Genomic DNA, 261,639 nt, shown 5'->3' with positions numbered 1-261,639 from the left:
AATCTACCTCGTTGTGACCTTGCACCTTACTGTCTACTTGCATTGCACTTCCTCTGTAGTGTAACACTTTATTCTGCACTCTGTTATTGTTTTACCTTGTACTACCTCAATGCAATGTTGCAATGAATTGATCTGTATGGATGGTATGCAAGACAAGTTTTTCACTGTACCTTGGTACATGTGACAATAATAAACCAATTTAATTTACCAATTTGTTTAAGTTAGATTAAGAAATTGAAGGGTTAAAAAGCATGAACAACATCTACAATCAGTTACATTAAATAGCTTCATTCATCATGGAGCAACAATAACTTTAAAATAATAAAACATTTGGTTACAAAGGAAACTATGATGAACTTACGCCCTTCGTGGGCAGACTCCTGGCTGCAAGGTACCAACTGGGACATCTACAATGGGGAGCACAGTGCCTGAAAGCCATAGATTGTAGGAGAGTTCCTGACATCCTGGGACAGTTTCCGCACTGCCAGCTGGGCTCCCACTGTACAGGGTAGACAACAGTTGGTGCAGCAGTGTTGGCCAGATTATACAACGGTTGTCATAGCCTCCAGAACTTTGCCAAGACTGGCAAATTAATCATGGAATATGCCTGACTGCTACCTGAAACCAGGAGTGATGTCCAGCACTGCAGCTATCTGTTTCAGGCTAGCAAAGCTCTGGAGAACCTGGGATTGTGCCTCAATAGAGGCAGAAATCTGCTCCATCAGCTGCTGTATTTCCTTGACAACGCCACTGCCTGGCAAAGAGGAGTGAATTGCTTCCAAAGTGCAAGTGAGGTTCTCCTGGCTCTGCACCAGCTTCCTGGTATAAGTGGACATGGACTCCTCCAGAGTCAACTTATCTCACGGAGTCAATCTGACAAGCATACACTATTACAAGCATTTTAGAGTGCTTATCCAGAGTTTTTTCCTAAATGCTTCCCTATTGTTGGGCTCATTCAACCCCTCTGAGTTAGCATTGCTAACTAGATTCAACTTCCACTCTCCTCACAGCACGGATCACCCACATTCAATTCATTTCATTTCACAGAGCTGGTGTGAGAGGCTGGAGACTGTGCCAAGAATTTAAGAGTGTTGACCTGAAAGCCTCTTTGTAAATCCCTCCCTATTGCGAGTTGGTGGTGCATTTATGTATAATACTTAGGTATAATACAAGTCATGTTTGCAATATCATGAGCATATATGATGCTAGCAGCATGTATTGGTGTGCCTTGCTGTTAAAACAGAATAAAGCCTACATGCTTATTTTCAAGCTTCTGTAGATACTACTGTGGTTAGAGTTTGCCAGCATTCCCAGCATGGTTTTATGTCCATCCCAAAATACATTACAACTGGCAACAAGAATAGCCCTCAGTTCCAATACAGATTGGCACTTGCAGGAAGATCAGTCAGTAAAAAAAAAATCACCTTCCTACCTCCAAAGGACCAGTCCTTAATCTTGCTTATTTTGGGATGCTGACAAAATGTTATGGTTAGAAGGTAAAAGCAGCAGAAACAGCAAAAGATGCCTCACAGTATGGAAACTGCTGAGTGCAGGCAAAGTGTATGCATTTGTATGGGTACCAGTAGCTCAACTCAAAGAGAGAGAGAAAGGAAGAGTGATGTGAGCTACAAGGAGCAATAATCACTTTAGCACAGCAGCAGTCATTTTTAAAACTGCATCAACCAATTTTAAAGTAAAAATTAAAGTAAGGCAGGCAGTAGCAGTCTGGAACGTAGTGGGACACACTGGGTATAAATTGAAAGCACACTGAGGACTTAAGTACCGTGGCAAAAATTTAGCAGGAAAAGAAAGAAATTGGTGGTTCTAACCCAAGCAGTCTTCATAGGCAGCCTTGAGTGTACAACAAGGTGTAAGGAAAGGATGGCGATGCTATTCGTTGTTAATAAGACTCCTGAGGTAGAAGATATTGCTGAGGACATGCAGACAATAAATACTGCAGTGAGAGAATGAAAAAAAGATCTTACCCACAGAAATCAGCTCTAAGGTGTACTGTACATCTGCTAACATAGATCTGCAGTAAGCTAATGATATCCCATTTGTAAAGATAGTTCAGAATTTGAGAAAATATTTCAAACCAGTCGTTTTAGATAGTGGATAGTATAAATTCCACATGCACAGCAGAAAATGATACAGTCAATGATTATATCATTGTGCTGAAAGACAGGGCAGTTTTCTGATACAAAATTACAGAGGTAACTGCACAATATTGGAACCACTGTAGACGACTAAGAACTTATTTTGTACTGTATAGTATCTCCACTACAAGCAACCAAGTTTGAGATAATAAGTCATTAAGGTCACAGTTCTGATTGATAGCAAGTTATTAATGATGAAGCTCAACACAGTTGCATATTGTTCTATTATGGAAAGGATAGCTATAACAAGAAGTTCAGTCATCTGTCCTTAGTAAGTCTTAAGGCTTATTCGGGAAAAGTTTTGAAGGTCATAGTACAGATGAAATGCACAGTATGTCACAGTAGAAAGCATCCTGATTTAATAACAGTTGTGGCAGACTGTATCAAATGTCCGCGTGTGTTGGAAAAGGGTTGATTCACAAAACTGAAAGTTAGTTGGAAAGCTGTACTTAACATTCACACAGATATGCCAACTGTTGTCCAAATACAATGACATCTTCAAAGATCACAAGAATCACTGGATACAAGCCTCATACATGGGTTAAATCTGGTGTCAAATCAGTTTATTCCAAACTAAAACCAGTGCTTGAAGAGCTAGGTGGAAGAAGATCAAGAAATTGGCAAGAAATTGTGTTTTGGTCAAAGTAACTCATAACAATTGATCATCTCCAATAGTGAACAAATAAAATATTAAGATGGTGCAGCAGTTCCAAGATAACTTTAAATCAGACAGTTGACAATGAACAATAATCTTTATCGATGTCATGCCACCTACGTAAACAGTTTGCAGGATCCAAGTTTTCCATGAAATTTGATTTGTTGCACACCTATGTGTAGCTGAGCTTGAATAAAGGCAGTCATAAGTTCATCATATTCAATACACATAAAGGGTTGTGTACTTACAGTCCATTGTTGGCAAAGCATTGCAGGGTATTGTGCTCTCTGTGTGATCAAGATAATCTTATCGCTGCAGTTGGTGCAGAGGATAATCCACGTATTTTGAAGCAGTGACTCACCGTTACAAAGTAAAATTGAAACTACCTAAGTGTACCTTTGTATAGTTGCTGATGGGCTGAAAGCTGTTATCAAGACAAGGTTGATATTAGCCCAGAAGTTAAATATCCTTTAAATGTAGGGCTTTGTTCACTTCTGGGAATGAATGAATACTATTCCAGATTCTTGTCTGACCTTGTCAATGCACGAACCTCTTAAGAACAAGAAATGGGGTTAGACTGATGCACAACAGAAATCATTTGATCAACATGAACACACTTTGAGTTGTAAATCCCTACTGGTTCACTGTGATACAATGAGAAGCTTGCAAGGGACGCTTCAAGTTATTGGCAGGATGGGTAGGAACAACCTACAGCATTTACTTCATGTCCTCTTAACAAAAACAAACATAACTGAATTGAGAAGGAAATGCCAGCAAATATCTCTGGTGTGAAGAGATTTGATAAATTCGTCCTGGGAATAACCTTTGTTCTCCTGTAAGATCACAATCATTATTGGCAATTCTGGGTCCTATAACTACAATTCCATCAATAGCAGCTGTCAAGATAGAAAGCTCAGCTGCCTTACTGTCACAGTATGATTATATAATTGATTATTATTCAAAGAAAATGTAATTGCTGATGATTTGTCCACATTGTGGAATGCATCCTCTGATCTCAGTAGTGAAAGTGTGATTTTCACACAGCAGCTTGTTGACAAGGATTTCCCAGTCACAGCCACAAAGATTACTTAGCACCTCAGCCAGATATACCCCTGATGATGCCTATGAATATACTCTGAGAGGGTGAAGCAGCCTGGAAAAGTGACCAAATGAAGATTTAGAAACTAACTTAGTAGGGAGAGTAGAGTCGAAACAACTAAAACAAAAGGTAATGACTCACAGCAAGGAAATTACACTGGGTTACTACACCTGAAAGCACAAAGCAGCGGCTAAAATACAGGCATTGTGGGGTCGAGCAGTCTAGATTAGAGGCATGCATTTCATGAGCAGGAACTGCTGCAGTCAGACAGTGTGTTAGAGAAGCTAGTGTGCCAACTCCCTGAAGGAAGAAGTCACACACCAGATCTTCTCCATAGGCTTCAGATGAAGACAATGATATTTTAAAAATTGCTTCCCAATAGCATAGGGAAGTCTTAGGATTTTCTGCAGAGCGAGGAGCATATCTATTCAAGTCTGGAAATGCTAGACACCTAAGTGACAGCGCACATTTATTATGACGTAGCAGCTGATGAAGTACAGTGTGCATCTCTTAGTTGTGGTGTTTTGGAAAATGTAAATAAGCCATGTAGTTGGAGGATAATGTGGCATCGTTACCATTTGTAGGAAGTTTCTTGCTGTTAGATTAGAAAAAAAATAACCTTGCTTGAACCTCCTTTGTTTAGTAATTGTCATTTTAAGGCCACAGTTTCGAAGGTCAACCTTAGGATACATTTCCTTCAATCCACCCAATCATTCCTCACTCCTGCCACTGGAAGCAGGCTGGTGTTCTTCAGCAACTTTGTGTGCCAAGCACACTGTTTTGATCAGGAAGCTGAATGCTGCCATTTGAGCTTATCAGGTATATTAGCATATGTCTGGAGACACTGATGGTAGTGATTTTCATAGCCTACTGAATCACTGGATGGCTTCCAAAGCACACCACTGTGGGTGCTGAGTGACTGAATAGTCTTTCAAATAATATTCCTGCAACAAATGGAGCACTGTGTAAATCTGGTTCCATTAGAGTTTCTCCGCAATGTTTAAGTGGGGAAATGTGACCCAATGGCGTTGCTCTGCATGCCTCAAGCACCAACTGACGTAGGTGCACTAAGGCATACATTATTTAGAAATGCCTAGTTGAATTTTGCAAACAATTTAATTCATGAAGAATGACTGTATGTCTAAGATTTAAATTCAAACATTGTTCAATCACACAACACTCAAAAATCAATGCTATGTGATCAAATTTTTCAACTTTTAATCACCCAAGATATACAACAACAAATATCATAGACTGACATGAACTCACCTTTTCTGGTTTGTGTTTATTTTTCCCTCCTTGGCTCAATATGTTTCCCTTTACCTTTTTCATTGGAGTGTTACTCTCATCTTAATCAGGACAATAGTAATATAGAAGATAATGGTTAGTCACCAAACAGTTTTCATTGGCCTCAAAGTGACCAACATGACAAACAGTAGCAAAGTCGTCTGTGCATTCTTAATAAAAAAAAGCCTAAATGAGGCTGTTTTACTGCAACCACATTAGCATGCTGTCTGTATACAAGCTACACATTTCCAAACAACTGTTTCTCCATGGTTGCCAGCACCAGTGCATGAGACATCATTCATTCATTCTTGGAGACTCACACCTGAAGCAGGAGTATTAGAAAACATCCCAATTTTCAGAGAGAGAACACGGAAACAGGACTTCTGTCCTACTGAGTCAAGCACCCATTTACACTAATCCCACATAATCTGATTTTTTAATTCTCTCACATTCCCATCAACACTGCCCAGATTCTACAACTCATGTACACACAAGTAGCAATTTGCATTGGCCAATTAACCTACCTACCGCATGTTTTTGGGAAGTTGGAGGAAACCTGAGCACCTGAAGGAAAACCATGTAGTCACAGGGAGAACATATCAATTTCACACAGACAGCGCCTGAGATCAGGATTGAACCCAGGTCTGTGGAACAGAGGCAGCGGCTTCACTAGCTGTGCCGCTGAGATGACGGTCTCTGTGTCAAGATTGGAGCCCAAAACAAATAAAAATTTTGCCATGTTATGATCCGCTGAATTTATAGATTAAATGTGAATACAAATGTAATGTTGTTACCATCCTTTCATATAAACTTTTTTAGATGATGTGTCATGACATGAACAGTGTTAAATTTTAAAGCAGAGTTGGATATACCAGGAAGAAATTCATGGACGGATACTTCAAACCTGGCATATTTTATCCAAACCCATAAGGAACAGACAAAGCTTTGAAGTCTTGCAACATTACTATAGTTCTAATCTTGGTCTATTCTTTATTTTTGAAACAGCAACAATATTGCTGTCTTCAAAGGGTTAAGGAATACTGCACGGACAGAGGTTAAAGGTTGGTGTGCTATAAATCTCAAAGCCTTTAGGCTTTGTTCATTCTTCTGGGCTTCACTGCTGAAGATACATCTTTGAAGCTCTAGTCTTCCTATTTCTACTTCTGCCAGCTGTGATCTTCCTCAAACCCCACTACCACCCCCACCCTAGACCTTCAATTATGTTATTTCCCTTTGGTCACAATTTAAATTCCTTGTCTAAAGTCAGAGAGAGAAGCTGGGAGATTCAGTCCATTGATGATGAAACTTCAAAGGTTAAAAAAGAGTTGACTATATTATATCACCAGCTGCAGCATCAGAATGGTACAGAAGCTAACTTTCACACTTCAACATTACTTGGCTGCACAAGCAGATTTGTGGTTTTACCCATACCTGGCAAAAATAATAAGCACATTCTAAAATAACATTGTTAAAAACTATCTAGGAAATGACAAAAAATACACAAAGTTTTGTGTTCTTAATAATTGTAAAATGGATCATTATGGCTGGTCATTTTAATAAATTGTACCAGAACCTCCAAAATAAAACAACATTCTCTTTCAATCGCTGCCCCAGACCTAGTCCTCTCACATTTAAGTGACAGCAAGTATGAGCAGCAAGCAGTACCCCTGAGGTGGATACTGTACTGAAGTGGTAATTTTGTTTACTGTAGGTGAATATGTGCATTGCTTTGTCTGCAAAACAAGTTTAGTTGTTTGGTGTTCAGGAAATGTCAGTTTTAGTTAGTCCTGCAGAAAATAGGTACATGTAATTCTCAACAGGAAATCCTCTGTAAAGAATCTATGGTTTTTCAGAAATGATTCTGCAGAGTTGAAATTTGAATGTGATGTTGAACATGGATCTATTGCACAGAATTCATTAGGAGAACAGCTATTACTGCTACATAGAAAGAACTAAAACAACCTGATTTGTTTGTAGAACCATGGTGACAAGGTTGGCATCCGTAGATTGTGGACTCCCAACATGGCTGAAAGTAATTTAAGTTCTTACCAGTACAATTGTATTAATAACAGCGCCAATTTGACTCATTTGTACTGAATAAGTTGGCTGTTTTCTCACCAATATGCTGTATCTCCCGTACTAACTTACTTTACCTTTCACTTCTATCCCCAAAATCTGTTTTAATGCTAAGCATACCGAATACTCCCTTAAGTATGTAGTAGACTCATTGTGCACATTTTTACGACCAAAGTTATTGTATTTAATTATTTTGTTTATTGGTGGTAAGTTATTATAGGGCATGGTGGTGATGCACCAGGTAAATTATCAGAATTATTAAATTAACCCCGAGGACTAACAATTGAGAGAACATTCTAATCTTGTCACTGCAGCTGTGGAATTTCATTTCAGATTAACAATCTGGAATTTAGCAACAACTAGTTTTAGTAATAATGACTACAAAAAAATACTACTGGATTGTTGTAAAATCCCATTTGGTTCACTAATATCCATCAGGATATCTGACATCCTTTACTCTGGTTTGGCTGATATGTGACTCCAGACCCACCTCATCTGGTTGACTATAAACTGGCCTAGCAAGCCACTCAGTTGTATCATTACTGCTATGTTCAGAGATACAATAAAATTGGGGTGGCATGGTAGCGCAGCGGTTAGTGTAACGCTATTACAGCGCCAGTGATCAGGGTTCAATTCCCACTACTGTCTGTAAGGATTTTGTACATTCTCCGTGTAGTAGGAGAGCACATGGCTGTCACGTGACAGTAACAACACTGACCCCTCTGGTCAGAGAACAGCATTGCTCCTCGGATCAGAAGTGACACCACTGTCAATCAAGGAGTGGCTCCACCCCACCCATCAGGTGTGGGCATAGGGATTAGACCTGGAGAGCGCCTTTGTTCCTGAACCTGCCTAACCATTGGCTTGTCTAAATCACCAGGCCAGGCTCCACCCAGCACTATAAAAGAGTGTTGCACTGCCCTGGCCCTTCCTCTTTTGACTGCCTAAGGAACAGTGAGACAATGCTGCAGAGACCACTGGTAAGAGTGTGCACTACCATGTGGTTTGGGAGCATCTTAGTCAGATTCCAGGGAGTGTTAGGGCCAACATTTGTTTGGGGCAAGGTATTCAGGCATTGAGGTATTTATCCCTTGATAAGCTGCACCTTGTTTTGTGTGTGTGTGTGTGTGTGTGTGTGTGTGTGTGTGTGTGTGTGTGTGTGTATGTATTTCATCCTCGTTGCAATTCCCCTTCACGTTCGCAGTCTCCTGCGTATGTGTGTGCGAGTGTGCATCTGGTCCCATTCATTCTGTCCCCACATTTACCTTTGTGATTAAACTATTTTTAAAATCCAAAGCCTGTGTCCAGAGCCTTTGATCTTTAGGATTCCAAAAGAACCTTTTCACACAACATTTGGCGCTGCAAGCAGGGTCTTTGAAGATCTTGGCTGGACACAGACGTGGGGAGAATGTTTTGGAAGTGGGGGTACGAGGCTAGCGCAGATACAGAGGAGAGAATCCCTGGGTGGACAGATGAGAGTGAGGGATTTGGGAGCTTAGCTAGTATGCTGGCAAACCACGGTAAGCCAGTGGACTGGGCTGAGCAGTTAGATCCACGTGGTGAGAAACTGGGACACCATGTGGTGGCCCTCCTCCAGCAAAGGGAGTCCGAGGGGTGCTCTCTGGCTCCTGGCGTCCCTCCTGAGGCGTCAGGTCGAGATTACTGGCCAGTTGCAGGATACCTGCCTACAGAGGGAAGAAGAAATAGAGACCCTCCGGCAATGATGTTGCACACTGCAGGAGGCAGTTCAAACTGCCCAGACCCGGGCCAATGACCTCGAGGTCCAGGGCACCGAGGTTGCCTGCCAGCTGATCCAGGCACAGCAGGCACAAGCTGCCTGCAGGTCTGGCTAGCAGCCAGACCCACTTAAAATTCAAGCCCTGGTCCAGCGCGGCAACAGGCTGGACTCATGGCTGGGGGATGGGGATATATGGATGGATAAGGACGATGAGGGGCTGCCCAACGAGCAGGGGCTCCCTCATGCCCGCCCTCCCCCCTACCCACCCGAACCCCTGCATGCTTGACCCATCACCATGCGGTCCCAGGTCCACCACAGAGGGGAGGGGAGGGGAGTCAGGATGATGCTCCTGCAGGGGGAAGTGTCCACGGTCCCTCCGAGACTACGGAGACCCAGGATTTCTCCATTAAGGAGCTAACCCAGCTGGCGGACCAGTACCGCCAGCGGCCAGGCGAGCACCTGGCTACATGGCTGCTCCGACTGTGGGATGAGGGGGCCCCCAACGTGAGCCTCTCTCACCAGGAAGCGAGCGCCCTAGGGAGCTTGTCTGACCAACAGAGCATTAACAATGCCCTGCAGGTGCCACATGGAGGGACTGGGAACAACACTACCCTGTGGGATTGGGTAGTGACCACAGTGATGGTCCGGTACCCTACCCTCCTCGATTGGGACTTATACGGGCAACCGCAGTGCAGCACTGTCAGTAAGGGCACCGGGGTTGTCAGGGAATGGGCGCTGGTGACTGGCATCTATGAGAGGCCAGGCAATTGTGGGTTGTTAGAAAACACCAGGGTGACCAGCGTGCTAAAGGGATACCTGGTCACCACTGCATGCCCCGATTTGAGGCCAATGGTCTTGCCCCTCATGGGACTGGCTAAAGGGAAGACTGTGCGGGATGCCATCACCCTCCTGGAAGGGCTGGAGTTCTTGCAGCGGGAGAAGCCCACACAGGTCTGCAGAGCAGAAATGAGGGTTGGGGACATGACCCTCTGTCCCACGCGCAAGCAGCTATACCTAGACCTGTTGTGTGCGGGGTGGACTAGGCCAGCATAGACGGGGTCCCAACCTCTGCTCTCCACATGCGCTGGAAAAAGCTCTGTGGGGGGAAGCCCAGCCGCGGGAAGATCCACAGCCACCCTGGGCTCAAGCTCGACACAGGGGGCGCCCCCAATCGCCGGACCACGTGGGCTGCCCCTACAGATACTGATATTGCCTCCGCCCCTCCCCCACCTGAAACAGTCTCCCCTGCGCTTATGGCTCAGCTCCGGGACCTGCTGAGACAAAAAATAGCCCACCTCCACCAGCAGGAACCTTCACCCACAGGGTGGCAGACCCCCACCCCCTTCCCACAGAATGAAGGCCAGGGGTCCCAGCGCATTTGTTCCACTGCCCTCTCCTGCCTGGGAGACCCGAGGCCACATATACCTGTAGCGATAAACTGGGGAAAAGGGAACGTGCAGAGGTCGATGGCACTCATCGACATGGGTGCCCAACACACCATCATGCTGGGTAACCCCACTGCGTGGAAGGGGCCACAGATGCAGATAGAGGGGTTGGGGGTTCCCTTTTGCCCGTGAGGGAAGTCAAGATCCGCATGGCTGTCGGGAACCAACCTCCTCGAACTGTAGCTGTCTTAATTGCAGATTTGGCTGAATGCATACTGGGGATGAGTGTCTTAAAGGGACAGTCCCTACACACCAACTGAGGCAAGTTCACTTTTGGAGTCGCCCGTGCTACAGTGGTGGTTGGGGCAGCCAAATGGGAACAGGTTGTTGTCCCCCCTCCCTCCAAGGTCATCTGCAGTCGGCAGTATTGGCTGCCCGGGGGGACATCAAGGTATTACAGAGGCCGTTCAAACCGTGCTGCGGAAGGGAGTCATTAGGCCCGCAGCCTACCCTTTTAATAGCCCCGTCTGCAAAAAGAATGGGATGTGGCGCATGATGGTGGACTACCGACACTTGAACAAGGCTGCCTCCCCCTCGCTTCAACTCCCCCTATGGGTGGCAGCCACCCATTACATTGGACCCCCTCAGAAGGAAGAAGTCATTGCGCATGGTCCCGGGGACACTCGTTGGGTCATGATTCTGGGTCGAACTAACCTGTCCTGTCTCCATACCCAACACCTGACCCGTCTCCCCCCACCCCCCAAAATCAGGTGTGGGCATAGGGATTGGACCTGGTGAGCACCTTTGTTCCTGAACCTGCCTGACCATTGGCCTGTCTAAATCACCTGACCAGGCTCCACCCAGCACTATAAAAGAGTGTTGCACTGCCCTGGCCCTTCTTCTTTCAACTTCCCCAGGAACAGTGAGACAATGCTGCAGAGACCACTGGTAAGAGTGTGCACTACCATGTAGTTTGGGAGCGTCTTAGTCAGATTCCAGGGAGTATTAGGGCCAATGTTTGTTTGGGGGCAAGGTATTCAGGCATTGAAGTGTTTATCTCTTGATAAGCTGTACCGTGTGTGTGTGTGTGTGTGTGTGTGTGTGTGTGTGTGTGTGTCTGATCCTCGTTGCAATTCCCCCTCACATTTGCAGTCTCCTGTGTGTGTGAGTGTGCATCTGGTCCTATTCATTCTGTCCCCACATTTCACTTCGTGATTAAACTATTTTTAAAATCCAAAGTCTGTGGCCAGAGCCCTCAATCTTTAGGATTCCAAAAGAACCTTTTCACACAACACCCTGTGACTGCGTGGGTTTCCTCCAGGTGCTCCAGTTTCCTCCCACATTCCAAAGACGTAGGGGTTAGTAGGTTAACATGGGTGTAATTGAGTGGCGTGGACTCGTTGGGCCGGAAGGGCCTGTTACCGTGCTGTATGAATAAAATATTTTTAAAAATTGGACAAACCACCTAGCATTGATCAAAGCACTGAATTTTAGATATGCGAAGTAGCTTCTGACCCAGTCAACTTCACAGACCTGTGAAGATTGGTATCTAAATTGATGGAACTGTCCCACAGGGTAGTGAAGCAATAGACAATGTGTCTGGCTCCTTCTTCACAATCCCTGGATATGTCCTGTCCCACTATCAAGACAAACACAGAGTTGGCAGCCCAGTGTTATACAGGTAGCAAAGAGTAGCCCATGGAGTCCTTAGCATTGGGTCCAGGCCACATGGTGTTTCATGACATTGTCAAACAAGCACAAGGCAACTTCCTCCGGATCACCATCTAATATCCTCTCTCAGCTGAAGTATCACAGTTTCTCCACATTGAACAACACTTGGAAGATGACTAAAAATAGCAAGGAATGCACTCTGGATGAGATTGAAGTATCTCATCATCAAGAGTGGTTGAGTAACACCACCATAAAGCAAGCTGCCCAATTCCTGAAGATAGAGCTGAGAGTCTGAGTCAGTAACATCCAATGGCGAACCAACACGAGGGATAAACCTAGTGGTTCTGGTCATTGGGAATCAATTATCAGCCCCAGTAAATCACTAGGAGAGTTACTCAGGTCAATCTGAGCCCTAATTGTCTTCAGCTGCTTCATCAATTACCTTTTTTTGAATCATAAGGTTGGAAATGGGATTGCTCACTGTTGATTTCAAAAGGTTCAATTCTACTTGCAAATCCTCCAAAAATGAAGCAGTTTATATCTGCATGCCACAAGAACCAGATAACATTTAGGTATGGTCTGGCAAGCAGCTAGTAACAGTTGTGCCACAAAAATATCAAGCAATGACCATTTCCAACAAGAGAAAGTCTAAATACCCTTGATGTTTAATGGTATGACCATTGTCAAGTATTCTATCATCTACATTCTCCGGGCTACCATTATCCCTAAACTCAATTGGACCAGCCACATACATTTTATGGTATAAATGGTCAGAGGCTAGGTCTCCTAGAGTGAGTGACATCTCAAAGCCTTTCCACCATCTAGATGGAATAAGAGTGTAGTGGAATATTCTCCAACCGCCTGTATGAGTGCAGCTCCAACAAGAAGCTCCTGCCATCCAGGACAAAACAGCCCACCTGACTGGTACCCCACCAACGAACCTAAACATTCATTCCCTCCACCACTGGAGCACAGTGCAATGTGTACCATCTATAAAATATGCTGCAGTTACTCACCTAGGCTACTCTGACAGCATCTCTCAAACATTGATCTCTACCTCCAAGAAGGACAACGTAGCTGGCGCATGGGAATCCACCAACTGCAGAATCCCTTTCAAGCCACACAAAATCCTGATTTGAAAATACAGCATCAATCCTTCTTCATTGCTGCAATTCCCCACTGAAGAACACTGCAGAAGGACCTTCAACAGAAGAATTCATTAGTTCAAGAAGATTCACCATCACTTTCACAAGGGCAAATACAGATGGGCAATAAATGCAGGCCTAGCTTGTAAAACCTGGATCCTGAAAAAAGAATATTTAAAAAATGTTGAGTGTATGTACAGTCATTGACTTGAAAGAACATTAACTGTTCTACCCTTCAAAGATGCTGCCTGACCAGATAAGTATATCTAGCAATTTCTTATTTTGTTTGGTTAACATGACTGCCTTACCTTGTGTCAACATGTATTCTCCTGAGTTTTGTTAGTTCCCATTATTGCAAAAGCACAAATGGCAGAACAACTGATGTAGTGGTTGATTACTCATCTTGATCCATATCCCTACACCTCTATTCCTGTATTTTAAGAGAATAGTGATTTTTCTACATAATTTAGTTCATCTTAGAGGATTCAGTGAGACATGGCAGTTACTGGCTCAAGATATGCCCTCTCACCAGAAGAAAAGTTTAATCAATACCTGTCACATCAGGGCCTTGCGTTTCTGCAAGTGCATCGTCTGGGCAATGACTGTTGTTCAGGGCCCAATTGTTTAGACAGTAGCTATGCACAAAAGATGAGTAAACTTTTGGTGGGCTTCACAATCCAGTCCTGCTAAGTACCATCCAATTAACAGAGTAAAGATGTCATTCATAGTGTCATCAAGCAGTACTTATAAAAAGTCTGCTTTGGACCTCATTGTAGCTTTGATCCAAGCATGGACCAAAGAACTGAATTCCTGAGGTGAGGTGAGAGTGACCACCCTTGCTATCAAGGCAGCATTTGACTGACTGTGGCATTAAGGAACCTTGCTAAAACTGAAGTCAATGGATATAAAGGAGAAAGCAAACTAATGGTTGGAAATTTACCTTGCACGGAGATGATTGGTTGTTTTTAGTGGACAATCAATCAAGTTACAGGACGTTGCTGCTGGAGTTCCTCAGGGCACTGTGCAATGCCCATCTTCAGCTGCTTCTTCAATTATTTTCCTTCCATCATTTGGTCAGAAATAAGGATGTTTGCCGATGCTTGTTCAATTTCATTTACAACTTCTCAGCAAATGATGTTGTCCATGCCTGCATTCAGAAAGATCTAGGTAACGCACAGGCTAAGTAATGTACATGTCAAACAAGGACAGGCATTGATCATCTCCAAAAGCAACTGTTATTACCTACCCATGACATTCAATTACATGAGCATTGCTGAGTCCTCCACCACATGGGGTCACTATTGACCATAAGCACACATACAATAGTTATGAATAATAAAATGAGTAAGAAAAAATATTTCACTAGAAACAGCTATACAAAATGAGAGCTGCGCAATTTTACAGACAGGCAATGTTCTCAGAGATGCAAGTGACCATTGATGGAGCAAATACAGCATTCCCTTCTGTTTCATGAAGAGGAAAGGCTCTCATTCATCTAATGTGCAGCCATCTGAAATGCCAATCACTTTATCCCGTGAATTAATGCAAGTTCCCCTCTAATGCCGTCAAAATTTGCATTGCCCAATTTAGGAACTTGTTGACCTCTTAACTGCCCACTATACCACCAATTTTGATGTCATCTGCAAACTTACTCACCATACCAGCTACATTTTCATCCAAAGAATTAACATAGATGACAAACAACAGTGGATCCAGCACTGATCCTTGCAGCACACCACTAGTCACAGGCCTCAGAAAAACAACAATCTGAAAAACAATCCACTACCATCCTCTGACTCCTTCCACCAAGCCAATTTTGTATCCAATTGGCTAGCTCATCCTGGATCGCATGTGATCCAGTCTTCCGGACTAGCCTACCGTGTGGAACCTTGTCAAAGGCCTTGCTAAAGTCTGCTTATTTTTTAAATGAGGAAGAAATAGATGAGAATTAGTACAAAGCTCTCAATGTCCAGGGGCTAAATGCCCGACCTTGATGGCTACCTTCATCATTTCCATTAAGATCATTGGGATCCTATGAAGAGCAGCATGGCAGAGGTTCAAGATTCCCGATGGGTGTAACAGCAGATAAACTGTGTAGAGCTCTGCTTATGGTAACCATGGCTTTGATTTCCTTTCTCCATTCCATAATGTAATTCTATGACTACATGGGTTCCCTCTAGGTACTCCAGTTTCCTTCCACATTCTAAAGCCGTGCTTCTAGGTTCATTGTATACTGTAAATTGTGCCTTTGTGTATATTAATGGCAAAAAATACCAAAAGAAGAGTTGAATGGAATGTGTAGGAGAGCATAAGTTGTATGGATACACGGAAACACAAACTACAAAACAATTGCTTCCAAGTATGGATTGGGATTGATCACGGCCATCAAATTAAACAGAGGCCAAGCAGAATAGAACAAACTGTGAGAAGAGTGAGGCCAAAAAGAGACTGGGGTCTCGGCAGGAGGCCGTTGCCACTCAGGGAACAATTCTCACACCTCATTGTCAAGCAATGACTAAAGGTTGAGATGTCTGTGCTTTACATCTGCGTAACACCAACCTCAGGGCAGGGTAACAACAACAGTCTGAAGCAGCAAAGGTTTCAACGGATTTGAAATATTTTTTCATCTGGCTCCTATGTTCGTGCTGGAATTATATGCAACATTTCTCAATCAGCAGGGCACTTTCTGCATGTGAGATCACTAAGACTTTCTGTGCAGAGAGATACTTTGCTAGATTCTAGGGGATGGAGCAAGAACCATGGACTTCAAGGAATGCTGGCTTTGAGATTGTTCAGGGTGCTATAGGCTACATGCAGACTGCTTTATGAGTGCCACATGTGAACTTGACTATATACTTGAAGTGGAAGAGGTTACATTTTTCTATTGCATTGCCTTCAGCAGTGCAATACATCAGTGAATTTCCAGTATCCTGATAGTAGTCATAATGCACTGATTCAATGGTAGTCCTCTGAGGCACCTGAAATTCAATTACCATGACACAACGAAGGCTGGATATTATCTACAGCAGTTATCTGCTAATTATGTAGCATGACTATGGTCCCAAAGCTATGCAATATGCATAGTAGGAATAAAGTGACAGCATTCAATGACTTCTCAAGCAATGCTTCCATTATGTAGGATGCTCTGGAGGATTCCTGCAGAACTTAGTAGAGTGGGTATCGAGATTTGTAGCAGTAGGCTGCTTGCTCAAGAGCCCTGCCATCTTGGAGATTCAGACCTTGCATCATTTATCAGACGAGGAGCTTAGAGGTACAGCATGAGAAGCAACAGGAATAAGGAGAAGAGGCAATGGAGAAAATGAGAAAGCAAGTTGTGAGGAGGACACAAAGAGTCTGCAAGGAGATATGGATGGGGTAAATGAGTGGGAAAAAATTGACACATAGAATAAGATGTGGGGAATTGAGAGTTTATCCACATTGGTGGGAAGAACAGAAAAGCAGCACACGCTGGAAACCAACTGGGGGCCAGCCCTCAGAATGCTGAACAGTTACAGCATTTCTGGTCTGAGGCAAAGTATTTTGACAAAAAAATACCAGGAAACCGAAAAGAATAAAATCATCAAAACCTACAAGTTCACCAGCATGCCGAATGCGTCAGGTAGCTTGCCAAACGTAGTCATGCTTCCAGGTTTCTTTGGCCAATAAAAGTGCATTATGCCATTGAGAGTGTGGCATGTAATAACCACTTTCACAGTTGATTCAACTGGCACTCTTGATATTAAGGACACCTCCCGAGTGCTAAATGAGGTTCCAGATTATTGTTTAAATGGAGAATGATTGCAGAGCGCTGCTGTACATATGGTTCTAGGTGTACTTGTATGTGAAACGCAGGTGTGACAAATAATTAGAAATCAAACAGAATGTTGGCATTTGTTGCAGGGAGAATAGAATATACAAAGTAGGGAAGAATTGCTTCAATTTTATAGGACATTGGTGATACACCTGGAATACTGTATCTGGTTTGGAGACTCCCTTTTTTAGGGAGGGATATACTTGCATTGGAGGCAGTTCAGGGAAGGTTCACACGACTGATCCCTGGGATAAAGGACTTACTTTATGAGCAATGGTTCAGCAGGATGGGCTCATACTTACTAGAGTTTAGAAGAGGAGAGATCATCTTATTGAAACATATAAGATTCTGAGAAGATTCTCAGGAAGTGCAGATGCTGGCTGACCTGCTAAGCCTCCCCAGCTTTTTCTAATTTCACTTCAGATTTCCAGCATATGCCACCTTTTCAAAATTCTGACAGGTCTTAACAGGATAGACGAGAAGAGGATGTTTCTCCTTCTGAAGGAATTTAGAACTAGAGGGCAGAGTTTCAGAATAAGGTTTACTCACTTAATATAGAAATGAAGGGAAGACTCTTCTCCTAAAAGTTGCAAATCATTTGGATTCTCTACCCAGAGAACTGTGATGGCTGAATCATTGAACGTGTTTAGGGCCAGATTTGACACTTTATTCACAGGTTATTCCTGTGCATACAGCATTGTGGGTGTAGACCGTGAGCTTTACTGTAGCCTGGCTGCAGAATTCGTCATCTGAGTCTTGGCAGTAAAAATATTGTTGAACTTTACTTTCTGGTGAACTGACACCTGCACTATCCATTTCCACTCCCTTCTTGGTTCCTATGCATTTTGCTGAGTGTTTCACCATGTTCAGCTCCTGCATCAACATTATCTTTTAAATTACACACTAGGTCAAAATTAGAACTTATGGCTACAATCCCGATTCAAATTATGGTGTCTTTATGTTCAGTTCCCTCTTGATCATACTCCACTGCATGCACAATTTTTGGTTATTTAGGATCTAAAATGAAAAAGGAACAAGCATTAGTTAGTGGTAAGGGGAGGAGATGTTAGAAGTGCATTCTTAAAGCATTTGTAAATTCTGTTAGAAGAGATTGAGAGACGAGAGAGAATTGGGACAAGAGAAGGAAGATTTGATTCAAAGTCTATAGTTCAACTGCTACTGCTGGTCCTGGTCTTACCAATATTCATTCCTACAATGGCCGCACTTCTCCCTGGTATGCCATTCTGTGAATTTATGTTACGCCTGTTCTGAGTTATCATCTCTTACAAGAGCAAAGTTTATCTATGAGTTCTGCTTAATATGCTCGGTGGAGGCATACCTAGCAATGTGTACTTTTTCTCTTTAACGCGTTTGTCGAGAAAGATATCCTTTTGGAGAATGACAAGCTCTGTGACATCATGGAAAATTTGAAAATCTTATTAAAACTATAGTTTGGAACATACTGTAAGATTGGTAACATGATCTTGTTATCATGGACCAATAAATAAATCCCTTGTAAATTATCCTGTAAAAAGTGAAAATTTACTGAACCTTTTGACTCAGTCCTCTACATAAGAAATTGCATGGATTAATTACACCAACTTTCTAAAAGTTGTTACTATTTTTTAGTTCTTATTAACAGCATGAACATCAAAACCTTGGATTCCTTAAGTTTTTAAAATCAGAACAGCACTAGCAAAGGATTGTCTGATTTTTGAAAGAATCTGAGAAACCTGCTGTGAATGCAATAATCTCTGCAACTCCAACTTTGTGACAAGATTGCATGAAGTTAATAGATCTTTCATCTGAAAAGACCTTTAGTGGCTGGAGGCACAAGAGAGAAAGTGTAGGCTGTAGTAATTGCTGTCAACCCTAGAAAGTGCTATCAAGGCTAGTACTGTAATGTTCCAAACATACACATCCTCTAATTATTGGAAAGCTCAACACAATGTTGATGTTAATCAGTCTCTTGGAGAATTCTGTTTTATATGGTTACTTTAAACTTACGGAAGTTTTTGTGACTTTTATTAAATGTGATTTTTCACATACAATGAAAATATGTAGTGGAGCATTTAAATTGAAAATTTGCCTCATTAAATGTTCTGCTGTTCTATGACATAAGGAGCATATAGCTTCCTTCACAATACTAAAATAAATGTTTTGCTTTCAAGATAGAACAATTAAAGTAGCCAAGATTGATTATGACTGAATACATTAATTTCAATTATGGGATGTGAAAGTCATGATGATCAACAACAACTTAGATGAATAAAGTGCCTTTAAACACGCCTAGGTGTTCTCTAACAGCATTATCAAAAAATGAAGAACTGTCTCATTCAGTTAAATTCAAGTACTAGATGAAAGAAAATTACTGTAGTAAATAAGTTGACTGCACGTTTCTTTAGAATATCGAGGCTGATATGAATTAAATATTGTGTTAGACCAACAAAAATAAGCTGGAAAATGAATATGACATCAATTCTCAAATATTCTATACATTACCAAATCTCCCATATTTTCACTGATGGCCATGAATATGTTGCGGAAAGTGCAAGCTGATAATGTTGCGGCAGATCAGATCAGGTCTCAGCAATGTGACCAAATCTGGCAAGCAACTCTGCGTTTCCTTAATCAATCAGAGAGGGTATTTTCCACACAGATGGTCCGGGGGCAAATTATAAGAAAAGCTGGTTAAGAAAGAAAAAAGAGAGACGGAAGGAAAAGTAATTACTTTTAATTTACCCTTTTAAATCTGCAACAATCAAGCCCTGAAGGAATGAGCTCTAGTATTAGTCATAATTAAAGTTGAGAGCCAGATAGTTGATCTGCAGTAGTTAGTAAATGTATGTAGTTATAAATTTACATAGATCTGAAATGATGACACAACTTTTACAAAGCTAATACTGGAGTGGCACATCCTGAACAACTTTTGGATATTAATATTCAACCCTGCATCTCCTTACAGACTATATTTGACCCTCAATCAACATTTCTAAACTAAATTATGTAGGAATGATTGGATTGGCATTCGTGAGAGCTTGCTGTGCACTAAATGGCTGGCAGATTTTCTATTTTGAAACAGTGATTACACTCCATAAGTACTTAATTGGCTGTAAGATGTTTTTGGATGTACTAAATGTGATGTAAATTATATTAAAGTGTATGTCTTGGTTATCTTCCCTACTTCCAATTTCTTTCTTGATGTTACCATGGAATTTGTTCCCATCCCACTTTCAGACCAAACATTACAAATCATAACATAAAGCATTTTTTAAAAGAGTCCTCATATGCTGTTTCTTTTACAACTTTGTCTTAAGTTTATGTGTTCTATTTATTAACCCATGTGACATTGGGAAAAAAATCTTGATTTATCAGTGCTTCTTAATTTTGAATGTCTCTGTCAAATCTCTCATGTCTTTCTCTTCCCTTTCAGCACTAGTTTTGAACAATTTTAGCTTTCCTAATTTCTTCATATACATATATTTATGTATATAAAAATATTAGCAAAATAGTAGATGGCATGAAAATATAGCAAAACAATAGATGGAAAGCAGCAGATGGGTGCTAGATAGAAAAGTTAAACAGAGAGATGAAAGGATATAACCTGGAGTTCTTTGAAGTGGTTGGAGACAGGGGGTGAGGGCATTGGCATTTGAGTATTATAGTGTAGAAGATGGGACACCCAAGACTTCAGAAAGCTGCAGAGTTGGCAGTATAAGGGAGTGCTGAGGAGTGGATACCCAAGAGAAACGGGCAGGAGGTATAGTCTGGAAACCATGAGCAAAAAAAAACACAAATTAGGAGCTGTGAACATCCATCAGTTTAATGCATCTGACCTATTTGAGGGAAAGGGGGAAATAGATCTAGGTATAGTGAAATGGGATTTCAAAGTGTGGGTACTCCTAGGTGAGGAAAGAGTTAAAAGCAATTTGGGCCAATAAAGTACCCTGATGTGTAATTGCAATAGGACATGGAGGGCAGAGAACTGACATTTTATGGTGCATTGGGTTACAGGAATGAGTCCCGAATTATCTAAGAGGGAAGGCAGAGTCTTATCTTTTTGTAGTACTGAGTGTAACAAGACTGAAGCAGATTTTATGTTAAATCACTACATGTGTATATGCCAAAAATCAAGCTTATTCACAGAAGATGGCCTGACTTATTTTGATGCCATAGACCTAGAATATTAAGCTTATATTTAGTCAGGTAACTGATAAGGTTTATTATGCAAGTTTAATGAGCAGATCTTAATTCTTTTCTAGTTTACATGTTTAAATTTTGTTTTAATGCAAAGTGCTCATGAAAACTCATCACATAAAATGTTAACTGATTCCCCCTCCACAGATTCTTTGAGTTACTGTGAATTTCTGGCATTGTTTTTTTTTCAGATTTTCAACATGGGTTGTATCTTGCTTTCAATTTTTTTTCCTTTCGATTTCTTCAAATCAAGTAATCTCTCTAGATCAGAGAGATTAATAATCTAGAAAATACACCAGAGATGGTGAGCAATGAACCAAACAAAGGCCAATCTTCAGGAGCCTCGCGTCCAATCGGTTAACAATGCAATTTAGTACCAGATATATAATTTTTCATCTTTCTAGAAATTAAGACTTTGGCTGAAGGGCAAAAGAAGTTGCAGTTATCTAACCTATTTCAAGTCCAGCTAATTTATGGTTAGATTTCATGAAGTTAGTGACTGTTGTTAGTGTTGGTCAAGAGATAAATGTTGCCAAGGGACACTGAAAAATTCCCCTGTTCCTCTGTGAACAGTGCCTTATAATCCTTCAAGCCCACGTCAGCAGGCTTAATATTTCAACTGAAAGTTGACTCAGTACTGGATTGAACTGTCAACCTCAATTTATATGCTGAACTTCTAAAGCGGGAATAGAACCTGTGATCTTCTGATTTAGGAGTGAGACTTCTACTACTGAATGAAACAGGTACTTCATATTAAATCTATTGTGTCATTGTTTCTTTCCACTTGTCCTTTTCCTGTTCAGTAAATCTGCAATATGCAATCTAATTGCATTGTACAAATACTTGTGTACAGGAATATTTATTTCTATGTCATTTTATGAGTGTCTAAAACTTCCATACTCATCCAATGAAAAGTAGACAAAATCAAGGATATCATATATTTACCTTACATTTGGGAATTTAATGATACTCCTAGAACAACTTACTTGAGAGCATTCCATCAAAACCAAATTGTTCCATTTCAAATTGTGTTCCACATAAATTAAGGAATAAACATGCAAGCCAAGACTTATAAAATTAGTGCTTGGCTCAAAGGCACACAAATCAATAAATGCATTAATCCTTAGACAAATTATAAATCCTTAGACTCAGTATCAATTACACAAAAACTCCTTTTAAAAATATATACTTCTCGTGGACTGTGAGTAGCTAAGACGGCCAACAACTTTCTGCAAATGACGATTGCTTGATGTGACAGTATCCAAAAAAAATCATTACAGTAAAATAATTTAAAAATATCAGCAGCTGAACTTTGTCTTCCAAAGGCAAGCCACACTAAATTCAATAACTGCTTTCTTTAAATGTAATATAGAAAAAGTTTGATTCTTCTGGATATGTAGCTATAGGAATCCAATGACCACAACTTCTCTTTCAGCAACACTGGCTTCATCCTACCATAGATATTCACTTTGTCCCATATACCCCTTCCCCCATTTTCTCTGCAACTTAAAATTGTTTTTCTCTTACCCAATTCTGCTGAAGGGTCATCAACCTGAAAGTAACTCTTTCTCTTTCTACAGACACTGCCTGACCTACCAAGTTTTTCCAATATTTTCTGTTTTAAATTTCAGATTTCTAAAATCTGCAACCTTTATGAATTATAAAACATTAAACATGTTTTTTAAACAAATACATAGCAGATTTATTAACTTAAATTTGCTCATCACTATTAATTTTAACCTAGATCATCTGCTATTTCTGATACCATCAATGTACCTCAGAAAGATTGGATGATTATTCTTAATAGCTGTGCTTTCCTTCAACAATCTAAGATGCATCCCATCTAGATCTGGTGATTTAGTTACAGCCAGTCTTTCCAGTATTTGTTCTTAATAATTCTTTAGTCTATGCAACATCTCAATTATACCCTTCCACAGTGATATTTGTCCAAAGCTCTACTTGCTGGTTTCCTTCATCCAAACATTGCAGGTGTTTTGTTGGTCAACCCCAAACAGCGAATAAAGGGAAGAAATTTGTGTTTGGTCACGTGCATTAAACAAGTTAGAGACGTATGCTAAACACACAGAGCAACTCGTACAATATTCAATTCCATTGAAACCTGTCCTTATCACTGACGTCAGATTTCATATCCATTGAGGTTGTGTAGGGTATGCATATCGTATCTTTATTTTCCTTACTTCCAATGTCATTAATTTTGAGTCTGCAGGTCAAGATTTTAATTACGTAACAATACGTTCCTACTGGTATCATTAATTGCTTTATTGGTTGGCCCTGAGCAAAACCTCAAAATCGTGAATAAGATAGGGGGAAGAAGTCTATGGACGAAAAATGACTCGTAACTGTAAAAAGCTGCTGTCACTCGGATTGAAACAGGATTTTTGCTGCAGACAGTCAATGGTCCTCTTCCCACCCCCACCCCCGAACAAAATCACAAGAGTTCCATTCACTCTTGGAGACACAAGAGACTGCATTTGCTGAACTCAGCGGGACAAACACCATCATCCACAGATGCTGCTCGACCCGCTGAGTTCTTCCAGCAGTTTGTCTTTCGCTTCATCCATTCTTGAGTTGCAACTTCTTTCCCGATCTATCTGAACTTTGTAGCACGTATTTCTCCAACAAGTTGTACTCGTCTCAGGTTGTGTGGTTCTCTGCAAATAGGCGCCCAATCGCGCAGACTGTCAGAACACGACACACCCCTCAGGTTGAGTCTGGTTTTCTGTCCCGGGGAACCGAGACTGCCACAATCAGTTACACTCACTTACAGCTTGGTTCTGACTCCCCACTGAAGGCGCCCAGTCGACCCTCGCTGCCATTGTCTGCAGCGTCGTCCCCGGAATCACGGTTTCCCGCGCTAATCCCGAGAGCGCCCGCGCGGCGGTTGTCATGGAGACGGTGGCGGGCGTCGTGATTCACAGTCACCGCTGCAGGCCAACGGAGCGACGCGGTGAAGTTCCTGCTCCCGCACCACACTGAACTTGTTCCCAGCGGATGGACTCCCCCGTACCTCAGCAATGAGATGATGGCGCTTTTAATTCCACCCGTTTAGTCTCTTTTATCTCTGGAGCAAGGTTCGCGGATCGCGTTGCCACTTGGTTACGTAAACAACTTAAAGGCGCTGGAACTTGGGCCTGCTGGAAACGCGAAGACGGGGAAAGACACTTAATTTCTTACGGTGCGGTCATGTTGCTGGCATTGCTGATTTATTCCCATCTGTACTGCTTGGATGGGCCACTTTCTTGCCCGTGTTTCTCTTTCCACAAATGCTGTCTGACCTGCTGAGTGCGTCCACGTTTTCTGTTTTTATTTTACCACTGCCTGAAATTGTTACCACACCCGCTTTATAATGTATTATTTCATCTTTAACTTTCTTCCCTAACATTTCCTTTAGATACTTATGCATCTGATTTACATTGCTGTACTTTTTAAGGCAATTACTGTCAACTGCTCAAGTGAATGTTACATCAGTTATTATTTAAGGGAATTATCAGTTTTATTGATATGACGCATGAAACCAGCCAGAAACTATTTTATGTATGGGACATTCTCTGAAGATAGGAAGAGCGTGGTTTTCTGTTTTTAAGTGACATGAGTTTTTGAAATCTGTTGGTCGCAAGTTCTGGAGATAATTTTGACGTATGGAGCATAACCGTCCCCCTGGCTTTGATTTTAGACAGCTCCTATCTCTTTCTGATAGACTGTACCCATGTATTGAATTTACCTTTATTTCATTTTAGCCTGTCCACTTTTACCCTATTTTATCGGCAATTTAATTTTCTTTATAAGGATTGTCAATTGGGTTGAAATTACTTTGGCTGCTCCTAAAATCAGAATATTTTTGATCTCTGACACATTTACCTCCAGTTATTCCTGACCCTCTAAACTTCATCCACATGCAATTTTTCACAACTAATATAGTTTCTGTACCTAAGTGAATCGGTAAATAATTTTCTTCCAAAATTGAGTGTGACCTCCAGTCTGATGATAATTTTATTATTTGTGAACCAGTTAGAACAAACTAACACCAATAAATGAAAATTGGGTACCATAGGGCTTGAATTCTGATCTTGATAACAGGTAGCAGTTTGAAAAATACAGGGAAAAAAGATATCTTTACCATTGATAAATTTTTCTTAATTGAAATGATGAATGGAAGTAGTGAAAATTTCTCCACTCAGTTGAGCTAACTATGTTATATTCTGTGTATACCAGGAGTTCAATATTTGCAGAATTTTCAGCCACAGTTTACAATGTCAGTCATTGAAAAACAATATTCAACAGGGGCACAACCCAATCTGCATGAACAGCTGCTAAACTGTGATTTACCACAGACTAGACAATTTCAGAGACCAACCACTAGGTAAGTGTTTATTGAAGTAACAGACATTTTTGAATAGATTTACATATACATGATAGTACTGTTAGACTATGAAAAAATCCCTTGCTTAAAACATGTGAAAACAGTGCTTGTGTTTCTTATGCATCTGTTTTATCATATACATATTGGTGCTTGATTGCAAATTTCAGGTTCAAAAGAAAATGCTTAATTCCATTGATAACACCTCACAGCATGAAATAGTCCATGCTTGCATGCAGCAAAACATAGACAATATTTAGGCATGGGCTGATAAGTGTCATGGATCCCTCAGCACAAAAACAGGCCCTATGACCCACCATGTCTATGCAACCATCAAGGACCCATCTATACTAATTCCATTTACCAGCACTTGGTCCATAGCCTTCTAAGTGCTTATTTAGATACTTTAAAGTGGCAAGTAATATTCGTGTCATACGAGTGCCATGCAATTATCATCACAGGAACTTTCTACCCTTGACATAAATACAATTACCTTTGTTGAATTAGCCACAATCAACATCATGGAAGTCATTGTTGATCATCAATATTGTGGGAGGTTAGATGCTGTGATGAATGACTCACCTCCTGACACTCCAAAGCCTTTTCACTATTTACAAGGCATAGGTCAGGAATGTGATGGAAGATCAATTACTGAACCCACCTTTGGCACCACTGCTGTGCCCATCCAGTTGATTTCTTAGGGTACACTGGAGTATGTAGGCAATGAAGTACTGTATGTGCAAATGGCTCTAAGTCCACAACTATTCAATTGCAGTTAACCGTTAAAGTTCAGATGGAGGCATGCTATTAATGTGACACAGATCAGGAATAGTCTACTACACCATTATTGATGGCCTGGACAATGATTGCAGGAAGTTTTCACATCACCAAAATTTATGCAAGAGTTAGGGCAGTAAATAATACAATTACGTATGTAGATATTTTAGGAAAGTATATATATACTGTATGGAGAAGTAAGATCTTGGGATAAGGATGATCAGGACAGAAACTGTGGTGTGATGGGGTCAAAAGTTGGCTCCCATTAACATACCAGGACCCTTGTTCCTGTGCTCCTTTTAACTTACTGGATTCTGTTTCCTGGACACTCTTTAAATTCACCAGAACCCTGTTTCCCACGCTCTCTTTAAATTCACCAGGCCCTATTATCATCACTCCATTTAAGCTCACTGGAGCCCCATTCCTGCATTTCTTTAAACTTAGTGTGTTCACTGGAAAATGAATTATACTGCTACGTCTCTAAAACAAAAAGTGTATTGAAAGTGTGTGTTGAAGTAGTAATTGGAATGGAATATCATTTAATAATCTGCAAAACCTGCCAGTCCAGCACCACCACAGTCCCCAGCATGCCAGACTTTTTCTGTACTTCTACTGACATCATACTGATTCCATGTTATGAAGTAACTTAGCATGAGGCACCTTCTTTTCATTTAATACTTAAACCACAGGAATATAATGTCTGCCAGACTTCCTTCATCCAAACATCACTGCCTTACTTAAAAAAATATTCAATTTCTAAACCATTATTTGTATGAAAATTTTTAATAGACTTTCCCTCTCCCAAAGAATGTAAAGGGCATCTTTCTAACAATGGATAGTTCATTGACAGATTGGTAGGTCCATTGCACTCTTACTGCAAAGAAGGTCACAAAAATGTTGTAGTAGCAGATTAGTGGGATATAAAGTGAGAGGTATTGGCATTGTGGGAGATAGGGGAGTCTTGGGAGAAAGAGTGGAAATGAGCTCAAGGAAACTGTTGATAGAAGCCAAAAAAAGCTAGGGTTTTAGTTGCTTTCCAAAAAGATCGTGGAATATTGTGTGCCTTCGATATGGAAGATGATGCTCGATGTAGTCCAGATTAGATGATTGAGTAAATCAATCGTTCCCTTTGGACTTCAGAAAGAGAATGCTGGAGGAGTAGGAAGTATTTGGGTAAATAATATTTTACTGGGAACAAAGGCAGATGGGTGAGTGAAGGAGCAGATTGACAGATTTGAAAGTGTTGTGGCCAATAGCAGTTATAAAGTTACAATTGTAGTTGTTAGTAATTAGGGGTAAAATTTACTTTTCAGGGCAGATAGAGGAAGAAGTGAAATTGAAAGACGAGGAATGATTTTTGAAGGAAATGGCCAGAAGTGGTCTTGTCCATTACCAAAACCATGCATGTCAAGAGATATGTGATCTCGTAAAGTCAAAAAGGAGGCCATGATTATAGATTCCAGAGTTGTAATGTGATGTTGGTTAATGGATAAAATTATACTGGATAAGGTGAGTTAAGAGTGGACATTTTGCAGGCAGCCTTAGCTTCCATCTGAAGTGAGGACAATCTTTAACCGAGAAAAAGGCCCTCCACCTATCTAAGAATGAGTCAGAACTTACAATGCAAAATCCCTAGCTGGTTGTTCAGACTCTGCAGGAGTTGATTTTAAAATCTTTAAAGTAAATGCTGAAGATTCTCAAAGAAACCAGTATTTTTTTAAAACAATCTTAAAAGAATAGATCTTTTAGATGCTTGTATGTACAGCTAAGAAACAAGAAGCATTAATACAGTTACCTCTGTGATAATTCTGTTAAATAATTAATTTTATAGAGTACTAACAAGAAAAGAACGAATAGCAGAAGCAAAACGCTTAGAAGGACGGAGTAAGAGTTTGAAAGTCAGCAAACAAGACATTAATGAGTAAGTCCAAATATTTCAATTAACAAAATTACCTTTGAAATGTCTTCATTTTTTAAAAATAGTTTTGCAATGAATTTGTGTTGAGCATTAGGAAGTTACAGATTTGGAACCAGCATTTATTGTCCATCCATAATTGGCCTTGGAAAGGTGGTGTTGAGCCGCCATCTTGAACTGCTGCAGTTATGATAAAATTATCCCTATAGTGCTGATAGGGTTGAAGAAATGGTGATATATTTCCAAGTCAGAATGGTATGCAACTTGAGGCAACTTGTTGGTGATCCCTTGCATCTGCTGACATTACTCTTCATGACACAAGTTGTCTGTTTGGAACTGGTGTTGGAGTTGCCTAGCTGAGTAGTTATGGTGTATTTTCTGCTGGTTGACGGAGTGAATGTTTTGGGTAATTTTAGTACCAGGAACATTGATCAGAAACCGTTTTCATCAGATTTTCACCATAAAGTTGTATCTCTGTTATTCCCCACATCTTTGATAAGATATCTTAGTCACATGTACATTGAAACACACAGTGAAATACATCTTTTTGCGTAGTGATTTGGGGGGCAGCCTGCAAGTGTCTGACTCTTACTGTCACTGTCGCTCAGCTTTCCGCCTTTCCACATGGAGGGCACCCTGTAATCTGGACTTGAACCAGAAGCTGCAGTTATTGCAAAGTGCAAAGATCAGTTGAGACTAGTGGAAATGAGAAGACCCAGGAGAATTTCAGCATGTAATTTTTTTTTTGCAGCTCTGAAAAATATTTTTGTGTCAATTTTCTTGAACCATTTGCCCTCCAGAGCAGGATTTGCTTCTTGCTTGGGTGAAGGCATTGGTAGATTTTCACTCACAACCTTTTCCCAGCTCCTATCCTGTGGAATTCTCTGGTATGGTTAAAGCATCTCCATTGTGCAAACACTTGTATCTAAATATATTTTGATGAGGAGAGGTAACTGTTAGTGGAACAGTGGAGTCAAGCAATAGCTAAGTCATTCAACCAATTTGTTAGGATACCAGAATAAGCCTGCATATTTCTATCATGGAAACCAGCCTCCTGTCCATTGACTGTGTCTACACTTCCCACTGCCTCAGGAAAGTGGCCAATATAATCAAATACCCCTCCTGCCCCAGTCATTCTCTCTTCTCCTCCCTTCCATCAGGCAGAAGATATAAAACTTGAAAGGATGCACCACCAGACACAAGAACAACTTCTATCCCTCTGTTATAAGATCCTTGGAGGGACCTCTTGTATGATAAAGATGAACTCAAATCTCTCAATTTACCTTGTCATGGCCCTTGCACCTTACTTGCCTACCTGCACTGCACTTTCTCTGTAACTGTAACACTATATTCTGCATTCTGTTATTGATTTTCTGTTTCAACCTTTATGTACATGTGTTTGGAATGATCTGTCTGGATAGCATGCAAAACAAAGTTTTTCACTGTATCTTGGTACATGTGACAATAATAAACCCATTCCAATTCCAATTCATATGAGGATGTTTCTAAAGAGCTATATGTAGGACTGTGATTCTCTGAACATGTAATATGTCAGCTTTAAGGTGTACAGAATGTGATCCTGCAGCCTTGCCCATTTACCTATGAAGGCACACCTGGCCAGCCTTCCAAATATATTCTCCGTAAAACTGATGCCATCCAAACCTCAGCTTCATGTGTTCAAGTTCACACTGTCCCATTTACCCTGCTTTTGCTGACTGGCATAGTTCTGGATTAAGCAGAGCTCACTATTTTAAAAAAAAATTCTTGTGCATTTTTTTAGATCCCTCCAGGGTCTCATTTTATATACCTATCTATATCTCTAATTTCTTGCTACCCTGCAACCTTTCAAGGTATCAGACTTGTCTAATTCTGGTTTCTAGTCATCTACAACCTTTTTTTTGTAAATCACTTCACTTTGGCAGCAGTGCTTTCAGCTGCCAAAACCCTAAACTCTGGAATATACCCTACAATCCCTCTTCCCTCTGTCTCCCTCTTTTTCTAATAAAGCCTACCTTCTAAACCTAACATTTGTTTAGCTGCCTTATATTTTATATGGGGCTGTATCAAATTTTGTTTGCTAGCATTCGTAAGGAGCACTTTACAAAATTTACTAGGTTAAAGGCACTAAACAAATATGATCATGATGAGGATGATAAATAATCCATTACCTTATGCATTGCCTCATTCCAGACAGCTACAGGCAATCACTAACTTCTGCTAGGTGACAACATTGATTTACATTCATTAGATGATTGGTCTATTTCACAGGAGAATACAAATCCACCCCAAAAAAACAGCATTGATATAAGGCAGTACAATTTTGAAGATCTGCAAAGGGATGCAATTGATGACAGTCACGTTAAGTAGAATACTTCCATGGACATCTAACAACAAGTTACATTTGTATAATTCATTTATATTTTGAAGCCATAGGAAAAAATTGCCAGTGTTTATAATAAAACGTTAACTGTAATTGATCAAAAGCTGGTTTCAGGGGCTTGTTTAGGGAGTGAGGGGAAATTCTTGATCTTAGGGCCTAGATGGCTGAAGATATGCTTGTAATTCATTAGGAAATAAGGATGCAAAATAGGCCAGAATTGGAACAGAACATCTCAAGTTTGACTGGAGATAACAAAAATATGTGGAAGGGTTTCAGCAACAGAAAGATAGAAAAGTAGACATCAATACTAGCCTAGAAATTGGTGGCTCATATGTCGGAGGGGTTTTGTTTTGGGTTGGATGCACAGCTTAGTCAACTATGATGCCTGAGATTTCATCCTGACATAGTGATAAGAGAACTGGAGCATGGAATCAGTGGCTGGGAACTAGAGGCAGCTGAAAGCAATGACCTTAGTCTTTCCAATGTTTAATAGAAGAAATTTCTACTCATCCCCCTCTTCAATTATTTTTAAAAGAATTCACACTGCTGCAATGTACAGATTCTACATATAAACAACCATATTCAGTTAGGAGTGGAGAGTGGACAATCATTATGTTATCCTCCTGTGGACTCCACCATGAGAGAGGCTAAGTTTCAGGCAATTCAAATTGCTGTGTGATATGAAGAGATGACTGATCACACAGGATACAGCTTGGACAATGTAGTATAAGCCCTGATAATGTTCTGATTTAATGCTAGCAGTACTGAAGATGTGCTCAGGGGCTAGCTGGACCTCTAGTCAAGTTGTTACAGTACAGCTACAGAACTAGCAACTACTTGGCAACGTGAAATTTCCTATCCACACAAAAAAAACTGCTGATTGCCTCATTACTTCCCCATCAGTCTACTCTCAATTATCAGCAAGGTTGTCAGAATGATCATTTACAGTATAATAAGAATCATTTGTTCACCAGACCGATTATTAAAGCTTAGTATGGGTTTTACCAGGACTGCAGAGCTCACACTAGGGTTAACAACATTGTATTCCAACAATGAGGAATAGGCTGTGGGTAGGATTTGTTATGGGTGGGGCCACCACAAGACACACTATGTAAAACAAAAGATCCAAGGAGGAGACACTGTTTCTTGAAAGGTAATGTTATTAAATAAATGAAAGAGGAAAAAGGAAGACAATACAGATATGCCAGTTGCCTGCTTCTGAAATCTGACTTTATCTTTTGAAGACACTGCCACACTTAAGATATGTACAACTACATTCTGAGGTAAACTCTAAAGGCAACCTTCTAGACCATTCAGAAAAATAACAGGCGATGGGTCTTGATGTATGAACTTGAGAGAGACGCAATAATGAATTACGTATATTGGCTGATAAGATTAAAGAAATTGATAAAAAATACTCTGATGCTCCTAATTTGGAGCTCTTTAAAAGAGAACTGAACTTCAATTACAACACAGTTTATTATTAACATTTCCAATTGAAAATCAATTACTTAAAACCAGGAGTGAGTTTTATATACATGGTGATAAATCTGGTAAATTGTTGGCCAACCAACTGAAAGCTGCTTCAACTAAACGTCAGATTATTAAAGTTCATAAACAAGATGGTAATTACATGGTGGACCATGATCAAATTAATAAATCTTTTAAAGAATTTTATACTTCTTTATATCAATCAGAATTTCCTGAGGATTCTACATCAATGCATGAATTTTTAAGGAATTTGAAGACTCCGAAATTATCACTTAATGAACGTTTAATATTAGATGCACCCATTTTGGAGGAAGAAATAAAGAAAGCAATTTCTTCAATGAATTTGGGTAAAACACCTGGTCCCGATGGGTATACAGTTAAATTTTTAAAATCCTTTTCTGATCTTCTCTCTCCCTGTTTAGGTAAAATTTTTAAAGATGCCCTATCAGTAGGTAAATTACCACAATCCTTTTATGAAGCAACTATCTCTTTAATTCTTAAAAAGGATAAGGATCCCACTGAATGTGCATCTTACAGACCTGTTTCTTTATTGAATGTGGATTCCAAAATTTTTTCCAAAATATTGGCTTCTAGACTGGAAAAGGTACTTCCACAAATTATTTCTGATGACCAGACCGGATTTACTAAGAATCGTTATTTGCATTTTAATATTAGGAGGTTAATGAATATTGTATATACCCCTTCATCTACAATTTTAGAATGTGTTATCTTGCTAGATGCCGAGAAGGCATTTGATAGAGTCGAATGGAAACATTTATTCAACAGCCTTGAGAAATTTAATCTTAGCCCAAATTTTATATCCGCGATTAAATTGATTTACCATACACCTATGGCTTCAATACTTACTAATAATCAGAGATCCCCCTTTCTCAGGCTTTTTCATGGCACTAGACAGGGCTGCCGTTTAAGTCCCTTATTATTTGATATTGCCTTGGAACCCTTGGCAATTGCCTTTCGGGACTCTTCTAACATATTTGGTATCACTCGTGGAAAGGGGACCCATAAGATATCACTATATGCAGATGACCTGTTACTCTATATTTCTAACCTGGAGAAATCTAGCCCTGCAGCATTATCACTGCTTGTTCAGTTTAGTGTTTTCTCTGGTTATAGATTAAATCTTAATAAGAGTGAATTTTTCTCATTAAACATGCAAGTCCCAATTTATAGGCAATTACCATTTAGATTAGTGACTGATCATTTTACGTATCTGTGTGTTAAAATTACCAAGAAGTACAATTACATTCTGAGGTAAACTCTAAAGGCAACACTCTCGACCATCCAGAAAAATAACAGGAGATGGGTCTTTATGTATGAACTTGAGAGATTTCCAGATAAAGCTTAAGTATAGTAGTGTTTGAGGGTGGGCAGGGAGGAAATGTGTCCAACTTCCTGACAGGGGAATGGGAACATTTGCCCTCCTGGAGGAAGATATGAACAGCTGGCTTCTCAAAATCACTTGGGTTGTATATTTGTCTCCCAAACTTTCCCAGCGTAGAGCACAAAACAGGTCTGTGATGTGTACCATCAAAAGAGGCATCAAAACAACTCACTGCCGTGACTTGATGGTACCCCAAACTTGCACCTAGAAGGACATGGGCAACAAGCATACAGGAATATCATCACTTTAATGTTCCTTTATCATCATTGGATTGAAAGCTTGGTTCTTCTAATGAAGTGTATTTTGGTGCATCTTCAGAATCAGAATCAGGTTTATTATCACTGACATATGTCGTGAAATTTGTTGTTTTGCGGCAGCAGTACAGTGCAAGACATGAAGACATAAAAATTACCATAAGTTACAAAATAAATAAATAGTGTAAAAGAGGAATAATGAGGTAGTGTTCATGGGTTCATGGACCATTCAGAAATTTGATGGCAGAGTGGAAGAAGCTCCACATGGACTTCAAGATCAAGACTTCAAGACACCATCTCATCTCCAACTGCCCAAAAGTAAATAGGAACAGTAATTTTCAGAACTAATGGGAAACTAGTGAAACTACAATCCTGAACCAAGGTTATCTAACCTTGCTAGTCTGGCTGCAAGTCATCGTCAACACATTTATGGAAACATATGAGGAGATGTACCTTCCAATCAACATCTGAAAATCAAAGGTCATCTACCTACCTACTCACCCTACACCACAATGCTAACCAACAGTAAAGACTCACTGTGAGACCCTGGAAAATATGGACCAATTCTCACATCTCAACAAAGGCATAGACAAGGAAATTCATTGTTACCTTCAATGTGTCAGCACAGCCTTTGGTCAATTGAGGAAAAGGATATTTGAAAATCAAGACCTCAAAATTGGCACAAATTCATGATCTACAAAGCAGCAGTGATCCCTGTCCTTCCATATGCTTCTGAGAACTGGACTACCTACAGCGGTCACCTCAGGTACTGGACAGATACCACCAACGTTGCTTCCATAAAATTCTCCAAATTCACTGGAAGGATAAGCAAACCAATAATAGCATTCTTTCCCAGGACAGCATCAAGGCCCTACTTGCACTCAATCAGCGACATTGGACAGACCCCATTATTCACCTGTCTGGCTCCAGACTCCTGAAACAGATGGTCTGTTTCAAGCTGTATCATAAGAAAAGGTTACCAGACGGATCGAGGAAAAGATTGAAGGGTATGCTCAAAACCTCCTTGAAGAATTGCAGTATCCCCACTGACTCCTGGAGGAGAAGGTCTGGACCTCAAGAGTTCAAAATAGAGAAGCAGCGTTTGGGATGGCATTGGGAAGTTTGAATCCATGCATACAGAAATCCTGTGTAAGCAGCAGGAGGAGCATGCACAAATTACCCATCTACCTGTCTCATAAGACACTTCCTATCCCATCTGTGGATGAGTCTGCAGTGCTCGCAAAAATGGTTATGTGTTGTTTTAAAATGTTATTTTAAAAACTGTATCTTTCCAGATTGTCTAAAGTGGCATAAATGTAATGATTTCTGTATTGGATATGCAAAAGATATAATCAAGAACATTTTGTTTAAATACCTCTTTGGACAACTGACAAGTTAAACCAATTCAACTCATTTTGTGGCAATTCTCAAAAAATACAATAGTCAAGGCCAATGATTTGTGATTTTCCGAGATCAATGCATAATAGCATAAAATAATAAACATCCCTGATTTTTATATATTAAAAATAAATTTCACTTGTTCAATCATCGTAAATCAGCATACTTTATTGTAAAAGGATGAAATTGTATCATGCAATTCTCTAAACATTGTTTTACAACACTGGATTCCATGTAATAAAAGAAATAATTTGTCTTCTTAAGTCACTGATTATAGATAAAAGAAACATTTGTACTGTAAGACACAAATACTTGTTTGCAATTGGTTGGTTTCCCTTTTCCATTTTTTTGCAGATAATTATTCAATAGCATTTTTGAAATAATGTGACAAAGGCAGCACATATTGATTAGGTAAAGATATAAAAATATATTTCTTTTAACTTGTTTAACCTGAAGTACCAATAGTTGTTCTTATTCTTGTGGCCATATGATTATTATTTCACTTTAGAGGAACTTTCAGCTTATAAACCTAAAGTTCTGTTGAGAACATAATTTAGCCCTTATTATAGTTTGATTAGGTTTTAGCATGCTGTTTATACCTTTTTGTTACGGTTGTCTCTTCAGCATGGTTTCAGCTGCAGTCTCTCAGCGTCGGCCAGGAGCATACTGGTGGCGGCTGCAGATAGTTCTGTCATAGAGTGTGGCAACATGCTGAAAGCATCTGGAAAGCCTCAGAAGATAGTAAGATACTGCAACCTATTCTGGGCCTTTCAAAATTTGAACTTGTGCAAAAGTGAAAAGAGGCAAAAGTGAAGGAAGCAAATGTGTTTTGCAAGAAACCCATGCAGTACTCTGGTCTGATAAGTTCCAAATTGGAGGTGATAGAAAATGAATTACGTGCAAGGAGGTAATCCCTATGTAAAAATTCATGAATCACAAATGCACCAGTATGCCCATAGATGCAGAATAGCCAACAGAAGGTGAATTCAGATTTCAAGATACATATGATAGTAATTCGCATTAAATGCATCAACCTTAATTAATGATAGCTGCGAGTATACTTGTGCCAATTGGTGTAGCTCTGTCTATCTTTCTGCTGTTTGAGCACTCGAAAGTTTCACCTGGTTATTGCTGGATGAGAATCAGAGGCTGTGAAAATGGTAGTGGCATCTTGCTGGTTAGGCTCTAATGACATTTCTTCAGGTGTTTTGGAGAAAGCATTCAACATTGTGGTTATTTGGGCATTTTTGTGAGTTATTGGTACCAGGGGTTCACTGTTCCAGCTTTCTGTCAAAGAGAAACTGCTACTTGTACTTACTATCTGTAGTCAATCTGTAGGTGTAGGCAATGTCAGCAAGTGCACTGCCTGACCTATTTAGCACATTTTGTCAATATATTGAATGAGCTAAAATTGGAAATGCTGGATATATTTGCCAGTCAGGCAGCATCTGTGGAGAGAGAAACAGAATTAATGTTTCAGGTTGATTCTGTCCATCGATACTGCCTGACCTGCTGCATAGTTCTGGCATTTTCTGGCACACAAATTGATGCCAGTTATATCAGTTGGGACATGCCAAATGGTGACAGATTGTGCAAACACTCATTAGAACTACGTGCAGGAAAGCAGTTAAAAATCACTGAACAACTTATCATTATTATGTTCTTTCCATGATCTTCACTATTACTATTAATATCATACAAATAATAGGTATAAAATGGTGTCAAGCACAGATTTGTTCCTGCATTCCTAAATTAATGCTTGTGAATGATCTGTTCAGTAAGGGTGCTGGTCCAAGCAAGAAGTATTAACATTCCAAAACAAAACAGACCCTGGTGGAAACCCAGAGCTATAGTAGCAAGCTTTATTTTTTAGTGATTTCTTCTCTAATAGATCTTTTCTTTAAACAATTTTTTTAAGTTCAGTAACATATAAACAAAACTAATTTCAATAAACCTAGATGTTTTATGCTCAACTGCTAAGTATGATCCACTGTTAGAATAAACTAAGCAATACTTTTCTGGTGATCACTACATTTCTTTACAGAAGTTACAGAAAGTTATATGGTATATTTCTACCTTATCCACAGCCAGAATTTGCAATGATTATGAATAGCTTAGATGATAATTTTAAAAGCCATGTATTCAAGTTTGGCAATTATACAAAGATAGTTGGTATGGTAAGCAGTGTGGACAGAAACACTAATTTACTGTGAAATACTGAGGGGGTAGGCAAATGAATAAAATTGTGGCAAATACATTTTAATGTAGGAGGTATAAGTTTGTATACTTTGCACCCAAAAAACAGAGCAGAGGTAATTTCTAAATTACTGTTTGTTTGTTTGTCTTTTTTTATTATTATTCATCTATCTATTGACCTAACTATTTTTTTATTTTATGGGATCACTGGCAAGGCCAGCATTTGTTGGCTGCAGCCGGTCAGCAACGCACTATGTAATGTGCTGATGGATTAATAAATCAAGTGTTTTCCACTTTCACCCACACTGCATAACAGTTTAAGATGAGACAGGAACCCATTGACTCTTTGCACAAAGATGTTTCACTGATTTTTGGTATAGATCTCTGATAATTTTGTTCTTTCATTGACACTGGGTCTTAATCCTGGAATTCAAGCCAGTTATGAAAGGGATAAGGTTGGTCCATAACTTAAAGTTCTAAGTTGTGGGAAGGCCAATTTCTTCATCTTAAGACAGGATCTGGTAAAAGTAGACTAGGAGCAGTAACTTGCAGGTAGAATAACTACAACGGACAAATGCGAGTCATTCAAAAATGAAAAATTGAGGGTTGAGGGCAATGTGTTCTCAAAAGGGTGAAAGATATGGATAGCATGCCCAAGGAATCCTGGATGCCAAGAGATATTAAGGGGCTGGATAAAGAAAAAAAGGAAAGATATGAAGCGGTTTGGAGGAATGGAGGATCGAAAAAAGGAGGCCCTTCAGAAATTTAGAAAGTGTAGGGAGATACTTAAAAAGAAATTAGGAAGGCAAAAAGGGGACATGAAATATCACTGGGGGACAAGTTTAACAAAGCATATTAAGGGTAAGAAGGTAATCAACGAAAGTATATGCCCCATTTGGGACCAAAAATAGCAATTTGTGTGTGGAGCCAGAGGACTTGGGTGAGATTTTGAATGAACATTTCTCATGTGTATTCATTAAGGAGAAGGACATTGTAATTGGAGAATTCAGCCCTGGAACTTAGGAAGATGTTCAATAAGATCCCACACAGGAGGTTAGTCACCAAGGTTAGAGATTGGGAACTAGGATAGAGAGCAAAGAGTGGGAATAAATGGTCCATTTTAAGGTTGGCAGGTTATGACTAGTGGGTTACCACAGGGGGTTGCACTTAGGTCCCAGCTTTTCAAAATTGTTATCAATGAATTTGCTGAAAGAACCAAGCATCATATTTCCAAGTTTGTCAATGATACTAAAATAGATACAAATATGTATGAGGATGTATAGAGGTTTCAGGAGTTATGGGCAAGCTGAGTGAGTTGGTGAGAACATGGCAAAGGACTGCAGTAAAGCTCTGATAATCTGGCAGTCTCAGGACTCTGGTGGTGCCAAAAAACAAGCTGCTGGAGGAACTCAGTGAGTTAGGCAGCATCTGTAGAGAGAAATGGGCAGTTGATGTTTGGGGTTGAGACCCTTAATCTGCACTGAAAGAGTAGAGGGGAGATGGGCAGTATAAAGAGGTGAGGGGGAGGAGGAGGTAAGAGTTGGCAAGTGACAGGTGGATCCAGATGAGGAAGATTGCTTGGTGGATGGAGTCAGGTGAGGGAGGGAAGGGTGGAAATAGTGACAAGAGGCTGGGAACTGGTAGGTGGAGGTAACAGAGCTGCAGATGATTGTATCTGATAGGAAAGGAGGGGGAACTAATTAAGGGAGGTAGGGTGGGCAGATAGGAACAATGGTGGGAGGGAACCTAGTGGGAGGAGTATGTCAATGATGGGCAGATGAAGAAGGTGGGGGAATAGAAGATAACTGGGGAGGAGGGGGTTGGAAGAAGTGTGTATATGAGAGGACCTGGGTCGATCAGAAGGAGAGAGAAAAGGGTAGAGGGGGAGCAGGTTAACTGAAACTGGAGAATTCAATGTTCATGCCATTGGGTTGTAGACTACCCAAGCGGAATATGAGCTTCATCCTGGCTCTGGAGTAGACTGAGGATAGACAGGAATGGGGAGGGGAATTAAAATGACTTGTAACCGGGAGCTCCAGATGGCCATGGCGGACAGATGGCAGGTGCTTGGCAAAATATTTGCTGACTTTGTGCTTGGTCTCACTGATGTAGAGGAGATCACATTGAGAGCACCGAATGCAATAGACAAGGTTGGAGGAGGTGCACGTAAATCTCTGCGTCACCTGGATGGCCTGTTTAGGTTCCTGGATGGTGGTGAGGAAGGAGGTACAGGGATAGGTGTTACACCTCCAATGATTGCAGGGGAAAGTGCCTGGGAGTGGGAGACCAGAGCAGGAGGGATGAGCGAATCAGGGAATCATGGGAAGAGTGCTCCCTGCAGAAAAAGTTGGGGAGGGGAAGATGTGACTGGTGGTGGGATGGTGAGATTTAACATTTCTTGGTGGTGCTGATTGGCAGATTTTCTGAACTATTGAATGTTATTCCTATTGCTATCACAACATACTTTTAAGTTAATTTAGATGTTACACAGTAGCATAATAAATTTTCCAGTGAACCCAGTGAGTTTAAAGGGACCGTGAGAAACAGGACTCCGGTGAGTTTAAAGGGAGCTCTGGAAACAGAACCCCATTGACTTTAAAGGGAATAGAGAATGGTGCTGGTGAGTTTAAAGGGAACGTGAGACACGGTCCTGCTGAATTTAAATGGAGTTCAAGAAATCGTGTCCCAGTGAATTGAAAGAGAGCATGGGAAATGGGACTCTGGTAATTAAGGAAGTGCAGCCCTGATATGTTTAAAGGGAACGAGGGAAGTGTGACCAGGTGATTTTAAAGGGAGCATGGGAAATGGGGCCACAGTGATAAAGGGAGTTCTGGAAGCAGGGCCTTAGTTAAACCACCATTGTTTGGGTGAGCATAAAAAAAATTTGCACAAAACGTGCCCCACTTTATGCTTTACATGGGGACTACTCTCTTTGTGACTCCCTAATCTGCTCATCTCTCCCCATCCACCCTTCCCCATTTTCTGGCACTTTCCCCTGCAACTGTAGGATGTGTAATAGCTATCCCTTCACCTCCTGCCTCACTACCATCCAGGGACCATGACAGTCCTTCCAAGTTAGGCAGAGGTTCACCTGCACTTCTTCAACCTGGTTTACTGCTTTCAGTGGTCACAATATGGCTTCCACTACATAGGAGAAACCAAGCATAGATGAGGCAACCATTTTGTGGAGTACTTGCACTCTGTACGCAACAGCCATCTTGAGCTTCAGTTTGCATGTCATTTTAACTCTCTTTCCCACTCTCACATCCACCTGCCTGACTTTGGCCTTCTTCATTGCTAGAGAGAGGCCAAATGCAAATTGGAAGAACAACATCTCATATTCTGCTTGAGTAGCTTACAACCCAATGGTAAGAACATTGAATTTTCCAATCTGAAGTAACCCAAACTCCCAGTGTTTTTCTCCCACACACACCCACCTGTCCATTTTAGGTTTTTTTCTCCCTTTGGTCACCTTTCCCACTCTCCCTCCCCCATCCAGTTCAATCTGTCCATCATCTCCCCCCACAACCCTCCCCACTCTTCATCTGGTTCCACCTATCACCTACCAATCTTTGTTCCACCCCTCCCTCATACTGCTATATACCAGCAATCTTTCCTTTTCCCTCTCGGTCCTGATGCAGGGTCTAGACCTAAAATGTCGACATATACCTTTTGCCTCCACAGATGCTGCTTGACCCTCTGAGTTCTTCCAGCCTTTTTTGTTCTAAATTCCAGCATCTGCAGTCTCCCTTGTTTTCCCACCAATGTTTTCTCCCCTTTGCTGTTTCTTGGCTCCACCCAAACATTTTATTTCTTTAGCTATGATCCTCCATCCCTGTTGCCTTTAAACCATTCTTTAATATAAAAGCTATCGTGCATCCTTTTTCATTTTGTGTGTATCTTTTGTAAAAGTGAAATTTTTAATTCCCATCCTTGATCACTTTGTAACCACATCTCTGTAGTGGCTATTAGATCCTACTCATTTATTTGTATTTATGATATCAATTTAACTAATTTGTTAGGAGGGCAGTATGCATTTTCAAATTGGTGGTATACTCTTGGGTTTGTATGCAATACCCCTTCCTGTCAGACTGTAGTGCATTTGCTACCCTACGTTGTTACTTTGTCCTTTCTCTTTTAATTTCTAAATTTCTCTCTGTTTCACCAGAACCCCCACTCTATACTGTACTTATCCACAGCTCTGGTTATTTGATTGACCAGGATACTGGGCTCGAGAAGCTCATCCCACTGGAGCAGTGGTCTCTTTCCCCAGTACTTGTGTCAGTGTCCCATAAATTGAAATCCATTTCTCCTACACAAATTTTTGAGCCAGGTATTAAATTCTCTTATCTTACTGACTCTGTGATAATTAACATTTGGCTCAGTTAGAAATCCAGAGATTATTTACTTTCAATTTGTTCCCTAGCAGCTCATATTCCTTCAGCAGAACCCCCTTTTTTAACCTGTCATTGGTCTCCACATAGACACAACAACTGATCTTTCCCCTCCTACTCCAAAGTTTCTCATCAGCCGGAGGAAGATGTCCTTAATCCTAGCACTGGGCAAGCAACATAATCTTTGATACTCACGCTCTTCTTGCATTGAATAATATCTATTCTCCTAACTTTACTATCCCCATTTACAATTAAATTCCATTTTACTCCCCAAACTTGAAGAGCCCTTTGTAACATGGTGCCGTGGTCAGTTTGTTTGTTCATCCAACAGTCTTTTGCTCTCATCCATACAGGCTGCAAGATGCTCGTACCTGTTGTACAAGTTCAAGGGTTGAAGCTTCTCCAAGTTTTCCATAATGTCAAAGGTTTATATATGACCATTCATTTTCAATGGAGCAGAAAAAATTTAAGACTGACTAACACTATATAGGAATTTAAATATTTCAACTTCAGTGCAGAAAACTTCATATTTTCATAGCACCTCATGAATTATTCTATTTGCAGTACTCTTCTTTCAAATAAGTGACTTGGATGAAAAATTCAGATGAATACTATTAGAAAACTGCAATGCATTTTTAAGAAGGTAGTATGTACAGTAAAACTATAATTAGCATATTGTGATAGGTGGAATCTGAGAAAGCCTCGTCTGACTTTGTTAAAGGAAGAAGTAAAAACAAGGTTTTACTTGAACTATCAAATAAATGTGAATAAAGAAACTGTCATTCTTTATCCTTCTCGATGGCCAGCATATTGGGGATCACTAGCATTTCCTAATACATGTCTTGACTCACTTCCTAGGGAATAAAAAATAATTTAAGGTAGTTAACAGTGCCAGCACTCTTTCATCCAGAAAAAGAATAATTCTTTTGGCAGCTTCTGGGAGAGTATGGCTACATGCCATAGAGGTAATGAATTCATGATCTGAGGCAACAATTGAATACAATTATAATTGACATGCAGAAAAGATAATCAAGATTTCTGAATTGATTGGGGAATCCCATAATAGTTCTTGCTTGGACTTCCAGGATCACAGTTGTGTGTTACGTGCCATGGAACTTTCGCATTCTGTGATCTCATCTTGGAGTTCCCAAAAAAGATAACACCCAATTTCACAGCAATTAAATCAGCAGAAAAAGTAACAGCTTCCTGAACAGGCAGTGAAATAAAGAAATCTGTTACAACTGGAAGAAAAAAATTGATATAGATTGTTTCACTTTTGGAAGAGAGATTCTTGTGATAATATTGTCTGAGCAACACATTTGTTCTTTAAGCTGTAAAGCCATCATCAGTTGCAGTCTTTTCTTGGTAACCAAGTCTCAAAGCTCCTCTTCAACCCAGCATTTTTTCTATTCATTCATTGGTTTTGATTATTCCTGGCAAGACCAGCATCCATTGTCCACCTATGACTGCACAGGGAGGAGGAGGCAGTAAGCCAGCAGCTTGCATCACAATAATTAGTTTGTTGAAGATCCTTTAATATTTTTGTAGGGAATTTCAGGATTTTGATCCTGTAACAATGAAGAAAAAGCAATACATTTCCAAATTAGAATGATGTATGTCTTTGAAATGAATTTGCAGGGAGTGGTGTTTTCTTACATCTGGCACTCTTATCCTTCTGGATGGTAAAAATCACAGGTTTAGGAGATGCTGTTAAAGAGCCTTGACAAGTTACTGTATTGGGTCTTTAAAATGGCATATATTGCAACTATTATGTGTCAGTGATAGATGGTATAGAGCTCATCAATGCTGGAACTGTATTCATCGAAGCAAATAGAAAATATTCTATCACACTCCTGATTTTTGTCTTGTAGGATCTGGTGATTCTGAAAGTCAGACACCATCTCCAGGATAGACAGACTTTGACCTGCTCTTAGAATTATTGTGTTTATGTGGCTAGTTCGGTTAAATTTCCAATCACTATTGGATCCAGATAAGGTGGATGCTAACAGTCTTTTCCCCAGGGTAGGTGAGTCCAAAACTATGAGGCATAGATTTAGAGTGAAAGGGGAAAGATTTAAAAGGGACCTGAGGGGCAACCTTTTCAGGCAGAGGGCGGTGAGTATATGGAATGAGCTGCCAGAGGAAGTGGTCGAAGCAGGTACAATGGTATCATTTAAGAACCACTTGGATAGGTACATGCAGGGGAGGGGCTTAGAGGGATATGGGATGAGCGCAGGAAATTGGGACTAACTAGGTGGGCACCATGGTGGCAATGGACTCATTGTGCCGAAGGGCCTGTATCTGTGCTGTATTTCTCTTTGACTCTAATATTGACTCTTTAGGACATGGAATTGCGATGTTGTTGCCAGAGACCTGGTTGTGTGATGGACAGGCCTAGCAGCTCAACGTTCCTGAGTTTCATTATTTTAGACGTGATAGAGAGAGGGGTGGAAGGCTGTTATTCTGGCTGGAGGTCTGTGACCAGTGGTGTTCCACAAGGATCAGTGCTGAGACCTCTGTTGTTTGTGATATATATCAATGATTTGGATGAAAATGTAGATGGGTGGATTAGCAAGTTTGTGGATGACACCAAGATTGGTGGAGTTATGGACAGTGTAAAGGACTATCAAAGATTACAGCGGGATTTAGATCAGTTACAGATATGGGCAGAGAAGTGGCAGGTGGAGTTTAATCCAGGCAAGTGTGAGGTGATGCACTTTGGGAGGTCAAATGAAAGGTGAAAATATACAGTTAATGGTAGACCCCTTAATAGCACTGTGGTACAGAGGGATCTTGGGGTCCAGGTCCATAGTTCAGTGAAAATGGCTACAAAAGTGGATAAGGTGGTAAAGAAGGCATATGACATGCTTGCCTTCATTGGTAGGGATGTTGAGTATAAGAGTAAGGAAGTCATACTGCAGCTATATGAAGACCGTACGTGGAGTATTGCGTGCAGTTCTGGTGGCCCCATATTAGGAAGGATGTGGAGACTGTGGAGAAGGTGCAGAAGAGGTTCACCAGGATGCTTTCTGGATTAGAGAGTATGTATGAAGAAAAGTTGGACAAACTTGGGTTGTTCTCTCTTGAGTGTCAGAGGTTGAGGGAGACCTGATAGAGGTTTTCAAAATTTTGAGAGCCATAGGGTAGACAGTCGTAATCTGTTCCCCAGGGTAGAACTGTCAAACACCAGAGGACATGCTTTTAAGGTTAGAGGGGGGTAGTTTAAAGTTGATGTGAGGGGCAAGTTTTTTTCACAGAGAGTGGTGGGTGCCTGGAATAGGTAACCAGTGGTAGTAGTGGAATCGGGCAGTTTGGTGGAATTTAAGAGGCTTTTAGATAGATACTTGAATATGAAAGGAATGGAGGGATATGGATGATGCACAGGAAGAGGACATTTAGTATAAATTGGCATCAAGATTGGCACAACATCATGGGCCAAATGGTCTGTCCATGCCTGTACTGCTGTACTGTTCTATGATGTCGACGGTAGGGAAATTTTATGTTGAATGTCAATGGGAGTTTGTTAGATATTCGTTTGTTGAAGATGGCCAATGGCTGACACTTGTGTGGCATGAATGACACTTGCAGTTATCATCACTAGTCTGAGTATTGTCATGGACATACTGCAAGCAGACATGTACTGCTTCGTTATGTGAGGAATTGCAAGTGGAACTGAACATTGCATAATTATCTCTGAACAGTTGCACTTACAGTGGAGGGAAAATAACTGATGACATAGTTGAAGCTGATGGAACCTGGGTCACAACTTGAGGAACTCCTGCAGCAATACCGTGAAACTCAGCTGATGGGCTACCAACAACCACCTTTGTGCATTTGTGCTGGAAATTACTCTATCCAATGGAGAGTTTTTTCCTCAGTTTCCAGTGCAGTAAAACTCTGGGGACTTGGGTGGTGCCAGACTAGATTTTCCAGAGTATTGGATGCCTTATTAATACTTCAACATGCTCCAATGTGCTTTTAATTTGCTTTTTTTTGAAAGATGTTGCCAGTAGTGTTCCAGCAAGTTTAAAGGGAGCATAGGAAACAGTACTAGGTGAGTTTCAAGGGAGTGCTGTCAACAGAACTAGTTTAGTTTAAAAGGAGCATGGGAACCATTCTGAACACCTACAAATCTCACTCTAGCCTTGGTCCAAATATGGATAAAAGAACTCAAGTGAAAATGACTGTGATTAACATCATCTTGATAGTTCAGCATCTCACTCACCAGGTGATGTTCACTGCATTCTCCGTCCACTCGTTGGGGCTCGAGATCCTGTGCTCTCAGTCCAGTGAGTGGAGGGGAGGATGGGAAACTGGGCCCTTGTGATTATCAGAGTTTTACTGTACTTTTTTGGAGTTCCTTGATAATGCACATAGTAGAGCACTGTGGTGATGTTAATTGCAGTTATTTTCACTTCATTTCTTTTGTCCATATTTGGACCAAGGCTCTGGTGAGGTCTGCAAATCATTAATGTGGTTCTAGTATAATATAGATTGCTTCAGTGAGCTGGTTATTGAAGAGTCATTGCAACTTGACCGCACCATATAACATCCCTTCAATCACTTTGCTAATGACTGAGAGAAGTCTGCGATGGTGTAAATGTCCTGTGTTCATAGACAGGATATGCCAGGGATTTTTTTTACATTCATTTATGGGATGTAGATATTGCTAGCATGGCCAGCATTTACTGCCCTTGACAAGGTGGTGATGAGCCACCTTCTTGAAACTCTTTCTGGTGAAGATACTCCCACAGTACATTTGGGTAGTGAGTTCAAGGATGTAGACCTTTCAATGAATAAACAGTTATGTATTTCCAGATCAAGATTGTTTGCCATTGGAGAAAATGTTGTGGGTCCTGCCCTTATTCTTGATGGTAGAGGTAGCAGTGTAGGGACATATTAACAAAGAAGTTTTTGTGAATTGTTGCACTACGTGGATTTGTAGTGTACCCTGGTAGAAGAGTGAACAGTTGGAGTGTTTGATGGAGTGCCAATAAAGTTGGCTGTTTTCTTCTGGATGATGTTGAGCTTCTTGAGTATCATTGGAGTTACATTCATTCATGCAAATTCGAGGTGTTCCACATCATTTGATGTGCCTTGGTGGGGGATAGGCTTTGGAAAGATGAGAAGTGAACAGAATACCCGGTAGCTTCTGACCACTTCCTGTAGCCTTGGTATTTATGTGGTTGGTCCAATTAACTTTCTGGTCTATCTTGATGCCTTAGGTGTATTTGATGGGGACATTTGTTCATGACGATGCTAGTGGATGTGGAGTGGAGCTCAATTATCTCTGATGTTGGAGATGGTCAGTGCCTGGCTCTTGAACGTTTTGTGCTGCTATGAACCTATATCTGCCTGCTGTCCAAGACTTCCTGCACATAGGCATTTCTACTGCATTATCTGAGGATTTGCAAAGGGAACTGAATATTGTACAATCATCAGTGAACATTCACTTTATGATAGAAGGAAAGTTATTGATGAAGCAGTCAAAGATGGTTGCCCTGAAGAATTTCTCAATGATGCTCTAGAACTGAGATAATTGACCTCCAACAAGCAGTGAGAGTTTATCTTTGATAATACTACACTGCCTTGATTCCAAGGCCAATGACTCTCACCTTGCCTCCTGTGTTCAGCTCTTTAGTCCATAATTGAATCACTCTTGTAATTAAATCTGAGGCAAACGCAATGAAGACCAGGTTATTGGTGAATAAGTGCTGCATGGCAATGATTACTTCCATTATTTTCTTGATAATTGATTGTGAAGTGTTTAGCTAGTTTTGATTCTTCTTGATTTCTGTGGATAGGACGTACCTGGGAATTTTCCACGTGGTTGGATAGATGCCAATGTTGTAGTTGGAACATTCTGAACAGAAGCATTGCTAGTTCTGGAGCACAATCTTCAGCACTTTACATGTGTTGCCCGATGCCATAACTTTCTTATATGCAGTGCTCTCAGGTATTTCAATGCCAAGATTAATGGCACTTCTGGCAGATGGTGGTTACAGATGCCTCAGCCTTTTTTTGACATTTGTGTTCTGGGAACCACTATCATTGAGGCTGAAGCTTTGTTGGAGCCTTCTTCACCCATTAGTTTAGTTATCCACCACCATTTACCATTCAATATAACAGGACTGAAGAGCTTTAGTCTGATCCATTGATTGTGGAATCATTTAGCTCTTCCTGTTGCACGCTGCTCTGTTTAGCAAAGCATGCAGTTATTTTTGATTATGTCTGATGCCACTTTTATACATTCCTCATTCAACCCCTAGCTTAATGGTAATTTTAGAATGAGGAATATGCAGACCTATGAGGTAAACTTTGTTAAAGTACAATTCTGGATACTGTCCTGTTTTGAGCTTTTCTGAATCTATTATTAAGCATGGTGATAGTGCCATACTATGCAATGGAATGTGTCTTCCATCTAAAGATGAGTTCTATTATCCACAAGAACGAGCTGATGGATGGTGCTATGAATATCATCAGGGTGAGTGGCATCTGAAATTGATGGATTGGAAAAAGCATGTACAAATAGGTTTTCCCCTCATGTTGGTCCTCTCATCATCTGCCTCAGGTCCGGTTTAACATATTTATCTTTCAGGACTTGGCCATCTTGGTCAGCAGCGCTGCTACCGAGCTGCTGTTGTTAAGTGGGATTTTGTGCTCTTGCATCCACAGTGATGCCTCCAGAAGACAATATCATGGAGAATAACTGATTCATCAGCTGAGGGGCGGATGCATTGATTGTAATCAGCAGGCGTTTTTCTGCTCACGTTTAACTGAATGCCATAAGACTTTGAGTTTAGAGTGAATATAGATCAGGCACCCAGGTGCACTCCATCCCAACTCAGTCTCACTGTGTTGCCACCTTAAATGATTTGGCCGATTACGGAAATGAGATAGAACCCGTCCTGGATTGTTGATATAGGAATCTGGGACATGGGCTGAAAAATATGATTCTGTAGTATGATGACATCAGGTTGTCACTTAACTAATTTGTGGGGCAAGTTCGCTAATTTTATCATTTCCGCAATGTCTTTGTTACGTCTGAATCCCTGGAGGTTCAGACTATTTATTATTATTAAATACTCCTTGCCACGTACAGCAGTGGAAGCCAGATCAGTGGGGGCGTTCAAGGAGGAGATAGATAGATATCTAAATAGTCAGGATATCAAGGGATATGGGGATAAGGCCGGTAATTGGGATTAGAATAGTTTTTTTTTCTTCTTCCCCCATTCCCCATTTCTCATTTCTATTTCCCTTTCCTTGGAGCAGACTCGATGGGCCGAATGGCCTGCTTCTGCTCCCTTGTCTTGTGATCTTGTGAATTTTAAGTTTATTAAAAATAAGAAACTGATTTAAGTGATGGTTTTAATACAACAATGGCTTTTTAGGCTATTTGGGTAGGCAGTTTGCTGTTAATCATATTGTTGCACATTTTTGGTGCCTTACCATCTGCATTCACTGGGCTGGAGGTGCTTAAAGCCTAAACTCAATAAAAATATCAGATAAACTTCCTAAAAGGACGTGAGTGAACCAAATTTGTTTTTTGTCAACACCTGGTGGTTTAATTGTCACCAATACTGATGCCAACTTTTTATTACATTTTTATTTAATTAACTGAATTTAAATTCTTAACTGCCATGCCATGTATAATTGTATCATTGGTTCAGGCTTCTGGATTAATAGTTCAGTAAAAGACTCTTTCCTACCATTTCCCATATACCATGAAAATAGCACTGTTCATGACATAGGAGCCCAAGTACATGAGATTATTAATTTATTGCTGAAACTGATAAAGATACGGTAATGATATTGTTAGCACTGTTATGGTAAATAGGGTGCTAAATGTTTCCTCACTACTTGATTCTACTGAGTGGAAAGCCTAAAATCTACATGTTTATCAAGATCTAGAATGGGAGAACAATGTTACAAAATTAGATGTGGGAGATTTATGTGAGAGAGAGAGGGAGGGAGTGTTTATGCGTGTCTGAGAAAAAGAGAGAGAAGGGTAACTATTTTACGCAAGAGTGCACTGCCTCAGTTAAAAATTGAAATAGATATAATGTAAGCATTTAAGATAGTTGAAGGAAAGGGAAATAAAAGTATATTGAACTTTATGTCCATGTGGCATAAGAAATTCTGATGCTTTGTAGAATAATTCACACATAATAGCCTGATTCTATGATGTTATTTCTACATACAGATCCTCCCTGGGTTATGAACGCCCGACTTGTGTGCACCGTGTATGTATGAATGAGCATTTAGGAGACTGGCGGGATGGATGGGGATGAATTTGCTGGCTACTGTGGGGCTGCAGGCATCTTTTGCTGGGTGGGAAAGGGCATTTCCACGTGCCTTCTGTCCCTACCCCTCCCCCCACCCTGAGCCACAACATTTGGGAACTAGTTTGAGCCACGGTACAGGAAGAGTGAGTTCAGAATCAGAATCAGATTTATTATCCCTGACATATGACATGAAATTTGTTGTTTTGTAGCAGCAGTACAGTGCAAAGACATAAAAATCTATAAATTACAAAAATAACTAAATAGTGCAAAAAAAAGGAATAATGTAGTGTTCATGGGTTCATGAATCGTTCAGAAATCTGGAGTGGAAGAAGCTGTCCTGAATCATTGAGTTTGGGTCTTCAGGCTCCTATACCACCTCCCTGATCGTAGTAAGGAGAAGAGGGCATGTCCAGGATGCTAAGGGTCCTTGATGATGGATGCCACCTTCTAGAGGTACTGCCTCTTGAAGATGTCCTCAATGGTGGGGAGGTTTGTGCCTGTGATGGAGATGCATGAGTCTACAACCCTCTGCAGCCTCTTGCGATCCTATGCGTACCAGGCTGTAATGCAACCAGTCAGAATTCCTTCCACTGTACGTCTATAGAAATTTGTAAGAGTCTTTGGTGATGTATCAAATCTCCTCAAACTCCTAACGAAGTAGAATTGCTGGTGTGCCGCCTTTGTGATTGTATCAAAGTGTTGGGCCCAGGATAGACCCTCTGAGATGTTGATGCCCAGGAACTTGAAGCTGCTCACCCTTTCCACCGTTGACCCCTCAATGAGGACTGGTGTGTGTCCTCCCAACTTCCCCTTCCTGAAGTCCACAGTCAGTTCCTTGGTCTTGCTAACGCTGAATGCGAGGTTGTTGTTGCGACACCAGTCAACCAACCAATCTACCTCACTCCTGTAAGCCTCCTCATCGCCATCTAAGATCCTACCAATAACAGTGGTGTCATCGGTGAATTTATAGATGGCATTTGAGCTGGGCTTAGCCACACAGTCATGAGTATAGGGAGAGTAGAGCAGTGGGCTAAGCATGCATCCTTGAGGTGTGCCTGTGTTGATAGTCAGCAAGGAGGAGATGTTATTGGTGATCCACACTGACTTTGGTCTCACCATAAGGAAGTCGAGGATCAAGTTGTAGAGGGAAGTACAGAGCCCAGGTTTTGAAGCTTGGTTATTAGTATTGAGGGAATGATGGTGTTGAACGCTGAGCTGTAATTGATAAACAGTAGCTTGATGTATGTCTTGTGTTTGTCTAGGTCCTCCAAAACAGAGTGGAGAGCCTGTGAGATTGTGTCTGCAGTAGACCCGTTGTGGCAGTAGCCAAATTGCAGTGGGTCCAGGTCCTCGCTCAGGCAGGAGTTAATTCTAGCCATAACCAAACTCTTGAAGCACTTCATCACAGTGGATGTGAGCGCTACTGGCCGATAGTTGTTGAGGCTACTCACCCTGCTCTTCTTAGGCACCAGAATTATTGTGTGGTTATATACCTTCACTTGAGATTGAGAGGTGCGAGACCTTAATGTGATACCTGACACAACATATACCCTTGTCTTTTCTCTGTTTTTGTTACAAGCTGAGCCACAAAAAGCTTGCCTGCTGTTGACTGACCATGTCGCACTTCCCTCAATGCGGTGATGCCATGGTGAGAGGCCTTTTAAGATAAATCCTCATTAGTCATTAACAACTGTAATTGCAGCTTCCCCTTTGATCTAATACAGGTGACCCCTGCATTACAGCTGCTTGAATAACGGAAATTGGGCCTTACAGAATTCACAAATCACGACCCAAAAATTTGATAAGATGTGCTCTCATGGAATTTATGTGGAAAAAAAAACCCACAAAATTTATTTTTTTCAACTCACATTTATTGACAATTTCATGAAGTGGAAAATCGCGATTGGGACCATTTTCTAGGAATGCAACCCTCCATAACGCAGTGGTCACCTGTAATGTTTTGCACCCCCTTCTCCTTCCCTACCCTGAATAAACAGTTCTCTCTTCTTTTCCTGCTTGATACCTGTGTCATATCTTTGATGCAATTTTGAATTGCATTCCAGATGGTCAAATACAACTTCAGTGGTTACAGTGTGGTTACGCTTCAGTGGAAGTTACATACAGTATTTACAGAGGGGCTACATTTCAGGTGGGAAAGTACAAGCTCCAAGATTTCCAGGCATCTCTTTTCCTTAGTGTGGATAGTCAGAGAAGAAAAAACATGGCTAAATTTAGCAAATATGCTTTTCTCTCTCTTGTGCTCTTTCTCTTTCTCTCTCCTCACAGCTTGTACATTTACAAAGCCTTTGGTTCTCTCAGGGCATACTGGATGTTGAACTTTGGTAAGTCTCTGTCTATCTGGGCCACAAACTGCTTTTGCTCTACAGTCGCCTGGCTCTGTTAATGCAAAGAAAGTGTCCCTGCAGTTATGAGTGCAATAATGTATGGTGGGAAGTTAGTTCCAATCACATGAATAATTCAGAATGGACAAGGTTTAGTTTCAACTGTAGGCTAAATCCCGTTTCTGGTTCATTGCAGAATTCTGTAATAGTCAGAAGCAATTGTTCATTTGCACTCTCCACAATGTATTCAAAATAGTTCACAGTGTAATAGTGATTATACTAATAGGCTTTTAATCCAGACACTTGAACTAATGATTTGGAGACATGAGTTCATATGTTACCATGTTAGGTTGTAAATTTCAATTCCATCAATTTAAAACAAGTTTAGAATAAAAAGGTTGTATTTGTAATGGTGGCCATGAAATCAATGGATTGTTATAAAACTAGATTTACTAAAGCCTTTCAAGACAACAATGTGTTACCTCCTTCCTTTTATTCCATGGTCTACTGTCCTCTCCTATCAGATTACATCTTCTTCAGCCCTTTGCCTCTTCCACCTATCATCTCCCAGCTTCTCACATCATTCCCACTCCCCCCTCCTAACCATCCCCACCCACCTATCTTCCCCCTCACCTGGATTCACCTATCACCTGCCAGCTCGTGCTTCTCCCCCTTCCCCAACCCTTTTATTCTGGTTTCTGCCCTCTTTCTTTCCAGTCCTGATGAAGGGTCTCAGTCTGAAACGTCAATTGTTCACTCCCCTCCATGGACGCTGCCTGACCTGCTGAGTTCCTCCAGTATTTTTTGTGTGTTGCTCCAGATTTCGAGCATCTACAGTCTTTCTTGTGTTTCCGGTGCGTTACCAGGTTTGATTGATGCTCGAATTATCCAATCATCTCCAATCTGGCTGGGAATAATTTTCCAATCTGGAAAACATATTAGGTGAAATTTCAAAAATTGAAATGGCTGAACAAAGTATATTATATCATTTTGGTCTATTATATTCTTATACCTGCAAAGTGATATGTTATTTGTTATAGAGTCACAGAGCAATAAAGCATGGATACAGGCTCTTCAGCCCAACGAGTCCATGCAGATGACGGTGCCCATCCAGCTAGTCCCAACTTCCTGCATTTGGCCCATATGCTTCTAAGTCCCGCCTCTCCATGTACCTATACAAGTGCTTCCTAAATGATACTATTGTACCTGCCTCAACCACTTCCACTGGCAGCTTGTTCCATATACTCACCACCCTCTGTGTGAGAAAGTTGCTCCTCAGGTCCCTTTTAAATCGTTCTCCTCTCACCCTAAATCTATGCCCCCTAGCTTTGGACTCCCCTACCTTGAGGAAAAGCCTGTTACTGTCCACCTTATCTATGCCTCTCATAATTTTAAACATTTCTATAAGGTCACCCCTCATTCTGCTACGTTCAAGGAATAAAACGTAGCTGGCCAACCTCTCCCTGTAACTCAGCCCCTCTGGTCCTGGCAACATTCTCGTGAATCTTTTCTGCACTCATTCCAGTTTAACCACATCTTTCCTATAACAGTGTGACCAAAACTGTACATAGTGCTCCAAGTGCAGCCTCACCAGTGACTTATACAACTGCAGCATAATGTCCCAATTCCTATACTCAATCCCTGACTGATGAAGGCCAGCATGCAAAATGCCGCCTTCACCATCCTGTCTACCTGTGACACTGCTCTCAACAAACTGTGCACTTGTACTCTTAGGTCCCTCTTTTCCATTACACTCCCTAGTGCCCTACTATTCATAGTATAAGTCCTACGCTGGTTTGACTTTCCAAAATGCATCACTTCAAATTTATCTATATTGAAATCCATTTGCCACTCCTCGGCCCACTTCCCTAACTGATCAAGATCCCCCTGTAATCTACAATAACCTTCCTCACTATCAACAACACCTCCTAATTTCGTGTCATCTGCAAACCTACAGATAAAGCTTTGTGCATTTGCATCCAAATCATTATATGAATAAGAAGGGTCCCAACACTGACTCCTGTGGCAAACCACGAGTCACCAGCCTCCATTCCGAGAAACAATCAACAACTACCCTCTGCTTCCTTGTTACGAGCCAATTTTAAATCCACCTAACTAGCTTTTCCCTGGATTCCATGGGACCTAACCTTCCAGACCAGCCTACCATGCGGGATCTTGTTGAAGGCCTTGCTAATGTCCAGGTAGACAACATCCATTGCCCTACCCTCATCTATCTTTTTAGTTACATCTTCAAAAAACTCTAAAAGGTTCGTCAAGCATGACTTTCCATGCACAAAGCCACGCTGACTCCTCCTACTCAGACTCTGTCTATCCAAATGCTGGTGGTTTCTGTCCATTAGAATTCCCTCCAGTAACTTCCCCGCCACTGATGTCAGGCTTACCGGCTTGTAGCTCCCTGACTTGTCCTTGCTACCCTTCTTAAACAACGGAACAACATTAGTCACCTTCCAGTCTTCAGGAACTTCAGCAGTGGCTTTTTTCTTATTTTTTTGTTATAGCAAAATTTACCAAAACCAGAATTTTTTGTTATAGCAAAAATTAGCTTTGTAAGTTGAAGGCACATACCTGAAACAGTCAAGGGTATTACAGCTGAAAATTCATAAATCAAGCATTCATAAGTTGATGAATTATTACATTTGCACTCTTGCAATAATCCCACTCAAAGTTAAGGCAGATTTTCCAATACCAAGCAAATAGATCCACTTGTAACTGCATGTACTTACCATTTTTTGTTTTGCCTTGGAAGTCTGGCACTCCGGCTTAGGCACGCATTAACTTCCCTGTCTTATGCTATCAAAAGTCACCTGTGTCTGTTAATTCTTGCTGCATCAGACCATGTCTTTGTGCCTGTAAGTGCCAAGATACCCTTGATTTGCTGTTATTCTACTGGAAGATCAGTAGTGATAATTCTGAGTTCCCTTCACTGTATCTGCTCATAACACAGTGGCACCACGTCATGTATACCAGATCTCAGTATACAACTCCTGTACTTCCCTAAAGGCAAATGGAGTTGAGGTATCCTTTGGTTAAGTTAATAAGTTGTTTTACTCGACAGTAGAACATTAAATATGATATAAAGCCACTTGGTACAATGAATATATCTTCTTTGTCCCTTTTCTTCCAAAATAAATACACAGTCCAATTACTGAACTTAAATCCACAAAAAGGAGTGGAATTGCTGTAGGCCAGTTTTCTTAACTGAGATGACGGCCAAGGACATAGTTCTTAACCCATTCAGAAAGCCCAAGGCTGGCCTGAAATTAAGCCTGTTGTTATTTGGATGAGGTGCTGGAGCTTATTAATGCACCATTGGCAGCAGACCTAATTTATAAAGATGAATCTTTGGCTGCTTGCCTCTGATGGTGGCCTGAAGGCAACTCCCAGAATTAAGGGGCTAGTGGGTGAAATGTGCAGGAGGTTGGAGTGGCAAGAATTGATAATATATAACTGGACAGCTTTGACAGCCAGTGAGCCTGGGGGTGTGGTCTCACCAGCTGTCAAAGCCATTCAGGGGCAGAGCTGGACACATGTTTGGAAAGCTTTTTACACTGCCCCAATTAGCTGGGGGATAACTTGGGTAATTTGCTGTCTTGGAAGAACAGCTTTTATATTATCAAACTGCCATCCCTCTGCCAGCTTTTATTCTTCTTATGCATTGACTGGCTGTCCAAGCTTTAATCAAGTTATTCTGAATTCCTTAACCACTGCCCCAGCCTTCCAATGGACTGAATTCCCCATACATTAGCGCTGTTCCTTGGATTTCTCATTTGGAGCTGCTTTGAGGTTATATTCCCCTCCTATCTTCATCATCACCTGTCATTTCTAATTTTTTCTTCACATGCATCCTGTTCCCTAGCTCCCAACCCTGCCCTAACTACACCCACCAAAGTTAGAGTAGGCACACACCTATATAATTGGTTATATGGTCTAGATCCCTCCACGACTGGAGAATTACTTTACTAATGCAACTCTGTCCTTGGCCATCTGAAGCAATCATTGGCTACTTCTCCCCTAGTCTCCTGTATTCCATTATTTAGGTCCTCATGGCTATACTGCTGAATGCACTTTAGCCTTGTTCTAGAAGTCAAGTGTTAGCTTAAAATAGGCTGCACGGTAGTGTAGCAGTTAGCATAACGATAACACAGCACCAGTGACTGGAGTTCAATTCCCACTGCTATCTGTAAGGAGTTTGTACATTCTCCCCGACTGCGTGGGTTTCCTCCAGGTGCTGTGGTTTCTTCCCACATTCCAAAGACATACGGGTTAGTAGGTTAACATGGGTTTAATTAGGCGGTGTGGGCTCCTTGGGCCGGAAGGGCTTGTTACTGTACTGTATAAATAAAGTTTTAAAAAAAGTTAATGTTTTAAAGCTCCCTTGAATATATCTGCAATGGTTTCTTCAGTGAGCTCCTAATCTTTACTCCTTTTGTGAATCTTCATTCCTTTTGTGGAGGAATGTGTGGAAGCTTGCAGCTCTTGGTATGGGAGATGCTGAAGTCAGCAGAACCATGTCACTGAACAAGAATTCAGGCTGAGTACCTGTTCTGTCTCATTGGAATCCATTGCCACAATCTTCCACACCCTTTTAGTAGCTAGTGGATGCTACTCACCCATCCTACATTCTACCCTCCCTTTATGCAGTTTCACTGTTGTAGCAGGTAGCATAGAAAGTGGAATGATAGACTAGAGAATGATCAACACCAAGCCACTCTGGAGTTGTAATTACCCCTACATGCTGAGTGGAACAGAGTGCCAGACCTTCACCCATCCTCCTCATAGCACTAAATTGACTCTGAAAGCTGAAAGGTCCAGTAACCTAGAGGTCTTTTACTACTGTTAGGCATAAATCAAGTGCTGAATTCAAGTTCCTCAGAAGTTACTTGCAACAATGTTCTGTTGTCACTAAACCATGGCAAGGAAATTAATTTCTATATTTATCTTCAAAATAACTTAATTTTATTAGTGGAATACTGATTGCCGTAAGGTATTTATAATTTATACATTGAAGTGACTCCCTTTGTGCAGTTAGTATTTTTAGATCTTTTGATATCTAAGTTCACCATCACACATCAGAAAAAGATTTAAACAGATACTACTTTGAAGTGATACCTGATTCAGAATGCATATTAAGCAAAAAAAGGTGAGATAAACAAATAAGAACATGTTTATTTTTGATTCTTCTACATTTATTCTGATCAAACCAATTTGTTTTCCAAAAGTAGTTTTTAATAACAGAAATTCACCTTGAACCCTGTTTAATTATGGAAAAATGCTGTTGCAGAAAATGAGCAAGAACTATCCAGAACAGTGTTTTTCAACAGTGGGTCTAATCAATTTTGAAGAATTTACCATGCCAACTTCACAAAATATTATTTTCTTGTCTCATTTTCTTTTACAAGCTTGTTTTAATTTATAGACTCTTCAAATCATATTCAAAATTCAGTGTCCATCTTTCAAGACAACCTCAAATACTAATACGTAATTAGTCTTTGCAATTGTTCTAAATTTCCAGCAGGTGCTCCCAGAGATTACAGATTGCACAGATAGTGTTATCTGTTATTTGATGAGTCTTAAATAATTGTTCCACTATTGGAACACTTTTTGTTTGAAGATTCCAGTATCAGGGGAAAGCTGGCACTCCAATTATGCAAATACTGTGTTTGAATCTCCATTGAAGTGCACTATTCCATGGTGAATTTCAATCTAAATCTAAAAGCAGCAGATACTGGAAATCTGAATTGAAACCAGAAAATGCTGGAAATACTCAGCAGGTCAGGCAGCATATGTGGAAAGAGAGTGTTTCTAGCACTTTTTGTTTTATTTCATGGTGAATACTCACCTTTTACTATTTCTAAAAAAAATGAGAACTAAAATTCCTTTAGAGCATCTTTAGCAATTTGCATCTTCCTCAGCTTGCCTCCATGCTAAATATCAGGTTCATTCACATGGTGAATTGGTATATCTTGAGCAGCTACAGGCTGATTAATGTATCACCTTGGTAAGATGGTGTGGGTAGATATATCTTGCACACCTTGATGCAGCATAAATGTCCAATGCAGAGTAATGCATTGCATCAAGCTAGAAGAGTCAGTGTCAGTATTGGCCAAAAATTGGAAAACATTTTTACACTCTCCAGATTTGAATGTACCACTTTAATTAATTTAGGGAGATTGGCAGTTGCAAATGTCTCCACCTTGCTTTGCCAAGATCAGCATTTGGTAAGTAAACTTACTTAAATTTGTTGTGGTGGAGCAAATGAGATGGCACTGGAAAGAATTCTGATGTTATTCCATTAGTCCCACCTCTTTCTGTGATATCTGCAGAGAGGAATTGGACACAAAATTGTGTATCGTTGACTATTCAAATAATGATGTTCTGTGCTTAGAATTTCTAGCTCACAAATAATAGTACTGAAAGTACTATAATAGTACTGTTTCCAGCAATGGTAGTACTGTTTAATAGTAATAATAGTACTGTTTCCAGCAATGGTATAGAACTTGATGGGGCAGAGCATTACATAGTCCGTATCATAGGTTAAATTTTTTTCCTGTACCTTTTAGCTCAAAAATATTATTTGGTACCCCAACTTGCTGGAATTGCAAGCTTAAAAAAGAATGGCACGCAGTTCAAAAATATGACTTGGTACTCCAGCTTGCTAGAGTTGCAAGCTTAAAAAAAAGTGGCATGGGCAGCAGGACATCCAAAGGCTCACTGAATGGAGGTAGCAAGAACTGAGCCTCCGAGGACACAGTCCTCCTTATCCCTGTAACTCCTAAAGCATTATGGCCTGCTACACCCCTCTGCATCTGACCTTTTGCACATGTTGGATTTCAATGTAGATTATGCATTCATTTTCCTGGGTTCAAGGTTCTAAACTTCTCTCTCTAAGCCTCTCTATGTTTATCTCATTGTTTAAAGTTCTGCTTAAAATGTGACTGCTTGACTCACCATCTGGTATCCTATTAGGTAGATCAGTGTTAGATTATATTTCATAATACTCATATGGAATGCTTTGTGACATTTCACTATATTTAGTATGCTACATGAATGTTATCAGCCAGTTTGCTTCATCAGCAGTTTAGCCCTATCGTATCAGAGATATTCTCTTTGTCATATAAATCAGACTTTTGTCCTCTGCAGTTGAAGACAATTTGTTTTCTGTCTTTGACCTGTGATGTTAATTCACATTCTCTTTCCACAGCTGCTGCCTGACTTACTGAATATTTTCAACATTTTCTGTTTTTATTTTGGAATTCCACTGTCTGCAGTTTTTTTGATTTTCTTTATCTGTATAATCTGTTGTTATTTAACCTTAACCAACTGGAGTTAAGGATTGAGAAACAAATGAGAACAGGAGAGGGTGAAATATATTGGACTAATTAGAGTAAAATAAGAAGAGGAAAAAGAAAGGGAAAGAAGTGTTAGATTAAGAAAGAGTGAGTTTCCTCCAGGTGTTCTGGTTTCTTCCCACATCCTAAAAAAATGCAGGTTGGTAGGTTAATTGCCATGGTAAATTGCCCTGGTGTATTGGTTAAAGGTAGAATCAGGAGAGGAGTCGATGTTAATGTGGGGAGAATAAAGTGGGTTAGCATAGTATTGATGTAAAAGTGGTTGGCTGATGGTTGGTGTGCATTTGGTGGGCCGAAGTTTCCATTCTGTATCTCCTTATGACTCTATGAAAAAGGAAGGACTGCTGTTCAGGCCACGCATGGATCACAATTCTTGATACCAGTTTGTGTTAATTCAGTTTTTCAAAGGTTACCTCAATATGGTGCTTAGCCTCCTTTCTGAATATGTATTAAGCATAAAATCTATTTCTGGCACAGTCTCTCCATTCCTCTTTTGCCACATTACTAAAATGATAGACAGTGCACTTCTAGTGCAAATGAGCATGTTTCTTGTCTGCCAAATTGATTCCTTAAGCAGCAGCAAATTAATAGCTACTTAAGAATGTCACAAGGAATATTTTAGATATTGAGGGAAAGATTAGGTATCACGAAAGATGCTCTTTGGGAGTAAGACCTGAAGGAATTTGGCACTGAAGAGCATATCTTCCAGTAATGTCAAATCTAATTAGCTTCCTGACATAAAATAGAGAAAAGGACCAAAACAAAGTGATGACAGGAAAGCATATTTATTGTCCTCATTTTTCGGAATGTGGGTGTCAGTGGTAAGGCCAGCATTTATTGCCCACCCCTTAATGCCCTTCGGTAAGCGCTGGTGACCCATCTTCTAAATCCACTGCAGTCCTTCTGGTGAAAGTACTTGTGCAGTGTTGTTGGGTAGGAAGTTCCAGTATCTAGACCCAGCAATGAATGGCAGTATATATAACATCAGTGATAGGGAAAATGCAGGAATCTATAATACAGGATGTCATAATGGAATACCTTGGAAAGAATAACAGGATTGAGCAGTATCAATATGGTTTTGAAAGAAAAAAACATGTTTGACTAATCTGCTGGAGCTCTTTGAGGATGCAACTCATAGAATAGACCAGTGGAAGTAATGTATATGTATTTCAGAACGTGTTCAATAAGGTTCTGAGTCAAGCAACTACTTGGCACAGTCATACTCACAATCAACATGTCAAGAGGTCTCTATTACCAGCAGGACAGACACACCAGATGGGGAAATACAACGATATAAAACTGCTGATTACTGCCAACTATCCCCCCTCAGTTCATGAATCATGGTTTTACAATTGTTGGAAGAATCAAAGAGAGTAGCATTGCACTGAATGTCTCTTAGGGGTGAGGGTCTTGAATGTCCATCATCAAGAGTGACTTGGTAGGACCACCATTGACTCTGCTAGCTGAAGGATGTGGCTGCCAGATTGGGAGTGAAAAAACATGACAGATAAATATACTTAACCTCATCCCCATCAATGAATAAATTGATAGGAATAACTATTACATAGTCTTTGTGGAGACATGGTACTGTCTTCAAATTGAGGTCCTCTTCCAATGTATTGTGTGGCACTACAATCATGCTAAAGGATAAAGGCAGATCTGGCATCTCCAAATAAGGAATCCAATTTGGAGCTTTGGGCCAACACATCCTGTAACCTCATATTCAGTATATCTCTCACTTTACCATTACATTTACTAAAGGGATTAAATATGGAATGAAGAATGCAGAAGGCTGTGCCATGAGCTGCAGTAGACTTACCTAAAAATATCCCAATTTGGCAAAAAAACCAAAAGTTAAGATCAAAACTCTACACTGCTGCCACATGTAGTCATGAATGATGACGGGCAATTAAACTGCTAATGGGAAGAAAAGAATCATAGCCAATCCCAACCATATTCATTCAGACCCTTTGGGCTTGCTTCGCCATTCATTAAGATCATTGTTGATCTTCTGCGTTAGCAGCATTTTTCAGCATTATCCCCATATCCCTGTGTTCTTTTAATGTCCAGAAATCTATCCATCATTGTTTTGAATGAAGATAATGACTGAGTCTCCATAGCTCTCTGGGTTAGAGAATTCCGACGATTCACTACCCTCTCAGTGAAGCAAATTATTTCATTTCTATGTAGCCTACCCCTTATCCTGAAATTGTGCCCCCTGGCCCTAGACTGGTCAACCAGGGAAACATCCTCCCTGCATCTGGCCAGTGAAGCCCGTTAAGAATGTTGTAAATGTCAATGAGATCTCCTTTCATTCTTCTAAACTTGAGAAAATACAGTCCCAGGCTACCCAGTCCCTTCTCATTAGGCAAACCTTAGTGAATCTTTGCTATTTTCCCTTTATGACAGTACATCCATTTTGGAGTATGAAAATCATATCTGTGCACAATACACCAGGTGTGGTCCCAGAAAAGCCCTATACAATTTGAATACAACTTCCTTACTTCTCTTGTAATAAAGGCTGTCATACCATTTGCCCACTTAACTGACTGCTGCATCTGCATATTGGCCTTCAGAAACTTGCATAGAAGCACATCCATGTCCCTTCAAACATTACCAACAACTTAACAAATATTCCATTCTATTTTTATATGCACCTTATTTGCTGCATGATGCTTCATCTACTATGTTCTCACCCACTTGCGCAGCTTGTGCATACCTTCTTGAAGCCTTTTTGTATCGTCCTCCATTCTCACAATCCTATGTAGTTTAGTGTAGTCAACAAACTCAGAAATAAGATAAATCATTGATATAGATAGTGAAGGGCTGGGGCCCAACCACAGACTCCTGCAGTTCCTCAAGAATCATATCTTGTTAACCTGAGAATGTCCCATTTATTCCAACTTTTAGCTTTCTGTCCAATAATCAAGTCTTATAATTCTTACTTACTCTTACTTTATTACCCCCAATTCCACATACTCCACCGAGAATCCTTAATAAAAGGTGGTATTTCAGACTCTGAAGTTTTGTGGCAATATACCAGATTAGCTGTGGTCTTGTATATAGAATATTATCTTGTGATGCTGTATCCTTTGCTCTTGGTTTTTCTAATTGGGCATCATGATGTAGTGCACCGACAAGTAGAACCTTTGACCATTGATGACTGTTATTTCTAGTTAAGTATGAGGAATGAACACACGAACATAAGAAAAGAAGGGAGCTGGCACCTGACCTAGTCAGCTGGCACCTCAAGCCTGCCCTCTTGTTCAATAAGTTTGTGGCTAATCTGCCCCAGGCCTCAACTCTTTTCTGTGTCAGTTCCCCGAAGTCCTCAATTCCTCAATCTTTCAAAAGTTTATCTGTCTCCTCTTTAACTATCTCCAGTGATCTCCACCACCCTTTGGGGTAGAGAATTCCGAAAATTCACCACCCTCAGTGAGAAGAAGTGCCTATGCACCTGTTATTTAGTACTATGTCACCTTGTTTGAGACTCTCCTGTTAACAGAAACATTTCAAAATCCACCTTGTCATGACCCTTTAAGACCTTGTATGTTTGGAAGTTCAAGATTAGCAGACTAATTCCGTAGTGCAGGAAAAAAGTATTTTAATCTCCCCTGGAATACCCCACTAACTCCTTTTGCATATGGCATCCAACTCTGTTACCATCACCTTTGGAAATGTGAGTTCATTCACCTTGGACTTGAAAGATAGAGTATTTTATAAGCGGAAGAAGCTAGGAACAATGCATGAAGAGTGATATTTAGCAATCCATAATGGAAAAATACTGAAGCTAATGAATGGATATAAAAATAATTTTAAAAGATTAGTGGGAGGCTGGGCTTTACATCAAGAAGAATTTCCCACTTTGAACTCCACCTGGCAGAATTTTCCCATTTTATTTAATCTATAAAAGTCCTTCACAATGTGCTCCTTCCATCTAAACCATTTACTGGATTGCAAGGCTTTTTATTATATATTTAATTAAATCATGGCTGATTTACTACCTCAATTAAAATATTTTCCTAACCTGGTTAATTATAATTTTCTGCCATGTTTGAAAATGAAATAACTGGTTTATCTTTTCAAACTACAACATTTTACTGAAAACAATTCTATTATACTTCTTGTGAAAAATTTTCCCTTTTCCTGTTCCAGTTACAGGAATTCATACAGACACAATATCTGTTTAGACATGCTGCGGCAAGGTTATCACAAGTCCTTTTCCGAGTTCACTGCTCTGATCTTGCATTGGAATGCTGTAAGGGAGGCTGCAGGCCCAGGGTCAGACATATGGATGGAAGAACCATTGGACAAGCAACATAATAAACTGGATCAGCTTCAGTATTTCCTTACAAGGGCTGAGGCAGCCCAAAGAGCAGGTAAATGGAGGTCACAGGTATTGGCAGCAGTAGTGCTAGGCTGGAGGGGGATGAAAATACTTCCAGGTAACAATACATATTTCTGAAAATTAGTGCATAAAATCTTCATTTCAGAAAGCTTGTAGATATAATACAGCAAGTGAACATCTGAAAGTATGAAAATATAATATGATAATTGAATAAGTTTTAGAGATTTGGACATTTACCTGCACCTTTATGGAATTTCCATTTTGATTCATTAATAGCATGAATGAAAATAGAAAGGGGTCGTATCTCTGAAAGCTTTTTGGAGATCATTTTTATTTCATACAGATGAGTTTTTCAGGTTGAAATTTACAAATGCATAACGTTGGATATGTAGCAGTAGGTGTCTGAACATGTGTATAGGCATCTCCTAAAGCAAGAAAATATTAAAGTTACATTGATCTTGTACTCATTCACTGTTAGAGTGAAATATACAAGGTGATTTTACATTTATATTGGAGTGTGGGATGGGGGAAATCAGTTGACTGATCATGCAAATATGTTCACAGAAACAGAAAATACTGTAAGTCCAAGGGTCAGAGAGAGAGCTCCATGGAGAGAGAGCAAAGTCAACATTTCAGATCAATGACCCTTGTGTTAATGTTAATTCTTTTGTTAATTCTTTGTTACCCTTTGTTAATTCTTTTGTGGGAGTTATTACAAAAACACACTAGTGCAGAATTTGCTGGAGTGGGGCATCTCACATTATGCTAATTTTTCCTGCACCTTTCACTTCAATAATGTTTTTGTCCTGCAACTTGCTGGAAGAGTAACCTGATACATGCAAGAACAGGACATCAAGAAAGCTGATAAGCAGTAGGGCAAATAATGCATTGTCTTAACTGATAATAATAAATAATTAAGAATTAAATAGTTGAATGTGAAGAAGATAAATTACAGTGGGTGAATTCAATGTCAAATCATTTATAGAAAGATAAACATAGCAAAGATCAAATTAAGAATGTGAAATAATTGGGACAGGAAAGTACATAAACCTTTCAAATGATGTATTTTTAAAATATCTACAGCAATAATTCATGACCTGTTATATTGAGAGATCACACTTTCAGATGTTTACTTGCTGGGTCAGAGAAATTGATTGGCAGTCATTGATATTATCATGTTTGATAAAAAGATACTTTGATTGTTAATTACTAGATTTAGTTCTTCTGTGGTGAGTTTAACAGGTGACTAAATGCAGCAGCTTAATGAAAAACATGCAATGATTGATGGTGAGATATTGGTTTCAAAAACTAATGGCACTGTGCAAACAATCCTAAGACAATTCATGAGGTATCTCACTCTTTCCATTTTATTGTTTCATTTTCATTGTGCACAGTTCACCAGCAATTGTATTTTTAGTAAATTCTGGGGCTTAATTATTAACTAAATTTGAAGTAACTGCTTGTAGCAGTGCTTTCTTAACATCAGATATGTAAAAAGAGTTAAATTTCCACTGGTTTACAAAACCATCTAGAAACTAAAGGTTGCATACCATGAATTACTCAGAGATTGTTGAATTGGTATTTCAAAAATTGAATATTAGTGATACCATAGTTCATGTTACTTGTGGTTCACTTTATTATTAGAATGGCTTTAAACTTTGAATCCTGTTTGTTGACTTTTAGTAATAAGAATGTGATTTCTATGTACTATAATTAACATTGCAACATAATTTGTGTGAATAAATGTGTATTTATGACATATCTCCCATGATCATTTCTAAAATATTACTTTTCCTTTTTTAAGGTCTGTTTGAGGAAGTTTATAATAATCAACTTTCACTGGCATGTTACTTTAAAAAAGTTGGTGACAAACTACTTTCAGATCACTTCTTTGAATCATGCCTCTCCACCAGTGAAATGATTATGCCATTAGGAGGACAGAAAATGGCAGAAGCAAATGCAAACATGGGTACAGCCTATGAGGAGAAAGGTAAATCAGATATACTTAGATTATTGTATGTGATATTAATTTGGAGAAATCAAAATATATATTAATATGAATCACAATCTCCTCATTGGAGGCAAAATTGAACAACAAACTGACACTGAGTAATATTTATTCTTATAAATTTCCAATGCTCTTGTTATCATTTAGTGAATTGATCTGATTTTATTTTTGGACCTTAGGTTGAATTTTTAAAACCATATTCTTCAAATTTGCAAAAACAGAAAACCCTCATTCTATTTATCACTCTTTGAGAATAGCAAAACTGTTTCCATATTTCCTTATGACATAGAAAGAGCCAATTCAGCCTATCAAGACTATACTGGCTCTCAACAATCCTATCAATCCCTTTCCCCAATTTATTTTCCAGATAGCCTATTCTATCACCCATGCCCATTAACAAGTCCCTGTTTCTCTCACCAGCCACCTACACTTGGGGTAATTTACAGTAGTCAATTAGGCTAACAACCAGCATGATCATTGTATGTAGGATGAACTGAAGATACTCTATAGTATATCATATAAATATATATATATATTTTAACAGCATGTAGTGTTTGTTAGTCATTTGTGATCAGAAGTTAAGTGTACTTCTTGCTAAAACTACCTGCATACAAAGCGAGATGACAAAGGTTGACCCCCATTTGTGCTAAGGATTAGCTTCACTCCAGAGGGAGGCTTTCTGGAGATGAGATACCACAGTGTAGTGAACAGGACCGAGGACAGCATTAAGATCATGAAGCAGCCTAGCTTTATGCCAGCCTGCACTAGGATTGGGACTGCTGTACACCCATTGGTTAAGATCATGGTTTGCACACTATGTTGTAGCAGACATTAAAAGACATATTTCTGTGGACAGTCAATGTGAAAAGGATGTTCCACAATTTCCTTCAGTTGATGGAATGAAAGATTTGAGGTCAATAAAGGCCACGTATAATGATTGATGTTGTTCCCTGTATTTCTCTTGAGTTGAAACATGAAGATAATGCCCATAGTGTCTCCAGGTGTTCAGACTGTGATTCAGAGTGCAGCTCTTTGGCTACTGGGAATAGGTAATAGAAGAGGACCCTGGCAATGATCTTTTTCTTTCCCTTGGCAGGCAGCAGAGAGACCTTCTGTAGTTACCACAATTGGTTTTGCCTCCTGTCACCTCTCTGGTCCCCCCCTACAAGTTCTTCTCTACCCAGGTGCAGAAGATGTGGATTTGTGACTAAAGTTGCTCTCTGCTAAGCTTCATAACATCTTGAGGGGTACCGTTTTCTCTGAGGCCCCGTTGTTTTTATTTGGCATTTGGCCTTTTTAACTTCTTGCCAGTCATGAATGGTGGCAAACCTGAACAAGATATTTTGGTGTGGAATTAAGCCAAAGGTGCCCATGTCAAAAAGATAGAGTCATGGTCAAGGAGTTCTTCGAAGTGTTCCTTCCAGCTGACTGTCTCTCTCTGTCTACAGTGGAGTTTTCAATCCAAAAACAACATATGTTTGCAGTTAATTAGATGCTGGATCTCTTGGTTATTCTCATTAAATCAGTTCTGATGTTTTCTGGTAGAAAAGATGAGTCTCTTCACAGGTGCTAATTATGGTAAACTTTAGGGCAGTCCAGCTGCTGTGGATGCTGTGAATCCTGTTGGCTGGGGATTCATCAAGTTGTCTTTGAGACGATCTCTGAGGAGAGCAATCTTTGCAGGATTCTTAATGCTTTCAAAATTAAAATCCTGCAGCAGTATTTTTGTTGCTGCTGCTGTTTTGGAGTCAAGCTGATGGAGATAACAGAGTGGATTAGGTAATGGTCAGTCCAGCAATCATCAGTACCTGTATCATTCAGGTGATGACGTAACTCAACAGGTGCCAGTGTGCAACAATGAGATCTTGTGTATACTATCTCTTTGACCCTTTGTTGGTTGTGACAAGATTTTGCTTCAAGCCTTTTGCCAGGTGGAGGACTCCTTTGATTTCAACTCTGGCATTGCAGTTGCACAGGAGGATTACTCTCTGGGGACATGGACCAGGGCTTTTTGAAGGTCCGTGTAGAAACCCTCCTTGATCAGATCTGTAGTATTCACGGTTGGCCTGTTTATGCTGGTGACTGTTGTGTGATGGTTTCATGTTATAATGAGCCAGGGGTTTCAAGGGATGTTCATTTATTCCACAGGGGAAGTTGCTGAAATATCATACCAATTCATTACTGATGGTTAAGCTCATCCCATGAAGACTGCATTCCTTTTCCTGTTTGACTTTTCAGAAAAAGTGCATCCACCACCTTGTTCTTTGAGCTGACCATCTTCTGCCTGCTATAGCCCTTTCAGGGCAATGATATCAATGTAAAAGTGCCTCAGCTCTAGGGCTAAGTTCAGGTCTGTTGTCTTTTGGAACACTCTGAAAAACCAGAAATTCCAAGTCCCAAACCTGATGAGTGACAGTTGCCTTTTATTTTTAACACGGAATAACATTTGCACACTAGCTACCACATGAATGTGACAGAGCAAGGTCTTGATCTTGTGACAGGAGCATCCAAAATAACTGAAGACCAAGTTCTAGTGCATGGATATTAACACGTATGCAGAAGTGACAGTTTGTAGTCATCACTGTCTCTTACACACACACACACACACACACACATGCGCATGCACATACACACACATACACAAACACACACACGTGCGCATGCACACACACACACACACACACACACACACACACACACACACACGCCCTTGCCCATTGCCTCCTGCTTGTTTCCCTTCCCTTGATCATTCAACTTGAGATGTCCTTGAATCTCTTCTCTTTCAGTGTCCTTCCCTGCTCCCTAACCTTCTCCTCCTATCCTCAAAGCCCATCCCATCTTGCACCCTGTTGTTTGGCTTTTCCTTCTTACACTCCATGGGCAACCCTTCCCCTCTCTTTCCCCTGTCTCTCTCCCTCCACCACCTCTTCCTTTCCCCTATCACCCACTCTCCCATCAACTCCCACCTGCCCCCTTTCATGCCCTCACTCATTCCGCAGTCCTAAGACAGGTAATGTGTTCCCCCAGCAATAGGCAGGGTGGGATGCAAGGCAGTTGATAGTGCTGGCCTCGGGCTGGTGGTCAGGAATTGTGGCAGGCCCCGGCAGCGCTGCTGTGGAGCAGTGCGATGGGGGATTGAGAACACAGGGAGAGCTGGCTTGGAAGGCCAGTGGCCCCCTTCAACTCAATTCTTTTACTCTTAGACACTTCTATCTTAATCTTCTGTGGCCTTAGCTCTTGCCCCCTTAAAATTTTCCAACTGCTGGCTGTGTCTGTGGCTTAAACCAGATTCCCAAATCTCTCCCAGAAATCCACCCATCTGGTTTTGTCTGGCGCTGGCAGATTTTGCTCTCCCAATCCTCAGTCTATCAAATGACTAGTGAAACATTGGCAGCACTAATTGCCAGGAAAGTGCAATTGTGAATATAATATGAGAATTGATTTTCCTCCACAATATTACCAAATAGTAGCAGAAATTTGCTCAGATAGTAGCAGAAACTTACCCCTCTCTTCACCACTTCATCACAGTACAGTGGCCCAGCTCATGGAGCTGCTGCCTCACAGCACCAGTGACCTGGGTTCAATCCTCACTTCGGGTGCCGTCTTTGTGAAGAACCTTAACCATGTAGGAATTGTAAGGCCATAAAACGAAAAGATGGAGGGAAAGTTGCTTTCTATGTGATCCCTTCACTTGGCATTATAGGCTTCAGTTTTGCTTGATGCTCACACATATGGTTTTGATGTTTGGAACCATTCAGAGAACAGAGAAGGCCTCCAGAGAAAACGTTCCAACTCCGATACTCCAGAAGAAACATTCCAACTTTGTCTAACCTCTCCTTATAGTTAATAGCCTCTCATCCAGGCAACATTCTGGTGAAACTCCGTTAGTAATGAAGTATCCTCCAATTCTCAATACCATTGGGGATCTGCCACCATTTTAAATTGTGTAGAAATTTGTTATGATTCACTTTTGATTGTGACACAGCATACCAGAGACTTGTCTGAAATTGTTCTCATTGACTGAATTCTGACAAACTGCAAACACTAATTGGGCATCCTTATGCAGCAAGCCAATTTGAAGGATATCAGTTTAGGCCAACTGAGGCTCCATTGGTTAAGTCCTTGGAGATGCTATGGGATATGCTGAGCACAGGCTCACAGGACCCTAGTGAGATCCAAGAGAAAGTAGTGAATTGAATTTTAAATTTGCTGAGTGGCTGGAAACAAAGAGTTATGGTTGATTTCACTGAGCTTGGTTCTGAATCTTTTGCTTCTTGTGATATACATAAGTAGCTGAGACTTAAATGCAAGAGCCATGATTAAGAGGTTTATGGATGATTAAAAAAATAATTTGCCATGCTGTTGATAGTGAGGAAGGAGGTTTCAGGTTGGGAAGATATTAATTGACTAGTCTGAAATATTAATCAAATTCGATCCAGAGCAGTATGAAGTGATGCATTTGGGAAAGGCAAACAAGGCAAGGGAATAAATAGTAAATGATAGAATACACTTACTATCATTTAGAATGAGCAGAGGAAATGGGATCTTTAAATTTATATCCACATATCCCTTAAGGTGGCAGGGCAAGTAGATAAGATAATCAAGGCCTCTGGTATATTTGTCTTTAATAGATAAAGCATTGACTATACTGTAGGAGCAGGAAGACAGAACTGTATAACAGCGAGAATAAAGTGTACAGGTCTCACACCATGTTAAAGGAGGGATTGAATAGAACAAGAGAGCATTCACATGAGATTTATGAGGATGCTGTCAGAGCTGGTGAGGTTTAGTTATGAGAAAGGATTGACTATGGTAGGGTTTTTTTTGGAACAAAGAAGGCTAAAGGTGATTTCATATGGCTTGTAAAATTGAGGACCAAAGCGGGTGAGTAGACAGGGCCTATCCTTAGAGATATCAATGTCAAGGGAGAAAAGATTTAAGGAAACATAAGGACTTAGAGGGGATCTGAGGTACGGAGTTGTAGGATGAGATGGGGTGGAGCCACCGATAGGGTACTGAGCATCTGAAGCATGCTTCAGTACCCAGATGAGAATTTGATGAGCTATAACCTACAATACCATGGGCCCAGAGCAGGCACATGGGATTGGTTGAAATAGTTCTTCCTTTGGCTAACATGACTGCTAGTGGCCTCCTGTAAATTTCTGTAATTCAGTAATTCAGTCTTCACCAGCAGCATCTATGAAGACAAATTGTTTATTTTTAAAGCACTGGTTGGACCTCAGCTAGGTTATCTTGCATTTGGACTGAAGTAACTGAGTTCAACACATGGAGGAGAAGGTGGTGGAGGCCAAGTCATTAAGTATGCTCAAGAAGGAACCATATACATATGTTACTGCTAAAGGGATCAAGGAATATGAGGAGAAGGCAGTAACGGAGTACTGAAGTTGATGATTAGCAGTGCCTGTATTAAGTGGTGGAGGAGGCTCGAAAGCTTACTCCTGCTCATATTTTCTATGTTTCCAGAAACAGTTTACATTCCAAAGGGGCAAAAACTACTTTCCAACAAAAATGTCCATGAAGGTCAAAAGACACAGGGGACAATATAAATTAAAAGTGTGTAAGAAGTCAAAGATCATGGTGAATGACAACGATAAAAAGAACAGCAAAAGGTGACAATATTAAGCACGATAAATAGAATCAAAATAAACTTTAAAAATGTCAAAAACTAAGTTTTGAAATGAGGAAAACAATGGTAATTTGAAGAAACATGCATCCTTAAACATGGTTATGGTGACATTGAAAATTAAAATAATGCTCTGCTGTGTAATTACTTCGCATCAGTGTTTGGAGTAAAGAAAATGGATAGCATTCCAGACATCCAAAGAAAACAATATTGAATCAGGGACAGGGAATTTTCAAAATTGGTAAGCAAAATTATAACTCTTCCAAAGTTCTCTCAATTCAGGAAACTTTGCTTTCAATTGTAAAAATATATTTATCAATGTACAATAAAAGTGAGAATGGAAAGTTAGGGAATTAGACCCGTTAGCCTATCATCTGTAGTTGGAAATTATTTGCATCTATTAGTAAGGAATGAGTGACTGAATATCTTAAATTTTCGGCTAAATCGACATAGCTAAAAGAAGTATGCAAAGCATTTGTTATACTTGAGAACCCGAAGAAGTGACTAAATTTAATGGAAGGCACTTGATAAAGTTAAAATTCATGGAGCTCAAAATTCATTCACACGACTCCATGTTTCAGCAAGGTTTTTGTTTTCTCTAACAATTTTTTACTGGCATAAACCATCCAGAACAGTGCAACATTCAACATTTTCTTCTGTTCTGAGCTTTTCAGCCTCACTGGTCTGAAAAATGACAATTTCTATCTACTCACAGAATGACTGGGTTTACTCATCCCATTTCACCTGAAACTATGCTGTTTAAAAGGCCATTACGTACTGCATTCTTTGCCCCTGCAACCTCAAGCATAAACTCATATGTGTGCCTTGACCACGAAGGTGAGGGTCATGGCTGCCCTAATTTTTTTTTATATATCTTCTGGATAATTTCAGGCTACTGCTGCTGAACTCTGCCACATCTCAGTTTGCTGCGTACTACTGCATTAGGGGAGTCAGGGAAAGGAAGACTGTTTTTTCAATCCACAGGAAAAGGCAGAATGAACATGGTCATTGCTCTCTGGTCCATACAGAGCAACTTCCCTAGCAACCTCCTAACATTAGTGCCTCGCTGTAGCCCAGCACATTCTCTGTGCCCCTCTTGCACAAAGAACATGTCTTCTGTGAACATAAAGCTTAGAACAGTACAGCACAGGAACAGGCCCTTCAGCCCATGATGTTATGCCAAATTGTTAAACTAATGATGTCTAATTACACAAATCCCTTCTGCCTGCACGTGGTCCATTTCCTTCAATTCTCTGCATATTCATGTGCCTATCTAAGAGTCTCTTAAAAGCCTCTATCGTATCTGCCTCCACCACCACCCCTGGCAGTCCATTCCAGGTACACACTACTCTCTGTGTGGGGGAAAAAAACTTGCCTTCTCCATCTCCTTTGAACTTTCTGCCTCTCACCTTAAATGCATGCCCCCTAGTATTAGACATTTTGCCCAGGGAGAAAGATACCAGCTGTCTACTCTATCCATGCTTATCATCATTTTATAAACTTCTGTCAGCCTCTGCCGCTCTAGAGCAAACAACCCTAGTTGTCCAACCTCTCCTTATAGCACCTCCCTCTAATCCAGGCAGCATCCTGGTAAACCCATGCCGCACCCTCTCCTAATCCTCCACGTTCCTTCCTTTAATGGGGCGACCAGAATTGAATGCAAAACTCCAGATGCAGTTTAACCAAAGTTTTATAAAGCTGCGACATAATTTCTTGACTCTTGAATTCATTGCCTCAATTAATAAAGGCTAGCATGCCATATGCCGCCTTTACATCCTATCAATTTGTGTAGCCGCTTTCAGGGAGCTATGGACTTGGACCCCAAGATCCCCCTGTACATCAATGCTGTTAAGGGTCCTGCCATTAACTGTGTATTTTCCCTTTACATTTGATCTTCCAAAGTGCAACACCTCACACTTGTGCGGATTAAATTCCATCTGCCATTTATCCACCCATATCTGCCACTGATCTATATTCCACTGTATCCTTTGGCAATCTTCTATACTATCCACAACACCACCAACCTTTCTGTCATCTACAAACCCACCCATCCATTCATGTTTTCATCCAAGTCATTTTTATATATACATATACAATATATATCACAAACAGCAGAGGTCCCGATACAGATCGCTGCGGAACACCACGAGCCACGGACCTCCAACCAGAGTAAGACCTATTGACCACTACCCTCTGTCTTCTATGGGCAAGCCAATCCTGAATCCAAATGGCCAAGTCACTGTGGATACCATGCATCTTAAGCTTCTGGATGAGCCTACATGAGGGACCTTGTCGAATCCATAACTAAAATCCATGTAGATAACACCCACTGCTCTACCCAAAGTCAAACAAGTTAGTAAAACATGACCTGCCCCACACAAAGTCATGCTGACTATCCCTAATTTGGCCATGCTTTTCCAAATGCTCATAAATCCTATCTCTAAGAATCCTCTCCAATAGCTTCCCTACCAGTGATGTGAAACTTACCGGTTTATAATTTCCAGGATTATCTTGTTTTTTCTTCTTGAACAAAGGAACAACATTAGCTACCTGCCAGTCTCTGGGACCTCACCTGTGGCTAGGGAGGACACAAAGATCTTGGTCAAGGCCCCAGCCACCTCATCCCTTGCCTCTCTCAATAACCTGGTGTATATCCCATCAGGCCCCTTGTCCACCTTAACTTTCTTCACTAGATCCAACACCACCTCTTTCTTTATCTCAAAATGTCCTTGCATATTAACATGCTCCACACTGATTTCATTATCCTCCATGTCCTTCTCCTTGGTGAATACTGACACAAAATACCCATTTAGAACCTCGCCGACATCCTCTGCCTCCAAGCACATGTTCCCTCCTTTATCCTGAGTGGTCCTATCCTCTTCCCTATTTATCCTCTTGCTCTTGATGTATGTATAGGCACTGTGGGCACTATTCTTCATGAATCTGTCCATGATCCTTGAACCCCTTAGGGCACTCTTCGATTTTGCAACTTCAACCCCCCCCCCCTTCTATTTTTGCAGCATTCATTCAGTAGCAATGTTCCACTGAGATTGGAAGAGTTTTGCTTGTATTGTGGTATTTTCCTTTAAGAGCTGGCTGTAAAGATTGCACCTGTTGGGCAACATGCTGACAACGGAGAACTTGCAATACACAAATGGAGAGTGCTGTGCGGCAAACATCACAGCATAACTGACAATGCTGCCTGTGAACCTCATGTGAAGTTCTCACTGTTTATATAACTTTCACAATCAGCATAAGGATGATTTGCAACACTGTTTTAATGCCAAAAAATTGCTGTGCAGTGACTTCCAAGCCATGGAACTAAAAGCAAGTTAGTTGTTTTTAAATTGGGAAACTGGCTAATTAGTAATAGATGGAGAGTAAGAATAAGGGGCAGCAGCTAATAGGCTCAATGTAAGTAGTGATGTTCCACGATAATGGCAACCCCCATGTTATGGCTGTTCAGGTAACGGATATTCGTTCTTCCAGAATTCACATATCCGTACCCAAAATTTGAGACATGGAATAAAATTCACTGCCATGGAATTTATATGAAAAATATAAATATTTAATTTTTTTAAAAAAATTATTTTACAGCGTGGTAACAGGCCCTTCCAGCCCAATGAGTTTGCGCCACCCATTTTAAACCCAAGTTAACCTACCCGTACATTTTTGCAATGTGGGAGGAAACTGGAGCACCCGGAGGAAACCCACGCAGATACGGGAGAACATACAAACTCCTTACAGACAGTGACAGGAATCGAACCCCGATCGCTGGCGCTGTAATAACATCGTGCTAACCGCTACGCTACAGTGCCAAACACTAAATTTATTATCATCTTGTACTTCTTGATGCTTTTGCAGATGATTTGGTTTTGTGTTATGGAAAATTGTGATACAGACTGTTTTCTAGGAACACAACCCCCACTCCCCACCCCCCACCCCCTGGTAATAGAACATAGAACGTGATAGCACAGTTACAGGTTGTTTGGCCCACAATGTTGTGCTGACATTTTATCCTACTCTAAGATCGATCTAACCCTTCCCTTCCACATTGCCCTCCATTGTTCTATCATTCATGTGGCTATCTAAGAGTCCCTTAAATGTCCCTAATGTATCTGCCTCCACCACCTCTGCCAGTAGTGTGTTCCACGCACCCACCACTCTCTGTATAAAAAAAAACTTGCCTCTAACATCCCCCTTTATACCTTCCTCCAATCTCCTTAAAATTATGCCCCCTCATATGAGCCATTTTCGCCCTGGGAAAAAGTCTCTGACTGTCCACTCTATCTATTGCTTCTTATCATCTTGTACACCTCTATCAAGTCACTTCTCATCCTCCTTCGCTCCAAAGAGAAAAGCCCTAGTTTGCTCAAACTATCCTCATAAGACATACACTCCAATCCAGGCAGCATCCTGGTAAATCTGCTCTGCACTCTCTCTAAAGCTTCCACATCCTTCCTATAATGAGATGACCAGAACTGAACACAATACTTCAAGTGTGGTCTAACCAGAGTTTTATAGAGCTGTAACATTACCTGGCGGCTCTTGAACTCAATACCCCAACTAATGAAGGCCAACACACCATTTCCCTTCTTAACAACCCTGTCAACCTGCGCGGCAACCTTGAGGGATCTATGGACGTGGACCCCAAGATCCCTCTGTTCCTCCACACTGCAAAGAGGATGAAACCACAGAAGTTTTCTTCACACAGACTGTGATCAATAAATGGAATGCTCTTCAGGGAAAGGTAGTGTGTGGTTCAGAAACTTTTATTACAATGAGAAAACTAAATACTACAATGTACAGAGTTTAGGATCTTTCTGTATAAATGCTTTTGTTATTTCCTCCTGACAATCCTAATTTCCTGCTGACAAGTCTCATAACTCCCAACCATGGTGAGCTTGAATCCTGTTTCTCTTTACTCACATGCTGCCTGACTGCTGGGTATTTCCAGCATTTTCTGTTCATATCTTGGTAAACTTGATCTCACCAAAAGCTCAACTTCCCATATTCTTACACCAAATTCTATCGATTCATTACTCCTGTGTATGCTGACCACTATTGATTATTGATCCAACAGCATCTCAGGTTTAGAAAATTTCATTCCTGTGTTCAAATTCTGCTATGGTCTCATCCCACTCTGCTTGTAATCTCCGCTTTGCCTAGAAAACAAACCAAGAGCTGTGTTCATCTGGTTATAATGCCTGCACATCCCCAGTTTCTTTCACTTAATATCTCTCCTACACCACCTCTTTTTCCTCCTTTATCATGACCCTTAATACCTACCATTGACCAAGTTTTTCACATTTTATTTGATAAGGTCCTGTAAGGCAACTTGAGGTGCTTTACTGTGGTAATAATGCAGTGTGAATGTAATTTGCTGTTAGATGAAAGCATGATACTCTAAATGCTCCTTTCATGTATTATTTGCCTAATGGCATTCAGTTGTCTCTGGCTATGCTGAAATGAGCACAGCTTAACTTGAAAGGTTCCTCATGATAGGCTCATTCAGAAAGTCAAAAGGCATGGGATCCAAGGAAGTTTGGCTGTGTGGATTTGGAATTGGCTTGCCCATAGAAGGCAGAGGATAGTTGTAGATGGAGCGTATTCTGCCTGGAGGTCGGTGACCAGTGGTGTTCCACAGGGATCTGTTCTGGGACCCCTGTTCTTTGTGACTTTTATAAATGACTTGGATGAGGAAGTGGAGTGGTGGGTTAGTAAGTTTGCAGATGACACAAAGGTTGGTGGTGTTGTGGATAGTATACAAGGTTGTCGAGGGTTACAATGGGACATTGATAGGATGCAAAGCTGGACTGAGAAGTGACAGATAGAGTTCAACCCGGAAAAGTGTGAAGTGATTCACTTTGGAAGGTTGAATTTGAAGGCAGAATACATGGTTAATGGCAGGATTCTTAGCAGTGTGGAGGAACAGAGGCATCTTGGAGTCCAAGTCTATAGAAGTTGCCTCAAGGTTGCCACATGTTAATAGGGTTGTTAAGGCGGCGTATGACGTGTTAGCCTTCATTAGCTGGGGTATTGAGTTCAAGAGCCGCCAGGTAATGTTGCAGCTCTATAAAACCCTGGTTAGACCACACTTAGAATATTGTGTTCAGCTGTGGTCACCTAACTATAGGAAGGATGTGGAAGCTTTAGAAAGGGTGCAGAGGAGATTTACCAGGATGCTATCTAGATTGGAGAGCATGTCTTATGAGGATAGGTTGAGCGAGCTAGAGCTTTTCTCTTTGGAGCAAAGGAAGATGAGAGGTGACCTGATAGATGTGTTTAAGATGATAAGAAGCACATATCGAGTGGACAGTCAGAGACTTTTTCCCAGGGTAGAAATGGCTAACACGAGGGGGCATAATTTTAAGGCGAATGGAGGAAAGTACAGGGGGGATATCAGAGGTAAGGTTTTTACACAGAGTGGTGGGTACGTGGAACGCGCTGCCAGGGGTGCTGGTGGAGGCAGATACATTAGGAACATCTAAGGCACTCTTAGATAGGCACATGGATAATAGAAAAACGGAGGATTATGTGGAAGGGAATGGTTAGATTGATCTTAGAGTAGGTTAAAAGTTTGGCACAATATAGTGGGCCGAAAGACCTGTACTGTGCTGTAATGTTCTTTGTCCTATGTTAAATCCTTGAAGTTAGTACAGATTGCAGATATTATATGGTGACCTGTACATAATATTTGAACATGTTCACCATCTACCAACCTGTTGCTTTTTAAAAGACTAAGGAATTTTGCATAATGGAAGGTTCAGGCAGAATGTCTTCGGTGGCACTTTAGAACACTGCCATCCAGATCCTGCTGTTCTTGTCTTTCTCAGCTGAAGACAACACTGGATGCAGTTATTATTGTAGTATGCACAGAAAAATGCAATTCAGAGAAATCCTGCTAAATTTGCACTACAAGGAAGCCGAATCGGCTCCAGTGTCTTGAATCATGTGGCTAGGGAGAGCATGTTTTGCACCTTTGATGTGGAAATTCAGTAAGACTTTTGCCAGATAACCAGTAATATGCAATAAACATCTTAATTTATCCAAGACCACCACAGTATGCTTTAGCATACTTCTGTGTCTTTCATGACCAGGCTAGAACATGACTCCAGGTAATACTTCTGAGTACTAAATTTAAATTCTAATTTTGAAGGGCTTGGATGACCTTTTATTGTTGGTTTGAAGAAGCAATTGTTTTATAGTTTTCTCAGGAACTGAAACATCAAAAGCAGTCATTTTGGCACATAAAAAGATGATGTCAGTGACTTGTATACCATCTGCATTTGCATCTGTAGTTGACTCTCATAAGAGATCCAGAAAATATGATTTTGTGTTCAGTAAAGAATGTTTTTCATAAAGATTACGTAAAGTTGGTTTCAGGAAAATTTAATTAAAATTTTCATCTTGGAGAAAATCTACAAATTCTAGATATTGTTTCATTTTAGAGAATATATTTGCTTACTTGCAACAATTTGAGAAGATGAAAAATGTGATGACTCCATATACATGACATTGGATGTCTGTATATATTGTTTATAGATAAATAAATCAAGATTTTGTTTCCAGAAAGGTAGTCTCCTCTGGTTCCGTTGGTAACAGAAAATGTTAGTCTTGGTTGTTTGAAGATATGTGAATTAAAGATTTATATATTATAGCAGCGAGTGTGGCAGTTTGCAACTTGAAACTTTCATCTGCAGCATGAATTCAAATTCTAGCTGAAGTTCTGCTTTTTTTTTCCCCGGTCAGATAAATTGGACTGTGATGAAATAGAACAGGGAGACATACCATGTCTTATTCTGTTCCCACCAATCTATGGTGATAACTGGGCTTCACTTTAGATTCTATCAGGGACCTCATTACTAAAGGCAAATTAGGATCTAAAGACTACTGCTAAGCAGGATTCCTGCTGTGCCTATGCCATCAGGTGGAATTGTCACAATGCCACTGAGATCTACCAATGAGAAGTAAAATACATTTCAGTAACCCATTTCTTTCTGGCAAAGTTCTGGTCCTCAGTACCCCAGGAAACTTTTCTCCAAGCACATGATGAGACCTTCAGAAACCCATTCTATGCTTGCCACCAGAACCCTGCTTCTGATGATAGTAGGTAGTCCAGTCTTTATCTGCATAATCCATTCGGTTACTGCTTTCCACTGAAGACGGTTGAGCATTTAATTAGTGTGATACAGATAATAGAGAGTTAAAGTCTGTTATGCCTCCAATGAGCTTTCCTAGATTATGCCCACTCCTGATGGTGTCTCACTGAGCTAAAATCAGTCCTATAGTAATGAAATGTACATGTTGACATTCAGAATTACCAAAATGTATATAGCTCTACATCATCTGTAGTTGTTGAAGTGTGCAATATTAAAATTATTTTTTTGAATGTACTTGTCTGTTTGCATGTATCACTCAATTCCTCAGCCACTTTGCTCAAAGAAAGGTTTGCTTTAAATGTTATTAATGTAGCATTTTAGTGAAAGTCTTCAAAGGTGGATTGCCTCTGGCCTATGACCAGAAGCACCAGAAGTAGCTGGAGTTTGTTGCAGGTAGGGGTGAGGCTGGTAGGAAGCTTATTTGAGGAGTTTAGGAATGGTAGGAGTAAACACATCTGCTCATCCTGTCCCATAAGTAGCATTAAAAAAAACACTAACTTTAGGAATCCAGCAACCACACTTTGAATTAGCTGTAGGAAATCCCAAAGGTCAATTGTCCCAATAGCGAATGATTACATTTTCATAATTGCATTGTCATGACTTTGATACAGTCATTAGGCCCTTATCTACAATTTGCATACCCGCATCAGTGGCCTACCTTTTGCATTATAAAATTTAATGGGAATAGCAGGAGGATTTTTGAGGCCAAGAAATTATACAATGTTCTGAATCTGAGTAAAATAAGAAGGGTTACACAGGCTCATTTGTTAAGGTGAAGATGTACACCACCTTCTCAGTATATGTATTCAGTATGCAAAAATGTCAGCAAACTTATTGGAATTCCGTATCTCAAATTTTCTCTCATTTCTGAGAAGTAGTAAAACAGCAACATCTGAAGCTAACTCAGGAAACATGATAATAAATATTTCTCTGATCCGTCAATCAGGCAGGTGCCAGGAAATCCCAACAGATTGGCATTCCCCCAATCGTACTTTTTTTCTGTCATTTAGCTCATAGTTAGCTAATGATGTGCCCTTATTTAAGAAAGGCAGCAAGGATAAGGCAGGGAACTATAGGCTCGTTAGCCTTACATCAGTGGTGGGGAAGTTACTGGAAGGGATTCTGAGCGTCAGGACTTACTTGCATTTGGAAAGGCAAGGACTTATTAGAGATGGTTAGCATGGCTTTGTGGGTGGGAGATCATTTCTCACTAATTTGATTGAGCTTTTTGAAGAGTTAACCAAGAGGGGAGGGTGGTAGGCATTCTCTACATGGACTTCATTTTTCTTAACAGAGAACATAGAACATTACAGCACATTACAGGCCCTTCGGCCCACAATGTTGTGCTGACATTTTATCCTGCTCTCAAGGCCTTTAATAAGGTCCCACATGGTAGGCTGGTCTGGAAGGTTAGAACACATAGGATCCAGGGTGAGCTAGCAAATTGGATATAAAATTGGCATGGTGGTAGGAAGCAGAGGGTGGTAGTAGAGAGTTGTTTTACAGTTTGGAGTCCTGTGACCAGTGGTGTGCTGCGGGGATTAGTGCTGGATCCTTTGTTGTTCATCATATCATAATCATAATGATTTAGTTGAGAATGTAGGAGGCATGATTATTAAGTTTAAAGATGATACCAAAATTGGTGGTATTATGGACAGCGAAGAAGGTTGTTTAAGGTTACAACAGCATCTAGATCAATTGGGAAAGCGGGCAAAGGAATAGCAGATGGAGTTTAACTCGGACAAGTGCAAAGTGATGCATTTAGGGAAGTTAAACCAGGGCAGGAATACACAGTAAATGGCAGAGCCTTGAGGAGTATTGTTAAACAGAGAGATCTTGGGGTACAAATACATAGTTCCCTGAAAATGACAACACAGGTAGATAGGGTGGTGAGGAAGGCATACAGCATGCTTCATCGGTCGAGGCATTGAGTATGAGAGTTCGGACATCATATTACAGTTGTACAAAAAGTTTGGTTTGGCTACACTTGGAGTATTGTGTGCAGTTCTAGTCACCACACTATAGGAAAGATGTGATTAAGCTAGAGAGGGTGCAGGAAAGATACACAAAGATGTTGCCTGGATTGGAGGGCTTGAGTTATCAGGAGAGATTGGATAGGCTGGGTCTGTTTTTCCTGAAGTGAAGGAGGCTGAGAGGTGACATGATAGAGGTATATAAAAGAGGAATAGATGGGGAGATAGCCAGTGTCTGTTTTCCATGGTAGTGGTGTGTAGAACTGGAAGGCTTAGGTTCAAGGTGAGAGGGAGGAGGCTTAAAGGGAATCTGGGGGGTAAATTTTTCACTCAAAGGATATTTGGTATCTGGGATAAGCAGCCAGAGGAGGTAGGAACAGTAACAACATTTAAGAGGCATCTGGACAGATACTTGAATGAGCAAAGTATAGAGGAATATGGAATTAACACAGTCAAGGATTAGTATAGATAGGCATGATGGTCGGCATAGACGCGGCGGGCCGAAGGGCCTGCCTCTATGCTGTACAACTCTGACTCTGTTAGGCTTTAGAAAAGTAGTGGGAAGGATCACTCTACTGGGAAACAACCCTGATTCAATGGTCCAATGGGCTCGTCCTGTGCCATATAATTCTATGAATCATTTCCAATAGTGTGTGTCTGGACATCTTTAAGAATTTTAAGATACAAGTTTTCAATCATAGAATACCATTCAACAGGAAAAAAATCTTGAAACAAAGTACTGGATAAATATTTATATTTGTTGACTTCAGCTACTCAATCATTCCCAAGTGAGAGATTTCAGTTTTAATATAGGAAAAATAATGGTCAAGGGCATTTTTGGATTTAGTTATTCACCAGTGTGAATGTCACTGATAAGGCAAGTAATTATTGGCCATCCTTAATTGTTCATGAGAAAGTTGGTGCTGAGCTGCTGCCTTGGACGACTGCAGGCTTCGTAGTGAAGTTATAGTCACAGTGTTGTTCGGTAGGATACTCCAAAATTTTGACCCAGCAATAATGAAGGAATAGCGATAAATTTCCAAGTCAGTATGACACGAAACTTGGAAGGGATTTTGGAGAATCTGGTATTTCCATGTGCCTGCTGTCTTTGTTTCTCTAGGTGGTAGAAGAAGCTTTAACAGTTGTTGCAGTAAATCTTGTAAATTTTACACAAAGTAACAACAGTGCATCAGAGCTAGAGGGAGTGAATATCGAAAGCAATGGGTAGGTAACCAATCAAGTGGGCTATATGGTACTAGATGATATCAAACTTATTAAGTGTTGTTGAAGTTGTACTCCTCTAGGCAACTGGAGATTATTCCATCATATTCTTGACCTTACGAATTACAGAAAGATTTTCCTGTGGTGTCAGGAGACAAGACATTCAATGCAGAATACCTAGCTTCTGAACACCTCTTATGGTTGAAGTTGTTGGTCCAGTTAAATTCCTCAACAGTGGTGACTCCTGGTATTTTGCAGCTGAGGATTTGACATTGGTAATGGCATTCAATGTCAAGGGGAGTTAACAAGCTGCTGTCTTGTTGCTTCAATTATCACTTTATCACAGTAAGCTTGAATATTTTCCTGGTCCACTTTTTAATGCATTTGGGCAAAGATGGATGAGGAGTTGAAAACACCTCCACTTCTAAACCTGACGTAGAGAAGGACATTGACAAAGTAGCTGAAGATTATTAGACCTAAAACATAGTCCCGAGTTGTCCACACCCATAAATAAATACATTTTAAAAAATTAATAAGGACTATCTGCAAGATGGCAGACATCTCAAACACCATGAAAGCAGATCAGAAAAGGTTAATTCCTTTTAAATCATGCTGAAAAACACCATGAAAGCAGATCAGAAAAGGTTAATTCCTTTTAAATCATGCTGAAGCAGGTTTTCTCTTCATTCAAGGCCTATTTTGGTGTGACTACTCTGATTTCAGGCTGCTGTAGTGGAGTCAAAAAAGCACAAATGAATTTCTCACATGGTGACATCAAAACTGTACTGCACTCATTATGACTGCATTATATGTGCCAGCAGCCAGTGTGTATGTGGTTCTTATACATACTGAGGACACAAGTCAAGTTTCAAGAAATGTGCCATGCAGGCACAATATGCAAAATTGTGTTTAGTGGCTAGATTTTAGATATATTTCACTCATGTACTGCACAAAAGTATTGTGCTATGTGAGAGAATTTTTAGCTCACTGTCTTTAACTTGAGAAATTAAATGAAGCCCCTGTCTGTTCATTCAGAAGGATAATAAAGATTAGATGATTCTATTTGACGAGCAATATTTATAGTATCTTGGCCCGGATTTTATCTCCTGAAGATGCAAAACAGATTAACTGGTCGTACATTTATTATACGCACAATTTGGTAGATTATTTTCACGGTTTAACAACGTACATCTTGAAAGTAATTACTTGGCAGTAAAGTGCTTAGATACTTAGAGAAAGCTTGATCATGAGGCAGCATAGTAATGTAGCTAGTAGAGCCACTGCCTCACAGCTGCAGCCTGATACTGACTTTGGTTGCTGTCTGTGTGGAGTTTGCATGTTCTCCCATGACCACATGGGTTTCCTTCAAATGCTCTGGTTTCTTCCCACATCCAAAGACGTATGGGTTGGTAGGTTAATTGGTTCCTGTAAATTTGTCCCCAGTGTGTAGATAAGTGGAAGAATTTGGGGAGAGAATAAAGTAGGTTAGGGTAGGATTCATGTAAATATGGGTGCCTGATGGTAAGTGTGGACTTGGTGGGCCAAAGGACCTGTATTCATGTTGTTTCTTCCTATGACCCTATGATTCATAATATGAGTGAAAAGGTTTAGAATAATACACTGATAGTCTTTAAATTAAGTAGGGTGGAAGAAGTGTCCTTTGGCACATCAGCCAGATGACAAGGAACTGAGTGTTTTCCATTGGCTCTGTTGTAATAAACCAGAGGTCTAAATGGCCCATGTCATTGCTAAAGACTATGTGCAATTCAATTTAAACGTTCTGAGAGTTTAAAAAATATTAAAATGCAAGTACTGGTTTTATTTCTCACCATGACGTAACCACTACACCAGGTCCTACACTTAAAAATATAAAATAATTTTAGGCTATTTTAATGTTTCTATTTCCCTGAATTTATACCTTTAGAGAATAAAGTATTTGAATTCCTAAGTCACTGTCTTATCTACCGTTCTCATTGGCATATCTTCCTATTCCTTAGACATTCTCCCAAAACACATTATCTCACATGTGACTATATTAAATTCCATCTGCCTTCTCTTTCCTTATTTTGACAATTTATCTTATTGAGGTCTTTCACAGAGCTCCTTACTATTTACTAAATATAAATTTGCTTTTAGAATTTTTTCAAGTTATATTCTCTATTTAAATCCAAATCATATTCTGAATAAAAGTGGATCCAGTACTGATTCGTGGAATACATCATTAGTAAATATTTAACAGTCTAAACCAGTCACATTGATTTATCATAATTCTTTGCCTTTTAGACCCTCTAACCTGAACTTTTCCAGCCTTGTATTTTATTTGACAATGCAGCAAATACATTGTAAAAAATCAGATCAGATTTAATATATTTAGGGTGGAACCAAAGTGGCAAATTTCTCCAGTATAAACATTAGAGAGTTTAAAGTCCAAGCCTCATTTATATGAGTGAAGGATGCATCCTTCCCAAATATAGACCAATTTGATCTTCAGGGAGTGATGTATCTTGAAATTCACGTAGAGGTCTGGGTTCATACGCAGAGTCCATTACACAGTAATCTACTATTCAATGAACTGTCTGCATGCCTGGTTTGACTAATCTAAGAGCATTGTCAGATTGCCAATAGTAGGAATACAGACGATGACATAAAAAGAAAGGATACCACGTTCTTGCTGCACAGAGCCTCTGATATTCTTTGGAAATGGGCATCTGATGATATCCTACCATCAAGACATGGATTAAGCTTTGACTGAGGCATGTAGATTTTGATGGACTTTCATTTTGCTCAATTGGTACCATAAATCTACTCCATCAGTTGTGTTAACATAGGAGTATTAAGGCCTGATGAGTGAGGGATCACACCATTTCCCAAATAGAATGGCTCCTGGCTCAGGAGAATGGAATCCTTTTAATTCTTGATAACCTCTGACAAGTTGAACAAAAAGACAAGCATATCAACATGAATCCACGTCAGCCTTCTCATGTATGTTACCCTATGATGGTCTCACCAAGTCACTCTGAACGGAACTAGTATAAGGCTCTTCATCTGGGGAGATTGCCTTCTAGCTTCCCTAGCCCTCTATCTTAACTGACCTGCTAATGCCATATCTCCCACCATATGCAATTCAATTGTTTTAATCTGGCTTGTACATGTCACACAGTACCAGCCAGTGTTTGGCATCGAGCACAGCATTGGTGTATCCTCCACCTCCTGCTCTTTCATGCTAAAGTAGTCCTCCTCTTTTCTGGATGGAGAGTGGAGTGGAGCGGAGCGGAGCTGCCTGAATAGCTGAGATCTTCTATGTCTCTGTTCAGCGCTGACCATTAAAGCTCATTTGTTACAGATGCCTTTATCATTGCATTGTTAAGGTAGCACTCCAAAAAGCAGATTAATGCTTTCATACCTTCACCCATTGCAATCTTGAATCTGGAAAGGATTTATGCAACCTATGGCCCATAATTCCATTATCTGGGGCACCTGTTGCTCTAGCCTGCACGGGCTGTGGAACTGGAGGGATCATGCATCCTCTCGGAAGCTTATCATGGAAGACAAAGGAAAAATTGACTGTGAATTGACACAAAATGACTGACATCTTGGATTAAGTATATCTGGACATGAGCATGCAATATGTATGTCTGCCTGCCTGTGTATGATAGTTCTAAAATTTGAGAGTTATGTAACCATACTGAATTGAGGATTGTGTGAGAGCAATAGAAGATCTAGTTGCCATTTTAGATTGGCTGTATGTGCATGTTTGTGAAAGAATAGTTATATACATTTGTGTTGCAGCAGTGCTGAGGATGTGAGTGCTGCAGGTTTCCATTTCTCTGACAAATTTTTAAAGGTCACAGTGTTTATCTTGACCACAGGTGATGTCATGGGATTGCTTCTAGGCCCTTGGAATTCACTCCCTGTCACTAATCACCCTGTGACCTCCTATACAGTACTGCTCCATTTCTGCTTGCTGCAGCCTCCTGACACCCATGGTGTAGGTATTTCCATCTGCTTCTCAAACTTGTCAATTAAGATACTAAGGTCAGCTTCTGTAAACCTAGCAGCCTGCTTTCTTCTCAGCTGACTGTCCTTCACAGCTTTATTATTAACAACACTCTGGAACAATTTTCAGCAGCACATCTGGAAGACTGTGAGCATCTCTGTGCAATATATGTTGGGAGGAATGTATTAGAAGAAATGCAGTGAACAATACCCTATCTCCAGGGGGTTATTATGCAGAGAATTTACCCAAATGAGGATTGTCTTTTCCAGTATTTAGAAGATTAAAGTGATTAGGTTGATATTGTCAGAATATATTAAGAGAAGTTATTAGGGTAGATAGCCGTTTAGTGGGTTGGAATAACCTAAAACAATTATGACAGACTTTTCAGGAATCTGATGAGTACAGGAAGGAGATAAAGAGCTTAGTGACACGGTGTCATGACAACAACCTTTCCCTCATTGTCAGCAAAAGAAAAAAGCTGGTCATTGACTTCAGGAGGGGGGACAGTGCACATGCTCCTGTCTGCATCAAGGGTGCTGAGGTTGAGAGGGTTGAGAGCTTCAAGTTCCTAGGAGTGAACATCACCAATAGCCTGTCCTGGTCCAACCATGTAGACGCCATGGTCAAGAAAGCTCACCATCGCCTCTACTTCCTCAGGAGGCTAAAGAAATTTGGCACTACCCCTTTGACACTCACCAACTTTTATCGATGCACCATAGAAAGCATCCTGTCTGAATGCATCACAGCTAGGTATGGCAACTGCTTTGCCTGGAATCACAAGAAACTGCAGAGAGTTGTGGACACAGCTCAGCACATCACAGAAACCAGCCTCCCTCCATGGACTCTGTCTATACTTATCACTGCCTCGGTGAAACAGCCAGCATAATCAAAGACTCCACCCACCCTGGACATTCTCTCTTCTCCCCTCTCCCATCAGGCAGAAGATACAAAAGCCTGAAAGCATGTTCCACCAGGCTCAAGGACAGCTTCTATCCCGCTGTTATAAGACTATTGAACAGTTCCCTTGTACGATAAGATGGACTCTTGACCTCACAATAGCAGTTAGCATAACGCTTTACAGCATCAGCGACCTAGGTTCAATTCCAGCTGCCATCTGTAAGGAGTTTGTATGTTCTTCCCGTGACTGCGTGGGTTTCCTCCGGGTGCTCCAGTTTCCTCCCACATTCCAAAAGATGTACGGGTTAGGAAGTTGTGGGCATGCTATGTTGGCACCAGAAGCGTGGTGACACTTGCGGACTGCCTCTAGAACACTCTACGCAAAAGATGCATTTCACTGTGTGTTTCAATGTACATGTGACTAATAAAGATATCTTATTATGACCTTGCACCTTATCTACCTGCACTGCACTTTCTCTGTAGCTGTGACACTTTACTCTGCATTCTGTATTGTTTTACCTTGTACTACCTCAATGCACTGTGTAGTGAATTGATCTGTGTGAACAGTATGCAAGACAAATTTTTCATTGTACCTCGGTACAAGTGACAATAATAAACCAATTCCAATTCTACTTGCAAATGGTAATAGAAGTCTTGAATACTTCTGCAAAAACTATTTGATGAAAGGGTTTTTTGTTAATTTTAAGTCTGAGATTGATAGATTTTTGTCTTCCAAAGGATTAACAGTTGTGGGGAACAGGTGGGAATGTGGACTTGAGTCATGAGGATAAATAGCATTCTGTTTCCTTGTCTCATGATTCAAAATAAGTTTTGTGCCTTCTTTACAAAATCAATTTGTAATATATACTGTAATATTTGTAATATTCAATACTGTAAATATTTACAGTAGTAAGAATCCCAAGATAGCATAGAAGTATGAACACTTGGTTTCACAGCAATGCAATTCAAATACCAATCATTTGATTTGTCAGCAAACAGAAGTTAAAGAGAGAACCAGCATAAACCCCTCAAAAATATAAATGCCTGGAACCTTATAATGCTGGTATTTTTTCTGTTTATTTGATTGAAAATCTATTTTGTTATGCATTGAAGCACAGTAATTTTTGTGAGTCATTTTGAGTTGCTCAGAAAATGTGACTAAGCATATAGCCTCACTGTGGTTTTCATGTCAGAGCCAGGAAGCTTTCTGACCCTGCTGGCTCAGTTTACAGCCAGTGACCATCCACACAGCTGATCACCTGATCTCCAATTACGTCTCTCACCCTGCCACAATAAAAAAGACACTATAACTTTAGCTTCTATATAACCTAACTTTGATTCTAGGGACAGCTTGCCTCAGTGTTTGAACAAAGTAGTTGCCCTCTCCTTCCTACTCCCTCCCCCATCCTGTCTGCAGATCATTCCATAGTTTCCATGGAAGTTGCCAAAGATTGCTTTCAGAGTTTCCTTATAGTTCAAAAGAGTTTCCTTATTGTTCAAAAGAGTTCAAAATCAATCCATGGCAATTGATTGATGTCACCCCTTCACTTTGTGATTGTCCATTTCATGCCAGTTTATTCCTTGTAAGGTCATGCATCCTGACCCATTTTGTCCAATTTCATCCATTTTCACTGAAAAGTTGTTTGGAGAGGGAAGAGCTCTGAGTTTATCAGCATCTAGAAAAGTTGATTCACAAGATCACAAGACAAAGGAGCAGAAGTAGGCCATTTTCTCCCTTTTCCGTTGTGGGCATTGAGTAGTGGTCACAATAGTGAGGTAAGCCACCTTCCAGTTCCTCAGTGTGATTTTCCAAATTATTGAATTCCCACAGATCACCTATATTTTCCGCAAAATCTTTAACCACTTATGCCACATTTTATCTGTAAGCTTTCGGATGCTTCCTTTACACATTCTTGGCCATTTTACTATGGTCAAATTTAAATTGAGTCAAACTATTTTGGGAAATGAAAAAGCATATGCTTCTCTCATAAGAAAATATAAGAAATATTAAAACAGCAAGGAAAACATTATCCAGGCTTATGTTTAACTGTCTTCAGGAATCTTTGCAAATCCCTGTAAAACCATAATTTCCACCATGAAATAAAACTTTAACACCCATTCCAAAGGATAAATAAAAAGATATCCAGTTTAGAGTGGAAATAGAGACTTGGGAAAGCAACAATTTAACACAGCAGCAGCTATACAAAGATCTCAGATTCACAGAACTTTTTAAAGAGACACTATCTCTTAAGAGATCCTGCAGTTTATCTTGTATACTAAATAACATGCATTTCCCTTAGTTCCCTGGTACATATTAATTAGTTTGGATGGAACATTGGACTTGCAGATTTCCTCCCAGCACAGACTTAATAAACACTTAGTAGCCTTCTCACTTTCTAATTTCTGGTCAATGACATAATTCTGTTTATGAGATTATTAAATCTGTTTCCCCTACAATTCTAGGCAAGGTATCCAATCATGCCACAAATAAAACACACCCTCTCAGATCTTTCTTGTTTACATTTGTAAGTGGGGTGTGTGTTAGACTTCTCTGTTATGGGCTCTGTTCCTTGTTAATCAATCAAAAGGAATTGAACTCTACGAATTGCAGAATAATTTCTCTGATACTTCATAGATGGACTAGATGGAGCCTTGTCCTGCTCGTCTTCTAAAAGCCCGACCAATTTGCTGAATATTCAAGGCTCTATCTTGCCTCAGTCTCCCAAATCAAGTTTTGACATAGCTTTATTAGTAAAAGCATCCATGTGATCTATAAAGGGTCTTAATCATTGGGGAGTTTTTCTCTCATCAAGTGATTCAGATCGAACTCTGCTCCGTATGTTTCATTATAAACAGGCCGGAGTTTTTATTGCACAACTACAGGTTAATAAATACGACATTGTGGCAATCACCGAGTCATGGCTTTATGACGCATGTGATTGGGAACTGAATGTCCAGGGGTACACAGTGTATAGGAAGGATAGGCAGAGGGGGAGGTGTGGCCATGATGGTTAGTAATGATATAAAATCAATAGAAAGGAAGGACATTGGGTCAGAAGAGGCAGAATCCTTTTGGGTGGAGCTGAGAAATAGCAAGGGTAAAAGGACAATAGTAGCAGTTATATATAGGCCCCCTAATAGCAGTCAGGAAGTGGATGATAAGTTGCAGTTTGAAATAGAAAAAGCATGCCGGAGTGACAATGTGAAGATAATTATGGGGGATTTTAACATGAAGGTGGACTGGGAAATCCATCAAGGCAGTAGATCTCAGGAGAGTGAGTTTGTGGAATGTCTACGGGACGGTTTTTTGGAGCAACTTGTTGATGAGCCCACCAGGGGATCGGCTGTTTTGGATTGGGTGCTGTGTAATGAACCAGAGGTGATTAGGGAACTAAAGGTAAAGGAACCATTGGGAACTAGTGATCACAATATGATTGAGTTCAGTTTCAAATTTGAGAAGGAGAAGCTGGTAACTGGTGTATCAATATTTCAGTGGAACAAAGGAAATTACAGTGGTATGAGAGAGGAGTTGGCCCAAATTGATTGGAAGAGTAAGCTAGCTGGAGGGATGGTGGAGCAGAAATGGAAGGAATTTCTACAAGAAATAAGGAAAATGCAGGATAGATATATTCCAAGAAAAAAGGTTTTGAATGGAAAAAAGGCACAAATGTGGATAACGAGAGAGGTGAAGGCTAAAATAAAAGCAAAAGGGAGGGCATACAAGGAAGCAAAAATTAGTGGGAAAACAGAAGACTGGGAAACTTTTAAAAACCTGCAGAAAGAAGCTAACAAGGTCATTAGGAAAGAAAAGATGAATTATGAAAAGAAATTGGCAGATAACATTCGAAAGGATACTAAGAGTTTTTTTAAATATATAAGGAGTAAAAGACAGACATGGGTTGATATAGGACCAATGGATAACGCTGTGGGAGAGATTATAATGGATGATAAAGGGATGGCAGAAGAACTAAGTGAGTATTTTGCATCGGTCTTCACTGTGGAGGACATCAGCAATATACCAGTTAGTCAGGGGTCTCATGGAATGGAACTGAGTTCAGTTAAGATTACTAGAGAGAAGGTGCTAGGAAAACTAAATGGGCTAAAGACTGATAAGTCTCCCAGACCGGATGAGGTGCATCCCCGGGTTTTGGAGGAGGTAGCTTTAGAGATAGCAGAGGCATTGGTGATAATTTTCCAGGAATCGATAGACTCCGGCATGGTTCCGGAGGACTGGAGGGTCGCAAATGTATTTCCGCTGTATAAGAAAGGTGGGAGGCAGCATAAAGGAAATTACAGACCTATTAGTCTGACGTCAGTGGTGGGAAAGTTATTGGAATCGATCCTCAAGGATGGGGTTATGGAATACCTAGAGGTGCAAGGCAAGATAGGTCCTAGCCAACATGGTTTTGTGAAGGGAGGATCCTGCCTGACCAACCTATTGGAGTTTTTTTGAAGAAATCACAGGTAGGGTGGATAAGGGAGAGGTAGTAGATGTTGTGTATTTAGACTTTCAAAAGGCCTTCGACAAGGTGCCGCATAAGAGACTGATTAATAAGCTGAGAGGTCATGGAATTACAGGTAGGAATACAGAATGGATGGAACATTGGTTGGTTGGCAGGAAGCAAAGGGTGGGAATAAAGCGATCTTGTTCTGGTTGGCTACCGGTTACTAGTGGTGTTCTGCAGGGGTCGGTGTTGGGGCCGCTTCTTTTTACCTTGTACATTAACGATTTGGATGATAGAGTAAATGGTTTTGTGGCTAAGTTTGCGGATGACACCAAGATAGGTGGAGGAGTAGGGAGTACTGAGGAGACAGGAAGGTTGCAGAGAGACCTAGAGAATTTAGGAGAATGGGCAAGGAAATGGCAGATGAAATTCAATGTTGAGAAATGTGCAGTTGTACACTTTGGAAACAGAAATAAACGGGCAGATTATTATCTAGAAGGAGAGAAAATTCAAAGTACAGAAGTACAAAGGGACTTGGGGGTACTCGTGCAGGATACCTTAAAGGTTAAGCACCAGTTCGGATTGGTGGCAAAGAAAGCGAATGCTATGTTGGCATTCATTTTGAGAGGTATAGTGTATAAAAGTAAGGAAGTGTTGATGAAGCTCTACGGGGCACTAGTGAGGCCTCATTTGGAATACTGTGCACAGTTTTGAGCCCCATATCTTAGGAAAGATGTGTTGATGTTGGAGAGAGTTCAGAGGAGATTTACGAGGATGATTCCTGGAATGATAGGGCTTACGTATGATGAGCGTTTGTCAGTTCTTGGACTGTACTCACTGGAGTACAGAAGAATGAGAGGGGACCTCACAGAGACATTTAAAATGTTGAAAGGACTGGACAGAGTAGATGTGGCTAGGCTGTTTCCGTTGGTGGGTGAGTCCAGGACCAGAAGGCACAATCTTAGAATTAGAGGGTACAGGTTTAAAACAGAGATGAGGAGAAATTTCTTTAGCCAGAGGGTGGTGAATTTGTGGAATTCCTTGCCAGGTACAGCAGTGGAGGCCAGATCATTGGAGGCGTTTAAGGAAGAGATGGATAGATATCTAAATAGTCGGGGTATCAAGGGATATGGGGATAAGGCCGGAAATTGGGGTTAGAATAGTGTGTTTTTGTTTTCACCTGCCCCCCCCCCCCCCCAATTTCTCATTTCTTTTTCTTTTTTCCCTTTTCCTTGGAGCAGACTCGATGGGCGGAATGGCCTACTTCTGCTCCCTTGTCTTGTGATCTTGTGATTTTGGGTATTCCCTCTTCCCTGAATAACTGGTAACATGATCTTAAACAGATCATCTCTTCCATGCCCTCAAGCTTCCCTAACACATTGTTTTGTGTCACCCCAACTTGTCTCTGGCTGGACATACTTAGTGTCTTCAATTAATCCAGCCAGAATTTTCCCATCCAAATTAAACAACAGTCTCAATAAAATCTTGCATTAAGGCCTAAGTACAAAGGTTTTGTTTCTAAGGGTTCCTAAATCTCTTGTGGCTTTCTTTAATTGTAAGGAGGCATATGTTTCATCATAAATTGACACTAATTGTGTTCTTCCATCCATTGGTCTGTTTTTTGTGTGTCTTATTAGGTTCAGCAATTTTCCCTTCATCTTCCCTCATTGAGCCTTTTCTGACCCATGTATAAAACAGTTCCTACTGCTACAGCCCTTGTCATGGTTTGAATCACACCTCTTTGCTTCTGTAATTTCTGTTGAAGTTTAATTTCAGTCCATAATATTTTACTTAACCCTCAATGATGTTTTCTGCCAAGTTAATTACCTATAACATGTGTAGTTATTGGTGCTAATATACTAATGTATTGTAAATAACAATGAAATACCAAATAATCAGATCAATGGCACAACATTGCTGCTACTTTTTGTGATGATGGCTAAAGTGTATTATATTTGTTGTTTCCAAAATTTGCTGCTGGCGAAATTCTTCAGCAGGAGAACAAAACTGACTCTCGTAAAATGGAAGCTGTTATGCATTTTGCTCAATTTTCTTTTCCTTTGAACTTAAGTAAGAAAGAATAAGATAAGATGAACTTAAGTAAGAAAGAATAAGATATCTTTATTAGTCACATGTACATTGAAACACACAGTGAAATGCATCTTTTGCATAGAGTGTTCTGGGGGCAGCCTGCAAGTGTTGCCATGCTTCTGGCACCAACGTAGCATGCCCACAACTTCCTAACCCGTACGTCTTTGGAATGTGGGAGGAAACCGGAGCACCCGAGGAAACCCACGCAGACACGGGGAGAACGTACAGACTCCTTACAGTGCCAGCGAACCCAGGTCGCTGGCGCTGTAAAGCATTACGTAAAACCTGCCTATAGCGAGTATCTGATGCCTTGTTGCTGAGGGAGTGTTTTTACCATTTCCTTGGTAGAAGGAGATATTGAATGAAATCAGCAAGAAGCTTTATCATGTGGGAGATTTTTCAAGATTCCAGGCTGTTAAAGATAGAATGTATGAGTCATTTGATGTGCATATGAAAAGATACATTAATGCTCAAATGCACTCTGGCTGCAAAATTTTGACCCTTCAATTATTTGTGCATTATCTATTTGTTTTCCTTTATATCAGTCCATACAATTTATTATTTCAGAATCCATAGATAATGGGAACAGATGTGGTAAAGCATTATAAATAACAGGCTCCAGTCACCTCGTCATTCTTTCTGAGAATGATTCTAGTCTCCTAACAATATTCACTGTCTGGATGGGTTAATCTGAAGAAAAACCCAAGAAGCATAGCACAACTTCACGGAGTCAATTTGATTGGCACCTGATTAATGAGCGTAAATATCATTTCACCACATCCATCATACAGTGGCTGCGTTGTGTGCTATATACAGAGAGTACTGCAGCAATTTTCCAAGACCTTTCCAGTGGGATCTCTCAATTTCTGATCCCTACTTCTGAAGAAGTTTGAGGGCAGCATTCCAACAGCACCTCCCAAGTCCATGACCTACTGTATATCACATGCACATGGGAATATCATCACTAACAGGTTCCTCTCCAAGTCACATCAGCCTGACCTGGAAATATATTGCTGTTCCTTCATCATTACTAAGTCTATATCCTGGAACTCCCCATCCAATACCTTAAGTAGAAGAACTGGAATGATTCAAGAAGGTGATCCACCACTACCTTCTGAAGGGCATTTAGGAATGGGCAATAAACATTGGCTTTGTCAGCAATGCCCAAATCAAAAAAATGAATAAATAATTTCAAAGAAGCTAATGCATGGAAACAATATGACCTCCAGATACCCTTCCAAGTCACATACCATCCTAACTTGGACCTATATTGTCATTCCTTCAACATTGTTGAACCAAAATTGCTGGAATATCCAACCAAAGAGCATCATTTGAATACTTTCTTTTAAAACCTTGGTCCTGGACACCAATTCGAAACACTCACATGGCAGCAAAACATATATATATGAGGCATGTGTCATTACGGAGTCACTTTCAAACATTCAATATGAACGTTAATTATCAATTCCATTGTTTGAACCACCATGAACAATGGACCAGTCACATAACAAGTTTTGTATGTATTCCTTCAATACTTTGAGGCTCTCCTGCAGGTTTTTTGAGAACATTTGTTCTTTGGTAATCTGTGTTGCTATGAATTGCATTGACATTGCAGATTCTCACCCAGATGCGACGGGCTGCTCACGGTGGACTGCTCACAGAAGAGCCTGCAGATTCTGCATGATCCCAGATCTGAAAGTGCTCTCAATCTTAACCTAATCATTAGGGACAAGAGAAAATAAACCACTGTACAGTAAAGAAATTGTGAGGGTGAAGGAGGTTATCATTTGGATTGTGGGAGAAGAGGGAATCATGAGATAAGAGTTCGGATAGCAGGATCATGGGTTGAAGAGAAAATTGTGAGTCACGGTATAATTGGCAAAGGATCCTATTGTTGATTGGAGTTGGGGGAGTATTGGTTGACGAAATAATTGAGATGGAGAAGGTAGTGGTCAGTTGAAGAGATGTTTGAGGAGGCCATTGCTACCAAGAAGGTAGGGATCACAAACTTAAAGAAGGCACCTGTTTGAAAGAAGATGGACACCCAGGATCCTGTGGTTGTGGCCCAGGTAATGTAATCTCATTAAAAAGTCCAGGCTTTTTAATTAAAACAAAACATAAAAATTCATAAAAATGTAACACTGCATAATTGCATTTCTCAACCCTTAAATGAATGTTCTAGATGATCACTGCAAACTGTCTTTCAATAATCACATTATTCTAAATATTATATTCAGGTCACATTTTAAACTTTGCAACTTTCAGATAAAAGAGCTAAATATTCAAGTCCCTCTTTATACCGATAATTCTTTACAATATCCAATGAACCAAAGTTGCATCTTTTCCATTCAAGCAGACTGCATCTAACTAAGGAGTTACAGAAATTTAGAACTACTTCCTTCATTTCATTTTCTGAACATCTGAACAGAAGATCGAGAATTTCTTTTCTCGTATTTTTTTGATAGCTTTGTCCACTTGGAATGTCACATTTGATGACTGGTGATTTCTATGCCAAAGTTCTTCTTTTCATCTCACCTCTCCCCAGTCCCACAGAAGATGGCAATCTGAAGCTTGCTAAACAAAGTTAAGCTCTTGTGGGTAATTGGTAATTGGTTTATTATTGTCACGCATACTGAGATACAGTGAAAAGCTTTGTTTGCATGCCATCCAGATATATTATTCCACACATATGTTTATCAAGGTAGTACAAAAGGAAAAACAATAACAGAATGCAAAACATCGCTCCCTTCCTGTTTCTGACTTCCACCCACACTGACTCAGTGGATGATCCCTCCAGGATATCCTCCCTTTCTGCAGCTATGACACTGTCCCTGATCAGCAAATCCACTTCCCCACCTCTTTTACCTCCGTCCCTGTCCCTTTTGAAACATCTAAACCCCAGAATATCCAGCAGCCATTCCTGCCCTTGCGACAGCCATTCCTCCTCTGTAATGGCTACCATGTCATAGTTCCACGTACTTACCCATGCTCTAAGTTCATCAGCCTCATTCCGGATACTTCTCGCATTAAAGTAGACACACTTTAGTCCATCCAACTGAATGCAATTTTGCCCTTTCAACTGCCTATCCTTCCTCACAGTTTGTCTACACTCTGCATCTACTTGTACACTAAATGAACCAACCTCTGACCTATCACTCTGGTTCCATGCTTGTCGAGTGATTTATCAATACAAAGTAGACAAATTTATGAGGATACATTTCTAACGTGAATGCTCGGTAGATTTGGTAGCCAGTACTCTCAATTGTGTTTGTCCCTCAGAGGCCCCTTTGCTCATGAGGAAGAGAATCCCCTCCTCTGACCTGAGGTTCTCCCATTCTGGTGGTCTCCCTACTATTTTTGGTAGTTTTAATCTAAAACATGGAGATAAAGCATCATGCCAATGACAATGCCAATGACAGCTAGGTTGACAGAGTGGATCCTTGTTGGGATGGGGATGTGGGGTTTGAGGTGTGTGGAAGGGTGGGTTTTGAAGGTGCTTTGGTCTTGTATGTATGTGCCAATGATCAGCAATGGAAATAAGTAGTATTTAATTGTATGGCTCGCCATGACAGACCTACTAAAGTCATAATTCTTCCTACATTGGTCCATTGTATGGAGAGTGTGACTTCTGGAGGATAGAACAACTGCCTTCTCTTGCCAAGATGCTCTAATGACATCTCTCACAGGTCTCTTGGCCTCCCCTCAGTGCATAGGATATCCTTCCTGACATGTATCTCCCTAACCAATTTGGCATTGTCTCTCTTGGACAATGTAGGGGCTTTCTTCGCCTGCCCTGCAACCTCCCTGTGTGATGTTTTGTGTGATGTTACTATATTGCTGTTAAGAGGATCAAGCCTTTAAGGACTAAAACCTTACGGAGAATACAACACCACAAACTGCTGGCAGCTGAATGAAATTCACAGCTTTTCTGTCAGGATGCATACTGGTTGACATTTAATGCAGTGCTTGCCAGTTAATGCAGTGCTTACTGTCAAAAACAAGAAAGCACTGCTGTTCTACTTTTAGCCAATATCATGTTTTCTTTTCAGATGGATCTGATTTGGCACAGGCATACCACATAACAATGTTTTTGCACTCCAAAAATGAAGCAAACCAATTTCTAGTAATCGTGCCTCACAAATAATTTGCTGATAATGACTGTGAACAATTTTTTAAAAATCAGTATTCATGTGAAAGGAACGTAGACCTTTTGTAAATGATCTGAAGAACAAAACAATCTCCAAAAATAGTTTCCTATTTCTTCATAATTCACCATTCCTGATGACCATGATCCTTTCAACCTGTTTTAGAATATCAGCTGTCTGTAGAAATCACCTCAAGGCAGTCCCAAAGGCAGTCATTAAAGACAAGTTTCAGTACTTAATTATATTTTATAGAAATGCTCAACAAGATATATGGTTTTGGAAATTCTGAAAGTTCATAAACTTCTTAGTACATTGCATAAAATGAAGTTCTGTGAATCAATGCAAATCGATCCCTACTTTGTAGGTAATGTAAAAACTCCTTTGACTGAGTATTTGGATATAATGAGACTGAAAGTTAGGAACTTAATGAAGTGTCTTGTGTTAAAGTATTCATTTATTCAGAATAATTCTGTTTGAGCTTTTGGATGGAACCAAAGCCTTATTCTTTGTGCAAAATCGTAATTACAGCACAACCCTGTGGCCAAAGGTTCTCTTTAAGACTATAGACATATTTTAATTTCAAATCAGATACTTTTATAATAAATTAATATTTGCTGAAATATTACATTTACTTTTTCATGTGTATCTTTATGGTTTAACTGACTTTCAATATGTTCTTATCATTGTACCTTTGATCATGTTCTTTGCTAATATTATGAATAATATGGATATAAAGTTTGCTTTATTAAGTAAGTTTTTTTTAGAAAATTAACCAGTTAAAATTGTTCATTATTTTATTCTCTTGCATTTCTATTGGCAAAGTCTTCCAGCTAAATAAAAAATAATTAGCTATTCCCAGTATTGCTGAAGTCCACAGCCAAGCAAGGCAGGTCAGTCAGTGCATCCCAGTTTCTGACATTTCAAATTACCTGAATAATACCTGCAGCAATCTCCAGACCTAATTAACACTCCATACAATTATGGCCGGGTCTAAATGTGCAACCTGTCTGAAGGAGCTTGAAACAGCTTAGATTTTTTTTCCAGAAAACCCCACATACCTCTCTGGCTTTTTATGTAAAATTGTAGTGTCTTCCAGTATTTTTGTCTTGGCGGAATAAGTTCTTTCCATCAAATAATCAATGCGCTGCCGAATGAGTTCATTTTAATGCACTCAATCATGCCTCTAATGTTCATTGCTTACGGGCGTAGGCATCAGTAATGCAGGAATGTTATATAGTTTCAGTTTGGCCATTTCATAAAATATTCATGGAATCAAAAATGTGCATCAAAATAGCGGCTGGGTGAATTACATTTATGTGGTTGCTGTTGTGGCAGCAGATGGTTGCCCCTGTCAGTGTCAATAATTTGTAGGTATTTTTAACAATTCAAAATTAAACTGCATATAACCTTTATTTTACATATGATTAAATTGTTTAATATTTGTATGATGAAGAGTTGTTTTAGTTACAAAAGAAAAAATGCATGCAAATGATGCCTCCGAATTTTATTTCCATTAATATAAACAATTTAATGGCTGCTGTGAAACATATTGATGTTCCTTCTACCAGGTTTTGATGATGTTTATCTGCTTCACATCCTGAATTTCGTCTTTTCATAGTCAATCTTTATGTGTTTCACATCCTGTCATTCCAGTTAAGCCTTTACCATAAATTATACTTTTTTCAGGAAATGCACCTACTATATATCTGAATCAGATGGTATTTTTAAGTCTACAGTTTACAGGCTTAAATATGGTGGTTGAGCTTTCTGTTTCTTTGTTTGTCAGCTGTGATTTTCTTCCTGTTATAGTGATTAGGCAAGAATTCTTATCAGAAAACCCTTGCTGGTTTATATTCAGCATTAGTAATGAAATTTTTATATAAACAAAAATAATTATTGTCTCTTAGTGTTTGCATTTTTTAAAATATCCAATCATAGCATTTGTTAGTGTGATGAATATTGCACTGGGTACCAAATGGTACAAAAAAGAACAAATAATCACATTAATACTCATGTCTCTATTGATGTAGACAAATGGGTCATTTAGGATGATGAATAAAAATCAAAATCTTTCTTCAAATAACTAACACTTTTTGTATATTGTAATTCATCTAAAGGAGCTGAAATGAAATCTGAAGAGATTTTATTTTCCACTCTTAAATAAAGGAATGTACATATTGAACACCAGTGATCACTCTACACCTTGTGGATCCACTACAGTTGATAGTCTTTAAGTTGAGCTGCTTATTTTGCACTGCAAAAGCTAGACATATATGTGAAGTGGCACAGTAAGTGCACCCTTAGAGACCTTTATAAACAGTGCTCATAATACAAATTTGGAATAACTGCCACTTTAAAATTATAGACTGAGACTATACCAATATAATACCAATACCAATAACTATACCAAGCTGAAACCTTCCATGGCCGTGCCAGTATTTATCTTTGTATCTATGCAGAAATTCAGACTCCAGTACAAATCTGGAAGTGCTGAACCTCTGCATAGATGTTGCTTTGGATTTCCTGATTGTGCTCAGATAACGGGATTCCTCAAGTTACCTAGTAGCAGAGACCTTCTGTTGTTTCTCAGCATTTATATTGGGAAACCTACTCAGTGAATTTGTGCCAGGTTAGACCAGATCCTGGAACAATAGACCCTTCCACTGAATGGAGAAGAATGGTTTTGAGGAAGAAGGGTAAGTATAAATTATTTGCCATGTTTTTCATTTAATTAACTAAATTAATTTAACTTGAGTATTTTCTTGTGTGTTTAAATTATATTTTAATTGATATAATTAAAATTAAATAATTGTTTTTTAAAATCATTCATGTTTGTAGATGTATCCTTTGATGGTTTTAACTGTTGTTGTGGCCTGGAGACTGACCTTAACCAGCTCTCAAAGCATGTCAGCTATTATTTATGATTAGAAAGCCTTGTGCTGTGTAGGGCCTCAGTAATAAGTTGGAGACTGCATCCAGCTGAACTTGCTCAAAGTAAGAGCAGGTTTAACAGCAAGCTGTTAGGGAGGTCAGGTAGCTCGCTGCCTTGTGGAAGTTTAGGGCAGTATCTTGACAATGGTATTTTTCTTCATTCCAAAGCAAAAAATTTCTATGTGACTGACTTGATGCATGTTTCAGTGTGTTAACTTAATGTTATGAATATAAAATTTATGTTATTAGTATTGAGGAAACCATTAAAGATTACATTTTATTGCAAAGCATACTTGCCTGAAGGTGATCTTCCTGGAGACTGTTACATAGGCATAGGTTTAAAATGTGTCAATTATTTGTACCGAGTTAAAGTAACTAAGAAAAGTTTTACTAGTACCAAATCACTGTTTCTGTATATACAGAGAGAAAGGAAAATAGAATTACTGAAGCTTAATTTGAAAATGTTTTTCATTTATATTTCTACTATATTGCAATATAGGTAGATTTGACAGAAATATTTGTTTTATGTAGGATATCTTATGCACAAAATGTCTGGGTAATCACTGACTCTCAAAGCATGCAATGATAATTTATGATCGGAAAGTCCAGTGATAAATATAACAGATTATGTTTAGGAATAGAATATAATATCCATTACATAACTGTACCAAACACAGTATTTCTTGAATGGTGCTTCAGCAAGGAAGTTCAAAATTAATACAATTTCTGTATTCTACTCAAGAAACATAGAGAAACACAGTGGAAGGAAAATTCAGGTCAGAAAAAGGCCTGAATAATCTTTATATATAAGTGGAACTTAATATTAAATAACAGTACGTAAGCTCAAGTGTTCATTACTACACTTGTCAGAAATATTTAAGTGTCCAAAAGAACTGACTTGAGTCTCCAGCTTTTACATAATGAACTTGGAATAAATTCAAGATATGGTCTATAATTGTCTTACTTTCCCAGAGCTTGAAAGAAGACGCAAGGTCTATGGATATGGAAGAAAAAATTGCTCCTCTTGGTAGTTCTAACATATGTGCACCAGGAGCAATTTAAATTCTCCACAGAAAAAAACAAAAGGGTGGATTATTAATGAGTCCCTAACGTATGAGTCGTGACAAATAAGAACAAGGAATAAACATACTTCAAACACCTTTCATGAAGTATTTAATCGGCAGGACACCAAAGATAAGCAACCAAACTCAAACATGAATTGTGGTGTGCCATGGCTTTGATGTTATCAAAGCATTGTCTTAAGATGATCTAAACCATTAAATCCTAAACTACAGATAAATTATACCCAAAGCACTTAGTGATTCAAGGGTTGAAATTGGGAAAGTGGGTGATCTTTTTAAAGGAATCAATCATCGCTTGTGAAATTTAAGAAGATAAAATACAGTCAAGTGTAGTTCTATATAGATAAGGGGGACCAGACAATGCACAACAGTGGCATCAGTCTCACGTCAATAATCAAAAACAAAAGTTGTGCTGCTGTAGACCATTAAAAATACATTTATGCCTGTCTGTGGTTGAGTGCTATTCATATGTCGGTCGACATGCATCCTATCCATTGCAGTCATTGGTGGAAATCCCTTGTAAAATGTGTGCAAGCTGAGGCACATAAAACTATAGCAGCAGAATGGGGAGCAACTAGTTAGGAAAGGAGTACTGTTTGGCTAACTTGGCTCTCAGGTAATTTACTTTTAATCCTTTAAACATACTTCCTAAAGAAACTGTGAAGCATGATTCTGGTGTAAGCAGCCAAATAAGGCAGCAAGATATGGCATCTAAGTAAATAGGAAGAACATAGACTTAAAGTCTTGTTCATGGAAATTGAATTAATAATGTACAGACACCTGCATCTTCAGCACTACATGTGGGATGTTGTCTTTTTCCACCTCCTTTGCTATAGCCTGTTTCTTGATGTGGAGTGAATTAAAGCAGATGAGGACTTGTTTCTATGATGGTGGAGGACTTGTTTCTGTGCTGGTGAAGAACTTGGAAGCCCAAATGGATCATCCACTTGGCAATTCTGGTTGAGTATGGTAGAAAATTCTTCTACCCATGGGGAAATTAAATCAATCTTGAAAAGTTTCCACCCGTCTCAGAACTGATCCTATATCCAAAGAATCTGAATCCTTCCCTCCTGGATTATGTCTATAGCCGCACATTAACCTGCCACATCTTTCTACTTCATTCACTAGCATGTGGTGGTGTAGTCCAGAGACTACAAGTCTTACTTTTTAACTTTTTTCTGACTCCTCTTCTCAGCGGTGTTGTTACTTAAAACACAGACATTATTCCTGGCTGATTTATTTCCTTCCACAAAATGTTCTGCAACCTTACCCTGGCACTAGGGAATTAACGTTCCATATCAATCTTCTGTTGATGATCATTGACAGAAAATGAGCAAAAATCCGAACGATATACCTTAGAAGGTTGCTCAGCCAAATTTATAGAAGCTTCTGAGGAGGTAACAACCCAAAGCTATATGATGTAATGCACCTTGGCTTTTAATAAAGTGTTAGATAAAAATTCTTTTATTAATTAAACAGTGGGTATCAATATTTAAGTGACTAAAGGAAAGTAAGCAGGGTATTCTCTTAAAATCTGCTTTGGAAGATTTTGTGTAGTCTTCTCTCGGCATCCAATGCACTTATTTCTGGTATGTAAAAAAATTAAAGAACCTGGAAACAGATTAAGTAGGTTTGGATAAACAGCTGTATCTTTTTCCCAGGGTCGAAATGTCTAATACTAGAGGACATGCATTTAAGGTGAGGGTCATAAGTTCAAAGGAGATGTGTGAGGCAAGTTTGTTACACAGAGACTGGTAGGTGCCTAGAATGCTCTGCCAGGGGTGGTGGTGGAGGCAAATACGATGGAGGAGTTTAAGAGGCTCTTAGATAGGCACATGCATATGCGGAGAATGGAGGGATATGGACACTGTGTAGGCAGAATGGACTAATTTAATTAATAGTTTTAATTAGTTCAGCATAACATCATGGGCCAAAGGGCCTGTTCATGTGCTGTACTGTTCTATGGTCTATGTTCTACGTTTTACTCATAAACCTCTGACATTATTGTATGCTCTGATTTCACATGAAAAGCTCATGCTTTCACATAAAGAGACTTCATGTGATCTATCTTGTTTTGCAGATTCTGTGCAAAATGTGAAGCCTTTACTATGAATGAAAGAGCAAAAGCAACCTAATGTAATTATGTATTCTCATTAACAGAGTTAAGTCACATCTAGCCTTTGTAGAGCGTTCTGTGTTTCACAGACATATGCCCCTAAGCCTGAATATTTCTTCAGGCACATTTATTTAAATACTTTGGTGGACTAGCCACTTTGACAGTGTGGTCTTTCTTCAAAATTAAAGTATTTGAATCTAGCAGTAGTGTTGTGTTGCTGTTAATTTTTATGCTGTTTAAAACAGCTCATTAAATACTTAAGATATTGATGCCTGGCCAGTGTAACCAATTACTGAATAATCGATTACAGAGGTTTGTAGTTATTTACAGAATAGGCGCCCTCTATCACCTATGGTAAAGCTGGGTGCAAAGGATTAACAGGCATACCAACTATCCAGTAATTTCATGATGCATGTGATTAGAAAGCTGTCAAATTTTAGTTTTGTCTTTTACTTTAATTGAAGCACATATATATATGAATGAGTATATTGTAAAGTCCCTATAAATCCTAGTACGAGTGGAAGCCAAAGGGTATCCAAAATCTTTTCACCTAAGATGCATTGAACAGCACAAGTAATGTTAACTGAAAATGCTGTTTTGATATTTTTGAAACAGATGACTCAGTGGTGTAGCAGGCAGTTCTAGTGACCTATGGAGTTTGCACCTTCTCTCTGTGACTGCATGAATTTTCCCCAGGTGCTCCAGGTACTCCCACATCCTAAAGACTTACTGTTTGGTATATATGCTGACTACTGTAAATTAACCCCAGTATAGCTGGGTGGTAAGTGAATCAGTATGGGGTCAAGGGGCACTTGAGAAACAAAAGATACAGGGAAATAAGCGAGGGAATGGAATTGATGGGGTTGCTCTAAGAGCCGACATAGATTTTCTGGATTGAATGGTGGCCTCTTATGAAGTGGAAATATGAGAAATGTATGGCTGGCAATAGTTTTTGGCTATAATGCATAGGTGTCAGGGCAATAGCCCACGCATCAATGACCATAGTCGATGGTTCTAAATGGTAACTATGGTCATTGATGCCAGGGCCATTGACAACTAATCCAAGTAAGGGATTTCAGGAGACTTTCTGAAGCTTGGCCTGGAGACTTTAGTAGACCCTACTGTTCTTCCCTTAACTGACTTATACATCTTAGGATCAAGCTATCCAAAAATGATATTGGATCAGGAATTCCCCTGTGTGAAAACCATTCCTCTTAATCCTATTCCATTCAGCATAATGGAATGTGTTTGGGTTGGGTAGCAGTTCAAACCGGGCCAAGCCACAGTGAAAATTGTCTGCTCTGGAATTCTAGATGAAGACTTAGGACTAGATATTCTGTGGTCCATAAAAATATATGCACTGCATACAAGACCAATTGCCAGTTTCATACGAGGTCACAGGAGCATGATTTGCAAGGCATCGTGCACATTAGCGTTGTGACTCATGAGCCATTTGCACACTTGCCCATATTGATTGTGGGTAATTTCAGGAGATGTACATGAATGCAAACTGACAGGCCAATGTCCCGACAGAGATGTAGATGTTAAAGTTGTGGTTCTCAGCTGGAATTGCTGTTGGAAGAAGTGGGAAGTTTTAGGATGACCTGATGCGTGGGTTTAATTCAAATGCGCAGGTGCTATGTGAACTGAAAAGTCTAACAGTGTTTTTCTATCCATGTTACATCTGAATTTAATTGTGTACCACCTAAAAATGCATAATGTGATGTGTGCGTAAATTTCAAACCAGTTAATTGTAAGTGCATGTAAGTGTAAAAACAATTAAAAGAAGCTGCAATTTATTTGAACTCTTGATTTGATAAGCAATGTATATTTTCCATTCATTGCTATATTATGATGCTCAAAATCACAGAGTACTCCAAATGAGACCTAATTAAAGTCTTGTTTAAGCTCAGCATTCCTTCCTTGCTTTTCTGTTTTGTGCATCCACAGCCGAAGTACAGGGTTTCTTTTTGCCTTTTTGTGAGTGAATCTACTTACAATGATTTTTATATCTGCATGCCAAGGTCATCCCCCTCATCAATTTATAGCATTGTCATTTGAGATGCATTTTTAGCACAAATTATTAATTTTAATATGCATTAGCTCATATTTTCCTGCTTTGAACAATATCTGTTATTCATCTTCCCATCTTGCTATGCTATCCTTGGTCAACACAATTCTGCAAACCTTATCACAATATGATATATCATCCATGTTTGAGTTACCAGCAAATTTTGATATTTTTCTTTCAATTCCTAATTCCAAATAATTTATATACATAGTACATAAAAGGGGCCCCAGATCCTCATCAAACACTGCTCACCAAATTTTTCCAATCTGTACCATCCTACTATCTTTATTTTCTACCCCCAAGCATCTATTTGTATAATCACATTCCCCATAATTAAATATGCCATTATTTTTGCCATACTGAATTTTAGTATCTTATTAAAATGTGTTTTCAAAATCCATTTCAAATATTTTTTATACACTTTTCTTCAATAATGTAGGATTGATTAAGTATGACCTGTCCAATTGAAATCTATGTTTACAGGCTCTGAACAGCTATGAATCTTTTTTGATAAATTTGTATGAAGCAGTTATCACAAGCATGCACACCACTTTATGTCTAGCTCTACTTGCTCTTGAGAGATGGTGCTGAACTTTTTTGAACCATGTAGTGGTTAGTAATTTCTTACTAAAATCACAGATTCATATCACAAAATTGCTATTCAGCCCCTCAGATCCATGCTGGCTTAGACTGGAGCAATCTTGTCAGTCAAATTTCTTTGCTCTTTCTCTGTAGCCCTGCAAATTATTTTCTCTCAAGTGCAAAGCCACTTCCATGTTGAAAGCCTTGATTGAATGTATCCACCACAATTGCAGGCATTGAGTTCTAAAGCATAACTACATCCTGCATAAATTTTTTCTCACACTCACTTAATATCTATTGCCCAGACTTTAAATTTGTGCCCCTTGATGGTGAATCATCTGCTAATATTAAGCACTTCACTCTATTTAACTTATCTAACGTGCTGTGCCTTTAATCAAGCTATTCCTGTACAGTTCTGACAGTGGGATTTACCCAGTAATGTGGAGAATTGCACTGCTGTGTACTGTTTACAAAAAGCAGGATAGATTTAGTCCAGCTAATTACAAGCCATTCCTGGATTTCAAATGCCCAACCTATGGATACCTCCACATACTAACGAGCTCCCATTATATTATTAAATTCAGAAGTCTGACATATGTACATACATTTGTTCCTATGAATGGCAGAACTGGTTTCCTCTCTCTCTCCACGTTTAGTAATTGTTCTTTCTAATTAGACTTATGTACTTTTGATGCCATTCATTACAATACTGTGGAGGTATGATACGATATGAGTGACTTTTATGTATTTTCCTATTTACAAAATTGACTTTTGGACATCTGTAAAAATCGAACCCATTCATTACCTGGGGATGGCCTGTACTGATTATAGCCCAATCGGTCTACAGTCTGTCATCAGCAACATGGTTGAAACTGTTATCAACAGTGCTATCATGTACCTACTCAGCAATCCCCACTTTGAGTCTTGGTAGAACCATTCACTCCAGACCTCATCACAGATTTGATCCAAACCTGGACCAAAGAACTGAATTCCAGAGGTGAGGTGAGAATGACTGCTTTTGATTGAGCTTTGCATCAAGACACCCTGGTAAAACTGATGATTGTACCATCAATTTCCAGGGAGTCGCCACTGACCAAAAGCTCAACTGGGCGGGCAAATCAGAGGTGAGTTATCCTGTGGTGAATGCTTCAGGTTACACCATTTACAAGGCACAAGTCAAGAGCATTTGCCTGTATTATTGCATCTCTTAAGAAGCTCAACACCATCCAAGACAGCTAGTACACAGTTGCTGCAGTGTGTACCATTTACAAAATGTGCTGTAGTTACTCAACCTGGCTATTCCAACAGCAGCTCCAAAACCCTCAACCTCTACCACCAAGAAGAACAAAGATAGGGGGCACATGGGAGCATCACCACCTGCATGTTGCAGTCAAAATGCACACCATCCTGACTTGGAAATATGTCACCAGGTCTTCCATAGTCTCTGCGACCCGATCCTGGAACTCTTCACCCAACAGTACCAAGGGAGTCCCTTCACTGAAGGACTTCAGTGGTTTAAGCAAGTGACTCCACCAGCAGCTTCTCAAGGGCAGTCAGGGACGGGTAATAGCTGTTGGCCTTACTAGAAGCATATAAATCCTAGAAAATGAATAAATTAAAAATTGTACCACGCACAAAATGCATTGCTGCCACTTGCCAAAGCTACTCCAACAGCCCTGTGATCTCCTGTATGATTGCCACAGGTCTATTTTACCCCACATGAAATTCTGGATGCTGCTCATTATTGCAATTTTAGCAATGAGTGTTAACTGCATTGTTTATTATCATGGTATCATTAGATGACCCAATTTCAGGAACGACTTGGATAAGTTCTGTCTAGCAAATGCTGATTGAAGCCAGTCTCTAACTTTCAAAGAGAATTGTTTTGTACCTGTAAAGGTGATTTCAAAGGTTGTGACATCTTTCTGGATGCCAGGGCTGAACATGAATTTGAGCAGGCACCAAGATTTTTCTTGGTAGATGAGGAGAATGCATGCCCTGTACTTGCAGGGAATCCTCCAGGCACACATGTTTATTTGTTAATTTTTCTGGATGTGGGCATCTCGAAGGACAACATTTATTGCCTATACTTAATTGTCATTGAGAAGGTGATGCTGACCTGCCACCTTGAGCCATTGCAGTTCCATAGTGCTCCTGATCAGGGAGTTTCAAGATTAGGACCCAGGAACAATGAAGGAAAGGAATATATTTCCAAGTCAGCAGGCCGTATTAACCTGGTGTTCCCATTTGCCTCTGTTTTCTCTGGTGGTAATCACGGGTTTGGGAGGTACTGTGGCAGTAGCCAGGGCGAATAGCAATAGTGCATTTGTTGATGGCACACATTGCAACCATGATGTGACAGTGGTGGAGGGAATGAATATTTAGGGTGGTGAGTAATATGTCAGTCAAACAAGCTGCTTTGTCCTTTATGGTAATTGGAGCAAACAAAGCTACAGCTGTTGGAAATCCAAAATGCTGAAAACACACTGCAGGTCAGTTCAACATGTACTTTAAAATTGATACACGTTGAATTCAGTTCTATAGACAAAACTAGATTTTTCCTCAGAACTGGAAAAGTGAGAAAGGAAGTGTGTTTCAAGTTGTAGTGATGGGGAGGCCAGAGGGAATGTCTGTGACAAGATGCAGGCCAAAGTTGTCAAGGGAGCAATTACTTAAAAATCGAGCAATTAGAGACAAGTTGAAACAGAAAGGTATTGCCACATAGGTGGAGAGAAATAAGTACTTAAATGAAATTGTTGCATTCAATATTAAGTCCCAAAGTCTGCAACATATGCAGATGGAAGATGAGTTGCTGTTCCTTAAGCTTATGGAAACATACGTAGGTGTTCTCTTTGTTTTCTCAGAAAACATCTTCTGTTTTTGTCCTATATAGTGTTCAGCTTCTTGAGTTTTACTGGTGCTGCAAGTGGAGAGAATTCCATAATGCTTCTCAGTTGTGTTTGTGGATGGTGGAAAGACTTTGGGGTGTCAGGAGATAAAACACTCAACAAAAGATACCCTGTTTTTGTTGCTCTTGCAATGTAAGTATTTAAGGGATGGTCCAGTGAATTTTTAATTAATGGCGATCCCCTAGAATATTGATGGTGAGGGGTGGTTATGCCATTGAATGTCAAGGAGGGAGGTGGTTAGATTCTCCTTTGTTAAAAATGGTCAATACCTGACACTTGTGGGCGTGAATGTTATTTACTGCTTATCATTGAATGTTGTCTATGTCTGCATGCAGACGTTGCATTGCTTCATTTGCAGTGGACTTGTGAATGTGAAAATCACAACTTCTAACCTTATGATGAAATGAAGGTTCATGAATGAAGCATCTGAACATGGTTTGGGCCTAGGACACTGCCCTTGAGAACTTCAGCAGCGATATCCTGGGGCTGGGATGATTGATCTCCAATAATCACACTCATCTTCCTTTTTTCACAAGGTATGCCTCCAAACATTGGAGCATTTTACCCTTGATACATGTTGACTTAAGTTCTATCAGGGGTTCTAGAAGCCTATGAGGTTAAATGCTGTCTTGCTATCAAGGACAGTCACTCAACTCACTCACCAGTAGAATTGAGCTCTTTGGTCCATTTGGACCAAGGCTGTGCCAAGGTCTGAGGCTGAATGTTCTTGGCTAAACCCAAACTGGACATTGGTAGGTAGATTATTGGTAAGTAAATGTCTCCTCATGTCTTTAATACTATTACTGGCATGTTGTCTGGACCCAAATCTATGCTGTATCCAGTTCACTCGGCTATTTCTTGATATCACATAGTTGAATTGAATTGACTGAAGACTGGCTTTTGTGATTTTAAAAATAGAAAATATGGAAGTACTCAGCAATTATTTGCTGCTTATCACTGAATGTGGTCTGTGCCTGGCTGCATGCAGACATTGGACTGCTTCATTTGTTGAGGAGCTGTGAATGTGAAAATCAGCACATCTAACCTTATGATGGATTGAGGGTTCACTAATGAAGCAGATGAACATGATTGGGGCCTAGGACACTGCCCTGGGGAACTTCTAGCTATGATTTCATCATTGCTTTTCCAACTCCACTGTCAGAAATCCATTGGATACAATAATTATGTAAATGAACAAGATTTCACCTGGATTTGAGACCAGGTAATAGCAACAGAGCAGCACCAGCTCTGAAGAACATCATAGCCATTGATGATTGTGGGGAAAAGGGAGAAAATTAGATGAGCCCTCGAGAAACTGTGTTCTTAAAAAAATGGATTACAGTTATGAAAAGTGGCAAACATTAAAAGGAATTTTGTTTGACTGACAAATAGGTTTATTGATACTAATCACTGTAATTCAACTCTGAAAACCTATTATTTTTATGGGTTGTTTTCCAATGTTGTCTTGGGCCAATACTGCGGAGCAGACTCGATGGGCCGAATGCCTAATTCTGCTCATATATTTTATGGTCTAATACCAGCAAGTAATTTGAGATCATTCCTCATCTGGCTCTATTTGCTCCTCAGTGGAAAGATACAGCATGCACAAATGAGACAGGCATATGTCCTCTTCTCATGCTAGAACTCTAAAAGCCAGCACATAAAAGTTGGAATGAAAAACAATTAATCCCTTCTGTTATTTTTCCACTTGAGTTTACATTCAAGTTGATAATCCATTATATCTATTTTGTCAATAAGACACCAGACATTGCACATTGCTGCAGTTACAAACAGTTTTAATGATTAATATTTAGGGACTTAATTCCTAAGCCCATCTGGTCTGATGCTTGAAAATGTAGTAATACATGTAGATTATTGAGGATGAATTGGAAGGAAGGAGGAAGGGGAAATGAGGGTAATAATTAGAGCATTATAATGAAAAAATTAACATTGTTGTATAACCCTATATATTAAGCTGGAAAATAGCAGGAGATCAATTAAATTGCTGGCAGCACATGACGGTTGCTCAATAGTGGAATAGTGCGTTTCCTTTGATTTGCTTAATATTCTAAAATCTTTCAACCTCTTACTTGAATACATTCAACAACTGACTCTCCACAACTTTCTTGGGGTGAGAATATGAAAGATTCACTACCATCTTGGACAAGAAATTTCCTTCTATGTCAGTTCTCAATGGCTGGCCTGTTACTTTGAGGCTATGGCCTCTAGTTTCAGACACCAAAGCCAGGTGGAACATCATCTGTAAGAAGATTTTAAGAAATGTGTACATTTCAATGAGATTACCTTTCATTCTTCTAAATTGTAGACCAAATAGCCCAAGTCTACTTAATTTCTCCCCACACAACAACCATCCCCTTCCATATCCAAGGAATCACTGGCAAACTTCTGTTGCGCTCCCTCTATTACAAGTATAACCTTCCTTGGGTAGAGAGACAAGACCTATACGCTGTTTTCCAAGTGTTGTCTCACCAGGATATAATTGCAGTAAAATGTGATTACTCTTGAATTCAATTCTCCTTCAAATATAGGCCAACATATTGTTTGTTTTCCGTATTGTTTGTTCTACCTGCATGTTAATTTTCAATGATTCATGAAATAGAACACTTAACCCCCCCCCCCCCGAACACCCATACCTTTCATTTTCCCACCATTTAATAAATACTCCACCTTTTTTTTGAGCAAAGTGGATTAGCTCACATTATTCCATATTATACTTAATCTTCCTACCTATATCTTTTTGAAGTCTCTTTGCATCATCCTCACAACCCCACTGCTACCCAACATAGCATTATCAGAAAGCTTGAGTATAATACATTTGGGTCCCTTATCCAAATAATTAATTATTATAGTCCCAACACTAATTCTTGTAGCATCCCACTTATAACAGCCTTCTATCCCAAAAATGATCTGTTTATTCCTATTCTCTGTTTTCAGTCTGGTAAACAATCCTCAGTTCACAGCAGTATGTTGTTCCCAATCTCATATGTTCTAAATTTTTTTTAATAACCTCTTGTGTGACAGTTTATTGAAGACCTCCTGAATGCTCAAATGCATCACATCCACTGGTCCCTCCTATTTTGCTGCTTACAGTCTCTAAAAACTCAAATAGATTTGCCAAATATAATTTTAAAATCTATGATGACTCTGCACAATCCAATTATTATTTTCTAATCTATAAAAACTATCATTATGATCTCCATTCCGTAAAGTCTCCTTGACTACCAGATTATTAATGTCATTATCCTCTGGAGTCTTTATTGATAAATAGTTTAGTTTTGCCTTCCTTCTTGATTAAAATATAAAATAAGAAGTCTGGTTGTTGTTGGAGAATAACTAACTTGTAATGCAGCAGGTAATTTTTCTGGCCCCTTCCTCATACCTTGGAAGTGTGCAATGTCCTCTGAACAAGGGTCACCTAGACATTCAGAGGTTACTCAATGCTGGCATTGTTTCATTCCACTGAAAAAAGACATATATCTTAAGCTGTCTATGTGAAGGTCTGCGACTTGCAGCTTCTATGGTTTCTGCATTTTCCTCACCACTGCACACTTGTTGCCACAGGATTTCAATTGATAGTTTCGTGAGACCTGATGGCACTAGCCTATGAAATTTGTTAAAAAGTGAATGTGTTGCAGTTCCTGGTGCATTCATATTGAAGGTGAGCATCCCACAAGGCTTTGCAAAATTGTCTTCCTAAAGTAGTTTTTAGATAGAAAAGGAGTGGCAAGGGAAACAATTTTGTAAGGAAATATTTGCTCAATGTTGATAAAACATGACGATGAAAATTTTACAAGGTGCAGTTAAGATGGACCAAGAGATATACTGTAATCAGATCAACCAATAGCATTTCTACAAAAATATGTAGATTAAAGTCAGTGATGTAAGAGGAACATTGAAAATAGGAGCAAGAAGCGGTCATTTGGCCCTGCTGACCTGCTCCAACATTCAGCAGATCATGGCTGTTCATCCACTTCCATACTCCATTCCCACCTTCTTTCCATATCCCTACATCCCATTGGTAGTAAAAAAATAGATATAACATCTGTTTGAATATACTTAATGACTTGATCTTCATTGTTTTCTGTGGCAGAGAATGCTACAACCTCTGGCTGAAGAGATTTCTCATGATGACGGTACTAAATGGCATATCCCGTATCTGAGGGTGTGACCCCTGGTTCTGGACTCTCCAGACATTGGGAACATCCTCCCTGCATCTCCTCTTCTAGGCCTGTTAGAATTTTATCGCCTTCTATGAGATCCTATTGCATTCTCCTATACTTAGGTATATTGGCTGACTGCTATTTTTTAACTAATTCAAGTCCAATGGCATAATGATTATGTTCTAGAATTGCAATGCAAAGGCAGGGATCAGTGATCCAGAGATAAAAAATCAAAACTCATCTAGGGGAATTTAAATTCATTTAGTCAATTAAATAGATATGTATTTTAAAAAAAGAGTATCAGTAATAATACCCATGAAGCCAACAGATTGCTGTAAAAACTATTTTTTAGGGAAGGAAATCAGCTGTCTTTACCCAGCCTAACATAGATGTGAGTCTAGACCCATAACAATAATATTGTTGGCACTTAACTGCTGTTTGAAATGCATAGTAAGCCATCAATTTTCACCACTATAGTAGTTGGTGGTCACCCTCAACATCTCATTGGCATTAAATACTGGCTTTGCCAGCAACACACATTCCCCATGAAATAATTATCAAAAGAAATTCTGGTGGCTTGAACAGTGGTGACACCACTGCCAAGTCAAATCTAGATCTGTGCCAAAAGTGGGTTAAGTAGAAGAATTTTATTATGGGCTGGAAAGCAGTAGGTGCCTCCCATTCTGAAACCATGGGTCTGTACAGTACCTCTTTTACCTTTGAAATATTTCCACTCCCTTCTGTTTTTCAACAGTTTGTGGCTGTTTGAAGCTGGAAGTTGCCATTCTGTGTCAATCATAATAGTTAACAGTCCTAGAAAGTCTTAGCCTGGGCAGTGATATCCGCTTCTTTCTTAATACACTGGTGAGAAATCCCTGAAATTGCAGTGATTCTCAGTGACCTAGTGGAATCCCAGTAGATTCCTTGAGCCATCAAACCATCCTCACAAAAAGTAGATTTCTTTTAAAAGTAAATCTACTTTTACTTAAAAATCTACTTTTAGGTGTCTGATATCTATGGAAAGTATTATAATAAAGTCAAATCCTATTATTGTTAGATGTGTCCAGATGTGGAGTTTCATTAGGGATCGCTAACAGACAGCAGCTGAGAACACAATATTGTAACTCCCCTGTTATCACACCAAATGTGATCAGATTGCAGTTGTTCAATTGAAACACAATTGAATTGGGGACTTTTTTTTGGGTTACTACAGGTTGAATTTGCCTTAGGGTTCTTCCACTCCACTACCTTAACTGCAGATGTAGTTTATTCAGTGTTTCCGCCAAACCTTTGCCAAATTTACAGCAGCAGAGATAGAAATGACTATAATAAACTTGCCCCAATGCTCGTTTCTACACTAATACTTGTTCCAGTCATCTGTCTGACAGAAGGATCCTTGACAATCAATTTTCATAAAGACATTGTCAGATTCGTACCTTTAGATCTTAAGACTGGAGATATTATCATAATATATACATCATTGTTTTTTTCTGCACTGTAAAATCTGATAGGATAGATATGATGGGACAGCAAGTTGGAAATTTATGCACATTAGTCAGTACACACCCTTCTGACTTTTCATTCAAATGAACAAATCATTATAATACTGAGAAGGATAATTTCTGCCTGTATATTTTTGTACTTTTGTTATTGTTAATTGAAGTATCAGTTAAGTTTTGTAAATTATTATCAATGTACCTTAGCATAGTCATTAGAATAAGTTTAAAGATTAAAATATAATCATAATTTTCAGTATGTGCATTTAGTAATGCAAATGTAAAAATATTATATAGTAAATGTATTTGCTGAACCAGTACATAGTGAATTTTGTAGAGTACAGTTTTGCTCTTACATGAAGAAAATCCTGGATTTTCAAAGTGCATTATTTTCTTTGCTGCCTCAGTTTCACAAGACAGACAGTTGAACCATCTATTGCCTATAACCTGTACAAAGAAATGACTCTTCCCATGGAAGTACATTGCATTCTTCCGTGCCATCCCATTATGTATCTTAACAGCTGTAGAGTCCTGATATTCTAAATGTCACAAAGATTGTTTTAAGATATGGGAGCTTCCAATTTCTTACACAGTTTGTTTGCAGATTATATTAATGTCCTATTACTCTATATTTTATCAATTTACTTGTATTAATGATGATGCAACTTAGTTAGGTTGATTCTTGGGATGAGACGATTGTCCATTTGGGAATGGGGGGTGGGAGTGGAGATGGAAAGAATGGGCCAATACTAGATGGTAGATGCTAAGTGGCCCGCTCTGCCAAATGGAAAGTCTAAAACAAGTAGACATGATCTTGGTATAAGAGATAGCCCATTTAGACAGATGAGAAGAAATTGCTTCAGTCAAAATTCTCTACTGCGGAGCACTGTGGATGCATAGTCACATTCAAGATTTAGATTAATTGATACTTAGGCTTTGTACAATTTGCACTGTTCACTCAGTGAGAAACTAGGGGCATATTGTGCAGGGATCAGAAATAATACTGTAATTAAAAGGTCTGAATTATCACATTATCAGTAATAGGGAATTGTTATATTATCCGGCCTTAGTTTTCAATGGCCAGCGTTAAAGTAAATGATTCAGCGGTGCTCCCTTCACGGATCATAGCCTTTTTATTCAAATCAATTCTGGGATGCTTATTGCATTCACTGGCCCTTTGATCAGTCTGCACTTTGCAATGGCTTGGGCTATTCATGTCAAGTGAATTGATCAGGCCAGACAACCACACAATGAGTATCCAGACACATAGAAGAACTCTGAATCTCACCTCTCCTACCTTTTCCTTCCCACCCCCCCCGCCCCCCCCCCCCCCCCCCCCCCCCCCCCCCCCCGTCAGCCTTTTTTTGCTGCTATGCATTAGCTGTTCTTTGGAGAATTCTGTAGGTGCTGACACACATCCCTGAGGGCATCACAGCAACACCACAGTAACTGTGAGCATGCTTCCTGGTTTATTGCATGAATGTGTGTGGAACATGCCATAGTGCTGCATTTAACATTTTCTCGCTCACTTTCATATCTTTTGGGGGGAAATTCAAGTGGGCATTAGTGCTATATGGTGCACATATAGTGCTTGATATCCAATTTCTGGCATAGATACTTCCTTTCAGTGTGTGAAGGAAAATTGAAGAATAGTGTCCAGAAATTGGAATTTGCTCCTATTTGGTGCACTTCGAGGGTGCTATATGCAGTGGTCACACCGAGTTGGGTGACCTGCAAAAGAAAAACAGAAAATAGCTGGAAAATCCTGTTCAAAATATTATTTTCATCCTGTATCATTAGCAAGAAACTTTAGCTGCAGATTTCTCAAAGGAGGCTGCTTATCATTGTCACACTGACTAGTTGGAAGTTGGTTATACCTTAAAGAACATACTACATGGCAGCTACAGTACAGCAGCACGAATGGCTATTATCAAGGTGAAGTGGTGTTTTGGGGAGGCGGTAGGGAGGACATAGTATTCACTTGAATATCTGTGGACTACCCCGCACTATGGACTAGCCCAATTGACTAGCATGCTGTAAGTGACCCAAAGCCATTGCAAGGTGTGGGCTAACCGTGAGTCACTGATTGTAGCATATTAAAAGGAGGTGCATAATTATGGTATTGCGATATTTATCGGTGATGCTTGTAAACAAAAGTGGAGCTCAGAAAAATGAATCTGGTAGAGGCTGTGGACAAAACATTGATGTTCAATTTTCCTAATTTGCTATCTTTCCTAGTTTGCTATCTTTCCTAGTTTGCTCCTTGTTTTATTGTGAGTTAAAAAACTTAGGTCATAATTAAATTTTACCCACTAATTTCTGTCTGTAAAGGTGGACCAATTTCCTGATGGTTGCTAATTAACCAAGAAATGATCACCTGATTAATCTAATATGCACAAAATGGTTTATCCATGCAAATTGCACACAAAACATGTTCTCAAATGGGGCCAATTTTTAGGTATCGGTATTACCTTATATCCCATCTCCCTCGGCTGTGATCACTTCTATGAAAATGCTTACAGAATTAAATTTAAAATGTAACATGAGACACATTTCTCAGCTATCCTCTTTGGATCAGTGATAGCACTCTCATCATCCAGTGAAAATGTTAGGTATTGGTATTGATATTGGTTTATTATTGTCATTTGTACCGAGGTACAGTGAAAAGCTTGTCTTACAAACCGATTGTACAGGTCAATTCATTACACAGTGCAGTTACATTGAGTTAGTACAAAGTGCATTGAAGTAGTATAGGTAAAAACAATAACAGTACAGAGTAGAGTGTCACAGCTACAGAGAAAGTGCAGTGCAATAAGATGCAAGGTCACAACAAAATAGATTGTGAGGTCATAGTCCATCTCATTGTATAAGGGAACCGTTCAATAGTCTTATCACAGTGGGGAAGGAGCTGTCCCTAAGTCTGGTGGTACGTGTCCTCAGGCTCCTGTATCTTCTACCTGACGGAAGAGGACGATGGAAGAGGAGAGAAGAGATAATGTCCTGGGTGGGTGGGGTCTTTGATTATGCTGGCTGCTACACCAAGACGACGAGAGGTAAAGACAGAGTCCAGGGAGGGGAGGCTGGTGTCCGTGATGCGCTGGGCTGTGTCCACAACTCTCTGCAGCTTCTTGCGGTCCTGGGCTGAGCAGTTGCTGTACCAAGCCGTGATACATCCAGATAGGATGCTTTCTATGGTGCATCGGTAAAAGCTGGTGAGAGTCAAAGGGGATAAACCAAATTTCTTTAGCCTCCTGAGGAAGTAGAGGCACTGGTGAGCTTTCTTGGCCGTGGCATCTACGTGATTTGTCCAGGACAGGTTGTTGGTGATGTTCACTCCCAGGAACTTGAAGCTCTCAACCCTCTCAACCTTAGTACCATTGATGTAGACAGGTGCATGTACACCGCCCCCTTTCCTGAAGTCAATGACCAGCTCTTTTGTTGACATTGAGGGAAAGGTTGTTGTCATGACACCATTCCACTAAGCTCTCTATCTCCTTCCTGTACTCCGACTCATCACTGTTTGAGATACGGCCTACAACGGTGGTATCATCTGCAAACTTGTAGATGGAGTTAGAGCAGAATCTGGCCACACAGTCATGAGTGTATAGGGAGTAGAGTAGAGGGCTGAGGATGCAGCCTTGTGGGGCACCAGTGTTGAGAATAATCGTGCCAGAGGTATTGCTGCCTATCCTCACTGATTGCGGTCTGTTTGTTAGAAAGTCAAGGATCCAGTTACAGAGGGAGGTGTTGAGTCCTAGGTCTCGGAGTTTGGTGACAAGCTTGCTTGGAATTATTGTATTGAAGGCAGAGCTGTAGTCAATAAACAATAGTCTAACATATGTGTCTTTACTGTCCAGATGCTCCAGAGTTGAGTGTAGGGCCAGGGAGATGGCATCCACTGTAGACCTGTTTCGCCGATAGGCGAATTGCAATGGGTCCAGGTTGTCTGGTAGGCTGGAGTTGATGCGTGCCATGACCAACCTCTCAAAGCACTTCATGATGGTGGATGTCAGAGCCACTGGTCGGTAGTCACTGAGGCATGTTACCTTGCTTTTCTTTGGTACCGGGATGATAGTGGTCTTCTTAAAACAGGAGGGAACCTGAGATTGAAGCAGAGAGAGGTTGAGTATGTCCACAAATACTTCTGCCAGCTGATCAGCACAAGATCTGAGCGCGCAGCCCGGAACACCATCTTGGCCAGGTGCTTTCCTTGTGTTCACTCTCCAGAAGACTCTTATGTTCTCCACTGTGATCACAGATTCAGCTGCGTTGGTGGCTGTCAGGGTGGATGGTGACAATCCACTTCCCTTTTGTTCAAAACGCGCATAGAATGCATTAAGTTCATCAGGAAGGGATACGCTGTTGTTAGCTATGCAGCCTGACTTCGTCTTGTAGCCTGTCATGGCATGTAAGCCCTGCCATAACTGGCGGCTGGTCAGGGACTCTATTTTGAGTTGGTATTGCCTCTTGGCATCCCTGATAGCTTTCCAATAGATAAATCCTGATAGATTTCAACCCCCACGTTGTACATGCAGACTAGTGAAGAAATTAAGGGAGCACTGCATTGGTAGAGGCTCCAATTTTCTCCTAAGAGTTAAATTAAAACTCTTTCAGTTGGATATGAAAGATATTTTGATGCTCTTTGAAGAAGACGAAGTAAGTTCTAATTAACTCCAATTCTCAAAACAGATTATAGTCATTTTATTTCATTGCTTTTTGTTGGATATTCCAATGCAAAGTTTAGCTACCATCTTGTCATATAAATTTTTTTTAGTATAAATGAGTGTATCTCCAGGCCTCACAGGGAACCTTGAGGCCTCAAGCTTCCCTGCTTCAATGGTTATCACTGATCCATTACATGTCCTTTTCCCTCTGTTGAAATTGAGACTTAGACTGAAGTCTTATACCACTAATTGTTGCAATTATAGTCAGTAGTTGTAAGTTCAGTGGTACAGTACCTTCATGCATTCAGGTCTTAATGTGAAGATTAAATGTCATTCTAGCATCAAAAGTGTTTAATACTGCCTTAATTCAACCTCAGTAAAACAAGCTAAAGGAGAAATGACTGGTTAGTTGAGGACTGGTAATTAACTACAAAATATGTTAATTTTCCTAATATGTTCCACTTTCACCAATTAAATTTTGCATCAAATTTTGAGAATAAATTTAAAAATCAGCTCATATTGTACAATGTATTCAACATATTGTACAATCAGCTTACTGTACAATACAAAATCAAGATGAGATGAACTTGCTGATCAATTATATTGCATCAAAGACTATTCATAAATTGAGAAGTCTCCAGCTGCAGTTCTGCTTGTAGTGCATAATCCACAGCACATTATTTTTTTAAAATGTTCACAATAAAATACCAACTGAAAACCATATTTTAAACAGCTTAAAAGTATTATTAAAGGTTTAACCTCAATTCTTCAAGACATAGCATACATTTATGAGGGCCGAGTATTTTATTTGAATCTTTAGTTTCTGATTGTATTTCAAGCACCAAGTTACATGGGATTGTCAGAAATCAAACATCTTTGAAAGCTAGAATCTGTCACTGGATTGAGTTAACGTTTATCAATGACTTGGATGTTGCAGGTCAGCTGGATAAAGCAGCTGAGCATTATGAGATATTCCATCAACTCACTACAGGAAAGACGTGGCAGGATGAGAACTGCCGCCTTCACTTTGCACATGCATGTACAAACCTCTGGAGGATTTACACATCACTGGCAGACAAAAAGCTTGAAAATGAACAATACAAAGAGGCAAAAAGATTTCTCAGAAAAGCTTATGACATAGCCAAGGAAGGTGAGTGTAAAATAACATTTTCAGTTCCTGTGTTTTATATGGTAACCCTCTCACTGGAGTAGTTAGAAAATTACAGTACATATAGTGAGATGATTACCAGAAAATGAAAAATACACAAAAATGCATACTTAATCTGAGAAATTGAATCAGTTTGATTTTAAAAGTGCTTATTTGTTTTTGAATGATTAATTTTTAAAAAAATCATACTTATAGGTTTCCCTTTGAAATTAACCTTTTGTTGAAACTGGAAAAATAACCTTACAGACATCCAAAGGTTAATGAAAATTCTCCAAGTGCTGCACATCTTCCAAAAGCACTAAGGAAAGAGGCATCCCTTATCATTAACTGAAACAGGCAGTAGACCACTTACATTTGTGAATAGAGGGGCCACTGTGTGCTTGAATTCTGTGCTCAATCAGTGACTTGCCATGGCCACATTCTGGACACCCTTCCCAATTTAAAATGGGTAATTTATTTAATGCAGTGACCATTTTAAATGCTGCTGCTGCTGCTAGTTTTATAATTCCTAAGTTTTAGTACTTGACCCTGATCTCTGACATTTTCCTGCTCAATCCCAACTTCCAACCCCCATAAATTGCTCATCCTGACCAGCAATTCATGGTATACACCTACCCAGCATCCCTCCTCTGACCAAGGAGTGTGTGTGATCTCCCTCAACTGTTGATAAATCTCTACCGAGGCCCATTCAGTCTACCCCTCCAGGTCCTGATCACGATCCCTTAATCTTGACCTGATCTAACCCCTACCTCTAACACTATAAATCATTTACTGGCAAGTAGCTGCATTATCTACAGCCAATCTTGCAGTGCCTATCTTCATAGTCTCCTGCTGCAGTGCTGTTTTTGTGAGTGAGGACTTCCAAAGTTTTCTTCCTCAGTAATACTTTAATGATATCATTTAGAGTTAGTCATTGAGTAAAGTTATTGCTTCTTTGTTTGGTACCACTGCCTTCTCTTAGATGAGTTATAATGTTAAAGACAACATACTGTGGATGTAAATATCTTTGAACTAATTGAAGTTATGACAGATAGAATTGCATCTGTAGTAAAGAGAAAATTGACAGTTGTTTTCAGCATTCATGTGTGAACGTAATTTTATTTACTGGAATGGAATGCAATTACAAAGTTTTCCAGGTCAAGTTATGCCTAACTGGAAATTTGCCCGGGCACTACTATTGCAAATCTATCTTCCACCAAATGAAATAATTGCATGTGCAATGCTCCTGTAGAGGTTTAAATAGTGCTGCTATCTCTGCAGTAGCTTGATTTAAAGGGGGCCTCTCTCAGCAGGTCCTAGCCCAGTGTTGGGAACTGGATTCTGTCTTATTTTGTTTTATTTTAATTATTTATCAACCTGCCCTCCAAAGGGCCCCATTTCAATCAACTAGCTTCCTCTCATCTCCATGCACTGCACCAACCCAACCTCCACTGGCAAATCTCACAACCCACAAATGCCCCCCACACATACCCCAATTCTCCAACTCCAAGCCCCAATCTTCTGATGTGATAACAAATTAAAGTTATCCCTTTCAGCAACCTTAAATTTCTGGGGTGAGTACTTGACTGCCATATCTTTGAATTCAGATTTCACATAGTCCTTACAGCAAGAAAAATAACAAAACATGGATAGTTTGCAGCAAAAATTATCTGTTATAGAAATGTAAAACATGAAAGCAGGATTAATCCATACTTACACTCAAACCTGTTCTGTCATTCAATAAGTTTATGACCAAATCCCAACATTATTAATTTATCTGCCTGATTCCCAAATGCTTGATTCCCAAAGGAATCTTAGTTTCCCATGGCAAAGCCCCATAGGGTAGAGAATTACAAACTTACAAGCTCTGAATAAAGAAATTTCTCCTTATTTCAATTCTAATTGACCTGTTAATGATTTATCAGTCAGTTGTTGGCTCTTCATAACTGCAGATATCCATCTTTGTAATGGTAGTTGGGACAATGCGTAGTTGCTGGTCTCTTTTATTTGCCAAAGCTGCTCTTCTGATTTTGTAACTATTTATGGGGTACCACTTTGTTGTACACCTCTTCATGTTGAACCTGATGTGGAAATGTTCTATGACAAAACGGACTAAATTTTAATTCTGTGAGTCTGTGGATTTGCGAGTAGTTAGTTGGTTATAAGTGCTGAAAAAAAAGTACATTAGAAAGTTACCTTTTTCTCCAACAATCCCAAATAGAGCAGTCAAAGGATTAAGTTTAAAAGTTATTTTGAAAAGTACAGAAAAAGTATGAAAGACCTCTGTCCAATACTTTTTAAGACTCTGACACGTCCAAAACAAGTGAATTAAGGAAGCCACTCCATTATTGCGTTTGTCACAGTAAGGAGATATGTCAGAACAAAAACAGGATAATTTATCTTTAGACAAGTGAATTCTATGGACCACTTTAAATTGAAGGAGAGAATGACGAGCACATAATGACCAAGTATTAACCAACATGAAAATTTCATTCCAAGTTTCCTCAGAAATTGACATCTGCAAATCTTGTTACTAAGCATTTTTAATTTTATCTAGTGGCACCTTATTCATTCCTAGTAATCTGTCATAAATATTAGATATTGAACCATCCTGAAAAGGTTCCAAATTAAAAATTACATCTAATAAATATTAACTTTGAAGGCTTCTGACTTACATATTCTGGTTTTTATTTCTCTTATAGCCAGGAGAGCTGTATTGCTTAAATGGTAGGAAGTTACTCCACCTACTCATGCTCAATGGTTACAGGATGTTATGTCATACTTGAATCTAGAGAAGATTCGCTGTTCAGTTTTTGAACCTAACCTAGACTTCCAAACCCTGTGGGGACCTTTTTTGAATTATTTTCAAAATCTCTGATTTGGGGACTAAAATGCAGATACTGGCTGACATGGTTACGTTTTTAAAAGTTTTTCCTTGTTGTTTTTTCCATCTAACAGCTTCGGGTTTTGGTAGTGGGAGTAGATTTTCTTTTATAATAAAATATTTCAATTTTTTTCTTCCTTTATTAACTAACTACTATATGTGATTATTAATTTAGAGTATTGTAATCTAAGTACGATTTAATACAACGTATTCAGTAGTATTTTTATTCTCTTTCTTGATGCATGTACTCTGTATTTTTTTCATGGATTCAATAAAAATATTGTAAAGAGAGAAAGTTACCTTAAAAAAATCTGCTTTTCACCAAAGAGCACATGGCTATATCCAAGCAAAAAAATCAGGAAAGACAGGTTGCCAATTTCAGTGTGTTTATAATGCAATTGGAACAATATTAATAACAGTTTGGTAGTGTAACTGAATGTTCATGTATTTTCCAAATTTCTTATAAAAACCAGTAAAGGGAAAGGTAACATTAGAAGCGAGAAGTTATGACAAATAGACTTGTCAATAAGAAAAGCAATCTTAGGACTATTTTCCTGAGTGACTCTATTGAAAGCAGATTGCAATGATCCTATCAGCATATGTACTACTGTAGCTGTCGTTTTTTAGAACCCAGAAGAGGTTCATGATGGGAATCAGCAGGAATTGCAGAATTTCTAATAGATTGATCTTGATGTGCCTTCAACTGCACAGGAGGGAGGGGGTAAAGTGGAGATGTCCAGATTGTAGGAAGGCTTTTGACAAGATCCTGCAAGGTAGGTTGGCCCAGATGATTAAGGCACAAGGGATGATTAAGGCATTGGCTAATTGTATCCAAAATTGACTAGGTGATAATAGGCAGAGGGTAGTGGTGGATTGGTGTTTTTCTAACTGGACATCTGTAACAAGTGATGTGTGGCAGGGAATGGTGCTAGGACCTTATGAATGACTTGGATGAGAACGTAGGTGGCAGGATTAGTAAGTTTGCAGACGACACAAAGATTGATGGAGTCAAGAGGGACATAGTTCTACTGGGAAGTTGGATGGAGCAGTGGCAGATAAAATTTAAACCAGACAAATGTGAGGTAATGCACTTTGAGAGGTCAAATTCTAGTAGGACATATAGAGCAAATAGCAAGGATCTTAGGAGCATTGAAGTGCAGAGAGAGCTTGAGGTGCAAGTGCATAAATCCTTGAAAATGGTGACACAGGTGGATAGGGTAGTGAAAAAGGCATCTGGTATATTTGCCTTCATAGGCCAAGGCTTTGAATATAAGAATTGAGACGTCATGTTGCAGTTGCACAAAATGTTGGTTGGACCTCACTTACAGTATTTTGGTCACCCCGCTACAGGAAGGATGTGGTAGCAAGAGGGAGAGTGAAAATGATGTTCACCAAGATATTACCTGGAATGGGAGGGCTTTAATTATAAGGAGAGATTGGATAGGCTGAGTTTATTCTCACTGGAACATAGGAGGCTGAGGGGTGACCTTATAAGGGCTTATAAGATTATAAAGGAAACATATAGGATAGATAGTCAGGATCTTTTTCCTAAGGCAGGGTAATCTAAAACTAGAGGCACAGGTTTAACGTGAGAAGAGAGAAATTTAGTGGAGATCTGAGGGGTAAGTTTTTCACACAGGATGGTTATTATCTGTTACAAAGTTCCAGAGGAAGTGGTGGATATAGATACAATTACAACATTTAAAAGGCATTTTGACAGGTACTTGGACAGGAAAGACGAAGAGGGATACAGGCCTAATGTGGGCAAATAGGATTAGAATAGATAGGCATCACAGTTGGCCTCAGTAAGATGGACCAAAGGAGCCCATTTCTGTGCTGTACATTTCTATGATTCTATAAAGTCATGTCTGTCACTCGGTATAAAGAGGTTGAGATTCCTCAACATGACTCAACACTAGAATCTCTACAGGCTTGGGATGAGGCCAGTGAGAACGTATGGATGCTATGGTTTGGATATTTCTGCCTGCCTTCATGAAAGTGTGTCATTGACAGGATGCATGTAGCCACCAACTGCAAGAGCTTCCACTCAATGTTCAGCTGGTTTGCAACCACAGAAGAAAATTTCTGCTGGTGTTTCACATCTTAGAGAACTTCAATCTTCCTGATCTCTTTGCATCTCAAGGTAGTCTTAGGCTAAACCACAAGGGATAAAATCTTAAAAAGTCATGCGTGTAAGAAACACACCAAATATACACATGTGGCACAACCAAAATTATTTGAAATGTTGATATGTCATTGAGCAAACCATTGTGATTCTGAAGAAGAATTTCAGGTGATCTGGAGTAAACACCAGTCAAATGTTATGCAGGATAATGGTGGTGTACGTGCTGTACTGAATGTTATGCAGCGGGGAAGGGTTTGACCAGTAGGAGTCATCTGCTAGAGGGCAAAGACCCTTTTCAGATGAAGGTGTGTGAGTCATCAGATGAAAACTCAGCAATCTTTCTAACTGGACTTAGCAAAAACTCATAACCTAAGCTGATGCATGTTAGGGATAAGAAAAAGTTTTATAACCATGCACTTTCAAAAAGAGTGATCTCACTGAGGACTTAACATTGCCCTGCTGCCGTGGGAAATTAAACACATAAATTGGAACTCTTGAGATAAGAATAGTTAAGTTTATCATTATATACTTGAGCATTTCTCACTAGCTGTAGGCTCCAAGTCCATTGAAAGAGTATTATGTGAAATATGTTTGGATGATATTTAATTCTATCACCTCTGGCTCTAACACCATCACCTTACCAGCTCTGATTGTCATCCACTTAAAAATCTCTGCTATCCCTGGGACCTCTTCCTCCGGAGGTTTAATTGGTGGTATCATTAGAGAAGAAGAAGAGATATATGAATGAAAGTAATGGCATGAATGGAACAAATGTATGAATTACTAGAAGGTATAAACATTGCATAAAGATTTGATTGAATGTGAACTGTGATTGAAATGTGAAAAGTTCATAGACAGAAATGGATAGATATGCCTGCAAGATAAGCTGATGTGTTGAATGATGTGAAGCTTAAAAGGGCAAATTCAGGGACTGGAGTGTTACACATTCAAATTTCAGGTAAATATGCCACTAATATATTCCTGATCTGATAGGAGCATTAAATCATCTTCCACACTGGATCAAAGAGCTCCTACTGCTCCCTTTCTTGGCTAACTTCACCATGCCATTTTAGTCTTGTTCGCTTCTTCCTGTCAGAAAGGAAAATAATTTCTCTGCAGGGGCTTTCAACCCTCAGCTTAGAAGTTGTCAAATTTCAGAGCAGCCTAGGCATGTCTTCAATCCATCTTCTATTTTCCTATTGTTGTGTAGCCATCTCCAAAATTCATCTAACATGCATACCAAAGCTGAAAGCAAGTGACACTCTTAATCATCACAGCTCTCAACTAGTTTGGTTAGGAAACCCAAAGCAATATTTTATCCAATAAAACATGCAGATGTCAGAAATCTGAAATAAAAACGGAAAATACTAGAAATACTCAGGCTGCATCTGTGTGAAGAAAAACAGAGCTAACGTTTCAGGTCAAACACCCTTTGTCAGAACTGAGATGGAAATAAAAGAAATTTGTTAAGCTGCAGGGAGGGTGAGGGAGGGCGAATGTCTCTAAAACTGGGGTGACCATGGAGGTAAATTGCAAACAAGGTTATCTTGTCAATAAGTGAATGGGAGCAGTTAGAAAGTGAGAACCTAGGCAAAAGAACATAGACAAAAGACTGTAGGAGTTATATAATCAGAGTAGGAAGAAGTCAGGCTGGGCATGTCCTCTACTTTCAGAGGTAAAAAAGAAATTAAGGGAAAAAAAAACAGACAAACTGAGCCAATATCACAGATGGATGACTGATACAGACAGTAATCAAGCTACCTGAAGTTAAAAGATTCAATATTAAGTCTAGAAGCATGTGAAATGTCCAGGCAGAAGATGAGGTGCTGTTCTTCAAGCTTGGGTTGGTTCTCATTATAACAATACAGAGTGGGAATGGGATGGGGAGTTAAACTAGCAGGCAATGGGAAGCTCAGGGTCGCCTCTGCGGACAAAGCAATCATCCAGTGGAGAGGAGACCACTTTGTTAACACTAAATGCAATACACCAGATTGGAAGAAGTGCAAGTGAATTGCTGCTTCAGCTGGAAAGACTGTTTGGGTCCCTGGATAGTGGGAAGGGAAGAGGTGAGAGGACAAATGATGCATCACTTGCAGTTGCAAAGGAAAGTGCTGTAAGAAGGGGAGTGGTTGGTGGGATGGAAGAGTGAACCAGGGAGTCGCAAATGGGATGGCCTCTGCAAAATGTTAAAAGGGGAAGAGAGGGGAAAATATGTCTGGAGGTGTAATCTCTTTGAAGTTAGTGGAAATTGTGGAGAATGAATGCAGAGGCTGGTGGGGTGGAACATGAGAACCAGAGGAACTCCATCCTTGTTCTCTCCCAGAGGAGGGAATGTGAGAGCAGAGGTAAGGGCTTTGCTAACAATGGTAGAGGGGAAGCCTTGGTTCAGGAAAAAGGAAGACATTTCAGTGGTACCTGTACGGAAAGTCTCATCATCAGATCAAATACAATGGCGATGGAGGAATTGGGAGAATGGAACAGAGTACAAGAGGCAGGATGGGACAAAAAATAGTCAAGATAATGGTGGAAGTCAGTAGGCTTGCAATGAATATTGGTAGCGAGCCTATCTTCTGAGATGGAGACAGAGGAGAACCAGAAAAGGAAGGGAAGAGTCAGAGATTGACCATGTGAAGGTGAGGGCAGAGTGGAACTTGGCAGCAAAAGTAATGAAATTGTGGAGTTCTGTATGAGTGCAGGAGGCAGCACCAATGTAGTCATTCATGTACCAGAAAAAAAGTTGAGGGAGTGGACCCAGGTAGGACTAAAGCTAAGATTGTTCCAAATGTCCCACAAAAAAAAGGCATAGCTTGGGCCCATGTGAGTGTCCATAGCTACTGGTTTGATCTGGAGAAAGTGAGTGGAGTTGAAGGATAAGTTGTTCAATGTGAGAACAAGTTCAGCCAGGTGAATGAGTGTGTTGTTGGAGGGAAACTGGTTGGTCCTCTGCTCTAGAAAGAAGTGGAGGGCCCTAAAACCATCCTGATGTCAGGTGGAGGTGTAAAGCACAAGTTGGGTCCAGGGAATTGGAAATCCTCAAAGTGACAGAGGGTTTCAGAGCTGTCTCAGATGTAAGTGGGAAGGAACTGGATGAAAAGAGATTGAATAATCAAAGTAGGAAGAACTAAGTTTGGTGGAGTGAGAACAGCCTGAAACAGTGGGTCTGTCAAGGCAGTCCAACTTGTGGATTTTGGACAGGATATAGAAGCAGGCTGTGCAGGGCTGGGACAGTACAAGGCTGGAAGCTGTGGAGGGAAAATCTCCAGAGGAAATGAGGTCTATGATTGGCTGACTGTGGCCTGAGGTTTGGTGGGGGGAGTCATGATCCAAAGGGAAGTATGAGGAAGTGGCTGAAAGCTGACATCTGGCACTCTGCCAGATAGAGGTCAGTTCACTAGAGCACAACAGCACCACCCCTTGTCAGTGGATTTAATGTTGAAATAAGGGTTGATTCTCAGTGAATGGAGTGCTACAAGTTCAGAAGTGGATGGTTAGAGTACAAGAGGGGAATGAAAAAGCCAAGACTGTCAATGTCACATCAGCAGTTATGAATAGAACTACAGAGGGTAATTGGCCTGAGGGAGGTTTCTAGGTGAATTGGGAGGACTGAAAATGGCCACAGTTTTGGATGAAGGCTTCTGGTGCAAGAAATGGGCATGGAGGCAGAGGCTGCGGAAGAAGAGTTCAACGTTATGTCAAGCTCGAAATTCCTTGAGATGGGGACGTAGGGGAATGAAGCTGATGCCTTTGCTGAGGGCTGATCATTTGGGATCAGAGAGGGGAAGATCAGAAGGGATGGTGAAAGCATGGCAGAGGATGGGCCTGGGGAGGGAGATGGAGTCTGAGGAAAGTGAAAAGGGAGAAAGATCCATATTAGAATGCAAGAGTTGTTGGGGTTTACTATCTTTGACGTCTGAAAGGAAAGAGAAAAATCATCTATTGCATCATTCTATCTCATAGCTGTCGCCACCACAGCTCCACTTTATTCTTTGCTGCATTTGGTACTGCAACAGATGACATTTTGAGTATTTCCATTTTTTTCTGCTTTTATCTTTAATGTAGTTGTTTTATTAAAAGGCAGTTAGCTTATACAATGCAGAAATTTCAGGGTTTCCCACAAGTAATCAAACTTTTATCCCCTAAAATTACATTTAATCGCTCAAGTTTGTTCAAACTAAATAATTTATTTTGAAGCACATGTACAGAAACACAACTTATAGTTTTTAGGTTGATAACTTGTTTATTATGAAGCAATTTACTGTTGACAATGGTCTTATTCCCTATACTAATAAACTTCCATTTGGCTCCTGTGTTATATTCTGCTATTGTGAGTTGATTAGAAGAAAACTGATTTCATCATTAGTTTATTTGTGCACTTTTACCTGAGATGTGCACATACTGGAGAAAGGGACATTTTCAGAAACTTGAATTTTGACATTCTGACACCATGAGAGCAAGACTGCTAGGTTTAGATTTCCAACATCTCTCAGAGCTTCCAATCATCAAAAGTTTTGCAGATATATTATACCAGTACTTTGAAAAGAACTGCAGAAATGTGTAGAAGCTAGTAATTGCCTATTGCTAAAAGTTTTGGAAAACCCTGAATTTCATAGCAGAGTTTTGAAATGTTCATCAGTCAGACAATGACAACCAGCTTGGCAAATTTATGGGGGGCTTAAATAGAAGTGATTGGAGTGAAACCATCTCTACGAGTAGGAAGCTCAGTAACTAGAGGCCTTGGATTAATGGTAATTATCAAAATAACTAGTAGAAGATCATTTGTTTTAACCAGAGTGTACTCCCTGAAATGGTAGTGAAACTACATTCAACAGCAGCTTACAAAATAGAATTGGACAAGTACAAGAAAAGGAAGTATATGTAGACCCATATGAAAGAGCAGTGAGTTGGGTATAGAATGAATTGGTTAGCCCTTTCAAAAGAACCAAAAAGGCATATTGGGTTAAATATTCTTATTCTGTATTTTTGATTCTGTTTCAAAAAATGGGAGATAATTCAACCTGTAATATTGCAATACTGACTTCCTCCTCAACACCCACCATTGTGGATTAGTGTCTTTTCCCAGATCTTGCTTTTTATCAACGTGATAAGCTGTGATGATCTGAGGAAGTTGACTTCCAGCCATACTCAGCTAGACTAATACAAATGAGTTGGTCTTCAAGGTGGTCTAGGCCTACCAACTGCCCTGCTGTACAAACAACCACTGTATCTCTGCTGTCCTGTTTCCATAGTCCATTTATTTAAAAATTAGTCTTGGATTTGCACAGAGCAAATTTCTTTGATGCTTGACTTAACATTTATTTTGTAGTTCTACTCAAGTAATTTTTGCTTAGGGTGATTCTGATCATCTTATTTTAATAGGTAAGAGCTGACTTTAACATATATAGTACAGGAAGTACCACAGTTTTTTTTCCCAGTGACCAGCTCCAATAGTAGTCTCAACTGTTTGTGATAGCTTGTAGTATGCAAATTGACTGTTAAGTTTTTCTACATTGTAAAAGTGATTACACTTCAGAAGTACTTTATTGATTGAAAAGCATTGCCATTGATCTGTCATGTCAGTTTGCTCCTGTTGAGGTCAGCCAAGTTCTGCACACAAGGAGGGAAGACTTCATTTCTATTTCCTTCAGCCCAAAGGATGAGGCAACCACACATAAAGATTTGCTAGCATTGCAGGTTTCCACTATGTGCAGGCAGTAAAAGACATAGGAGGTTCACTCTTGCAGAGATTGCCCAAGCAACCCCCTGCTAGGGGTGCTTGGCTGGTACCATGGACAGCCTCTGAACCTTTGGTCAAAAGGATCTAATAAACTCTTCAGGCCCCTATTTGTGAACATAGTACACACTCTCCCCATTTCTCCTTCCTCTCTGTTACCCATTATCCACACAGCACCACTTCTTGTAAGTTGCAGCAGCAATGCTTGTGTGGTGTGCGTAACCCTATAAGGTTTGGCTCCCAAGTTGCAGCTGTATGACTATGTGCTGGTAGCTCTGCTATGTCACTGTAGATGATTTCAGTAGTCATAGAGTCATAGAATCGTACAGCATGGAAACAGGCCATTTGACTCAACTCGTCCATGCCGACCAGTGGGCACCCTTCCACTTAGTCCCACCACCCAGCACTTGGTCCACAGCCCTCTATGCCTAGGCGATTCAAGTGCTCATTCAGACACCTCTTAAATGCTGTCAGTGACCCAGCTTCAACCACTGTCTCAGGCTGTGCATTCCAGGTACTTGCCATTCTCTAGGTGAAGAAGGTCCCCCTTATATCTCCTTAAAAAATCTCTTCCCCCTTGCCCTAAATCTGTGTCCTCTCATTTTTAATCTATCTCTGATAATGGGAAAAAGTTTCTTTCCTTCAGTCTACCCCCTATCTATACCCCTCATAATTTTATATACCTCAATAATGTCTCCTCTTAACCTCCTCTGCTCCAGGGAGAATAAACCTAGCTTCTTGAGTCTATCCTCATAACTAAACTGCTCCATCTCCAACAACATCCTGGTGAATCTCCTCTGCATTCTCTCCAGCGTTACCACATCCTTCATACAGCATAGTGATCAAAACTGCACACAGTACTCCAGCTGAGGTCTGATAAAGTTTTATGAAGTTGGATCATAAACTTCCTACTTCTGCATTCGGTGCCCCAACTAATGAAGGCCAGTATCCTGTATGCCTTTCTAATTGCATTATCTGCCTGTGTTGATACTTTCAAGGATCTGTGGACTGGTACTGCAAGATCCCTCTGTTCCTCAATACTCCCTAAGACCTACCATTCATGGTGTATGTCCTAGCCTCATTAGTACTCCCAAAATGCATCACCTCACATTTATCTGGATTAAACTTCATCTGCCATTTTTCAGCTCATTTCACCAACACATCAATATCTCTCTGCAGCCTAAGTCTACTTCCACACTATCAACAACTCCGCCAATCTTCATGTCATCTGCAATCTTACTGATCTTTCTAAATGTCTTACTGAATGTCATTTGGCCCTGGGGATCTATCCACCTTTCAGCCCAATAAAACATCGAGTCTCTTCTCTCTACTTATGGAGATATGCATTAGGTTTTTACCTATCCCTTCACTGAATTCTTCACCTACAAAGCATTCATTTAAGACCTCACCTATGCGTTCTTGTTCCATATACAGATTGCCCATGTTGACCCTAATGAGCCCTACTTTTTCCCTGGTTACTCTTTTGCCCTTAATATACTTAAAGAATGACTTTGGATTTGCCTTAATCCTGTCTGCCAGTGATTTTTTATGACCCCTCTTAGCCTTCTTAATTTCCTTTCTAAGTGCCTCTCTACACGTTTTATACTCTTGACAGGCCTCCCCTGTCATTAGTTCCCTATACCTGTCATATGCTTGCTTTTTTATCTTTCTCCAACCCTCAATATCCCTTGACATTTAGGGTTCCCTATACTTGTTACCTCTGGCTTTTACCCTGACAGGAACAAGTTGGCCTTGAACTCCTGCTTTTTCTCTTTTGAATACTTCCCACTGTGCAGGTGTAGTGAGTGTTTAAGTTGCAAACTGCACCAATTGGCTGCTGAACCAGAAAATGCTCTTTAATGATGGTTGAGTTAGAGATCATGATCATACAGGCAGTTTGGGAAAACAGGAATAGCATGCTTCCTTCAGTAAGGACACCAGACCCTGTACACACTATTCCAGGTATGATCTTATAACTGCAGTAAGACATTTACTCTTGCAATCAAATCCTCGTTCAATAAAGACCAACATACCATTAGCCTTCCCGATTGTTTGTTGTACCTGGCTGGAACATTTAACTTGCTAACGAGCAATTATTGCTGTAACCTTTTTAGGATGGAACATAACTGTACTGGCAGAGTAACTCACTAATTGCCAAGCCAGGAACTTAGCAAGCACTGTTGAACCTTGCTGCTAGGAGTGAGTTGGGGTGGTGATGGGCTGGGGTGTAGTGGGTTGAAGTTGGGGGGAAGAGGGGGTAAACTATTGTATAAGGTCAAATACAATAAAACTCTGATATTGCATCACACTCGGGACTTTTGTGGTCCTGGACAGGCAGATATTCCAGACTATAAAATAAGATATCTTTATTGGTCACACATACATCAAAACACACAGTGAAATGCATCTTTGGCGTAGTGTTCTAGAGGCAGCCCGCAAGTGTCGCCATGGTTCCGACCTTAACATAGCATACCCACAACTTCCTAACCTGTACGTCTTTGAAATGTAGGAGGTAACCAGAGCACCCAGAGGAAACTCGCACAGACATGGGGAGAACGTACAAACTCCTTACAAACAGTGGCCGGAATTGAACCTGGGTCACTGACGCTGTAATAAATGTTGTTCCTATTAATATGTCAAAACATTTTTACTTCACTGTTTTTTAAGTGCTACACAATACTGTAATAAATTTTCTAGTGAACCTGGTAGGTTTAAAGAGAGTGTGGGAACTAGGGTCCTGGTCAATTTAAAGAGAGCACTGAACCCAGGCTGTGGGGAGTTGAGAAGGGAGTGTAGGAACTGTGGACCCCTTGAGTTGAAAGGGAGCACGGCAACCAGGGCCCTGATGAGTCGAAAGGGAGAGCAGGAACCCAGGAAACAGTAATTGAAAGGTAGTGCTGGAACTCAGCCCTTGTGAGTTGAAAGGAAACGTGGGAACGCTGACCCCAGTGAGTTGAAAGGGAGCTCTGGAACTGGGGTCCTTTGAGGTGAAAAGAAGCACGGGAACAGACCAGGGAGCAGCTCTACTTCTTTAGGAGTTTGAGGAGATTTGGTATGTCACCAAAGACTCTTACAAATTTCCATAGTGTTGTAGGAAATATACATTAAAGCATGTGAATATAGACTCTGATATAATGTGTTATATCTTGAAAAATAACTGCAACAAGGCAATGAGGATTACATTAATGCTGGCTGAAAATCAGACATTAAACTTACCTAAAAGCAATTAGCCTTCAAAGGACCTCTTATAAATATAATTACAGCACTTGTTCAGAGGAAGATGATGGTCAGGCAGAAAATCAGATTTTGGCTCTGGTCTATTTAATGGTTTGGCCACTTCAAGCAGAGTTCCGCTTTGTAGTTAGTGCTTTTCTATTTCAACTGATGCAGCAAATAGAGGAAAATCAGGCAAAGAGGATCCTCTGCCATTAAGATAGCATATCCAAATTTCTGTCTAAGTGGAGATAAAATTAGATAGGGTGACAAGCACAGGACTGATAAAGGGTGTTGCTTAGTCTCCATTTAATATGACTGTTATTCCAGAAGCTGCATATCTTACAAAGGGAGAAATTTCTTATTTACTGAAGGGTGGAAAAAGGATTGTAGAATGTATTGCAGAGGGCAGGGGTCAGAGCAGGGATCAAGATACCTGGCTGGGCACTTTTCCTTACAAACTGAATATTATCACATGTTCCCACATTGTACTTCATCTGTGAACTTCTTTCCCTTTCACTTAACCTATCTGTATCTCCTTATGTTCTCCTCACAACTTGCAACCCCACCTATTTTTGTCTAAACAACTGAAAGGAGGCAATCTTCCACCAAACTCTAATTGACTAGTGAGTCTGACTAGTGAGTGTGATTCAGTACTCACGGGAGTAAGATGAGGAAGATGCATGTTACAGAAGACTGCAACTAATGGGAGTGGTTTACAGAAATATGTATAAATTACAGTTTCCCCTTGTAGCAAACATTCTAATGCACCCTAGTTTAGTCTGCCTTCACCAGGATCATACAGAGATACAGCATTCTGTGATTGATTAACATATTCTGAGGTCATATGGGCATATCAACAACTTTGTTCTAATTATGGAGATTGTCTAAAGATTATGCAATCTTCTCATTTTGTGTTTTATGGGGATATTTCAGCAGGAGTCGGAAAACAGTGTCATGCCCCAGAGACCGTAAGATCCATTTCGGGATGCAGCCTAAACAGAGGATGACTTGAACATTCTGCAAAAGTTGGGAATTTAATCAGCAAGGGAATTGGTGTAGAAGAATTTAGTTAAGTTTTTGCATTTAGAATTTAACTTTAATTTGTTTATTTTACTGTTTTAGCCAAAAGTAAACAAGCTGCCTTTCAGTGGCAGTTAACAATTAAGATGATCAGCTAAAATGATTAACCTGTATAGGTAGTGGTAATACTTTCAGCCGAGGCAGACTGACCAATTGGGGAATTTGAGTGACGTTAGTATTAGTATTTTGCTGATATGAAAACATCAGCATTTTGCTGGTGCTCGGAGTGATTGCACAGACTGTAGCTTAAACAGTGTGAAGGCTGGAAATATGGTCAGCATGGGAATTTAGTGCAAAGAAGGCAACAGGTGTTGCTTGATATTTAAACTAGTAGTGTAGTGGTAGTGTAGCGGTTAGCATGATGCTATTACAGCACCAGCAACCCGGGTTCAATTCCAGTCGCTGTTTGTAAGGAGTTTGTATGTTCTCCCCATGTATGCGTGGGTTTCCTTCAGGTGCTCCAGTCTCCTCCCACATTCAAAAGACGTACGGGTTAGGAGGTTGTGGGCATGGTACGTTGGCGCCGGAAGCATGGCAACACTTGCGGCTGCCCCCAGAACACTCTACACAAAAGATGCATTTCACTGTGTTTCGATGTACATGTGACTAATAAAGATCTTATCTTATCAAATAAGGCTAAATTAGGAAGAATATAACTTTTTTAAAAATTACGTAAAATATTACAGGCTGTCCCTGAACACCTGACTTTTGGATGCCGCTACATATGAATGAGCTCCCATATTATTAAATTCAGAAGTCCAACATACATGCATACATTTGTTCCTATGAATGGCAGAACTAGTTTTCTCTCTCTCTCCACTTTTAATAATTGTTCTTTCTTATCAGCCTTATGTGCTTTTGATGCCATTCATTACAATACTGTGGAGTTATAGTTACCATATCAAATGATTTTTATAAATTTTCCGACTTCTGGACAAAATCAAACTATGGAGGTTCATAAAAACGGAACCTATTCGTTACCCAGGGACAGTCTGTAAAGCAGGCAAGTGTTGAGTGCTGACCTAAGAGAGTTACTGGATTTTTAGTTCTTATTCTGAACACAGGGACATGGCATACTTCCTCAATCCTGTTGAATCCACATCTTGTGCGATGTGGGAAATCCATAATGCCTTCTGTATGTAGGAAGTAATGTCGGCTGGAAGAGCGCAGTCTGGATTTTGGATGATGAGCAGCAACTGCTGTCACTACAGTGGCAACAGAATATTCTGAGGAGAGAGGATAGACAGCTGGAGGTCAAGGTCCATGTTGGTACCAATGTCGATGGAAGGAAACTAATGCACTGTAGGGAGATTACAAGAAGTTAGTGCAGTACCTCCAGATGGAAGTTTTCAGATTTCTACCAGTGTCACCTGACTCCTTCCGCCAAGCCTTCTGTTGGAGGAGATAAGATCTGCATGTTTGAGCCCTACTTTCTCTCCTTTTTAATGTCTCTAGCCGTGTATACCCACCCAACATCTCTTTTAGCTTCCATTTTGTACCACACGCAGTAGGATCAATTGAAGCAATGTGGCAAATGGCTATGCATTTCCTTCGTAGCTTGAGCAGCTTGGACTCTCCTCCTGTGGTCACCTGCAGCCTCCAAATTTCAATGCAATTGAAAAGGGCTAAGTGACTCTTTAAGTAGTAGAGAACCTGTGAAAAGGGAGCTATAAAATACTGGTTACTTCTGACTAAACTATGCTATTCAGAATAAGGGGCCATCATTTAAGCGATGAAGAGTTATTTCTTGTCAAAAAGTCATAAACCTTTGGAATTGTCTACCTCAGAGAATTGTGGAGATTGAATCAATGAATTTATTCAAAGCTACAATAGATTTTTGGAATATAGAGGAGTCAAGAATTGTGCAAAACAAACAGGAAAATGAGGTTGAGGCCAAAACCAGATCCGCCATGATCCCATTGAATGATGGAACAAGTATGAGAGGCCAGGTAACCTTTAAAAATATTGTTCATTGTGCATAAATTTCTAGTCCAATATATTTTGTTCTAAATAAAACAGGTTTAGGTTCTGAATATAAAATTCTAAACACTTGCACTTGTTTCCACCAGGGGGCGATAGGAAGATGGAACTGGCAGCTTTGTATCGAGTGGCTTTAGGTTACCTCAGTACTGGAGATGCAGACACAGCAATAACAGTAAGTATAATGTTGGTATTTGATCCTTTGCTTTTTCAACATTCAACGCATTAACATTTTGAGCAATGAATTGGCTTTGTAACAATGAAAACATGAACATGTTTTCTGTCCTATAAACATTTTCAAGAGGGGTTCTAGTTAAAATGGTGCTCTGAATTCCTATCAACTTTAAAATATGCTCAATTTCCAGCATTTCTGGAAAGAGGCAAATTGATCCAGAAATCATTGCAGCTGTTTTCCACTTTGAAAATAACATTGGTGTGGTGCTGAAACAGAAACTCTGCCACTCCTTGTACAAATTTCCAGGCCAAGTATATCTATTTGTATTAAATTATAAGTACTTACTACCATTTTTTGATGGTATGTCACAATATTATTCTAATGGTTAGAACGAAAACAATGTAAATATTAAGATTGGTGTTTTGCTGAGAGAGGGCTGTTAATTTTACTTCATTTTTTTTGCACTTTATCTTGATGCTATAATTTTCATAGCTCCTTTTCATTCCATTTTGTATATCTACATTAATGTTTTTTATCAGAGACCTTGCTGAAGTAGGAAAAGAATAGAGGAGAGATCTGTTAAGGAGTGTAAACATAGCAAGTGTGTGAGAAACCCTGGGTGGACCTCCAAAGGAAATATATTTTTTTACAAGGATAAGACAAAGAGCAGTGAAGACTGTTGCAAAGGAAGATTAAAAGAGGTGAACAGAGAATGCCGAGGAGACAGCACTTTCTTTCCCTGGTATCCATAGCCCTCAGTTCTCTCCTAGCCCAAGTAGCAACCCCACTTTCTGTGTTCCACTACTGACGTGTTGGAACAGTTTCTTGATGGCCTCACTGCTAAGCCCTGCACTCCCCTTCTCCATTGCCCACCACCCTAGCTAATTATGGATTGAGAACCCCATGCAGCTTGGTAAATCTTGGTTGTGATCTTTCTTTGTGACTGTTTTTTAAAACTAATACAGATTGGGTAAACTTTTAAAGGAACATGTATATCTAAGAAATGCAGAGAAATGTGAGAGGTAAACAAGAGAATGGAGAACGGGTTTAAGAGAAGTCTGGTGCAAGAGAAATCTGTTGCAAGAGAAATCTACGGAATGAGGGAAAATGAAGGCAGAAGGAATTAGAGACAGAGGGAGAATCAAACTGCAGAATGGGGTAAAAATGGAAAGGAAATAGAAGAATACAGGGGAGGCAGGAGAGTTTGTGGGCAGAGAAAAACAGACGGAAATAGCAAGATACAATTTTTATACTGATGAACAATATACTTAAAGGTTCAATTACAACATCAAAAGTAAATTTTGGTACTGTTTTTGTAATTTATTGCATGAAGGAAATGCCAATAGTAAATATTAACTTTGATCAAACTTCATTTATTTTACTCAATTGCTAATTTAAGAATATTTGGAAATTCAACAATAAGAAACAATCTATGCTTTATTGGTAGAGAAAGTATTAAAAGTTTGGCTTAAAAATTAGTAAGTTGCCCACATGGTAGAGGGCAAGAAAAGTTCATCTTAAATAACACAATATTTAATATTTTTAATTTCTTAATAGTTCCTAGATTTGTCTTTGTGGCATCATTTATTATTATGCTGCATACTGTAATTTTATCGAAGTCTTGGTATGTTTGCATTGCACAATGTTGTCGTTGAATATTTAAAATAGAACGCTGATAATGTCAACAAGGAAAAAAAGCAAATGTTTTCTTTTTAAGAGCCATTGTGTACAATTTACATTTATATTTTATTATATTAATCATCTCTCCATCCAAGTGGAGCTCAGATGTATACAGGCCTTAGATCATAGTTCCCTCCTCCCTTAGGACGTCTGCTTATCATTATACTGAGCTTGCTAGCTTTCTACTTTGCCTTGTGGTAATATGCTGTTCATTGCCAGGCCAAGCCTCAGAGACATGCTAAAGAGGTCCTGCCACACAGCTCAAGACTCCTGGGGTCTGTGCTCTGGGGTCTCTGTGGTTGTTTCCCTGCTTTTCCATCAGAGTTTCATCTCCGTTATCCTGTTGTAATGTGCCCACCTCAGGCTGTCTTTCTACGGAAGGCTACAGTCAGGATCTAACAGCAACAGCTGTTGTAAAAGACAACCATTTCCTCCCACTGTTACCTCATTAGTGTTTTCTCATTCAAGTACAAAAACACAGCTACTATTGAATATCAAGGAAGAATGCTTATTTAAGATATTTGCTACTAAGTAGAATATTCACAATATTATTGTTCATAGTTTGTTTAAAATTATCATATGTAATTAGTATTTTTTTAAAATTATTGCAATACTTTTGTCTTATGGGTCATCATTTCAGTGTGTGAATAAAACCGTTGACAGATAGAGTAATTTCTGAAATATATGCCTGTGCTATTGAATCCATTATTTCACTGAATCAGACCAATTTACCCAAATCATAATATCTGTGATTAACCCAATATTTGCCTTTCAAACATTTACATTTGTACAACAAAATATGACAGAAAACATCTCACAAGTATTCACTGATATAAAAAATGTTTAAGCTTATACATGTTCTTTATCTACACTGAACTTTTGCATGAAATACTTTTAAAATATTTTTTAACATAACATTGGATATAATGAATTCCATTGCAAGATTCAGCAATTAAAACATTTTGTTAAGGTAAACATATGCTCGGTAAAACATATGATTAAAACATATGCTAGGTAAGCCAATATTTCATTGATCTTACCATAATTATTTTAAAACAACATCCAAAGAAAAGAGCTTTTAATGAAAAATATGGCTTTTTGATCCCTGAATTTACAAGTTTCTTTATATTTCACCAAAACCTAGCTGAATAGGAGAAGCATTCAAAACTTTACAGTTGATTTTATCAGAGGGCGCAAATTACTCCAATAAAAATGAAATGTGGATAAAATGAAAAAGTATTGAAAATATTTTAGAACCATAGATGTAGCACCCGCTGGTGAGATGGATCGCTTGTTTCCTAGGGTTAATCCTGTAATTGTATTTATTTATATAACAGAAAAATTCTGTCACAGCTTGTTTCTATTTTATATTGTAAAACCAGAACTTGAGGTTGAAAAGGTGAAATATCATGTATTATATAATATATGCTTGAAGCTTTTTGGGAATTGAAAAGGCATTTGGAAGGATTTTCTTTACTGTAAATCTGATAATTCTTTAGGCCTAGTATCTCAAAGTACTCCCAGTTTTAAGAAATGTACTTCATTCATTACCATAACTACAAATAAAAGAATTTGAAAATAAATTAATAAATTGTAAGGCTTTAATTTGTACATTATTTTAAATAACCTGCCACGTACTTAAGATTTGAATGCTTCTCAGTCGTAGAAGGTGCCTTAGGAATTTAATTTTAGTATGTAATGTGCTCAAAATAATGTAATTTTTCATGTAAAATTCTATGCAGCCTTAAAAAACTTTCTGATGTGTGAGAATAAAGGTATTTCCTAATATGCAGCTCACCAATGGAGGTTTAGTTCTAGGTACTTGTTGGTGCTGAAGCATGTTGTTGCATATACTATGATTTTGAGGTCTTGGGAGGATATTGGAACTTGACAGCAAGGTATATTGCCATTGACATAACTGTAAGATAAAAGTAAAGCAGACACCCAGACCAGAGCACTATATTCAAAAGAGAACTCTGAATATTTTCTGCACTTTCACTCACCAGTCATTTGCTTTCAGCAGTTCCCTCATTTTCTCCTTGGCAGTTATACTCCTTGCATCATTAATGTTCCCTACGACTCTCATTTCCTCCATGTCATCACAGGCTTCCATGCTAAACTATATATATATATATATATATATATATATATATATATATATATATATATATATATATATATATATATATATGTCCAAAATTCTCCATTTGACGTGCTGTACACCTCCTTCCATTACTGCTCTTGTGTGGCTGCTGGTTTCATGTATGTCTGCGTTCAGCAGCGCACTGGCTTGTTTTGTCAATAACCATTTATTTGTTGCTGAAATAGAAGCAGCCATTACATCTGACCTCTCTGTTTCATCAATTATGGATAGATTATTGGATATGAACATCTGCAAAAGCTTGCAGTTAGAATCATATTCTGGCTGGCATTAGATAAAGTATTAAACTGGTGTTTGTTGTCAGACCAAACCCTAGTGGAATGTCTAAACAATTCAAGAAAACAGAAAATTCCCAATGGCAGGCACCTAAACTTGCTTAGAGCCCTTACTGTGCAGTAGCGACAGTAAGAATTTCTTCATTTAATCTTGTTATGCTCTGAATTCTGGAACACCTCCATGAAAATGGATAAATTCTAGCCCATGAGCTATTGAATTATAACACAATGAGATCAGAAAACAAAACCAAATCGGCTACAGAATGGACTACATATGAATTTGTGACTTGAGAAGCAGAGTTATCAACCACTTCACCCTCCCCACAGCCCTCCCTGTTGTGCTAAGGATACCATAAAAACACCAATGTTGGCACAATTTTGTGAGTTCCTACCTTTTTTGTTAGTAGCCAACAACTAAGTGCATCAAGGATGCAATAATGTATTGCCACAAGTCTGCTTGGATGTAAGAGAGGATGGAGGGTGTGAGGATAAAGCAGGGGGTGGGTGATAAACCGAGGAGAAGCCAGATAAATCAGGGCTCTTTTTATTACATAGAAATATATGATCATAAAATACAAAAGAAGCTTTTCAACCCAAGCATTCTGTGCTGGAGTGTAGCCACCAAGCAAACAATTACTTACAATCATACTCTTGAACCCAATTCCCCTTTTTTTTTCAACCCCTTCACTTTAATTAACCTTTCCAAACTAATTTTGAACTTTGAAATGGTTCCTATCTCAAACACTGACATTGGAAGTGACGTCCCACTCCTACAGTATATTGATTTTCCTTGCACCCACTATTCTAAATCTCTTACAATTAGTACCATACTCAAGTCCCTCTTTCTTGCTGCCATTGCTATAAGCAGTATGTTTCTATCCACCCTGAGCTGTCATTTCTTGATTAGAATTGAGAAAATTAAAAAGAGGTCACAAATATCTTGCCAATCTAGTGGTTTCTTCCTGTAAATTCAGCAGGCGTCCACCAGGATGGCCAGGAACTTGGTTGGATGTATTGGGTCCCTATCTTAAGCCAAAGTTTCAGGGATGATTTTGTCGATGCAGATTTTCCTTCTGCACTTACAAGAATATTAACATAGAGGTATGGCTGGGGTGAGAGGGACTTAATCAAAGTTAGAATCAGCAAAATAAATGTGACACTGATCAAAAGTGGCCTTCTGACACAGGCAAACCATAGGCAAGTGGTTACTACTTAACCAAGTAAGTCATATTTGGAAACTGAATTATTATAGATCTGCAATTTTTATACAACTAAATCACTGGAAGGAGCTTTAAAAAGCTGATGGCATGCCTCGGTATTTTTTGCGGCTGGGATTTGCATTCATGCACTATCAGTCCCAATAAAGATTTATCTAAAAGTTCCAGGCTGCCCCGGGGGATATTCTTTAAGGATAACTAGTTAGGTTGCTCATGAAGCTTTGCAAATAGGCTTATACAAACAAGACATAATCCTGATCTTAATATATTAGTAGCTCTACCTTGGATATTCTCAAGACTATCTGAAATTACACCAAAAAGGGCTTGGGTAAATAAATCAGAGGAATCAAGAAGATTCCCCTGAGTTTTCTCAGTTGAGTGATTGACCTTCAGGTGAGAAACACCATCAGGTGGCAGTTAAAAATGCCTTCTTAGTTCCTTCATTTCTTTTTCTAGCTCCTACCATATTTTGTCGTCACAAACATTTAAGGCAAATAGCTTTAGCAAAGCTGTGGGTTCCTACCCCAGTTATTTAGTGTCTGGTTTACCTTAGAGCTTCCTGAACTAAGCTTCAGCAAAACTACATACCTGTTCTAAAGGAAAGAATGAGATTCCTATGTACCTGTTGTTGATGTGCTATGGTATAGAATGGAGCAGGATTAGGACGCCGGACTTCTCAGCCTGGAAGAGGGCATGCAATTGGAAGACAATTAAAATGTGGACCAAGTCATACTTGGACAAAAGTTATACATTGCAAAGTCATGGAATCATAGAATGGCTGCAGAACAGAAGGATGACATTCAGTCCATGCCTACTCTCTACCACAACTACTCACAGAATGCAAGGATGTCATTCAGTTCATGCCAGCTGTCTACCAGAGCTACTCACCAGTTCCATCCTCAGAGCTCTTCTACATAACTTGGAGAATTTTTCTTCACCTTGTATTTATCCAGTTCCTCCTTGAAAGCCACAGTGGAACCTGCCTCCACTATATCTGCAGGCAATGAATTTCAGATTCCAGTCACATACTGCTTACAAAAAACAAGTTTTTCCTCATGTCACTATTAATTCTCTTCCCCTTTTCTTTATACCAGTGACTTCTAGTCCTCAACTCCTGTGCCAATGGGAACAGCCTCCCACTCCACTCTATCCAGACCACTCATCATTTTATGTACTTCTATCGTACCTCTCCCAGTCTCTATCCTGGTAACTGTAATCTCTCATTCCAGGGACCATTCTCGTATGTGTCTTTTGGACCCTCTTTAATGCCTTCACATCCTTCCTATAAAAAGCCAGCCAGAAATGAACATAATACTCCAGTGGATGACTAGTGTTTTATAAAAGTTCAGCACAACTTTCCAGGTTTTATACATTATGTCTCCATCGATAAAGCCCAAAATTGTGTATGCCTTATTAACCACTATCTCCATCTGCCCTCCCACTCTCAATGCCTTGTGCGCCCATACTCCCATATCCTTCTGCTCCTGCACCCCCTTTAAAACAATGTATTTTATTCTATTCTGTCTCTCTGCATTCTTCCTCTGAAAATGCATCACTATCAATTTCTCAGTTCACAATAAATAAGCCAAGTTTTATGTCATCCAAAAATTTAAAATTGTGGCTTGCCTACTAAGCCTAGGTTGGTAATGTAGATCAAAAAAATCAATGACCCTAACACCGATCTCTGGAGAATGCCATGATTCACTTTCCTCCAGTCTGCAAAACAACCATTCACCAAAATATGAGTGAATATTGGGGAATGTATTGTCAACTTTTTCAGTTACTTGAGTTTGAGTATAGCAAATTGACAACATTCTTTGTAACCTTGACCTTTCAAAAATCTATAATTTGTATCTGCTGTTAGACCAGACTAATTAGATGACCTGACCACAAGACTATTTGCTCTGTTTGTCACATGAAACAATCATTTATCAGTTGAATTGTCTTTAGTGCTGCCAACTGGATTGCAGACTTGTGCTTTAATAAATGCACGATTGGAATTAAGTGCTAAAATTTGTGAAACATGTCTCAGTTTGGGATGTGACTTTTATTGCGTATCAGTACAGTTTACTCCAAATTTAACATCAAAAAAGTAAAATCATTTCTCTCATATCTTAAAAGGTTGACAAAAATCTGCAGGGATAATTTTCATTTGAAAATGAAATCATCCTTGAGGCTACAAATTGTTAAATGCCATTGAGGTGGAATGCCATAAAAATTGTAACTATATATGGCTGTTGACCATTAATGTATGTCTCACTGTGTCTGATTTATAGGATTTGAAGTCCTTTCAAGTGGGATGTAAATTGTACTATTTGAAATGAAGATTGTTAAAATGAATTAGTATTAGAACATATGTAGCAAATGTGTAATTTATATTGGACAGAAGAGGAAGACTGCATTCACCATTTACACTGCATTCACATATTTGTAGAAATGTTATAAGTAATTTTTTGAGACCATCTCATATGAAGGAACCTTTTCTGTTACTGATATATAAAACTGAACCACAGATGTATGTAGAATTCCCTCTGCACATGTTTTAAGAGTAGGTACTTACGTTGCAGTGCTGGCCCCAGCTGGCCTGAAGCCCAATGTAGGACTTATTGAAATCATTTATTAATGCAAATCTCTGTCCCTCAAACTGAAATAGCGTTCATTTTGGGCCACATGAGGTCTCTTTAACTATTGCCAGTGACACTACAGTTCCACAACTGTAATGTGTAAAGTTGCAATTAAAATTTAGTGCGCAAATTAATATTATGTTATAATCTCATTATGAATGCTAAAATTTGTATCATATAGTAAAGTGTATGGCAGCTACAATTGTAAAACAACAATAACAAAATATTAATATTTATCGTGATACCAATAGTAATTTGAAAGTTATTGGATCATAAATTGTCTTCAGCTATAAAGCTCAGGCTTTTTAAAATCTTCATTCAAGCCCAATGAAAAAAATATCCTCCAATTGCTCAAACCTCAGTTTTGTACGCACCACTGCAAGGGCAGTGGAGGGTATTTGAAATAAATGCAATGACCTGAAGAGACAAGCCAAAGATAAGCTGGGCTGGCTCTCTGGAGTGCCAGATCTACAGGTTGAGGAACCATCAGTGGAGGAGTGGCTGTTCTCTAGGGAGGAACATATTTGTTTAATCAATAAACCCTGAAGTCATTGGTGTGGATAAATATAGCTAGATGGGTTGGCATTTATAGTCCTGTGGAACATTAAGAAAACACAGTGACAGTTATTTTCAGAACGAATCTTTTTACTTTTGTGTTGCCTATCTTTTGTATTGATTCAGGTTTTAACACCACTTTTTCCATATTTAAATTTGGTGTTGTAAAGTAGGGATGCCAAATTATAGCAGTGATGTTAAAGGTTGCTCCAGTCATCGACAATAGGAAGAGTAGTTTTATTTTACAGTCGTGAGCAATGAAGAAAAGAATATTTTTCTTAAACAGTTTTCTTTCCAGAATTAGAAGTTCTTCCATTATAAAACATACAATATTAGGATCAAAAGCAATTAACATTCAATAATCCTGTGCATATCCTCCCAATCAACTGGAATAAGAAATAGTGATGAACAGATTTAAAGGAAAATATTGAGTTTGTAGTACTACTTAATAGAAAAAGTGAAGCAGTGATTTAAAGCTCTTGATGAAGAACAGCACTCTTGGGAAATCAAAGCCACAGAAAATATGTTCTACCCTATAATTTTAATTGTACTGATGGAACTGTCACCAAGAGCACACCAAAAATACTGTAAATTTGACTTAAGAGTTACTTTTAGGATCAGCACGAGGCCACAGGAAGAGCTGGGCTTTATGTAAATTCACTTTGATTCCCCCCAAAGGAAATTCTGATCTATCACTTCTAAAACACATCCACTTCCCTGTGTCAATAGTGAATTCAAAGAATATACTTAATTTGAAACGTTTCCTTACTTTGATAGCTTTTTGAACATACTGCCACTTGTCCAGTTTTATTTATCCCAAGCATTTTCACTAGTACAGTACTAATGGGTTTGTCAATGAAAATTCCACAGTATAAGTTATTTGGAAGAGAAGGAAGATCAGTGAAGAGGTGTCAGATAGATAAAGTGTATACCAATCTTCCAGGTTCTATTTCCCCATACCTGGAATAATTGTGGAATAACCTTGCTTTAGCTAGTACGGTCCATTAAAAGGTAAGGGTTACTGATGGGAGTCCTTGCAGTCAATGGCTGTCTGTACGCATGGGAAGCCAGAAATCCCACTATTCTGAGATGTGATCAATTGCTGACTGAAATCAAAATACAGGAAAACATTAATAATCTGGCATCCGATTGTTTCAAAACCCTAATAGTCTGGTGTCTGGCTCACTCATTAGCCTGGAATGTAAGCTGGAAGGTCCAAAGTCAAAGCAAGGTGTGCGGCCAAAACTGGGAATCTGGATTGCAGCCAGGGCCAGGATCCAGACTGTGAGCCAGCTGTGTGGATGGCGCTGCAGATGAGTTCTGGAACACTAAGGGTCAGGAAAATGCGTTTGTTTGCAGCCACAGCCAGAGTCTGGAGTGCATGTATATTTCCCATTCCCTTTGAACTCACTTGGTTGACTGGAAAATTTATTATATTACTGTAGAATAAAAATGTGTTTGGGTATTAATGGGAGTAACATCCAGTAGTCTGGAAAATCTACAAGTCCAGCTACACCAAAGTCCCAAGGGTGCCAGATTATTGGAGTTTTACTGTAGATGGAATCTTTTTTTTTGCGAATACAGTGGTTGAGTGACACCTCTGATATTGTGACGAGGAGAAAATTGTGAGACATAGCAAAGGTCTACTACGGTTGTTTAGAAGGATACTGCTGGTCAATTTGAACGACCTTCACAGAGAGCAACCCAGGCAGAGAGTATGGCCAAGGATCTTCCAACAGCGTGTCATATATCTAATAATAACAGACTTTTGAACCTGAATCTGTAAAGACATTACTCATCAGAAAAGTCCAGACAGGAAGTGGAGTCTCTGAAGGCTCTCTGGAAGTAGGCACTTTGCTGGTAGGCATCTTTGTCTCCTGTTTCAGAGTTCCTAATTCACTTGGCCATATCAATATTTCCAGCAATGGAATGTTGCCAGCAGTGAAACCACTGAGGCACTCATTGAATGAGAACCTTACACTCTTAATGAGAATCTTAACACTCCCTATTAGTTGTACCACACTGAATTTTGGAAGGTGTTTGAGCCGTCTTCTGTCATTTCTGACAGTACCCAGTCAGGCATCTCATTGTCAGCAGAGCATCCCTTGAAATAGCAAAAAATTAACAAACCAATGTGATAAGCTCCTGGTTCTTTTAAAGGTGCTTCATGTCAGATTCTAGTCTAATATTACAAATGATGCAATTTCATTGATCTCCAGTTGGTTTGCTTGTCAACTCCAACACACTCTATTCTGGGTAGCTGAAAAATTGGACCCTGTGATAATGACTAATAAACAAAGGCGTTATACCATCTTATTTCCAAGTCTATTACAAATATGTATACAGAGTTCAAATATGAAAATAATACTGAAGTTAATACCATGTCATAAAATGCAAAAGCTAAATAGTACAGATGTTGGAAATCTGAAGTAAAAGGAAATAGGCTAGATATGTTTTGTACATCAGACTATCTGTAGAGAGAAAAAAAACAGAGTTAGCATTTTAGGTTAGTGAGTTTCATCTGAGCTGGTTATTAAAGATGCAACTAGACTGATTCAACTACCATAAATCAACTACCCGATATTAAACAGTAGGATCAAATAATGTTCCTACAACCAATCATTGTAAATCTACAGATGCTGATTTATTTTCCGGTCGCTGTCTGTAAGGAGTTTGTACGTTCTCCCGTGTCTGCGTGGGTTTCCTCTGGGTGCTCCGGTTTCCTCCCACATTGCAAAGACGTACGGGTAGGTTAATTTGGGTTTAAAAAATGGGTGGCGCAGACTCGTTGGGCCAGAAGGTCCTGTTACCACGCTGTAAATAAAATTAAGTTAAAAAATAAATTATATTTGCTATGTTTATTGGGAATTGAGGAGATGAAAGGGTTAATCAAAACATGTTTAATTTACAGATGATCATTACACTTCATATACTTTCATATACCTCTTTGGTCAAAGGACAGATTTTTGTGACATTAAGTGCTGCATCTAAAGGTGTCCAGCCACTAATTCACCATATCACCACCTGCGCTTCATAACCTAGTGTGCTGGCTCCACTGCATCATAACATGCCAATGCCAAGACTAGTTTCAATCCATGTTACTGTGGCACTTGTCACGAATCATTAGGCTGTGATGTGTTTGATTGATTCTGGTAATTGATTGGCTGAGTCATGTAAATCCACTGTGCTCACAGATTCAAAAGGCATGCAATATCAAAAATTCATTAAATTTGTGAGTGCAAGCTGAATGTAACAATTTTGTTAGCTTTACAAAATTTAAGCAAGCAGTTAGTTATGATGAACTTCATTTATAAAAATAAAAATTTTATGGCAGAGGACATGATTTGCCTTCCCTACAAATGATAACCCACAAATGAAAAATTAATATTGCTGTTGATCCATGGGTATCACTATACATTGTTTCTGCATAAGTTCAAAGATTTAATAAGCAATTGGTCTTAAAGCTTTTCATCTATTCTAATAATTTGCCAATGTAAGTTCAAATGAGTATCTGCTAAATTGGTTGTAAATGTGGCTGAGACAATGGTTTGTAGTCTTGATTCAATGGCTCTGTGGTGTTCCATTAAAGAACAATGACTCTGGCCAGCTCTGCAAAGTCATAAGGAAGACAAGGCCCGGGAAGGTAGAATTCCACTCCAGATTTCCCTCAGTTGGGAACTGCGTGTCACCTTGATTGCTGAGAGGAGTGTGAACTTCCTGAAGAATTCCAGAGAAAGGTTGGGGGACCTAGAAGGTACAGTTTTTTTTAAAAGGTAATGGGTGCCAGGATATACAGGAAGTCCCTGACTTACGAACGCCCGACTTACGATCGCCCGTACTTACAAACCGACCTTCGTGGTCGGTTCGTAAGCAGGCCCGGCCCCCAATCCTACCACGGCAGCGGTACACCTTCTTTGGCCCAACCCCGGGCCAAGTGCGCATATGCAGCCGGGGAACCCCAGGCCAAGTGCATATGTGCAGCTGGGGCCATGTGCGGCCGCGATGCCTGGGCCAAGTGTGCATGCGCGGACACTGTTCCGAGTCACATACAAAATCGGGTTACAAACAGTCTCAAAAACGGAACTTGTTCATAACCCAGGGACTTCCTGTATTTGTTTCCAGGAACTTGGCATCCCTGGGTGCTCAGTACCCCTCAGTCCCCAACCAGCCACATACATTCCAACAAGCCAGCAGAGGGAATGGGGCTGGGAGTTCATCCAAGCATCAGCAAAAAAGGACTGATTTTCTTGACCTTCACTTGACCCTGAAAATTTGATGGAGCCAGCAACAGTAAATATGGGCAGTTACATCTCAGCATATGAGAGAAGCTGATGCACTCGGCAGTGCAGGTGAAAATGCAGAGGGAGAACAGTCTTAATAGCCTTGATATTTAATATGTATTATTTTTAAACTCTGGAGGGATGAAGGGTTCTGTGTAATAAAACTCCATGGAATGCTTTTTTTTAAACAGGCCAGTTTGTATTTCTGTTAGGTTGGGAACACCAGAATAAGCTGTAACGCATGAGATATCATGGGGTGTATATGGTACAGGTTGATTTTGATGTCCTGATGAGTGAGTTCACTGCAGTAGACAAATTAGAGCAGAGAAAAGGGTAGTAGCATTTGGAAATCATGTGCTTTAGTGATTGCAGGACATGGGGAGAAGGATATGGTGATTTTGGTAATAGTAGGAGTTTCTAGTCACATGCAGTGGAGACAAAAGAGAAACTGCTGCTCCTAAACCAGAAGCAGTACTGAAACAGATGTTCCATGCAAGAATCCATTCTGTCTGCCAGGTTTCACAAGGCCTGGGAATCCAACAGGCCAATAACAAACTAGAAGAGAGATCAAGTCTAAACCATGTAACGTCATTAAAATATTGAAATCAACGACTTACCTTCTGGGTTTCATTTTGAGATTTTTGTTAATTTAACATCCCAGCAGACCCAGACAACTCTCCTGAGTCTCAACTTCAGAGAAATAAAATTACCCCTCATTGTTTAAGGTCAGTGACATCACAGCATTCCAAATGGATGAATCCCTGCATAATTTCAGGGTTAATTGCAACTCCTAGAATAAAATGATAATTGTGCTCATTTCAGTTATATTTTTTGTTTGGTAGTATCAGTGCAATGCCTGAACAATTTACATAGTTATGAGAGAGAATTTGCTTTGGTTGACTGCGTAATTGAATGGGTGACAATTCCACAATATACCTTACAACACACATATAGCATCTGACTTGTTTACTGTTTTACTGCTGAGCAATATTTCCTTCTGGCTGAAGAACTGACTAGGCACTAAGTGTTGTCAAGCCAAAGGAAAATTGAGTGGAAATATGTGAGAAGACTAAGTTTTTAAAAAGTGATTATTGTGCAGTCAACCCCACACAGGAAGAAAACCAGTGGAAAATCATCTCCTGATAAAGCCCTAGGAATGGCAATAGACCAAAATCCATTGCATTTTGTGGAGTATTCAAGATGGTATCAGTCATATAGGTCAATATTGTGTAAGTGTAACTGTGACATTAGCAGTGGGAATGACTCATCTGTGTGCTTTCTGTTCACTGAATTTGAGCCTTTAATCTCTTAAAATGATGACAAAGGTGTCCAGCCATTTGAACTAAGGAAATGAATGCTTCTGTTGAAATAGTCTCGGAAGAACATGCTAAGTATTTATCCGTTCAGTATCACCAACAAATTTTTCCATGTACCTTAAGTCTTTCCAAGATCTATCTAAATTCCATGTTTTTCTTTTCACATTCAGATTTCTTCTTTTTATCTTTATAATTTTTTTCTCACTTCCAGTTACGCTTTTTTTAATCACTATTAAACATCAGAAGGATCATGCTGGAAGTGCCATCAATTCCATGCTGAACTGCGAGCATTTATCATCACTCATCTGCTCCCTTCACATTCCACCCTTCAGTGAATGTTAAGTTATGGGCTGAATCTTGCAAGAGAATGCCAGCAATTCCATGTGGAATTGCCAGCACTTATCCCCAAGTGCCCACAAGTTTGGGATTTCTGCATGAGCATATTAAGTTCAGAACTTGTTGGCTGAGCTCTGCTGGAGATTTACTGGCTACACTGGAGCTCACATGGGTCCAGCAGCACAGCTAAACTTGCTGGAATTTCCCTAGGATGGGGATCTGCTTTCGACAAGCTAAATGTGCGGGCAAATATATGCAGATGTAGTACAACATGATAAATGTGAAGTTACCTTTGTTAGGAAAAACACAAAGACAGAATATTATTTAAATGGTGATAGAATGGGAAATATTGATGTTCAAAGGGGTCTAAGTATCCTTATACATCAATCTTGACAGCAACTATGTAGATGTAGGAAGTAGATAAGAAAGCAAATGGTATGTTGGCCTACATTGCAAGAGTTTTGAGTATGGGAGCAAGAATGTCTCACTACAATTTTATAGGTCTTTGGTGAGATGATAGCAAAAGCTCTGTGTGCAGTTTTGGTTTTTGTACCTAAGAAAGGATACACTTGCCGCAGAGAAAATGCAATGAATCACCAGACTGACCCTTGGGATGCCAGAACTGTCATATGAGGAGGGATTGGGTTGACAAGGCATGTATACAATAAAGTTAAAGTGCACAAACTTTTACAGGCCATGACAGACTGATTGCAAGGAGGATGTATGTCTGGCTAGGGTCACTGTCTCAGGATACAGGTTTAGATATTTAGGTTTGAGATGAGCAATCTCTTCACTCAGAGGGTGGTGAGCCTGTGGAATTCTCTACCATAGAGGGCTGGAGGCCAAGTCACCAAATATGTTTAAGAAGGAGATAGATAGATTTCTAGACACAAAAGCATCGAGGTATTGGGAGAGAGGAGGAATATAGTGTTGAGATAGAGAATTAGCCATGATCGTATTGAAGGCAGAACAGGCTTCTAAGGCTAGATGGCCTCCTTCTGGTCCTTGTTTTTTGTTTCCATAAACTTGTGCTAGATGCATGATCATTGCGCCCATTCAGTTGAATAAAGAGAAATGGCAACAAGGAAGAAGGATATGTATGAGTTAATTTCCATTAATTGAGTTTCCATTAATGTTTTAATTGCTTAACAGTGCTTCAGTTATGTTTAATCCTTTATAATTTTTAAGTTGTTTATTTTTTAATATGTTTAAATACTTATGAATTTCCATAACATTGAGAAACAGTCAAAGCAAAAAGAAAGTTTTGACAGCTGGCAAAGCTTGATACCATGATTTCAGCCTACTGTCAGTTTACTTCAGCTCTTTCATGGATGAAATTTGTCCTAACCTATTCCCAGGATAGGATTACTTCAAGCAAGACCCTCCCATTGCACAAGGCCTTCCATCAAGTTTTTGAAAAGTACTTAATTAAAATTCTGCTCACATTCATGACAAAATGACATGTAATACAGTCAAGATTTTGAGCTAAATCTCAGATTCTAAAAGTAAACCCTGAAATTGACAGAATTACATCCTGAAACATGCTTCATGTTTTACACAACCCCTCTCTCTTCACCTCAAAAACACATGCACTTGAAATTGCTAGAAGTACAATCTGGTGATAGTTTGGCAAAGGTGATAGTGAACAGTAGAGCCAACAGTGCACAATTAAAGACTGAGCAGAATAATGAATTAGAAAATGGAAATAATTAGAGGAAAGAAAGTTTAGACTTAGAAAGAGAAATCAAGAACAGACTCCAAAATTAAATGATTAGCTTTATAGACTAAGGAACTCAGTGCTACATGTTTATTTAATTTTCTGTGGTGAGTCTAACTAGTAATGTGCAAATACTCTAATTTTTTCAAACTCATGGGAGGTTGAGGATAAGCTTTTTGTTTGAGTCCAACAGGAGAGTGGCACACATAATCCAACAATGTGGAATTCCTGAGGCATTGCTCCCTCAATACGAATTGTAAGACAAAATACACATCCTTAAGTCTTATTAAACTTATTGGCCCAATATTCTGAAGGATTTTTAGAAAGACCATTATTAAGTGTAAAAACAAAGGCCCTTTATTTGACTATTTGTCGCATATTATTACAACTTTTTCTGGTAAACCTTTCCAAAGACTAAAATCTTTAAAAGTGTAGTATTTAAAACTGAAAAAAATGAATTTATATACACAAGTTGCTCTTCCATATTTAATTTTGAAATTTTGCGAGTTTTAAAAATATAAAATTTCTTAAGTGATTATCAATTGCCTTTACTTAAGTTGAACTTGAACAAACAAAATGCTATGAAGTAAAACTACATTCACTGATACTGGAAAAGAAGTAAACAGGCAAGATTTGTAACTTTCTGGTGAGATAGCAGCAGATGGGAATTTTGATCCTGCTTAGTACCTGACCCATTTGCCAAAAATAGGAAGCCTGGCTACCTTTCCCAAACTTAAGCTACATACCCCACCACTTCCCGCGCCCCCCCCACAAACCTGAAGATATTGGGGTTCTCCAACTTAGCTGGAGAAGAGTTATAGTGTCAAACAGCTTAGAAACAGGTCCTTTGGCTCACAATGTTCATGCCAACCATTAAGTCCCATGGGCTGGTCCAAAACGTTAGAGTCCAAGGGATCCAAGGTAAATTGGCAAATTGGATCCAAAATTGGCATGGTAGTAACTGACAGGATGATGGTCGAGGGCTGCTTTTATGATTGGAAGCCTGTGGTCATTGGTGTACCACAGGGATCAGTGCTGGGATTCTTGCTGTTTGATAGATATGTCAATGACTTAGATGTGAATGTAGGAAGTATGATTACTAAGTTCCATGTTCTATGACCTGATCATTAGTGGTGATGTTGACAGCTAAGAGGATAATTCCAGGTTACAGAATGATATTGATCAGCTGGTAAATTGAGCAGAGCCACGGCAGATGGAATTTAGTCCTGAAAAGTGTGACATGGGAAAGTCAAGTAAGGGTAGGACACACATTATGAATGGTAGGGCCTTAGGGAGTATTGAGGAACAAACAAATCTTGGTGTACAAGTCTAAAGATCCCTGAAGGTGGCAACACAGGTAGATAGGATGGTGAAGCAGGCATAAGGGATCCTTACGTTCATTAACCGGTGCATAAAATATAAGAGTAGGAAGGTCTTGGTACAACTCTATCAAGCATTCTTTAGGCCACAGCTAGAATATTGTGCATGGTTTTGGTCACCACATTATAGGAAGGATGTGATTTCACTGGAGAGGGTGCAGAGGAGATTCACCAGGATATTACCTAGGATGGGACGTTTCGGTTATGAGGAGAGACTGGATAGGCTGGGTTTGTTTTCCTTGGAGCAGAGGAGGAAGAGGGGGGGACCTGATAGAGGAGTACAAAATTATGAGAAGAATAGATGGGATAGATGGTAAGAAACTTTTCCCCATGACAGAGGTTTTCTGAGACCAGAGAACATAGGTCTAACATGAAGAGCGAGAGGTTTAGAGGGGACCTGAGTAAGAAATTTTTCACCCTGAGGTTGGTTGGTGTGGAACATACTGCCTAAGAAGATGGTGGAGATAGGTAATCTCACAAAATTTAAGAAACATCTTGACTAACCTTTGAATCACCAAGGCATAGTTGGTTATGGACTAAATGCATTAGTAAATGTTGGTAAATGCATTAGTATAGATAGATATTTGATTGTCAGCATTGAGATGGTGGTTGTAAGGGTCTGTTTCTGTACAGAATAATTCTGTGGCTCCTTGACTACAAGTACTCATCTGCACGAATCCCATTTTCCAGCAATTGGCCCGGAGCCTTCTGTGCCTTGATGATTCAACAGTTCATCTGGATACTTCTTAAATGTTGCAAGAGTATCTGCGTCCAACCCAGATCCTTCCCTGCACCCACTCAGACCAGGCAAACAAATTCTTCTTCAGATCTCATCTGAACCTCCTATTCCTTACCTTAAACTTATGTCCTCTGCTTTTATACACCTCTGTATGGAGAAAAGTTTCTTCCTAGCTACTTTATAATGCCCCTCATTATTTCATATGCTTCAGTCAGGTCCCCACTCAGCCTTCTCCACTCGATGGAAACAAACCCAGCCTATCCAATCTCTCCTCATATCTGAAATACTCTATCCTAGCCAACATCCTGCTAACAATCAGTGAATGAAAATCACCCTGAAACGTGAACTGTTTCTTTCCATAGATACATTTTTTTATAACATCCTGAAGTTCCTGTGCATCCTCTCCAGTGCAATCACATCTTTCCTATAATACAGACTAACAAATGTTTTATGTAATTGTACCATAACCTCCTTGTTCTCATAGTCTATGCTGTAGCTAATGAAGGCAGGTATTAGAGGCATAGATAGGAGAGGAAGTGCACCTTCTTAACCATCTCACCTGCCTTTACTACCACCCTCAGGGGGTTTTGAATGTTTTTCTCATACTCCCTAGGGCCCTACCATTCATTGTGTATTTCCTAGTCTTATTAGTTTTCCCAAAGCGTATCATCTCACATATCATTTGCCATTGCCATTGCAATGCCCATCTTGGCAGCTCATTAATATTGTCCTATAGCCTGAGAATCACTATCAACAACATCAGCAGTTTTCATGTGATGTCTGAACTTACTAATCATGCCTTTTATATTCACATTCAAATTGCTAATGTATATAACCAAACAGCAAAGGTCCCAGCATTGATCCCTGTGGTACACCACTAGTCACATGCTACTAGTCATAAAAACAGCCCTCTTCCATGAACATTTGCCTCCTATTACCAACCCAATTGTGGATTCAATTTGCCAACTTGCCCTGGATCCCATGGCAAGGACCAATCTTCCATGTGAGACATCATCAAGGGCCTTACTGAAGACTATGTAGACTACCGCAAGCTCACTGCCCTCTTCAATACATTTTGTTATCCCTTTCGAAAATTCAATCAAGTTAGTCAGACAGGATTTCTCCATTTAATAAAAACATTCTGAGTATCTTTGATTAATCTCTGTTTTTCCCTCAGAACTTTATTTCAATAACTTCCCTATGACTGATGTTAGACTTATTAGCCTGTAATATCTGGCTTATCTCTGCTACCCTTCTTGAATAAAGGTGTGATATATGCTGTCCTCCAGTCACTAGGCACCTCGCCTGTGGCCAGTGAAGATTTAAAAATCTCAATCAGAACCCCAGTAATTTTCTCCTATGTCTCCCACATCATCATCAGATACTTACCATCAAACCTTAGGGATTTATCCACCTCTAATCCTGTCAAGACATCCAAAATCTTTCCTTAATCATGTCTATCAGTGATATTTTGTGCCCCCAAGTTGCCCTCCTACAATTTTTTTTTATACCCTATACTCCTGTCAGATCCCACCCTCACCCATTTTTAGTTCTCTGTATCTGCCATATATTTCCCTCTATTTTCTTCAACCCTCATTATCCTTTGACATCCAGGGTATTTGGGACTTGGCCTAACCCTTCACCTGTATGGGAGCATGTTGACCCTGATCTCTCAGTATTTCGCTTTTGAATGACTCCAGCCAGCAGTTGTTTCCAACTTACTTTTTCTCGCTATTTTCTTCTGATATTAGAATTAGCCTTCCTCTAAGGCAGAACCATAATTTCCAGTTCATCCTTATCCTTTTGCATGACTACTTTGAGTTATGGTCACTATCTCCAAAATTCTGTCCCATTGACATTTCAACCACTTTCCTGACTACATTCCCTAAGATTAGGTCCAGTATTGTCCCTTTTCTAGTTGGACTATCTACGTACTCACTTAAAAAACTTTCCAGGTTGCCCCCTAAGCCTTTCCCACCACGGCATTCCCAGTTAATACTGGGAAGGTTGAAATCCTCTACTATTAAAACCCTATTATTCTTATGCCTCTCCAACATTTGCCTATATATCTGCTCCTGGATCTCCCACTGACTGTAGGTGGTCTGTAACGCATCCCCAGAAAAGTGATTGTTCCCTTTTTGTTTAAGAGGGACTAAATCAACATTTGCTATCATGACATGGCAGAAGCTGAGTTGGTCTTTAATGAGTACCTCACCTTATCCCTCAAAGATATTCTGACCTATCACAAGGTTCAAGTCATGAATGTAATGAGGTATCACACTTTGCCATGCTTGGTGCAACTGTAACAGTGATCAGACTCAGCATATTCTGCACAAGTCTATCTGTTTGAACAACATCCCGTCTGAACCAAATATTCACATCCCGCATCACTGGCACTCTTGACAGTATTCTGTAACTTATATTAAGGTGGCACAGTGGTGCAGCTAGTTGAGCTGTTGCCTCACATTTCCATTGACCCAGTACAATCCAGACCTCCAGTACTGTTTGTGTGGAATTTTCAGATTCTTCCTGTGATCACATTGGTTTACCCCAGGTGCTCCAGTTTCCTCTCAGATCCCAAAGATGTGCAAATTGATAGGGGTCATTGTAAGTTGCCCCTGGTGCAGGTGAGTGATAGAATCTGGAGGGGACTTGATGGCAATGTGTGGAAAATAAGTTGCAGGGGAAATTAGTGGGGGCATGAGATTGCTCTGTTAACTAGCATGGACACGATAGGCCTCCTGTGTTATCAGGAAATATGATGTAACTTGATCTCCCTTTCCTCCATACTCTAAAACTGAGAGGAACGAAAGCATCAACAGGAGTCAAATACCTTTACTTCCAAGTCACATGCCATTCCAACATGGACATCTATTGCTTTTGGGTGCCTTTAAATTGTATTTAGTGTTTATCTCTAACTACTCTGTGAAGCTTATGCTAGGCTTTCTCCTTTAAATACTGAAATCTTTATACCACTGGTGTTCCCTCAAGATCTATGGCCTAGGATTTCAGGTTACAGACTTAGCAGTATTGAATGAATGTCAATATATGTCCATCCTTCTGATGTACAGTCATTGTTTGATTAATTAATTTGCAAAGTGCCACAAACAAACTCTGTTTGTAACCACACAAAATCTTCGTACTCAAGTAGGTCTTTTTAATTGTAGGTCTACATCTCATGGTGCCCATATTGAACTGGAAAACAGTTTTGATGGGTGCCAGAAAATAAAGTAGAATTGCCCACAATTGTAAAGGGCAGCAAAACTATTTGCAAAATTATTTCCTCTTCAATGTCCTTTCTGATCACAGGCATGAATAAATTAATCTGATTTTCGTAATTTATTCTCACAGTGCATTAGCAGACTAATTTCTTCCCAACAGGAAGGAGAAAGGTATCTAGTTTGGCAGTTTCCACTGCAAGCTTTCCTACTTGACTTGTCTTTTACAGAGGCATTTGGATATTGCAACAGAAAATAGATCCTGTATATCTGAGTCTTGATCTAATTTGTAGGCCGTTGGTAGACTGAACTCTGGCAGATGTGGGAATGTGCTGGAAAAGCTATAGATATTTGATCTGTTGATACGGAATAAGAACAATTTAGATAACTCATGCAATACAATCATGCCTATGCTGCTTGAACCACAGGTGTTGTCTGTAGAAAACAACTCCACTGATTTCATTAATAACAGCTATAAATGTAAATTGATGTCTTCTACCAGACTTCAGTTTCAGGATGAAATTTTGCGCTGTTTTATTTCATTGCAGTTAAATAGTGGGATAAAATCCATTATATGCTGGCTTGCACTTGGACTGTGGAGGAAATAAGCTATAAAAGCCAAATAGTTTTTTGTGAGTTAATGATTACCTATGTTTTTATGCAGAGATGACATGAGTAATGTTGAAACATGCCATGATTTACATATGATTAATTAATACATCATTCTCCATTCTCAACCAAAGCAAAAGGCTTGTCAAATGTTCCCATGAAGGAAATATCCCTTAAAGAATTTAGAAAGCATTTTAAAAAGAATGCATTACCAACAACAGCAACTTAAAAGCTATGATATGACCCTCCAGGGATCCTTGAAAATAAAACTCACACTCTGTACTTGTACTCTACCTCATATTTCCCATTTTTAAAATAATGTACTGAAATTGCCAGTAAATGTAATAGAAATCCAAAGCTACATAGATGTTTTGTGTATTTTCTTAATCTGGCTTGTGAATATTTTTAAATTCCATGTGATTTTTTTTAGGTTTCTTCATTGTTTTTAACATTCAGGTTCCTCAGTCCTTGTTTGTTATCTTTCATCTTCTGGCAAAATTAATCTGAATAAATACAATGTCAATTACCTGGAATACCAGCCAATAGTTCATTTTCTTGCAAATTGTTTTTACTTTCAAAATGAATAGTGTGGGCCGAGAGAAATTATGGAACTTGCATATTTTCAGAATTTTTTAAACCGGCACCATAAGGAGGTAGTAAAATTAAGTAAAATAAGAATGACAGGGTAATCAGAAATATGTATATAGTTTTTTTTAATTAGAGCCAAATTTTCACTCCAGAAAGAGACTGGCAGAAGGGTTTAGAAGAAGAATGAACATGTGTCCCTGCTAAATATACCTTCCTATTCAGTCTTTTGAACTGCAGATCCACCCTTCCATCACACAGCCAGTAATGTGGAGATGACCACCTTGAATCCAATTCCCTATATTGGGATTTGCACTCCAACACTCATTTGCTAGTCCTGTATGTGTACCAAGGACTAGCACCAGTCTCCAAGGAGCAAAAAGTGGATCCCAGTTTGAGGAAAGATAACCCGAAGCCCTAATGATGATAAACCATATTAGCTCCCAGGTGGACACTCAAATGAAGAAAGAAGTGGTTATTACAGGAAGCTGATTTCAACTCAGAGAAGCAGCATTAAAGTTGTAGTCATGTGTGGTTCCCATACTGAAACAGACATGTGTTGGCCCTAACCAAATGGTGCCCATTTTCACTGAGAATGCATACTTTGACAGCTCTGGAGATATTGCCAGCACTGGAGATATTGTCAGCATAATTACATGGATCAGGTTCTATGAAGGAATTCAGCTGCATAACACTCACATTTTGTGGGCTGAACTGTCCACTAGACCCCAAAGGTAGACATTAGGATACATGCACATCTTCAGCTAGATGAATGTCACCCATTATATTAGTTGGGGAGGTTGTACTGGTGGCAGGAATGCATGTCCACAGCATTCTCAGTTCTGGATTAATTATTCAATTTATGGTTACCTGTGTTTTGGAATTTCCATTTCTCATTTCAGAGTACTCCAACACATCAATTTTTGTATTGATCTTACACTGAATGACAATGAACAACTGCCAGGAAGGCCTTCTTACCAGTGCTATTTAAAGTCTAAAGTAATTACAGGCTTAGTTTTTGATTTTTATTTTGGTGCTGGAATACAAAGATAAGCAGCAAGAAAGACCCCACAAGCAAGAAGACTTTGCATGAATGGAGAGGAGAAGGGACAAAGCCCATGACCTTGAGAACCATAGTCTTCAAAGCTCTAAGAAACTTAAACCAAATTAGTCATCCTATTTGTCAACCATGAACACTAACACCAATTTTACCAACCTTAACACATCAACGTCCAGTTGCTTCACTCAATATTTACAGATTTCATGCTCACTTAACTAAGAAGACAAATACCAATACCAAATCCAGGTATGATTTATCAAACAAAATGTTAGTAATATTCTTAAGCAAATTTGTGTTGATTGTCTTTTATGATACTCAGTGGTCATATGAAATGTGGTGTCTATTGTAATCTGCACTTCGTTAGTCACAAAGTAGTGAGATATTTGAATTGTGCCACCAGGGATATTGGAGGAGTGTCTGATGGGGAATCAGGCTTGTACTTATCCTTAGTGAGAGAAATGGTACCTCAGCATTCTTAAAGCTATGCTGGAGTAGAGACTAACTATCCCAAAGTCAATTTGGCATCTATTTGAGCATGTCTAACAGCAGTTTATGATGCCTACAGAAGTTCATTATGAAGATGTCAAATTGTTCCACTCTGGTTTTAATGGAGCTAACCACTCACTACCTATTGGACAGAATAGTCCACATAGAGTTTGCAAAGTCTTGAATTGTTACAGCTGGATTTCTCCAAATTTGGAAGGTTGCCTCATACATCAGGTATTTCTTTGTGTACATTCAGAGGTGTTTTTTGGTGGCCTGATCCATTGAATTCTACAGTATGTAACCTCTTCCTTTGGCAAACTTAACAAAAATGGAATTGTATCTCCATGCCCTAGCTTCTTCCTGGATGCCCACATGTAAATCATTTCTAATCTAGCCTCTAAAGTCTGCCTGATGCCAATATCTGACCTGATCTGAGAAGAGTCAGATTGAGTAACAACACATTTTTGCAGTGTTACCATCTCCTTTCTTCATTGTTTGAGGAGTGTCTGCAATCAAAGCAGCTGAAAAAAAGGGTCAAAAGTTGGCTTGATATATGAGGAAGAATAGAAAGAGAATCTAAAAGCAAACTACTGCAGATGTTGTAAGTCTGAAATACAAACAAAATATTCTGGAAATGCTCAGCAGCTCAGGCTGCACCTGTGGAGAAAGAAAAGGAGTTAATGCTTTCAGTCAATATCATTCAACAGTTCAACAGGGAGAGAGAAGTGGATATTGAAAATATCTGAAGTTTATTGTGTGGAGTGAAGAAGTCAGAACAGAACAAGAATTGTAGTTGTAAAGAAGCCTTATGCGGTGATTCCTCCAGCCACTACAGCAGTCATAGCCTTTGATCTGACATTTCCCAAGATGGACAAGATTTGGTCTTCAAGTAGTTAAAAGATGGACAGATAGGCTCCTCCTCCTTTTGTAGCATACCGTTGCCTTATATTGTGTGCAACCTTGAATTGCAAGAAAGAAAGCTGTATGCTAATGAGAGTGTAGCTGGAGGCAAGATGTCAAATACCCCATCAGCCTTTGGGAGGACAATCTGACTGGAAAGAGATGCTGGAAAGTACAGAACAAAGAGCACAATGATGGAAGGTCATGAGATACACACTTGGTCAGTCACAATATGAGGAAGTAGAGTTGTGCTGAGATAATTCTGTGAACAATGCCATTGTAAATTATTCCACTGTGAACCATCCGGAGAGCAGAATAAGTAAATGAGGATGTTTTGAGACTGTCATTCTGTAGACAAAACACTTTTGATGAATTGTGGAGCACTGGAAGCCCTTATAATTAAAGAACTCTCTGGCTGATAAGAAAATGCATGCTCTTGTTTACCCCATCCTGAATGTTAATTGTGATGGGTGATCAACATTGATGGGGCCCAGGTCTAAGATAAGAATGGAAAAGATGAAAGGAAAGAGATGTGTCTTGTTCAGTCCTTGAATGAATGACAGCTTGAATGATTGACTTCAGAACTGTGAGCTCCTGGATTGGGGTAAGAACAAAGGAAACCTTAAGAAAATCGTAGGGAAAATCATATAAAAGAAGAGCTGTCTGAGACATTGGTATCAACAACCCAGGAACACCCATAACAAGAAGAAGGGCCCTGAGTTCAGAACTCAGAGAACACTGCCTCCTGGAGTGAACATGGCCACTTTTATCTTACATGGGTAGTATTTAAGTCCAAGCCACGAGTCTTGTGATTTAATATAAGAAGTGATAAGTTGTAACAGTAAAAGTCAGTGGTATGCATGCATGTTTAAGTAACTCGAGTGGTAATAAAGATTAAGTTGTACTAAATCTTGGTTCAGAGTCTTTTGTTCGACATGTCAGTTGATACCCTATAGAGGTAAAAGGGTCAGCAAGAGTCATGAGAGAGAAAATTGCTGTCATAACGGAATAGCAATAGGAGGTTTAAAAATTGTGACTAAGTGAGGGTCTAATCATGCTGCGTGTGTGAGCAAGGAGAAAAAGGGGATTTAATTAAGTGTTTTGCAGTGATTACATCATTGTTGTGGGGAAGGCAGTGCTGTGAGTGGTATAACTTTGACCAGCAAGTATTCTGGCCATCTTCTTGCCTTAACTAATGTTATTTTTTTTCTCTTTTCTTAAGGCGTTGCTATTGATACTGATGAACTCTGTAACCCATTGTAACTGCCCATTCTGTAGGTGCCAGGAGGCTTCATGCTACTTGGGAGAGAAGAGTATTCTTGTCTGTTTTTCCAATGCCTCACCCAAAGTTCCTTGTTCAGGGAGCCTTGGTGCTCATGATCCTGCAATGCTTTCCTGCAATCATTTCTCCTTCAACTTTTTCTACAATGTTTGCAGTTGGTTTGGGGGTTGTTGATTCCAATGGTAGATGATGTAACTTTTTAACATAAGAACTCTGATGCATGAACAGTTACCACATAAACATGCCAAGAGGGTGAATTAGTTCCCAAGAAGACTGGATATTTCTATCTTGTTGCATCCCTCATCTGTTTCAATTGAAATATCTCTTGTCTGCTCTGCTATTGGGGACTTTAGAGAATTAGACCACACTTCAGGCCTGTTCACCCTAAGTGGACTTGCCAGGAATATGAAATTCCTTATGGCATTATCCTCATGCTCATGAAACATCAAAGTCTCTCGATTGTGAATAGGTACAGTCTGAGATGATGTCAACTAAGTACAATAGGTTAAAGACCTGTGTAAAGTTTTCTTTTCGTAGCATCTATTAATTTTTCTGGGTCACCTCAATAATCTTAATTCATCCTTGTTGAAATCACAAACAAATGTGTACACAAAGATCTAATATAATTAAGTGATTGTTGGTCATTTATAATAATTTTATCTATCAGTGCCAGAGGCTCACTTGTTAAGATACCATGAAATAATTTGAAAATAGAATGGGCTTAAAAATAATTGATTATGATGGTTGTTTTTAACTCCAACTTTTTCTAAGTAATTTCTGTCTCTTTCTCTCTTATTAGTACTTACAAACATATTTGGAGCTATCTGATTCCATGGATGATGATGTTGGCTTAGGCAAAACCTATGAAGCTCTGGCCATGGCCTTAGTAAGGTAAGTTGTACTTTACTACTACAAACTCATTCCTCTGTGAAAAGCAAAATTGTTAAAGGTGTGTTCCCAAACATTACATAATAATAAAATCTGAACCATTTCCCATTTTGAATGATCCTTTCATGAAAGTTATCCAGTTATTTTAAAGCTCAACTCAAAACATACAAAATATGTGACACTTAGTAGAGCAAAGGTCTAATTGATATCTCTGTTCCAGCCAATGTATTTTGTGTGAAAAACACTAAGATGCTGGAGGAACTCAGCAGGCCAGGCAGCATCCATGGAGAAAAGCAGGCGGTCAACTTCTTCAGGACCCTTCCAGAGTCCAGAGAAGGGTCCTGAAGAAGTTGACCTCCTGCTTTTCTCCACGGATGCTGCCTAGCCTGCTGAGTTTCTCCAGCATCATAGTGTTTTTCATACAGATTCCAGCATCTGCAGTCCTTTGTTTCTCGATGTATTTTATGTAAAGTTAAGCATCCAAGAATATTTTCTGGTTTCACTTTTATAAGCATGTTTTAATTTTAAAATAATTTCTCATTATCTTAGCATTCTGTCTATTTTCTTGGTCAGCCAGAGATGATTAAATGTATTCCCACTGGGAGCAGGTGTGTTTTTTAGTTACAAATGCTTCTACAGTATCACAACTCCAGCATTACATATACTGCATTTATATTAAATGCAATTCAACAGTCCAGTAAGCATCAGAATTTATTAAATTAAACTGGTTCTTTCCTAGATTAAATTTTGGAAATGACCAAAGAAAAAAAATTTAATTGAAAGTGTTTACATTAATTCATGAAATGAAGGAAGTCGTTTAGATTTCCACCTGTCACCAGTCCCATTTTCTTCTTGCTAAAAGCTTTGCTTCTCAAACTTGGTGGCACAATTGGCAACCCCCCAGAGTGACTGTTTTCATCTCTGCTATATTTGATTTCTCCACACTGAACAAATGATTAAGTTTTCATCCATTGGTTCAGCCAAAATCTGTGTTCACTCAACCACATCCTTTATTGATTACTTCTTCTGCAAACAGTAGGCCGTGTGTGATGTACATAATTGGACAGTTGTCAGGGGATAAGGGTGTTAAGAGTCCTGTTTCTCCAGCTGGAAATTGGAAACACCTTGATATACAAATAGAGTATGCCCCATCTCTCTTCAGCCTTGAGACTAAGGAAATCTGTTTTCTGAGAAAATAAATTAACTGTTTAAGGCCTCCAATAGAAGCTTCTTAAAGCACAGATCTTTTTTTCATGCATAAAATGCTCAACACTACATGGATATCACCAATGTATTATTATATAGCTAAGCTTTACTGCAAACTACAAAAGCCACTGAATAAAGAATTAAGTTTCTAAATGTATTATAATATACATGTAATTTTTTGTAATGTAAGTAAGTGCAATGTAGGAAAAATTAAGACACCCAGTTGTTTCTATAAATAATGAAAATAAATAATTTCTTTATGCGGCACTGCACTGTGAAAAACATGATTTTCTTCTATTACTTTATAGTTATTTTGTCTCTTTAAGCACATGGAAAATACATTCCAGCCAAATATTTGGACATTAGCAGCTATGTTGAAATGTGCAAATATATTTTGGAAACAAAGCACCACATTGCTGGAGATGTTACTTTGAAGATTGCTGTGAACAATGTTGATAGAAAAAAATTATTTTAAATGTCTCTACTGATGTGATAGGTGGAGAAAATTTGATCCATGTTCAGCATTCATGAAGTTGTATTAATCATTGTACTTTCTAGGTTATTGATGACTATGCAGGGAAAGGATTTACTGCCTCACGCATCTTTGGTGGGAAGGATAGCAACCCCTCATTTGTATTTGCCCATAACTCTGGCCATATTTCATGGCCAGGGTGCTCTGTATTTTAGATGGCTTCTCCAGCAACAAGGAGGAAGAAATTTGGAATAATAATCTCCAGAAGGCTGGGCAACATAAAAGACTGAAATAATGAATGCAAGAAAATAGGAGCAGGAGTAGGCCACCAGCCCCCTCAGGCCTGTCCCGCTATTCAATATGCTCATGGCTGATCGACACTGGCCTCAACTCCTCTTCTGTGTCAGTTTCCCATAACCCTCGATTCCCCTATCTTTCAAATATTTGTCTATTTCCATCTTAAGTATATCTAATGATCTGGCCTCCACGACCCTTGGGAGTGGAGGATTCCAGAGTTTCGCTATCCTCTGAGATAAGAAATTTCTACGCACCTCAGTTTTAAATGACTCTTATTTTGTGGTTGTGTCCCATTGTACATGACTCTCAATGGTGAGACCATCACAACATATACCCTGTGAAGCCCCCTTAGGATCTTATATGTATGATAAGGTCACACTTCATTCTTCTAAACTCCGGGGAATACAGACCCAAACTATCTATCCTCTCTTGATAAGACAATCCTCTCATCCCAGGAATTAGCCTGATAAATCTCCTTTGGACTGCCTCAAATGCTTCTATATTCTTTTTTAGGTAAAGGTACCAAAACTGTGCACAATATTCCAGGTTTGGCCTCACCAGCACCCTGTACAACTGATCTGACCCTCAGGGTACTACACTAGTTACATCCTTTCAGCCTGAAAGGACCCCTTTATTCCCACTGTCTGTTTACTATATGGCAGCCAATTTTCAATTCATTCTAATATACTTCCTACAATACTGAGGGTTCTTAATTTATGCACCAACCTCTTATGTGGCACCTCATCAAATGCCTTTTGGAAGTCTAAATACACTATATCTAAAGATATCATCAGGTCTTTTGATAGTTAAGTAACTTTTGTGCCACTCCAAGTAATACTGAACTACAGGAAGATTATAAAGAAGAAGAAAATGTTCAGACTCTGACACTGCTCTACCGATTAATCAGATGATATTAAATTAATTTTGCTCCATACTAGTTAATGCCATTAACAGACATCAATGGCTTGGAAGTTCCCACTGCCTTAAAACCAGGTCCAGATCCTATTATCTTGAAAAACTTCCTGATTTCCTTCTGAATGGCTAAATCCTACTGTTACAATTATATTACCATTTTCATTCCCCTGTCAGATTGTAGTTTTTCTGTATCTACTGTCCATTCATTTTGTAATTTTAAATGAAAATCAAGAAACTGTAGGTGTTGAATCTCTGAAATAAAAATGGAAAATGCTGGAAACACTCAGTAGATCACAAACGTCTGGAGAGAGAGAACCAGAGTCTCTGCACTGGAGAAACCAAACACAGATTGGGTGATTGCTTTGCGGAGCACCTTCATTCACTCCACAGGAATGACCCTGAGCTTCTAGTTGCCCAGTTTAAATCTCCACCCAGTTTAATTCTCCATCCCATTCCCACTCTGATCTATTGTCTGTTGCTTTGGGCCTCATTATAAACTTGAAGAACAGCACATATTCCATCAAGGTACATTGTATCCTGCCAAATTCAGTATCAAATTCAATGACTTCAGGTATCTCACTTTCTCTGTTTCAGCAGTGGCCAGTTCTGCTGAAGAGTCAGTAATATTGACCCAGTTTTTCCCTCTCTAGGCCTTGCCTGTTGGGCCTTTCTTTCACCTCTGCATTTTATTATTTTTGCATGTCCCTTTGTTTGTGTTCTCACTTTCTCTGACTGCCCTCATTAACCTGCCAACCTGGCTTCATCAGCAGTTTATCACCATGGCAACCCTGGTCTCACCCTATCAGAGATATTCCCTTTGTCCTATCCATCCCTCCCCCCAACTTAAAACTAGCTTCCTTTTTCACTTTTCCAGCCCTGATGCAGGGTCTTTGATATGAAACTTAACTCTGCTTCTTCCCAAGCTGCTGCCTGACTTGCTGAATGTTTCCGGAATTTTTGTTTTTTATTGCTATTTTAAACACCTCAGTCAGATCAATCTGTAATGAAGGGTATCTTCTGTACAGAAGGATATTCGAGGCACAATTATATTCTCTATTTAATCCTCTGTGCTTTGGTTCTGCTAAATCTGTGGTCAGTCCCACCAAGGCCAATATATCTTTCCTGAAGTTTAGTGTCTAAAAGTGAACACAGCTCTTCCGCTGTGGTTGGACCAAAGTACGATACAACTGAAGCATAACTTCCATATATTTATAAAGCAGCTTCCTTAAATTAAAGCCAAGATTCCATTAGCCTTTTATATCATTTTTAAATCATTTCATGGGTTATGACCTGTCTCGGTGACTTTCTCTCATTCACTCACTAAGACACTAGAGGATAGCAGGTAATTTAAACTAACAAAATGCTCTATTAAACAAAAAAAATGTTTTACTATGTAGTTATGCACAAGCAGACCAATTCCAGCAAGCTCTACACTAAAAATATAACAGGGAGCAGTCGGTTAGATACAATAATTCTTAAGGTGGTACTAACCAATTTGTTATGTCCCTCTTTTAACATTGAAAATAATTCACATCTTAAGCAACTGTCGCATCTCTGTGTACTTTGGCCAGCAGACTGTCCTACAAGTACTATGCTTCTTCCTCTTTGTCATGATTTTATATGATGTGTGAGGTAGTACATACCTACTCACTACTGCCTTTTGTTATGTCTGGCATTGGATTGAAATGGGCTTCATCTTCACTATTTTTCCAACATGTAACAGTGGCAGTTCTTTGGCACCTTTGAGGCAGCAGTGTGTCTGTTCTGCCACTTCCATTTGTTTTCCTGTATCATTTTGCACATTTGGTTTGCCTGTTCCTTGAACAGCACCTGCTTATTTATCTGTGAGTTAACCAGCTAAAGTGATGCTTGCGTTAGAACGTTCTTCATGATCCTGCTGTGATATATCTTTATCAGTGGCATACTGCTTCCAATAAAAGTGTAACATTTTCTAGCCTACTAATAGAAATTACAATGATTTTTTGGGTTCACCAGCTACTCAGAAAGCTTCCTAGCTGGCTTCAGAGTAGTTTTCCTATACCCCAAGGGCACGTGTATCATTGATTCTGACTACACCACCTCAACGATGATGGCTTTCTTCCTGAGGACATTGCATGTTGCTCCCAGATCAAGTTGAAATGTCACTGACTACCCTTGTACCAACCCCTTGGTACAGATACATCTAGCAGGTATTCCTTCCACAGAATTTGCCATGTTTGGCACCAAATACATTGTGTGTTCAGCTGGATTTCTAAATCTGACTGTGTGTCTGTCCTGCATGGCTCATTTCATCTACTCCATGGACTTACAATGTTGTGTTCATCCTGCACTGTTCATAGAACTGATTTCCCAGGCCACATGGCAAACACTTTTTTTCCCCATATTCAGGGCATTTCTTTCTCAACCACTTTTGCTGGCATAATTGCCATCAATTATATTTGCAATGTTTAAGCTGCCTTGGCTGTACTTTCCCTGTAGTGCCTTTGCCTTGCACTTCCTGTTGTCCATCAACATTTCTAGCCTGGCTTTGGGTAGCTCCCCAGCTTTGCATCTCTGCATGAACTTTTCTAACTCTCTCTCTCACTAGCCAGCTGTTCCCTAGGGATGGACTCTCAGATTCCACAATAACATGAACTCTGATGGGCAAGTCCTTAAAATCTGTAAATCTACAACTTAAATGAATAAAGTGCTTCATAAACAAGAGATCCTACAGGAGAAGAGAGTAATTGGGGTCTGTATGTATTACCTCACACACCATATGAGATCATGACAAAAGATGCTGCCTGACTTGCTGAGCTCCTCCTGTCTACGTGTAGCAGTTTTCCAGAACAGTGGGTGGTGGGAATCTGAAATAAAAAAGGAAGATGCTCGGAAAACTCTGCAAGTCAGGTAGCATCTATGGAGAGAGAAACAGAGTTAGTGCTTCAGGTCATTAACGTTTTATCAGAAATGGGAAATATAGATATTAAGATGCAGAGAAAAGGGCAAGGGAGGAACAAACAAAAAAGATGGTGTCTGATAAAGTGGAAGACAGGATACTTGAAATGATTGCAGTATTAAAGAGGGTGGTAATGAAACAAGTAAGGAAACAAAAGCAACACACAAAAAGCTGGAGGAGCTCAGCAAGACAGGCAGCATCTATGAAGAGAAATGAACAGTCAACGTTTCGGGCTGAGACCCTTCACCAGGACTCTTTCAATCTTTCTTGTGTCTCCAAGGGAATAATAGGGCAGTCTGGAGGAGGTGTAAGTGGGGAAAGTAGGTTAATTATTTAAATTTACCAGAAGAAAAAAAACAGTAAATGCTGGAAATCTGAAAGCCTGGAAGTGATGATTATGTGAAATTGTTCTCAGCGTTGATTCTGGAAGCTAGTAACGTGCCTAGTAGGAATTTGAGTTGCTGTCCCTTGAGCTTGTATTGAGCATTAGAACAGTATAGGAGGCTTAAAACTGAGAGGTCAGAGTGGGTGTGAAACAGCTAAATATCATATTTGCAGATTGAGAAGAGGAGTTCTGCAAAGTGATCACCAAATCTTTTTAGTTGGGTTGCCAATATTGTACTTTACAAATAAGGGACCGATGGTAGCCAGTGTATTATGGGTGTGGCCTGCTCTGGACGGGTTTTGTTTTGCCTCATCAGGAAGAATTTTAGAGCTTCCCAAAGTAAGATCATTCCAAAGTAAGGTTCAGTTAATTTGGAGGTCAGCAGTAAAGCAACGATGCTCACCGCTGATCACAAAATCCTCAGCCAAAATGTCTGCTGGATGAGCTCAGGACAAATACAGAATCATTCAGCCTGGAACTTGATCCTTGTAGATCAGGTTTCTACGATGAAAATATTAGACAGGAAAAATGGAATCCCCTGCTGATATTGTGTGGAATAGTCAATTTTTCATTTAAATAAGGGTATCCTGCCCATAATTAAATTGTTGTTTCACCTGGGAGGAGTGTTTGTAACCCTGGACAGTGGCAGTTTCTTCCAATAACGTCATGGACTGATGCCTCTACATCAAATAGATTATTGTTGACAAGTCAAGTAGACTTGCCATGTTGGTATTCTTGCCTCCTGTCATATGCCTAATGCTGGCAACTATTTCCTTCAAGACAGTTATCAGTCATTAGTATAACTGTTGTACTCTTAGAGAATTTTGTGTTCTTGACACTCTTGATGTTTCTTCCAAATGGCACTCAGCTAGGAGCAGTAACTGACATCAGCTGAGACAGTGTGGAAGATGGTGATCATTGGATGATAAATGCCATATTTAACATTGTCAACAATGGACGTGGCAAGACTTCAGAGCTTTAACCTTATCCATTGGTTGCGGGATTTCTACTTCCTCTGTTCAGCATGTACATTGTTCAACATTATAGCTTGACCAGACTGGCACCTCCATCAAGGTACACTTTATGCTACCTCTGCAATTCTCTTCTACACACATTGAACCAGATTAATCTTCTAACTTGACAAATGGTACTTTGAAGGAATTGGTAATCTCACCTCCTGTTACATGCCTAATTCAATACAGGTTGTGGTGGAATATAATTCTATTGTGGTTGATGGCCTACAGTGCCTCTTTGAGGCCCAACTTTTGAGTTTTGAAACTGTCCCATTCATTGCAGTGACAGTGTCATACAACATGATGAAATGTCTTCTCAGTGTAAAGGAGATTGTCTCCTTTAGCCTGGGCCATGGCCTCTCCTGATTTCACAACAGGTGCCTCTGCAACAGGTAGATTGATGAGGTAGATTTGCACCTGCTTATTGACTTTAATCTCTATTCCTCCACAGTCCCTAGATTCTCAGTATTTACACTCTTTCCAGGAAAGAACATAGTTCATCCCCATTAATTCCATGGTTTGTTGCTTACATGTATTGATGGAGGTTGTTGTGATCATGTGAAAGTAGGCTTTTCATATGAATAACATCATGTTCCATTGGGCATGAAAGATATTTTTGACATTTTTTTCCTTAATACTGAGTTGGATGTGACTACTCTGTTCAATCTATGAGAGGAGGGTTTGAAAGACAGTTTTACTGAGACCATGAACTCCTCCTGTCCTCCTTTCTGCATTGCTCTTATCACTATTTCAGTTGCCAGATAACCAGGTGGTGAACAATAGGGCAACTGCTCAGCAGCTTAAAGTTGAATCCAATGATCCAAAAACTCCTCTACCTAACATGCTGGTTCCCCAGAAAATCTCTTAAATTTTCAGCCAGATTTTGTTCTTTTATAGGCTGCACTTTAATTTCAAACAACTGTGTTTATATAGGATGTGCATCCTTGCCTTTAATTAGTTAAAGGGATAAAGGGTACAGTCTCTCATGGGAAAGTAACCTTTCTTGGGTCTAAAGTAAATCACCTCAAACTTGCCCCAAATTGAAGTTTTGCCACTCAAATAATCAGTTTATGCCACTTTGTAATTTCCTGCTCCCATATGAAACACTACTGTCCTTCCTAACTTAGTGTCATCTGCAAATTTGGATGTAATCACATTGACATTGTGACAAGTTGAGGACAAAATTAAGAACCGATTCCTGGAGAATACCACTAATCAGTTTTCATTTCTACTTAAAATTAGGAATAAGAAATCATTAAAGGCAAGTGTCACACTTGTTGGCTGAAAATTTCAGAGGCTCTTCACCTAAGGCCTGATAAAGACAAAGAAAATACAAATTTCAACCACGATTCCCAGAGAAGTAAAGGAGGCTCAATATCCTACCCCTTGTTAGGCATTGAAGTGGAAATGGTGCAGCATTGGACAGTTCTGTAAAGGGTTGGTCATTGTAGCATTTCACAGTAATATTCTCATACCATGTAGCATGGCTGAATGTATCAGTTCTTTGCAATAAATACTATAATATACATCATCCTTTCTTCTAACCAGTAGACTCAGTCTAAGGTAAGAGCCTATTTTGGTGGTTAGTGCCACCTTAATAGGTGCCATCAATAATATAAAGTTGGTTATTAATCACCATAGCATGATTTCTTTCATGCTATGCTCCTAAAAAAGTGAAGAATTGCAAATAGGATTGTAAGGCAAGAATCAAATCAAACAGTTATTTATATTAGCGCCTGAAAGGAGAATCTGTGTGTATGTTGATACGAGAATTAAGTTACCATTATACGTTATATATTAACATTAACAAATCATGAATTATTATGCATCTTTGCATCACCACTCATGTACATTGTTACTAATTATCATGGGTATACAACAGTTGTGATATCTTAGTAATATTACTGTGTTATGAAGGACAATTGCAAAACAAAAATAATCCTAAGTAACTTCCCAATAGATTATAAAAAAGGAAAAAGAAACAACTTGCATTTTTATAACTTTTTTTTAATGACCTCATTACATCCAAGCACGCTTCATATGCAGTGAAATATGTTGAACTATAATCATTTTGTAAAGCAAGGAATCATAGCAGACAATATGTGCATAGCAAGGTCATACAAACAGCAATGAAATAAATGACCAGGTAATCTATTTTTAGTTTAACTGGTTGAAGGATAAATATTGGCCAAGTCACGAATTCTGTTGCTTTTCTTTGAATAGTGCAGTTGTATTTTTGTATCTGTTTGAGAGGCCAGGCATTGTCTCTATTTAACTTCTCTCCTGAAAGAGGGCAAATCCAAAGGTGCAGCAGTCTTTGCTGCCCGCTGAAGTGTCAACGTAGATTATGTGCTCAAATCTCTGGTGTGAGGCTCGAGGCGAGAGCATCCTATTAAGCTCAGGCTGACATTAAAGTTAAATAGAACAGTACATCACAGTCTCATATTATGGAAGCTACGAAACAAATAACAGAGAAAAGTTTGAAAATGTCTAACAGAAAATGTGCAATTTTTGATTGTTTTAAAATTCTTTCAGTTTGTTTTGGAGTTTTTCTATTTATTCTCCTTTCTCCTATAGCATATTTGTTTTAAATCAATAGCCTTGTAAAATTTCATTCTTTCTCAGCACAGGAAATTCTTCTGAAGCTCTTGAATATCTGAAAACATTTCTGGGCCTAGCAGAGAAAAGCGGTGATAAATGGAGTTTGGTGGATGCTTGCAAATTCCTTGGCATTATGTATAATAATCTGGTAGGTATCAGTTTATATATATTGGTGGTAGAAATTGGACTTCATCTATAGTTGAGCACTGGTAACAAAACCCAGTTTTAATCAGCATCATACTCTTCACGGAAATTTGAAAATCACCTGTCCCCAAGCTAGGCCACGTCAAGGACCCATGGTGACTGCCTAAAACAAGCATTAGGTTTCTGAAATGTATAAATGAAGGATTTGGATAAGAATGTACAAGGCATGGTTAGTATGTTTGTGGATGATGCTAAAGTAGGTGACATCATAGACAATAAAGAAAGTTGTCAAAAATTCCAGGGGGATCTTGATCAGCTAGGAAAGTGGGCTGAGGCTTGGCAAATGGCATTCAATCCAGATAAGTGCGAGGTGTTGCACTTTGAGAAGTCAAACCAGTGTAGGACTTATACAGTGAATGGTAGTGGTCTGGGGAGTGTTGTGGAACAGAGGCACCAAGGAGTACAGGTACATAGTTCCCTGAAAGTGGAATCGCAGGTGGACAGGGTGGTGAAGAAGGCATTTGACACACTGGACTTCATCAGTCAGGGCATCAAGTATAAGAGTTGGGAGGTTATATGGCAGTTGTACAAGATGTTGGTGTGGCTGCGCTTAGAGTATTGTATACAAATTTGGTCACCCAGTTATAGAAAAGACATCATTAAGTTGGAAAGAATGCAAAGAAGATTTACAAGAGTGTACCAGAAGTCAAAAGCCTTAGTTATAGGGAGACGTTGGGCAGCTAGGACTTTATTCCTTGGAACATAGGAGACTAAGGGGTGACCTTATATTGGTGTATAAAATCATGAGGGGCATAGATAGGGTGAATGCACAAAATCTTTTTCCCAGGGAAAGGGAACCAAAAACTAGATGGCATAGGATTAAGGTGACATGGGAAAAATTTAAAAAGGACTTGAGGGGCAACTTCTTCATGCAGAGTATAGTGTGTACATGGAACAAGCTGCCAAAGAAATTACCTGAGACAGGTGCAATAACGCTATTTAAAAGACATGTGGATAAGTATATGTGAAAGCTTTAGCAGGATACGGGCCAAATGCAGGCAAATGGGACTAACTTCAGTGGGAACCTTGGTCAGCATGGACGAGTTCGGCTAAAGGGCCTGTGTCCATGCTGTATACTCTATGACTCTATTACACTCTGGAATATTTAATTGATTTAACTAAAGAGAGATTTTGCTGGTCCTGTGGAGTTGTTAACTGTCTCAGGAATACGATGGCTGCATATATAGATGCTCTCATAGGACTGCAGCAGGTTAGAGGATGAATGTGAAACAGTAAGGAAGATACCAGAGAACAGATGCATCTTCCAGAAGAGTTGAGTACATTTCACAGCAGCAGGTAGAGCACTGCCTCACAATGTCAGAGATCTTGGCTCAATCCTGGCCTCAGGTGCTGTCTGCAAGGAGTTTGCATGTTCTCCCTATTCACCACGTGGGCTTCCTCTAGGTGCTCTGATTTCCTCCCATGTCCCAAAGATGTGTGCGTTGGTAGGTTACTTGGACATTGTAAAGTGCCCCAGTATGTAGGTGAGTAGTACAATCTGAGAGGAGTTGATGAAAATATGGGGAGAATAAAAAGCGAGATTAACGTAGAATTAGTGTAAGTGGGTGATTGATGATTGGCGCAGACTTGGTAAGCCAAAGGACCTGTTTCCATGCATTATCTCTCCATGACTCTATGAGAAGTAAAAGCAGAAAATACTGGAAACATTCAGGTCAGGCAGCATCTATGGAAAGAGAAATAGAGTCAATGTATCAAGTCGAAGATCTTTCATCAGAAACAGTGAAAGGTCTTTGACCTGAGACGTCAATTCTGTTTCTCTTTCTATGGATGCTGCCCAACATCTTAAGTGCATCCAGCACTTACTGTTTTTATCTCATATTTCTAGCACCTACAGTTTTTTTGATTTTCACATTGTTCATAAGTACTTCATTTTACTGATGAGTGTGGCACTGAGCTTTGTCTCTAACTGAGGCAACAACTCCTACCTCAACCGTGACATAGACAACACTACCTATAAGTGTCAAGGTCACCATGACTCTCAACTTTAATACCATTAGGCATCCGTAGGACATCAGCAACATTTCTATGTACACCAAAGTTTAGGGGTGTCACAAAGGGTTTCCTTATCTTCTGTGCTGACAGAATGAAGCAAAGTTTGAGTACATCAGGTTTTGGCTACATGGCAGACTTCCTCATGGTCAGACATGCCACAGACTGCACTCCCATTCCCTAGCATACTCATCTTTCCAGCCTGGCACCTTTATCGATTGAAAGGAATTCCATTCCCTTAATGAGAGAAAAGAGTCAGTACATCGTTCAGGTTTGTACCCCATTTCTTCTCAAACATCATGACTCATGCCTCACTAGTCTTCCAGCCTCCTTTTTCTAACCAAATCACAAAATTGCAAGCTGACTATTGGAAGACAAGGTCTTCCCTCGCAAATCATGGTTCATGACTACTAACATCACACAGCTTTAAAAAAGCCATGTTGAGAGCCTTAGTGGCTCAAAAGGTATCACTGAGCAACAGTCAGTGTACTGGCATTAGCACAAGCATTGCCTGCACCATTCAGGAGGAACTTTGTAATATATCCCTAAGCAGGGATGCCCATTTCACAATGTCTGCTACATTCTCACAAATTACCCTATCTTGAGAGATAGCCATCACCCAAGGAGCAACACGTTCAGGAGCAGGAAGTGGAGCTGAAAACAAGGCAATGAGCACCATTGTTTGTATCTGCCAGCTCATTAAATCCTTCCTATTTTTCTAAATGAGCATCTGATTGTCTTCCTTTGTAATAGACTGATAGATCCTGGCTTCATTCCACTAAAAAGAAAATAGCAGCACCAAATGAAGAATCAGAATCTGAACTTATTAAACATACAATTTACATATTATGTCAGCATTGATATCATCTTTGTGCAAGTCCCTAATGCCCATCTTGCGTGCTTGTTTCCCACTTCTCATCATTCCACTATGTAATACCCTAGTGATTACACCTTGGTCGGAGAAAGACTACTTAGCTTCAACTGGGAACAAGATGGCCACGGTGGGTGACCTCAAGCAGTTCTGGGCCTGGATTAGTGCCCATCAACAGTCTGCACTTTTTCAGAATGAGTCAGGATAAATGGAATCATCTGGCTATTTGGCACCAACAAAGGTATTTGTGGAATAAGTAATGGGGGAGCAATGATACCTTCATCCTGAGATAAGAGAACGTACATCTCTCTCATGCATCTACAGTCACCTCTTCGGATGGTGCCCAACACTTTTATTGCTCTACCTGCAAATAGAGTGTAGAATTGACCTAATGTAATCATAGGTCCTTTCAGCAGAGCGAACTGCCAAAGTAACCATGAAGTTTTCATACCGATCATAATAGACCCCACCATTTGTAGTGCTGATGGAGCTAACAACACTCCCTGCTGGTCAGAATGGCCTCCTTATACTCCATGAAGTTTTGTGGCAACTTGGAACTGGAGACTGCTTAGTTTATGACATTGTGTGCAATGTTGTCTAGCATCTTGTTCAATGCATCAAGCATTTCCTGATTCTATTTAGACTTCTTAAGTAATTTGGGCATCTAATTCCTCCACAACAATGCAAATGTCTGAACTCCTCGGCCAGCAAGTTGACTCCTGTAGCATCCTGTTCCCTGAACCAAGTTCCTATACAGAGAATCACCGCATGCATATGCATCCTCTGACCTAAGTAAGGACATTGTTCCTCTGTGATCCTGCTTGAAACTGGCACATTGACTATCCAGCAGCATTTTTGTGCACAATTTCTGAGACATAGGAATTTTCGGTGCAATATGTTGAAAGATAAATTGCTGCCTTGGTTAAAGGAAATATTTTAAGGTATGAACAATGCCATGGAAAGAAGGAAACAGACAGGATTTGTATCTGGAAATGTCTAGGCCTGAATGTCCAGTAGTCTGAGTTGCAAAAGACGAGTGAGAATGCCACAAAAGTTATGGATTTTTCAGAAAATGCATTGAAAAAGGAAAGAGTGAAATACAGAATACTGTGATCATGTCTTTCCAATACATTCTAAAATAATCTTTGAACATCACCCAGCTATGTTCATCTTTTTCCAGCTTTTAAGAAAGAATATTGACAGATCATTAAATAAGAACTTTCATTTATCTGTGTTCTTTACCTGATTCATTCATCTTCTTTAGATGCTGACTAACCTGCTATCCATTTCCATCATTTACAATTATCACTTAAAAATTATGACAATCATTTTTCACTTCGTTCATGATATTCATGTTAATTTGATATTGCCATTGAGTTTGCATGCACGTTAAGTGAAAAATACCAAAGTTAGAGGTAGAAATATAGCAAATAGAAATATTTACAGCATATCCCTAGCAAGTTGCACAAGTGAAATATTTAATTGTATGTTTGAAGTTATTTTCTTAAGATTAGCAATGGTTAAAAATAGATTAAATAAATAAAAGAGTGGTTTCTGTGAACTGTGTGCCAATGTGAAGCAAGATTTTTAGGGATTGTTCCTGGGAACATTACTGGCATGCCAGCAATGAATTCCTCATAAGATGAATGGGTGGAAAGTAACAAGTAGGTACCAGAAGTTTTTTGAGAAGAGTTCCCTGCAAGTGGCACTCCCCATTGGAAGTTCTCAATTGCGGAATTACACCATAAAAATCTAGCGAATCACTGACGAATATAATATTACTGGCCGAATTAGTTGATTCTATTGCCAACTGGAGGCATAAAAAGAAAATTGAGGAACAGTTATGGTGAAAGGGAGAGAGAGTTTACAAATTGTAATCAAAATAGTTTTAGGAAACTAAAACTGTTCTGATCTCATTTTTGTTTAGTAGACAGGTTCATTGCCAACAACAATAGAAGATGTCAGGTGAGTATTTCGCTCTGAAACAATGCCACTGTGTTCAAGGCTGCAAAACTGCCTTTCACTTAAAGGCTGTTCTTCAGAAGTAGAACCTAATTTGCAAACATAACAAGAAAGGCATTTGAGTTACAATTTTTTGACAATAGCAATGACATTGACAATGACCTTGTCAAAAGCACTTTCCATCTCCATTTAGCATTCTTTGAGATACTACTTGCATAATACTACATATATAATACCAAATAAAAATGCATGTGTGCCATGATTGGCTGTGCTGTTTTTATCTTCTGCTTTCAATCTCATGTTGTGACTTTAGTTTTTCCTTTTCAAAGAGATTTTTAAAAACTCGGTCAAAGTTTATGTAAAAATGTATAATTCAAATGAAATGAATGCCATATTAAAAAGTGTGAAGTTGTTTGGAAAACACTTTGAATATAGATTGTGGGAGGCAATTGTGATGTGACCATTGCAGAATTATACATTACGTATAAGAAGATCATAGACCAGATCAGGGTCAAGTTAGTATTTAAAGAAGACTGCAAGATACATCAAAACAACATATTAGTATTTTAAATACCTTTTTCAATACTTTAAGTTTGATGGTTAAATTTGGGGATTTGTCCATAACCATATGAAAACGTATGGCTTAAAACAGCAGAAATGTTCTTAATTCTTAGTGTTCATTGCTAACATAAATGGGGATAGATGTGAAAAGATCATCATACTTCACATGGCAAGATTTTGCACTTGCTCACGTTTCACTGTTGACTTAATATATGCCTTTCATGTACAAGCCTAGAATTTCAAATTGCAGTAATCTTTTTTCACTTTCATGTATTTTAACTAGAGATGAATTCCCAACACAGAAAGGTTACTGATCTGTTTTTGTTACTCAAGCAATGAGACAAGGTTTTTTTCATAACCTTTGTGATACCCAGGGGTCTATGCATTAAGAAGCAACCACTGACAGTTCTGTTTTTGTTCTATAATGCAAAAAAACAGATAAGTGGCGTTTTCTAACCTAAAATCTTATTTGCCTCACTAAACTTCTTTTTATGTAACATTTCATAACAGGGTCAATATGATGTAGCCTGTGATTATATTTGGCGAGGATATGAGATTGCAATGACCTTGGGTGATCTACGTTTAGTAGAGATAATGCAGGTTCACTTCGGCATCTACAAAGCTCATACAATGATGACCACATATTGTCATCACGTTGAAGCTGCTGGGCACATGAATCTTGAGCGCTTGGTGACATGGAAGGATAGTAGAATAGACATGTTCAATGACCCCAGTACAGAAGGTAAGTTGTTGAGCACAGAGCATGTTAATGACTTTGCATTGTTAATGGATGGACCATGATGTATTCACATTAATTCTTTTTTTACATCAATCATTGTTTTATTTCCTTACTTAACTTGATTTTGAGATTACATTCTTTTCTATCGGGAAACATGACTGGATGTTTGTAAATGTGATAAAACTAATGTGCTATCCAATGTGACTGATTACATGATTAATGTGTTAATTGATATTAGCAGTTGGAGCCAGTTTGCTTGAAAATGTCCTATTGCCATCACAGTAAAAGGCTGGATAAAATGATGGTTAGTCTCTGCTAGTAATCTCGATTGTGATTGATCTTGTTCGCCACCCATGCACGCTCCATGCACAATTCCCACAGCTGCACTGCTGTGACCATACTACAAGGGAAGCAATCTACGAGTGGCAACCAGGCTTCGGGTGACAGATCAACTGTTTTTATAATGTTTCAGATATCTTAAAGTATTTAACTAATTGACAGCATTAAAATTATTAACAAAAACTAAGTCTACATAAAAATACCTTTGTGCACTAGAAAATTAAATACATTAAAATTAAGAAAGATAAGGAAATATCTCCAATTATCTTTTCAATCAAGGTTGATGATTCCATTCAAATGAATGGGGTCACATTATATACACTAGCCATTCCTGGGAGAAAGCTCAGTGAGAAGTGCATTCAGACCTCTAGGCTCAAGACATTTGTGTTCCCATGCTGGACTCAAATGCTGAATTGAGCAGTGGAGCAATAGATCAGATGCATCAGCATGTGACCTTAAACTCGTTGCTGACCTCTGCATGGTAATGTGTAGCTGCATTAATCAGAATAGAACTGACTCGCACACTGTTGCAAGATGACAGTTCTTTACAGAACAGAACTGCCAGCTGAAGATCAGCACAAGCCAGCCCATTGTTATCTGTTTTGGTCAGTGTATCGTTGCTGATTAGGTAAACAAGCTTAAATGAAATAATCAATGAAATACTCAGAAAATAGTTATGTACACTTTATTCTTTATTAACTTAAAGATAATCTTTTATTTCTTTGTACAATTGAGTATGATGAAATATAGTTTACAGAATTGGAAATGTTATTTGAAATTTATTGTTTAAAAATGTATTAGATCCAAAGTTACAAATTCCATGCTTCCTTATTTTACTGGTCATGAAGGAAGCTTGATTTGTTGATGGAGCAACATAATATAGTACAAATTCTATATTGCTGCCTTATAGCATGGATAGTTCTGGTGACAGTGTGAAAGCAAGGGATTAATCCATTTATGTAATATTTTAAATGTGCAAATTTATAAATATATTCCTATAATATCTAATTGCATTTTGATTTTATGGATCATGGTTAAGTATAATTCTCCTAAGCAAATATATCATTTGTTTTAAATCATTGATATGTCAGATTTGTGCAAGAACCCATTAAGGCATGCATGTTGCCATCTTTTAATGATACGTAAATATTTTGTTTAAACATTATTTGTTAGTCACAGTTGTCTGAACTAGTTTGGGGGAGATGTTGATCCAGTTTGAGACTTTGAAATATTCACTGAAACACAATGCTGGAGGTTTAACAAGGCTGATTCCATGGAATCCATTGGCATGATGCTAGGAGCAATGTATTAGAGACAAATTAAGCAGGCCAGCAAGGCCAATCTGCTAAGTTCCAGGTTTTATGGAAACAGTCGAGGGGCAACCAGTCTACCTGCTCCCAAGATACTTGCAACAACTGCATATGCTCATGAATCCTACTTTGCAGCTGAGTTTCCCAGGCTTCAGGATATAAACACACTCCTTCCCAAGCACAGGGTTCAAAACCCACCCACTTCAACAAAAGGTTTGTGGATTGGACCTAGTTAATCTTGCAACTTGCTTTGAAGTGCCCACTGGAACTGAGGTTGTCAACAGTCCTGTTTTGAAGACCCGTATTTAAGTGGAAAATTACAGCTCCATTCAAGATCCTTACAAGATGCACTTTTCCTTTGGGTTCCTTGGTTAGTAACATTACAATCTATATAAGTCAAGTCCTCGCTGGTTCTGAGCTGAATGATTCTGGGATAATATTTATCCTGGAGTCACTTAACAAACACCATGGCTAGAAGTTTCTGAATTTCTTGTAGCAGTCCTCCAATCCTCCAGAAACCACTGGGAGGCAGAACAAGGCACGGCCATACCATCTTTGACAGCTGCCTAAGCCACACCCCAACCCAGCCAGCAGTCTGAGCTGTCAAATACTACTATTTGCAGCTAGCATATGGGGGAAGAAGGATCAAGAAGAAATGGAGTGTGGAGGAAGGAAGGGAAAAGTAATAGCACCAGCGACAACACCTTGACACCTCATTTGAAATACAGTGTTAGCAACCCTGACTGGTGAAAAGACTGTCAATGAGTTTCCAACTTGACTGGGATAAAATACACATACAATGGAATTATGACTCTAGCATGTGGGGAATTCTCTCTCAGCTTCACCATAACCCCCTCCCCACAATCAGCTGAATTATGTGGGTTAGTAAATGTTCAGGGTTGTGCATCAAATGAATGCTTAGAACTAGCTGAGCAGAATAATAACGAGCCTGTTTCCTCTAATTATGTCATTTGTATTCATTACTTCACCAGAAATATACAAGATCATACAGTACAAAGAGAAGATGGATTAAAAAAGTACTCATTTTGTGGGATTTGGGCAGTATTGGCAAACTTGGCATTAAGTAATTATCCTTATTGGCCTTGAGAAGTTCATGGAGCTACCTTCTTGAATTCTTGCTGACTGAAGGTACTCCCACTATGCTGTTGCATAAGGAGTTCTTGTACTTGGACTCACCAATGCAAGGCTTTATATTTTCAAAGCAGGTTGTTGAGTAGCTGAAGAAATTTCAGGTGGTCACATTCCCAAGTGCCAACTGCCCTTGTTCTTCTGAATGGTAATGATTGAGAATTTGTAAGGTGCTGTCAAAGAAGTATTATTACCATCCATATTGTTGATGGTAGGTAATGTAGCCACAGTGTGCTTTGTCCTGATGGTGTCAAGATTCATGAGTATAGTTTCTTTAGTGCTGCACAGTACCCCTGAATTGTATCTTCTGGTTGGTGGAAAGACTTTGTGGAATAAGAAGCTCATTCACTAAAGGGTGCCCAACCTTCTAATCTTGTGGTCAATATTTATGTGGCTATTCCATTTGTGTCTGGTTTCTCCCCCATCCCCTGTCCCTCCCCTGTCTCCCACCACCAAAATATTGATGGAGAGGGACATTCACAATGTAAATGGCATTGACTATCAAGGAGAGTCTGTTAGCCTCTCTCATTAGAAATGGTCAGTGTCTCATACTTATATATCACAAATACATTAAAGTCCAATAGAAGTATATTTTTAATTTGATTTAACATTTTTACAAGTTTTTATTTAAAATATACCTTAAATGGCACAAATAAATATCACGTTTTATTATCAGAAGTGGTATTGAACATCCAGTGCACTTGATACCATCATATTAACGGGATCACACACATGCAGCAAATGGAAAAATCACTGCTCGTCACATACAGACCAGGCCGAATACAGAATTGATGCTGATTTGGCTATATTCAGATACTGTACAATAGTCCAGACTTCTTTTGACCTCAAACAGCTAAACATGATATTAAACAGTATACATTAACAGTAGTATTTAAAGGGATCATGAACTACTTACAGTATAGTAGCTGTATTATTTCTCAGGCAGCTGGTGCATTTTCACATGTTTGTTGCTTTACTAAACTTATCCATTTACAGCATAAGACATGGGTAAATGCCTATTTTCCTCACAGTGGTCTTGATTTCTCTAATTTGGCCCATCATAGCATATCAATGGTTAATTACTGGACAACAAAGCTTGATATGTCACATGACTCTGGGCTGGAAACCATGCTGCTAGAAGGTACAGTACAGAACACATTTTTAGCATCCTTAAGCAACACTTCCAAGAGCAGGAGTACTCTGGAAGAACTCTGCAGTACTTAACTGAGTAGGTTAGCAAGATTTGCAAATGAGAAATTCTGGATACTTTTAAGGAACAACCCTTGTTGTCAGCTATCAGTGCAGGATAAGTGCCTGAAGAAACTGGGAGGGAGGAAGTAAAACGGGAAGAGATAGGAAAGATAGAGTGAATACAGTTCCTTTTCTCCTGAGTTCTATATGGTTAAGTAATTCATGGGCAATACTGATAATAACCACAGCTCTCCACTTATCTGAAGTCCAACACTCCTTACCATTCCTTTATCAATGACTGTTGTAAGTTTTTCTTACAGCCACCAAAATGTTGAGTATTGGTATCCAGAACCATGATAAGAGCAGACTGTGTTTCTTGGCAGCAGCCTTAGCTTATAGGGTAGCAGTTCAAGCTTGGTGGCAGTCATAACTTGCAAAGAACAATCTGCAATAATCTAGCACTCACATCTTTAGTGCAGTTTGTGTTGCAATGAAAACAAAACTTTATCCATTGGGTGCCACATCATGCCACACAGGTTCCACAGGCATGCTGATGGAGATGGAGATGCCTTCCCATTCCATTTTGGAAAGGACAAGCTCCAGATTCAGTGCAAGTTATTGGTCAACTTCTTAGGGCTTGTTCTTAGGCCCATTAACATTCTGATCTGGCTTGTCTGCATGAGACAAATGCTGAACTTATGTATTGGAACTCCCTAAACAACAACACTATGGAATGATCTGCACCACAGGAATTATTGCTGTTCAAAAAAGAGACTCAATATAGATTAATGGAACCTTTTCATTTTCACTGATTTCTTGTTCTTCCTTCTTTGATTAGGATGACTCTAATCATTGGTTATCTAAAATGAAAAAGGGGCGAAAGTTGGGTTGGGTTATGGGAGAGGAGAAAAAGAAGAAACACATGTTTAACCTTTCTCCAACTTCTCATTCAGAAAAGATTAAGGGATGAGGGAGAAGTGGGATAGGCAAAGAAGAATTAGGCGTGCAGATTATCATTTCAGCAGCATTAGTGGACAGTAACAGTTGGGGCTGCAGAAGTTTAGAACTGGGCCTCGGCTTTGGAATTTGACTTTACAGGTCAGGTTGCACCTTGCTGACTGGTTATGATGAACAGTCATTAACAACTGCCTATCCTACCCTTTCTATCACTACTGTCTATTTGGTATTTCAGAAAATGCACATTAGTCTGCCTAAGTCTGCAAATAGACTGATCTTTTTATTACATTTGTCAAAAAAATCCACAATAAAGCCATTAATCTAAAATGTTAATGTACAGATAGTGTAAATATGAATACAATTTGTGGGGGGTTTGGTGCTTCATGGACTCCAAACATGTTAAAGGTTAGGATTATATTCAACGGCTAATGTTGATTGTTGCAAGATATTAACATTGACTTACAAGGGGTTGTAGGTGATTTAAAAAATACATATTGCATTTTAATAAAGCACCTTTTAACAAGAGGTGCCTTTTTTGAGGTTATATTTTCTTTAATGACAGCATCCCTTTCAGCTAGGCTAACAATTATCAATGTACAGAGAGGGTTAAAATTAGGCTGTTTTTTTTTGGAACATTCAGATTGGCGGCTGCCAGGGAGACACTAAACTATCTTGGCTAATGACATGTAGGTACTGAATCTTTAGACCTCTCAGGTGGCTCCAGCCAACCAGATCCTTCAGTATGATGAAAAGGTTGAGATAAAATAAACTGACAGTTGCTAGTCAGTGCAGGCAGCAGACTGCACCCAGGCAGCTGAGACCCCAGGAGTCCTATTTTACAAAGGCTTTCTCTGCTATAAGCACAAACTCTGGAACAGGCCAGATTGGCAGCTGGTGGTCGGTAGGGGGGAGGGGATGGGGGTTAAGGGAGGGAAACTGGATTACCCAGGAATTGTTGGCTAATTAGAAGCCATTCCCACCTCCTTAAAACCAGGCCATTAAGCAAAAATACAATTCTCATCCTGCTATCACCACAGCACATGACATAATACTACAATCAATAGCCTCCCACTGACTGCCTCAGCATCCACAAATGAATGCATTACAGTTCAAGTATGCAGTAATTGAGTTGGTACAGCAAAACTGCAAATTACTCAACAAAAAAATCTTTCAACATAAAGGTAATACTGCAGCATTTTGTACTGTGGAGATGAAATAAAGAAATCAGTTCCTTGGTATTGACAGCTGTCAGAATGAAGATACACTCCAGAAATGAGAGGTCAATAACTGTTGCATTTTATCATGTAATTCCAAGAGCATAAACAGCATTACAAGTGAGGATTTATGGTTCTGCTATTTCAAGTCATCTTTCATTTTAGTAAAAGATACAGTTGGGAACTTGAATTTCAAAAACCAAACCTACATCTACCATGAAGGGGAGGGGAGCAGTGGACATTACAATGCTTTAAAAGCAATGCCACTAGCATGTGTGCTGCTAATTGACTTGAGAATGACTTTTAGTCTCAGGTGTCAAATGCAATAATTCTACTATGGACTCTATTCGAAAATATAGATTTTTTAGATAATTGCAAACACAGACCAACCATTCTATATTTTTCTGGTGCGGTGCTGGAGATTGGAAGATCAACCATTATTGAATATTCTTATTTCTGCTCCATTTTCTTATGCTAAAAATGTGTGATTTTAAAACGGTTTTTTGTATTGTTTCAAATGCTTGAAGGACAAGAAATTTTCTTATTTGGAAATCATGTATTTATAGAAGTAATTGAAAACAAAATTATGCATTATATGGACTGCACTGAAATTTAAATAAATAAATTGAGAGTGCATTTCCTCATCTTAACCAATAAAAACCAAAGGAGCACCCCAGTAAGCCGACTTGGATAAATTGTTTTTTTTACTTTTTTTTCCATTAACAGAACACCTTGCCAACAATAAATGTCAACCAGGCAGAATTTACATTTTGCTTTAATAATGTTGCACATGCTTTTCAAAACGTACAAGGAGAGTACTGACCAATTCTATTTCTCTATCGATTGTCTGGTCAATGACTGAGTGAAGAACAGGCGGCACGGAGGCATAGCGGTTAGCGCAATGCTATTACAGCGCCTGCGATCGGGGTTCGATTCCCGTCGCTGTCTGTAAGGAGTTTGTACATTCTCCCGTGTCTGCGTGAGTTTCCTCCGGGTGCTCCGGTTTCCTCCCACATTGCAAAGATGTACGGGTAGGTTAATTTGGGTTTAAAACGGGCGGCGCGGACTCGTTGGGCCGGAAGGGCCTGTTACCACAATGTAAATAAATTTTTTTTTAATTTAAAAATGATGTAAAAAAAAGCAAAAGGTGTCTGTGATTATGTGAAAGAAAATGAATATATTACCCAATAAATAATTAAGGAAAAGCCAGAGCATCTTGTAAATATTGCAAAATTGTCATTTCTGTGGTTACTTCAAGGCCACTTGTTGGATTACAGAGAACCTACACAGTGCATCACACAAAATTTTTTAAAAAATCAGTCTCAACGTATAAAGGAGTATAGGTGCCAATTACAGAAATGACAAGGAAGCATGAAGGAAAAGAGGACATTACTGATGAATTTGTTCAGGCAGTTATGCAGTCGGGGATAACGTTTAATCAACCGGATGGATGTCTCGGTGAGCTATTTCACAAAGAACCCCTGCAGTACAAACTCTGTCACATGCACAGCTGTTTTACAGCAAGTATTTACCAGAGTTTTCAAAAATGATTTGCAACATAATGCAAACATTGCAGGTAATAAAGAAAAGATATTACCCTGGATAAAACCGTGATAAAGGACAATCCAGCCAGAAGTAGACTCTTTGTACTCTTTAATGATAAGAACAAAAATGGGAGGAATACTGCAATGGCTGAAGTGGAAATTGTGTAAGTATGCAATTGCTCCTCCAGCAACATGCTTGAAAAAATCTCAACACAGTCAAAAAAATCATGGGTTAATGAAGTATGTCTATGCACTAATTCTGCAAGCTACATAATGAAGCTGTTCTTGACTTGAAAGCTACTTATCCTAATGTTTGAGGAATACCCATGTGGCACACTTGTCTAACAACGTGATAAGGGCTAACTTTAATTCTACTTCATTTCAGGAGATAATGAATTTCATTATTGATGCAAGTGCTTTATACAAACATGGATTGAAACTGAAGAGAAACTACTTTGGAATCTGCCAGGAAATGGTTTTAGCACTAAAAGTGATCACAAACATCACAATATTTCATTGGTTTTCTTTTATACAAGCTGTCGGCTGCTTGGTTGAATACTGGAGACGGTTATGTTTGTTCTTCATCAAGAGACAAACTTCGCATGGGTTTAACATCTGAACATTTTTATTAACCAACACCAGACAGGCTTGCTTTCCCTCTCTTTTTACAGCCACTTCCTATTCCCCAATGTGACCCCTTGCATTGCCTACTGGGAACTGTAGTTCTTTATTATAACTACATAATAACACATCTTCCCCCTTTAAAGAAAAACAAACACAATACTTTGTCCTTATAAACCTGCCAAGAACCCTTGTCCACTCAGCAGCTTTCAATCAGTCTTTGAGGTGGTTTAATGGTCCTTTTTGGTCTGGTACTTGTTTTCGTAGGTGTGTTGCTTTCATTTGCTGCATTACTATTGGTGTTTTCCTGGGAACTCTGGTCCACATGTTCATTTTCTCCATATGCTGGTCCCTTTGGTGTACTGACAGGGGACGGGTCACAGCCATGGGTTGGAGCTTGTGGACATAGATCCACGTGGTTCCTCCTCAGAGGTGTCCCTCGCTCCGTCTGGATCTGGTATGAATGCGGATTTACTTCCTCTTGCACAACTCCTTGCATGGACCATGTGCCAGAATCATGATCTCGGACTCGCACTTGATCCCCAGGCTTCAGGACTGGTAGGCTTTTCGCTGTCTTGTGATTCTGTTTCTGTTTTTCTTTCCCTTCCTCTTTAGCCTGTTTGACCTTGTGTGCTCCTTCAGGTGTCAACAGGTTTTCATGTATTGGAAGGTTAGTGCGTATGCATCGACCCATCAGCATTTGGGCTGGTGAAAGGCCATTCTGCAGTGACACACTTCTGTAAATCATTAGACTTCTGTGGCAATCCTCTCGTCCATCCTGCGCTTTCTTTATGAGGCCCTTCACCACCATAACTGAACTCTCTGTTAGGCCATTAGATTTTGGGTGATGTGGGCTTGAGGTTATATGTCGAAACCCCCAAACATTGGCAAAGGATTCAAATTCACAGCTCCAAATTATGGACCATTGTCTGATACTACTTCACATGGAACTCCATGCCTCACAAACACAGCTTTCAGGAACGTGATAACTGCTTTGCTGGACGTTGATTGCAGTGTCGCAACCTCTGGGTAATTGGAAAAGTAGTCTGTTACAACAATATGGCTCTTCCCATTACTGTCAAACAAATCCACTCCAACTTTGAAATAAGGCCTGTCTGGTACAGAATGTAGTGTAAGTGCTTCTGCTTGCTGCTTTGGTCCATAGGTAAGGCATATTTCACATGAAGCAGTGGTCCGGCTGACGTCTTGGTTCATTCTTGGCCAGTGCATCACTTCACGTGCTCTACGTTTACATTTTTCCTCCCCAAGATGCCCTTCGTGTATCTTCTGGAGCATCTCCTTGCGTAGTGACACTGGAATCACAAACCTGTTCCCTTTGAAGACCATATCTTTCACTACTGACAGTTCAGCTCTGCATGCTCAATAATCTCGAATACACATTGGACAGTCATCCTTTACTGTTGGCCATCCTTTCCGTATTGTATCATTGAGTACTTTCATTGTTTCATCTGCCTCTGCTGCTTTCCTAATCTGCCCTTGTCTATCTGGAGATACTGGAAGAGAGGTGGCAATCATGTCAACATAGGCCTGTATATCTGCATTAACCTGTTGGTCACTCTTCTCTGTCTTGTCGACTGCTCGAGACAGTGCATCAGCTGTAAACATATATTTTCCCGGTGTGTAGATCATCTTTACATCATATTTCTGCAGCCTTATTAATATGCGCTGTATCCTCATGGGACAGTCATTCAGTGGTTTGGACATAATTGAGACGAATGGTTTATGGTCTGTCTCCACTTCAATAGCTTGCCCATAGATGTACTGATGGAACCTTTCACATGCATATGTAGTGGCGAGAAGCTTTTTCTCTATCTGTGCATAGTTGGCTTCCACACTTGTTAAAGCCCTTGATGCATAGGCCACAGGTTGCCATGTGGCATCATGCTGCTGCAGTAGTACTGATTCAAGGCCATGCCAGGACGCATCAGCTGATACCCTGATACACCTTTCCGGATCATAAAACTTCTGCACGGGCTGTTCAGTTAGGAACTTTTTCAATATCTGGGAACACTCTTCTTGCTCATGAGACCAAATCCATTCATTTTGTTGCTCAAGGAGTGACCTAAGTGGTGCTGACACTGTTGACAGTAGAGGGATGAACTTAGCCAGGTAAGTCACCATCCCTAAGAAACATCTCACCTCCTCTTTATTTTGGGGCCTCTCCATGTTTTCAATGGCTGACGTCTTTCTTGGGTCAGGCTTCACTCCCTCTTCAGATATGACATCTCCTATGAAGATAAGTGTCTTAACACCAAACTCACATTTCTCTTTATTTAATTTCAAATTGACATTCCTTGTCACGTCAAGCACTTGTCTTGGTCAAGTATCATGTTCCTCCTTGGTGGACTCCCAGATGATGATGTCATCCATCATGGTCTCGACACCAGGTATGCCCTCAAAAATAATGTGGATGGTTTTATGGTAGACTTCTGGTGCGGACAGGATCCCATATGGCAGCCGAAGATAGCAATATCTTCCCTGTGGTGTGTTAAAAGTACACAGTCTCGAACTTGCCTCAACAAGCGTCATCTGCCAAAACCCAGACAATGTGTCGAGCTTGCTAAAGCATTTGGCACCTGAAAACCGGGACATGATTTCCTCCTGTGTTGGCAATTTAAAATGCTCTCTCTTGATGGCTTTATTGAGATCTCTTTGGTCTAGACATATCCGCAATGCTCCATTTTTCTTTTGCACCATGACCAGTGAGCTCACCCAATCTGTTGGTTCTTCAATTTTCTGTATGACATTCATCCGTTCCATGCGTGCTGGTTCTTGTTTAAGTTTATCTTTAAGTTGAAATGGAACTTTCCTGCATGCATGGACAACAGGTGCCTCTGCCTCATCTATGTGAATTTTGTGTACACCAGGTAAGCATCCAAGCCCCTCAAAGATATCTGCATACTCTTTCATGAGTGTTGTGTGGTCATTTTTGGTATGTGAAGCTACTATGAAAACTCTTTTCACTAGATTGAGCTTTTCACATGCATTCAGACCTAATATTGGCTGTACTCTCTTTTCTACGGTCAGTAGCTGTGATTTTAAGTGCTGCCCCTTGTGCTTAAAGGTCACCATACAGCCCCCTTTTACTGGAACTTTCTCTCCAGTGTAGCCTGTCACTTTTAACTTCACAGGGTAAATCTTACTCTTTACTGTGAGAGTCTTATAATCATCCATGGATAACAGATTCACCTGAGCTCCGGTGTCAAGCTTGAATGGAATTACTGTCTCATTCACAGTTACTGGAACAATCCATTCTGTTTTACCAGCAGCCACAGTCTGTACAGAATCCACAAAGAATTCCTCCATTTTCTCATCAACTGTGTGCACCTTTCTCTTGTTAGCCCCAGCTTTGCAGCACCTTGCAAAGTGATTCTTCTTCCCACAGCTATTGCAGGACTTCCCATAAGCAGGACACATCTTTGGAATGTGTTTACCTCCATATCTGCTGCATTTGCTGTTTGAGCCTTCCTCTTTGTTTTGCTGTTGCTTTCAGAAATGCCTTGTATGCTGCTTCTCTGTTTTCATAGCATGCACTGTTGTGTATGCCCTGTGTAGCTCCTTAGCTTGTGCTCATGTGGTTTCTGCTGACCTACACATATTCACCACCTTTTCCAGGGTCAAATCTTTTTCACACAACAGTCTTTCTCTGAGTCCATTATCTGGAATTCCACAAACTATTCTGTCTTTAACTAGTGAGTTCCTCAAATCTCCCAATTCACAAGACTTAGTGTGTGAAGCTCAGCTAAGTATTGATCGAAGCTAACACCTTATTTCTGGTCACAGGAAAAAATTTTATATCTCTCAAATGTGATGTTTTTACTTAGGATAAAATACTCCTCAAATTTTTTCATCAAAGTGCCCAACTCAAAAGCTGTCTCATCAATTTGAAAGCTGTTATAGATGTCCAAAGCATCTTCACCAATCACGTGCAGAAAAATAGACACTTTCAATTTTTCATCATTCCGTCCTGCTCCACTAGCATCTAAATATATGTTGAATCGCTGTTTGAATCATTTCCAATTATCGGTTAGATTGCCAGTAAACTGCATAAGCGTGGGAGGACTTAGCTTATGCATAATGGGAACTCACGGCCTCTCACCTGAATCTCTCTTGGCAAATCCGGTGACTGCTGAACTTCAGGAACAATGTGCTCCCTTGCCACACTGGCCAGCTTTTTCTCCATATTACAGCTTTTCTTTCGTAGTCACTGAGTCTCTTTCTCAATTGCACACAGTATTCATCTACCCTCCCTGTTCAGACCTCACTCCAACTTCTGACACCATGTTATGTTCTTCATCAAGAGACAAACTTTGTGTGGGTTTAACGTCTGAACATTTTTATTAACCAACACCAGAGTGGCTTGCTTTCCCTCTCTTTTTACAGCACTTCCTGTTCTCCATGTGACCCCTTGCATCGCCTACTGGGAACTGTAGTTCTTTATTATAACTGCATAATAACACATAATAACACAGAGACCATTTGCAAAACTTCTGCTAGGTGACACATCCTCTAAAGTGATATCCTTCAGATTAAAGTTTGTGACAGAGATGTCACCCTCTGATAAAAATCAACTGAAGCTCTTGAAAGTGAAGAAGCTCATGTTCACCAAGTTCATGCCATTATTGGAGTGTGAATTATAACCTCACTTCAACAAAAATATGAAGAAAGCATTAGTGACTATTGGCCTGAAATCTGTACACCTCTAAACTCCTAGCCGTTCAATGTATGTGAAGAGCTTGACGCATTTTTTATGACATTTTTCTCTTCAATATTTGTCAAGTGACAGACAACAATGGGGCACTTAGACAAGGTACTGCAATTTCAGAGTGAAGATTTGTTTTGTGTTAATGTGCAAGTCATTGACCCACCATGTAAGGAGACATTCTTACAAATCTTTGTTGATTATAGCTTAATCTGTAACTGTGTGCATGGGAAGAAGATCAAAAAGCACAGCAGAATCAATTCATGGGGTACATGATAACTCCCAGTCCCTAGAAATCCATATGTTGCAACATACTTCTGGAGTGTGTAGCATGCACAGTGGCGGGAATTAACCAACATTTTTTGTGCCCATAGCTATTATATATTTGAAGCATTCCTTATCTCAGTTTCATGTCATCAATGACTGCAAGGAAAGAGCATCAGTGTCTGCAGACTCATTAAATATGTATGACATGATTTACTACAATAGGTTTACTGAATCTCTATCTTGAATGTGGACACCTGCACTTAAACCCCAGCTTTTTGTGTCTTTATCTGTATATAATATTATCATGTATATATTTAAAGTATTACCTTAAACATTTTTTTTAAATGTGAGTATACATACATATGTTGTTATTTCAGTTTAGTTGTAAATGTTAAGGTAGCAAGTGATTGAAAGTTGGTCACTTGACTGAAGTTTTTTAACAATCAAATTTAACTGATATTGGCAAACGTTAATCATAGAACAGTACAGCACAATACAGGCCCTTTGGCCCACAATGTTGTGCCGACCTTTAAACCTCGCCTAAGACTATCTAACCTCCCCCATATCCCTCTATTCTAAATTCCTCCATATGCTTATCTAGCAATCTCTTGAATTTGACCAATGTACCTGCCTCCACCACCGCCTCAGGCAGCGCATTCCATACCCCAATGGGTAAAAAACCTCCCTCTGATATCTCCCTTGAACTTCCAACCCGTTACTTTAAAGCCATGCCCTCTTGTATTGAGCATAACTGCTGGTTCCCCTCCAAATGCCACGCCATCCTCTCTTGGAAATATATTGTTGTTCTTTCTTCATTGGTTGGTCTAAATCCCTACTATCTTCATCAGAGGGACTGCAGCAGTTTAAGAAGCTGGCTTATCACCACATTCTCAAAAACAGGGATGAGCTGGCCTTGTCAGAAACACCAGTAAATCCCATAAATGAATAAATGAATATGTACATCCTGTAAATCAGAATAGACTCTGAGTTGACAGAGTTGGAGATGTGATGTTTTGTGATTTCAGACCTGTCACTGGCCACAGTTTTCCGTCAGATTTTGGACAGACAGGCATGCCTATTCCCCTCCATTTATGAATTTCCTTGTCATTACAAAAGTCAGGTAAGTGTGTAAGTGAGTATCATACAATCTGTTGAGTAACGTATATATAAAGTAGTTGAATAGCTGGCAAGCAGAGCATGTAAATTTCTACTGCTGTGGCTCAGGCCACTTCATCTTGGTGCCTCACAATGTGCAGATCTTGCATCTAACCCTTCTTCTAAAGTAAACCAAGTGTCAAGTTGAATGAGATGGTGTCATCATTTTTGCTGCTCAGCTGCAGCAGATGGGAGTTCCTGGCTATCAGAAAGAAAGGCAAAAAGTAAGTTAGTGTGAGGGTTTTACAAGCTACAGATGGTGTAATTGCACACCTAATTTAGAAGTGAGAATTTACACCATCTGCAGCTTGTACATCAGAACAGGCTGTGGTTTGAAGGCAAATATCTTGTGCAAAAGAAGGATTAGGTGTGAATATGCTGTCGTCTTTGATGGCCTCAACACCATCACTGGCCACCTGAGGCAACCTTTCCAAAAATAGACTCCATTACCTCCTCCAAGGCAGTAAACTGATGGACATGAATATGCCCTTGCTAGTCTGCTGATGTAGGCACTGATAATGCACTTTCTTGACTGTAGTAGAGAGTGAATTGTGTTAGAGTATGGCTTGCAATGTTTCTGAATGATATAGCTGCCTCTATGACTTCATAACCTGCCATAATTGAATAGTTCACAGTGTCTGGAAACAGTGAGATGTATGTGAGTTATGGAGTAGTGGGAAATGTGTGAGGATATCATGGAGTATATGAATGTTCCTTTGCTAATTGATTTAGATTATTGTTAAGTAAGTCATAGGAGTCAAACAGGGAACAAAATGTAACAGTAGTGGTACAAATGATGGAAGAGCAATTTCCTAATGCTATAATTAACCCTAACCATGCAGGTGAGATCAGATTCAAATTAGTTTATTGTCATATACACCAGGGTACAATGAAATTCCTTGCTCGTGTGAAGTTCACAGGGTAAACATTATACATGGTAATAATAAATACAATTAATACAGTGATTTAGTGCAAAATCAATGGAATGGTGCAAAGTATAGTAGTGCAAAAAGAAATGCTAAATAACAGAAGATGTAGAATTAAGGGTTTGAGAACATGGCAGCACCACTAGGAAGGGGATAGGAAAGAGGTGATTGGTTCAGGTGATTGAAAGCAATGGGGAAGAAGCTATTCCTGAGTCTGATCGTCAGGGTTTTCAAGATCCTGTATCTTCTCCCAGAAGGTAGAAGAAAGAAAAGGGAATGGCCAAGGTGGCAGGCATTCTTGATGAAACTACTAGCCTTCCCAATGCCACACACCGTGAAGATGGATTGGATGGAAGGATGTGATAAGTCTATGGTGAACTGGGCAGTGTTTACCACTCTCTGCAGGTTTTGATGGTCCAGAGCAGAGCAAGTGCCATTCCAGGCTGAAATGCAACCTGTCAGGATACTTTCTATAAAAGTTCAAGAGAGTCTTGTGGATAAGCTGAATTTTCTCAGGGACCTAAGAAAGTACATATGCTTATATGTTTTCTTGATCACCTTATCAGTATAGAGGGACCAGGAGAGGTTGCTGGTGATATGGATGCCTGGGAACATGAAGCTGTCAACCATCTCTACAGTAGCGGCGTTGATGAGGACAGGGTTGTGTTCACGCATCCCCCACCCTCTGCTTCCTTGGGTCAACAACCAGCTCTTTCATCTTGTTGACATTAAGGGCTAGGTTGTCCTGACACCATGACACAAGGTTTGCAATCTCTTTCCTGAACTCCATCTCATCATTGTTGTTGATCTGGCCTATAACAGTGGTGTTATCGGCAAACTTGAAGATCGAGTTTGTGCTGTATTTGGCCACACAGTCATGGATATACAGGGAGTAGAGCAGGGGACTAAGCACGCAACCCTGGAGAGCACCATTTTTGAGGGTCAGGGTGGATGAGGTGTTTTGACTAATTCTAACCGTCTGAGGTCTGCCAGTCAGAAAACATTCTGTAGCAGTGTCCATACCCTTAAGGTTTTACTCCTAATGTTGATCCTGATTATGAATCTTCAAACTGTTCCATTATTCAAGAAGGGAAACAGGGATAATCCTGGTAACTATAGACCAGTGAGTCTCACATCAGTGGTAGGGAAGTTACTGGAGAGGATTCTTAGGGATAGGATTTATGAGCATTTGGAAACCATAGCCTAATTAGGGTCAGTCAGCATGGCTTTGTGCAGGGCAAGTTGTGCCTTACTAACTTGATTGAGTTTTTTGATGAGGTGACAAGCGTGACTGATGAAGGTAGAGCTGTGGATGTTGTCTACATGGATTTTAGTAAGGCATTTGACAAGGTCCCTCATGGGAGGCTCACCCAGAAGATTAAGATGCATGGGATCCACAGTGAATTGGCTATTTGGATTCACAACTGGATTGCCTGTAGAAGACAGAGGGTAATGGTTGATGGGACTTATTCTAGCTGAAGGTCTGTGACAAGTAGTGTTCCTCAGGGATCCGTACTGGGATCTCTGCTGTTTGTGATATATATAAATGACCTGGATGAAAATGTTCATGGGTGGGTTAGTAAATTTGCAGATGATATGAAGATTGGTGGTGGTGTGGGTAATGTAGAAGACCAGCAAAGGACACAGCAGGATATAGATCAGTTGCAGATTTGGGCGGAGAAATGGCAGATGGAGTTCAACCCGGCCAAGTGTGAAGTGTTGCAGCTTGGGAGATCAAATGTAAAGAGACAGTACACTATTAATGGCAAGACCCTTAACAGTGTTGATGAGCAGAGGGATCTTGGGGTCCAAGTTCATAGCTCCCTGAAAGTGGCTACACAGGCCGATAGGGTGGTAAAGAAGACATATGGCATGCTTGCCTTCATTAGTCGAGGCACTGAGTTCAAGAGTCAGGAAGTTATGCCGCAGCTTTATAAAACTTTAGTTAGGCTGCATTTGGAGTATTGCATTCAGTTCTGATCGCCCCTTTATAGGAAGGATGTCAAGGCTTTGGAGAGGATGCAGAAGAGGTTTACTAAGATGCTGCCTGGATTAGAGGGCATGTGCTATGAGGATAGGTTGGACAAACTTGGGTTGTTCTCTCTGGAGTGACGGAGGCTGAGGGGAGATCTGATAGAGGTCTATAAGATTATGAGAGGCATAGATTGAATAGACAGCCAGTATCTTTTCCCCACGGTTGAAATGTCTAATACCAGAGGTCATGCATTTAAGGTGACGTGGTATGTTCAAAAGAGATGTGCGGGGCAAGTTTTTTACACACAGAGAATGGTGGGTGCCTGGAATGCACTGCCTGGGGTGGTTGTGGAAGCAAGTATGATAGGAGCATTCAAGAAGCTCTTAGATAGGCACATGAATGTGAGGGAAATGGTAGGATATGGGCATTGTGTAGGCAGAAGGGATTAGTTTAGTTGGGCATTTTATTACTAATGTAATTGGTTCGGCACAACATTGTGGGCTGAAGGGCCTGTTCCTGTGCTATACTGTTCTATGTTCTATGCTGCTTGATTGTTTATTTGGGGGGCTTCCGTGGCACTGCTGGTGGAGGATTTCTCTGCTCCTTTACACCTTGACAGCTAAGGTGTCCAAAGCCATGTCTGAAAATCAGGGTGCCCACTGTCATCCACTCTCTGCCATGGTTTCCTCCTGTATCCAAAACCTAAAAAGTACTTTCCATCATCAGTTGCAGGCAATAAACACATCACCTTTATGAGGTGGAGACATGGCTTCAATCAGCACCACATAATATCAACTGATGTTAGCCACTCATTATCTTGGACCCCATGGAAATGTGCTAAGGCAATAAGCATAATGGTTTGCATTCCTAGAGGCTGAGATCCCAAGACTGAGTTAGGGGCATAAATTTTGTGTACATCCTGCACTGGTCAAACAGGCCTGGGTTAATCAGGTGTCATTATCCAAAGGCATATTTTACAGCATCACCCAGTGTCTCCCCCTCAAAGTTCACAGCTTCTGCCTTTTCAAATAATTGAGATTGATTCACGCAAGATGTTGCAAAATTTTTACCACAGATAGTTGCAAGACAAACTGACTTTCTGAGCCTGGTGACATCAATGTCACCTATACTGGCTTCCAAACCTTTTTTCTATGTCCTACTTCACGTGTGATCTGTTTCTTTACTCAGCCCTCACTACCATTTTCCAGTCTATTTATATATATTGAATATAAACCATTTTTCATACTTTCATACCCACTTTTTGATTTTAGTATGTACCCTAGGGAGGGCCCAAACCTAGTTTGAAACCCTAAGACCTTTAGTGTACATGGCTGGTCATTCTGAACTGCGGACTGATGCATGCTATTTATTTGCATTTCCAGATTTATTGAGAGACATTTTTGCCTTTTTTCTTTCTCGATTGCAACTGATATATAATCTGATAATGATATTTAATCCTGGAATTTAACAGTATTTTTGCTGCATATAAATCCTTACTCCTACTGCCTAATTAAGCCTCAAACTAGGCAACAAATGTGCAATCAACCCCTGAGGCTACAAATGATGTTACCAGATAATTCCACTTACACCCAGATTTTGCATATATCACTTTTGCAGCTCTTTGTTCTTCCTAGAATTCTATAACACCCATGAAAATTAAACGGATGACTCAGATGCTACACTTCATGGGTATTAAAACTTCAAAGAACATGCTGTGTGACAAAAAGAGGTGCTGTCTGGATGATCACTGATCATAGTACTTCTACTGAAATAAATGTGTACCATATTCATTAGGCAACTCCCAGATTACGAAATCTACTTTGTAGTACTTGTATTTTTGCGCAGTATGCATCTTAATTTTTTGAGACTTTGTCAAAAGGTAACAACCCAGTTGTGCTATTGTTTTGCAAACGTTACAGGTCTAGACAAAGAAAATAAATGAACTGACATGTAAATACACTTTGTATAATTTTTGCTGATCTCCTCCTACTGCTGCTTGGACTGTTCATTTAGAGGGCTTCCTGGGCCCCCATTGTACTAATTATATACTAATGCTTGTCCTGTGGAGTGTCTGGATATTGGTACACATCTGTGATTCTTCACATAGTGAACTTCCAGCCTTATCTGTATCATTTCTACACAGGAAGGGAAAAATAATCAGCTGACGTTGTAAGGTTCTTGAGCATGTTTCACAGATCTATTAGAGGATAGCAGAGGATGTGCACAGGCTAATTGTGTTTATGTATTCACTCCACATGGTTTTCTTGAATAGCAAGGCAACATTTGCTATTCAGAAATCTAGGGAATTTTGAAAATCTAAACTGATATCTTTGCAGCCACCACATTAGGATATATGGCATCAGGGTTATGGGATCTGTCAAATTAGTCCCGTTAAACTCTTTGATATTCCATTACAAAGTTTAATTTATTTAATTTCTTCATGCTCATTACACCCTTGGTACTAATGGAATTTTTTTAGTGTCTTCCATTCTGAAGACAAGTATTAATTATTTGTTTAATGATGTTTAATTTGTTTAATATTAATTATTTGTTAATTGCCATGTTCAAATTCCCATTGTAATTTCTCCTGTTTCTTCCTGTAAGGGAACCCACATCAATTTTTGCTCATCTTTCTGTCAGTTTTTTTTTGCATACCTATAGAATGTTTTATATTTTGTATTTGCATCTTTTACAAGTTTACTTTTAATTCTTTGCTCTTTCCATCAATTTCTTCGTCATCTTTTGCTGAATTCTAAAATTCACGCAATTCTCAGGCTTACTCTCTTTTTTGGCATATTTGTAACCCCTTTTAATTTCATACTATCTTTAACCTTTTTCTTAGTCAAAAGGGGAATACTCTACCAATGGGAGTTTTATTCCTCAAGGGAATATGTATTCATTGTGAATTGTGAATTATTTATTTGAATGATTGCCATTGCTGATCTACTGGTATATCATTTAATTTAGTTCACTATTCTACCTAGTTTGCCTTAATCAAATTTAAGATCTGCTTTTCATCCTCAACTAAATCACTCTCAAAGTCAACATAACATTCTACCATAAGCATTTTCAAAATGCTTAATTACAACAAGGTTATTAATAACTTAGTATCATTGCCCTGTTGGCTAGTCAGTCCCTTAAGATGCTGATTTGGATAACAATTTTGAATATATTCAATAAATTTACACCACACATTATTGCTGCAAATTTGGTTTGCTCAATATAAAGGATTAAAGTCTCCTAGGATTATTTACCTTATATACCCTCCTCTAATTTCTAAGATTTATAACATGCCTAGCACTGCAGCAGCTATTTAGTGGCCTGTAAACTACTTTCACCAGAGCTTTCTGATGCTTAATTTTTAGCTCTAACCAAACTGATTATTGATTTTCCAGGCTAAGATGTCTTCATCCTCCTTCGTCATCATGCAACTCTAACCCTCTTACTTTTTCATTTTCTCAAAGCCTTCTAAAAGTCAACAACCCTGGAATAGTTAATTTCCGACCTTGTTCACACTGCAAATGTATCTCCATGATTGCTATTAGATTACATTGATTTATTTTCGACTGTACTATTAATTGGCCTTCTTTGTTGTGAATGTTTTGTACACTTATGTATACTGTGTTAACAGTATTACTTTCCGTTGGTACAAAAGCAAAATACTGCAAATGCTGGAAATCTGAAAGAAAAATTCAGTTTAGCAGGCCAGGCAGCACCTGTGTAGAAAGAACCAGAGTTAAAATTTCACCTTATTGACTTCTTACCAGAACTGAGGAAGGTTAAGGTAAATTTTATGATGCAGAGGAAGGGCGAAGTAAACAAGAGAAGTAAAAGGAAGATTTGTGATCGGGTAGAAAGCAAGAGAGATTAAGTGACAAAAAGTGATTGTGCAGGATGATAGAAGGTCAAAGAAAATTAAAAAAAGAGAACTGGATTTCAGTCTAGAGAAAGGTTAAAGTAGAATAATTAGTTGATCTCACCAGAAGATGGTGCAGTGAAGGTGACGATCTGAACTAAAGATTCTGGAAATGCCAATTATCTGAATTTGTCAAACTTATTTTTCAGTCCAGAAGGCTGCAGTTAGAAAATGTAAAAGCTTCCATGTTGTGAGAAGTAGGTACAATACACTAAACCGGAAGTAGGAGTAAATCACTGTTTCATATGGAATATTCGAAATATGCCATGAAGAGGCAGGTAGAGCTTGGATCCAAAGAGGTTCCCATGGTGAGATCCTTTATTTGGAGGATGTTAAGAGGCCAGGATCATAGAGATGGAGATGGAAAAGAGCAGGTCTTGCAGCAGTTCCATCCAGATATGGGAGTTATGAAGGCCATACATCCAAGCTTTCAAGAGGACATGGAAAAGAGGAGAAAGTGAAAAGAGGGAGAAGGAGTCCAAGGAAGAAATCTTATCCATAAGAGCTATTACGGTAGTACTTTTCCTACATTAACCTGACTGCAAAGCAGTGTTTTAGGACCCTCTGTTTCTCCAGGAACATATCTATCATATGCTTTAGCCATACAGCAGGGCTGCCAGTGATAGGTACATAGCACAGAACGTCTATGCTTCTGTTTTTTTCCAAGTTGATGTCAAAGTCAAAAGTAACATTTACAATTTACACTGAGTGCATCAGTGCTATAAGAAGATTTGAATGCTCTTTGCTTAGGGTAACAATCAACAGGCGGAGTGAACAAGGGAATATTCAAGGAGAGCAGACTTCGCAATAGTACAAGAAACACTTGGCTGGGGCCATATAACTTCAGATTCTCTGCATTGAAATCCTGAGATGCTCAGGAACCAAAAGCAATAACTCATAATGCCACTTGCTATTTGCTAAGGCTTCTTTGATAGCAGCTCCCAAATCTCCAATCTCCAACCTTTACCACCTAAAAGGGAAAGGCAGCAGACAGCTGGGAAGACCACTACTTGCTGGTTTGCCTCCAAGTCACACAACATCTGACTTGGAAGAATATCAGTATTATCACTGGATCAAAATCCAGGAACTGCTTGCCTAATATTTTCACCACAGAGGCTGCAGTGGCTAAGGAAAGCAGTTCCCTTCTACATTGTCAAAGGCAATTGACGCAGGTCAGTAAATGCTAATCTTGCCAGTAATACCCTCATCCCAAGACTGAATAAAAATCAATTCTTTCATCAGATGGTTGTGAATCTGAAATGATCATGCACTCAGACATTCTGGTTAAATCCAAGTCCTCCCTCCTAGCAGAGATAAGAACTGAAATACTGGAGGACCACCTCTGGTTAACTGTCTTGATTTTGTGTCTATGCTTTCATTTCTACTTAGAATTACATGAAATTATAGTGCAGAAAAGGTATAATTGGACTAATTGGTTCATGGCAGTTCTTGCACTTCAAAAGAGCCTCCTCTATCCTACTTCGTTAAACCTTTTCAGCATGTCTTTCTAAGTCAATTAAACTGGAATACAACAATTATTTTACACCAACTTTGTTCCCAAAATAATAAAAATAACTTCAGGATCATAGTACCTCAGAACTTCGGCCATCAGGTGAAAAACGGAATCTTAAATATTGGACTGGATGGATTAGCTGCAGTACCATAGAACAGGAAGAACTAGTCAACAGCAATTCACTTCATTTGAATAACATCACTGCCTTGATCCTGGATAATGAAAGGTTATTTGGCAGACACATTAAATACAATTGAACAAAGCAATCAAATTAAAGTGCTGGATTCAAATTCTTGCTAACAGATTCATAACTGAAGTCTCATTCAGTGGGACAGATCTTGTCTGCACGAAATTGATGGCCACCTACCTCTGGACCACACTATTCCTTCCACTGAGACCTTGGGCACAGTCTACTGCTGGGAATCAGAATCAGGTTTATTATCACTGACATATGTTGTGAAATTTGTTGTTTTGCGGTAGCAGTACAGTGCAAGACATAAAGACATAAAAATTACGATAAGTTACAAAAATAAATAAATAGTGCAAAAGAGGAATAACAAGGTAGTGTTCATGAGGTCATGGACCGTTCAGAATTCTGATGGCGGAGGGGAAGAAGCTGTTCCTGAAACGTTGCGTGTGGATCCTGCCTCCCAGCACTTCGGTATTTCCACTACACCTGTAGAATGACTTTGACATCCAAGAAGGCACAACCCCCAAGTTCACTATTGTTCAGAACTGTCATTGTTAGTGAATGTTGTGCACGTCATTGATACTCACAAATGTTCAATAACACTTAGGATATATCAAAAATCAAAATATTATCCAAAAAAATAAAGTTAAAACATGCACACTGAGAAATGATAGACATTTATAGTAACTCAATTAAATCTTTGAGAAAACTTCACTTCCTTTTCTCCTGGCACCCTGTTTCTCCCATTCATTTAGTGGGAACACAATACTTTTGCCAGGTATAACCTGGCATAAGCTATGGAAAGCAGCAAAAAGGCAGCTGACAGCACAGGTGGCAGGTTGAAACAGGGGCAAGGCCCATGTCAGTGCTGAAAAATGTGACATTCATAGAGATACAAGGCCTAGCAGGCACATAGGTGTAGATCAGAAGATCTGACCAATTATTTTCATTAACTGTTTCCAAGTCAGTGGCTGCTCTGTTGATCAATGCAATGAGGGAGATAGGTAACCAATGCTTGAGATAATTAAGACATGTTAAATGAATAGATGGAAAATATTTGTTGAGCATGATGAAGAGGAAGAGTATGACAATGCATTAATATGAGTATGAACATCACTAATGGCTATTCAGATGGTGATGTGGGGAAGTGTGTAGACAGGAAATATCTGGTATATCTGCAACGTATGTTGATGTGAGGAGTGATGTTTTGATGTAGGCTTAAGCATAGAACATAGAACACTACAGCACAGTCCAGGCCCTTTGGCCCACAATGTTGTGCCGACATTTTATCCTGCTCTAAGATCTATCAAACCCTTCCCTCCCATATAGCCCCCTATTTTTCTATCATTCATGTGTCTATCTAAGTGTCTATTAAATGACCCTAATGTATCTGCCCCCACAACCTCTGCTGGCAGTGGGTTCCACGCACCCACCACTCTCTGTGTAAAAAACGTGCCCCTGACATCCCCCTTTACCTTCTTCCAAAAACCATAAAATTATGTCCCCTCGTGTTGCCATTGTCGCCCTGGGAAAAAGTCTCTGACTGTCCACTCAGTCCATGCCTCTTATAATCATATACACCTCTATCAAGTCATCTCTCATTCTCCTTCTCTCCAAAGAGAAAAGCCCTAGCTCCCTCAACCTATCCTCATAAGACATGCTTTCCAATCCAGGCAACATCCTGGTCAATCTCCTCTGCACCCTCTCTAAAGCTTCCATATCCTTCCTATAATGAGGCGACCAGAACTGAACACAGTATTCCAAATGTGGTCTGACCAGAGCTCTATAGAGCTGCAACATCACCTCGCGGCTCTTGAACTCAATACCCCGACTAATGAAGGCCAACACTCCATATGCCTTCTTAATAACCCTATCAACCTGCGTGGCAACCTTGAGGGATCTATGGATGTGGACCCCAAGATCCCTCTGTTCCTCCACACTGCTAAGAGTCCTGCCATTAACCTTGTATTCTGCCTTTGAATTAGATCTCCCGAAGTGTATCACTTCACACTTATCTGGGTTGAACTCCATCTGCCACTTCTCAGCCCAGCTCTGCATTCTATCAATATCCTCTTGTAATCTACAGCAAACTTCTACACTATCCACAACACCACCAACCTTTGTATCATCAGCAAACTTACTAACCCACCCTTCCACATCCTCATCCGAGTCATTTATAAAAATCACAAAGAGCAGGGGTCCCAGAACAGATCCCTGTGGAACACCACTGGTCACCAAACTCCCGGCAGAATACGCTCCATCAACCACCACCCTTCTATGGGCGAGCCAATTCTGAATCCACACAGCCAAGTTACCCTGGATCCCATGGCTCCTGACTTTCTGAATAAGCATTCCATGAGGAACCTTATCAAATGCCTTACTAAAATCCATGTACACCACATCCACTGCTGTACCTTCATCAATGTGCTTTGTCACATCCTCAAAGAATTCAATCAGGCTCATGAGGCACGACCTGCCCCTCACAAAGCCATACTGACTGTCCCTAATCAGCCTCTGCTTCTCCAAATGTCCATAAATCCTGTCTCTAAGAATCTTCTCCAGTAATTTGCCCACCACTGAAGTAAGACTCACTGGTCTGTAATTCCCAAGGTTATCCCTACTCCCTTTCTTAAACAAAGGAACAACATTTGCCACCCTCCAATCATCCGGCACTACTCCTGTGGCCACTGAGGATGCAAAGATCATCGCCAAATGTGCAGCAATCTCTTCCCTAGCTTCCCATAATAACCTTGGATATATCCCAACCGGCCCCGGTGACTTACCTATCCTAATGTCTTTCAGTAGTTCCAGCACATCCTCTTTCCTCACATCGACATGCCCTAGCATATCAATCTGTCATACGCCATCCTCACAAATGTCAAGGTCTCTCTCTCTGGTGAATACCGAACCAAAGTATTCATTAAGGACCTCCCCTACCTCTTCCAAATCCAGGCATATGTTTCTTCTTTTATCCCTGGTCGGTCCTACCCTCACTCTAGTCATCTTATTCCTCACATACATGTAGAACGCCTTAGGGTTTTCCTTGATCCTACTCACCAAGGACTTCTCATGCCCCCTTCTAGCTCTCCTAAGTCCATTCTTAAGCTCCCTCCTGGCTACCTTGTAACTCTCCAGAGCCCTGTCTGATCCATGCTTTCTAAACCTCAGGTAAGCTTCTTTCTTCCTCTTGACAAGATATTGTACATCTCATGTCAACCACGGTTCCTTCACTCTACCATCCTTACCCTGCCTCAATGGGACAAACTTATCCAGAGCCCCATGCAAGTATTCCTTAAACAACCTCCACATTTCCGCTGTGCACTTCCCCACGAACATCTGTTCCCAATTTACGCTCCCAAGTTCCTGTCTAATAACATCATAATCCCCCCTCCCCCAGTTAAATACTTTCCCATATTGTCTACTTCCCAAGCAAAATGATTCATATATGAGTTTATAGGGTGAATTAGCCACCACAGTCACATTTCCAGATCTGATGAGAACATTAAACTGCTTGAAGCACTGAATTCAGGATCTTGTTTATGTTGCTGGCAGGCTTGTTCCTTGTGAAATATGATATTCCTGCATATTCATCCAGTCTTTAGCATGACATCTAGTGATATATTAAACTGAGGAGCATTTATGTTCATTTGTGCTCTAGAGTCAAAGAGGCAAACAGTGCAGAACCAGGCCCTTTTGCCCACCATGCCTATATTCTCCCTTTCCTTGTTCATCCATTTCTAGGATTAATCAAGCATTTCCAATGTCCCTTTAAAGAGTGAAGTTGAAATTGAGTAATATGCAGTGTCTATACTCACTCAACCTTTGGTCCCAGATGCAGTTATGTCAATTTAGTATTATATTTGCAGCTCTCAGTGTGGTTTCCTCTACATTGGGATACCCTTTGGGTATATTGAGACAAGAAAATTCAGACTTTTATTATACATCTTATTTTTTCTATCTACGGAGCTCTTTGTAATCTAATGACCCTTCTTTCTCTGACCTCAGGTTCTTAGAATTTTTATAAACTTACACATAATTTCATCTAATCTGCTCTGAGCAGTTCCCTAAGGTCAAGAACTAAGCAAGTAAAAACCTCAGTATATAGCACTGATATGGAAAACTTTCCAACCAAATCACCTTCAGAATGTAATGAATTGTGGTGAAAACTGCCAACGAAAATGCATAAATTGATAATTCAAAAAGTTTGTATGTTATTTGAAGAAGAAATATTCATTTTCTTATTTACTAAAGTCATGCAGATTGCCAAGGTCTATTTTCTCTGACAAATGTGAATATATTATGTTACAGTTTGTAAAGTTACTTCCTAAAATAAACTAGAATGGATCAGAATTGTGACCTTGAACTAAATTAAGGGATACAAGTGTAACTGCTTAAGCTACTCAAACAACATTACTCACATTATTTTTGAAATATTGATCTATTTAAGGTGTTGAAATTCACTAAAATATCTAGGAACATTAGATTTCTAGGTTTTTCTAGCAATACTTCCTAAATTCCTGATTATTTAATTTATTCATAATATTAAATGGATAAAATTCTTACACAATATTAAATGTTGAGATGAAATAATTGAGGTTCATTAGTGATAATCACAGAGAAGAAACAAATAAATATCAGTGGATAAAATAACAAATCATTGGAGCTCCCTATCAACATACTCCACTTATTCTTTGTTTTTTCAATCTTTTTATTAAATTTCAAATTAATACACATGGCAATAGTGATTATACACATGGTGCGAAGGGATCAGGATTACAATAATAACAGTTGACATATACAAACACAGGGAGTAAAATATATAATCTGAACCTCCCAATCTCTTACTGAGTGAACATGATACAAAAGAATTTGAAAAACAATTTAATTATATGAAAAGAGAACCCCAAAAACTTCAAAAAAATAGCTGGACCGTTGTTTCTTCGGTTAAAAAAACATTATTATGTCGTTAGCTCCGCTCTTCTATATTAAAATAAAAGGTTGTCCACTTATTCATTATGACATATAATTTGCTAACAGTGGCGCACCTTACATTTTAATAAATGTAACATTTGAAGAAATTGTTTTATCCCTATTTTTGGGCCTATCTAACATTAATATTTGTGTGGTGCAACACTAGAGCCAGCTCATTGAAAGTAAATACTGGTGGATGTTGCAGTATTAAGTCTTACCAGCAATTCTGCTTTTATTTCAGCTTTCCAGCTTCCACAGTAGTTTGGTTTTGTAGCCTTCAATTTTTTGATTCCCCTACAAGTGGAAATATTTTATCTCTATCACCATTAATCACTTTCATTGGGTAAAGAACAACATCTGGAAACCTGTCGTTCTCTTTTTTCACATTCTCCTCACTTCCTGCATAATCTCTCTGGGCCTTTCCACTGATGTCACACTGACTCCCATTTCTTTGATCACTGTATCAATAACACCATGACTTACAGTCTCCCTGTTACTCCTCATCTCCCAACCTCTTCAAGGCCCCTAAAGTCTCAACCCTCAATCTCTTCAATCCATCTATGTTGCTTTGACTCCCAAACTTTCTGAATGTGCTTGATTGATTTCTTTTCATTACCCTGGTCTTCCTGGGCCCCTGCAATAAATTCCCTCCAGTCCCCTTTCACTCAGTGTCCATTCATGTTCTTCCATGCCCCTCTGTCTTTTTGTTCACACCCCAGGTACAGCCTGGTACCAGGGGGCTACCCATCCAACAGTCAGCCAGCCAGCCTGTCAGATGTAATCAGGCCTTGTTAAAACAATGGCACTTAAGGGAAATCTCTTCTATGGGTTTCCCAACCACCCGCTTCCCTCCCAACCTCCACATTTGTATCAGGGCTAGTTTTTCTAAATTTTTACAGTACATTGGTTATGAATGGAAAATTAATAAGGAATTTCTATGCACAATTTGGAAAATTCTTATTAACTATAATGCTATATTTTGTCTTTTCAATAAATATTTTCAACTTGATCATCAATATTCCACGCCTACTTCAATAAAGCGATTTACAAGACGGTAATTATTAATGAAAGTAATCTGTTGTGTAATTCCTATAATTGTAATTGCTGTGTGATATTGGATAGTGTCTCACCTTGCACAGTAACAAAGTCTTAGCTGTAGTTTAGTTGCTAGTTCTCTTGCCTCAGACAGAAGGTTGAGGTTCAAGACCTCTCCCAAGTAGATATTAAGAAAATCTATTTCAAAGACCAAGGAAATTTTTGCTTTGTCTTGGCCAATATTTATCAATTAATATTATCTATATTTGTCTGTATTGGAATACTGCTTTAACATAATAGTTGTAAAAACTTTCAAAGTCATAATGCACAAAATGTCTGTAAGTGATCATGATGAAGTTCTGACAGAATAATTTCTTTGAACATTATGTCTTAAAACAAGACGTCTACTGATTAAAATTGTCATTTCTGTGAATCTGTTGAGGCAAACACTTAGCTCATTATCATTTTTTTTAATAGCTTTTCACTTCCCAACTCTATTCCTAAGGTTCAGCAGATGCTATTAAATTTCACCTCATAGATATACTGTTATGACATGTAATAACTACTTGAATATAAAGGGGATTAATAATTTAAAAGGAGTTAACAAATTAGGCCCATCATTAAAAAAGAGGCTTCAAACCATTCACATAAAACTCAGTCTAAGGTAATGCTCTGTTCTTATGATAAAGAATTACTGCATTAATTCTGCAAAGTGAACTTATTGCTCCTATTCATCTCTTAAATCCCTGGAGCATGTGAAGACAAGAAGACTAGAAATGATAATAGCAATATTTAAAGCATCATGGTTTGAATATTTTTAAGTCATAAACAATTTCACATTTGAGCTTTTCCCAGTAATTTCACCACAAATAAGATTAATGGGATTTTTCCTATTTATTTATTGATTCTGACATTATATTTAATAGTGCCCTGTAATTAGCCAAAGATGGAATGGAATGGTCATTTCTATTTTATACCAAAGACTGTTTTGAAATGTTGCATAAATGTTCTGCTCACTCTTAATATTGTGCAACCTATCTCTGAAACCTAACGTTGACATGAGGCAACTACCTGCCCTGTCTCACCTCTTGTGGACCTCTTGAATACTTGTGGGAATTTTTTATAATTTTTTTTAACCCTGTGAAGCAAAGAATAAAAAGACATAAGTGTATAGGTCATTGTGTAAGACAGTTTGGGTTCATTTTCTGGAGCACTTTATCTAAAACTATGTTTGTGCCTTTCATTGTGAATTTAAGGTTAATAGATTGTGGCAATTATGACCTCAAATTGTGAGAATGGAAAAATCGTCTTAGATGAATATATTTAAAAATCTAATGAATATATTGAGGTAAGATTTCCTCTGTGTGCTAGCTGTAGCAAAGTCATACAGGCATACTTAAGGAATACGTTTCATTATATCTCATGCAGTGGAAATCATTCCCATTCTCCACAATCCAAGATTCATTAACATTGTAATTATTGGAGATTTAATCTTTGTAATAAATGAAGGATAAATTGGATCTCCTTTTCAATAATTTCACTGTATCTCTGTACATCTACTGAATCAGACTGTAAAATCATTCATGATCTTTCAACTAGACATTCTACCAAACACCAACACTAGTTAATTCAATCTCCTCAGTATTGCCTGCCTGCATTCCTGCCTAACCTTGCTAGTACTGAAATCTTATTCAAGTTTTGATCACCTCCAGACTTGCTTTTTCCAATGTGAAGCCTGTTTTCCATCAACAACATGTTCAGAATTCAAATGCCCATATCCAGTCTCATATTATCAAGTCTCATATCCATATCCAGTCTCATATTACTCACCCATCAATCACATTCTCACTGTCATGCATTGATTCCATGCGATCCAACACAATTAAAAGTTAAATGCAACATTTTCAATACACTTCTTCAAATCTACCTTACCACAACTTGTATCTCCAAGTTCTTCTATGCCTACATATCCTTGGACACCCTTTGGTCCTTCAGCTTTATGCACTCTGCTCCTTTTATCTCAGGATTTCAGACACCTTGAGGAGAAATTTGTTTTTGGTCACTAGCATTAAGACATCCAAGAATATTGGCTGCCAGGTCTTCTCATCTGGGCACCTTAGGCTCCATTTAAGTGAACAAATCCACATGTGCAGAGATGAGTGCAAATAGAAGCTGGTTTCTGACATAATATTGAATTCAACAATTGCAGATAATCGGCCTTTCCAACGAGTATCAGAACTGGCTAGTTCTGAAGAAAGGTATTCAACCTGCAACATTAATCTGTTTACAGTACTCTCTGCTTTTATTCAGATTTTTAGAATATCCCATGTTTGGCCTCAGCTCCAGCATCATTATATTTCTTTTGCTTCCCTCTCACTTCCTCTTATTTCATTTAGTTCCAGCTATTTGCATCTCCTCCAGACAGAACAGCTATCATTAACAAATTTATATCACCATCTCAGCTGGCACCAACACCACTTGTATTATTCACACTCTTCTGTTCTCTGCCTTAATACAGATATTCCTTTTGTTTGGTTTCTAACTTTTCTCAGTTCTGAGGAATGGTATCAACCTTTCTCCACAGATGCTTCTTGACCTACTGTTCTTATTTCAGATTTCCACAATCTACATTTTTTTGTGTTCAAATGTAATAACTTTATTATACTTATTCAATAACAGGAAAGTTTTAGTATTTGTTTACTTTGTTCTTTAACTTCAATAACATTAAGTAACAGGATCATTTATTTACTAGATAAGAAATTAAAGTAGAACACTCAGTTGAAATAAATAGAAAATGTCATCTGAGAGCTTAAGCATCTTTTTTTTCTCAGGTAAATGTGCAGTGTGACTGTTGAGAGAAAGAAAAATAAATGGGCTTTGAGGAGTGAAAGATAAAAACATTGGAGTCAATATTTACCTGTTCATTAAGCATTTGCTGGGATAAGGATAGCAGAAGTATCTGATGGAGAAACAAATCTGTCAATTTTCCTTTCATTAATTTAAATGGAAGAAAAAAAGTGTTATGTTACTCACGTACAGTTATCATCACCAGAATTTCTTCCTAACTCAGCCTAGGTGTTAATTAATGTCTAACTGGTGGAGTCCAGGTAGAGTGGATGATGTATGTTAAAGGTATTAAAAATTATTAATTAAAAATTATTATTGTTAGTTGTAAAAAAAATGAACATGTATGTAGTGCCTTCCATGAATTCAGTTCACCTAAAGCAGTTCTGAACTAGTGGAATACCTTAAAAATGCAGGCTCTATTGTAATAGAGAGAAAAGAAAGTAGGGTAATTTATTCATAGCAAACTCACACAAATAGCAATGAGATCAGGTATCTGTTTTAGTAATATTAGTTGAGTGATAATTCTTATCCATGACACTAGAAGAATGGCCCTACACTTCTCTGCCATGGAATTGTTTGCTGGTACTTGAGAAGGCAGATAGGCCAAAAGACAAAATTTGTAACAATTCAGGGATCCCTCAATTCTGCAGTGGAAGAAGCCTAGCATAATGCAGTGGAGGAAAGAAGAGAAAAATGAAGAGGGAGAGAAAGCACTTGTGGTGAGGAGGAAGAGGGACAGAGAAAGGGAAATGAGAGCAAGTGCAGAAATAAAAAAGTGACTTGATCCCTAACACCCTTTTTGATATAGTTACACAAGGCAGCACACATGATGTTGTAAAACTGTCACTAATGAACTTAATAGTTTTTGGAGATGTGGCCTGGGGTCTGAAGCAGTATTAGATTGCAAATACAAGTTTAATGCAAGGAAACAACAGTGCAGGTGAATTTTTAGGCCATTGTCTCCAAAGAGAAATTAGTTCAACTTAAGAACAGCACTGGTTGAATTTTGTCAGTTAATTAGTTCACCCATGTCCAATTAACAGGTAGAGCCAATAGTAATGGCTTATGAAAGAACAATTATAGTACATGCTCATCTATGTGAATTGGTTGACTTTTCTATGTTCAACTAGCAGCCATTTAAGTACTTCTTTATTTTGATCCTCTTACTGCTTTTAACCCATCCTTTCTATTACATTGGCAGCATCTTCTCCTGTTATGAATATAGATGCAAGCTTTTTATTCAGTACTTTAGCATTGCCCTCAGCCTTCATAAGGATATTCCTTTTTTGAAGACTAATTGCCCTTGGCCTTCCTTTCATTGCCTTTTTTCTGTGTATATGTTTACAAAACCTCTTTATGAAAGCTGCTAATCTAATTAACAACAAAAAAAACAATGGTGTGAGAATTCAGCAGGTCAATCAGCATCTGTGGAGGCAAAAAGTGCAAGTCAAATTACATCTTTTGCCTCCTTGGATGCTGATTGACCTGCTGAGTTCTTCCAGTATTCTGTTTTTTGTTCCAGAGTCCAGCATCTACAGTCTCTTTGTCTAATTTATACTCTCTTTGCCTTCTTTTTTAGATATCCTTTTTACTTTTCCAGATTAGTGTTTTCCTGTATGTGAACTTATGGTTGAAAAAAATCTAATTTTAAACTCTATGGAGTAACAATTCTATCTTGTCATTTAATACACATGTACAAAATGACAAAATTGTTCCATAACATCTGTTTGTTAAACGCACAGCATGCCTACATATTTAGTTGCATGACACTTTTTTTCTGGAGTGAAGTGAGCTAACAATCATTTAGTGTCACCCTGAAAATTTGCCTGGGTACTTATTATACCTCAACATGATTTCTATGCACTTTTCATGCATGCATCACCGGACTCATTCACCTGCCAGTTAAGTCAATAACATAATATGGTCCTGATGCACGTTTCTGACCCAAACCTTCGAAAATTCCTTACCGCCCATAGATGCTGCTCAACCAGCTGAGTTCCTCCAGCAGCTTTTCTTTGCTCCACATTCCAGCATCTGCAGTCTCTTGTGTCTCCAACTTAACATCATGTTGCACCCTCTCCACACTTCATTGATCACCCACCATCGTCACAAGTTTTCACCCTGGCCCCACATTCATGTGTATCCCAGGCTTTGGTTCCCCAATCTTGCCGTCCCATATCCTCCAGCTCATTCTGTTGCCAGCCTCCCAATACCAACACAACAACTATCCGAACAGTGTCAGTCTCTCAATTCCCTCACTCCATCTTGACAACACCTCTCCACCTCCCACGGTCCAATCAGGCCTGTGACCACCAGCCATCCTGAACCCAGCCTCCAGTTAGAAGATGGCACATTTCAATGCCAAAATTTGTCACGTTTTTGACACTGAAAATGTGCCACACCTGATCAATTACATCCAAGGCTTGGGTTTTGAGGCCCAAATTCTGTACCCAACTAACATAGCTATTAGGGTGCACTGGAATTTCTAGGTAAATGTTAGCATCTTGGTTTTATTATGCTTCCATTTACAATTATAAACATTTAGTGAACCATGTAGATTTTGCCAATTTAAAGTTGAGCATGCTATTCTCAGATTAAATCTCTCTGAGTGTAGCAGTTCAGGAAGATCATCAGAGGTGCATGATTTGTTCTTAGTTTCCTGAAAATTTTAAAATAGAAGAGATTGAAAATCCATTATTATATAACACACTGTTATATGTATATATTGTACAACACTGTATAATATGTTGTAGTACTTGAATATACAGGCTTTGTATGGGGAGAGTCCATTTATGTGAGCATTATTGCCCAACCATTCCAACCCATTCATTCCATCTAATATTTCCTAAAAGAAGGATAACAGAATTCATCATTTTTAATAAAATAATCAAAATAAATTATGGTTCCATTATTATAACATTTAATAAGAAAACCATGGTTCCTGCTCTCCAGTTCATCCAAAGACTGGTAATTTCATAGATCTATAGAGAGAAACAGCACATAAACAGGCCCTTCGGTCCACTGAGTTCACACCATCAAAGATCATTTCTTAAACACCAGTTCATTTTAACCTCATATTCTCATCTACTACTGATTTACACATCAGGGGCAACTTACAGTAGCCAATTAACCCAGCAGCCCACATATTTTTGGGATGTGGGAGGAAACCAGAGCACCCGGAGGAAACCCATATGGTCACAGGGAGAATGTCCAACCTCTGCCCAGACAGCATTGGAGTTCAGAATTGAACCTGGGTCACTGGAACTGTGAGGCAGTAGCTCTGTGTCACTGTGCCTTCAAGGGCATATCTAATTGAAAATATATTCTTAATAATTGTTTCTTACCTTCTTCAAAAACTACCCTTTAAGATAATCAGCTAAAAGTCCAAGCTGCCTTTAAGTATGAGAATCTCGATCTATTTAATTTTGAATCTATTTTGACTATGATACTAACTAACTCTAAAATACTGACTCATTTCCCTAGAAACTGGATAACACAGCATTGTTTCTACTAGCACTATGTGACTGAAACTCATCTCAACCTGGAATAAATTTCATGTGGAACATTTTCCGGGTGAAATCACGCCCTTTGTGAAATTCAAGTTGGCACTTCCAGAACCTAAGCCATCCCAACGTGATTTCCCATCACATGTGAGGAACATAGACCACATTGTTCTGCGGATACCTATCACTGTAGTGGCACTCCCAGGACAATATTGTTTTAACACAATAGCAACAAACTGGGAGATGTGCAGTAAGTGAAAAACAACTAAATTCTCAGGCCATCCCTGCCCATAAGTGATCAGCAACCCCCACAGCCTCAATCTTCCAGCTCCCTACTGAGTCCCCAAACTTCAGCCCCCTGCAGTCCATTCCCCCTTCCTCACCCCTCAGCCCCAGTCACCATCAAACATTGCTGCTGCTAATGACCCCAGCATCCCCATCACACCCCATCACATCTTGATATTGGCAGCCTCCCTAATCCCCACTCCCTGGTCCCTGAAATACTCCTAGTCCCACCCTCCCTGACCTCCCTCCCTACTGATGATGTTGCTTAGCCTCCCCAACCAAACTCATGTTATGGTGACATTGCCCAGCCTTCCCAATCCCCAATGCTGCCAGACTTCCCAAACTCAGCCACCCACCCAGCCACATGTTGGGCTCTGATGTTGCCTCCCCTGTTCACCCTCAGCTGTGGAGAACCAGGTGGCATATTTTAACATCTGAAAATATGCAACACCCAATTATTTGGAGCAGAGCCAAATGTCTCTTATTGTGTTGGGACAATGACCAAAACAAGTGTTGTCACACTACACCTACAGCATTCCACTGCATGATTTGGAGTGCATTAGACTGACTAGGGACCTGTTAGTACATTGACTATACTTGCTTTTGAAACAGTCAAATTAGCATGTCTTATCAAGTACTTAACTTTTATTATTGAGTTATTTGTTTTTTCTTTATGGAACTATTTATATTTTGCAATTATTGCATTAGCACTAAGTTTTATAAATCAGAGTATCAGATAAAATCCAAATTATAGTATATCAAATAGCAACACAAAAGTAATTAATAAACTTGCAGTTGCTACATTATCATGCAATCATTTATTTGATCTTCGTTTTTGAATATTCTAAACAGTTAATATTTAACCTAACATTACCAATATTCCCAGTGCAAATCTGGGATACAGTCACTGCCTTCCCTTTAAAAGACCAAACTTGCCAAACCTTTTGAAACTGGTAAGCTGCAGCAGTTACCTATTTGGCACCTGCAGCAGCTAACAAAATATCAATGAAGTCCAAACCTAAAAATTCTTTGGGCCCTGCAACTGCTAGTTGGATAAGTTTATCATTAATATTTGATTGTTTAACACTGAAATCTAGTGCTTCCCATTTAATTTTCAATTGAGTAAGATGTTATTGAGCAAACTTGAATCATTTTTGTGTTAAATGGCATTTTCTAAAATTTGATTTCATTCTTATTTGGCGTGCTAAATTCGTGTTCCATTTAACAGTAGTGCCCAGTTGGGCAATCCCAAAATATCCCAAAATTAGGAAAATTAACCTTTATAAAAGTCATGGGGTGATTCTCACCCCAAATGCTGTGTTAAACTATGACCAGCGCAATTCCTGATAGCAGTTGCCTACAGGGATTTGGGCTGCCATATCTTTGCTTTTGTGAATCTTAAAGAACTCTCTTAATGGCAGCCCAAATCCCTGTAGGCAACTGCTATCAGGAATTGAGTACTGCAGAACAGAAGGTTGTCATGGACGTGAGGGAAAATGTGAGGTAGATGCTTTGTTACTTACCCATTTCAACCCCTTTGATCATCCTCACAGTTCAAGTCCCATAGCATGAGTAACCCCACGCCATTGCAAGGCATGGGCTCACTATTCAGGCAGAGATCGCAGCAGCTATGTGCTATGCAAGATTAGAAAAGTCTGCAATAAGCATTGTGACACGCAGCAACAATGTGACAAGAATGCACAACATTGAAAACTCAGACAGGCACATGCTGATGACAACACGTTGGTGTCCCATTCAAGACTTTAATTCATGTCTCCTTGCTGACACTGTAGGATGTCTTTACAAGTTATAAACAGAGGTAGTAATGAGAACACATCTGGAGTACTATATACTGTATTGGTCTCCTTATATAAGGAAGGATGTAAATGAATTAGAATCAGTTCAGAGAAGGTTTATTAGTGTGATACCTGGAATGGGCAGATTATCTGACAATGAAAGATTGGGCAAGATAGGCTTGTATTTGCTGGAGTGTACACGGGTGAGAGGGAACATATAATATCCTGGGAGTCTTAACAGGGTGGATATGGAGAAATTGCTTTCCCGAGAACACGGTGTCACTGTTTAACGATAAGAGATCATCCACTTAGGGCAGAGAATGGTGCACGTTTTTTTCTCAGAGGATTGTAAAACTCTCTTCCTCAAAGGGCTGTGAAAGCAGCTGAATATTTTTAAAGCAGATACATAGCTATTTCATACCAAGTGGTTGGGGGGGGGTCGGGGGGGGGCAGCAGGTGGGAGAGTGAAAGTTTACCAGGGGATAGATAGAAAGGCAGCATAGAGGGTACAATCAGATCAGTCATGATTTTGGAGCAGGCTGAGGGACGGAGTGTCATCCTCCTGCTTCTAATTCCTATTTTCGTATGAACAAGGTTTCAGTGGGTATTGTTGCATTTCCTCATTGCTGTTTTGTATGGTCAATTTCATGCCTGTGGTCTTAAGCCCAGAATCAGGAAATCAGCTTGTGAGGGTCAGCAGTGAATCCCTGTGCTAGGGATCCTTGCAAATGTGCAGTACTCTTGAAGCAAGTAAGAACTGAGTGTGCTGGTCCAAAGAATGGATCAATAGTTGACCATTGCAATTCTAGGAGCATTCATTTGGATCAATGACATAAACTTAATCGCATGACTCAAAGTGAACTCTTTGAGGGTATTTTTCATTGGTGAATAATCAATGACTTTGTTACTTTGGAATGTCGAACCTCATAGCAGAACCTTACCACAACCAGTCCATGGTTTTGTATCTCATAGCTGCCACACCTCACCTTTAAAGAAACCATTGTAGATACTGTATAGGTATTTAGTGTGATGATTTAAGTCAGTTGACCAGCGATTACTGTGGCAGAGTAATTGCCCAGTAGGACCTAAAACATTTGTCAGAATGAGTGGCCTGCATGTAGAAGAAATGTGAATTGATGCACAAGACGTGCTTTCCTTGAAATGATTTAAATAGTGCAACTGCTTATCCTTATCAGCACATGAATTGTTTTGTTGTTCTGCATCCGGCAATATTCAGGTTATTTGTGCGATATCTTCTTGTTTCATGGATATGGAATGTGGAGAGCATTAAATATTATGAGTGGACAATCAATGATTTCCCTGGGTCTTCACAAGAATTTTATTTGTCTGAAGGAATCCCTAACAGCACAAATAGACACAGCTTCACCCCTATACTGAGCTACATTGTTCTTCATGCACTTCGTCTAGCAATGAAACCTCCCAATTGGACTTGCCTCATCATCCTCCTGCTCCTGCTGGCCACCTTGACAGCCTGCTTGGGTTGTGCCCTTTTGTTGTTGAAGTTGTGATGTATCTTTTGGTCTGCACTGTGGCTTAAAGCACCATACATGATCCTCTCCCCATACTCTTCCCAGACCTACCCTCTGATCATCTCTTTCCTCACACACACTAACTGCAGTCTCAACACAGATCCTTGCATCTACACTCTCCGCAATGGCAGAGGGAGCAAAGGAAAGACCTTTCCTCACTTAAAGTATGCAAGCCCTGTTCTATCACATTTAACTCTTTGGGCTTCATCTGTGATAGGTTTTCATTGCAATGAGACCTAATAAATCTTTTACAGTGCTAAAATAAATTTAGTCCACTATCTGCAAGCTATTACAATCCAAGGATGATATCACTTTATAATTACTCTTGACTTATAACGATCTACAAAATGTTAAAGGCTTGTGCATCTGAGCTGATCCTTAACAGATATATGACATATAGTCATTTTGATTATTTTTTTGCACAAGCGGATATTTCCATTTTCTTGTCTTGTGTCTAAAAGTGCTCTGTTTTAACCACTAACCATCACTACCAGCGTTCACAGTCTTGGAGCCCCAAATTACCCAATCCACAAATTGCAAACACAAGTATTTTGCAACAGCCCTACAGTGAACAATGAAAAGAACTATAAACTTTGACCCTGACAGTCCAAAGTCATTCTCGCATATTGCCAATAAAATTATCACGAAAGCCTGCAGGAACAGTCAGAAGCTATTGCAGGACCCAGTTATGCTGAAAAAAGACCAAATCAGGGATTTGGTCCAATTAGACCCTAACCAGGCTTGAGGGTCATACTTGGGTGTCAAGCGGGAAATAATATTTAAAGTGGCCTCCTCACAATGAGGACCATGTGCAGCTGCCATCCGAGGCACATCTGCCAAATTTACCTGCATTTTCATAACTAGGTACATTAGGTGCAAATACAGTGTTAATACTTTCCAAAGTCAAGGAAATTAGGTATTAATATTTTACCAATATTTTCACCAATCATTGCACCAATTTTTATTAGTGCCTACAATTTAGAAATGTTTTTTAGTGCAATGTAATGTCAAATTAAGATTTCTGTTGGATTTTAGAAATTTACCAAGCAAGTGAGCTAAACAATTAAACTTAGGTTTAGTTCAATTAGAAGATTTTAACAAAAGGCAACAACAGGGTACTTCTAAGATACATTCAGCTTTCTCTTGCAGGCAGCCATTGGAAGATGCTATTTTTAAGAAGTGTCTTTATGAAATCAGCATAATTATAATCAGAATTCTTACAACGTACAGAGATTCCTAAAGGCTAATAGCTCCATTCAATTGAGTAACTCAGATAAATTATCATTAATTAGCTAATAAAAGTCAGCAGGTGGTTTTCAGCCCAGAGACATTCCCTTGTTATTTAAATTATGTATATTAAACCACAGCTCTGCTAAAGTAAATGAAAGGGAAACAACAGATATAAGTCTATGAAAACTCTATGCAGGCTAATGCATCAGTGAAATCTCCCCCAATTCATAGATCATCCCAAAGGAATACAAGGCAGCTTTGACCCCTGTTTAAATAATATAATCCATGAATTAAGACAGCCCTGTGCAGCTTGAAGTTAAACACTGATTATGCATGCAGTGCACAAGTGTGAGAGCAGCTCTCCTCAGAGGACTATTCTTGTGTTTGTTTTAGAAAAAATACCAATGATAACTAGTAGGAAACAGAATTGATCAAGTTCTGTTTTAAGATCACAAGGTCTGACAAAGAGTATGCTTTGATTACCGAGAAGAACCTGATGTGTAGTAAATAATGTTTGTTTGCATGATCATGATTTATTCATAGTAATGTTATACATGAGGATATAATTTTTGTAATTGATGGATTAGTTGCTATTTGATCTAAATTTGATTATATGTCTCCCTACTATGATTTTAAATTTGAAGGATATGGTAAATATCTGAATGCAAGATTAGGATTTACAGGGAGACCAATCTAAAATTTAAAGGCTTTTGATGCCCTGCTTAGATGATATATGCTTCCCTGTCTCTCACTCTCTTCATTTGTGTGTATTGTTTATAAATATATAAATTATACAGTTTTATATGGAATTGTAGATACAAAAATCAGAATGCCAAATACCTATTTGTTACTTGATCCACATTCAAGAAATGGTAGTGGCTCTTTTATGTTTTTCTGTATTCCTGTTGAGAAATGCTTACTATTTGTTTAATTTTTTTATTTTCTCCCACCATTAGATAAATCTATTGTAGTCATAATAAATAGGGACGGTTGTATCACAGGTTTGTAACTATTCATCAATGCAATTTGCATTTATAAAACAGCTGTAACATCGTAAAATATCCCAAGTTGTCTCATAGACACGTCTTCAAGAAGTAGAGAAGAACTGGAATAAAGTGGTTAGGAGGAGTGATTTACATTAACTAAAACCTAAATGACATAGCCACTGATTGTGTAGAGTGAAGAGGTGGGAGGAGTGTGCAAGAGGCCAGAGTCAAACCATAGAATCCCAAGGGAGGGGCAGTTGCAGGGGTGAAGGAGGTGCACTTTAAAACATGTTTCCTCTGTTATTTGCTCTGCATGGCTGTTGATAATGACCCCCAAAATATTGAGACCCAATTTAATTGTTAATTTTATGTAATTTATATAATATATTTAATTGTGTTGTATATTTAATAATGGTCATGGTAAACATTATGCCCACTGAAGTAAAAGGTTAGATAATCTTATGTAGCCTGTTACTGGCTTTGTAATTTAGGTGAGTGATAGGTGGAGCAATTACTTCACTTTCCCTGGTTTGGAATTTGTTCAGCATGCAAAATGGTCTAGTTTAGTGCAAAGCCTGGGGGAGTGATGTGTGAACACTTATCAACTTGAGTGACTTCACCCATTTGAGTCAGTAGTAGGTGGTAAGGGAAAAGAAGGTCATTTGGCGCTCTACTACTGCACCAATCTAGCACACGTTACAGTGCATCAGAATTTCTGTGCACTTATTTTTTGATCAGGCATCTAATAGTTTTCAGGACTCAGTACTGAGTTTACTATTGTCCCACTATAACCATTCCTCCACTTTTTTTTACAGCAGTGTTGGTAATAATTCTGCAGATGACTTTTACTTACATTCCATTACCTACCCACTTTAGCCTTGCACGTTCACTTTAACATTTGAACATTCCTGCCATCCATTCAATTATGGAAATTATCTTTGATTCCTTTCTTCTTTTCTCTCATCTTCTTTCCTTCTTTACTCATCAACAGATATCATTATACTTTTGGTCCATTCATGTGCAGAAGAGCTAAATTCCAGAGATGAAGTGAGAGTGATGGCCCTTGACTTCAAAGCAGCATTTGACCAAGTATGGCTTCAAGGAGCCCTGGTAAAATAAAAGTCAATAATCATCAAGGAGATGACACTTTATAGACTGAAGTAAAGCTGAGCACAAAGGAAGATGGTAGTAGCAGATGAAAGTCAAATCATCTCATCCCCGAGATATTGCTGCAGAACTTCCTTAGAGTGGAGTCCTAGACCCAATGATTTTTAGCTTTTTCAGTAATGTCTCCATCATAAGATCAAAAGAATGTTTGCTGTTGTTTACATAATGTTCAATTTGATTTGTAGCTCCACAGTTAATGAAACAGTCTATCCTGTATGCACTGATTCCCAGATAACATTCAGGCATAGGCCAATAGAGAACAAATGACAGTCATACCACACAAGTGCCAGGCAATGACTACTTATAACAAAAGAGAGTCTAATAACCAGTCCTTAATAATAATTGGCATTGCCGTGACTGAATCCCACACTTTTAGCATTCTGGCATCATCATTGCCCAAATATTTAATGTAATCAACCACATAAATTCAGTGGCTAAAATAGCAGGTCAGAGTATTAGTATGTGGCAGTCTGTGGTTCATTTACTGATCGTGCAAAATCTTTTCATCAGCCATAAAGCACAAGTCAGGAGTGTGATGGAATACTCATTACCCACCAAGGTGAGTGCGGCTCCAACAAAATTCAAGGAAGTTGACACCATCCAGTGCAGAGCTTCTGGTGTGACTGCCACCCTGTCTACCACCCTATCTGTAAAATGTACTGCAAAAACTTGCCAAGGTTTTCATATGTTGTTTGCACAGGAGGGTGATATAAAGGGTCAGTCACATAATTTCCTTAATCTTCTGCAATCTGCCGCAGAGCACTCTGGAGACTGCCTGTTGATTCTAAAACTTGTTGCTTCATCGTAGAGATTTTGAATAAGTTCTTCGTTAATTTCAAACTGAAGCCTTGATATCATGTGTGCCTTTTTGTTGATACTGCCACATGTGCTGCATGAGTTGGAGATGTAGACCAGGCGTTGGAGACAGCATGAACATACCCATAGGCCTAAAGAGGCACACAACCCTATCCTTGGAGCATGTGGGGACCTATGCTACATCACCAGGGTTAAGATTTTCCAAATCAGTCAACACAACGATCTGTGACCTGTGTACACAAATCCAGCATAGAATCATGGTCATTGATGGTACCCAGGGAGATGGCATGGCTCATCCACTCTTAGACAGTTAACCTTGCCTACCATATTTCAGGAGTGACACTACCCCAATGGCTGGCTCTTGAGTAATAATGACTATAACATCCTTCCTTGACTTTAGTCTTCTGTCAGTATTCTAGTGACAGCAATGAAAGCAACAGGACTATCTAGTGGAAAATGCTATTGGCCTCCTCAAAGTGTAATTCCTTTGTACTACTCCAGTATGCACCAGATGAGATTTCATACTTTGCCATTATCATCTGCATCCTGCACAACCTAGACAACAGAAGAGTTGAGACGTTATCTGAAAGCCTCCAGCAAGAAGAGAAAAAAGAGAAGAAAATGCAGGAAGATCACCACCATGCAAAATGGGTGCCAGAGGATGAGAATCATGGAGGCGCTAAAAGAACAGAAATATTCCCCAGATGTGTTGCCAGACACAATGTAATTGCCCACTGATTCTTCTGAACACTTCATTTCACAGGTTCTATTCCCAGTCATGCACATGTACATCAAGTGTAAAGAATGGGGGTCATATATACAATTGACGTTTGACAAGAGTCCGGAGCAGGACGTCATTCTTTTCCTCAACTCCAATGGGCCTCATGCAAAAGCTAGAGAAAGACTGCATTCTTGTCAGCAAGAAGAACAATTAAGCAGGGGACATGAGCAATGGAGAGTTTCTACTCATGAACATGACATTAATGAACCTTTGATGCAAAGGGAACCTCAACATTTGGGTGCATAAAGACCTTTCTCAGCTTCAGTAGTGTTCATTCTTCAAGGGGCTAGTCTGTAAATTTCATCACATTAATTGAGCTCAAGACCATATCAATATTCATTCAGTGTTCCTGTGTTATGGGTATCCCTCAGCATACAAGGAACAAAATTTCAATGCAATCATTTGTTTCCATGAAGAAATCTTTAAAATTCCAATTAAATGTAATAATTAAAGAGCCTTGGAGGCACACCCCTTGATAGATTTCTCTGTACTTGCAATTTCCCAAGCAATATAATTGCCTAAAAGATAAAACATGAGATTTCTTTAAAATACTGTAGTTTTTTCAATTCCTGCCACTTCTGACCATAACAGGCAATTGCTCAGCCATTTAGTTGGTCAATATTTGCACTAATAATGGTTGATGCAATGATCAGATGAATCTTTGAACTTAGAAGTTTTGAAACTGACTGATGCAGAAGTACATAGAACCTAAGAATATGGGAAACATGAGCAGGGATAAAATCAAGACTGATACAATCATAGTGTCCAAACCACTTTCCTGAACTCTCCCTTGCAGTGTAGATGTCTGTCAGTCTGCACCTTGAACATATTTAGTGACTCACCACAGCTATCTTGGGCAGAGAATTCCGTTGATTCACAAGAGAAGAAATTCTTCATCATCTCCATCAGAAATGGCTTACACCTTATTCTGAAACTATGTCCCCTGGTTCTAGACAGCTTTACTATGGGATATATCCTCTCAGCATTCAGGCTGTCAACTGTGCTCCCACCCCCCAGACTCTTGTGTGTTTCAATACGATCACTTTACATTATCTTACATTTTTCTACTTTTTGTTGCATATAGGACTAACCTGCTCAATCTCTCTTCAGATATCTTCCCAGAAATCAATCTGATGTACCTTCTCCACATTGTCTCCAGAAATCAATCTGGTAAATCTTCTCCACATTGGTTCCAATACAAGCACATCCCTCCTTAAATATGGAGGCCAAAACTGTACACCGTACTTAAAGGTGGGATCTCCCTAGCACCCTATAAAGTTGGATCAAAATTTCCCTATTTTCATATTCTATATCTGTAGTAATAAAGATCAACATTCCACCTGCCTTCCTAATTACTTGCTTTACTTGCATGCTGACATTTTGTGTTTCACATACTGTAAACATCAGACCTCTTTGTACCGCAACTTTATGCAGTCTCACTCTATTTAAATAATAATTCACTTTCTCGTTTTTCCTTCCACGGTGCATAATCTCATGTTTTCCCATTTTATACTCCATCTGCCAACCATTTTCCCACTCTCTTTTATCTATCTATATCACTTTACAAGGTCCTTGTGTCCTTTTCACAACTTGCTAACCCACCTAATTTGAATTATCAGCAAATTTGGCCACGGTATTCTTTGTATCTTCATCCAAATCATCAATATAGATTATAAATAGTTGAGGCTCTAACACTGATCCCTGGTTACTGATTGCTGATCCAAAACTGATCCATTTATCTGGACTACCTGTTTTCTGTTAGTTAGTCAGTTACCCCACTATCCATGCCAATATATTAGCCCCAACCCCATGCTCTCTTATTTTATGCAGTAACCTTTTATGTGGCACCTTATCATATGCCTTCAGGGAATCAAAATGCACTACATCTACTGGTTCCCCTTTACTCACTCTTCATGGTAAATCCTCAAAAATTTCTAGCAAATTTCTCAAACACAATTTCCCTTTCAAAAGGGAAATGATTTTCTTATTGTCTTCTGACTATCTCCCTAACAATGGTTTCCCGTATTTTCCCAATCAGCTAACTGGCCTATAATTTCCTGCTTTCTGTCTCCCTTCTTCCTTAAACTTGCAGTTTTCCAATCCTCTGGGATCTCTCCAGAACACAGAGAATTTTGGTAGATTACAACCTACACATTTACTATCTCTGTAGATCTTTCCTTTAAGACTAAGGATGTGGGTCATTGGTTCCTGGGAACTCGATGGCATTTAGCCTCATTAGATGCCAAGTACATTTGAACTGGTGACAGGGATCCTTTGAAGTTCCTTCTCATCTCAGCATCTCAGAGGATCTATCCTGGGCCCCACACATAGATGCAATCACGAAGAAGGCACGCCAGCGGCTCTACTTCATTAGGAGTTTGAGGAGATTTGGTATGTGACCAAAGACTCCTGCAAATTTCTACAGATGTACAGTGGAGAGCATTCTGACTGGTTGCATCATCGTCTGGTATGGACTACCCATGTGCTGGTATGAAAAAGGCTGCAGAGGGTTGTAGACTCAGCCAGCTCCAATACGGGCACAACCCTCCCCACCATCGAGGACATCTTCAAGAGGCGGTGCCTCAAGATGGTGGCATCCATCAATAAGGACCCTCACAATCCCGAACATGCCCTCTTCTCATTACTACCATCAGGGAGGTAGTACAGGAGCCTGAAGACCTACCCTCAACATTTTAGGAACAGCTTCTTCCCCTCTGCCATCAGATTTCTGAACAGTCCATAAACCCATGAACACTACCTCGTTATTCCTCTTTTGCACTATTTATTTATTTACTTTTTGGTAACTTGTCGTAATTTTTATGTCTTGCACTGTACTGCTGCTGTAAAACAACAAATTTCATGACATATATCAGTGATAATAAATCTGATTCTGATTCTGATTCCTTCCTTTGGTCCCTTCATTCTCTTTTATTATTGGCATGTGTTTAAAGTCTCTTGCTGTGAAGACTGATCTATTTTTCAGCTAATTCCCCACTCTCTCGTTGATTAAGGAGTACAAACTGATTGGGGAGATTTGGTGGGATGGGGGGAAAGGGAAGTGGGGGAGTAATTTCAAAATCAAGAGATGGGACCTGGCTAAAGTAGACTTAGGGAAATTACTTGTATATAAATCTACATCCAACAAGAGAAAGCAATTGAAGAGTGAAATAATGAGAAATCAGGGTCATCCTGTTCCCTTAAGAGTGAAGTACAGCAAGTTTAATGGCGAGGTAAAGGAGAAAAATGAAACATACAGTATAGCAGGTATAGAGAACTGAAAACAGAGGAGGTCCTTCAGGAGTATGGAAAGCATTGAGGGGTGCTTAAAAAAGAAAATAGATGATGTAAGAAGAGGCATGGCATATCACAGTCAGATAAGGTAAAGGAAAATCCCAAAGCATTTTATAAGTACATTAAGGGCAACAGGGTATCCAGGGAAAGAGTAGGGCCAATTGGGATCCAAAAGGGCAATCTGGGTATGGAGCCAGAGGACATGGATGAGATCTTTAGTGAATACTTGTCATCTATATGTGCTAAGGAGGACAATGTAATTGGAGAATTCAGGGAGGAGGATAGTGAAGTTATGGAATATACTATTAAAAAGCTGGAAGTATTAGAAGTTTTGGTGGCTTAAAGGCAGATAAATCCCCAGGGCCTGTTGTGATGTATCCCAAGCTGCTATGGGAGGCAAGAGAGGAGATTGCTGGAGTCCTGACAGAGATTTTTAATTCTTTGCTGGCCACAAATTGGATGCCACCTGACTGGAGGACAGCAAGAAGAACAGTAGGGATAAACCAGATAATTACAAGCCTGTAAATCTAACTTAAGCAGTAGGGAAGTTATTGGAAAGTATTCTGAGTAAGAGGATTAATCTTGGAAATTCAGCGATTAATCAAAGAAAGTCAGCATGGTTTTGTTAGTGGAAGATTCTGCCTCACGAATTTGAATTTTTCAAAGAAATAACAAAATGTATTGGCCAAGGCAGTGTGGATGATGTAGTCTACATGGACTTCTGGTAAGGCTTTTGACAAAATCTCACATTGGAGCCTAGCTCAAAAAGTTAGAGTCCATGGCATCCAGTACAAGTTGGCAAGTTGGATCCAAAATTAGCATGGTAATAGAAGGCAGAATGTGATGGTAAAGGATTGTTTTTGTGTTTGGAAGTATGTGAACAGTGGTGTATCACAGGGGTCAGTGCTCGGACCCTTACTCTTTGTTATATATATTTGGATATGAAGGTAGGAGGAGAGATTAATAAGTTTGCAGATGACACAAAAATTGGTTGTGTTGTTGATATTGAGGAGATAGTTATAGGTGACAGGATGATACTGATCAATTGGTAAGATGGGCTGAACAATGCCATTGGAAATTAATCATGATAGATGTGAAGTGCTGAACTTTGGGAAGACTAATAAAGGCTGGACATAGGCGATAAATGGTAGGACTCTAGGGAGTAGTGAGGAATTACAGAACCTCTTGTGTACAAGTGCGTGGACCCTGTAGGTGCCAGCACAGGTAGATAGACGGTGAATAGGGGATATGGGATACTTGCCTTTATTAGCCAGGGCGTAGTTCATAAGAGCAAAGGGGTTATAACACAACTTTGTAAAATATTGGCTAACCCACAGCTGGAGTTCTGGTCACCACACTATAGAAAAGATGAAATTACACTGGTGAGGGTGCAGAGGAGATTCACCAGGATGTTAGCTGGGATGGAGCATTTCCATTATGAAGACAGAATGGACAGGCTGGGTTTGTTTTCCATGGAGTGAAAGAGGCTAATGGAAGACCTGGTAGAGGTATACAAAATTATGAGAGGCACAGAAGGGAAGAAAGTAGGAAACTTCTCCCTATAGTGGAAGTATCTAAAGCTAAAGGGCATAGGTTTAGAGTAAGGAATTAGAGGTTTAGAAGGGATCTGAGGAAGAACGTTTTCACACAGAGGGTGATTGGAATCTGAAACACACTGCCTGAAAGGAAGGTGAAGACAGGTACTCTCAGAACATTTGATGAGCATTTGAATTGTCAAGGCTTAAGAGTCTTCAGACCAACTGTTGGTAGATGGGATTAATATAGAAGGGTACAGTAGTCAGCGTGGTTACCCTGTACTGTAACCACTGTGACTATGAATTTATAATTCTACCTTGCTATGATGAGTCTTCGCTGAATAATCCAGACTGCAAGTGTTGTGCTTCTAGCTCTGTATTAATCCCCAAGTGAGGTTGGACATAGGCTTGTCCATGGCTTTTGCCACCTCTTGCAATTTGTTGGGCACTTTGGACAATGCACCAGATATTTAGCAATGCATACACATTGGCATTCCTACCACAGTCTTGATCCAAGTCTCAGGTCTTAGACTTAGTCTGAGGACTCCCCTTCAATGAGCTGGCATTCTAATTTGTTTCTTCTTCTTACCTGACTACAGCCCACTATTGCCTGGTGTCTATCTCCATAACTTAACTGCATGATCTGCCCTCTAAGCTAGCCTCTTCTGCCCTTGCAGTGCCAGGTGGTGCTTATAATGTCAAGCATAGCAATGCAGTTCGCTTCACCTTCTCTATATCATCTTGATTCTCCTCCTCCTCTTACCCCTCCTCTACCCTCTTTGTTATTGGAGGGCATTGGTGTGCACATCTTTCTGGTGAGCCTGTAATGACAGAGACAAAATAAATCACATGTTTATGCCGCATGGAGGTGCCTCTTTGTGAAAGTGGTCAACACACAAACTGATATATTTTGTCAACATGGTGATTTCAAAAAGGGAGGGTGAATGGCAGAGCACCAAATGATACTTCATACCAGGGAGCATCAGAATTTCCTCATCTGTGCTTCAAGCATGGGGCTAAATTGCTTTAGTGTTCATCAGGAGGAGGACTCTCTTCAGCCTAGTCAGGCGCTGAAGCCAAGAGGGACCCATTCCAGTTTACTGGAACTAAAGATAATTCTTTGCAACTTTAGCCAACAAGGCAAAAGGGAACATTTTCTCAGGGTGCTTTAGTTACATAATAATATTACTTGATTTCTCTGTATCCGCCTGCCTGTCTGTTGGACAGGTGTGACTGCCTGTCTGCCTCTGCTTGTGATTGTGTGCCTTCATGTCTACCTCTATGTGGGATTGTGTGCTTCTTGAGGCGTGCATGCCCACCTCTATATGTGAGAAGCTGTGCCTGCCTATCTTTGCATGTGGGAATGTATTGAGTAGTGGTCTGAGTGGTCAAATTATTACAGCTAAAGGCAATACATTTGAGCTGTAGCTCACAGTGTTGGAGCTCTTACTTTCATTTACCTTCTCAGCTAGTCTTTCTGACATTCTTCCATGTTTCAGGAACTATCACTGGTACAATTATTTTTATGCCACCTTCTTCCAGCCTCTTCTATCTATCATATAGGCAGACCTCACGATCCCTCCAGCCCAAAGGACCTCCCTTCTGGAGTGAATGTCATCCACCAGGATCTCCTAGTCTAAAAAACACATTCCCCTCTCCTGTGCTAGATCTGTAATATCACCACCACTTGCAGCAGTGCATGGCTTTGTGAAGAGGGGCTCTTTAGGGACTGGAGCCCCAACAAGCTAGCTGCATGGTTAAGTGCAGGAAGTAATACTAAATTCTGTGATAATTGCATTATGCATTGCCTTACTTTTAGTAAAACAGCACCAGAACTCTTACATTATCATCATGATCTAAAACTATGATCCTAATGCATTGACATGAATTGATGCAGGCTGATGTATCTTTTTCCAGTTTTGATGAGACATTAATCTGAAACTTTACATTTCCTTCTCTTTCCATAGCTGAGTATTTTAACTATTTTGTGTTTATTTATCAGATTTCCAGCATCTGGGTCATTTGCTTTTATACAAATTGATGCCAGGTTTCCCTTTGTGCCTCAAAGCAGCAGTGATATAAACAATGCCCTTGGCACATCCAGCTTCCCTTTTTTCCCTCAAGCCACAATCAATTGGCTTTTAATGCAGGTCACCTATGTACTTAACTGCTTTATGGCCCATGTAGAAGTTTTAAGCTAAAGTTTAGATTTGTAGCTTCAAACAACTGTACATGTGCTGCTTGTTTTTCTGTTCCTGCTGATACAGCAAAATCCACAGTACAATATAGATTCATCAGCATAAGAAGCCAGTGCTATTGTACAACTACTGCTACTTATTCATTAGAGCTGCTGGCCAATTTTCTTTTCATCATGTAGGTGATTCCACTGACAGTGACAAGATTTATCTACATTCTCTTTCAAAAGCAACATGCATATATGTGTATGTACATGAACTCCATTTTTATCTGAATATTATTCTCATTGTCAGCAAGTAAAACAAATACTAAACTGCAAGAAATGTAACTCCCTGAAATTGAAACAGTACAAACTGCATATAACATGCTCAACAGAGCTATTAACTCTGACAAAAAGCTGTCTCAAATTTACTATTTCTATTTATTGCTTATTTGATGATTATTACTTTACATATTTAGAGCTAAAATATGAATGTATCGTAAAAGTTATAAAATATGAAAGCTATGAAAGGGTTATTGTTGCTCTCAGTGTTGGAACTATTTCAGTTATGTACAAAATCTCTACTGGGAAATCATAAAAGGATTCTTCTGAGAAATAATTGCTGTCATTACGTAAATGTTACAATAGATTTTATTGTCTCTACAGAAATTTAAAATGCAAACTAAACAATTATACTGGTGGAATTAGATCAGAATGCTTTAAAAATTTTATCAATATTTGAATTTCTGGTATTTTCTGTAACCTTATCAGATCAACTCTACTCTTTATAAACAACCACAATAAAAAGTACTAAAACAAATCAGTTTTATTTCCCAGCTGCAGTTTTTGTCTTTTATTCTTGTACTTATTCACATCAATATATGTTTTCAGAGAACATTGTTCTCTCTGATTTCACTTCCTCTCTTCAGTGTTTGCCAGGTCTTTCTCTAATTGTGATGTGGTATCAGCCACAGCCCCATTGATTTCCTCAACACATGTTTTCATTCTAAATAATTGAAAAATAATTCTTTTCCCCTTATATTCAATAGAAGGAGCAAATTATTGTTAGTAATCAATTGTCTGGAGGGTAATGGATGGCTGTTTTAGTACACTGGGTCGTACGTCTTGCGAAAAAGAAATGGAGTGATGGAGATAATATGATACAGTGATCAATTCATTCAATCATTGGGTATAAAAACATTAGCCCTGGGAAAGGAACTGCCACTGAGAGTATTAGCCACTGGTCTCAATAGTATGCCTCTAAGTGATTTGCATTCTCAGACAAATTTCATGACCAGCATTGGTTCTGATGAAAATGTGAATAAATTGCTTTTCTTCTCTTTTTTTATATATATTTATCAGACTGTGTGTAGCAGAATCCATTAGGGGCTAACTCTGAGTGTAATGAAATGAAGGCAATAACTGACATGATGGAAACCCTGGATTAGTTTTCAGACTAGCCTGAGCTCAGCTATCATGGCCTCCATGTCAAGTTAAGGGTCCTGTGGGAGACCTTGAGTGCCTCTGGATACTTTTCTCACTGCTAGCATAGAAAACATCTCCTGAGTTGTAAGAAATATTTAAATAAAAGTAGCACAGATTGTTGAAATTGAAACAGTTTAAATGGCCCATAACATTCTTAACAGCATGTCATTTCAACACAAAACCAGTTCAAATGTAGCTCCATAAAGCTCTGATTGAATACGTGATAATGAAGGATGTCAGTGCAAAATAGAGAAGTTTATCTCATGTAGAGTTGTCTCAGTCCCGGAAATGAAGAGAATTGCATTTTAATTTTGTGAAATGTTCTAATTTGACAGGTTAATTGAAATGTGGTTAGCCATGATAAAGCAAAGTGAACTAAATTGTGTAGAGCTGCAGAGGCATGGAACATAGGTTGGGTCCTGTTATTTCTTACATGATTAAATTCCTGATCTCATCTGAAGCAGTTTGGAGAGGTGTTTGCCCTGAGGGAGAGAAAATTAGAAGCCAAGCTATTAAACTGATAAAAATGGCTCTAAGCAGTTGGTTCACAGCTATTTTGGCAAACACTAATGGATGAGGTTTGGTATAGGATGAGCTGGAAGTTCAGAATGTGCTGTTGAAACAGGTGACAATAAGCTTGTAAAACCAGAGACATGAATAAAGGTTTTAAAGGGCAGCTTTGTACTCGAATGTTTTGCTCTTCATGACTTTTTTTTGTGTGAAAAAAAGTAGTTGGAGGTACAATTTTGTTGTAACTTCATTATTAATCAAAGCTATACTTTCACAAAGCTGACTTTAAAAAAAAATCACTAAAACGTTATGATACATGATTTTAAGCATTTTATTTTTTACTTTGCCAGGTATTGAATTTGCTATAAAGCACATTTTTGAATCCACTCCCAAGGAAAAATTATTACCTTTTTGTCTATCTATCTGCATGCACAAGTTAGCATTGACCATGAACTTCATGGGAGCGCTAATTTTTTAGCATTTATAAAGCACCATAGTCAGGGTTGTTTGATAATTTCCTTCTATAGTTGCAGAGACCAGGAGATGTATATGTAGCATAGATTTTGTTCACAATTTGTTCATAATTTCTTCAAAAAGATTGTTTAAAATGTGTTGTGTAAAAGTTCATTAGCTCAGTTTAAGTGTTGAAAAATTGTCTATTGCCCACAATTGAATAGGCTTCTTTGGAAATGATTGCTATTCTAGACTGCGATTAGAGTTCAAATGATTTCTACCACAGCAGTGTGACATGGATCATAATGTATGCTCACTGAATTTTACAGAGCTACGAGTGGTTAGCTTAGTCGCAATTGAGGCAGGGCTTAAAGGCTTGAAGGAATTCTCACCATTGCTGTTCAACAATACCAATGACAGGAATGCGGGAGGGAAATAGGAAGTCCATAAGGACCCAGGGACATGTCAGCCTGCAGCTCCAACAGTTTGCTCAGTACCACTTAAGTAATTGTAATTTTCCTTAGTTCCACTCTCTCTCTCCCAATTCCTGATTTCCCAGTACTTCTAGGATGTTCTTTGCACTCTCTATATTGAAGGCAGATGAAGTCAGATGAAAATATCTGTTTAATTCATGTGCATTTAATTTAATTTTTGCATATAGAATTCATTCAGTGAGTGAATTCTATTTGCAAAATGGCTGTGAATGCTTATGTGTTGATTATATCCAAGCAAAAGACTGAGCAATTTATAGATCTTAAGGGTCCACAGGCTCTTCAAGGAAAAGGAAAGAGCCTCTAGCTGTCTGACTGTAGTCAGAATTACGAGATCTTCCAAGACTAGCTGAAAGGCACCCAGAAAAGGCAAGCACTGTGGTGAAATTCTATACATTATGCAACTATTGTAAAAGTAATTTGTACTCTTAAAGTTTAATGGCAATTAAAATTTATTTTTTTTTTAAATGATATATTGCTCTAATTCCATTTTGGCTAGGATAGGAGGGAATCAAGGCCACAAGGTATATGCAGGAAAGTGGTTGAGAGGAAAAAGATCAGCCAAAAGATCAGGAGAAATTATATTGGGGAATGAGGTAATAGCAGAGAAATTAAACATGTACTTTGTGTATGGCTTCATAGAAGAAGACACAGAAGTGCACCTGTGAACAGTGGAAAGCTACAGGTCTAGATAAAGCGAGAAAGAAATTAACAGTGGTAATAGAGAAATTAGTGGAACTGAAAGCCAATAAATCCAAGACCTGATAACCTGCTTCACAGGGTTTGAAGGAGGTTACTGTGAAGATAGTAAACACAATGAATGTAATCTCCCAAAGTTCCATAGATTTATTAACACCTCCGCAGATTGGAAGGTAGCAGATGTAGGGATATGCGGGAGGAAAGGGTTAGATAGTGTGAGGGTGGTTTGATGGACAGCACAACATGGTGGGCCGAAGGGCCTGTTTTGTGCTGCATGGTTCTATGGTTCTCTCTCTGTAAGAAAGGAGGAAGAGAGAAAACAGGGAACTATAGACCAGTTATCCTGACATTATTAGTAGGGAAAATGTTGGAGTATATGATTAAGAAGTGGTATCAGGGAAATTATTATTGATGAATTTCCAGGAATTTTTCTGTGTAGTAATTACCAGAATGGATCAGGGCAAACCAGTTGATGTGATGTGTTTTGACTTTCTGAAGGTTTTTGATAAGATGTCACATGAGAGATTATTAAATAAAATTAGATTGCACAATTGTAGGTGAGTTGGGGGAGGGGCAGAAATGTTGCTTAACCATCAGAAAAGAAACAGTAGGCATAAACAGGTTATTTTCAGGTTGGGATGCTGTGATCAGTCGAGTGCATGTAGTGTAATACAGCCAAGACTGATGATGATACAGAGCTAGGAGGCAGAGTGGGCTCTAAGGAGGAAGCACGAATGCTTAAGGGAATTAAAGGCAGATTAAGTGGTATGGAAAACTGATGATTCATCCACTGGTAGAAAAAATAGAAAGATAAAGGTGTTTTTAAATGGTGTAAGATTGTAAGGAGTTGGCATTCAGAGCGTCTTCATCTGCACATGAATCCCTAAAAGGTTGATATGCAATTTCAGCAAACAATTAGGAAGGCAAATGATAAGTGGCCATTATTACAAAAGGATTTTACAAGAGTAGAGACATCTTGCTCCATTTATACAGGACCCTGGTGAGACTGCATCTGGAATATTATGTACAGGTCTAGTCTCCCTAGCAAAGAAGGTTATGTTTGCCATAGAAGGAATGCAGTGAAGATTCACCAGATTGATTCCTGGGATTGTTAGTTTATCTTTTGAGGATTAAGATAAAAACTGCAGTCCCTTGAGTGTGGAAGAGTGCGAGGTGGTCCCACTCAAACATACAAAATTCTTACAGGGCCTGATAAGATAGATGCAGAGTTGATGTTTGCCCAGACTGGTATACCTAAAACAACAGGTAACAGTCTCAAAGAATCATAGAATCATGGAAGTGTCTAACACAGAAACTGACCCTTCCTGCCCACATCATTCATGCTGTCCATGATGCCCATCTACACTAATCCCATTTGCCTGCATTAGGCCTATATTCCTCTATACCTATCCAAGTATCTGTCCAAACAGCTTTTCAACTATGTAATTGTATCTGCCTCCACCACCTCCTTTGGCAGTTTGTTCTGGATGTTCACTACTCTCTGTGTGAAAAACATACTCCTCATATCTTCCTTAAATTTCACCCCTCTCACCTTAAACCTGTGCCCTCTAGTTCCAGACTCCCCTGCCCTAGGAAATAGACTCTATCTTTCCTATCTATGCCCCTCATAAATTTATAAACCTCTACAAGGTCACCCCTCAGCCTCTTCCACTCCAGTGAGAACAAACCCAGCCTATCCAATCTCTCCTTTTAACTACAGCCTTCTATTCCAAGCAGTGGTGAATCTCTTCTGCATTGTCTCTTGTGCTACCACATTCTTCCTGTATTGTTGCAACTATAACTGTACACAATACTCTATAATACTCTATAAGTGCAATCTAACCAATGTTTTGTACTGCTGCAACGTGACATCCCAACTCTTATACTCAGTGCTTTGGCCTATGAGGGCAAGCATATCAAATGCCTCTTTTACTACCCTATCTAGCTGTGTTGCACTTTCAGGAAGCTATGGACTAGCAAACCCAAGGTCTCTCTGGACATCAAAGCTCTTAAGGTCCCTGCCATTTACTCAATTTCCTACTGGAATTTGACTTCTCAAACTGCATTACCTCACACTTGGCTGGATTAAATTTCATTTGCCACTACTCTGCCCAGTGTTCCAGCTGATCCATGACCCACTGTATCCTTAGACAACCTTCTTCGCTATCTACCTCTCCACCAATGTTTGTGTCGTCTGCAAGCTTATTAATCATACCATCTACATTCTCATCCAAGTACTTTATATATATTACAAACAACGGAGGTGCCAGCACTGATCCCTCCAGTATGCCACTTGTAACAGATTTCCAGTAAGAAAAAAAACACCAATTCCCCACTAACCTCTGCCTCCTATCACCCAGCCCAACCCTTTCTCAAAATAATGTGTCAGCTATCCAGGACTGAGACAAGAAGAAATTTCTTAGCCAGAATGCAGTCAATGTTTGGTACTGGCTGCCCAGGAGGTCTGTGGAAGTTCAGTCACTGAATATTTTCAAGACAGAGATTTGTATGTGTTTAGATATTATGGAAATCAAGAGCTTGGGGTTTAGAACAAGAAAGTGGCACTAAGTGAAAGATCGGACTTGATTTTGTTGAATAGCGAACAAGAATGGTGCACTGCTGCTTCCATTTAATATTCACATGTAATACTTTGAAGAGATTATACAAGATGAAGCTGTCACTAGTACAATCTTTCTTTGTCAATATGAAGGCAAATAGAAAACTGCTGTAGTCTAGAAGAAGTAATATGCAATGACTAATTTTAACTTCCACTGCCTTAAAGGCACTGCAGCTGTTCATCATCTCATTATGCCATGATCTAATGGACTCCATGAGTCAAGCATGTACTATTTCCAATCACCTTGCACATCTATGTTTTTTGTTAAAAAAGCATGCAATTAGGTATTTATTGCAGAGTTGACCAATACTCGTTTAGTTCATTTTTGCTAAGGACTTTTGATACTGAAAATAAGGTCACATTTTCACTATAGCTACATCAATATGTCTGATGACCATGAAAGGGTTAATATTCTTTGCACATGCCACAGTGATTTTGAAGATTGTGAATGAAAATAAATTATGGCCAAACGATCCATTTTGCTTAAATGGAAGGATCCGATACCCCCTCTACTACTTTTCAATGGTTCTCTCAAACTATATCATGTTTAAACTTGGAAAAAATTAGGAGTGGTACTGTTGATCCTTCGCTTAAATTTGAAGATATTTGGAGTCCATTTATTCAATATTTTCACATGATATAGATCCCCTTTCAATAACTTTCCAATTTAGAGGAACGGAGTTGACAACATAATATTGCTCTGTTTCTACTGAGAAATTTCAGTCGTTTTTTTTTCTTTTTTTTGAAATTTTTCTGCTTAGTTTAGTTTGGTTTGATATATAGTTTATAATTTTTCTTATTGATTTGGGGATTTTTTTCTTTCTTTTCTTTTTTATATATATAATAAATCTTTTTCTTTCTTTTTTTATATTATATTCATTTACTAAGAGATCATGGGATCTACAGATTTTTTTTATATTTTATTGTTCTTTATGATTACCTATGCCATGATTGTTCTCCTGATCTCTTTGTATTACATGTACAAACATTGATGTTATATACTAATCTGTATTAATTTGAAAACTAATAAAAATATTGAAAAAGAAAAGAAAGAAAATAAATTAAATTACATACATTGTCTATGTTCAAATTATTGAAAAGCAAACTTTGCTAATTGGCTGCTATCGTTTTCACCTTATTGTCTCTCATTCATTGGATAGTTTACGGTGAAAACAATGTAATCCCCAAAGCACTCTAAGGACAATGTATCAAAAAGTCTTATTCTGAGAACCTAGTTAGTTGAAGAGCAATTCTAATATACCTAATTTTAGTATCCAATGTTTGTTAGATGTTTTCAGTGTTTTTGGCTTCACTGCTTCATATAAGGGCTTATTCCACACGATGAGCACTCTGCTCACAGAAGAAGTTTCAGTTATCATTCCTTAAATTACCCTTTACAAGTCTGAACTAACGCTCCTTGTCCAACTTACTAAGTTTGATTTAAAATAGTACTCCAGGTTAATTTTTACTAAACCTTTCAAGATCTTGTGGATTCAGTTACTGAAAGGTTCTCCCATTGTGCTGTCATAGTTTCATCAGAAATCCCATTTTCGGTGGCAGAGATGAATAAGCTTAAGAAAATTGACCCCACCTTCTTATATAACTGTAAAATTACCTGTCAGACAGATGCCTCCTTACCAGAATGAAAAGCTGAAAGTTGAGAAATTGCTGTAGATCTGTTGCTTAAGCACCATATGATCCAAAATCAATTTTACCTGGAGTTAATCACATCAGCAATCACTTGTCAGTGAAATCACACTTCTGACCACAATCCACATTAGTGTGCCTGACCTTTCTCCAGTGTCAGGCATGCAGCTAATGATATCACAGGTCATGTACTGTATTTTCCCACTGATACTAACATAAGTCGGAGCTCATTGATCCACACAATGGTTGTCATGGAACACTTTTAGTAGAACTAGAAACACAAAGAGCACCATTCTTGCTCTTCTCTTGCAGGGATGCTCTGCCGATATTGGTGGAGCTGGCTGGGTAGCTCACAACAGACTGCGGAGTGTGACTTCTCAGGCACAAAGGTTTGTAAGCATTGCTAGTTTCCCACAGATTTAGACACCTTCCACGGTCCACAGAGTGTGCTGTTACTAATAGGGAGTGCCACCATTTAGCTGCTGAGCTGCTCACTCAGTGGGTGCCTTAGTGGTGACATTGCTGCACTCCATTACTAGAGACCTCAGGATGTGTGACTGGCCACTCTGGGAGGATTGGCAGTCTTGGTCAGGATGCAGAAACATGCCCATTTGTGAAGAGTCTAATCCCAGAGAGTCTTCAGAGACACCACATACTTCCTGGGTCTATCTGAAGAGCAATGTATTTTTGGCTCACATTTTGAAAGGCTGTTATCACAAGGATATGTGAAATGTTGCAGGATAACCTTGGCCAAGTATTGTGTCGAGACCACTCTGTACTTTTGAGGTCAAGCTGAAAGTGACTCTGAATTTCCTGCCCTTCCAATCTTTCCAAGAAGCAGCAGAAAATCTTTATTATTTTCATTTATTTTCTGCTCACTGCAGCATCAGAAAGGTCAGAAGTATTTCATATTTTTTTGGGAGGGAGTCTGAGCTGTTGCACACTATCAGTGGCCAGCATTGCCCTCAGGGATGGATTGTTGTATGCTTCTCACCTTTGTAGACTAATGAGCCCCTACCATGGGGCGCTGCAACAATGGGGTGTAGTCACCATTGCAACTTAGACTAACGCACCAGGCAATATATTGTTGTGATTGGTGTAGGGAGGTGTGTTGAAGGGCTATTTCAAGCCAATGAAGTGCATACTCAATGTTGAGAATTCACTCATGGATTCCCAACTAAGGTTCATTTTGAGCCATTTTATCAATTGACTTTCATTGTATACAATGGGGAAGAGATAATGAAATACCATTTTTTACTCTGTACACAACAGTTGAATGTGATCACTGTAGTGTCACACTCTCCTGCACATGCAATCACTTTTGATTAACACTCTTTCCCATCTCATATTGTCACTATCAATCCCATGCTTAGAGAAGGCCCATTAGAGAACAAAGTAGAGCAAATGCTTTGTTTCACCATACAAGTTTGCTAACTTTCATCTTCTCATAGAAGTCCTTCTCTCAGAGATTGCCATGATGAATATTGTGAGAGCAGACCTAGGGGAGAAGAATCCTGAGCTAGAATTCAACTTCACATTGCAGGTCATATGCAATCATTGCAAGAATAAAATGGTACTTCTGTCATCAGGAGTCCTGAAGAAGGGTCCTGACCCGAAATGTTGACCACCTGCTTTTCTCCACAGATGCTGCCTGGCCTGCTGAGTTCCTCCAGCATCAACATGTTTTTCTTCTAGATTCCAGCATCTGCAGTCCTTTATTTCTGTATTTCTGTCATCAATTGGATAATTTTACAATCACATGCTCCACTTAAGCAATGCAATCACTTTTAATGGAAGGGCTTCACTCATTGTCTAGCAGCAGTCAGTTTTGCTAGAGCACGTTGAACGTGAATTGTATGGCTTTATAGGTGAGGCCATGCAAAGTATACAGTAGTGTCAGCAGCTACTACATCTGTGCAACTTAGCTGCAGTCTCAAGTATCTTACGTATCCTAAATGAGAATGCATTTGAACACTGCAAGTACCTTGCAAATTGTTTAAATCAAAACAAAGGGAGGTAATACATAAATGGAAATTATCTTTATTATGAAAAATATCTTTAAATTTTCACATCTTAGTGCTTTTGCAATTTAACAACATTGCAACTTTCAATATCTTGTGGTTAAATCGCAGTGTTCTGTGTGTGGGTACATTTGACTGCAGGAAGAATGCCCCCTTTCACTTTGAGTACACACAGATGTACTTGATGACTCTAGAGAAGATCTTGCCCTAAACAGGCTGGATTCAGCTGCTCATGGCCAATTGAAGGCCAAGCCTGGGACACAAGTGAATGTGATGCTGCAAGAGCCCTAGTAAATGATATGGTATTCTAATAATGGGACATTAATGTCCTGAACCTGCACAGCAGGCAACCTCTCAGGGGACAGGTTAGACAATAGTTGCTATGTTTTACTGGACCAAAACCATACTACTATTTGTTCAACCTTCAGACCAAGAGCTGTTCCAGCTAACAGACCCAAAGCACAGATGTCTGGTCCCAGCTGTCTTCATTGTTCTTAAAAGAGCCAGCTTTCTGCACAATTGAGCTGGATTCTGCCCACACTACACACAAGTTGGGTGAGTGGGGTGGAAGTTGCATGTCATTGCTCCTGTAGCAGAGAGATGACCACACGTGCCATTTCTCCTCCTGTAGTAAAGTGATCAACTCACACATCTGTCTGCCCAGGCAAGGGAGAAGTCTGTTGATATTCATGGAGAACATCTAACTGCTTATGTGCATAACCCTTTGTTCTGCAAAAGTCATATTTTAAAGCTTTAATGTGAGTGTAAAACATCCTAACGCAGCTTCAAACTTATCATTGATTAACTCTGTATTGTTTTATTAAGAGAACCTAATTTGGCTTTATTGCTGTGCAACGACTGGTTATTGGGGTAATACTGTTTATCAAGACATAGGATTAGTAGTCAAGAGGTGAATTTACTAGTTGAGGGTTGGATTGATGGGGTTGGGATGAGATTGTTAATTGGGAGGAAGGTGAGATTGGTAGCTGAGGTTTTGTAGGATTGATGGTCAGGACATTGGATTGTACTGAGAGGATGAGGCTGGCGGTTGGGAGTTCACTTGTGATCTGGGATAAGATTTCTATTTGGGGTTATGGTCTGCAATTAGGGTGGGTTCGCAACCTGAGAGGCCAGTACTTGGATAGGTGTTAGGTCAGGTTGACAGATCAGTAAACTGAAGGGCTGTCAGATTAATTGGCAGACCAATGATGGTAGGTGGGTTAGGCAAGATTCATGACCTTGGGTATGGGGAGTGGGGTGGTATTTGCTTCTCAGATAGAATATTTTATGAGCTGGATTCCCAAAGCCAGCCTGGACCTGATTAGGCAAGACACATTTACGTCATGCAGATGAAAGCTTCATAAACATTGTGCTACCCAATTTCTGAATAAGCTTTCTGCAGATATTGTGTCCTTGCATTATTCATTAAAAGTTACAGGCATAGCGTCAAGGAGTGTACTGCGCACAGTCATAAGCCACTCTGCGTGACGGGGTCCTGTATGTCTCAGATCCATGGAAGATTCAAGAATGAAAATCATGAACGATGCAACTCCCATGAAGCCTTCAATATTCAATTCTATTTGATCTTTCATTGAACTTGGAGCATATAGCATACAAAAACTGGTAATGCACAATCCAATTTCCAGGTTTGCACTTCTTTCAGTTATCCCATTCTATTTCAACATGATTCATGGAGTATGTGTGTCAGCTTTTTCTTGTTTTTTTGGTCTGGAGTTTTGTAATTTTCTGCATTAAATTTCATCTGCCATAACATTGTCAACTTCTATATGTTATATAATCACTCTGAGCTCATTCAATTTTACTGTCCCTCCTCATTTCAAGACTCTAGTGGAAAACAAGCTCAATTTCTAATTTTCTCCATAATGTTGGCTTGCATAGCATAGTTGAACTATCTGAAGTGTCTGCATCTTCAGTGTTTTCCTTTAGAGATACCTAAAGGAGTTTGGGGTCAGAATCTAACTTACTTGTCTGACGTGGCCTTTGCTTCCAGGTTTTTGCTGAGAATCTTTTCAATGCCTGGCTGTCACAAAGTTCATCAGCCAGTGCATTTTAAATATATGGAAAAAAGACAAGACCAGGGTAGAATTTGCTCTAGGGAGGGTTGGGAGGTACTTTCACCTGCCACTCTGATTCTGATCCTGATGCCCATTTTCTTAACTCTGTTCTCTATGTAGGGCAACAACCCAGTCAGATCTCTGGCACTGTTTAAAAATGGACTTCATCAGTGCTACACAAAAAAAAACCATGACAGCTTTAGAAGGGGAGGCATCCTTGATAAGAGGGCCAGAGGACCCACAAAACTTTAATAATGCAATTATTTAGGTAGACTGTTAAACCCACAACTGGCCAAAATTTCATGTCTGAAATATTTTAATTCCTGAACTTTATTAAAATATCACCAGACTTCCCTCCAAAACAACCAGGAAGAGGGTGCACTACACCTGTCATTAGACGAGGTTGAGGACCTACAATTTTGTCCCAACAGTCAGTTAAATTTTTAGGAAAGTTATCTTGAAAAAGTCTTGTAAAACTTGGACCTGGGAGGCATCCTTGCAAGGCTATCCTTGCATAGCCCTCCTGTTCTTCTTGATTCCACAGAGGAAACGTTTACATTAATTTAAGGACCTCTTCTTGAAGATCACAATGATGCAGCAGAGTCCTTGCTCAGACTCAGATTAACATGGCTTTATAATCCCACTGATATCTTCGGACCTCAACCATCATTTATTAAGAGGCTCCCCGAGCCATCAGCAAAATAAATGCAGTTCATATTGTAAATCTGCAAATACACAATTGGAAGTGAAATTGCTCGATGACTTAGTTCTTACCCAGTCAATAGATTTAACATTCATCAGAATGTTTTCCAATATAATGATCAGCCAGGTTCACAATCCTTAACAAGTAAGAACACAAAAATATTACCTTTCTTTTGTTATTATTATTGTAAACACAAGGATAATTTTATAAATTAGCAGTTATAATACCGAGTTTCATAAAAAAAAGGGGCATATCAGAAATTTGCACAATAACTTCACACTCAAATTCCCAGTACCTAATAACATCATGGAAAGTTCTGGCCTCAATTTTAGCTTTGCATAGAGACTGAGCAGAATGGACAGTGCCAGCCAATGTAGCTTTCGTCAATCTTTCCAGCCCCAAGCTCATGAATCTTACATGACCCACCTACCACCATTGATGAACCAACTAACCTGACAGCCCTCCAATTTACTGATCTTCTAGCCTGAAAATACCCAACCAACTGCTGATTACTGACTCTCTCATAACTATGAACCGTATCCATGATCATTGATTCAACTACCAACCTCATCTTCTTAATACAATCCTATATCCTGACCATCAATCCTATAAATCCTCACCTATCAACCTCACCTCCTCAAATAAACAATCTCACAGCAACCATCAATCCGACCCTCAATTAGCAAACCCACCCCCCGATTACTAATCTCACCCAATGACTACTAATCCTGTGTCTTGACAACCAATCTTATCCCCAATAACCAATTGTTGCACTGAGCTCTAGAGGTAAATTCGATTCTCTTTGAAAGAAATCTCACAAAATTGGTTTGAAACTCTTGGGGTGTTTTACATCTACAATAAAGCTGTAAAATATGGCCTATGCAGAGCAAGTGTTGAAAACAAATGCTGGCCAATGGATAGGAAGGTATTACTGGGCAGTAGACATTTCCCATAGGAAATGAAGGAATAGTTAAGTCTTTTTTTTAGTATGACCTCATAATTGCCTTGTGGGGCCTGCAGAATGAAAGTATGTTTTCTCATTTTAATTATGGCACCAATAACAACTCCTTGCAGTAATTTTCTCTAATTATTACTTTGGTATAAGCTCAAAATCATAATCTAACTTTATTAAAAATGAAAACATAAATTATTACAAAATAATCATTCGTGAAGTGTATTTTAGATTGTCATTCAATTACAACAAATAAACATTAATTACACCATTTCTGATTGCAGTGTTTTAAACAAATAGCAAAATTTCTAATTGTGAAGCCCATGTGTTCAACCTGAAGTGGCAAATGCATTGTACTATCTCAAAGAAGCTGTCTTGAATCTATTTAACAGCTTTTGCACAAAAAACAGTTATTCTTTAAAATGGGTCTTTTTTTCAGTTTAATGGGGAACCTTCAAGTTAATGGTCTGATGGGATTTGGTGCATCCATTTCTCCACCTGAATTAGGCAGGTCTGCCACTGTGTGTCCAGGTCATCCACCCAAAGCAGGAAGTGACTTAAATGGCATACTTGCTTGTTGTCAAACACTGACCTGAACTTTCAAACTAAGGCCCAACAGGTGACGATGAAAACAAAGAGATATATTTAAAAATAATATAAAAATAAATTGTGTGGAGCTAGGAGGACCAGATGTGTTCTCCTCTGGCCATCAGCAATCTTCGAGCCAGTTCTCACCAAAATGTACCCAGCAGCTGCAACATCTTTCTCACCCTACTCCCCACCCAACACACACACACGTAAACAGTCAACCAAATGATTTTATACCTGCAAGATCACCAAGCTGCAATGAGGACCCATTTGATATTGGCCTTCATTAAAGAATTTACAGTTGTGAAGTTCATACTTCCTGACTGTCACATTGAAAGAAGTGCTAATATAGCATTCATTCATTGATCTGTATGGATCAACATACAATTGGGTACCTTGTTCTCCTACTTCTCTTGTGAGAGCTGTGGGAATGTTAGATATTTCAATGTTTTCTGTACTGGTATTGGTTTATTATTGTCACTCATACCGAGGTGCAGTGAAAAACTTGTCTTGCATACCGTTCATACAGATCTATTCATTACACAGTGCAGATACATTGAGTTAGTACAGAGTGCATTGAGGTAGTACAGGGTAAAACAATAACAGAATACAGAGTAAAGTGTCACAGCTACAGGGAAGTGCATTGCAGGTAGACAATAAGGTGCAAGGTCAAACAAGGTAGATTGTGAGGTCGAGAGTGCATCTCATTGTATAAGGGAACCATTCAATAGTTTTATCACCATGGGATAGAAGCTGTCCTTGAGCTTGGTGGTATGTGCCCTCAGGCTCCTGTATCTTCTGCCTGATGGGAGAGGAGAGAATGACCTGGGTGGGTGTGGTCTTTGATTATGCTGGCTGTTTCACCAAGGCAGCAAGAGGTATAGACAGAATCCATGGAGGGGAGGCAGGTTTCCATGATGTGCTGAGCTGTGTCCACAACTCTCTGCAGTTTCTTGCAGTCACAGGCAGAGCAGTTGCCATACCAAGCCGTGATGCATCCAGATAGGATGCTTTCTATGGTGCATTGATAAAAGTTGATGAGTGTCAAAGGGGACATGCCAAATTTCTTCAGCCTCCTGAGGAAGTAGAGGCGCTGGTGAGCTTTCTTGGCCGTGGTGTCTATGTGGTTGGACCAGGACAGGCTATTGGTGATGTTCACTCCTAGGAACTTGAAGCTCTCAAACCTCTCGACCTCAGCACTGTTGATGTAGATGGGTGCATGTACACTGCCCCCTTTCCTGAAGTCAATGACCAGCTCTTTTGTTTTGCTGACACTGAGGGAAAGGTTGTTGTCATGACACCATGTCACTAAGCTCTCTGTCTCCTTCCTGTACTCCGACTCATCATTATTTGAGATACGACCTATCATCGGCAAACTTGTAGATGGAGTTAGAGCAGAATCTGGCCTATTTTAAATGCTCACTTTAATAAAGGGACCACTACCTACAAATGCCATGATACTGTGCCATTAGTCAAGGTTTCTTACAGAAGTGGCTTAAAGCATCAAAGAAAGATATTTTCTGGTGAGTTTAACTTTTTGCAGAACATGGAGAAATCAAAGTATTCAAAACTGATGTTGCATAGTCAAATGTGCATGAAATATTTGGCTATATAGGGAAGTTAACTTCAAAATAATTCTTGACAGTGATGAGGCTATTGAGTAAATTAATGAGTAAAAGACAGTCTGGTTTCATAGTTGAGATCCGGCTGATTTTTGACCATGCCGATCTTTAAGAAACATTTAAGGTAAAAGTGCAACATCTCTGTTGACTATTAAATGCTGAAATGCTGTTCTCTTGCCCATCACCAATCACAACCATTACTGGATCAAATTCACATATTTTAACAATAACAAAAATGAAAGTCAACATCCTACTCATGTTTCAGTTATAGATACAAGTTAAATTATATTAGACAGCCAGGGCAACTAGTAATCTCAGAAGCTTACACTCAGATTTGCTACTGATATTTATTAAATAGGAAGTCTCAGTATGCATGGAATGAAATATCTTATTTAAGAATATCTTTCAAAGTAAAACCTAACTATGAGCTTGAAATATATTGATAAACTATCTGAGTTTTCCTCTCATCTTTATATGAGTTTAGATCTTCCAGAATTATGATCTTAAGAACACTTTTGTGCCCAGCCAATGTAGTTATATTTGTCTTGCTAAAAATAATTTACCAATATCTACTGTACCATGATAAAAATTTAAATGGGAAGAAATCCATCTCAGGTGGTGACTCAATATAGGAAATAGTGGTACAGCTAATGCGGTGTCTGATATTTCATTCCATTGAGGTCAATGAAATTAAATATCAAGAACTGTGCATAACAAGTAGTTGATGCAGTACCACCTGTTTTGCACCAAGATCTGAGATGACTTTCTATCTATGTACCTAAAATAGGTAAATTGAGTTAGATGTAAGGTGTGTTTTATAATAACTTGATGTGTAGAATAATAGAGGATTTTTCATTCCTGCCACAAAAAATCTAAAACTCCTTTTCAGCATTTAATGACTTCCAACTTAGGAACATAAAATCTTGCAAATTAGCATTGTATGCTGAAACGTCCTTTTAATTCATTTAGTGGAGGTTAACAGAAAGCTGTCATTACAAAATCGCATGACTAGTTTTTGACAGTAGATGGCCTGAATACCTAATGTAATAATAGCCTTCAGCATCAAAGCTAAATGACATACGAATATAATCAACCTTTTTGATGACTATTCATAAGTAATCCCTTCAGCTTTCAACCATAACAGATATTTTTACAAGGCAAAACTATACTAATAAATTCTCTCAAGACTCCCTCTGCAATATGAACTCATTACAATGGGACTATGACTTAAGGTTCATTATGGAGCAGCTGTAAAACAAAAAGAAAATGATACAATTGCAGCGTACTTGTGGGGAATCTTCTGAACTGGTTTCTAGAGCTGAGTATCACCATCATTCATTTACTCAGACATGAAGCTTCAAGTAAACATAACTTCTATTTATGACAATTAGTCTTCAGTGGAATTGTATGGATGGAACAAATAATGTTACAAGGTATAACCATGTGACACAGTCTCATAAGGTAATAACAACCCACCAATCTTAAGGTGACAGCTAATCAAAATAAAGCATACTATGTCCCCTTTAAAAAGAAAGGACTGAACATCACTGTGCAAACAGATAAATGTATTTACACAGGAGGATTGTGTACACTGATAAGTCAAGACAGATTAACTTTAAACTTGTATGTTACATTCCAGGATCTCATATACACAACTAATACACAATAACATTTAGACACTGTACACAGGTAACATTCTTCCATTCATGAACTTACCAAGTGTGATAATATATTTACAGTTGTTCTTAAGTTTGTAACAAATTGTATTAAACTGATATTCAGTACAGGCAACCCATGTATTACAGCAGTTCAGTTAACGGGAATACAGATTACAACTTCTGAGATACAAATAAAAATTCATACTTACAAAAATTATTTGTAAAAAGGAACATTATGAAGTTAGTCTTAAAGCTTATACACAAGCAGATTAAACATAATAACACAAATCCTATCTCCACATGAACAATTGAATCATCTTTGAAAAAACAAGGACTTCCCCATTCTGTGGGATCTTCCTCAACAACCAGATCTTTACCCTTGGCCCACTTGATATTCAAGATCTTCTGTCTCTGTGCAGCCTTGTTATCTAGCTTCCTCATGTCTATCCAATTGTTACGTCTTTCCTCTTCTATATTTCCTTTTTTAGGCATTTGCTGTCCATCCATGCTCTTGTTCTTTTCAGATTGTTGCTTTTATCTTCACCAGCTCGGACGTGGCCTGTCTTTCTTGGCTCTACCCATGTTATACTGAGCAGGTACTATTAACACCATATAGACATATATCATAAAGGGAATATCATTCTGGCGTGAGTCCAAAGTCACTTTTATGATACCATAGAATCTAGTGTCCAACCTAGCCAACCAGTTGCATTTGGTTCATTCATTCAAAGGTTCGATAAGATTTAAGAGTCTGATAGACAACAGGCATTTTTTCAAGCATGTGCTGGTTTCAAGTCAGCTGATCTATTTGTACTGTCATCACCAATTATCACTGATTGCTGCTGATTTTGTTGAGATTTTTGTATTCTACAAGACTGTGCTTCTACTGTCTCACCACACTCAATGTATATCACAGATTCAACTGAGAAGCAGCCTTCTATTGATGAAGCTGGCAAACAATCCCACCTTTGAATGTTGCCAGATTACTGGCAAGTTAATACTTTTAGGATGGGCTTCCAGTCATGGATCCTGTCCCTGTCTTACTGCCCACTCTGCCATATTCCCAAACTTTAGGTCCTCTATGATGGGTTAGCTTCATTACACCTTGGTTTTCAGGGTTATATTCTTTAGTCATTTTATGCCTGTGCCCATGTTCCTTGTTTGCCAACTCGATGATACACCAGTTATGAGCACTCATCCAAACTGCACTGTACTGCTTTCATTAACAACTCTCAGGCATCACATTAGCAGTTGGCAAAGCTATTATTAGCAGCATTTCTGGTAGCTAATGAAGCTTTTAATACTATTTAAGGTCTCCAAATCTGTATGCCTTATTCAGTTTATCAACTCTCACTGTGAACATTTACCTTGATCCTTCATAGCAATTTGCATCAAGTTTCATGGTACACAATATGTTCATAACATTTTTAAATTCACGATGTAACTCACCAATGAAAGGGGTTACATCCAATTGCTTAGTAGACAATGTGCCATAAACTTCACCAAATTTTATCATTTGTCATAATTAGGTTTAATTTTCATCTGGTACCAGTGCTTTGCCAACTGCATCATATGTATCATGTTTTCCCATTATTACTGCACAATCCTCTGTGACTGCTGCTTTTTATAAGAGAGGTGACAGATCAGGTTCCAGTAGCACTGCCAATTTCCCTTATCTCCTGCAACTTCAGTAAATATCTGCCATCAGAATGCCTGATCCTACCTTCACCTCCCAGATCAGCTTGATCATAACCTTTGAATGACTCTTCTTGATCACTGGCTTATCCCTGCAGTTATTTCTGTGAACTATGTTAGTGTATCTGCTAGACCAAGAATGCCTTGCACCTTCTTCTCCAGTAATTGTCAAGGTGAGGGTGCCCAATCTGTTTCTGCTCTACTTTGCATAGTGATTAAATGGGAAACATACTCTGTCCATCTGAGTTCCCTAATCCAAGTTAATCCTAACACTGTCGGCCTTTGGATGTGCATAGTTTATGGATATGTATATCCAATGGCCAACTGCTTCCCAATTACCTTTGGCCACAGTCTACCTCAGTTCTGCCTGTATTTGCAGTGCTTCTCTGTGAGTATCAGGACCCCTGACTCTTTATTAGCAGAACTGGTCCTTGGACATCTTGACCCTTTACTTGGTGGTCCTCTGCAATACCCTGATTCATTATAATGTCCTGACCATTTATTTTAATAGTAGTTGTGAGTTCACTGCAGTCTTTTGTCATGTCACAATATATGGCATGAATACCAATTTCATCTTTAACTTAAATGGTATTCAGAGCACTCCTCTGGTGTGTTTGGTAGGTGTACTCCCTTGCCTCCAAGCAAACTATAGATTGCAGTTCTCTGTACTGGCTAGGTTCTGTTTGTCTCTCTAAACTGGTGATAGATATCCAGTTTTCTCCAAGCTGTCCGGTAGATCCCATTTGTACCATTTCTGCCATCCGGTCTTGAGCTCCCTTTTTGCATGGACTAATCTTATTGTAGTTTGGGAGAATGTCTTATTTTTTAACCAAGCTTTTGTAAATTTGTGAACTCACCTGGTCTTCCTTTCTGCATTCTGGGTCATCGATGCTTTGTTCCCAGTGTTGTGTCTTTGTGGGCGTTCTTCTGAACTGGTCTCTAGAGCTGCATAACACTGTCACCCATTTGCTTAATGGACCTTCAAATAAATCTATATTTTTGGCAATCATTCTTCAACATGGTACAAACAATGCTACAGAATAATACCATTTAATACAGTCTCTTAAGGTACAAACCATTTACCATAAGGTAGCATTTCCTAAGAAGCTAACTTACATACACCACAACAATATTAAAACCTTAACAAATCCACCCAACAGTGGCATATCTGACTTTGAAGCTAGGTAATTTTGCATTAGGATTCTTGAACTATTACTTAAGTGTGTATACAGCCATTAAATGCATTACCTGTGACTAGGCTTGTTGACCCTAAGTTCTTTTTACATATCAAGATGTTCAGGTTTGTGATCTTCTTTGGAATGTTTACTTTTTCTCTATTGCATAAACTGCCTTCAAGAAACATAGTTTTCTCAATCATGCAAATATTTGCTCCCCTTAGAAAATCTACATGGGCGGAAATATATTCAAAGAATTCCAAAAAAGAAGAGTGCTGTTAAAAATTGGGTTAAGTTGTATAACACTGTGTACACTTCTGGGTATCTTAGCTCCTGTCAGGAAATTCACCTCCTTATTTCTTGGGAGTGGGATGGGGTTTCATTCTCTCAAGCATTTTTTTCTGGTATTAATCACCCCTACATTATGTCAATAAAATTAATCTGCAATGAGATTTTTCAACCTCACTGGTCTGAAAAATAACACCAGGTTTTATTTAAACCATCTCCCCTAAAAGTGCTATTTAAGGGGCCGACACTCAGACTGTATTCTTTGTCCTCACTAAGATCAATGGCCTCTTATGTTCTTAAATACAACTTCATATACATGGAATGCTTCACCCATGGAGATCAGGTCATGGTCACTTTTGGCTTCCTAACCTCAGAACATTTCCAGGCTACTACTGCTGCTATTCTCTGCCATGTCTCACAGTTTCTTGTCCACTGCTGCATTAAGGAGTTCACCCATCCACTTACAAAGTCTGCCCCTACAGAGGAGACTTCAACCTACTTTCCTTCAGTCCATTGGAGTAAGCAGAATGAACATTGGCTTTTGCTGCTTTCAAGCTTTCCCAAATTACATCATTCATACATTGCACTCATGTCCTTTCAGAGAATTATCTCACTGGCAACTACCTGCTATGTGAACTTGGCTTTAGCTTGGAGGATCTCTGTGACCTTCTTGCCCAAGGAACATGTCTCCTGTAGGCACTGTTCTTCAACAACATATCCAGACATCCTGGGAATACTCTACCATGACCATCCACCCATTATTGCACATTCATTCATTGAGTAGCAATATTCCTCTGTAGCGGAAGAGTGCTGCTTGTATTGTGGCATGTCCTTTTAAGAATTTCCTGCAAAGATTCCACCTACTGAGTTAAATGGTTAAACAGCTGTGAGAACTTGCAAACGATTAATGCGGAGTACTGCCAACATTGTCAGTTTTGGTGCAATCCAATGTAGAGAAACCTGACAATGCTCTTCTGTGAACCACACAATTGAAGTTCTTTCACAGAGTATGTTCAATGCTGTTTACAAACCAGAAAAATGGTTTGGAGCAATTTCTGTGATGCAATGTTGTAGGATTTAAGCATCATTCACCTCTTTGGGAGACATTGTTTGACTTTACTCAAATTTCTGGATGAAAGTACAAGAAAGGATGTTGAAAGGAAACAAAACTGTTGGAAATCTGAAATAGAAACAGAAAATGCTGGCAATATACAACACATCAGGCAGCATCTGTGGAGAGAGGAACAGAGTCATCTGATGTCATCTGGTATCAATCCTTCTTTTGCTTGTATAGCCTCAAGTTTCTCATGCTTGTGTTTATTTGAAGCACTGCCCCTGATTCTCCCAGTTCTCTTCTTATATTTCTCCTAAATTCCAAGTATTGCATTCAATATAACTTACACCTCCCTACATTCTCACTATCTGGAAGCCATAGATCATTGTGCAGTATTCATCTCTATTCTTTGCCATTATCATATAATGTTGGGGCCTTTTACTCCATCAACCTATGTTCAGGAAGTGAATGCAGTTTAGTCACAAGGAAGAGATGCTACCTAGCTTCACTTCATCATCTCCCTTCTTAAACCCACAATTATCTCTGATTTGTCAAGCTATTTGTCCTGCATTCAGTATGGATAAGCAGGAATTTCGTCTGGTTAAATATTATCTTTGGTCCCATTCCCTAAACAACTACATTCCTTTATGTATCCACTGTTTGAAGTTGAACCAGTGTGCTCACAATTACCTCTTGGCAATTCTGTAACATCAGTTCCCTTAATACCTTGAAAACTTCAATCAAATCTCTAGTTAACCTTTTAAATCCAAGACTGTTCAGCTCAAGTTTGTGTAATCCCTCCTTGTAATTTAACTCTTACAATTTAGGTATAATTCTGGTAAATCTACATTGTACTCCATCCAAAGCTAATGTAGGATGACCTAGAACAGAACTATTGTAGCAAACTTGTATTGCCTTAGGCTCCAATCCCCTAGATATAAAAGCCAATACTCAATGAATCATTTTGATTATTTTCTGTAGCAGGTATTTTAATGATCTTAGCTACGTGGACACTAAAGTATTTTTAGATCTACACTCTTGCTATCTTTTTATTATATTAGCAACTTCTCTGTGAAAAGCTTTCATCCAAAGTCGATAACATTACATTTGGTTACATTGACATCTCTGCCATTGCTGTGCCCATTCACTAAAGCTATTAATATCCGCTTTGTAGTTTGATACTTATATCTACATAGTGTTTACACTGGTATATGAATGCACTTATCGTTGTTGCTGTAAAAGCGCAACAATTTGATAATTTTTGACATTGCAACTTTTGACAATATTTCTATAATTGTTCAATGGATATAATGGCATTAGTCATTTTAAACCACTGATATAAATTGTGTAAATTCTTCATTCCAGTCCATTTTATGCTGATTGTGCAAAAATAAGGCAGAGGCACTCATTGCTGTGCCCTTGCTTTGTCTCACCCTGGGAGACTGCATCCAACAGGATAGCTGTCCCTGAACTGTGCCATATTGTGGAAGGAGAGCTATTATCTAGCAATAATATTAGAACCACTAATAATAGTTCAGGTTATCACTGCTTTAATTAGTCAATCATAGAACTGCAGTTCATAGGGCCCTGCTGTGTGTTAATTACTGCTATGCTTGCCTGCATGGCAATTGTCCTTGGCTGTGAAATTTGGCCCCATAACCCTGTGGAAGCAGATTGGTTTGAAGTTTTCTGTATAGTCAGATTGCACACACTTTTAACACATTTTGTGTCAATCAAATATTGGTAAAAATATAGTGTGCACTCGCTGCGTGGAATTGAGTAGATGAATCACAATGCCTATCAGTGTGCTAACCTGATTTGATCTTAGTACAGAAATTTTCCAGTTCTGATGAAGGGTCTTGGACCTGAAACGTTAACTCTGTTTCTCTTTCCACAGATGCTGCCTGCTCTGCTGAGTATTTACAGCATTTCCTGTTTTTATTTGAACTCAATTATTCCCTAATTAGATCACAACAATGGATCTAACACCACATGTTCAACATACATGGGGAGTTCAAGATTTGGCAGCAGGAAGTTTCCACCACACCCTACGCCATCTGCTGTATTTCAAAGCATCTTCAATTGTTGGTTTGTTGGTGATAAGTTTGATGGAGAATTGTAAAGAAATGCTGTTTGGTTTTTGGAGAATTTATGGCAATTTCATAAGTTTTCAGAGTGGTGTAACTAATACAGAAATTATATCCTGATTTCTATAAACATTAGCCACATCCGAAATGTCAGACAATTAGGCTTTGGAAACCATTTCTTTAAACTTTGAGCAGTTAAGTAAAATGATGAGACAGCTCACAGAGCAAGATGATGTGTTAAAAAAGGAAAAAGAAACAAAAAAGCCCTCAGCAGGAGCCCCTATCCAGCAAGATGGTTCAGGGAACAGTGCTACTACATCCATCTTAGTGAAGGATAATGTGTCAGGGAACTCCTTTTTGCCTAGCAGTTAATAATAGAGGAATGCAAAAAGCTACAATTACAAAGTCTACCACAGAGCAAGGCCAGAAATGCATTATTGGTGCCAGAGAAGGTGACAGAGGCAGATTAATGTCTTTGGGTCTTTCTAAGTTGATCCTGAGGACTTTACCAATATCCAGCAATTTCCACCACCCCACTCCAGAAGAGCTGAGTATATTTCTTTCTCCTTTGAAACAAAGCAGCATACGCCACATGCAAGTGGATTTTGCCAGATTCTTAAAAATGCATGGAGCCATCGAATGCACCTACGTCACCTTGAGGGCACCACATAAGACTTCCAAGACAATCAGGAAGTGCAAGGGATTTCTCTCCCTAAATATATAGCTGGCCAGCACCTATACATCGAAGATCATGATGGTCAGTGCCAAATGCTGGGAAATAGTCACAACAGTCTCTATTTTTAACAGTGCTCTCTGCCTTCTTTGAGCCATCATGTCAGACTAAAAGATGGCTACTTAAAATCAAGGACTACTCTTGGCATCATTGCCCTACACTGCAGAGATGGTTTCTAAATGTGTGATCGCTGGTTGTATTCACCACGTATTGGTAATAATGTGTGCTTTAGCCAGCAGCTGTGGAGCAGGACAAGGAGCAAGGAGGTGGCTCAGGTGTACTGAAACCTTCAATTGTCTCTGAATCACCAGCAGCCACAGACTCCATAACCACCAAACCCATAATGGTGAGCAAACTCTTGTCTGGCAGGTCTGTTTGATGATTTGGTAAACCATTGGAGTCATTGACACTTCTTTCAAGTTGGTTTGCTGCTGCTGTTGCTGATTGTGAACCATCCTTTTCTGTAAGAGAGAGGAAACTGTGTTAGTAAATGTCTTGTAATATGTTAGGGTGATGTGTCCACAATGATTGAATGACTTACAGTGAATGGAAGCTTTGAGATGTGGATGTGAAGCTTAGAGTACTGGCAATAGCTTAAAGGTGTGGTTGAAGATTTATTTGTTTGTTCCCCGTTCTAACCAATAGCAATGGATACTTTGTAGATGTGTGGTGGGAGTATGCTGCAGTTCCTTTGTGTTGAACTTGTGGTGTAGTTGGCAGAAAATGTGATGTAATAACTTTGACCACACATATAAGATCATTAAACTTAATTGGCAGTACAGCCTTGTCCTTGCAGCTTGACTGTTCACATTCACTTCAGTTGCCTCCTCCTCCCACTACTGTTTCACTGCATGCTGGAGGCTTCTTGAACCCTGAATCCATTGCAGCATCAGAGAAAAAACTTTGTCTGCAATTTCAATGTTTTGCAGTTCAACTCAAAAGTGTTAGACTTTTGATAATGAAATAAAGAAGCAGTTTTTCATGCAATGAGTAGTGGTTTTTCTGAGCCATGACTTCCAGAAAGCTGATAAGGCTAAATAAATCGAAGTTTTCAAGACCAAGGTTGATAGTTTTTAAGGGGGTAATGACATTGGATGAAAAGTGGTAAAAGGAGCTGGCATTCAAATCAGCCTTTAAATAACTAACTGGATGGACGAAAGGTGGAGTGGTCTACTCCTGTTCCCGTGTTTCTGTTATGGGAGCCTTCAAAATCATTGTTCTTTTATGCTGTAACAAAAACAGAAACTACTGGAAACACTCAACAGTCAGGCAGCATCTGTGGAAAGAGTTAGTTTTAAGTTGCGGAGAAATGGGGAGGGATGCAGAGAACAAAAGGAATATCTGTAGTAGGGTAAAACCAGGGTTGCCATGGGGATAAATTGCAGAGGTCATCTGGGAAGAGTTCAAGAGTGATAAAGAAACAAAGGAGCATAAAAAGTTGCAAAATGCGGGACTATAGGGCATGCCCAGCAAATCAGAGTGTGCTAGGAGACAAGAAAACTGAGCCAATGTCACAGATGGATGACTTACAGCAGAAATAGCCATTTCTGATTCAGACAGAGAATGTGAATTACCTGAATTTGAAGAATTTGGTATTGACTCTGGAAGGCTACAACATGCCTTGACAGAAGATAAAGTGTTGTTCCTTTGATTAGTCAGAGCAGGAATGGGATGGAAATTAAAGTGGCAGGTAAAAGGAAGCTCAGGGTTGCCCTGCAGACTGAATGCAGGCGCTCCTCAAAGTGATCACCCACTCTGTTTGATTTCACCAATACAGAGGAGACCACACTGTGAACAATGGACGCAGTGTACTAGATTGGAATAAATGCAGCTATATTTTCTTATATATTTCTTTTCAGCCTCTGACCACTTGGGTTTCCTCCAGGTGCTCCCTAGTGCACAGACAAGTGGTAGAAAATCAACTTGTTTCTTCTCTTTCCCAGTCCTGACAAAGTGTCTTTGATTTGATAAAATAACTGTTTTTTTTCCTTTTATAGATGCTGCCTGACTTCTTGAACGTTTCCAGCATCTTTTGTTTTATTTCAGATTTCAAATGCCTGTAGTTTTTTTTTATTTTCATGCTCTTTTATGCTCTCCCTCTATATCACTAAAATAGATTGCTATTCATCGCCAGAACCCGCGTTTGGAAAATCTTCCTTCAAAACATTGGCCTAGATTTTGCAATTGTAATGATGCCTTCATCACCCTGTAAAGTGAACAGCAATTTCTGATATCTAACTGGGCGCAGTTAACCACAGATGGTGCCCTAATGCTCTTCCAGTGCATGCAATGTGCAATCTTTGCAAATGTAATCAGGACAAAATCAATGGAACGTTTGGAACACTGTTCTCACTGTAAAAACCATTGAAAATGGTAAGCTATATTGAATAATTGTTGTTAACAGCACATTAAGCCATAATTGCATTTGAACAACCTCTCCAGCTCTAAAATGCTGATTTTACAGTGTGAAATGTCGTTCCCTTCATTCTATTATAAAAATTGACATATTTTAACATAACAACAAGGATTTTCTTTTATTTTTGCAAAGAAATTTGTAATAGTTCAGCTCTATATATATCCCATGTGCATGTATCAATGCACACTTTTTGTAACAGGGTACCCAAAACTGAAAATCTTTATTCTTCTGGTCTGAAAACCTGGACCTTGGTCATGGACTCCACCACAAAACCAAGGCCAACTTTCCTGGCATTTTTCAAGAAGTAACTCATTTGCACTGTCTGCACAGACTGTGCTCTCCATAAAAAAAGCTGAGTTCACAATGTCAGAATCCAGAAGTGATTCTGGAGAGTTCATCTGGCAGACTGTCATTTATATGGCAGCAGACTCTTTCTTCATTAGCCACAATCTCCAACTTTCTCTTATCTATGATATGTCTCTCACCACTGCTGTTTCTTTAATTTCACCTGCACTACTAAATGTTGCTATTTGACCTTTTGCCATAAATCATGAAATACTCCATAGGCATTTGGCATTCTTCCAAAAAGTGACAGGTGAACATTATTTGGAATAATGTTGGAATATTGGGAGGTAAATTTGTTTGTCCATCACCCGCAGAATACTTGCACCCTCTAGCTGAAGCCATCACAAAATCTTCCTGACTCTGTACCATAAATAAAACAATTGACTTTTTTTGACTTTTTTGATTCTTTTGACGGCTGCTTGTTTAAACATATATGGGCCAAACACACCAGTTCCACACAGGGAAGGTAGATATCCACAATCGATCCTGATGCACATGTTAAGCCCCTCAGTTGATTTAATTCTATACAAGATTAGCCTAGCATCTCTTTTAGGTACCAGGGATCCATGAAGGATCACCTGGTGTCATACAGTTTCATGCATCATTGGGCAAAACTCCATTTTTCTTGCCATGCCTTCTCACAGCATTTTTGCCCCCATTTTTCACCAAGAAACAGAATGAATTGAGATCCAAATTCTCTGCCGCTCTGTTTGTATGTAATTTGTAGATGTTCTTCAAATGCCATTTTAAAGCTCCTGAATCCTGCTAAAAATTTAGTTTCA

The 261,639-nt window shown here is 39.3% G+C and overlaps 1 protein-coding gene across 1 annotated transcript; it reads left to right on the top strand.

The window, feature by feature from the left end:
• The first annotated feature begins 24,085 nt into the window (after positions 1 to 24,085).
• ttc29 (tetratricopeptide repeat domain 29) lies at positions 24,086 to 190,752 on the top strand. The gene is made up of 11 exons (XM_052009550.1): positions 24,086 to 24,416; positions 25,454 to 25,601; positions 28,207 to 28,296; positions 63,958 to 64,181; positions 65,955 to 66,140; positions 121,703 to 121,915; positions 139,018 to 139,103; positions 166,322 to 166,413; positions 176,262 to 176,385; positions 182,356 to 182,587; positions 190,674 to 190,752. The coding sequence occupies exons 2-11, from the start codon at positions 25,492 to 25,494 to the stop codon at positions 190,694 to 190,696; spliced, it is 1,380 nt and encodes a 459-aa protein (XP_051865510.1). The 5' UTR covers positions 24,086 to 24,416; positions 25,454 to 25,491; the 3' UTR covers positions 190,697 to 190,752.
• Positions 190,753 to 261,639: the final 70,887 nt, after the last annotated feature.

This window comes from Pristis pectinata, chromosome 2 (genome assembly GCF_009764475.1).
Source record: "Pristis pectinata isolate sPriPec2 chromosome 2, sPriPec2.1.pri, whole genome shotgun sequence".
Classification (NCBI taxonomy): domain Eukaryota; kingdom Metazoa; phylum Chordata; class Chondrichthyes; order Rhinopristiformes; family Pristidae; genus Pristis; species Pristis pectinata.
The sequence above is the reverse complement of the archived record's forward strand: the minus strand, read 5'-3'. Positions and strand labels throughout refer to the sequence as shown.

Excerpts from the sequence above, each read along its gene's own strand:
- ttc29 (XM_052009550.1), top strand. The coding sequence starts at position 25,492 with ATGTCAGTCATTGAAAAACAATATTCAACAGGGGCACAACCCAATCTG. Across the intron at positions 28,297-63,957 it reads AGCAAACAAGACATTAATGA|TTACAGGAATTCATACAGAC; the intron begins GTAAGTCCAAAT and ends TTCCTGTTCCAG. Across the intron at positions 66,141-121,702 it reads TACAGCCTATGAGGAGAAAG|GTCAGCTGGATAAAGCAGCT; the intron begins GTAAATCAGATA and ends TGGATGTTGCAG.